The sequence below is a fragment of the Erpetoichthys calabaricus genome, chromosome 15, assembly GCF_900747795.2.
Source record: "Erpetoichthys calabaricus chromosome 15, fErpCal1.3, whole genome shotgun sequence".
In the NCBI taxonomy this organism is placed as follows: Eukaryota; Metazoa; Chordata; class Cladistia; order Polypteriformes; family Polypteridae; genus Erpetoichthys; species Erpetoichthys calabaricus.
In genome coordinates this window covers 25,067,001-25,355,358 of record NC_041408.2, presented here as the reverse complement: position 1 = coordinate 25,355,358, position 288,358 = coordinate 25,067,001, and the positions used below count along the sequence as shown (strand labels likewise).

The 288,358-nt window shown below is 41.9% G+C and overlaps 2 protein-coding genes across 2 annotated transcripts in view; both read right to left on the bottom strand.

Annotated features, from left to right (window-relative positions):
- Window positions 1-10,637, bottom strand: part of ism1 (isthmin 1) — a 68,912-nt gene extending 58,275 nt beyond the window's left edge. The window contains exon 1 of the mRNA XM_028820586.2: window positions 9,374-10,637. Coding sequence (XP_028676419.1) covers window positions 9,374-9,505 — 132 coding nt within the window. The 5' untranslated portion in view covers window positions 9,506-10,637. The remainder of the gene's footprint in view (window positions 1-9,373) is intronic.
- Window positions 10,638-55,304: 44,667 nt separating this feature from the next.
- sptlc3 (serine palmitoyltransferase, long chain base subunit 3) lies at window positions 55,305-191,360 on the bottom strand. Its single transcript, XM_028820904.2, has 12 exons — window positions 191,004-191,360; window positions 150,996-151,187; window positions 143,162-143,316; window positions 134,933-135,081; window positions 126,144-126,268; window positions 125,327-125,420; window positions 117,064-117,169; window positions 115,203-115,422; window positions 102,989-103,115; window positions 70,364-70,499; window positions 57,035-57,164; window positions 55,305-56,959 (listed from the first exon to the last, which is right to left on the bottom strand). The coding sequence occupies exons 1-12, from the start codon at window positions 191,097-191,099 to the stop codon at window positions 56,846-56,848; spliced, it is 1,644 nt and encodes a 547-aa protein (XP_028676737.1). The 5' UTR covers window positions 191,100-191,360; the 3' UTR covers window positions 55,305-56,845.
- Window positions 191,361-288,358: the final 96,998 nt, after the last annotated feature.

The following is a 288,358-nucleotide window of genomic DNA, read 5'->3' as shown; positions in this document are numbered from 1 at the left end:
AGGCCGCATGCGCCCCCTTTCGACACCTTGAAAACCATGGGATGATGATGGGGGGGGGGGGGGAACCTGTCGTGCAGAGTGAGAAGGCGGGATGAAATATTAACCCTCGTAGGAAGTCCAAGCCAAGCACAAAGAAAGACATTAATAGCGTGCTGCTCCTCGACAGGAAGCTTGGGTGACATTGATGGAGCCACGATGACAGCATGGTGCCAGCACTATAATGATCCCCCCGGGGCCAGCAGCGCATATCTCCCTGACCCTGCCCTGTCTGCAGCCAGAAGCTCCTACTATTCATTTACAAGACCCCGCCACTCGGGTTACAGCCTTCACTGCAGGAGACATGCTGGGAGGCGAGCTGGCCCTGGAAATGGGCAGCGGGCAGGTGCTCTTGCTCTCTTGGCCTCCTGCTTCTTCTTCTTCTTTCTAAATGCCTTAATTAGGCAAAACACTCTGTCATCAGTAAGTGAGGCCACAGTTAAGGCGGCACACATCACTCCTGGGGCGGAAGGAACGTGCCTCACCTGCACAGGTGGAGCCCAGCTATGCGCACACAAGATGGCGAAGTCTTGGCACCGTTCTCCACTTTGTGTGTATAGAAAGCACTGCCACAATCAGTGATGCGGCTCTTCATGGGACAAAGCAGGTCTGTACGTGCAGGCATAAACATCCGCTGCTAAGAATCCATTGTCGTGCTATTGACTTGAGTGGCATGACACCATGGGGCTGCATAGGATCGCAGAAGCTCTTCAATGCCCTCCAGTGCCTGCTCATCATGGCTTTCATGACACCATGATTGGGAAGTAAAAAGTCCATGAGAGAAGACAATTCGGCATAATGATGTGGCACCAAGTGTGAACTATTAGAATCGAGCAGTCAGTCATTATCCAACCTGCTATATCCTAACACAGGGGTCTGCTGGAGCCAGCACAGGGCACAAGGCAGGAACAAACCCCTGGCAGGGTGCCAGCCCACCACAGGGCACACGCACACACACATACCAAGGACAATTTAGGGTAGCCAGTGCACCTAACCTGCATGTCTTTGGACTGTGGGAGGAAACCCACACAGACACATGCAAACTCCACGCAGGGAGGACCTGGGAAGTGAACCCAGGTCTCCTAACTGCGCGGCAGAAGCACTACCACTGCGCCACCATGCCGCCCTAGAATCGACCATTTCAAAGTTATTTCATTATCTACTATACCTTGTTCAGCCACCTACTCATCCGTTTTAAAATTAGTAAGTTCTAGAACACTCTTACAAATAAAGGTGCCAGAGTGCTTCTTCAGAGCGATGCCATAGGAGAATCAATTTTGGTTCTCAAAAGACCCAAACCCACGTGAAGGTTCCAGAAAGAACTTTTATGCTATTTAGAGCCATAACAGGCTCCATACAGTAAACAAACATGAGTGGATGGTAATAGATTTGTGAAATTCCAGTGGGTCCTGATTGAAAAAGGACTCTTGGTCCATACGTCCAGCGACACAGGCTAAATCCTGGTTTTCTTAATCTCTTAGTGTCCTGCTAGGTAGCCCGCCATACATTAAAGATTTTAGTTTTTGTTTTCTACATATTCCACTTCTTCAAAGCACAACGGACCAACTTCATATGCAAAGAATGCTTCCCAGAATGAAGTGGAGCTTAGTCAACCAATGGTTCTTACAAGAACCACACCACCCAGTAAAGAACCATTATTTTTAAGAGTGTGGATGGGACATCACCTGTCCATTATGTGGCACACACGTTCTTAAATTGACGTCACTCACACTGTGACGTTACGTTTTACAGCTTAATCCAACTCCAGGTCAAAGTAAGCATGGTTGGGCTGACACTCCATGACAGGGGAGGGGACCTCTGGGCTCCTTCAGATCGAGAGGAGAGGTATGGGCATGTGGTAAGGATGCCCCCTGGGTGCTGCTCTGCACACATCCCATTGGTCGGTGACCCTGTGGTAGACCCTGGACATGCTGATTGCTGGCCTGCTGCCATCGTGACCTTCAACTGGAAAAGTGGTTCAGAAAATGAGATGAGCTCCCCATCCATCCATCTTCCTCACCCATTTATTGAGGGCCGCTGGAGCCTATCCCCACATCATAAGAGCGCAAGGCAGGAGCAACACCTGGACAGGATACCGGCCTCTCACAGTCGAAGATTACAGGTCTGATCTCACACTATTTATTGCCTTAACATTTCAACAGCACAATCCAGGAGGCTGAACACCCAGAGCACTGGGACCAGACGGAGCAACAACAACAACATTTATTTCAACAGCATGTTTTCATACAAATGATGTAGCAACAAAGAATGAAGTATGGTCCGATGGCCAGTAGGACAGAAAAAAACAAAACAAAGCAAAACAAAAAACTCCAAAGGGCTGAAGAAAAAAAAAAACAAAATCTGCAAGGGTTCCGAGGCCACGTGACCACCCAGCCCCAACTGGGCATTCTATGTAACATAAATGATTGAAATCAGTCCTCATGGTTTACAGGCTTCACATGGAAGAATTACACGATGATTATGGTCATGTGGACTTCTGGCCTTCAATCCATCAGATGACCATTCCCAAAAAGTCAGGCCCTGATCCCCTGAGTTGAACCCATCTCTCAATGCACTTTACTGTGCGGGCTTGATCTAACTTCCAATCAGCTGATAAACTGACACCAGCGAGCAGAGGATGAGGGTCTCCACGTGTGCATCTGCTACTCACACCATCCAGACAGCTAAAAGCCGCCATGTCTTGTGAGGAGCTCTAGGCTTGAGAACGCTGGCTACCTTAAAGGTCCATCTTCTGCACTGTTGTTCTCCTCCTACATAAACCGTCCGAGATGCCTTCAGGTAGTGTAGATTTTGAAAATGAGGGATGGCACAATGCTTAGCACCTAATGCCACCACCACAATTTTCTTAATGGATGCAATACCAAGGTTGTGTCATGTCTAGATTTTAAGGACTAGTTCAGCATAAAGCTGGAGACTCTGCGCTGCAGGAAAGTAAGTTGAGATGGTATGGATGTGTGATGAGGAAGGACAATGAAGAAAGAGAGTGATGGGAATGGAAGTAACAGGGGGAAGAGAAAGTGAGGGAGGCCAGAGAGGAGGTGGATGGATAAAGGAAAAGAAGATCTGAAAGAAGAGGGATTGACTGGCGTGGAGGTGCAGGACCGAGCTGTATGGGGAATGTCGATCAAACACATCGACCCCACATAGAAGTGGGAAAGGAGGAAGAGGAAGAAGTAGTTTAACAACTGAATGTGAGTCGTTCTGAGAATCTGTGACAGCCTGTAGCTGAAAATGACGGCTCTACTACGTGCACAATAGACGGGAAAGCAACGTTAACCAGATAAGGCGTCCTTCACGGTAAAGCCCATCTCACGCTCCTTATAACGCAGTTAATAACAGTTGCCCTGTTACCCCCATTAACGTCACCTTCTGTGAATTTCTGTCAGACTGATAATGGCTTTGATGACAGGTTCTCGTTGCTTAGCAGAGATGACCATGTCTCGCGTTCTCCTGTTTGGTTTAAAGCTTGTCACTTGTGAAGACCAACTGTGAAGCGTTGCTGTGTACTTGCTTCAAACAGACCCCTGAATGGAGTCAGTCGATTGTATTCACCTCTTTTGTAAGTCACTTTGGTTGAAAGCATCTGCTAACCCTAACCATAACAGTTTTTGTAGCTACCATATTATCCTGAAAATTGCCGAACCTGTCTGGAAACCCCAAGGCTGCCCATTCGATCCCAGCCTCAGCTAAATGGAAGACCCCTCAATCTGACTGCACTCAGACTGGAAATAAAATCATCCAGATAGACCCTTGCTTCGCTCACTACAGAATCCGTTAAAGTTTGTAGTAAATAAAACAAAATATATGAAATTCAGCTCAAGTGTGTCACTTTTGGAAATGCAAAGCTCAATTTCTAAATAACGGCCGAGGAAGTGCATGAGCACTGGCAGCGAGTGGGCACTTCAGCTCTTAAGCACAGCATTGGGACAAATCAAAGATGCCCAACTTAAATGGACGCAGAGCACAAAGTCAGAACATCTGTCTCTTGTAAAGAAGGGCGAGGCACAAGACGTTAAATTCAATTTAGGACCTCGGCTCCCTAATTTTTCACAACTTTCGCACAGGGGCAAAAGAAGTGCCATCCTCCATCCCTGTGACCATCCCTGATGTGAGCTGCCGAACTGCACAGGTCACTCAACTGCTGTCCTGTCGTGTCATATTCTAACCTGAATAATACAGACCGGGGTCATGAGTTTGGGGTGCTGGAGCCTCTCCCAGCTAGCATAGGGCGCCAGTCCATCACAGGGCACACACACCAATTTGGCATCACCAATTCACCTAACCTGCATGTCTTTGGACCGTGGGAGGAAACCCACATGGACACGGGGAGAACAAGCAAACTCCACGCAGAGATGCCATCCCAGGTCTCCTTGCTACGAGGCAGCAGTGCTAGTACTGCACCACCATGCCACCCTTACAGCCATTATAGCCATTTCCTAAACCTGCTTAATTCATAGGGTTCTTCAGAACGATGCCATTTTTGGGTCTCAAAAGAACCATCCACATGAAGGACATTTGAAAGAACCTTTTATTTAGATTTGCAACAAACTTCTTAAATAATCATGAACAGATAAGGGAGGGTGGCATAATGGCACAGTGGTATGGCTGCTGCATCTTAAAAAAATGAAACCAGGGTTTGTGTCCCGGGGGCTCCCTATGTGGAGCTCAAATGTTCTCCATGTGCTCATGGGGTTTCTCCCTCAGTCCAAAGACATGCATGCTCTTCAGAGTGGTGCCAGAGGAGGACCTCCCAAAAGACACGTTCACATGAAGGTGCTAGAAAAAAAACATTTATTTATTTACGTCCATAACAAGCTCCATACGATAAGTAACCGTGACTAGCTGACAACAGATTTGTGAAATACCAATGGCTGACGGTGACTTCAAAAGGACTCTCGCTGCATACAATCACACAGGCTACGTCCAGATTTTAAGAACAGGTAGCCTACCATACAGTAAAGATTTTCTTTTTCTACATATTAGGCCAACTTCATACGCAAAGACCCCTTCCCAGAATGAAAGCAACGGCTCTATGAGAAACCACAGAACCCAGTAAAGAACCATAAGGTGCCATTAAAGAGCCAGATGTAAATTGGAAATGTGTGTGTGTGAATGTGTGTGTTTATCTGTGTGTGTGTGCGTATATGTGGGTGTATGCGTGCGTGTGTATTTGTGTGTGTGAATGTGTGTGTTTATCTGTGTGTGTGTGTGCATATATGTGGGTGTATGTGTGCGTTTATCTGTGTATGCGTATGTGTATGTGCGTATGTGTGTGTATGTGTGTGTTTATCTCTGTGTGTGCGTATGTGTGTGTTTGTTTGAGTGTGTGTGTGTGCGTATATGTGGGTGTATGCGTGCGTGTGTGTGTGTGTATGTGTGTGTTTATCTGTGTATGCGTATGTGTGTGTGCGTATGTGTGTGTATGTGTGTGTTTATCTGTGTATGCATATGTGTATGTGCGTATGTGTGTGTATGTGTGTGTTTATCTCTGTGTGTGCGTATGTGTGTGTTTGTTTGAGTGTGTGTGCGTATATGTGGGTGTATGCGTGCGTGTGTGTGTATGTGTGTGTTTATCTGTGTATGCGTATGTGTGTGTGTGTTTATCTGTGTGTGTGCGTATGTGTGTTTGTTTGAGTGTGCGTGTGTATGTGTGTGTGCGTATGTGTGTGTTTATCTGTGTGTGTGTGCGTATATGTGGGTGTATGCGTGCGTTTATCTGTGTATGCGTATGCGTGTGTGTGTGTTTGTGTGTGTGTGTATGTGTGTGTTTATCTGTGTATGCGTGTGTGTGTGTGTGTTTATCTGTGTGTGTGCGTATGTGTGTGTGTATTTGAGTGTGTGTTTGTGTGTGTATGTGTGTGTGTGTGTATGTGTGTGTATGCGTGTGTGTTTGTGTGTGTATGCATGTGTTTGTGTGTATTTATCTGTGTACGTATGCGTGTGTTTTATCTGTGTGTGTGTTTGTGTGTGTGTTTATCTGTGTGTGTTTGTATGTGTTTGTGCGTATTTGTGTGTGCGTATGTGTGTGTATGCGTGTTTGGGTGTGTGTGTGTGTGTTTATCTGTGTGTGTGCGCGTGCGTGTGTTTGTGTGTATGCGTGTGTGTGTTGACCCTGTGATGGACCAGCGTCCTGTCCAGGGTTTGTTCCTGCCTTGTACCTGACGCCTGCTGCGCCGATAGGCCTCACCGGACAGATGGTGACAGCTTTGTGAAATACCAGTAAATAAGGAATTCTCGCTCCACACAATCACAGGCCAAGTCGAGTTCTTCTCCATCTGCCAGCATCCTCAGACTTCTAGACGTTAAAGATTTCTGTTTAGTTCTTTTCAAAGCTCAAAGAAACAAACTCCATGCTAAAGAATGAAACGGTTCTTTGACCGAGCTATGGTTCTATCCACGGCGCCACTCAACCCGGTCAAGTGCCATTAACGAACCACTAGGGGGCAACAGATAAGAGAGGAACCCGCCCAGGACGGAGGGCCGCTCCAGCTCCGTGGTTTGGACATCTGTCCATTGATAGCAAAGTAAATGTTTTTTTGTTTTGTTTTACTTTTTTTTATATTGAAAACCACAATAAATATGCCTCCATTAACCTCCGTTACGTTGAATCTTCCACATTAGTTTCCCATGTGCTACATTTGGAAAGCTGTTGCTGATTCTTAATGTATTTAACATATGGCCACCATAACCGTAACCCCCAACACATCTACCATCACAGTCTGAATTTATTTTTGTGTCTGTATCACCAAAGCAATAAAAACAATTGGACGTTAAGTGCGCAAGCGGCAAGTTTATTATACGACCCCACTGTTCGTTACTATAGTAGCGGAAAGGTTCGGAGGGCTTAATTACGGTGAGATTTCAGTGGAGAAGGAAGTATTAAAATCACCGTGAGCACAGACCTGGGTGAAGGAGCGCGCCGTTTACTTATTATGTTTATCTAAAGCCGCTTACAGCAGCGGAGGTACAGTAACTTGGTGTTGTTTCCCGACTGGAGCGCAGGCAGGTGAAGTGGCTTCCTCAGGGTCACACGGCGCCAGTAGCGGTGTTTGATCCCACAGCCTCAGGGTTTCCCGTCTATATTCTAATCCACTTTATAAAAGGTGACTCCTTAAAAAGTGAGCAGCGTTCCCACCCTGGCAGCGCTTAAAACCCAAATTAGAGTGGGCTCCCCTCGAGCTATAGGGGTCTTCTGGTTGGCGGCGTTCTGTTCTTTCTGCCCAGTGTATTCCATTAGCGGCTTATGACGCTCTGCGATGTGCTGGCGTCCATCCTATGACAATCATGGAGTAAAGACCCCCTTGATTTTTTTTAACAGAACCCCCGGGCGCGGGTCGTCCGCTTTCCTATAATCATTTACCTGCAAAAACGGATGGCTGGAACGGCGGCCTTTGAACACGCAGGAAGTTATCAGTTGGATTTATTTTGGGAGGAATGGACACCCCGAAGGCGCGTCTGACCCCCGCTCGGTCTCCCTCCATTACGCTGGAAAATGCAAACCTGTCTGTTGGGTTTATTGCGGTTTGGCACCTGCGATGTTCGTCTTTCTTTGTTCAGAGCACTCGGTATTCTGCTAAACTGGGTGACGCTCGCTTAAATCTGACGGGTGTCTGTCTCGGAGGAGGATGTCACATTTTACCCGTCGATGCTGAAGATTAAAACGTTTCTGCTGGATTTTGAGGGGCTTCCAGAGGGGGTAAACGTTGAACATTATTCAAGTTATTGTCTGTTTTTTACCTGCATTTTTTTATTACTCTTTAATTTTATATTTTTTGCTGCTGGAGTATGTGAATTTCCCCCTGGGATTAATAAAGTATCTATCTATCTATCTATCTATCTATCTATCTATCTATCTATCTATCTATCTATCTATCTATCTATCTATCTATCTATCTATCTATCTAATACAAACCAGCAGATTCTCATTCGGACCCTCTCTGAACCGCGCACTCCTAAAAATAAAAGTGCCAGAGCGATGCCACAGGGGGACAACTTTTGATCCCCAAAAGATCCACCCTCATCAACATTCAAGAAAGAATCTTTTATTTATGTGGATCCTTAACAGGTTCCATATAGTAAATAACCATGAAGAGATAGTAACAGATTTGTAAAATACCAATGGCTCCTGATTTGAAAAGCTCTCTCATGCATGCAAGTCACAGCCCTGGTTTTCTTAATCTGTTAAGTGTCCTGCTAGGTAACCCACCATACATTAAAGGTTTTGTTTGTACAGATTAGGACGTTTTTCAGAGCGCACTAAACAAAGAACCCGGAATGAAATGATTCTTTGTTAATCAAAACCACAGAACCCAGTAAAGAACCAGGATATGTATGAGTGCGGGTCAGTTCCAGTTAGACACAAAGGTATTAACAAATGGACGGGAAGCCACGCTATAACAGGGTAGACAGACACTCCGTCATGTCACTTCCCACCCAAAGTCACCTGATGAACCGGGGGCTTATGATGCTCTTAGGAAGGCCCTTTTTTGTGGAACCTGGTTGAGCCGCACCATTTGCAGTTTTGCACCATACAGTCCATGGCAATTTAGAAACCCTCGGTGGTGCCCCCTTTTCCCTTGCAGCCCAAACTAAAGCACGTGCTTATTTTGTTTAATGGTTCATCCTGCCCAACGCCATGCAGCCACACTCTTGAAATTAAAGGTGCCAGAGAGATGCCAGAAGGGAAACCGGGTTTGGATCCCAAATGACTAGTCCACGTGAAGATTTCAGAGAGAACTTGTATCTGTTTAGACCCATAACAGCAGTTAAATAACCGATTTACGAAGCACCAATGGCTCCTAATTTTGAAAGGACTCCTGCTGCATAGGTTTTCTTAACCTGTTAGTATCCTGCTACTTAGTCTGCCATACACTTAAGATTTCACTTATACATACTCGGAGGTTTTTCAAAGCACAAATTATTTTCCCAGAATGAAATGGCGCTCTGTCAAGCAAGGGTTCTGCGGGGGACCCCATGCAGTGCCATTGAAGAACCGGTGTACACGAGCGAACAGTTACACTTGTAGGTCTCATCTTAAAGCTCCGCTAACGTCTACTGTCCGACTCTACTTAAAGCCCACCCAATGGACGGCCACGGCGGCCCTGATCTCAGTCCCGTAGTGTATCGCTACAGCGCTGCCATCAGTCGCCCATGTAGTCGAGTGAAACTCATTGTTATAACTGAACATCCGTCATTCTTCAGCTTATTCGGATTGTCACAACGGACAAGCGCAATGAGCAGACAACCCCCCCCCCCCCCCTCCCCAAATGCCGATCGGGTACAAGGCGGAGACAATGACGGTGACTTTTGCGCTCACCTGTGCGGCGTCTTTGTCGCCGATGTGACTGGCATTTCCCGATTGCAGGGGGCTACTCTTGAGGACGGTGATATGTAGGGTCAGGAGAAGCAGTCCAATAAGCAGAAGGATCTCTGCCACCAGCCGCACCATCCTCTTGAGCCGAGCGGATTTTGGACACTGCGGGGAAGCTGTGGCACCCCCTCCCGCGGGAGAGACCCCGCTCTCCGGATCCGCCGGGGACGAGGATCCCGCACACCACCGCGGAGCCACTTCGGGATTCACTGATGCAAACCCAAGGAAAAGGTGAAAAAAAAGAAAAGAAAAGAAAAAAGAAGGGTGGAGACGGCCCTTGAGAGCTCTATACTGGGTGTACGAATGTCAGCTACAGGTGGGCTCAACACCCTTTCCAAGTTTGACACCCAAAGGGTTTATCAAAGTGTATTGGGGGCGGGGGGAGGCATACAAAAAAAACCAAGAAAAACTTTCGCTGAACTCTAAATGCAGTCCATCGTCCACGCAAAGCATCCAAGCATTCCAAGGTGGCTGGGATTTGCTGCGTGATGTCCAAGCAGAGAAGTGCAAACGTCAGCGTAACGGGGCAACTTTTTTATCCGATCAATGTATTGGTTCGTCAAGCTCTGATGAGGGGGGTGATCCGTTTAGTCCAATTGTCCCATGAAGATGCGAAGGCAGTCCGTGTGAACACACGCGAAATCACTTTGGATCGCTGAGCCAGAGAAGCAGTCGCGGGAGGTCCCTCCGGTCAGGCGAACTTGTAGCAGCGTGGATGTCGGCTGGGCTGCCTCTCACCGCGCAGGTATCTCTGGATAGACGTCTGCTGCACCCCTCAGCATGTTGCCATCCAGTCGCTCCTCTCCGCACCGGCTGACTTCCAGACGCTCTTTTTGAAACGAATAGTTGCCTGGTTTGTGCCCATCTCAGTGGATCGACTTAACACCAAAAAGGTGGCTTCAGATGACCCAGCGAAGGGGACAGAGTAAACTCCAGTCATATTCGCAATGTGTCAGCCTGATGCTCCAGCCGCCGCCAGCCAAAAGCGCCGCATTACCTCCGCTCTGCTCGCTGTGCCCCTTGATTTGTCACCAGATTTCTCTCCTGGAGCACTCGGACCTCCTCGCCCCCTCCTCCTCCTCTCTCTCTCTTTCTCTTTAGTCCTCAGCACGCCGATCGCTCCTGTTTTTATACTCCTCGGCGCTGGTTTGCTGTCAAGCACCCCTCCCCCTATTGTTAACCCTTCTGGTCCCTGGCCGCACGTCCGCGTCACTCGCTTTCCGTCCCATTCACTGCCGAGTTGCGCTATCGGCAGGACGTATCCGATGTCACCCAAGCAGTCGGGAAGACACACAAAGTGAGGCGACTCACCTACAGACAAAATCCGCGCACTGGAGCGCTTGAATCTTCTCTTTCGCTCTCCTGTGTGTCTTTGCAGCTTGGAGTGTATAGGCTGGCTGCGACAAATGAGCTGAAAATCGGATCTGCGCTGTTTGGAGTTCGTTTAGAGGAGCGTCTGATGATGAAGAAAGGAAAACTCCATGAACATCTTCACAGGCCGAGTTAACATCTCAGCTCCTTTAAATCATAACCACTCTTTATCCCGTAGTCTCCATATGAGCAGCTTGAACAAGGCAGGAAGCTTTTCCTGAAAGAAAGAAAGAAAGAAAGAAAGAAAGAAAGAAAGAAAGAAAGAAAGAAAGAAACTTTATAATAGAGAATGCCTTATAGATAGATAGACAGAAAGAAAGAAAGATATAGATAGATAGATACAAAGAAAGGAAGAAGCTTTATGATAGGAAGATAGAAAGAAAGAAACATAGATAGATATAGACAGATAGAAAGGAAGAAGCTTTATAATAGATAGAAAATGCCCCATTTAATAGATAGATAGATAGATAGACAGATAGAAAAAATACAATAATAGAAAATGCCTTATATAATAGATCGAAAAGGCGCTTTATAATAGGAAGATAGAAAGAAAGAAGCTTTATAATAGATAGAAAATGCCCTATTTAACAGATAGATAGATAGATAGATGGATAGGCACTATATAATAGATAGATAGATATGAAAGGCACAGTGTGATAGATAGATAGATAGATAGATAGATAGATAGATAGATAGATAGATAGATAGATAGATATGAAAGGCACAGTGTAATAGATAGATAGATAGATAGATAGATAGATAGATAGATAGATAGATAGATAGATAGATAGATAGATAGATATGAAAGGCACAGTGTGATAGAGAGATAGATAGATAGATATGAAAGGCACAGTGTGATAGATAGATAGATAGATAGATAGATAGATAGATAGATAGATAGATAGATAGATAGATAGATAGATAGATAGATAGATATGAAAGGCACAGTGTGATAGATAGATAGATAGATAGATAGATAGATAGATAGATAGATAGATAGATAGATAGATATGAAAGGCACAGTGTGATAGATAGATAGATAGATAGATAGATAGATAGATAGATATGAAAGGCACAGTGTGATAGATAGATAGATAGATAGATAGATAGATAGATAGATATGAAAGGCACAGTGTGATAGAGAGATAGATAGATAGATATGAAAGGCACAGTGTGATAGATAGATAGATAGATAGATAGATAGATAGATAGATAGATAGATAGATAGATAGATAGATATGAAAGGCACAGTGTGATAGATAGATAGATAGATAGATAGATAGATAGATAGATAGATAGATAGATAGATAGATAGATATGAAAGGCACAGTGTAATAGATAGATAGATAGATAGATAGATAGATAGATAGATATGAAAGGCACAGTGTGATAGATAGATAGATAGATAGATAGATAGATAGATAGATATGAAAGGCACAGTGTGATAGATAGATAGATAGATAGATAGATAGATAGATAGATAGATATGAAAGGCACAGTGTAATAGATAGATAGATAGATAGATAGATAGATAGATAGATAGATAGATATGAAAGGCACAGTGTGATAGATAGATAGATAGATAGATAGATAGATAGATAGATAGATAGATAGATAGATAGATATGAAAGGCACAGTGTAATAGATAGATAGATAGATAGATAGATAGATAGATAGATAGATAGATAGATAGATATGAAAGGCACAGTGTGATAGAGAGATAGATAGATAGATAGATAGATAGATAGATAGATAGATAGATAGATAGATAGATAGATAGATATGAAAGGCACAGTGTAATAGATAGATAGATAGATAGATAGATAGATAGATAGATATGAAAGGCACAGTGTGATAGATAGATAGATAGATAGATAGATAGATAGATAGATAGATAGATAGATAGATATGAAAGGCACAGTGTGATAGATAGATAGATAGATAGATAGATAGATAGATAGATAGATAGATAGATAGATAGATAGATATGAAAGGCACAGTGTGATAGAGAGATAGATAGATAGATAGATAGATAGATAGATAGATAGATAGATAGATAGATAGATAGATATGAAAGGCACAGTGTAATAGATAGATAGATAGATAGATAGATAGATAGATAGATAGATATGAAAGGCACAGTGTGATAGATAGATAGATAGATAGATAGATAGATAGATATGAAAGGCACAGTGTGATAGATAGATAGATAGATAGATAGATAGATAGATAGATATGAAAGGCACAGTGTGATAGATAGATAGATAGATAGATAGATAGATAGATAGATATGAAAGGCACAGTGTAATAGATAGATAGATAGATAGATAGATAGATAGATAGATAGAAAAAATACAATAATAGAAAATGCCTTATATAATAGATCGAAAAGGCGCTTTATAATAGGAAGATAGAAAGAAAGAAGCTTTATAATAGATAGAAAATGCCCTATTTAACAGATAGATAGATAGATAGATGGATAGGCACTATATAATAGATAGATAGATATGAAAGGCACAGTGTGATAGATAGATAGATAGATAGATAGATAGATAGATAGATAGATAGATACTTTATTAATCCCCAAAGAGATCGCAGGGTTATAGCAGCAGCCATAAATAGGGCGCATATACAATAAGAAGGAGGATCATAATCTTAAGTAAGTTAGCAATGTGTACAAATACAGATACTCGTATGGCAAGAATGCTCTCTAAGTTATTTCACGAGGCGGTGTTCAGCGCAAAGTGATTAGCAATAACATAGAATAGATAATCATATTCTCATCACTGGAGAAATAACAGAACAGTTACATCTTTAGGCAAGTTCAAAACAAGATGATTTCGTCTCCACGGACTCCATGCGAACCCATTTCCTTTTACTTTGCCTAACTTTACTATGTTATAAAGTCCCTTATTTATGTAAAGTGACCTGCAAATTATCAGTCAGTTTCACTTTTTATTGTCCTCAATCCGATTCTTCCCTAAACTTAAAGGTACCAAAGAGGTTCTTCAGAGCGCAGTCATTTTTGCTTCCCAAAGGTCCATCCACATGAAGGTTTCAGGGGAGATCTTTTATTTATTTCGATTTGTTACAAGTTTCCTAATTAGCCATGAACAGATGACGACAGATTTGCGAAATGGGTTCCTGACTTTAAACGGACTACGTTTCGGTTTTCTTGCTCTGCCAGTGCCCTGCTAGGTATCCTGTGAAGCTCTTTGTCTTCTGTCCACATACTGGGGACCTCAGCTTCAAATGCTAATAATCTTTGCTAGAATGAAATGGTTTCTTTGTCAAGCAATGGCGAACCACAGTGATGTGCCGTAGTCGAGGGTGTAGGATGCTTCAATGATGTTTTGAGAACAAAAGAAATTACTCGACAATATCAGGTTGGACCCTCCACAGACACTTTGTGCGTCATTTGTATTTCTGATCGTGCGGTACACCCGGCGAATGTGACGGGGGTCCCAGTAATCTTAAGAATAAGGTGGTTCTTCAGAACGATCGAGAAACATTTTCTGATCTCAAAAAGAACCATCCACACCTAAATTCCAGAAAGAATCTTTATTTATTGAGACAGGTTCCATAAATAACTCTGAACAGATGATCACAGATTTGTGAAATACCAGTGGGGTTCGTGATGTTACAAGGACCCCGATTTCAGGTTTTCTTGATCTGCTTTATCTTCTAGGTAGCCTCCTATACACTGAAGACTTATGTTTTCTCCATATTTTTAAAGCCCAAATATCCAGTTTTGTATGTGGTGAACCCTAGTATGTCAAGCAATGGTTCACCACGTAGGCCAGTGAGGCACCATTTTCGTGGGGGTCCCATCGATTCATCGGTCGGGAGACCACTCGTAGATTTCTTTGCCCCAACAGATGGACATTTTCGGAGGCAGTGCCTTTGTTGTTGTCCCCTCCGTTGATGGACAGATATTATTAGGATCCATCCGTGTTAATCACTTCGAAAAGGCTTTGTTTTATGGTGTGTTTAATCTGTACACGTACCATTAGTGCATGCTTGTAAAACTGAATTTTATAGAAACTCACTGAAAGGCTCGATACAGATGTAAAAGGAATTCAATTACTTATAAACGAAGCTATTAAAGAATGAACGCACTGAAATTAGTGAAGTAACACAAACGGAATGAACTTTCAGATCAAAGCACATCTTAAAACTTTTCAGAAGCGAAGAGGCAAAAAAGCGCGTCTTAGAATTTCCATCGCACTTTTCTCGTTTTCACGTTTAATTATCCAACAAATAATATGCATAAAATAAATTCATAAATCAGTCAAGCCTCCCAGCTGGTCACCTCATTCTTTGATTGGAAATTTCTCTGCCCATTGCCGCGATCGTTGTGCACCTAAACCAGGCTTCTTGAATGGGGCTGCAGGGGGGCATCTCTCTCTTAAAAGAGCTGCGCAGTTGCTAAATCTGCATTTGCATGCACGTCAAGCCACAATTGGGAGAGATCAAAGGGCGAAGAAGGCCCCCGTTTACACCTGTCGCTGGCGAGCAAATGGAGCGCATGCGGCCAGCAGCTTTCAAAGGCCCGGCTGCGCGCACTGCACAAAGGGACCTCAGTGTCAGGTACCGTTCTGGGGAGCGTGTCTGGTTTTGATCAAGGTACTTTGATGATAAAGCTTTCCTGGCAGACCCTCTAGACTTCACAAATGGCCAGCGAAAAAAAAAAAAGGGTGAGAGGATGTCGATTCAGTGAACTGCCGGGTGGCTCACCGCCGACCACCGCTACTATGCGGCAAATTTACTTCGGCTAATTAGGTCAGAGCGCCGTGAGATGAGGCCGAAGTCGAGAGAAAACGTTTAATGATGGGACTCGCTGGGAAGTCATCGTGCGGAGCATAGGACTCAACCCCGACCTGACCCAATACCGGCGGCGCGCGTTGGGATTCTATCCACCCATCCATCCATTAACCAACCCGCTATAACTGAACCACAGGGTCACGGGGTCTGCTGGAGCCAATCCCAGCCAACACAGGGCGCAAGGCAGGAACAAACCCCGGGCAGGGCGCCAGACCTCCGCAGAGCATTCGAACTTTTCTTTTCTATCTACCTATTATCAGGGCCGCTGCTGGCCAAATGGGTGCCCTAAGCAGAAATTTACTTTTGTGCCCCCTCCCCCAAATATTACGGAAGTAAAAATAAAATAATAAAAAAAACACTTACTATAGGGGCCAAAATAGACCTTTATTCAAATAAAAGTAAATACATAAATAAACTGTATCATTTATAAATTACAATTGTAGCTCTACAGCAAAAAATACAAACTAAAATTACACTTTAAATAAAACATTTATAATAAATAAAATAAACAATAATAAACTGAAATAAAATCAACACTGTCATCTGCTGGAGCTTTCCAAAGTTCAAAATTTACAAAGGCACACTTCTGCTTTTTCTTGAGGCAAAGTCGTAAATGAGGTCGACAGAATAAAATAAAGTTTCACAGGATTATGAACGTACCTGAAAGTGATGTACGGGCTTCATCTTGGGCTTTTTTTTTCTTTCGTTTCTCGGCGCCGGACTGTTGATGTCTCTTTCCAGGACCAGGCATATTGTTCAATTATTATCATTTTTGGCCAAATAAGCAGCCGTAACAGAGGTGAGGGCGCGCGCGTCATCACGTGTGCTTAGCCTACTCTGCGTTCACCGTAAAATGCAATATATACGTTTATATTTTTGTTTATTTGTATATGTATATTATTAATATTAATTTATTATTATAATATATAAAAACGATTTTTTTGAGCAGCTGGGATGGTGCCCCACTGGGAATTGGTGCCCTACGCAGACTGCGTACTCTGCGTATAGGGAGCGGCGGTACTGTCTATTATATAAGGCGTTTACTATTATACAGTCTTTATTTCTTTCTTTCTTTGCAATCGGTCTGGACATAACTGGAAGCAGACATCATGAGACAGAATGTCTCACAGATTACATGTGTAGGGCTTAATTCGCTGTGACCCCCGTAGTGGAAAGTGGAAGGCCACATAATCTGAATTCTAAGAGGATGGACCCTCGATGAAACAGATGGAAAAAAATGCACAAATCGAAATACGCATCACTGAAATTAGCAATCAAAATAACTCTGAGCTTTTCCGTTTTTTCATTCTTTTTCTTTTTTTTTTGCTGTGGAGTACCGTCACTTTCAAATACTTTTTCTGTCATATCGGCTATCATCCACACATAGAAGTTAAGGAACATAGAGTAACACTCAACTTCAGTTTCGCCCAATGCGTTTCAATGGGGGAAAACAAGTGAATTTGAGATGTTGATGTGTACCTTGAGTAACACTTAGGAAAACATCCAAACAGTTCTTACTTATCTGTTCCACTCCGTCGACATCTCCAAGTGGAGCCCTGGGACCCTCCGCTCTTTGATCGTGGTGCTTGAGGACAGTCGGCACTACTGCTGTTCTGCGACCGGCGCTTACGGATGTGCACTTTGTGGTGGATGGCCGGCTAAATATTCCAGCCCTCACCCCCAGGCCGCCAGGTGGAGCTCTCCCGACAGCATGGACGTTCCCCGAATTCCAGCAGGGCCTCATGGACTTTGTAGTTTGTATGCACAGCCCTGCTGGATACCATGGGGGCCACCAGGAGTCGCTGTAGCGAGGCTGTCGGACTGTTATGTGCCCTATAACCTGGAAGTACATCCTGGTCACATGAACAGGAGAAACGACGTGCTTCCAGGTTGAAGAGAAGGACTTTTACCCTGACCCAGAAGTAATGAGGACTTGTGGATTGTTGGATTGGAACCACTTCCGGGTCAGGGGGTATAAAAGGACGCTGGGAAAGCCCAGACACTGAGCTGAGCTGGGAGGAAGGGTGGCTTAGTGTCTGGGAGAGAGTATTGTTGTTGTTTAGTAGGAGAATTGATTATTGTATGAGTAGTGTGGAGTGGAGGGTGCTTTGTGCACGTTATTATTATAAAATAAATAATAATTGTACAGTTACCTGGTGTTTGGCGTGGTACCTGAGGGTTCAAGAGGTCAGTAAAAGCCTCTACTGCTACAACTTCAAGCTGTGAAATTTACTCTCATGATCTCCTACTCTTAATATTCACTTGTTTACGTGCGCACATGCGCGATCGATTCATTATTTAATTTGAATTCCCTTTCAGTGTATTCTTACTTTGTGCTCTTCCGCTTAGTCAGATACAGGACGACCCCAGCGCTATCACAGATTGAACTAAAACACAAGTGTCCGAGGGTCTTCCTGATATTGTCGTGTGTCTGTTGTTCATGAACCATCATTGAAATGTCGCACACCCAGAAATAACGGTTCTAAAATGGCACTTTACTGGGTTGTGCGGTTCCTTTGATTGACAAAGAAGCACTTCATTCCGGGAAGGCCTCTTTGCATATGAAATTATTGCTTTGGGCTTTGAGAAATGTCCTAATATGTGGACTAAACAGAAATCTGGAATGTACAGTATACTAGGCTAGCAGGATTGGAATTGATCAAGAAAACCACAAATTAGCCATGCAGGGAGAGCCCTTTGAAAATCAGGAATCCACTGGTATTTCACAACTCTGTTACCATCCTTTCATGTTATTTATGGAACATAAGGGTCTAAATAAACAGAGGGTCTTTCTGGAAGCTTCTGGGTCAATTGGGAGCTAAAAATGTTTCCCCGTTGTCATTGTTCTGCATGCAGAACCACTTTGGCACCTTTATGGTTAAGAGTCTGGATGTGCGGGGACCACCATCACATTTAGTGGGTGTAACAGAAGTACTCGGCGGACCACTTTAGGACTACTAGGTTTACCTTCAAGTTAAATATGCACTCTAAACACAACTGCTTCAGGTCAACACAAACTGTTAAGGCACCAGTAGGCAGCTGACTTTTCTGTTTCGTTTAAGTCGCTCCAACACACTTGAATGAGGACGGTGAAGGAGCTTTTCCTTTACATTTAAAAGAATTTTTAATTACTGTTGTCACGCATGTGCGTCTGTGGATCACCTCTTGAGTAAGCAGTCCCACCTTGGGGCCTGAGGGGCGCTGTCACTAACGGTATCAGCTCTTCCTTTTTTCTTAAACCAGTGAGGCCAATTGACTCCGCCCCTCCCCATTGGCGGGATACAAAAGTGTGACGACTCATTCCGGACCCCCACTCGTAAGAGAAGGGGCTCCAAACCAGACCTGACCTGCTGCAGGGGGGGCAGTTTATGCTTTGTTATTGCACCATTGTGCCCCATTTTGATTAAAGTTTCACTTTGTTATTAAACGGTGTGAGCACACCAGCATTTCTCCAGTCCAGTTGTCGTACCTCACACGACGATTCCATGTTCTTAATAATTAGCAACATGCACACACACACGGCCAATTTAGCAACAATTCACCAAGAAGAGACCCCCACGGACATGGGGAGAACGCGTAAGGTCCATGCATCCGGAACACAAGCCCTTGCAGGTCTCCTTATTGCAGTGGTACCACCATGCTACCCCTTCACATGCCACGTGCCTAATAAATATACAGTGCATCTGGAAAGTATTCCCAGCGCATCACTTTTTCCACATTTTGTTATGTTGCAGCCTTATTCCAAAATGGATTAAATTCATTTTCTTTCCTCAGAATTCTACACACAACACCCCATAATGACAACGTGAAAAAAGTTTACTTGAGGTTTTTGCAAATTTATTAAAAATAAAAAAAACTGAGAAAGCACATGTACATAAGTATTCACAGCCTTTGCTGTGAAGCTCAAAATTGAGCTCAGGTGCATCCTGTTTCTCCTGATCATCCTTGAGATGTTTCTGCAGCTTCATTGGAGTCCACCTGTGGTAAATTCAGTTGATTGGACATGATTTGGAAAGGCACACACCTGTCTATATAAGGTCCCACAGTTGACAGTTCATGTCAGAGAACAAACCAAGCATGAAGTCAAAGGAATTGTCTGTAGACCTCCGAGACAGGATTGTCTCGAGGCACAAATCTGGGGAAGGTTACAGAAAAATTTCTGCTGCTTTGAAGGTCCCAATGAGCACAGTGGCCTCCATCATCCGTAAGTGGAAGAAGTTCGAAACCACCAGGACTCTTCCTAGAGCTGGCTGGCCATCTAAACTGAGCGATCAGGGGAGAAGGACCTTAGTCAGGGAGGTGACCAAGAACCCGATGGTCACTCTGTCAGAGCTCCAGAGGTCCTCTGTGGAGAGAGGAGAACCTTCCAGAAGGACAACCATCTCTGCAGCAATCCACCAATCAGGCCTGTATGGTAGAGTGGCCAGGCGGAAGCCACTCCTTAGTAAAAGGCACATGGCAGCTCGCCTGGAGTTTGCCAAAAGGCACCTGAAGGACTCTCAGACCATGAGAAAGAAAATTCTCTGGTCTGATGAGACAAAGATTGAACTCTTTGGTATGAATGCCAGGCGTCACGTTTGGAGGAAACCGGGCACCGCTCATCACCAGGCCAATACCATCCCTACAGTGAAGCATGGTGGTGGCAGCATCATGCTGTGGGGATGTTTTTCAGCGACAGGGACTGGGAGACTAGTCAGGATAAAGGGAAAGATGACTGCAGCAATGTACAGAGACACCCTGGATGAAAACCTGCTCCAGAGCGCTCTTGACCTCAGACTGGGGCGACGGTTCATCTTTCAGCAGGACAACGACCCTAAGCACACAGCCAAGATATCAAAGGAGTGGCTTCAGGACAACTCTGTGAATGTCCTTGAGTGGCCCAGCCAGAGCCCAGACTTGAATCCGATTGAACATCTCTGGAGAGATCTTAAAATGGCTGTGCACCGACGCTTCCCATCCAACCTGATGGAGCTTGAGAGGTGCTGCAAAGAGGAATGGGCGAAACTGGCCAAGGGTAGGTGTGCCAAGCTTGTGGCATCATATTCAACAAGACTTGATGCTGTAATTGCTGCCAAAGGTGCATCGACAAAGTATTGAGCAAAGGCTGTGAATACTTATGTACATGGGATTTCTCAGTTTTTTTATTTTTAATAAATTTGCAAAAACCTCAAGTAAACTTTTTTCATGTTGTCATTATGGGGTGTTGTGTGTAGAATTCTGAGGAAAAAAATAAATTTAATCCATTTTGGAATAAGGCTGTAACATAACAAAATGTGGAAAAAGTGATGCGCTGTGACTACTTTCCGGATGCACTGTAAGTACATACACTCTTAAACATAACGATTCTTTAATGGCACTTTGTGGCTCTTTACTGGGTTGTGTAGTTCTTTGTAGGACCCTTGCTTGACAAAGCACCATTTTATTCTGGGAAAGGACTTGAAGGTTTCTTTGTGCTTTGAGAAACTTCCTAATACAGATGTGGACACATTTGTTGGTCCTCTTCCAGCTCACTGAAAAAGTGCTGTGTGCCTCCTGAGATGTGATGAAATGAAAAGCGATTGTCCCCTGTTACACCTGCATGCCTTTGATATGTCATCAAGTAAAGCAAAGCTACAGTGAAAAGAGGTCAAGTATTACTTATTCTACAAAGAGATTCTAACATGGCCTGGACACATCTGTTGGTACCTCTGGAGAAGATCCTAAATAAGTGGCTTAGAGTGACTTTCCAAATTAGCTTTTTTTCCTGAATTAGTATCACACATGTCACCAATCATTCAATCAGTCATTCAGCCCATTTAAATGGAGAACAGTCGTCACTCTGCCGTTTGGTATCATCGTGTGTCCCACACTGAACACAGACCAGAGAAAGAGAAGGAGAGAGTCATCTGAGGAGATCAGAAAGAAAATGATAGACAAGCATGTGAAAGGCAAAGAAAGGCTAGAGAACCATCTGCAAGCAGCTTGATGTTCCTGTGACAACAGTGGCAAATATTAAGAAGTTTAAGGTCCATTGACTGCAGCCAACTACCCTGGACGTGGCCACAAGAGGAGAATCGACTCCAGAATGGACAGAAGGATCATGAGAAAGGCAGACAAAAAGCCAAAGACAACTTCTGAAGAGATACAAGCTGAACTCCGGGATCAAGGTCCATCAGTGCCTGATCACACCCTTCATTGCTTTTTGAGTGACCGTGGGCTCCAGGAGGACAGAAAAACTTAAAAAAGCCAGACTACAGTTTGCTCAAATGCACATTGACACGTCACAATTCTTCTGGCAGAAGGTCCTTTAGACAGATGAAATGAAACTAGGAGCTTTTTGTCAAGTCACATCAGTTCTGTGTCCACAGATAAAAAATGAAAGAACACCAAACCAACTGTGAAACATGGAGGAGTCTCAATTATGTTTTGGGCCTGTTTTGTTGCGTCTGGTACAGGGTGTCTTGAGTCTGTGGAGAAAACAAAGAAATCTCAAGACTGTGAAGACATTCTGGAGCGAAACGTACTGCCCAGTGTCAGAGAGTTCTGTCTCAGTTGCAAGTCATGGATCCTCCAACAGGATAATAAATCAAAACGCAGAGCTAAAAGCGTTCAAGAACAGCTAAGAAGAAAACATTGGACTATCTAAAGTGGCCTTCTATGAGCTCTAACTTGAATCCTATCAAACATCTATGGAAGGAGCTGAAACATGCAGTCTGGTGAAGACCCCCTTCAAACCTGACCCAGCTGGACAAGAGGAGCAGAAGTCTTATGGACAGCTCCAGGAATCACTTGTGTGCAGTGATGGCCTTTAAAGGGTGTGTAACAAAATATTAGGTGAAGGGTCCCATCATTGTTGTCTATGCCATTTTCATTTGTGTTATTATTTGAAATATTCTGTTGAATCAAAAGTCTAAAGTCTGATTTTTTGTAAACAAAAGTTTGTCGGAAACTTTTATCGTGGGGCAGTACCAACACATTTGTCCACATCTGTATAGAGAAGAGCTGAAATCTTTAATGTATGGTAGGCTACCTAGCAGGAGACTCACAGAGAACCTGAAACTGGCCTGTGGGGTTGTATGCAGCCGAAGTCCTTTTAAAATCAGGAAGCCTTTGGAATTTGTGGATGTGTTATCATCCATTCGTGGTTATTCACTGCATGGAGTCTGTTGCAGATCTAAGTCAGTAAAGATTCTTTTCAGACAATTCATGTGGACGAGTGTTTTGGGAAAAAGCCAAAAAGGTTCTTTCATGGCATCACTGTGAAGAGCAGCTGTGGCACCTTTATTGGTAGAAGTGTGAGAGTTTCAGTTTTGAAGTTGGCAACATTTAACACATTTGAGTTATTCAAAATTGTTTTTATCTCATTATTTGTTAGAATTTTGACGTTGAATTGCAACATGGAGAGAAATCACGCCAGCCAACCAACGTTAGCACAGCATAATTTTTAGTTTTGAATTAACGACTGATGAAATGGAGTTGGGCGGCAAGGTGGCGCAGTGGTAGCGCTGCTGCCTCGCAGTTAGGAGACCTGGGTTCGCTTCCTGGGTCCTCCCTGCGTGGAGTTTGCATGTTCTCCCCGTGTCTGTGTGGGTTTCCTCCCACAGTCCAAAGACATGCGGATTGGCGATTCTAAACTGGCCTTGGTGGGTGTGTTTGTGTGTGTCCTGCGGTGGGTTGACACCCTGCCCGGGATTGGTTCCTGCCTTGTGCCCTGTGTTGGCTGGGATTGGCTCCAGCAGAGCCCCGTGACCCTGTATTTGGATACAGCGGGTTGGCAAATGGATGGATGAAATGGAGTTCAGATTACTTACAGTATTACATAATGAGAGTGTCGGCATAGCTTACAAAATAATGTCTGCAATTCAGAAAGTCTAACAAAGATCATTACATTTGAATTTTGACCTTGCAATTCTTTATGCCTGAATTGTTTTTTAGTGTACTGAGTATCCATTTTTAAACAATAAGCACCATTGCCGATTTGGATACCAGAAAAATAACACAAATTAACTACTGAAATACAAAATTATACAACCAGTCATGTACAGTAAAGCCACAAAAGTGATACGTACCCAAAGCCACTCACCCAGAGCCCATCCTACCAAGCATCAGACGCAGGGCTGGACCAATCCCTTTACAGGGTGCCAGTCCATCGCAGATTATCATGTCCATTACTTTTATTCGGCTAGTTAGAGATGATTGTAAAGATTTTTTTCTCCTTAATGTTATTTCAGCAAGGCGCCATTAATAAGAATTAATAATAATAATTAAACAGGCTGTTACTCACTGTTACACAATACCGGCACCCCTTCCAGTTTCAACATGGAGTACTGGCACCTTTCCTTGGGTCTTCATGGTTACCCCCAAACCCAGACCCCCACCCTGCTCTCCCATCGAGTCTCAGTGTGTCATGACCATTGAAGTTTCCCTGCACTTGTGAATCTTCATAGGGGTAGCCCCCCCCACCCAGCCCCCCCCAGCTCCTTGATGTATTATGATGATTTTCAAAAATAAAGCAGTCACTAATGTACAGTGATCTGAAGATCACACAATACTAATACTTCATATTGTAATAATGGCCAGAACATTTGTTTTCTTTCCAGCAATGTGTGTGTTAAGGGACGCTTTCAGCCTGAGCCTAGACCCGCAGCACCGACCAGGAGGCAGGAGGCAACCTGACCAGGGACCCTCTTGTAAAGCTGACCTCAATATAAACTCCATCCAGCTATTTTAAGGACCCTGAGCAGGCCGCAGGACCTCCGTATCAATAAAAATCAGAAACATATAATATTAAAACATACACTCACCGCGGTGGCACGGTGGCGCAGTGGGTAGCGCTGCTGCCTCGCAGTTGGGAGACCTGGGGACCTGGGTTCGCTTCCCAGGTCCTCCCTGCGTGGAGTTTGCATGTTCTCTCCGTGTCTGTGTGGGTTTCCTCCCACAGTCCAAAGACATGCAGGTTAGGTGGATTGGTGATTCTAAATTGGCCCTAGTGTGTGTGTGGGTGTGTTTGTGTGTGTCCTGCGGTGGGTTGGCACCCTGCCCGGGATTGGTTCCTGCCTTGTGCCCTGTGTTGGCTGGGATTGGCTCCAGCAGACCCCCCATGACCCTGTGTTCGGATTCAGCGAGTTGAAAAATGGATGGATGGATGGCATACACTCACCGGCCACTTTATTAGGTACACCTGTTCAACTGCTTGTCAATGCAAATATCTAATCAGCCAATCACATGGCAGCAACTCAATGCCTTTAGGTCTGTAGACATTGTGAAGACGACCTGCTGACATTCAAACCGAGCATCAGAATGAAGAAGAAAGGTGATTGAAGTGACTTTGAACGTGGAGTGGTTGTTGGTGCCAGACGGGCTCCTCTGAGTATTTCAGGAACTGCTGATCTACTGGGATTTTCATGCACAACCATCTCCAGGGTTTATAGGGAATGGTCTAGAAAAGGGAAAATATCCAACTGAGGTGAACAAACGAATTTGAAATGAGAACAGTCAGACTGGTTTGAGCTGATAGAAAGGCAACAGTAACTCAAATAACTACTCGTTACAACTGAGATGTGCAGAAGAGCATCTCTGAACACACAAACATGTTGAACCTTGAAGCAGATCAGGAGACCACAGCGGGTGCCAATCCTGTCAGCTAAGAACAGGCAACCGAGGCTGCAATTCATATGGGCTCACCAATATTGGACAACAGAAGATTGGAGAAACATTGCCTATTCTGATGAGTCTCGATGTCTGCTGTGATGGCATCAACAACATGAAAGCATGGACCCATCCTGCCTTGTATCAAGGGTTCATGCTGCTGCTGCTGCTGCTGCTGGTGGTGTAATGGTGTGGGGGATATTTACTTGGCACATTTTGGCCCCATTAGTACCAACTAAGCATCGTGTAAATGCCAAACCTACCTGAGTGTTGTTGCTGACCATGTCCATGCCTTTATGACCTCAGTGTACTCATCTTCTGATGGCTGCTTCCAGCAGACTAACACACCATGCCACAAAGCTCAGATCATCTCAAATTGGTGTCGTGAACATGATAATGAGCTCACTGTACTCAAATGTCCTCCACGGCCACCAGATCCCAATCCACCTTTAAGATGTGCTGGAACAGGAGATTCGCATGATGGATGTGCAGCCGACAAATCTGCAGCAACTGCGTGATGCTTTCATTTCAATGTGGACCAAAATCCATGAGGAATGTTTTCAGCACCTTGTTGAATCGAAGAATTAGGGCAATTCTGAAGGCAAAAGGGGGTCCAACCCGATAGCAAGGCGTACCTAATAAAGTGGCCGGTGAGTGTACATTAAAACACTTTCTTTCTTTCTTTCTTTCTTTCTTTCTTTCTTTCTTTCTTTCTTTCTTTCTTTCTTTCTTTCGTGCCTCCCCTTACTGCATTTCACGTAACACTTTATCAGATTACTCCGTAAAATAAGCCGCTCGTATTTTTATCCTGTAAGAGACACTGCGGCGCTACTTCAGGTGGTGGGGGGGTAGATGGTGGAGGGGTGTGTGTGTGTGTGTGTGTGGGGGGGGGGGGGGGTCCTCGTTCAGCCGCAAGAAGACGCGTCTAGTAAAAGCGAGTCCCGCTGAGTTTATGACGGCTTTTAAGAAGTCAGCGCGTCCCCTGGACAGATGTCCCTTCTCCCATTTCCGTTACTCAGTGAAAAATGTGCGGCTGCTCGAGCTTCGTCGCTAAAAGATGCGAACAGCAGGGGGTGGTCGGGCATCTTATTTTGTGTCTTGGATAAAAACCCGCGTCTGCTGTATGCTGTACATGGACGGACTTGTGGTGACCACTTCTGGTAGGTGAAAGTAATCCATAAAGGTGTATAAAAGCAAACAACTGCAGGCCTGAAAACATCCAACAAAGGAACGTGTCCGGTAAGGTCCTGGCTTTGTTCTGCCGATCTATCCGCTAACCCGCAAATATAAATCACTTTGGGGGCTTCAGATCTCGACGTGAGGGGTCTTTGAACGTGTTAGGTGACTCGAAATTGAAAGCTATCACATGTTCATCTGTTCCACTGCTGTTGTAATCCCATATTCTTAGATATTTTCATTATCCAGTACTGTTCAATGGTCTTAAGTTCATCCAGGAAAATTCCCTTGAAAGTCAGCTATCTGTCCAGCAAATGTTTGTTTACTTGTGAAAATCCCATATAAGATTAGAGTAAATACAAACAAATTCCAGCTCAATAAAAAGTAACAAGAATGTGCTGTGCTTTTAAAAAGCAAGGCGGTCGTTAGCGTGGCGTCCCTTAGAATGCAGAAGTGAAGCGATCTGCTTTGGTCCGCTGCTGCGTCGCTTTTTCAAGCAGTCCTGTGGTAAATTCTTCCAGGCTTCTTGCAGAATGTTTGCCATAACTCTTCATTTGACGTAAGGCTTTTTAAAGTAAACTTTCTAGGAGAGCTTAAAACTTTAAGGACAATATTCAGGGCCATTAAGTGCAGACAACAAAACAATGAAAAGCAAGGCCTCTTCGGGTCTCACATTTGTAAGTGGTTGATAAGCCCACCTGATGTCCCAGTACCCCTTACTACCACCAGACTATTGTCTGTCACCCTCTGGCCATATTTTCCTCTGCCCTTCTTCTCGCACTGGGATCCCCTTTATGGAATCACCTGGGAGTTCTTCAGGGGGTCACTGCTGGCTCACCAGGTTCAGTCCCAGTGCAGACGGAGTGCAGTCAGCTCCCACCAGCAGCCCCCTCCATGATCTGGATGCTCTAGCCCTCTCCTCAAAGGAACAGACCCCCATTGTGAAGACCTGGGAGCAGCTTCATCCTTGTGAGGGTGACTTTCTTTCTCCATTTAAATATATACTAGGAGGCTTACACCATGCTCGCTTCACTCATCAACCCCTCTGGCGTGCGCTACGTGCCAGCCACATCGTGTCTCTGCCACTTGCATTGTACAGAGGGGAGCTGAACGCACCCCAAGGAGATGCGGTCGCTCCTCCGAAACCCCCTCTTAAACGATGATACAATGGGAAACAAATACAGTTGTTTTTACCTCCTCTTTGCTCGATCAACTGCTGGTTCGCTGCTGCTGAGGCCGTGCCGCGTGATCTGCATCTCGCACAGTGCTTCAAACGTTTAACCCCTTGTAGACAACTGTCGTGAAATCGCTTCAAACCGCTTCCGGCCTGAATGCAGCCGAGGTGGCGTATGTATCCCTCCAATGCCAGTTAATGCATATTCAATACATACCAAGGATCATATTGGAAGCACTAGTCATGCCATCTAGCAGTCGTTGTGGAAACTTCATCCACCTGATGGAAGTGAAGTGTTGACGTGGCTATGCACATGGATTTTGGCTACTATTTTCGAGAAATTGTCCAAATTTGAGGTAAGTTGTGGTAAGGTAAAAATACGTACCAGCTTATTGTTTGCTTGTGTGCTATATTCAAATTAACAATCTTCACTTAATTTCAACAAAGTGTAATTGCAGACTGCAGTACCTATGAGGTCAGTCATGTAATGCCCCAACATCAAGAAACACCCTCACATCACATTAGACCATGATTAGCATTAAGACCCCATTAAACTGTGGTTAAGATTAGGGTTGTAGGAGGGTTATCTGACTCAAAGGGTGTTTTGTGACTGATGTTGCAGGCATTACTTGACCTATGTCATAGGTATTGCAGGCTGCAGCTAAAACCTTCTCCTTAATTTAGCGTCTCCTTGACAGCAAAAACACAAATAATTAATTTTTTTTATATAATTGTAAATAAATTTAGGCAACAAGGGGTTAAAAGCCTGTGCAGCAGCTGTGCTATTCTTTGTCTTTTATTTCCGGCCCCGGACATTGTTAAATCTCTTGGCACAAAGTCTCGTCTCGCGGGATGTGAGTTCTTGATATTTTTTAGTTTATAATTCAAAAACAGAATAAGAATCTGAAAATCTAACAACATCACATTAAAGTTCAATACATTCTGAAAAGAATAATACCAAACATATATATGAAGGTTTTAAAATAAGCCAATTTAAAGTGTGACAAAAAATATGACATAAAAACGTGACATAAAATTGTTGCACTTTTAGGCTTAGGATTTTATATATAGAGAGTCCCAAATATGCATCTGAGAATTACCACCCTGGGATGAGAAGGGGTGCTGTCACTAACCGAACTGTCTTGTCAATATATAGCAAATAAGGAGGGCAGGCCTGAAAAGAAGAACATGCACATTTAAATAAGACTTTATGACCAACACCCCCGGAACCCCACCTTATTAATCCCCTCCCCTCTAAATCCACCTACCCCCCTCCCTCCCTATTTGCTATATATCGCCTTGGATTCCTGTACATCTAATCATGTTCCTAGTATGGAGTTGAAAGCTTAGGAATAAAAAACTATTTTAAAATACACAATTTATTTTCTCCCTTTGTGGATTTCTAGCTACAGATATACAGTACATGTTACCGGGAATGTATGAAAGACAGGCATTGTATAGAATGCTGAAAATTGGACGTCACAGTATGAAACGATTAATATGTCACACATTTCCTAGGCGTTCTATGCAATGCCAAAAGTATAAAACACTCCCGCTAATGACGTTTCTAATGTCACGTGACTTTCGACGCTCGCCTCAGACGGAGAATTCCCCTTTGGCAATTCAGTGCGATTTAAAATAAAATTGTTTCATTCCTTGTTGCAACAAGTTGGTTCATATTTTATTTTCTTTTGTTTTCCTCAATAAGAAAGTCCTATACTTTATTTTGTATTTCCTTCTTTTTCATATACTGTACGGCTTTTAATGACTCTCTTTTAATACTTTGCCTAAATAGCATTTGTCATTCTATAGAATGCCTAGGGAAAGTATATACAGTACTGTGCAAAAGCTTTAGGCAGGTGTGAAAAAAAATGCTGTAAACAAAGAATGTTTTCAAAAATGGAAGTGTTAATCATTTATTTTCATCAATCAACAAAATGCAGTGAATGAACAAAAGAGAAATCTAAATCAAATCAATATTTGGTGTGACCACCCTTTGCCTTCAAAACAGCATCAGTTCTTCTAGGTACACTTGCACACAGTTTTGAAGGAACTCGGCTGGTAGGTTGTTCCAAACATCTTGGAGAACTAACCACAGATCTTCTGTGGATGTAGGCTTCCTCACATCCTTCTGTCTCTTCATGTAATCCCAGACACCCTCGATGATGTTGAGATCAGGGCTCTGTGGGGGCCATACCATCACTTCCAGGACTTTTTGTTCTTCTTTACGCTGAAGATAGTTCTTAATGACTTTGGCTGTATGTTTGGGGTCTTTGACCTGCTGCAGAATAAATTTGGGGCCAATCATACGCCTCCCTGATGGTATTGCATGATGGATAAGTATCTGCCTGTATTTCTCAGCATTGAGAACACCATTAATCCTGACGAAATCTCCAACTCCATTTGCAGAAATGCAGCCCCAAACGTTCAAGGAACCTCCACCATGCTTCACTGTTGCCTGCAGACACTCATTATTGTACCGCTCTCCAACCCTTCGACGAACAAACTGTCTTCTGCTACAGACAAATATTTCAAATTTTGACTCATCAGTCCAGAGCACCTGATGCCATTTTTCTGCACCCCAGTTCCTATGTTTTCATGCATACTTGAGTCGCTTGGCCTTCGTTTCCACGTCGGAGGTATGGCTTTTTGGCCGCAACTCTTCCATGAAGACCAGTTCTGGCCAGACTTCTCCAGACAGTAGATGGGTGTACCTGGGTCCCACTGGTTTCTGCCAGTTCTGAGCTGATGGCACTGCTGGACATCTTCCGATTTCGAAGGGTAATAAGCTTGATGTGTCGTTCATCTGCTGCACTAAGTTTCCTTGGCCGACCACTGCGTCTATGATCCTCAACGTTGCCCGTTTCTTTGTGCTTCTTCAAAAGAGCTTGAACAGCAGATCTTGAAACCCCAGTCTGCTTTGAAATCTTTGTCTGGGAGAGACCTTGCTGATGCAGTAGAACTACCTTGTGTCTTGTTGCTGTGCTCAGTCTTGCCATGACATGAAACTGTCTTCCACAACCTCACCTTGGTAGCAGAGTCTGGCTGTTCCTCACCCAGTTGTAAGCCTCCTACACAGCTGTTTCTGTTTCAGTTAATGACTGTGTTTCAACCTACGTGTGACATTGATGATCATTAGCACCTGTTTGGTAGAATTGGTTGATCAGACACCTGACTAGAATCCTACAAAATCCCTGACTTTGTGCAAGTGGACCTATAAGAATTGATGCTGGTTTGAAGGCAAAAGGTAGTAACACCAAATATTGATTTGATTTAGATTTGTCTTTTGTTCGCTCACTTTGCATTATTGATAACAATAAACAATCATTATTTATATTTCTGAAAGCATTCTTTGTTTACAGCATTTTTCACACCTGCCTAAAACTTTTGCACAGTACAGTTTAATATTAAAATAATTGGGATGTTTCATACTTTGCCCAAAAATGCCAGGCATTCTATACAGTGCCCGCGTTTCATACATTGCCGGTAACATATACATATAGAGAGTTAGAATATTAATTAAATGAGTAGCTGGTGGTGTGCCAGCCTAGTGAATGCGGTTTTGAACCATAAACCCTCACGGCTGCTTTCCACTCCATCCCAGTCACTTACTCACTCACATCACTTCACATTGCTCTCCCTATTCAAATGTTTAAACAAGTATGCTGTACAATCGTGATTTGCAAGTTGCTTTGGATCAATGTGCCAGCACAATAAATAGACAGTAATACAGTAGGCCTTTGGGAACGGCCTTCTCAGGATCAGGTTCTTCTGGGTGTAGTTTTCAGAAACCTTTCAAATGTGCAGTCCTTTCATATAACATGGCAGCAATGAAGGAATTCTTCCCCTTGAAACCCTTCTTTTAGGATCGCCAACTGTTCTTTGTGACTTTAGCTAAATGTGAGTGTAGTGCTCCTCCATGATGTCGCTGGCTCGGTCACTTTTGGGGAAAGCGTCTGTTTCATGTTCTGTGCATGACAGACTGGACATTCAGTGGGCTTTGCACTGCGCAGCACTCAGAACTGTTTGTCTGTAATAAAAGCGACTTTTACCAAGTGCTGGCACATGACTTTAATCATCATTTCCTTTCCACAAAGCTGCAGACGGATGCTTTTCAGCTTTTAAATGGCGGTTCATCTTTCAGGGTCAGTGCAGTCATTCTAGGAAAACTGTGGCTACGTTGTTGCGACAATAAGCCTTCCACTTGGTGACCTTTTGTTTGAAGTCCGCTAGCACAATGGGTAGCGGTTAAAGGCACAAGTTGGGAATTTTTGAGGCAGTGCTTTAAAAAAATAACAAAAAAAGTTGATGATACGTTCCAAAAGCGAACATGAAGCTTCTCCTTGCCAATTTAGATGCCTCACTTTCTGTGGTTTTTTTTTTTGTTAGAAATGCCAGCTTGTGCAAGATGCTCCATCACTGGGGGTTGTGGACAAAAAGGGCCTTACATATTTGAAATGTCAGAGCCATGGAGAAGAGAAGGAGCAGCATAGCTGTATGCATGTCCACGGCCTATTGAAGTAATGGCTGCACAAAGATTTCTGCTGGGCTCCATTTATGTTAATCGTTTCAAGCTACTTTATGTTCTGTTTAAACCAAACTCTGTCTTTATGTGTAGTCATTACGCAATTAGTGATCTGTAAAGTTTGTGCTTGCATTTAGTTGTGAACTTGTCACAACCCTCTGGGCCTGCACTCAGTGACAAGCGCTATATAAAAATAAACTGAACTGGATGGAATTTGACCAACTCACCAGTCTTTTAGGACTGAGTGGGAAAGCTGCCCCCCCCCCCACTCATATATTCACTTCTGACATTTTCTTTTACTCATATACATGAAACACTGTGTCCCACTCCCAGAAGTGTCACCACAGTGCCACCTTGCAGGGCTTGGACCCAGCTGTGTGGGTTTCCATTTAGATAGATAGATAGATAGATAGATAGATAGATAGATAGATAGATAGATAGATAGATAGGCACTATATGATAGATAGATAGATAGATAGATAGATAGATAGATAGATAGATAGATAGATAGATAGATAGATAGATAGATAGGCACTATATAATAGATAGATAGATAGATAGATAGATAGATAGATAGATAGATAGATAGATAGATAGATAGATAGGCACTATATGATAGATAGATAGATAGATAGATAGATAGATAGATAGATAGATAGATAGATAGGCACTATATAATAGATAGATAGATAGATAGATAGATAGATAGATAGATAGATAGATAGATAGATAGATAGGCACTATATAATAGATAGATAGATAGATAGATAGATAGATAGATAGATAGATAGATAGATAGATAGATAGATATGAAAGACACTGTGTAATAGATAGATAGATAGATAGATAGATAGATAGATAGATAGATAGATAGATAGATAGATAGATAGATAGATAGGCACTATATAATAGATAGATAGATAGATAGATAGATAGATAGATAGATAGATAGATATGAAAGACACTGTGTAATAGATAGATAGATAGATAGATAGATAGATAGATAGATAGATAGATAGATAGATAGGCACTATATAATAGATAGATAGATAGATAGATAGATAGATAGATAGATAGATAGATAGATAGATAGATAGATAGATAGGCACTATATAATAGATAGATAGATAGATAGATAGATAGATAGATAGATAGATAGGCACTATATAATAGATAGATAGATAGATAGGCACTATATAATAGATAGATAGATAGATAGATAGATAGATAGATAGATAGATAGATAGATAGATAGATAGATAGATAGGCACTATATAATAGATAGATAGATAGATAGATAGATAGATAGATAGATAGATAGATAGATAGATAGATAGATAGATAGGCACTATATGATAGATAGATAGATAGATAGATAGATAGATAGATAGATAGATAGATAGATAGATAGATAGATAGATAGATAGATAGATAGATAGATAGGCACTATATAATAGATAGATAGATAGATAGATAGATAGATAGATAGATAGATAGATAGATAGATAGATAGATAGATAGATAGATAGGCACTATATAATAGATAGATAGATAGATAGATAGATAGATAGATAGATAGATAGATAGATAGATAGATAGATAGATAGATAGATGGATAGGCACTATATAATAGATAGATAGATAGATAGATAGATAGATAGATAGATAGATAGATAGGCACTATATAATAGATAGATAGATAGATAGATAGATAGATAGATAGATAGATAGATAGATAGATAGATACTTTATTAATCCCAAGGGGAAATTCACATTAGAGCTCATCAATACCTTAGGCAATAAAATTAAAACACAATGTATTATGATATTAGTTAGTTTGAACACTATAGGGGCTTAAGAGTTGATTATTGAAAGATAGGGGGCATGTGACGTGAGCAGTAGCTTGGCCTCTGCCAGACCACTGGGCAGCTGTGTGCCATGACTTAACAGCGCTGCTGTCTGTGTTCATGGGCTTTTTATATTAGCATGCACGTATATGTTTTACAGTAGCATTTATGTTTATCTGCGGTGGGTTGGCACCCTGCCCAGGATTGATTCCTGCCTTGTGCCCTGTGTTGGCTGGGATTGGCTCCAGCAGACCCCCGTGACCCTGTGTTCGGATTCAGCGGGTTGGAAAATGGATGGATGGATTTATGTTTATATGCCAATGTTTCTTTATACAGTTTAGTGATAATAATAATAATTCATTACATTTATATAGCGCTTTTCTCAGTACTCAAAGTGCTATCCACACAGGGAGATACTGGGAAGCGAACCCACAGTCTTCCACAGTCTCCTTACTGCAAAGCAGCAGCACCACCACTGCGCCACATAATAAGATATGGTATCACATATGACTGAGCTTAAAGAAGTAACTGTTAAAGGCTTGTCTTTTTCCATCTCTCTCTCAGGCGTGAAGCACTGTGTCAAGGATGTTCACAGCTTGGCCCTTATTAGTGCAGCTGTGCGCTGCCCGCTCACTGGCACAGTCACCTATTATGTTAGCCTTAGCCTTACAGGATGCTAGTGCAACAAGTAATCATTTATTGAATTAAAATTAGGCAGTCCAGTTTTCATACATGGGTCCTTCTGATCTCAGTTTAATTGTTAAGTATTGAATTGTAAACAATTGATTAACAAACTGAAAGGCCATCGAGGATTAGGCTGTGAGAATGAATATGTCCTGGCAGCAAAAATATTATTATGACAAGGTTTATCGGGAAGAAGACTATTATGGGGATGTCTTCAGGGGCAAGAATATTGTTACGAGAAGGTCTGGAACACCAGGTGATTGTTATGGGTAAAGGTGCTGAGAGGGGAAAACATCATGGAAACCTCTATACAGTAGATATTGGGAAACTAGTCTAGAAGGGGGGCTTTTCATGATAAGAATTGTAATATGCTCTGCAATTGTTTTCTATGCTGTGCAATAAAGTCTTAAATTCTGACTGCCTTTCTGAAGACTCTGCTGTTTTTTTCTGAGATTTCTCCACAACAGAATCAGGTGGGAAGCTGTGTCAGGTTGAAAGAGAAAAGAATAGAAAGGAAGTTTGTAGAAGAAGAAGGACCGACAGCTGGATGTTCAGGTCCTGGGGGATTAGAAGTGGACTGCCATCATCTGGAATGGTGGAGAGCGGCATACCCACTGCAGGGATGAAGTTCTTTACCAGACCCAGCAGTTTGAATGTGTCTGTCTCTCCGTCTTATGTAAGAACACATCTTTCACATGTGCAGCGGACATTGGAAGTCTACACACTCTTTTTGCTTTTATTTCAGCTTTTGTTGATATAAAGGCTGACATCAAGACTGACCCTTTTCAAAATTAATAACATTGTATAGCCAACAGTGCTTAAATGAAATCTCAAAGAGACTGTGCAGGCTTTTGGCATCCACTACTTACATTTTTGACTGACGTCTTTACACTGATATGATTGGTTCCATTTCTTTTGGTTTTCCAATTGGAGCACAGGCAGGTCATGTGACTTGCTCAGGATCACACAGTGGTGTCAGTAGTGGGATTTGAACCCACAGCCCCAGGGTTTGAGGTGCAAAACCTTAAACCCTGCACCACATGGCCTGTGGCTACATCTTGCTCTAGCTCTGTCTCTCTATTATAATTAAAAAACTGCGACGAGACGTGACTTTTTGAAGAGACTTTTTGGAAGGAAGTCCTGCGAGACAGAGACTTTTACCATGAGATTCTTTCAAGTCACACCCTACTTACAACTATTTTCAAACAAGACCACGGTCATCAGATGCATTCCGGCACTTAACCTGGACAGACACCAATCCATTAAAGGGCTTACTTATGAACACACACACTTATGAAGATCCAGTTTAGAATCACCTATTCATCTAAATATGGCAGCAAGAAATGATGAAGTCAAAATTAAGGCGAAAATTGTGGATCGGTTACACAGCAAATTGGTTAAATGCGTATCAATAGACTACGCTGAAACAGTTGGTGGTGATGGTGTGGAAGATGAAAACATCAACTTACAATATCCTGAAGAATATCTACAACTGTTAACACCATCTGGTCTTCTGAATTACTGTCAAATAATTCAAGATTTGCGACATTGAATTGAGGAAGATGTGAATTCAGTAACTAGGGACCAGTTGACTCGAGTGTGGCAAGAAATGGTCTACCGTTTTGATGTTTGTCACGCTACACATGGTGCTCCTGTTGAGTGCATGCAACCTCAAGGACCATAGGACCAAACTTTGAACTTTCCTCTACCTAGTGATGTGCAGAATCTGTTTCTGTCTTATACATCCATCCATCCATTTTCCGACCCGCTGAATCCGAACACAGGGTCATGGGGGTCTGCTGGAGCCAATCCCAGCCAACACAGGGCACAAGGCAGGAACCAATCCCGGGCAGGGTGCCAACCCACCGCAGGACACACACACAAACACACCAAGCACACACTAGGGCCAATTTAGAATCGCCAATCCACCTAACCTGCATGTCTTTGGACTGTGGGAGGAAACCGGAGCGCCCGGAGGAAACCCACGCAGACACGGGGAGAACATGCAAACTCCATGCAGGGAGGACCCAGGAAGCGAACCCAGATCTCCCAACTGCGAGGCAGCAGCACTACCCACTGTGCCACCGTGCCGCCCCTGTCTTATAGTTTGTTTGAAATACATTTTCGAAATCTGCTCTTTCATTTTGAATAGCTCTGTATTACTATTAAATACAGTAGCGGCCCCAGCACTGACCCCTGAGGGACACCACTCTTAACATCAGCCGATTCTTACAGGGACAATCTTGCCCGGAATGATTTGAAGTTCTAGTCAATTGTGTGTTGTAGACACAAGTAAGTGTCAAATTCAGTTGAAATGGGAGCCCCTTGTAGATGGACGTCTTTCAGATGAAAAGTTGATGATTTATAACATGTGATGATTGGCCTGTTTTTCTTTGCCGTTTACGGTCACTCCCACCCGGTGTTCTGGACTGTAGTAAAATCTGATTGTTATTACAAGGCAAAGCATGTGAACGACTGCCAACTCCGAGTTAATTTCGCCACTTATGTCGTCAAAGAGCATGTGGGCTAATCCTTAGCAGAATTTGGAGCTTTCAAATAATGTCAGATGCGACATTTTAAAGACCTGTGGGGATTTAAGCGTATTGCTTCTTTTTTTTTTAAATGATACTCATGTAGTAGTTTTTTAGGTCATGTTTCTTGTTGTGTTTACGGACTGTATGTATCTCGTTCATTTCCGACGCTCGCCTTGATGGACGATTGTTGGACACGACGCCCCGAGCGGATGCACATTACGAAAGAATGTGCATAAGGCAGAATGGAGTGATTTATCATCATCAGTAGCTGATGAGTCTGTGTGTGTTGTAGGATCACAAGTTACAGACGATGCGGTTGTGTGTACAGCGTGAGCGGCATCGTTCACCATTTGTTTCTCTGACATCGCTATCCGCGCGGATTTATTATAATCATTATTAAACGATCAGTTAAGTGTAGCGTTTGATGTCACATGCAAAGCCGCTCAAGCCATTAGGTGACACAGGCGGCAGAGGGGCGCCACTTATCAAACACTGAGGGGACCCGGTATACGTGAAAGTAAAAGTGCGCGCGCTCCTTGAAGCCCGCGGTACACCTGACGGGAGCGCGCTCAGAACACCAAGGGCCGCCGAAGTTTAATAAGACCGACTACGCGCTTTGGCGTCCGTCCATCCCATCTAAGGCTCCAGATGGGCATCGGCGGCACTGATCGCATGCAGCAGAGCGGCGCTGTTGGGTAACTGTGTGTTTTAAGGAGTAGGTGTTTCTGCACAGTGGTTAGCGCCGCTTCTTTACATTTCGATCAAATTTGCTTCTCTTTGCCGGTTCTCCGTGACTGGTGAGAATGTTGACCCCCCCCCCCCCCCACCCCATCCTAAAAACTTTTAGTGTTAATTTGCAGTTCTGATTTACTCCTATAAGAACACCCCGTGTGACAGAATGTTGTCCCGTCCGGGGCTGGTTCTTGTCTCGCGCACGCGCATTGTTTACGTGGATGGATTCATTTGTTTAGTGAATACGCTGCACCTTCAAAGTCTCACTGAGTACACAACACTCCCCTTGGCGTCATTAATTGCATTCATTTCACATTTAGGAAGCCAAACACTATCTCACTGCGTCGTAAAAAGGACCCCTCCATTTGCGCCGGATGCAGACTGAACCTTATCGATTGCTTTCTCTTGAACGTCGAGGTTCGAGTGTGAAGTTTTCATCTTACCACCAATGTCACCCACGCCGGATTATAGGATTCAACACGTCGCGCTTCTCTTTTGATTGATCAAGGTGGTCGAAACCGCAAAGTGCGGCAGTTCTCGGCTTTCCAGACGACACCGCTGGGAGTTTTGTTATCTCGAAAGTCACAAATGACAAGATACTAGCACCCCCCCCCCCCCACCCTACCCCCAACCTAGCAGACTGCCACATCCTGGACAAGCGCCATGGGTCAGCGAAGGTCACCGCCAGCTGTCACGTTTGGAATGGTGCCCCCCTACTGTCACTAAGCTGCTAAATGTACACTTGTGCCTCGGGCGGCGACAGCTGGGACACTTCAGCACGGTGTCCTCTCTGCCTTTGACGGTGAGGCTTAGAGTTCAAGTCCCCGGGTAGGCGGATTGTTTCGCCTGGCGATGCCATCACTGTACAAGCTGGCAGGTGTCCGAGGGTCTGCAATGCCTTTCGTGATGCCCAGCTCCGAAAAGAACTGGAACGGTCAATTATCATTCTTGCGTTCATTTGGGGTATCGGTGGGGCGGAAGTTAGCCTGCCGGCTGGAATCTCTCCGAACTGTGTGCAGTCTGCCCACATGGTGCCCCATTAGGTCACATGACAGCTCCAGCTTGGCCCACTGTGAGTGACTGGACCCTGCAATGGAGCACTCAAAAATACTTCAGCGCAAAACTTAAAATGTCTGTCTGTCAGTTACGTGGTAAACTTTCATTCAATTCATTTACATAACCGCAACATAAAAGATGCCACTTCACTCCACTTCTCAATCATATTCACTGAACATGAACGAATTAAGCAACTACTTCAAAACTGAAAAGCACGGGTCTATGCAAAAAATTATTCAAACCTAATTTAAAGAAAATGTATTATCACTGTTATTTTAACATGCTAAATTGTCCGTCTAAATATTCTTGGTACACTCAAATAATTCCGGAATGAGTTGTGGACGGGGCGAGTCCAGAGAATTATTGGGGTGCCAGCCTTTAAACTTGGATGGCAGTTCTTAAACAAAACAGGCGCACCAGGGCACAGAAATATCAAACAACAAACACAGCCTTCCTGGCGTCTTAAAAGGGTTTGTTCTCAAAAGCTCTTACAGCGTGTGGTGGAACTCCATCCTCTGTTAAGTCCCGGTCCAAATGGGGGCGTCCAGTTTTTATAGTCTAAGGTATTGCATACCTTAGATGGGCCCAGATGGTGTTCTTTTGAGGTGAATGTGTGCCAGTTGTTAATGGGGGTTTGGGGGGGGGGTTGGTCCTTTATGCAAAAAAGCACAGTCATGTACAAAAAACTTCATCATTTTAAGTTTAGTCAACCTAATTTAACTATGTACGGACAAAAACAGAATGCCATGTTTTGAGGATTACAGAAGTATTCATTTTGAGTAAGATTAACGTAAAATAAGTGAGTAATTACAACAGTTCCTGAGACGGATTATATGTCTGTTGAAAATTAAATCTGATCGTTTTGTTTTAACAAAAATTAATTGTGTTAGTTTGGCATCTAACAAATTTAAACCAATGTAAATAGAAAATGTTAAGTAAGATTTAACTTAACAACAAACATGATTATTTTAAGTTAATAGAAGTTAAATTCGATACACAAAGTGAACTTAATAGTTTATTTTTTGAGCAATACATGTCAAGATAGCCCTTTACACCGTAAACCTGAACTGGATAAGCATCTCAGAAAATGGACTGGTGGATCTTTCCTACCAAATCGCTTCAATTAAAGGTTCTGAGCTAAGAGAATGTGGACGCTAGGTGGGACTGTTGCCCCTTTAAACCCAACAGATAGAAGCTCGGGACACCAGGTAAAAGCACCAAGAAGATCATTTTAATCATTTCCTTCTTTAAACAGTGCTCCCCAAGCACCACAGCCACAACAACACAGGCAAGTAAATCACCAAGTACAATAATAGATAGATAGATAGATAGATAGATAGATAGATAGATAGATAGATAGATAGATAGATAGATAGGCACTATATAATAGATAGATAGATAGATAGATAGATAGATAGATAGATAGATAGATAGATAGATAGATAGATAGATAGATAGATAGATAGATAGATAGATAGATAGATACTTTATTAATCCCAAGGGGAAATTCACATACTCCAGCAGCAGCATACTGATACAGAAAATATTAAACTAAAGAGTGATAACAATGCAGGTATACAGACAGACAATAACTTTATATAATGTTAACGTTTACCCCCCTGGGTGGATTTGAAGAGTCGCATAGTATGGGGGAGGAACGATCTCCTCAGTCTGTCTGTGGAGCAGGACGGTGACAGCAGTCTGTCGCTGAAGCTGCTCCTCTGTCTGGAGATGACACTGTTTAGTGGATGCAGTGGATTCTCTATAATTGATAGGAGCCTGCTTAGCGCCCATCGTTCTGCCACAGATGTCAAACTGTCCAGCTCCGTGCCTACAATAGAGCCTGCCTTCCTCATCAGTTTGTCCAGGCGTGACGTGTCCTTCTTCTTAATGCTGCCTCCCCAGCACACCACTGCGTAGAAGAGGGCGCTCGCCACAACCGTCTGATAGAACATCTGCTGCATCTTATTGCAGATGTTGAAGGATGCCAGCCTTCTAAAGAAGTATAGTCGGCTCTGTCCTGTCTTACACAGAGCATCAGTATTGGCAGTCCAGTCCAGTTTATCATCCAGCTGCACTCCCAGGTATTTATAGGTCTGCACCCTCTGCACACAGTCACCTCTGATGATCACGGGGTCCATGAGGGGTCTGGGTCCTCCTAAAATCCACCACCAGCTCCTTGGTTTTGCTGGTGTTCAGGTGTAGGTGGTTTGAGTCGCACCATTTAACAAAGTCCTTGATTAGGTTCCTATACTCCTCCTCCTTAATAAACAATATCCTTCTCTTTTCTCTCTCCTCCACACCACCCAGCAAGTGTTGTCTACTACCTCCTAACTCTGGCTCGCTTGCTGGGTTCCCAACAGTCCTTTAAATAGTGTCCGTCCCGGAAGTGCTTCTGTCCTTCTGTCAGGGTCAGATGAAGAACTTGAATTTTCTTCAGCCTGGAAGTACTTCTGGATTTCCGTCCTTGTGACTTTGTACTTCCAGGCTATGGGGAAGATATGACTCCTCAGATTCTCTCGCAGTGTCCCCTTATGGCACAAACGGTACCCAGCAGGGCTGTGATATAAAAATACATGTCCCATGGTGCCCTGCAGGAATCCGGGGCACCGCTACACTGCAGGGAAGCTGCCATCTAATGTCTTGGGGGAAGTAATGTCCCAAAGTAGTTGCCTTCCCCTATCCTTCCACTTTGTGTGCGTCCTGGCTGGGTTGAGCTGCCGGCCATCTATCACAAAAAGAATACATAGTCTTGTGTTCTTCAGTTTGATTTAGAGGTCTTCACTTGTGGTGGTCAACTTTGCAACCTGGTCTCATAATTCTTGTTTCAAAACAGTCCCCAGACTACTGTTACTCAATTATATTTTACCACTCTTGTGAATCCCTTTGGATTAAAGTGCCCACTTAGTGAGCCCATTTAAATTAATTACTAGTACAATAAAAATAGAGTTTTTATAGTAATAGAACAACCACATTGTACTTTATGTAGCTGCTTCATAAAAAGGTAGGGCTTTCATATCGCACCACGATCAGTTTTATACAGGTGCTGGTCCTAAAATTAGAATTTCATGACAAAGTTGATTTTTTCCAGTAATTCCATTCAAAAAGTGAAACTTGTATATTAGATTCATTCATTGCACACAGACTGATGTGTTTCAAATGTTTATTTCTTTTAATGTTGATGATTATAACTGACAACTAATGAAAGTCCCAAATTCAGTATCTTGGAAAATTAGAATATCAATTAAGACCAATGCAAAAAAAGGATTTTTAGAAATGTTGGCCAACTGAAAGGTATGAACATGAAAAGTATGAGCATGTACAGCACTCAATATTTAGTTGGGGCTCCTTTGGCCTGGATTACTGCAGCAATGTGGCGTGGCATGGAGTCGATCAGTCTGTGGCACTGCTCAGGTGTTATGAGAGCCCATGTTGCTCTGATAGTGGCCTTCAGCTCTTCTGAATTGTTGGGTCTGGCGTATTGCATCTTTCTCTTCACAATACCCCATAGATTTTCTATGGGGTTAAGGTCAGGCGAGTTTGCTGGCCAATCAAGAACAGGGATACCATGGTCCTTAAACCAGGTACTGTGTGCAGGTGCCAGGTCCTGTTGGAAAATGAAATCTGCATCTCCATAAAGTTCGTCAGCAGGAAGCATGAAGTGCTCTAAAACTTTCTGGTAGACGGCTGCGTTGACCTTGGACCTCAGAAAACACAATGGACCAACACCAGCAGATGACATGGCACCCCAAACCATCACTGACTGTGGAAACTTTACACTGGACCTCACGCAACGTGGATTCTGTGCCTCTCCTCTCTTCCTCCAGACTCTGGGACCTTGATTTCCAAAGGAAATGCAAAATTTACTTTCATCAGAGAACATAACTTTGGACCACTCAGCAGCAGTCCAGTCCTTTTTGTCTTTAGCCCAGGCGAGACGCTCCTGACGCTGTCTCTTGTTCAAGTGTGGCTTGACACAAGGAATGCGACAGCTGAAACCCATGTCTTGCGTACGTCTGTGTGTGGTGGTTCTTGAAGCACTGACTCCAGCTGCAGTCCACTCTTTGTAAATCTCCCCCACATTTTTGAATGGGTTTTGTTTCACAATCCTCTCCAGGGTGCGGTTATCCCTATTGCTTGTACACTTTTTTCTACCACATCTTGTCCTTCCCTTCGCCTCTCTGTTAATGTGCTTGGACACAGAGCTCTGTGAACAATACTGACTACATCAACTTCTGTATGGACATTGTAGTTCCAGTAAGAACAGTACGCTGCTATGCTAACAACAAGCCATGGATTACAAGTGACATCAAGGGCCTTTTGAACCAGAAGAAAAGGGCCTTTAAAGACGGTGATCAGCATGAGCTCAAGCGCGTGCAGAAGGAACTCCGAGTCCAGCTCAGGGCGGCGAAGGAGCAGTACAGGAGAAAGCTGGAGCAGAAGTTGCAGAACAACAGCATGAAGGAAGTGTGGGATGGAATGAAGATCATCACTGGCTGCAGCTCAAAGCGGGGTACCACCATCGAGAGAGACGTGAAGAGAGCAAACCAAATGAACATCTTCTTTAACAGGTTTGACCACCCTAACCCACTCTCACCTCAGAGTACTGCACTCTCTACACATCCTTCTGCTGATACCAACATAGGAGAGACATCCCCACCCACAATTACAGCAGCGCAGGTGAGCAGAGAGCTGAGGAAACTTCGTGCCAGCAAAGCAGCAGGTCCAGATGGAGTATCGCCACGACTGCTGAAGGTCTGTGCATCAGAGCTGGGGGGTCCTCTACAGCGCATCTTCAACCTGAGCCTGGAACAGGGGAAAGTCCCGAGGCTTTGGAAAACATCTTGCATCACCCCAGTCCCAAAGGTATCACGTCCTGGTGAGCTGAATGACTGTCGCTCTAACATCACATGTGATGAAGACCATGGAGCGGCTTCTGCTTCACCACCTGAGGCCACAGGTCCAACACGCCCTCGACCCTCTGCAGTTCGCATACCAGGAGAAGGTGGGAGCGGAAGATGCCATCATCTATATGCTACATCGATCCCTCTCCCACTTGGACAAAGGCAGTGGCGCTGTAAGAATTATGTTTCTAGACTTCTCTAGCGCCTTCAACACCATCCAACCTCTGCTCCTTAGGGACAAGCTGACAGAGATGGGAGTAGATTCATACCTGGTGGCATGGATCGTGGACTATCTTACAAACAGACCTCAGTATGTGCGTCTCGGGAATTGCAGATCTGACATTGTGGTCAGCAACACAGGAGCGCCGCAGGGGACTGTACTTTCTCCGGTCCTATTCAGCCTATATACATCGGACTTCCAATATAACTCGGAGTCCTGCCACGTGCAAAAGTTTGCTGACGACACTGCTATCGTGGGCTGCATCAGGAGTGGGCAGGAGGAGGAGTATAGAAACCTCATCAAGGACTTTGTTAAATGGTGCAACTTAAACCACCTACAACTGAACACCAGCAAAACCAAGGAACTGGTGGTGGATTTTAGGAGACCCAGGCCCCTCATGGACCCCGTGATCATCAGAGGTGACTGTGTGCAGAGGGTGCAGACCTATAAATACCTGGGAGTGCAGCTGGACGATAAATTGGAGTGGACTGCCAATACTGATTCTCTGTGCAAGAAAGGACAGAGCCACCTGTACTTCCTTAGAAGGCTGGCATCCTTCAACATCTGCAGTAAGATGCTGCAGATGTTCTATCAGATGGTTGTGGCGAGTGCCCTCTTCTACGCAGTGGTGTGCTGGGGAGGCAGCATTAAGAAGAAGGATGCCTCACGCCTGGACAAACTGGTGAGGAAGGCAGGCTCTATTGTTGGCATAGAGCTGGACGGTTTGACATCTGTAGCAGAGCAACGGGCACTCAGCAGGCTCCTATCAATTATGGAGAATCCACTACATCCATTAAACAGTGTCATCTCCAGACAGAGAAGCAGTTTCAGCGACAGACTGCTGTCACTGTCCTGCTCCACTGACAGACTGAGAAGATCATTCCTCCCCCAAACTATGTGACTCTTCAATTCCACCAGAGGGGGTAAACGTTGAACATTATTCAAGTTATTGTCTGTTTTTTACCTGCATTTTTTATTACTCTTTAATTTAATATTTTTTGCTGCTGGAGTATGTGAATTTCCCCCTGGGATTAATAAAGTAACTATCTAACTATCTATCTAACAGCCAGCCTCTTTAACAATGACCTTTTTGTGTCTTGCCCTCCTTGTGCAAGGTGTCAATGGTCGTCTTTTGGACAACTGTCAAGTCAGTAGTCTTCCCCATGATTGTGTAGCCTACAGAACTCGACTGAGAGACCATTTAAAGGCTTTTGCAGGTGTTTTGAGTTAATTAGCTGATTAGAGTGTGGCACCAGGTGTCTTCAATATTGAACCTTTTCACAATATTCTAATTTTCCAAGATACTGAATTTGGGACTTTCATTAGTTGTCAGTTATAATCATCACCATTAAAAGAAATAAACATTTGAAATACATCAGTCTGTGTGTAATGAATGAATCTAATATACAAGCTTCACTTTTTGAATGGAATTACTGAAATAAATCAACTTTGTCATGATATTCTAATTTTATGACCAGCACCTGTATAATGTGGCCAGCTTATTTGGTCCCCCTGCTTGATCTGTGCAGCCAATAGAAGATAAAGTAAGCCGGCAGGTGCCAAGATCAGCGTGTGTTCACACACCGAATCTGCTGATTAGAGGAGCATCTTTTGAAACACACAAAATTTCTGATGTGGAACAGTGGCCTCAAGGGTTTATCAGTGTGTTTCTTGGATGGAGTTTTTCCCCTGTCTTTTTCTCCTGCATTCCAAAGAAGGCGCCTTGAGCATGGGAAAGGCGCTATTTAAATAAACTGTATTATTATTGTTATGTTCTTGGCCGCTCCTGAATAAGTGTGGATGTCCGCAAATGTGTGCTGCGATTAACTTGAGCTCCGCTCCATTCAGGGTGAGCCCCTACCTTGTGCCCGATGCTACTTGCATTGTCTGCTGCTCCACTGAACTGGATGAAGATGTGGCTGCAGTGGCTGAACGCAGGGCCGTTCTTAGGATTTTGGGGGCATTTGGCAAAGGCACCTGTTGGGATCTTGCTGTTTCTATCCGTATGAATGTATGATAATTATTTTATCCATATGAATGCATAATAATTATCTTATCCGTATAAATGTGTAACAATTAGTGAGGTAAAGCTTATCATTTTATGATTATACTGTATATTATATATTCCATATTTGAGAAAAACATGTCAAAGGAACCTACTGACTAAAGCTAACGTAGCATGTAAATCAAACCTTTAATGTAAAAATACCTTGCATACTTTTCCATCCATCCATTTTCCAACCCGCTGAATCCGAACACAGGGTCACGGGGGTCTGCTGGAGCCAATCCCAGCCAACACAGGGCACAAGGCAGGAAACAATCCTGGGCAGGGTGCCAACCCACCGCAGGACACACACAAACACACCCACACACCAAGCACACACTAGGGCCAATTTAGAAACGCCAATCCACCTAACCTGCATGTCTTTGGACTGTGGGAGGAAACCGGAGCGCCCGGAGGAAACCCACGCAGACACGGGGAGAACATGCAAACTCCACGCAGGGAGGACCCGGGAAGTGAACCCGGGTCCCCAGATCTCCCAACTGCGAGGCAGCAGCGCTACCCACTGCGCCACCGTGCCGCCCACCTTGCATACTTTTATTTTTGCAAAGTCTTTGATTAATAATAAATAATAATAAGTTACATTAAGTGTGAATAATCGAGGGAGTCGATGACTTTGTGCTCAACTGATATTAATGCTAAGCCATTATAATCGATCTGATGTGCAGATGCCCTGGCAGGTGAGGAGCATGATGTGCACTCCCACTGGGGCCACACCCACTACCCCAGGACCCACCGTCACCGTTGATGCTGCCTGTCGTCACTGTTTCCTCTCTGCTCACATGTAACCGTACTGATAATTCTCCCACCGAAAATTTGTACTTCTGAAATATGGACCTGTAAGTTGTATTTGGTTACGGCTAAAAAAAAAAAGGCTGGGCAGGGCCCTTTGGCAGTGGGGGCCCTGGGCGGTCGCCTACTTTGCCTTTGGCTAAGAACGGCCCTGCTGAACTTGATAGTGGCTTTGCAGGGAAAATACCACGTCACAGCTGAAGCCGGTGGCACCCAGCACTGCGCAAACACTGCATGAGTGGAACTACAGCTCCCAGCATGCCACAGTGACGCCAGACTGCTAAGGATTGCGGCGCAAGGGTTGTTGGGAAGCTGTCTGTTAAGGCGCTCAATTCAAAAACGACGCTGTCGTTTTTTCCAGTAATTTCCACAGCTGCAGCAAAACACATTTTTCTGGATTATAACTTCATCATTACTGTACAGTTCTTTGTTCACCGTCTGCTTGTGTAAGGAAAGTATTGCTCATTGAGCAGCCTGCACAAGTATGCACTACTGAATCAAGGAACTTGAATCTGCAGTCAGAGACAAGGGGATAGATAGATAGATAGATAGATAGATAGATAGATAGATAGATAGATAGATAGATAGATAGATAGATAGATAGATAGATAGATACGGATATGATAACTCATTAAATTAACTCGTTTAATTTCATTACAGCCCTGTTAACACTTAATTGGAGCTATGTCAAAATGAATGCTTTTCTCCTTTGAAAGATAAAATGGGTATGTGTGGTTGTTCTGAAAGACAGGAAATAAACTTTCATGAATCGTCACGTATCTTAATGAAATACAGTATTACTAAGTTAATAGCAGTACATTTCCAGTAGATGGCAGCAACTGATCCATAGTGTACCTTAATGAAATTCTTCGGAAGAATGGCACTTTGTATATTTATAAAGTTAGCACCTGGATGGGGAACTCAGCAGTTGACTTTCCACATTAAAATTGCTAAATGTAACAACAATCAAGGTCAGATGAAGTAAGAACATTAACAAAGGCGTATTTGTCACTTCGAAGGTGGGAGCAATGAGACAGCAGCGACTTCTGGGAGAGCCAGAGAGATGCTGTGCGCCCTTCTCTCTTTAATGAATCAGAAAGCCAGGCTTTGTAACAGCTTGTTCATGGGATTTGTTCATTAGAAGTCACCTTGACATGAAGCATGCTTCTTCCACTACAGATCTGCGTTGGACATTCATGTTCCGGTAGGACAGAGGTATCATTTTTTCCAGTAGGCTGTTCACTTGGGCATATAATTATCTGTTTCATCTGGTACACTGGACTGTGTTTGTATGTATTAATCATTTCTGTGTCGGTTGTTGTTTACTGGGGGTCAGCATCTTGGGTTTTTGAGGTAGGTAAACAGGTTGTATTTGTTTGTTCTATTTTTATCGTTGTAAATAGTTTTTTTAATATATACTGTATACCGTATTTACTCGTGTACCACGTGCCCTCATGTAAGACGCACACGCTAATTTTTACAAAGAAAATCACGAAAAAAATTTTCCCCGTGTACGACGTGCATTGTGATTGTATAGGAAGAGTTTAGGGCACGTTTTCCGCGAAATGCCCTTCTGTCTTTGTTGCATGACGAAAGAGTGAGCGAGAGAGACAGAGAGGGTGCACGAGCGAGCGAGAGAGAGAGAGAGAAAGCGCGAGTGAACGACAGAGAGAGAGAGACAAAGCGCAAGCGAAGAAGCAAGAGAGAGAGAGCGCACGCGAGTGAACGACAGAGAGAGCGAGAGGGCACATGAGCGAGCGAGAGAAAGAGAGGGAGAGAGAGAGCCCAAGCAGAAGTAGTAAACATTACAGAAAAAAACTTCCTCGTGTATGACGCGCACCTGATTTTCTAATGATAATTTTCGGGAAAAAATGTGCGTGTGGTACACGGGTAAATACGGTATATTTTTTAAACCTCTGTGTACCTCGTCCCTGTTGAACACTTCTTGGTTGAAAAAGGGTGGGTGTTGTCCTGGCTTTCCCAATGTTTAACAGAGAGATAAGATAAAAGTGCCTCAGGGCCACTCCAACATGACATCGAGTGCACGTGAAACTTGGGGACTGCAGTTGGTGATTTTGTCTCTAGAGGATGTCATATTACATGACGAAAATTACAGGACATAACCCATTAGACAACTACTGTATGTAATGTCTTTCTTGTTCAGTTTTACATTTCCAAAGTGTCCTGAGCTAGGAGTCCCAAGTATTAAAGAGTTCCAAAGCACTTCCAATAACGGCCACTAGAGGGGGATCTCACCATCAGACTCCACTTAGTAATAAACGTAAGCACCAAGTCTTTATACAAGGTTTATTCTTCACAAAAACTATTCCAATTAGGAGCACAAAGGCGAAATGGAATTGCCCGAAAGACTAAGGCAATCCAAAATCAAACAACTCCCAAAACAGATTCCAAAAGAAAGGTCAAAAAACTGAGCAGAAAGCCAAAACGTCAGAGATCCAATGATTAACAGGATTCACAATAAACACAGGTAATCTAGCCACTGCCTGGCACACTCAAAATGAACCACCAGGGCCAGTGAGAGACCCTCTGGATTCATAGGATGAAGGGCGGTTCTTAATGGTGATTGGCAGGTGGCCCCACCCCTTGGGGACCACCCATAAAATACATGGAACACAACACAGGCATCTTACACACATAAACAAAATCACAAATAAAGAACAATGCTCATAAACCACATAAATTAAAAAAATCAAAAATGAACAAAAGAGACATAAAACATGAATATGAACCCTAGAAAGGGGAGGAACCCTGGCTGAGACGCGGCACAAAGCCTGTCCGTTTCCCAGACAGCCAGTACCACACTGCCAGGCAAAGCCAGTGGTGTATGAAAGCCTTCTGGGTACAGCGAGTTTGTTCGCAATCTCGGCCCTTTTCTTTTTTTCATTGTACATAAAGCACAAGACGTTGGGCAGACAAGTTGCTCTTCTGTTTGTAAGGACCAAAACACCGGTGTTTCTTATTCCTTGTAGCTGCATTCATATGGAGTGTACTTCTCGCTGAGCACTCATTGATTGTCAGCTTTCACACATGCAGATCCCACTGCTACAGCTTGATTTTATGGGGGCAGGTCACAGACTGGTTAGCATTACAAGAGCTTGCTGCGACTACAATGTCTAAGGTTATATAAATGAAGTCAGTGTCTTCATATCGCTGGTAAAACCATGTTATGTAACATGGGCTTAAGAGAGACAGGTTGGCAACTGGTGAAGGGAGCAGTATGGAGGTAGATCTCGTAATCCGAACGTTGTGAGCGCGTGCCCCACCTCTGCTGTCTCAGGGTGGACACTCAAAGGGTGAATATAGAAAGGTGAATATGGAAGTGCCAGCCCTCAGTGATTCCTCACCACTGACAAGAGTCCTTGGTGCCAATCAGGTACATCGCCTCATGACTGTAGCATACTTGTTGGCAGACTGACTTTTTCAACGAAATAATGAAGCACGTTGGCACTGCCGGGTAAGTCATGTAATTGTTTCAGAAACTGGAGAGAGAATTCAGCTGAATGCCGTGACTTTTCTATTCAACAGATAGTCTCAGTCCCAATTGCTACTGTAGGAGGAGACTCAATGGGGGTTTGCCAACTTGAACTTAATAAAGGCTGAAGTGCATAGAAAATATAATCAATATGTGACTGTTACTGTGCAAAAAGGAGGAGGAAGGAGGTCTCTGTGCACCCCTTTATGTAGGGTTAGCTTACGGTTACGTCAGGGTCGCACCCAAAGAAGAAATCCAGGCACAGTGTCCTAAATTCTACAGTGCATCCAGAAAGTATTCACAGCACATCACTTTTTCCACATTTTGTTATGTTACAGCCTTATTCCAAAATGGATTACATTAATTTTTTTCCTCAGAATTCTACACACAACACCCCATAATGACAACATGAAAAATGTTTACTTGAGGTTTTTGCAAATTTATTAAAAATAAAAAAATTGAGAAAGCACATGTACATAAGTATTCACAGCCGTGAAGCTCGAAATTGAAATTTTACCTATTTTTAAATGAAAGCTGGTAAAATCTGAGGCGGCACGGTGGCGCAGTGGTAGCGCTGCTGCCTCGCAGTTAGGAGACCCGGGTTCGCTTCCCGGGTCCACCCTGCGTGGAGTTTGCATGTTCTCCCCGTGTCTGCGTGAGTTTCCTCCGGGCGCTCCGGTTTCCTCCCACAGTCCAAAGACATGCAGGTTAGGTGGATTGGCGATTCTAAATTGGCCCTAGTGTGTGCTTGGTGTGTGGGTGTGTTTGTGTGTGTCCTGCGGTGGGTTGGCACCCTGCCCAGGATTGGTTCCCTGCCTTGTGCCCTGTGTTGGCTGGGATTGGCTCCAGCAGACCCCCGTGACCCTGTGTTCGGATTCAGCGGGTTGGAAAATGGATGGATGGATGGATGGTAAAATCTGCTGTAGGAGAATCTGAATGGTCAAGTAGAAAAACCGGCTCCTACTGGTCTTCTTCACCGGGACTACTGTCATTGTCCATGTTACTTAATGACCGGAACTCCATGTTTGCCATCACTTTATACACCCTCTAATCTCTTGACTTGACAACTGGCTGATTGACTGCCATCCTACACCTACTGCTACTTCTACATAGGGTCCTCCAAGAATTTGAACATTGGTTTGGTTCTGGGAGAGGATGGACCTCACAGTCATGTTATACCCACAGATGATTGGTCGGCACATTAATTATAGTGTTACATTGGCTTCGAAGCTGGATACACTCCTTGGATGTATGTATGCTCTGCAGGTGGTCATCTGCTTCTTAGGAAAGAAACATGTCCCTCTCTTCTTCTGTTGACCCTTTAGCCCACATGAGTTTTCCTAGTGCATGTATGGAAGCCTGCAAAGATGCTGTGTGGCCAGTACCCTCTTTGGTCTTCATTGGGTTTCATTTGTCATGGAGACATGAAGCTGCCTCCTAGGTCAAGAGGAGCTTAAAATTGACTGAGGAGCTCCATCGTCTGAGTGCATTTGTCTGGTGTTCTAGCAATAGCTTATGGTTGGGAGGCTGGCTGGTAGACCCACCTCTTGGACCTCTAGATAGCTACTATCGTCTGGCCTGTGAAAGTGGAATGTCATGCAGTCTGTGTCATTATTTTCTTGGCTGGCCTAGTGCTGATGAGGTGATGGCAGGGAATTGATGGCAGACAACAGTGTTACCCCTGGCAGACCAATAGGCAACATAGATAATGAAGGGTAAAGATGACTGATACGATGGCAGCACCCTCTTGGTGTTGTCACATTGATTTTCTTTGGCCTGGGTTTTCTTTAGAGAAGACAAAAGAACTTAGCAGTGTCTGAAAATCTCTCGCCTTAATTACACAATGTTGGATGAGATGAAAGAGTTGATCAGGTCTGTTTGCACTTGGTACCCGTCGTCATCAGGCTCTTTGTCGGTGCTATCCAAAGCTTCATTCTTGAGCTTCATTTCCCAGTACTGCCCCTGTATTTTTAGCCTGAAGGAGGCTCCTTTGTGTATGAAGATGCAGATGTCATTTCAGTCGCTTTACATCCTGCATTTCTGTTGGGTTCTCTAGTACAGTCTGGTAGCTCAGAAGTTCTAACTCTGCTGCCACTGCTCCTAGCCTTAGATTAGGTAGATAACCTAACCACACTGGTGCTTAGTTGTGACTTTTTTCCATATATTCACTTCAGTATGTTGCTCTGGGCAGAGGTTTATTTGGACGCACAGAGCTGCCACTTTTCCCATTCATTATATTTGGTGGCTGAACTTAGCAACCCATTACCTGATCATATCTCACCTTCTGAAGATGGCATAGCATATTCTACTGGGTGGAGTGCACCGCCCAATCTTAGCTCCTGCTGTTGCTCTCTTTCTCCTGTCTTCATTCTGCAGTCGCTGACTGCTGTGCATTCTTCCTCTCAACACCATAGGTGGGCCGTAAAAGCCACAGTTTTGTGCTTTCATTCTGACAAACCACTGAGATGTTGGAAAGGTGCTGCAATGGCAGCTCATACAAAAACCCAGGAAGAGTACTTCAGATGTGGATCCCATGGAGTGCCCACACTATTCCATACAGTTCTCTGTTTCCTAAATAACAACATTCCTCTACATGGCAGGGCATCCAAATCCAGTTTGCCCCTGCCTGCCCACCTCCAAAGTGGTGCCCTCCATGCTTGTTTTAATTTTTAATAATATGGTTAATGGCTGGTGGACAAGGAGGACAGAGCACCTGTCATGAAGCCCATACTCCCCTCAACTGCTTTATGGGGTCAGGTCTTGTTAATCCTATCCATATTTAATTTGAGTCTCAATTTCCCTTTGATAATAAAGTGCTTTTTATAGATTCTTTTCCACAGTGACCTCTTACACAGTTACAGCACTGAACTGCTGCCTCCTTATTTCTAACTTCAGCAACACAGCCACTAAGAGACCACACTGCAACAATGCAATTGAAGACTCATCTCATGCGTATTGATAGAGAAAGTGTATTTATTGTTTAATGGCTGACAACAGTGTGTAGTATTTGACAGCTGTTATGTGTGTCATTCTGTGGTTGTGACTTAGGAAGATTCGAATTTTGATGTTTGTTTGGAATTTTCTGGCTTGTCATGTGACTCGAGGAGTGTCGTCATAGAAGTGATTGTGCACAGTACATGTGGTAGTGTTCGTACTACATGTCATCCCTCGGTATGTGTTTCTCAACTTTCTTGTGTCATTGCGACAGACCAATGTGGGATCTCTCATGGTAGGTTGGGTAGAACACGATCATCAGAGAAGGTCGGAGGAATAAGTGTAATTTTCGGAGTGGGGACCTTCTGCGGCTCACTGGTGGTCCATCATGACCCTCTACCATTGTAAACAAGACGAACCCGCGACCCAGTGTTTGAGAAACACTATCTTAAGGACACACTGAAGTGCTTGAAGATTATTGTGAGCTCTGGGAAATAATGGGCAATGACAAGAAGAACAAGGAATGGTCAGACAAAGCAAGGGTCATAACCTGTGAGATCAAAAAAAAAATCTGGGCTACCATGTACAGAAGGACAAAATGAAACTCAAGTGTCAAAATCAAAGATAAGTCGAAAACAAAATCAAAATCCTATCACTAGGGCCTACTTGGGAAATGAACTAACTAATGCTAAAGATCCTTTGAGGTTGTGTTATCTTTCTAGGGATAACGCGTGGTGTGAATCCCACCATGTATATACAACAATGTCCGTAGTGTTACTGTTCTGCTAGAGTTGGATTTCTAGTACTTTAGAAGGAGTAGGACTGGAAAAAGAGCAAAGTCGAAGTCAGTTCACTCAAAAATACAGCAGTCAAAAGCAGAAGGTGTAAGGTGAACCATAGTTAAAATCGCAGAGCAAAAATATCACTGTCAAGAAAAAACTTTAAAAGAATTGTTTTCCTCTGTAATTTGTTATAGAAATATTGTCATGCGTCCTCATTATTTTTTACATCCCACATATTTTGAACAGTGGAGAATTAATGTATCAGTGTTTGTTTATATTGACAGCTTTTTGAAAGGCTTAAAATTATTTTATCATGTTTATTCTTAGCTGACATTAGTTGTTTCGTCGCCTTGGCTATGACCCAGCAGTGTTCACGTGTGACGTCACTTAAGCGATGCGTTGAAAGTTCACGCTTCCATTCTGTCACCATATGTGTTTGCGAATATCGCAAGACTTTGCTTGCGTTTATTTTTCCATTGATTTCTTCAATTAAAGACTCTTGGTTACATCACAGTTTGACTGGTTAATGTTCTTTTAAACTCATGGTTAGAATCTTTGCTTTGGTTAATGACTGTCACTTCTTCCGATTCATTTGCACTTTCTCCTGTGCTGATTCTTCATTTAGCATTAACAATCGCTAACAAAAGGTTGTGTTTATCTGCAGACTTGGATGAGGAAATAATGTCACTGCTGACCTTTTAACCAGTCACGTCAACAGTGTCGGAGCTGTGACTTCTGTGGCCATACCCACAGGCAACTGGGAGCCGCATCCTGAAGACTGGACTCACAAAATGTCAGTGTCCCTAATCAAAAGAAAAGGTGTCAGAATGGCAAAAAAATTTTTTCAGAACTTTATGTCTTAAACTCCAAAACTAATAACCTGTCTGGATTCCTTGTGCTGAAAAAAATCCAATATGGGTACAAAAAATCTATATAAAATGTGATAAAAGCATCGCAAAAAAATTTGTAATGAATCATTTCATAAGGGGCATTAACGTGGTTCTCCATGTCATATGACCTGCCAAAAGATGGTGTGTAAATAAAGACACTGTCACGCTCTTGCACCTAGGAGACTGTTTAACGGCTTTAGTGATGGTAATTCTCTAGCGGTCCAGGAGATGGCGCTGTGTGATAACGTTCTTTCTCTCACTGAAGGCCAAAAGACTGACAGCTCCCTTCCACCTACGTCACTTATGGTGCTCGTCCACCCAAACCCGCCTCTTCCTGCCTGGTTGCCACATGACCGGAAGCACCGCAGTGAATTGAATCTTCTGAAGAAGACTCTTGTGTGTAGTTCACGTGTTTATTTTGAAACCTTTATAGACATCCAGTTATACGGGGAAAGCCTAGCCTAAAGTGCCCCAATACTTTGATGGTCTCTGTCTTGTTTCTTACAACATTAACAAATTTTAACTTAGTAAATATGATTCTCAATGATAAACAAACATAAAAATTTGAATTCTAATGAGTCGCAACACCAGAATACACAGAATAACACAAATAAAATGGTCTAATACTACACACTGACTCTGTTGGATCACAGGCTGCAGTGATCGGAACTATGAAAGAAACTGAAGTACTGGTCTGTCGATCTTCATCACCAGTTTACATCCCACAAAATAATAGAGTAGTGGACCTTGTACCGTGCAGAAAGAGTGTCCATTGCCACTCCTCACATGACGTTTTTCAAAGCTGCTCAAACTTTCTTTTGTACAGTATGTAAGTGATTTACTGTAAAATGACAAAAATGAATAAATAAAATTCAGAGAATTGGGATGCTGTGCTTAATTGTGGACATTCCTTCTTCATTCCCACTTTGTGTTCTTCTGGTCATACACTGGGGGGGTTTGGGGGTGGGTCGGTCTCCTGCAGACATTCTTGGACGTTTGACTCCTTGCTTCACTTGCAGTGCTGTCTGATTCTGAATCTTTACCTTTGTGACCAAATCCATTATTTATATTTGGTATTACAAAATCCATCAAATGGTTTGAGGTGACCCCATCCGGGCTTGATGAAAGGATGAGGTGTGACAAGAATGCCACAGCAGCACATGGGGTGGACGAGGTCGTGTTGAAGGTGAGAGGCCAGATGTTGGAAATGCACTTTAATGGAAAGGAGGATGAGTTGATGGGGTCTCTCATTCTATTTAATAATAAAAAAGTTCCAGTCTATCCCCTCCTGGAAGCAGCAAAACAAAAACCCGCTGAAATGCCAATCAGCTAGCAGCTCTAAGTTTCCGGGCACACCTTGAGGGGTCTGTTTTTTTTGGCTCCTTGCTTGTGCCCTTCATGTGTTGTTTTTGTGTGTTTTGTAAAGGAGACAATCGCTTAGAAAAACTGAGCAGTCCCGCTGTCAGCATAACCCCCTTGTGCGGCCCACCATTCATACTTAGTTAGGTGGGAAAGGTGTGGTTAAACAGACTGAAAGAACATCACTGGGACTGCAGAGCTGATTGCCTGGAGGCCCTTCTGGTAGCCGCACAACATCTGCCTTTTGTCCTCTTTTTGGTCATTTAGGGATTGAGTTGCGTAAGGGTGATTCTGTGCAATGCACTCATGTTCTTTCCCACAGGAGCGGAAACACACACGTCAACAGAGGTTCCCTTCATAGACAAGACATTCCCTCTATGTCATATTTTCAGATGCTCCCTCCTGCTCGGTAGCCACAGAAGAAAGGAATATTTAATCATCCATCTCAAAACTCGTTTCGTCGTAGAGTTCTGGTCGTGATGACCTTGTGTGTCGAGAGTACTTCAAAACTAGGTGGTCTCCCAACTCATTCAGCGTGTTCAACACCTGCAAAGAAAGGAGTCGGTTGGTTAATCATCGAGTGAAGAGTAGCTGAGCAGACCTGTTGGATTATGAACTCACCTTGTCCAGCATGGGAAGTGTGTGAGCTGCAGACACACAGAAGCGAGCCCTGGACTCTGTAATCGGAGTTGCAGGAAATCCCACCACCACCACTCCAATTTTTCTCTTGAGCATCTCACGAGCAAAAGCACTGGAATGCAAAGAACTGGGAGTCAGTGCCATGAGTGGAGGGAAGCCAGGCTAAGCCATGAGTGCATATAAGCAATTTGACACATAAAATGTGCTGTGTAATACCAAGATGAACTGAACGACTGCACAAATAGAGGCTGGCAGGCCCTCGCTAGCAGGCCACAGAATGATGTTTCCACTATACTTATCAACCTGTCTATGCGCAGGGCAGACTCAATTGAACTTCAAAAGATGCTTTCAACCAGAATGGCTACAAATCTACATAGTGCCGGTCCACCCTCAGTAATATTCAATGGGGTCTCTAAGTTGGCTCCACTGTGTCTGTAAAAGTACTGGTACCACCTGGTGGGCTCCTGCTGCCTTTGGTGTCCTAAATGAAGGTTCCAGAATGCAACATGTATGGAAAGACTAACAAGTTACTCCATGTAAAAATTCATTTTGTCCATCCATTTCCATCCATTTTCCAACCCGCTGAATCCGAACACAGGGTCACGGGGGTCTGCTGGAGCCAATCCCAGCCAACACAGGGCACAAGGCAGGGAACCAATCCTGGGCAGGGTGCCAACCCACCGCAGGACACACACAAACACACCCACACACCAAGCACACACTAGGGCCAATTTAGAATCGCCAATCCACCTAACCTGCATGTCTTTGGACTGTGGGACGAAACCGGAGCGCCCGGAGGAAACCCATGCAGACATGGGGAGAACATGCAAACTCCACGCAGGGAGGACCCGGGAATCGAACCCAGGTCCCCAGATCTCCCAACTGCGAGGCAGCAGCGCTACCCACTGCGCCTTCGTGCCGCCCTATTAACTGAACTGAACTATTTTGTCTACTCAATTATTCTACAGGAATTGTAAAAAAAACCTCTAGATGTGTATCCACAAGGTTTGACAGCAGCAGTTTCTACAGCCCCAGAGCTCCGACAATGGCGGTTTCAGCTTACAAGATAAAACAATACTGACAGAGCTCATCTAGCCTATGGCGCCTTTATTCTGCAATCTAAACATGGCTCACGTCTGACGACACTTGACTGATTTGACCAGAAGCAACAAAGGAAAGAAGAGAGGCTTCACATTTAGTTCAGAGCGCTGAGGACACAAAGACGCCACTCAGGGGCGATGGTGTAACTCTAATCACTTAGGGTCACTGCATTTTATGTAGATAGGTCTTTCGAATGAGACCCCTGACCTTTAATTAGTCTGACCTGGAGAGATGCTCCTGGGCAAATGTGAGGAGTTCATACTGTAATGTTAAAATTGCTTTGGAAAACACTCTATTATGTCTTTATTATGAAAGGTGCCATATAAACGTTTACTTATTAACAGCAATCTTGCTATGCCCTGTAGAAAATGACCTACCAATAGCAGCGACATCAAGAAAGGTGTGATATAACCTAAAAGCTTTATGCATGGAATGAAAGGCTCAAATCGCAGCCTTCATACTTGCTGTATGTTCTCCCTGTGTCCCCATGGATTATCCCCGTATTGTCATTTTCATACCACAGGCACACATGAGATTGACTGGTTGGTCTAGTATGTACTTAATAATTAATAATTCTTTGCATTTATATAGCGTTTTTCTCACTACTCAAAGCACTCAACAATTGCAGGTTAAGGGCCTTGCTTAAGGGCCCAACAGAGCAGAGTCCCTTTTTGCATTTACGGGATTCAAACCGGCAACCTTCCGATTGCCAGTGCAGATCCCTAGCCTCAGAGCCACCACTCTGCCTACTTCATTGGAATGGTGGCCTGCCTGGCATTTGATGCTTGAAGAGGAGGCTGTGGATTTCTGTGAAAGTTTACTGGAATGGAGGTCTGAAAAATGAACGAATAACTAAATGGTTGTTTGTTACAGATTTATTTATTTATTTCAATTTTGTAATATATTAGATCGCATGGCACATGATAAATTGTGATCTACTGGTCCAACACTTAAATCTTAGAGCAAAAGCATCATCTAATTGAAATGAGTAGAACCACATGTCTGCAATATGTAGTTTGATATAATCTGCCATTATTAGCTGGCCTCAGTCCACAGTAAATGATGGACTGTTGATCTAGCCCTTAAATCTAAATGCAGAATCATTGATTTAAACTGAATTCAGTCCGTAATACTTACGATGTCAAACACGACACACTCACTCAAGAATGTTACTCTCAACACGTCCATTCTAAGGAGTTCACTGTGTGAACTAGTAAAACACATTGCATTTTTCATTCCAACAGATGGCACACACAAAAGGCACTATAACTTAAGAAAGGAAATTTTAGATAGGACAAATAATAGGAAATATCAATGTTTATAGAGAAAGTGCTAATCCTGTAGGAACAAATTGACTGGTACACAGAGGGACATGATGATTGTCTGAATTTTGGTGACTCAAACTCATGTCTTGGAAGACCAGTTTGCTTTCTTTATAGTTGTTAATTGAATTTCTTATTTATTTACATGGTTGATGTATTCCTGCTCATTCCACTACATTAATGTGGGAAGATCACAAGTTGTTTAATGGACTTGAATGAGATTAGTACTCTCTCGTTTTTTTAATTTTTTTATTTCCTCTATTTTTTCTATTCAAATTTTCCTTTATTAAGCTACAGTGTCAGTTTGTCTGTTCCTATAATTATGCAGAAACTGACGGATCTTTTGTTTTCGATAACAATGCTGGGTACAAGTTGGATTTTCGACATTTTCTTTAGGTTCCTGTGCTGGTATTTAGCAAGTGTCTCAGAATTGGAAAACGGTCTTAAATGGCTCCAAAATCGTAAAGTGATGCAAATTGGTGCTACTCTTCAAAGAAGGAGTAAAATCATTTTATCAATTATTCTAACTTAAGAAACTACTCCTCCTGAGCTGTTTGAATTTGATATGAGCTGCCAGAAGTTGGCGCACAGGCCGAGATCAGAATGCACATCCTGGGAAAGGCAGGAGGCTTTGGAAAAGCCGAACAACAAGCAACTTGTAAAATGATATCGATTTGACAAAAGATGGAATAAAATTCATAACAGATCTTCTACATCACGTGATATCACTCCCATGAACTGTCAGGCAAAATGAAAATGTTGGTAAGGTTATATCTTTTTTTGGCCACGGGGAAAATGTAGCTTTGGAATAGTGATGATTTGGGCAACTCACAACCAGCGATTTCTCGAATTCTGATATCAAACTTTGAACACCCTTATAAGAAGTGAAGTATTACACAGATTACTACGTTACCAAAGCACTCCACATGTAAAATAATTTTAAAGCAAGCTGCATTTATGCAGAGCACTAGTTTTCCTGGAGTTGTTGGTGTGGTTGTTGGCACACCCTTAAAGATCAGTGCCCCAAGTGTGGATAAGCACACAAATGTGAATCACAAGCGACATCACAGTATCAACACACAGGTGGTCTTGGAGGCAAACTGCATTGTAGTAGTCAGCATATTACCCTGAGGATAGGCAGGCCGGATGGGTGATTGACAGCAAAAAGCCACACAGATCTGCTGAGATTTACATTTCACAAACACGCAGAATATTCGAAATCCACTTTACATGCCCTGAAAGATTCAAGAAGGCAGGCACTGACTCCTGGGGCACTGGATAAATAGAGCCTCACAGAAGATAAGGGGAGAATCATGGAGAGGAACATGGCACCGCAATCTGGAAAATAATTGGGAACACTGGAAGAGTGAACACAACCTCAGAAACAGAGCAAGAATTGCCATGGCTAATCGGAGTATAACTGGCACTTTACCAGGTGTTTCCCATGGCTGTAACAGTGGGAAGCTGATTCTTTTGAAAGTACGACTGTGAATCATTCATTGGTAAGTAAACGTGCCTGTTATCAGGCTTTACTCTCATTCGATGTGTGTGTGTGTGTGGGTCTCGGTCTTTCCGTCTCACTACTTATTACAGTATAATTCTTGATGTTGGCAACAATTATATGCAGCTTAGTGCAGTATTCTATCTTATTTCCTCCTTGTTCTTCTTCTCCTGATTATTACTATTACAGTGGAACCTCAGTTTGCGAGTATAATTCGTTCCGGAAACGTGCTCGCAGTCCAAAGCACTTGTATGTCAAAGTGAATTTTCCCATAAGAAATAATGGAAACTCAGATGATTCATTCCACCCAAACCCAAAACTATTCATATACAAATGTTTAATACAAAATATAAAGCAAAAATACATAAAACAAATTAACCTGCACTTTAACTTTGAAAAGAATCATGGCTAGTGTGAGTGAGTTTCTAAACTGTTGTGGGATTCCACCCAACGGGACGACACGCGGAAGAGCGTCCCAAAGCAATCGGAGTCTCCCAGCGCTGTAGCAGTTCGCTGTAAAAGCGGCGATGCGGACATGCTATAAGTGCCTGCCGTCGATGGGTGATACAAGGAACAAGGAACATTATAAATGCGCAGGGCCCAGTATTACTTGGCCACGACCCTGCCTGACTACTGTGTCTGTGTATAGGACAGTGGCAGATCCTGCTACAATAAATAACTGCGCTGTTGCTATTTCAAGCTGAATAAAGCTAAAGTACTGAGACTTTGGTTTGGTGCGCATGACAGGGACTCGCACATCACAGCACGCACACACACACACACACAGAGTCACAATGCTGTAGTAAACAGTATACGCTCGTACGGATGTTGACTATATGAGTGAGGCACGCCGACTCAGACGGAGAATAGGAGACGATTGCCCACAATCCCACAGCGAGAGAGAGAGAGAGAGCAGAACCATCAGCTCAGTTGTGATCACATGACGCTCAGCACACAAAGAGTATACATACTACTCGTACTGCAAGACCTCGCTCGTTTGTCAAGTCAAAATTTATTAAAAATTTTAGCTCGTCTTGCAAAACACTCGTAAACCAAGTTACTCTCAAACCGAGGTTCCCCTGTATTTTTATTGTGCTGGGGCCTTAAGGTTAGTATCAGAAAACTATAATATGTCATCTTTACTTCCAAGAAACGTGATGTCCCACTCCTCACTAGAAGTGGGTGGAGGACACTTCATAAATACTTGTCATGTTCTCTTCTGGGGTAGGACAATTTTTTACCCATGACAAACTTTTAGTTAAATTCTGAAAAGTAACTCTGAGATGCTTGATGAATACGGGCACTTATCTCAAGCTCTTGACTGTTTTAATGACTTCTCTTCCGTTGCTACCATAACACTCACAGAAGTCTCTGTACAAGATCACAAAGGCTCTTTTCTGCATTTCTTTTTGGTGCATCTTTTTTTTGTAGCATGGTATCCAGAACTGCACACACATAGAGCTTTTAAGTATAACCTTCCTTGATTTATATTCAACATTTTTTACAACCTACCCTAACATTTTATTTCACTGCCTCTGCACATTTCTGGGATTCTTTTTCATTGCCTGTTCCCTGTAGGTCGGCCTAATTTGTTTTGCATTTGCTCTTTTCGACATTAAACTCCATTTAGGCTTCTAGGGGTTGTCCAGGCCCTTAAAAAAGTGTTTGTTGCTAGCCGTAGTATTCATTGTTCTTCAAATTTTGATGCCATCTGTAATTTTATCTCAAGTTATGTTGTTACAATAAACTAAATAAGGTAACATTCCAAGAAAGTAATACTTTAGTACTAAATACATTGATAGGAGTAGATGCTCTATTTGTCCCCAAAGGGAAATTTAAACTTTACAGAAGCTTGAGAGACAGAGAGAGAAAGAGGTAAAAAAAATATGTTTACATAATACTAGGGGGCACTGCCCCCTGCTTGCTTCGCTTGCCAACCCCCGTGCAGGCACTACGCGCTAGCTACTTCGAGGCTCTGACGCTCGCGTATGGGGAAGCGGATGTACAATTTAAAGAGATTGTTATTTTCATGGGAATTGTTACATATGGGCAATAGATCTAATTAACCATAGTAAAAAATAGTAAAACATAATAAATTGAAAGAATATTGTGTTTCATGTTGCGTTAGAGGTATTTGTTGTGTTATATGTTTTCATTCTATTGGCTTTGAAATTAACACGCAAATACTTTTTAAACTTCCACTTTTACTGTAAAACTTCAGTAAAAACAATATTTGGAATTAACTTTTCTTCAATATCGCATTGAATTTTGATTCCGTGTTTGTACTTACATCGTGACAATGCAACGTATAACTGCCTGTGAGTGAATATCGTTGCTTTCTTTCTAATAAATAAACTGACTTTTTTGAATGTTTGTCCCTGTGATTTGTTAATTGTCATAGCAAAAGCTGTTCTAATGGGAAACTGTAAATGTTTTAATACGAATGGCATATCAAGATCTCCTTTGGTGTCTAATGTTACCCGTTGAAGATGTACTACATTACCTTTCTTGTCGCATGTTAGAATTGTTTGACCAATTTTGAATACAACTAATCTTGTCCTATTGCATAGCCCATCACTCAGACATAATTTACACAATAACATTACGACACATCCTTCTTTCAACAGCACTTTGGCCAGTGGAAGACCAGGTGGTGTTAATGGTTGTAGATATTCTACGCAATATTGTAAGTTGATGTTTTCATCTTCTGCACCATCACCACCAACTCTTTCAGCATAGTCTATTGATGCGCATTTAACCAATTTGTTGTGTAACAATCATCGATTTTTGGGTTAATTTGTTTGAGTTCATCGTTTCTCAGTGCTAGGATTGCCCATGCACTCATTTCTTCTGTTGGTAACCCTTTGGGATGAAATTCTTCAATAAGATTTGGACATATTAAGTCTTCTTTTATTGGGAACTTAAAGTGAGGAAAATGTAAAAATTTATAAGAAATGAGAGCGCAGGAACTGTGTCTGACAAAAGCATTCACACAAATGAGAGGTGAAAGGACCAAATTGAAAAAATCTCTTGGTAATAGTCTCGTCTCAAGATTTTCTTTTATAATAGAGAGATAACAAAGAACAAATCCCCAAACACAGATAAGACCTTCTTGCTTGGATAGTGGAAAGCTGCTGCAGTCCATAACAGACGTGAAGGTGGCAGTAAGATGGTCAAACCTGTCCAAAGGTACATTTGAAGGCATTTATGTCTGAATGCAGAAGGTCCAGATGGTTGTGTCCACAATGGGAACAGGCTGTTAGAAGTTTGTTCAGCGTGACACCATTAGAGTGCTGATATCAGTGTGAATCACTTCAGTTGCCAATTTTAGAAATAAACATCAAAAGGATGATGCAACCCCCTCGTGGGCAGTGACATGGACGCATTCAGTCAGCATGTCATAGTCTGGATCACACATACCAGCTTTAATTGTAATGTGCTTGTGTCTTATACTTCTCATTCAAGTAAGTCTCCAGATACTCTCCTGCTTTTTCCACTCTGTCTGAGCATTCGTCTTCTCCTTTGTCTTTTCCAACTTCAATATGGGGTCGGTCAACCTTCTCCATTGAACTCAGTCCTGCAGCCCTTTTCCTTCAGATCTTCTTTTACTTTATCCATCCATCCACCTCTGCTTTGCCTCCCTCCCTTTCTCTTCCCACTTGTACATTCATTTCCATCACTTTTTTTACCTACATATTCATGGTCTCTCCTCATAATAATGAAAAAAAAGAATACTAATAGTACATTTTATTTAATAGGCTCCTTTCTTAGCACTTAGGGTCACCTTACAATGAAATCAAGCAAGGATCTATATGAAATCAAATAGCAATAAGGGTATAAAAGTAGTAACAAACATCAAAGGTAACTGGCTGTAACTGTGATAAACTCATAGTTGTTATGCCAGTTTGAAACGAAATGTTTTGAACGCAGGTTTTAATTGTGTTATTAAGTCTAGCTGACGGATATGAGAAGTCCAGAGTTGAGGGGCACTATGAGAGAATGCTTGAGCTCCCATAGAACAGAGTTTGATGTGTGGTACAGAAAGTAGAGCTGCAGATGAGGACCCGAGGGAGCGAGAGGGAGTGTAAGTTTGTTGGAGATCAGTAAGAGAGGAGAAAGATTGTGGAGAGCTTGAAATGTCAAGAGCAGTATTTTGTATATTCAGTAGTAAACAGGCAGCCAGTGAAGTTAGGAGGGAATAGGTGAAATGTGTTCAGTGGATTTAGAACTGCAGGTTATTATCCTGGCAGAAGAATTTTGTATAAGTTTTTTAGGGTTGCCAAACAGTATTGCAGTAATCTATACGTGAAGTGACTAAGGCATTAACCAATACTTCAGTACTGTGTTGTGTAAGAACAATACGAAGTCTAGAGATATTTTGGAGATGCTAGAAGGCAGTCTGAGAAACATCATTTAAATGGGAAGAAAAAGAGTGGGTACTGTCTAGAATAACACCCAGGTCTAAACCTGGCAAGAAATGTTTGTGATTGTGTTGTTAATTAAAATGGAAGAATGATTAACCTTAGTGAGTGTAGATTTAGAACCAATGAGGAGCACCTCAGTTTTATTGCCATTTAATTGAAGAAATCTGGGAGTCATCCATGACTTTATGTCTTGGAGACATGCCATAAGAGTATTTGGAAGGAAAATAGCAGTGTATTTAGTGAATAAAAAAGCTGTGTGTCATCAGCATAACAATGAAATCTAATACCATGGTTTTGAAAGATATAACCTATTGGGAAGATGTAGATGAGAAAAAGAAGTGGCCCTAAAACAGAGCCCTGCAGAACTCCCTGAATTACGGCTGTATTCTATGACTTAAAACACTCATCATACGTTCATTTCACTTCAGCCTACTTTCCTGTACTTTCTTATACTGTATACGGTATCTCTCCCACTTTTGTTGTACCTTTGATTGTCTCATTTCTTATTCTGTCCTTTTTTGTAACTCTATACATTCATCTCAACATTCTTATTTCTGCCACGTCTAACTTCATCTCTGCCCATGTCTCCACTCTATACTTCATAGCTGGTCTTGCCATTGTCTGATCATATCAGATGAAAAGTTGTCCAGAATTAAATAGCATCTAGAGGTTGGCCAGTTTTTAATTCTTTCCACAATACATTTTTATCCTTGTTCTGGATCTTCACTTTACCGGCCTTGGACGAGATGCTCCTCCAATACGAGGTGAGATAGTTTCTTTGGTAATAGTAATCACAGTGCTACCGACTGACTATGGGAATATTCAATATATTCCAGTTTACATTCCTCAGAGTCTCTTACATACTCAGATGCTGTAGATGAAAGGTACCATTTGATCCACTATGCTCAACCTCAGCTCTCAAGTTTACAGCTTGTCCAAAAAGACAGCTGAGACAAGCAATAGTTTGGGTCTGCGATGACAGCAGCATATCTTCAATTCAATTTAAAAATCCATTTAAAATTTAAAGTAACCAGAAACAACCTGGAGGCCAAATGTTAACATTACTAATTAATAACATTCATTATAAAATAAAGCTAATCAAAAAAAGAGAGAAAAGGTAGAGCTACTGGAAAAAGGCTGCTATACGACAAGTTTTCATTTCTCCTTGGGAACAAATAAAGTCAGTCAGTCAGTCAGTCAGTCAGTCAGTCAGTCATATAGTATCTTTCATATCCATCTAGCACCTTATGGAATGTTACTGATTGCATTGACAGCCACTGGAAGTATAACAAAATGAAGGCTAAGCCCCACAGTGGGTGGCGGGTGGTGTGCTGCTGCCCTAGGGAGGCTCTCTTGTGAGAGCTGCATTAGCGTGAGTGCAAATCTGCAATCTGTTATTTACGTTTCACCCCATGCAGGGTGGAAGAGATGACATCTGTCTAAAGTACACCACCAAAAAAATGCTTCTGAGTATGACGTCTCTTGAGCCAAACAATGTGCTGTCTGTGTCTTCAGCATCTTGCTCAATACTGGCGAAGAAAAGAAGAAAGAGCCCAGCATTTGGCATTCCAGTGTAATTCCTGGCAATATGGATTGGGGGGGGGGGGGGGTTAACTGGTACAGAAACATGCAACAGCTGGATCTGCCAGGTCTCCACGGCATGCTGGCAGAAAACACATGGATCTAATTTGGGGTCTACTGGCCCCGCACTTGCTTAAAAACACTTCTGGAAAGTTTCAGGCACTGGGCGAGGAATTGTGAACAAAAAATGCAAACTGCTCAAACACTCCTTGATCTGTACTTTTAACCGTCCCTTCTTAAGAGACATGTTTGAGACATCAATGGGCCAGCATGTCATATGCAAGCAGATAGGGTGCTTTCTAATGTTTATCTCTCCTTCTTTATTTCATATATGACAGCTTTCAGACTTTGATTGAGAGGCAACAGCTGTACTCAGAACATGATTCTCTGTACATCCATCCATTTTTGAACCCACAGAAGAGTTACAAGACACCGAGACTGCACAAACAGCAGGGGGTCCAAGTTAGGAATCAGCCGTGGATTGGTTGCTAGTCCAACCTTGAAGAACAGTGCATTGCTGTAGTAGTGAACACATTTTCAAATTAACTTAACTTTTTGGATACCAAAGCACATTTGTTGTCACAAAGCTCGCTATAATGTACCTATTAAAAAGTAAACCAGTGTTTTATAAAGCATCCTTGATGGTTAGTGCTGTGACACAGCAGGGTTAGAAGCAAACATCTCTTTAACTTTAAACACACTTATCCGGATCAGGACCTTGGGGTGCTCGTACATATCCCTGCACCTCTGGGTGAAAAGTGAATTCCAAACCTGGAGTAGGCACCAGGCCTTCGCAGGCGTCTCTAATGGATACACCTTCAGTCCTCCTTCTGGACCAAGTCGGAGTAACCAGCTAGCCTAATGCATAAAGAGCCAGTTTGAGATGGAGGGAGGGAAACCGGCAGGCAGTTTGGCATAGTGGTTAGGACTTTGGACTACAAACCCTGAGGTCATGGAGTCAAATCTCACTACTGACACTGTGTGACCATGAGCAAGTCACTTCACCTGCCTGTCCTCAACTGGAAAAAACAAAAGAACTGTAGCCAATTGTATATCAAATGTGAGGTGCCATGGATTAAGGTGTCAGTCAAGTAACAATAATAGTGGTGGAGGGCAAAGCCACTGCACCAAAGCAATGTTATACATATATATGGCAAGAATTATCACAAAGCTCCTTATAATGTACTTCAATATGCTACACAGTCTCAGCACCTTTCATTGTAAATATTGGATTCCACATGAAAAGACAGTTAACAGACCACAATCAGCTGTTTCTATATGAAATAGAGAAAAGACGTGTAAAGTGATAAACAGATAGACTGGGAATGGCCAGTCCTGACACTCACATGTCCATTGTAGGCACTTTTAGCAGTGGGTAGTGGTTAGCATGGACACTCTGACCGGTCTGGAGCCCCATACATACAAGCTGAGATGCACTGTGTGTTCAGACACCTTTTCTTCATGGCCAACATCAAGTGTTTTAGCGATTTGTGCTACAGTAGCTCTTCTCTGGGATCAGAACAGACAGATTAACCTTCACTCCCCATGCACATTGATGAGCCTTAGGCACCCATGACCTTGTTGCCAGTTCACCAGTTGTCCTTCCTCGGATCACTTTTTGGTAGGTACTAGCCACCACATACCAGGAACACCCCACAAGACCTGCCATTTTGGAGATGCTCTAACCTGGTCATCTAGACATCACAATTTGGCCCTTGTCAGAGTCACTCAGATCCTTATGCTTTCCCATTTTCCAACACATCACCTTCAAGAGCTGACTGTTCACTTGCTCTAATATATCCCACCCAACAACAGGTGCCATTGTAATGAGATAATCAATGGGATTCACTTCACCTGTTAGTGGTTTTAATGTTGTGGTTGATCAGCACCATATCATAGACAATTAGATTAGGACTTTATAAAGGAGATAACAGCGTACACCAGGGCACAGTGACACAATTTTAGTGCTACTGTTCTACAGCTCCAATCCATTATTGTTCTTTCTTTGTGAAGTGTTAGTAAGTGAAGTAATAGATAAATAGGTATGAAAGTCCCTATATGATAGACACAAATATGGAAGACATTAATAGTTTACAGATAGAGAGACATGAAATGCTCTTTAAAATTGATATGCAAAGCAGCACATAACAGATAAACATGAAAGTCACTATATGATAGATAAAAGGCACTATATTACACGTAGATAAACAGATATGGAAGGCATTACATTTCATAGACAGATAGACATGAAAAGCTCCTGATAACTGATATGAAAAGCATATAATAGATAAATAAGAACTTTATAAAATTCATAACTGCATACACCAATTCCATAAAGAGGGCACAGTGATGCAGAGGTTAGTTCTACCGTCCTACAGCATAATTCCATTAATGCTGTTTGTTTGAGAAGTGTTAGTAAATGAACTAATAGACAGGCATATATAGATGTGGAAACCAGTATATGATAGATTACCAAAGAGACAGACATTAATATTTTATCGATTAAGTGACATGAAACTCACTATATGACAGATAAAAGGCACTATATTACAGATAGGTAAACAGATATGGAAAGCATTACATATCATAGACAGATGGACATGAAAGGCTCTGTGCAATTGATTTGAAAAGCATAAGACAGATAGAAAAGGACTTTATAAAATAGGTAGCTCTACAGACGAATTCCACGAAGAAGGCGCAGTGCCGCGGTGGTTAGCGCTCTTGTCTTACAGCTCAATTCCATCATTGCCCTTTCTTTGTGAAGTGTGCCTATTCTGCTCATGACTATGTAAGTTGTTACCTGTCACATCTCACAGATGTGCATATGATGCTGTTTTTCCTCTCTAAACTGGCTTGCTGAGTCGGGGTACATGTGTGCCCTGTGACATACTGATTATTGTATCCAAGGCTGCTTTCTGATTTCATATGCTGCCAATATTAGGCTCTGAAATGGAAACAGCAGTTTAAAAAATGGATGGCTGGACTAACTACTAAAGCTAAACCTCGATACTCTGAGTGTTGTATGCTGAAGGAATGATCCTGAGCCTTAGGGGCTTCTGACATCTAAGCAGCTGTGTATAATTTTTTGTTTTCTCTCTTCATAAGCCGAAACTAATGGATCAGGAGTAATCTAGGAGAGCCTTTACGGGTGGAAGTCTCCTCTCCAGATGTTCAGATTTAACTGAGGGAACTGTTAACATCTGTAACGAGCTCAACAGGTACAAAAGTGCAGAGTGGCTTTGAGAGAAAACTTCTAAGAAAAAGAACCCGGTGTAGTGGAAAACATCAGTATGGGGCATGTGAGAGGAGGAGGAGGCACAAGCACACAATCAACTGAACATGCTCCAGATGTTTCTGCTTCAAATTCACATGTAGCACATACCCTACTTTGCCCGGCATGAAAAGCAGCAACGGGACCACAGGGGATTCCTCGTGCCCGTATATGATGAAGCCCATTTCATTCAGCCTCTGACGGAAGTATCTTGTGTTTTCTGCTAATCGTCTTACTCTTTGGATACCTGTGAGAAAAAGATACAGAGAGAGAGAGAGAACAAACAAATAAATAAAAAAGAATAACAAAACAATAAGCTCAAGCCCACAAAATCCTGCATCAGTCAAAGTGCAGCGGCCAACCTTGGATAGAATGCCAGTCAATTTCAGGGCCCACTCAGATGCACATGGGGCTAATTAGGAATTCCTGATTAAACTGGAGGAAAACCTAGAGAATGGGAAAACTCCAGACTCAGGATTCAAACTTTGGATGATTGATCAGTGAAGCGACAGTGCTAATCACTGTGCCAACCCAAATAAATAAATAAAATAAATTGTTTTGATTTGCACACTGATTAGCACATGCAAGTAAATATTTTACTATATTGTGTACATGTGACATTAACGTCCCAGTAAACGTATAAACTTACATACAGTCTGCATTAAAGAGCACCTCTGTTTACGTTTTTTTTAACTTGTGACATTCCCTTCTATGCCACTAGGGGGCTGATGGAGCCTTATCTTAATACAGTAATCCCTCCTCCATCGTGGGGGTTGCGTTCCAGAGCCACCCGCGAAATAAGAAAATCCGCGAAGTAGAAACCATATGTTTATATGGTTATTTTTATATTGTCATGCTTGGGTCACAGATTTGCGCAGAAACACAGGAGGTTGTAGAGAGATGGGAACGTTATTCAAACACTGCAAACAAACATTTGTCTCTTTTTCAAAAGTTTAAACTGTGCTCCATGACAAGACAGAGATGACAGTTCTGTCTCACAATTAAAAGAATGCAAACATATCTTCCTCTTCAAAGGAGTGCGCGTCAGGAGCACAGACTGTCAGAAAGAGAGGAAAGCAAACAAATCAATAGGGCTGTTTGGCTTTTAAGTATGTGAAGCACCGCTGGTACAAAGCTGTTGAAGGCGGCAGCTCACACCCCCTCCGTCAGGAGCAGGGAGAGAGAGAGACAGAGAAAAACAAACAGTCCAAAATCAATATGTGCCCTTCAAGCTTTTAAGTATGCGAAGCACCGTGCAGCATGTCGCTTCACGAAGCAGCTGCACAGAAGGTAGCAACGTGAAGATAATCTTTCAGCATTTTTAGACGAGCGTCCGTATCGATTTCATTAGGCAGATGGAGGAAAACCTGCTGAAATTCATCGAAGGATGTTAGCATAACTGAATGAAACGTTTATGAATGGGTAGAAAGGTTTAAAGCGTGCAGAGCAAGCGTGACTGACATAGCTCAATCTAGTCGACCATTAGCTCTGTGCACACAAGCCCACATCGAGATGGCGAATGCCTTCTTCATCAGAGAAGACCGACAGATCTTGTTGTCTGCAGTTGCTGCACATTTGGATATCAGCTCTTGAACTATTCATGCCATAGTGCATGATGGCTTGGGGTACCGTAATGTTTGCACAAGATGGGTACCCAGACAGCTTACTGATCTTCACAAAGCGACATCCTTTGGTGAATTTCAGCAGTTTTTCACTCTCAAAGAATCACAACAGTGCATTGTTCAACAATGGTGCAACCCTGCAGTGCAGCATCCATGTTCATTTGACTTTGACTTTAACTAGACTAACAGCAGAGTGCTCTGCTGTGCATATTTGAATTACACATAAGCCATTGCAAACGTGTTGTATTGCGTCAGCTTCTGTCCCTGGAGGTTACCCCATAATTTTCAAACTGTCTTTATTTTTTGATAGTAGTAAGGGGGCTAAAAGAATCATAACAAAGCATAGCAAAGTGCATGTGGAATATGGCAAAGTGAAAGGAAGATCATTTAAGGGGGTTTAGGGAATGTGTCTACAGCATTGAAGACAATTTAAAAGTTCTACTACAATATTTACAATACAATACAATTTATTTTTGTATAGCCCAAAATCACACAAGAAGTGCCGCAATGGGCTTTAACAGGCCCTGCCTCTTGACAGCCCCCCAGCCTTGAAAAACTCCCAAAAAAACCCTTGTAGGGAAAAAAAATTGGAGAAACCTTGGGAAAGGCAGTTCAAACTGAGACCCCTTTCCAGGTAGGTTGGGCGTGCAGTGGGTGTCAAGAAGAAGGAGGTCAATACAAGTATTTACCTTGCTGTCAGGTAAAAGGTCAAGTGCTCCCTCTCTTGATTGCTTTTTACTTTCTTTTCTTTAACATCATCTCTGTATAAAATGCAACCAGCAGTTTTATTTCCCTTTTTGATTTAAAGTATATGGGATAGAGCAAAACTTTGAAGCAGTCAGACCATTTCTGGTGTTTCAGTTATGTTCAGAGCGTTGGATGTCATCAGTTATATTGGTAACATGAATTTGATACAAAAAAGTGACATGCATGAAATATCTCCAAACCCTAGTAGATTAAAATCAAAATAGGAGTGAACGCTAGAAAATACTATAAAGCCAAACATAAAGGTGCAAAGACATTGGGGAGGAAAGAAACTTCAGTGGCAATAGAAATGTTTTATGTTAAAACAGCGTTCCTTCGTCTCAATAATTTACATTACTTGCTTTCCAATGCAAATTAAGAAGTTTAGGACATGAGCACATATCTCTACTTATTCCACGTGTCTATGGTTCTCAGTGTGAAGAAAAACTTTGTAACGTTTGTGTGGACATTTATCCTTAACAAGTGTCCATCTGTGTCCTCGTGTTCTAACTGTTAAAGTCACAGTCTCAAGCCACTGGACTAATTCTCTTCATAATTTTGAACACTTCAGTCACGTCTCCTCCCAATCTCAAACTCAATAACTCAAACCGTGTAGCTCTGGAATCATCCCAGTTGCTCTTCTCTGGACTTTTTCTAGCACTGTGATGTCTTGTTTGTAAACCAAACCTGCACACATTTGTCCATATGAGGTCCAACCAGTGTGTTATAAAGCCTGAATGGACCCTCCTTGGACTCATACTCTACACAGCAGGGCACTATATATCCTGACATTCCGTTAGCCTACTTAATGGCCTGTCTTGGAACATTACAAAAATCTAGACATGAAGAGGCCATTCAGCCCAACAAAGCTTGCCAGTCCTATCCACTATTTTCCACTAAAACAACATCAGGTCAAGCTCTGAAGGTCCCTAAAGTCCTACAGTCTACCACACTACTTGATCACTTATTCCATATGTCTATGGTGAAAAGAAACATTTCTGAATAGCAATACAACTCTGTACCATGACACTGGTCGTCCAGATTGTCTTTTGTGGGCAGTCTGCATGTTTTCATTGGTAATACCAATGCATTAATTGCAAGGGTACGGATGTAACTTTCTGCCTAGCTGTTTGTTGGGTGGCTCCATCTCCCTGCAAAAATCAAATGGACAAAATGTGTGTGTGTATGTTGAATAAAAAAATATCTTGTCAGAAATAACATCCCAGTTCTAACTTGTCACGGGGACTAGTCCTCCTGCAGGATGGCAGTCAACTGCAGGGCACAAACTCAAGCGTGTCAACGTAAACCACTTGAAGAGCAGTGCCGGAATGGATTGAGCAAAAAGAAAAGTCTTCTAAACCTGAGAATTTGACAGTGACAACAGCTGTGTTGGCAGATACTTTCATCATTTTGCTTTTATTTATTTATTTTTTTACAGCAAACCACACTTCAACTAAATAAATGAAAACATCCCTGTGTGCTCTGTTCTCATTCCCCTAATTAGATAATCTGTCGTTTCTCTAAGCTGACTGCCAGATGTCTGCTGAACTCAGGGTGCCTACAGTGACACCCTGAGGACAGCAACAGAAATGCAGAGGCAGAAACTTGCAGAGTTGGCGCTGGAGGGCCACAGTAGCTGCAAGTTTTTGTTCTAACCCAATTGCTCAGTTAGAAACCAATTCTTGCCAATAACAGATCTTATTTAACTGTATGGCTTATTAGTGTTTCATTCTGTCATGTCAGGTCATTCTTATATTGTAATTTTTTTCTTACTAGAAATATACAAATGTAGGTTGAAGTGGATGATTAATTCTTAGTCCTTCACTTTCTTCTCTTCAGTTTCATTCCAAATATTTTATTAAACTGGATAGCTCATAATGAATACACACAGGTGTAAATGGAGATAAGTGTTTGGTTCCTTTAGATCTACATGCTTCCGTTAGGTCAGATTATCTCAGGGCATAACGTGAGCTACCACAGCTATGCTGATGACACACAACTATATTTATCAATAGCGCCTGATGACCCCGACCCTCTTGATTCACTGACACAATATCTCACTTGTGTTTCTAAATGGATGAGTAGAAATTTTCTCAAACTAAATAAAGAGAAAACAGAAATTTTAGTGATTGGCAAAAATGTACATAATGAAGTTATTAGAAATAAACTTGGTGCATTAGGATTAAAAGTAAAGACGGAGGTAAAGAATTTGGTTCTGTTCAATAAGGGCGCGCAATAAAAGGCGAGCTTCAAAAGGGCGACCTCAATTGGGCGCGGCGAATAAAGGCGCGCGTAAATAAAGGCGAGCTTCAAAAGGGCGACCTCAATTGGGCGCAGCGAATAAAGGCAAACGCAACAAAATTATTACAGAAAATCCATCCATTTTCCAACCCGCTGAATCCGAACACTGGGTCACGGGGGTCTGCTGGAGCCAATCCCAGCCAACACAGGGCACAAGGCAGGAACCAATCCCGGGCAGGGTGCCAACCCACCGCAGGACACACACAAACACACCAAGCACACACTAGGGCCATTATTAGGTAAAGGCAATGATTGAACGTATAAAAAGGTGAAATCAAGAATATTAAAACATTCGCTCAATTGAGGTCGCCCTTTTGAAGCTCACCTTTATTTACGCGCGCCTTTATTCGCCGCGTCCAATTGAGGTCGCCCTTTTGAAGCTCGCCTTTTTGTGCGCGCCCTTATTGAAGTATACCGAAGAATTTAGGGGTAACTATTGACTCTGAGCTGAATTTTATATCACATATTAATCACATTACTAGGACAGCATTTTTTCACTTAAGAAATACAGCAGACCCCCGCAAAGTCGCGGTTCAGAGTTCGCGGCTTCAGTCATTCGCGTATTTTTCCTTAGAACCTAGCTAATAATTGTTAGCGGAAACCGCAAATATCCTCCGCAATTTTCATGGCTTTTTTGTGGCAATACTGTACTGTAGAGAGAACAGGAAGCAACTATAGAGGAAAACGCAGCTTGGGATGGTGAAAGCAGCCAATAGAATTTGAAATTGCAACTCCCAGCAGTCAGTGCAGTGGCTGTGATTGGTTTTCTACTGAGGGTGCTGGGGCTGTTGGTGTCAAAGGATGTCGGTGCGGCTTTTAAAATGGGGGCCGGTGACCAAAAGCAAAAAAAAGCTTTTGTAATTTGTGTTTCAAGTTTCTGTCTGTCTGTCTGTCTGTCTTCTGTTGGGTTACCTGTACTTATTCGTTTTGTCCTGGATTGTTTCGTGGTTGCCAACTGGATTGTCTGCCATCTGCCTGTGTACATGAGGACTGTAAGTGGATTCATGGCCATCCTGCAAAGAAAGGAGCGCTCCTGAACCATTTCAGGAACTAGCGGTAGGACTATCTTTACATTCCCATTCAACGTACGGATCTCTGGACTATCTATTTTCATCATTACATTTCATCCATTGCCATTTTTCACTAATGTTTTTCATGATTTACTGTGTGTGTTTTGTTTGTGTTTTGTTGTATTTAATGTGTAATCACCGTAAGGGGAGCAGGGGTGGTATTGCTGTTTTCATTTATTTCATTGCATTCTTTATTTGCTGTTTGATTGCCGGTTTGCCTTGTTTTTGTCTCTGTTTGTGAGTGTGTGCAGGTCGGGCCAAGGCTGGGTGCATCCCTGGAATCTCCACCACAAAAATAAATAAATCACCATCTTCTTGATGGTGTGAATCTTAGCAGAACCGGACCGCTACAGCGTTATTCATTTCTCCTTGCTGCTGACTGACTGTGATGCATCTCCAGCTGAGCGTTCTTGTGTTTTCCGTTTTGTTCCTCTTAACCCTTAAACCGCCACAACCGGCTATAGTCATTTCCTAGTGCTATTTGCGAGCACGCAAGAGCTGATCAGTCAGTGCCGTACGTTCGTTGAGCAGCCAGCTCAAGACCACTGCCAGCTCCTTGTGAGCTGGGGGGTTGAACACACCCCTATAGGACACGGACGCTCTTTGCATGAAAAAATACGCGTTCCATTAAAATTTCACTGTTTTACGGGGCACGGCACAAAATGAAACATATTTAACGTTTGTAAGTACATTGTAAAGGCTGAGCATGGGAAATTTGGGCTTCCTAAGTATATTGAAAGTCACAGAAATAGTGAGGAGGGGTTTCCCCTATTTATATATACAGTTTAGGGTGTACACCTGTTTCCCCCCCTTGGGTGTTGCAATGGAACATGAAACATACCTATCTTTTGTAAGTACACTGCAAGGAATGAGCACGAGAAATTTCAGCTTCCCACCTATATGGAAAGTGGGAGAATTAGTGACGAGTCAGTGAGGGCTTTGCCTTTTATATGTATAGATAAGGAGCCATTAAAACAGTGAGTGCCGCTGTTTAAGACTAAAATAAGCAATCAAGGATGGCAAGACAACCAAAATGAAGCATACAAATGTTGCTTGAGTAGCCACTACATCCCCTCAGAACTGACTTTGCGGACTTTGTGTTGAGGTGATGATCCAAAGCCGCAAAGGAGGACTCTGAACAACATTAATTCATCCAATATTAAATCCCCTTAATCCGGTTTAGTGTTGGGGGCTATCCAGGAAAAATGGGAACTAACCCTAGAGGGTGCACTACTCATGTCAGGGTAATACAGTCACCAGTTCACCTACGCCACCCACCTTTGGGATACTGGAGAAAAACTGGAGAAAAAAGAAGCACACTCACACACTGGAAGAACAAACAAACGCCACAGTGAGAGTAACCAGGCCTGGATTTGAACCCGGGGCACTGCATATGTGAGGCAGCAGCACTAACTATGGCACCAGCAGGCCCGGTCTTAGGTATTATGGGGCCCTAGGCGAAAGGGGGGTCCAGGGGCCCCCCTGGAAGCTCTGTGAAATGCATGAAAATTAGACCAAGGAGTCGATCCGGGGCCCCCCGGACGCCGGGGCCCTAGGCGGTCGCCTACTTTGCAATTGCCTAAGGCCGGGCCTGATTGGGACAAATAATGCTGTAGTACATTTAAGTATATATGACAATTGCTCACTCGGACAATTTGTTTTGGGGGCCCCCAAGAAGGCGGGGGCCCTAAGCTATAGCTTGTGTAGCTTATACGTAAATCCTGCACTGGGCACCAGCATCCCAAACCCTTAGACAGAAAAACAAAACTAATTGTATTTCTCTTCTCATTTTTATGTGGCACCAGGGCTGGGGAGTGCACTTTTAAAGCAAAATATTGGAGTGTCGAATCCCAGAATGAATCCTTTTGCTCTTTACATGGATGTTTGAGGTGACTCATTATCCTTAAAAGGATTGCTTACCATTGTGATTACAAGAAAGCCAGCAAACCTCCTTGTTTGGAAGTGCAGATGTTCTGGTCTTATGACTGTTTTTATTCACTAAACTGACACTGCAAACACAGTTCCAGGTCTTGATCTCAGCTTGCAAACTCTCCCTACATTGCTGCTCTGTGACACCTCTGTGATGTGCTTTGGTTGTGTCTGTGCAGCTTTACCAGTAGACCTGCTTCACATGGCTCGCCTGGGGTCAATGACAACTCGATCTGACACACTTTCCCCCTGCTCCATGATACTGAAGCTCTGCCATTGTCCATGCACCCAGGTCAATGGAGCTTTGCAGATTTAGAAGTGTTGCTGGAGCTGCAGAGGTAACAGGATCTTAGCTGTCTTCCACCCTGTACTGATGCTCCAGCCACCTCTCCCGATCCCAGATCTCAGCCTTGAGACTCTCTAAAAAATCCTTAGCAGCAGCACTCGCCGCTTGCTAGTATCAGACAGTAGGTCTTCTTTTCATCCCACTTCTGCCACCTTGTAGTGCTGAGTTACAAAATGGATCCTTTTGCCCTTTACAAGGCTCTTTGAGGTGGCACACTATCCTTAAATGGACTGCTCACCATTGCTACACTAGTTAAAATTTGGTTTGTTGCTTTGCAGAATTGTGTCATGGGTGCCCATTCCGCTGGTGATGGAATGCCTTCTCATACTATGGGTGCCTTATTCCTTGCTGATACAACTTGTCAGTGCCATTACAATTTGAATGAGTGAAAATGAAAAACATTGGTAGAATTTCTTCAAATTTTGGATCTGTTTGCTGATTCAAATTTGCAGACGAAAGTGGCCTACTTGTATAAGCTTGGTAATAGAGTTACATTATAGAAATAAATTGAACTAAATACACCAAGTTAACCTCAAAGGCCAGCAACCTCAACCACTGTAAACTAAAATCTAAAAAGCTGAATTCCAGCTTTGTGCCACCAGGCTGTTGAAAACATTTTCTGCAAGATATTTCAAGTGACCTGCAAGGCCTTAGAAAGAATATTTGGATCTGGACCACCTAACAGAAAGCTGAGGGGCAGCTCCATAGACTGACCCACAGTGCAGAGTCCAATAGCTTTGAATGTGAGGGTCAGCAGGGAAAGCGGGCACAATGGTAGGCTATTGGCCCCGGTTGGAAGCTTGCTGACCACCTCAGATGAGCCATGGAAGCAACTGCGCAAGGATCTCACCTTCACAAGGGTGTGCATACTCCGGACTGCCAGCTGAAGCTAAACCCCCAAGCACCTCCGAAGCTAAACCCCCGAGCACCTCCGGTGCCCATATGCAGACGGACACCATCAATACCTTCAAGTAAAGAACCACAATGGCCCAGTTATGGGCACTGTTTTCTGGAATGTTTGGGAACAATCTGGGCATTGCTGGCACCTCTTAATTAATAAATAATATTTTAACTGCACTCAAACAAAACTGTTATTAAAACTTGACTAGATGTGATTTTGGAAAAAATAAGTGGATAGGACTGGTGAGCTTTGTTGAGCTAAATGGCCTGCTCTTGTCTAGATTGTTCTAATGTTCTAAAAAAGGAGGATGTATATAAATAAAATATAGAGAAGGATGATACGATTTAGTAAGAAGAAAACTGCCAACCTGAACTGCATGGATTCCTGTCATTTTTCTGTTAAAGTAGGGCGGTATGTGTTTAACCCATCTAAACTTGAAACATAATGAAAATTAATGAATGGATATGTTTTATTTTACAAAATTAGTGGGCTCTGCCCCCTGCTTGCTTCGCTTGCCAACCCCTGTGTGGGCGCTATGCACTAGCCACTTGGTGGCGTATGGGAAAGCAGATGTACAATTTAAAGAGATTGTTATTTTCATGGGAATGGTTACATATGCATAATAGAACTAACTATTTTACATTACAGCGAATAATTAACTATAGTAAAAAATAGCAAAACATAACAAATTGAAAGAAAATTGTAGCGGGCTACATAGTAATAGTATATTCTATGTGTGTGCTGAGTGCGTTTTGTTTTCATCGTCCCGTTTACTGTCCATTATGTGTGCGTTAGTGAATGTTGTACCCGTAAGTGCAGAGGGGAAGGATGATGGAGACAGACCACAGCCCCAAGACGGAAATCACCTGTTTACACACCAGTTACATCCGTTATAGTTACACTAGGGGGCTCCGCCCCCTGCTCGCTTCGCTCGCCAACCCCTGGTGTTGGGAATGACAAAGAGCGTGATGTATGAATGAGATATAGAATAGTGTGACGGTGTAGATGATGCAAATAGAAAGCAAACAATAAAGTGTGTGGCACAGTGTAAAGGTTTATTGGAAAATTTCTTTGTACACGCCGTTTAAGTGTAAAAGGTAATTCCAGGTCAGAACTTGTAAGGTCAATGAAGATGGTCATTATCGTGATCAGAGTCAACTTTGTCAGAGCTTAGAAAGAGTTGTGTCTCTCCAGGAAGTAATGGAATGACTTGGGTATTTATGTGTTCCACATTAATATTTTTTGGACCTAATATAGTGCGTTGTGTTAAAAGGGGCATTTGGTCTAATCAGATTGCTTCTCTGTAACTAAGTCGTCGCAGGTAAAGGCTTGAGGAATTGTAATAATATGTGGCTGAAGTCCATCTGTATTGGTGAGTGTACCATCTCTCAGTTGTAATAAGCAATTGTTATGATCTGGTTCTGGACATCGTATCTTTTTTACTAACTGTATCTTTTGAAAGCAATGCCAATTGTCTGCGTATTTTAAGGTGCACTGAACAATAGCTGAGTGCATGGCATCTGGAAGAATAGCTAATCACTGTTTAAAATCTCCTCCTAATAAAAGTACCTTTCCTCCAAATCGAATATTATTATTCATAAACGTTTCTAGAAGTTTATGAATGGTGTTGAGTAAGTGACTTCATGCCATTGTACATTCATCAATAAACAACATTTTTTGAAGACGGATGTCACGTGCAGTGCCACCGTTAATGTTCATAGTGGATACCGATTTGTAGGATCTAATGCAGTTGATAAAGATTTCACTTTCAGGTACATCGTCAGTTATAAGCTTCTGTAGATATTCAGGATATGAATGTAAAGGAGGCAGTCTAATTTGACCCTTTTGACAACAACGTCTAAATGTATTACTTGTATTGCCAGTTGTTTCTTCAGGGAAGTGAACTGAATGACAATGATTGCAAATGACATTCATTAATCCGAATGAATTTTCCCGGTGTATGTTTTGCTTGTGCCGTTTGAGAGGCGCGTTGTTGCATATGTAGTATTTGGGACGTGTTGTTTTGTAGCTGTAATCGATTTGCCTGTGCTGTGTGAGACGCCCGTTGTAGCCTTCCTTGCCGTTAACGTATGTCTGAGACGGGAGGTGTTTCGTTTTGAATCCGTGCCTGTTGCGATGCAGCACTTTGATTGATAGTTTGCGTCATGTGGATCTCGGATGTAGATTTGTGCATATTTGCGTTGTTGATTTGTTTCAGGGTGCACTGTTCCAATGCGATGCAGTATTTGTGCACATATGGGAAAGCAGTATGGGCCATTGCCTTTTGGTGGCCTGATATTTACTAAAAGCAAATGAACTATTGTAGGATGTAACGCAGTTCATAAAGTTTTTACTTTTAGGTACATTGTTAGTTAGAAGCTTTAGTTGAGCTTTGCGTTTTTGGAGTCGAGACATTTTTTCTTTTAGAAATATGGATAAGTAATAAGGAGTATTGCACTCACTGTTAATATGGAGACTTTTCTGCGGTTGAACGGTTAATAGTGCCTTATTGTAATGAGATCCACCTATGCTGCATAGCCGTCTATTTTGTTGTTTCTTTCGTGTTCGTGTGTTTGTTCCTGTTATCCTTTCCTTTTCGTTATGTACCCGTGACCGTGTATTCACGACTTGTTTCTTTCTCAGCATCCGAAATATGGATAAGTAATAAGGAGGGTCGCAGTCACTGTTAATATGTTTCCTTTTCTGCAGTTGAACGGTTAATAGTGCTTTATTGTAAGGAGATCCACCAATGCTGACACCTATGCTGTCTAGTGTGAAGGTGCTGACGTTCACTTTAGAATATGTGGCTTTGGGTGTGACTTCTTATGGATGTGGGTGGGGGGGGGATTGTTGAGGATTGTTGTTGCGCGAGCGTCTTCTTTCTTTTTGTGTTCCTGTGTCTTGTTGAATCTCCCTCTTTGTGTGTGTCCCGTCCCTCGCTTGTAGGGTCTGTGGGGTGGTTTTGTGTTCTTTTTTTTGTGTTCCATGGGCTTGTTGAATCCCCCTCTTGGTGTGTGTCCCGTCCGGTGCCTGTAGGGGGGGGGGGGTGCCTTGCTGTTGTGCGCGAGCCTCTTTTTTTTTTTTTTTTTTTTTTTTCGGGTCTAGTTTCGTGTGCAATGTGTTTCGTGCTTTTCCTGCGTTTGACTTTGCGCCTCATTTCTCCTTTTTGTATGTGCTCACTCCTTTTTTCTGTGGTCTTGTCCGCCACTCGCGGCCCCTCATCCGCCTTTGTCGCCCTCTTTTCTCCGCCTTTCTCCGACTCTCGCGGACTCTTTTTGCGCCTGCGCCTCTCGCGGCCCCTCATCCGCCTCTCTCGCCCTCTTTTGTCCGCCTTTCTCGGCTCCTCAGCCGACTCTCGCGGACTCTTTTTGCGCCTGCGCAGTACGTCTTTTTGCAGCTACGGCCCATGGCCGGATGTGCCTGCGTCCATCATCCGGTTTAGCATTCTCGGTTAGTAATATGGATCAGTTACATTTTACATTTAAAAAACAGGAGGAGTGAGAGGCGACAGGACAGAGACGGAGAGAGAGAGGGAGAGAAAAGAAGACAATTTATACATCCATCTACAAACTCATTACTGCTATTCATTGCTTTATTCCACTGCCTGCTTTTTCATCTACCGATCATTCATCATGGCAGCCAGAGCCGTGAAACCCCAGGGTTGAAATCATTCCAACCATTTGCAGGACGAGGAAGCACAATAACACCACAACCAGTTTCTATACCACCAGACTTCATTTTGGGACACAATTTTCCACCACATTTTCAACTGACGTGTTTTTCTGATCTATGTTTGTATTTGTGTTGCGTGCTTTTGTTAATTGTTTGGGAGCAAGGAAGGGTTTATTGTAAATATTTGTGTTATTATATATATTAATTAGTCACTGGTGTTTTAGGGATGAGTGGTAATTTGTGCACCCATATACATATTTATTTATTTATTACTGAATGTTTTTCTGTCTTTCATTTTACAATATATCTGTGTTTAATTTGCTATATCCATTTACTGTCTCTGGTTATTTCGTTGTGTTAGGAAAATAAGACATCTTGTAAGGAGTACAGCTTGATATTAGAGCAAGAAACCTCAGGTATTCCAAGTTATAGTCTTGGTAGTGTACTGGGCGGTCTGAGTAAGGGGTCGGCCGTTACAAAATTATGTATCATGTTGTGTTAGTTATTGATTGTCTTATACCTCTTTGTTCTGTTTGGCTTTGAAATTAACACGCAAATACTTTTTACACTTACACTTTTACTGTAAAACCTCAGTAAAAACAATTTTTTGAATTAACTTTTCATCAATATCACATTGAATTTTGATTTTGCGTTTGGACTTACATCGTGACAACGCAACAAATAACTGCCAGTGTGTGAATATCGTTGCTTTCTCTCTAATAAATAAAACAACTTTTTCGAATGTTTGTCCCTGTGATTTGTTAATTGTCATAGCAAAAGCTTTTCTAACGGGAAACTGTAAATGTTTTAATATGAATGGTATTTCACAATCTCCTTTGGTGTCTAATGTTACCCGTTGAAGATGTACACAATTACCTTTCTTGTCGCCTGTTAAAATTTTACATGTTAGAATTGTTTGACCAATTTTGAATACAACTAATCTTGTCCTATTGCATAGCCCATCACTCATACATAAATTACGCAACAACATTATGACACATCCTTCTTTCAACAGTAATTCGGCCGGTGGAAGACCGGACGGTGTAAACGGTTGTAGATATTCTATGGGATATTGTAAGCTGATGTTTTCATCTTCCGCACCATTACCACCAACTGTTTCAGCGTAGTCTATTGATATGCATTTAAACTATTTGCAGTGTAACCGATCGAAAATTTTCGCGTTAATTCATTTGACTTCATCGTTTCTCGGTGCTAGGATTGCCAGTGTACTCACTTCTTCTGCTGAAAACCCTTCGGGATGAAATTCTTCAATAAGATTTGGACATAATACGTCTTCTTTTATTAATGTATAAGAGCTGAGAGCGCAGGAACTGTGTCTGTCAAAAGCATGCACACCAATGAGAGGCGAGAGGACTGTGAGTGTGGTTGAAAATGGTTGAGAGTTGGGTGGGACTTGAAAAAATCTCCTGGCAATAGCTTTATCTCAAGATTTTCTTATATAACAGAGAGATATGCTGTACGCTTATTAAGAAATGGACAGGTAGGTTTTATGGCGTGTATTCTTGACTTACTGAAAATGCACCGATGGGCAAGGTTTACCCATCCCACTATTCTTTTCTAAATTAGCTTTTTTAAAGTAAAAGTGGGAGATGTCCTGTCCCAGCATTATTGTATAACAGTTGCATGTGGTCTCTGGGACTAAAAACAACCTGAAGACACCCAAGCAGTTTTACTATATTTGTGAACTTGGAGAGGCGTCAGCTAACTCTTAAGAAGTGCCCAGTGCAGAGGATGTGGACCCACCTGTGCTTGCTGCCCCACTGGCTTTTGTAAGGAGACACTGGTGATCCCATACCTTAGAGCCACCACTGGCATGTGAGTTCTATTAATCTTTGTCTCAAGAAAAATACCTCCAGATAGACAATGTTTTTAGTGAAAACTTAAGCCTTGCCCTCCATTGCTGAGGTGTTTCACTCGCACGTTGCTGAGTCGTGGTGATTTCTTTATTCCCACGTTGCGTCTCTTTTTCTATGTCATTAGCACGATATTGTTGTTGCGCAGCATCATTTGCTGCACAAAGGTCTTTCGTAGCAAATGCCGAAAAAATGTAAAAGTTCATGCATGCGCCAACTAGTGGCTGTTGTTGAGAGTGAGCAGAGCGGACTGCTCCATACACACACACAGAGGTGTTTCGTTTATATGTGCCTAACTGGGCACAAAGGAATAATAGGAATGACCACTGACAGGCCCGCTCATTATCATTTACTGGGATGTAGCGCAGGAGAGAGCTGGAACACTAGGAGAAAATCCATACATGAGTACAGCAGGTGAGCAAAATACCAGGAACACCACAAATGAAAAGAGATTAACTGGGAAGTACGTGAATCACAAATGCAGCTGAAAATGTGAGTCACATGAGGTGGACTGACAAATAGCAGGAGGCATCTGTCGGACCACTTTTATAACAGTCAGCTCTTTGATATGTGAGTTTTTAAAAGTAACATGAGGTAATTAACAATTTCCGAAGTTAATGCCCCAAAAGAGCCACAATAACTGCAATATTATTTGATTGGTCTAAAATAATGGCAGCATTTGACAAACATAGACAAACTGCCACAGCAAAGAGGAACAGTGCTCACAAGTCGAAGCTCAATGCCCTGAAAGAAAGTCCCACAAATCACCCCATAATTGAAATACCACTTTGGTGATCCAGTCCTCACAAAAACTGTATGTCACAAGCTTTACAAAAGATGTGTGTTTAAGTAAATTTAAAGCAGGGCTGTCACATGGAACTCTTTTTATCCAAGGCACACAAAGATGCATAGCCCAGTGTGAAGAGCACACAACCTGGGAACACATGAAATGGAAAAAGTAATCTGGTCTGATAAATCATCTTACACCCTGTTTCCTACATCTGGAAGGGTTTGAGATTGCAGAACGCCAAACGATGCCTTCAACTCACAAAATCAGTTGCCAGCTGTTAAAGATAGTGTGGAACGTTAATATATCGGGGGCCATCTCGTTGGAGTCACTAGGTCTAATAACTGCTCTTCATAGTCGTAGAACAGCATAGAAATATACAGTCGTTTTACAGCACATGGTGCACCCTCTAGTGTAAACATGTTTCCTCACGAAGTCCTCCTCTTCCTGGATGTAATGTCCCCATACAAAGTGATAAACTAATTAAACAGTGGCTACATGAAAACCAGGCCTTACATGTCCTCCATAACCTTGGAGTGCCAAGTGTGAAATAGATTTTCAGCTCTGTCATTCCTCAATAATATAAAGGGCTTTTCTTCTTGAAGAATTAGTACAGCATCTCACTACATGCAGTTTGGGACTTGAGGGACAGAAATCTAAAAAGGTCTAAAGCTGCTCTGAAGGGAAATGGTGGCCTTGGTGTTTATTAGTTCCATGGTATTGTGAAAACATAAAAAGATGTAATTGAACAAAATGCATGTGTGTATAGAAAATAGGACAGAGTGATGAAACTTGTTTGTGTTTGGCGTGCGTGACAAAAAGCATGTATACTTTCTGGAAGTTTCTTTTGATGATGTGTGTGACAAGAAAATATACCTTTAGGGTAATGACTTTACAAAAACTGGAAAAGTACAATGAGTCAGGATGCTATTTTTTGCTTACATGGTCAACGATCAGGAGATTAGAAAGGTATAAAAGAACAAGGACATCTGCGCTCGAGGCAGATGAAGCGCGGTGTCCTGGGACTGTGTTTCTCTGACATTTTACCCTTGCCTGGTATGTATTAATAAAAGGTTTTTGACTAATTTTAATTTTCTTCTCTGTCTTCAGTCACAAAAAGTGTCCACAGTTTTGGCGCCCGGACGTGGGGCAAGAGACGGCCGGTCGACTCCTCCGGCGAGACCATTTCAGTGATCCGTCTTAACAGCGGACTGCCGTTAACTTGAGATATCCGGCAGCAGAGCATGCAGCTCCGGCAAAAGTTAGGACTGCCCTGTCCTGAAACAGTTCTTGCGTGAGGAGCCCCTGGTCTCCTCTTTGCTACATCCACGGTGACTGAACGGATTTCCAGACAGAGCTTGCACACTTCCAGGCTGGGGTAAGCACCGGGGGATTTCCGAATATTTTTTATTTTCTAAATAACGGGAGGGCGAGTTTCCTGTTGACCGTCTAGTCATACTCATATCTCAACGGGTTGCTTAAGGTGATGGAGACTTGAACCGAATCGGACACGAAGTCACCTGAGCTGGAATCCAGGGATGTGAGCGGACAGGCTAACGGGACGAGTAACGGGGTGGTATGGAAATATAAACCGAAAAGAGCATAGATTGCAGGATTGCTGTTAGGAACGGAATGATACGTAGCGCTATGGAAGATATGTAGCTATGGAAGATATGTAGCGCTATGGGAAAATAAATAAATCTACATACGGAATAAGCAACAAAACCGTGTTCTCCTGGGAACTGGATCAGGACCGATAGTTAGGTGTCTCCCCTTGAAACTAAGAAGGGAACAGTTTAGGTTTAGTGAGTGGCACACTTAATGCCTCGCTGATTCATACGTACAAGGGATTAGGCGAATCAGTATATAGTTGGAAAATTAAATACAGAACCCGGGAGAGCAAGGGGATATAATGGGAATTTATAACAGTAAGCCTGTTAATCGCCGCACAGGGGGATCAAAATCATTAATGCTGGAAGGATTATTTTCGGAGGATCAACAGACGCTCCGTAAAAATGGGTCTCCTAGAAAATTTATAGAAAAGAAGACAGGTTTAGATTTCAAGAAGGCATGTAAGAAACGGAATAGACAGAGTGGTGGGCGTTGGCCAATAGAGGGGACAGGAGATGTAAATAATAGTGGACCGTATCGAATCGATAGAAATTTAGAAGCAGTACCCCCTTTATCCTATTATTTTTTTCCCCTCCTCAGAACCGACCTCAGACACCTCTATTATCCCCTCCTCTTTTCCCCATTCCGACTGTCCCCCCCTGCACTACAACTAGCAGAAGTTTCCCCTGATGAATCCCCAGGCACAGATCACTATGACTCACCCTGTACTACACAAACCCCCGTCTCTAAATGCACTCGAAGTCACAAACCAGCTCCAACTTTTTTCTCTTCTGATCTTTCACATTCACTTACTTGCCCTTTAATAGAAGTTCCCAATCCCCATTATAACCCTGCCCATCCAGCTGGACCCCAAAATCCCACAACAGTTATGATAAATCGGAATTGGGACATCCAAGAACTAAAAGATGTCGTGAATACACTTCCAGATCCAAAGGAAGTAGGAGGACTAAAATTTGTTGAACAACTTGATCAATTAGATAGCATGTATAAGCCTAATGCTGCTGAATGGACCCAGGTACTTCGTCGAAAGTTTGGGACCACATGGGCCACTGTTAGCAGGGGTGTCCGCAATGACATTCCATGGGTATGGAACCCAGCTTTAACTCGAGGACAGGGGATAGGTGGAGAAGGCGAATTTAACCCACAATGGGAGGCGTTGAGACAAAATATTGCAGAAAAATATAAAAAAGGAACGGACTGGTCCCTTATTTCTGCTGCAAAACAAAAGAGAGACGAAACAGTTGATGAATGGGCACATAGGATTCAAGACCTGATGGCTAATCACTCGGGCTTGGGAAATGCTGATGACCGCACCCGAGCTGCAGTTCCACCTTTTGTTTCCGGTTTGCACTTTGATATACAAAACAAGGTCCGCACTTCCTGTATTGAGTGGGAAAGTGCCACGTTTGATGAAGTCAAACGACATGCTGAACAGGCCGAATCGAACTCTCATGCCAAATTATTGGCAACACAGATGAACTATTATACCAGGAATGCTCCTGACCAAGGTCGAGGAAAAAGAAGGAGACGAGGAAAAAGAAGCAGACGAGGACGAGGAGGAGGACGAGGTGGTTTTAGAGCTCCTCCTGTTGACCACACTAAGAATCCTTTTATTCCCTCTCCCTTTAATTCCAATGCTAATTCCTTCTCTTGCTACGCCTGTGGTGAAACTGGACATTTTCGTCGGGAGTGCCCTCACAGACAGCAACAGCCCCCACCTCCCCTTATTCCACCTGTTTCCTCTGACACCCCTGACTAACAATACTGGCCATAGGAAAACGCTGGGACCTCCAGCCACTCTTTTCAACTACCTTTGCTCACTCATAATTCAGAGACTGATCCTTTACTGACATTGTTCGTTGATGGCACTGAGACTGTTTTCTTAATCGACACTGGTGCCACTCGCTTGCTGGCAAAGGTCCCTGCTTCAAACGAAAACTGTTACTGTGCTTCCTGCTTCTGGACAACCTCACCTTCTTCAAGTATCAAAACCTCTTCAAGTCCAGTCACGTCCTGGCGGACATACTTTGTTCAACCCTAAAGTTGTTGTGTCAAATTACCCCTTACCCCAAACCCTCTTTTACACACCATTCTCCACAAAGCCCTACACTCTTTTTCCCCTTGTTTTTTCCCAATTTACAGGCCCCTGACATTTTACACTGTACTGCCCAATACTTCCCTATAGAAGTAGACACCACCTGGCTAGAATCTTTCCTTACTTCTGGTATTTGCCCCGAAACCCTTCACATCTACTGTGTTTTTATTTCATCCACAAAGGCAGCTGCTTCTGTTCATTTTACATGCTCACAGCACATATATTATCTTGGCAAAATAGTGCCTCATATTTTTTCCTTAGCTAAATCTCACACTGTTAAATGGGAGGAAATAGGACCATGGGTGGAAAAATGCCTTGAAAGAACAGACTGGTTACAAGTTACTCCGGGTATTTTTGATACTCCTGACCATTTAATAACTAAAGTAGTGTTTCAAAGGATAGCCCATTGTGAGCCTCTGGTGATCCACCCGAAATCCTCCTTCCGCCCGCACCGTGCCCAATATCCTTTGTCTCCCGAAGCAGAGGCTGGCATCTCCGCCGTACATCCCGATCTCGTCAAACGCGGTACCGCCGATGGACATGGACCGTCATGCCTCAGGGATACAGAGAAGCCCTTTGTGTTTCTGGTTAAGCTCTTGCCCAAAATTTAGAAGGCGTCTGGCCGGAAAAAGGTAGTACATTGATACAGTATGTAGATGGAAATAATATGTAGCGCTACGGAAAGAAGATTGTACAATAGATACTCAGAAATTGTTGCTGTTTCTGGGGGAAAATGGCCATAAAGTTTCTAAGGTTAAGCTGCAGCTAAACAAAACAACAGGTTATGTCTGTTTTAGGTATTGTGGGCTACTACAGACAGTGGGTTCTAAATTTTACTGAAAGAGCACAGCCAGTTGTTGCAACGGCTGAGAAGGCTCTGTAACCTCAAAGCTACTCTTTTATCTGCGCCCGCGCTAGGTTTGCCTGATCATTTCTCGTCCATTCACTTTGTTTCGTGGACGAAAAGCAGGGATTTATGAATTCAGTACTGACGCAACAACATGGAGATAAACAAAGACCGGTGACTTATTTTTTCTAAAAAACTGGATCCAGTGGCCGCAGCACTTCCTCCGTGTCTTCGTGCTGTGGCTGCAATAACAGAAGCTGTATTAGCAAGCACGGATGTAGTTCTCATGAAATTTCTTCTGTCTTTTTCTTTTTTTTCTTGTGACGTGTGTATTTGAGAGGCTGTTTTATGTTTGTTTGTCCTGAAGAGTGGAACTTGCTTTTCTTCAGAGTCCATTTGTTTCTGTTTCCTTTGCTGCATTGTTTCCAAATATAGTGTAAATATAGAATAATACTGGGGTGAAGTGTGTTGAAAATGGTATGGGTGATTTTGTGTGTTATAGAGTGTATTAAAGGGATCCCTATGAGTATCAGAATGTACTCTGTACTTTGTCAAATGTTACAATTGAAAAATGGAGCACCCTCAACCAGTTACGCAGTGGTCCAAGGGGACCGCCTGCTGGAAGCAAATCAAATTTCATCAAGCTAAGTGCACAAAACAGCTGAACTCGTAGCACTCACTCAAGCATGTCAGCTGTCCGAAGGGAAGATCGTAACAATTTATACAGATTCCAGGTATGCTTTTGGAGTCTGCCATGATCATGGAACATTATGGAAACTAAGGGAATTTAAGACCAGTCCTGGAGAGCTCTAACTAAAAACTGAAAAAGATAATTATCGATTTGTGTAATTGGTTTAGCGCAAATGAATTGTCTCCACTTTTGTTTAAGGCTTGTAAATATACAAAAGTATTTTTCCTTTTGAACCCTGATCAAGTTTGAAGGGAAAATGCTCTTTTAATAATATTGCATGAGAAGGGAGACAAGTTTTTTGGCGATAAGCGGAATGTGTCTAATTATGATATGAATGTGTGTGTCTAATTGTGATATGAATGTGTGTGTCTAATTGTGATATGAATGGAAGTTGTGTATTTTAGGTACTATAAAGGAAGAGCATGGTGACGCAGTGGTCAGCACACTTGATACGAATAAAGGTTCAAGCACGTATGTTTTCCTTGTTAATAATAAGCATGAAGGAAAAGACGCGTTTAAGTATATTGCATAGATAACCTTTAAGCACAAATTAAGACCAGTACTGGCAAACCCATCCAACATCAGAAATTGATCGAATCCCTTTTAGAAGTTATAACCAAACCATCGGAGCTAGCGATTGTTAAATGTCAAGCTCACACAGGAAAACAGGATCCTGCTAGCAAAGGGAATGATTTAGCTGACCACTTTGCTAAAGAGGCTGCATATAATAACACACCAATTTCTTTATTCCAACAGAGAAATGACCAGGACCCTGATAATTAAATTATTTCTTTACAGAATGCAGCCACGGATATCGAAAGGAGAAAATGGTCCAAAGAAGGGTCCCTCTCTGATGGAGTCTGGACTCATAAACACACTAACAAACCTTTTCTCCCAATGATTTTCTCTCTAGTCTTGCAGGTTTGCGAACCTCGTTGAAGGAAATCCACCAGCAGGTTGATCAAGCCTGGAGGACCAGCCCCCTTTCCAAGGATTTACCAATTCGTTTGGGCACCTGGATCCTGGTTCGAGATACTCGGAGGAAACACTGGCATCAGCCTAGGTGGAGAGGATCATTCCAAATTCTTCTATCCACACCACACGCCGTGAAAGTTGAAGGACTGCCTGCCTGGATTCACGCCTCACATTGCAAGAGATGGCACCCTTGATTGCTGTGCTACTATGTTTTTCTTTTCCCTTGTCTACTGCCCTGGTCACCTTGACTTTCCCGTTAGGAATCACCACATCAGTGCAGTTTGATTTCTGCTCTATTATCAACTGTGGGACTGGTCGACAAGCCCAGTGGACCGGATCTAACATTTCTGACCCCGTGGGGTTGCCCTGCCTTCTGTATTTATTCACTACTTCCAAGAAACCCCTCTCTGGTTCAAAGTGTTCTAATCTATCTATTCTTTTTTCCCCACCCGTCACATGGATACCCCTATGTTTCAAACTCACGAAGGAAATTATACATGTTTCAAATCTTATGGAACGACATGGGTAGGAGAATTACCATTTTCTTTCTGTTCTCAAACTTTTCAGGTTAACTTTTCTCTGAACACCGTTCTGTCTTCCTTTCCTCTCTCCCAAACCACTCCTAGATCAGATATTTGGTGGATGTGTCGTAGGTCCAAATTATTTGCCACCTTTCCCCCTAATTGGTCTGGTACCTGTGCTCCAATCCAATTAGTTATGCCTTTTAGACTTCTATCCTTACCTCCCTCTCCTTACATGGCCCTGGAGTATACATAGATGCTATTGGAGTCCCTAGGGGTGTCCCAGACAGATTTAAAGCTAGGGATCAAGTCGCAGCCGGTTTTGAATCTATCATACCCCAAATTACTATCAATAAGAATGTAGACTGGATTAATTACCTTTATTATAAACAACAACGTTTCCTTAACTTCACCAAAGACGCTATTGAAGGCATACATGAACAGCTTGATCGTACTTCTCTGATGACTTGGCAAAATCGTCTAGCCCTGGACATGTTACTTGCCGAAAAGGGAGGTGTTTGTGCTATGTTTGGTGATGCTTGTTGTACATATATTCCAAATAATACCGCGCCAGATGGATCAATAACTCGTGCATTGGCAGGCCTCACTGCTCTCTCTAAAGAACTTTCCACTAATTCTGGCATTACAAATCCCTGGGATCAGTGGTTTGCATCCTCCTTCGGATCCTGGGGACAATGGATAAGATCTGTTTTCATTTCTTTGGTTGTGACATTTTGTCTCCTCCTCCTGGTTGGTTGTTGTATTATCCTTTTGTTTCGCTATATAATATCTAAGTACTTTACCGCCTCTATGGAAAGGGCATATGTGCTACATGATGAGCGCATGTCTCGTATAGCTTCTTCCATTTTCTCTCCCCCTTCCCCTTCATCAACCATTTCAAGATAGAATTAGAAAGGCCCACATCATTTTTTGTTCAAAAAGGGAGGAGTGTGAAAACATAAAAAGATGTAATTGAACAAAATGCATGTGTGTATAGAAAATAGGACAGAGTGATGAAACTTGTTTGTGTTTGGCGTGCGTGACAAAAAGCATGTATACTTTCTGGAAGTTTCTTTTGATGATGTGTGTGACAAGAAAATATACCTTTAGGGTAATGACTTTACAAAAACTGGAAAAGTACAATGAGTCAGGATGCTATTTTTTGCTTACATGGTCAACGATCAGGAGATTAGAAAGGTATAAAAGAACAAGGACATCTGCGCTCGAGGCAGATGAAGCGCGGTGTCCTGGGACTGTGTTTCTCTGACATTTTACCCTTGCCTGGTATGTATTAATAAAAGGTTTTTGACTAATTTTAATTTTCTTCTCTGTCTTCAGTCACAAAAAGTGTCCACAGTATTGATAAATCGTTATGTTTTACATTATTTTTTCCATTACTTAGCAGTAAGGATAAAGAAATGGGGTAAATTAAAGGACATACAGTAAACTGTAGTCAGCACATAGAAAGTAACTTGTAACCAGGACTCCTAATTGAAATTGTCTTTAAGTTTTATTCTTTTGACAAACAGGCTATAAAATCTCAGCCAGCTCAGTCACTTTCATTCCATGAACTGCCTTACATGTTGTTGTTCTGCGTCTGTCTTCTGACTGCTCCTGATCACTCATCCATATACCGTACATACTCTCACATATAAGTCGGGTCTTTAAACCTGAAAAATCGATCAAAAAATCAGACGCCGACTTATACACCCGTTCAAAAATGCGACTTAATTTTTTTTTTTTACATCTTCTTTCCTCCTCCAATCTCGCATCAGTTTCTCAGACGCATCAAATTTTGTTGCAGCAGCGTTTAATTTAAAACCAGCTTCATATTTTCTTCTGTTCGAACGCTCCATCGTAGATAAGGGATGCTCTTATGATAAAGGTGTATGAGGGTGTGAGATACAAAAAACACAAATCAGTGCACACATTGCATCGGAATAGTTCAGGTATTACCGTGTGGTCACGTAGGCACAATGGAGAGAAGGGGGGGTTAGGAGCACACGCTGATACAGCACATTGTCGCACCCACATAGAAAAAAAAAGCAGTGTGTTCCGTTGTTACCCTCTCAGGTGGGCGTTAGCATATCATAATCTCTTGGACCAATAGCGTGAGTTTTCTGCATTCGACTTATATGACCAACATTATAAAACACCAGAAATTATATGATAAAATTAAGTCCCGACTTATCTGCGAGTATATACACTCCAACTATGTGTTATGTGATCAGCTTCAGGCCATGTCACATTTCATGACTTTTCCAGCAATTTTCAATCACATATTTCATTTGCATAATTTTAGCAAGTTAAAGGCAGTCACAGTGGGCTTCCATGACCATCACTTGTGTATCCTGACATAGCTGGTGACTCTGTCCAATCAGTCTGTGACTCACCCGACAATATCAAACCTGATTTTGATTTGTTTTGATTTTGTCTTAGGTTATAGGGGTGGGCTCTGTGTGGGCGAGAGTTGAACTCCAATGAGCACTCATCCAGAAATACAATGAGCACAGAAAGCAAGAAAAAGGAATAAGGAGCACAGGTTTTTTGGACCTAACAAACAGAAGAGAGGCTTATTTTTCTGACTTCTCATGGTTCAGATACCAAGACAGAATGGATTAAGAAAAACAAAGGACTTATCTGGAATTCAAGATGTCCGCACTTTCAAAAGGTGACTCTACAAAGACCTAAAGCAGAAGGTGGCATGGCACTACCTAACTTTACACACTATAAAGACCTGGACATCGGCACAGATTAATTTACACCGTCCTGGTCAGCAATGGAAATTGAACCTTGCTATGCTTCTAAATATGTCCTCCTTTGTGCATGAGTAAATACTAACTTTAGTTAACATACCAATAATCCAGTCGTCCACCAATCCCTTAGAATATGGAACCAATGCAGGATGCACTTCAATGCTTCTAGTCTGTTGCTCCTCTACACAATAATTACCTTTTTCAATCTTCTCAAACCTAATCAGCATTTAACCTTTGGAAAATGCTCCAGATTAAGACACTTAGAGAACTCTATGTATTGTAGATAACTAATTTGCATTTTAAGAACAATTATGCTTCAAATTTCACATCCCAGCAACACAATGTTTCCACTATTTTCAGATTAGATATTTTCTTAATAGAAATCTACCCAATTTTCCACATCACCCACTCATGTCTATTCTTGAGGTAATACTGATCAGATTCAGCCAGCATCTAGCAACACAGAAAAAGATCCCAAAGAATGTCCCCTTCGATGATCCTACAGAACAGTGGGAAAAGGACCTATCAATTATCACCTCAGGAAAGGAGTAGACGTTAGCCATACATAGAATATGTTCTAGCTCTATATGTGTAAAGCATTCAATAACTCAACTTAAAATCTTTCATTGACCACACTTATCTTGTTACAAATGTATTGAGGGCAAGATACCACCTGTGAGAGCTGCAATCTTACTCCAGTCTCACTGGGACACATATTCTGCCGGTGTACCAAATTAACATCATTTTGGACAAAAAAATCCTTAACTATGTATCAGACAGCCTTGGTGTCACAATCACTCATATCAGCTGTGTCTGATGAACTCCCAGATGGGCTTAAACTGTAGAAGGACAAAGTAATGGCTGATAATGCACTACTAGCACGTAGACTTATCTTGCTTAACTGGAAGAATCGCAACCCACTACTTATAACTCGCTGGGTAATGGACATTCTGTGTTATTTGAAATTGGAAAAAATCTTACTTAAAAGAATCGGTCCAAAACCTTTTAAAACATGGCAAGCCTTAATTAAAAAAGAATTTACAATAAGCATTCATATAGGAGGAAAACATGTTTTCCCCCTATTTTTTAAATTTGTATTTATTTTTTTTTCCTGCCCTTGGCTCTTCTGAATTCTTATGTTAGGTTTTTATCCTGCACTCTTTTTTTTCATACTCTAGATTGATTCTGAAATGATCTATTGCATACATTCTGCAAATTGTATCTGCTTCATTGAATATCATGTTACTTTCTTGAAATAAAGTTATTAAAAATGTAAAAAAAAATACCAAAGGACAGAGATTGCTCCTGAACTCATCATACTTGCAAAGCATTCGTACAGAACTGGCTCTGTCAGGCAGCACGTTATTGGCTTTTAGGAAAAAGGCTGAGGTCGTCATTCTTTAGAAATGTAAAACTGTGCTCTAAAAGTCATCATGAAGTCATGTAATTGGTCATGCCCTGCTGTTTCTAGTAATGAAATCTGACATGCTCCAGTGACATGAACAGCAACTGCGGTCGTCAAGTTTGACATCCGCTCCAACTAGAAGTGGTGTAATGTACCAACGGCTTTACAACCATTTTTAAAATCCCACTTAGGACACTTAGAAAATTTACTGTGCCAAGTTGGTTGACCACCTTAGCTCTCCTTTGGATGTGCAGACTAGAAGGACCTCCATTCTTACATTGGGCATAACATATGAAATAATATATGAAAAACAAAAGATTTGCCAAGAACAAGAGGCCCACATGTGTCTATGATCAAACCAAACTTCATAAAGTTTTCAACAACTGATCTGCAATTTATGGGCTGAACATCATAAACCAGCAAAAAAAGAAAAACCTAAAAAAGAAAAGCCATAAGAATCCATTACCTACTGTGCTTGGCCACAAGTATTATGGCAATGTGAGTTGTGTGCCGATCCCTGGGGGCAAAGCTGCCCTAAGAACAATGCCAACAGTTGTAATAAATACAGAGTTTAATGAAGCAGCACATGCTCCTCTTTGCCATACTTCTGAAGGTCTTCATCCTCTTGGCCACCTAGATCAGTGGTCATGAGCCCAGGTGGCCAAATGTTCTCTCTTCTCCAAGCTGTTTTATGGTTTCTAAATCCACACATTCATGGGAAGTGAGCACCAAGGAACACTGCCCATTACATTCAGTGCCGTCTGGTCAACGATCCATTTGGCACAGTGGTTGATGCCGAGTCTCCTTATGTCCATCTATTTTTATCTCCCTTGTCTCACTGAGGTGTGTGTGCTGGGTTGTTCAGCATAATTGGCTCCACATGCATGAATAAGTGTGCCTGGTGATGAATTGGAGCACTGCCCAGGATTAGCTCCTGCATTGCGCCTAGTGCTACAGAGTTAGGTCCTGGCTCAGTACAACCCTGAACAGGATTAAGAAGAAGGTTCAAGAGATCACTGAATGAAGTACCAAAAGTCAGCCTGCCTCATTACTTTATACATGTTACCACACAGCACAGCTCAAGCCCCTTCCACCAAACAGCATCCACTCGCCTAGAGCAAGTAGGAAGGCCCAAGTCTCCATTAAGACACTCTGGGGACTCCTCAACACAACATGCAATCTTGCACACACTTGTGGCAGGTAGAATGAAACGTTGACCATATTGCCTTGTGAGAAGCAGCTGGTCACATCTCATTGATTTATTCTTAAGTGACTGCCCAACACATCTGTCACCAGTCTGCTCAGTTAGGGAAAGGGACAGTGTCACGTGTCTAGCAGACTAGAGTTTAATTCCTTCTCCTGCCTGAGCTAAAACACAATCTAATGCATGAGATGCCTGCACTGTGCTAACGAGTGAAAAGCCCACCAGGTGAGGTGTTATGTTGAGACTCCCCATGATTCACTGCATTACCCAGAAACAGGCCAGCAGTAGGAGGGGCCATTCACAAAAATGTCCACCTGCTCAAATCTTTACCACCTGCTTTTCAAATCTGTGCTTCCTTAAAAGGAGACCTTCTAGTCTCCCCCTAGAAAAAAGTCCCAAACTGTGTCCAGTCCACAATACTGCTTTTGTGTGCCATCTCCCACTTAGAAACCGGCATTAATTAGGAACAGGGGGGCCTCGTGGGAATGTGTCACTGTGACATATGCGCTTTATAAAAGCTTAAAAATGTGTCTTTGATGAATGACACTGTCATCGCTCAACTTTGTGGTTTGCTTTTTTTCTCTTTGCTACTTTTGCTTAGCTTTCAGATCTAGTAAATTTCATCAGTGTGCCTGCACTCATGCCATTCTTACCTAGAGTTTTGAGAATAAATACTTAGCATCATGGAAGAATGTAATGGGTGAGAAACAGCGGTCTGGATTCTGTAACTGCATATATACAATATATGTGCAACAACATGTCTGCCTACCTCTGTCTGTGTTTAGTACAGATCTGCTCAGTCCAAATTCAGCACAGCCGGTGATCTGAGCTTATCTTGACAGCATCAGGCATAAAGCAGGAACCAACCCTAAACAGGGACACCAGTCGACTGCAGGACCACTTCAAGCAAACACCTGCAGTCGCATGCACACGGGCTCAATTTAGGGCCACCAGTTCTCCTAACACAGGCCTTGGCGGATGTGAGAGGTAAACTGTAGTAACCACTAGAAAACCTGTGCCACCTCTATACACACATTACTGTGCAAAGGTTATATAAGGTCTGTCATGAAATTAATGACACTGACTTAAGTGAAAAGAGTGGGGCTGACTCAATGCAAGTGAAGGGCCACACAACAGTAGGCACTTTCCAGGAAACTGGGTATAAGGACTGGCATATAACAACATGTGTGGACACCAGGGGGTGCTCCAGCTTCCCAAACACCCAACACAAACAGGTATGGACACAAGTTAAAAGGCACAAAGAGTCTTTTATTGTGGGAAACTCTTTGAATCAAGTGTTTCCCACCACAGCCACAAGTACAATAAGCACATCAGCCCACAATAACTCTTCTCTCTCACAGTCACTCTTCCACTGCCTCCTCCATCCCTCCTTGCAAGCTTCGTCCACCTTCCACCTGACTCTGGCTCCTTAATGGGAGGCAGACAGCTCCTTTTAGTGCTTCTGGTGACCTGATGCTGCAGCTCCAAAGCACTTTTGGGTGAAGATACAGCCCTATGGAAAAGGGACTCCCAAATTCTGCAGCTCCCCCTGGTGGTCCCCATGGGACCTAAAAGTAGACGGCATGCCTTGTGGGCACCCATGTGGGGATCCGAGGCTGAGCTTGCTGCCATCTAGTGTCCTGGAGGAGACAAAGCCCTGGGTAAACTGTCTGCCGCTCTCCTTTCACCTCAAGGATGTCCTGGCCGGGTAAGGATGTGGGCCACCCCTCACACATGTAATTATGTCTGCAATATAATTCTCTTTAAAATTGGTCACATTCATTTCATGACAGTCCTCTCTCTCTCTCCTTCTATATATACTATATACTAAAACCCTAAGGTCTGTGTGTCCAGTCTCTCAGAGCAATCTGATTGTTCAGTTTGGCTTTGGTGACACAAAGAAAGACGCAATCTGAGAGTGAGATGCAGGAGGAGGAGTAAAGAGATTGTTCGGGAATGGTTTGAGGAACAAGATGAAGAGTTCAGGGTGTTGTTCTGGCCTTCACATTCCCCAGATCCCAATCCAATTGTGGAACAACACATCCAGTCCCAACTCACAAGTATTAGAGGATCTGCTGCTAACATCCTGGTGCCAGATATCACAGGACATCTTCAGAGGTCTTGTAGAATTCATACCTTGGTGGGTCAGAGCTGTTTTGGCAGCACACCGTGGAGTAGCAGCACATCAGTGAGGTGGACATATTGTTTTGGCTCATCAGTGTTGCAATGGCCCAGCCGGGATGGACCTCATTCCCCTGCCAGGCCTGGAGGCCAAGACGAGGGATGTTCAGGAAAGACTTGAGTAATGTTCCTGTACTGGCCAGGAGGCGGACATGGAACAGCACAGCAACAGCTGCGATGCTGGGACTGACACCCTAGCTACTTTGAATGGGGCTTTCTTACCATGGATGGCCTTGAGAGAGATGCATCTTGGCTGGGGTGGTGATGGTTGTTTGTCCCTTCCTGACCAGGAGGACAGAAGCAAAGTAGCCCTGTGGGAGAGTGCTTATCCTGTACAGATTGTTCACCTATGCGCTAGGAGGTACAACAACAACAACAACATTTATTTATATAGCACATTTTCATACAAAAAGTAGCTCAAAGTGCTTTACAATACCCCTTCTGGTGAGCCTCAGTATGAGTTGTGGTCCCTAGGGGCGACCAGAGGGAGCTAGCAGAAGGTAAATGCCCTGCTTCAAGAGGGCTCTGCCTGACCCAAAAGTAATTCCTTCAGACAAAGGTTTGGACACCGGAAACACTTTAAATGTTCTGTCATTTAAATGTCATGTTCTCTTTGCCAGGTGGGAGAACATGACACTTGCCTGGGAGAAATGGAGGACAAGAAAAGTGAGACTGAAAGGGACTGGGTTGTGGAAAATCTACTTAAGGTACATTGTGACAAATAAAATATGTATATTTGCACCTGGAAAGTTTGCCTGTGCAGTTGTGTTTGGGGTTTTGGGCTCTGGTATGCCCCCTACAGGCCACAGTGTATTTACACATATAAACACACACACACAACACATACGCGCTGATTAGTTCAGGGTTGTTTTATGCAAGTGGTATAGCTATAGTAATAAAGTAAAGCAATAATATACACGTTTATATATTAAATGAATATATAAAGCATACAGTACATACACAACGTTATTCATCCATCCTTTTTTCTAAACCTTATTCATCCTGAGCAGGGTCATGAAGAAGTTGGAGCCTATCCCAGAAAAGCATAAGGTACAAGGCATGGACAATCACCGAACAGGGCGTCAGCCCATCACAGGGTGAACACACACACAAACACACACAAGGGATTATCTAGCATCGCCAAGCCACTTAACCTGCATGACTTTAGACACAGGAAGCCTACATAAACATGGGGAGAACATCCAAGCCCCAAGCAGAGAGGATCTGGGATGTAAACCCTGGTCTCTTAACTGTGAGGCAACAGCACTACCAGTGTGCCACCCCACACATTATGTATTTATTTATGTACAGTATTTATTTATCAGATGCCTTTAGTCAAGGCGACTTGCAAAGTACATTACAATGCATAACAAGACCCTTTACTGGATTAAGCAGCTTTAATAATGGATGGATGCATATAGATGTCTCAGACATTTCTTGCTTTTCATTCTTACTGTGATTCTTAAACAGATTGTAGTTAAACAAAAAAGAAAAATCAACAGAATAAGTGATGGGGTAGCCTGAATCCAGCTGTGCTGGACTGGCACACAGGGTCTTTGGAAACAAAAAATTAATTTGCTTTTCATCCAAATTACCTGGAATAAAAAAAAAAGCTTGGCAGGTATTTCAAAAGCAAGAAACAGCCTCTCAAAATCTGCTCTTCAGCAGAAAGTGGCTTAATAAAAGCTGAAAACTGTCAAAAAATTTAATAAACAAAAAATAAAACTGAACGAGACCCATGTGTAAAATGTGCTCGCCTGCTGCTAGCTTGAATATCTGCTGTAGAACTCAAATAAAAAATGTAAGGATCCAGTCGAGTAAAGTTTGGCACCTCAAGTGCTCAATTCTGCCAAAACCAGAAACCTTTCTTATGGAGTACACTGGACCTCCTGTGAAATATTGTGTAGGTTACTCTTTCATTGATAAAATCACATTACATTGTGGAGAATTACAAAGTGTTCTCCCTGTGTCTGCGTGGGTTTCCTCCGGGCGCTCCGATTTCCTCCCACAATCCAAAGACATGGAGGTTAGGTGCATTGGCGATTCTAAATTGGCCCTAGTGTGTGCTTGGTGTGGGTGTGTGTGTGTGCATGCCCTGCCTGGGGTTTGTTTCCTGCCTTGCGCCCTGTGTAGGCTGGGATTAGCTCCAGTAGACCCCCATGACCCTGTAGTTTGGATATAGTGGGTTGGATAATGGATGGAGAATTACAAAGTGATGGACTGAGGCTTGTGCCTGGAGAGCATCTAAAAGACTCAGAAGGTTTCAGGTGCCACCGGTGGTACAAGAAGGGCCTCAAGAGAAACAGCAGCAGACTACAGATAGGGGAAGACACTAAACCAGAGTCCCTCAAGATATGACCTACAGTTAACATGCCACCGGAGGGGCTACTGTGCCTGAGACTGAAAGGTGCCACCGACAGAATGAGGTAGGATTTGAAGCGGTACCACTGAATGAAGGACAGCAGACATAAGGCTGAGCACACAACAGCAACATCCGAAACATGACAAGTGGCCAGGATCTATCTATCTATCTATCTATCTATCTATCTATCTATCTATCTATCTATCTATCTATCTATCTATCTATCTATCTATCTAAGATTTATATAGTGCCTTTCCTATCTGCTTGTCTGTCTCTTAGTTCCTTCCATGCCTGCCTATTTTATATTACACAGTCCATTTCATTTTTCTCTACCTAACATCACTCCGGTTTATCTTTTCACTTTAGGACTGACATTCACTGTTTTCATCATCTCATTCATGTGTGTCAACTCTGTTGTGCCTTATGGAGTCTTGTTCAAATCTCGACTATTTCAGGGTGACGTGAATGCTCACATTTCTAATTCTCGGGTTTATTTGTGTTTTTTTCTGGTGCTCAGTCATCTTGCTCTATGTCTTCCTGACTTGGCCATTACAACTTTAATGATCTGAGGGTCCAATTACTTAACTCTTCCTTCCCTTTACTCTGAAACACTGCTTCCACTGAGAAGGCCTCAAAGGTCACAGTCGCTAAACTTTAATATGCCTGATCCCCCCAACACACATGGCCGTACACATCCAAAAAAGGGGATTTAAATTAATGGGCTGTCTATTTTCAAAAGCAGAACAGAGCCTAATGACTTGAACACTTGCTCCGGGGCTTGTTCAGACCACATGTGCATTTTCACAGCTCATCTTACTCACCTATTGTAGTTCCATCCAGTCCCATAATGCACTTCATAGACCGGAGAATTTGCTCTGCCACTGGTGGGGACATGGAGGTAGCATAGACGGCGCTGTGCGAGTGCAAGCGCAGGAAATCCACAAGCTCCTGCAAAAAGTAAAGAAACAGTCATCATTTTGTTTATCTCCCTTGTATAAATCAGTTGCTGCCCCCGAGGAGATTCATGCAGTGGTTTGCTGCCAAAGCTTCTGTGAACAACATCAATAACAACAAATCTGCATGTCTGGCATTCTGAACTTGCTGCTTCATAGATAGATAGATAGATAGATAGATAGATAGATAGATAGATAGATAGATAGATAGACAGACAATACACCACTATACCACACTGCCTGCCAGTGTTGTGCCCAGTGCTGACAAGATTGACTGCACCAAGCAGCTGGTCTGTTTTGTTGTATGTCCTTCTAGGGTTTCCCTCTGGACCCTCTCACTTTTCCTTCCATATTCTAAAAAACAGCTGATTTGTGACTCTAAATCAGCGCAGTGTGTGTTCATTAAGATAAACCGATGCATTGTCCAGGGCAGGTTGCTGCCTTGCACCCGATGATAATAGGTTAGACACTTGTACACCCCACAGCCATGGACTGGACTAAAAACGTTTAAGAATTTATGAAAATATAATGTTATGTTAGAGGCATCCTTCTTGGGTACTTAACAAGGTTACTTCCCACCTATTAGTCTCTCCATTAGCCTTCATGTATTCACCTCGTATAATGTGAGATTATACAGTACTCCTATGGATGCTGTGTTTTCCATTGACTGTTGGGGATGCTAGCTACTGTTTGTTTGTTCCTTGCACAGATGACATTGCAGTTATTCAGAATCAGGACTTGCCAAGTGCTAAGGGCTAAATGGTTCTAACCAGGGTGGTGGGTGAGGAGGTGACATCACTGGACAGGGAAGCTTAATGCCAGGGAAGGTTAATTCAAACATAAAAGCTTGAGTAGACAAAACTCTTTGTGCTTTCCTTTGGTACTGGACACGAAAGGCATTATATAAAATTACAGAAAGAATTAACAAAAAATTCAATGTTTTATTTCGTTATTAGACTGGCAGTATGTCAAAAAAGCTGGACTTCTGAGTATGTGGGTACAAATTCAAAATCCACTGCTGCTGTGCACCGAGTACCCCAGGACTGGCATGTACTGGTAAAGTTGGTTTAGAAAGCAGATAAATAGATGGATGGACAGAAGGGTGCACTTCAAGTGTAGAAGGGTATGTCTGGTGTGATGATATGCATATAAAAACACTCTGGAGCGCTATTTCCTATGTAACGTGGTATATAAAGAAAAGCTGACTGAAATAAGAAGTTGATTTATTTTCTTTTGCAATATATTCTTTCTTGGCAGCTGGCACCACTATCATCCATTATTGTTAACACCACCCTGGAGTGAAAATGGCCTCTCCCTTTCCGGACTCATTGATTCTGGAGTCGAGAAGGTAGTAGAACCTAAAATGGGGGGAGAAATGGAGGTGAAAGGGTGTGACCAAGTGGCCAAGAGATCCTAACGGGTTGTGTAAGGACTTCTGGGGCTTTGATTTTACCGTTTATAAAGAAAGCCTTGCATTCACTTCAGCTGCTCTCTTTCCGGGTCCCCTGTAGAAGACTCTAAATTACATTTATGACCTCCATGGTGACTGCTGAGATAGGGTGCACATAAGAGGTAATTCAAAGCACAGTATGTTTCGAGGGTTGCTTCTCCCATTCTCACAATCTTTTGTGCCAGTTTCCATTTTTGTTTTTTTTTTTTTTGATAGAAACACCAGTGTTTTTTTGCTTTGGTTGCATAACTTTAAGCCGTCTGATTTTTGTGAGTGCATTTCTTTGATCACACTGCCAGTTGGCTCAGTGAAGCAGCAGCTTTTGCTCACACTCTGAGGTACCCACCACTGCCAGGCTTTTGAGGTTTTGCCCTCTGAAGGCAAGCATGCCAAGCACCTGCCTCTGAAGACTCCAGCCAGTCAAGACACACGGCAGGAGAAAAATCGACCATTTTTAACCTGTCTGTGACTGAACAGAAGCAGGGTTATTTCAATGTGTGAACTGCAGGAAAAAAGGGGGCTGGCATTGGATGGTAAACTGGCAGTGGGCTATATAAAATAAAAAGACATCTACAGTGATGGGTACTGGTGTACCATGTGGAACAGCGCAACCCAACAATGAATTTGGACCTTCTGCTCCAATCACATCAGCAGATGAGCCCTGATCTAGTACTCTTATGATTACATCTTCATCAGTCTAACTATGATGCATACATCTGTGCAGAACTGAGTGCTGCTGGGATCAATGAGTCAATTTCCAGGAGCAATAGTAGATCCAACAACATTCTTTAGGCTTAAAAGTGAATCACACACTCGAGGACATCAGTGGAAATTAAGGGGAAGTGCATTTAACACTGAAGCCAGGAAGCACTTCTTCATGCAAAGAGCTGTGGGACTGGATGAGATATTGGGACAACCTAGCTATTAGCTAAACAAACAGGTCTGATGGACTCATTTGTCTCCTCTCATTTGTCAAATTTCTTATGTTCTTATATGCCATCATATGAAGAATCTACTGACAACAGGCCAGACAGTGATATCACTAAACACTTTCACTGACCCACCAGCAAGCTGACGAGTTCCATCTTGGGTCCACACTGCTTCAAGGTGGGCTCTGCTGATCATCACTCAAGATTACCCAAGTTTGAAAATGGATGACAATGAGGTACCGGTCAGCCATGTTACCCCCCCAAATGTCCACCCTTGACTCCCTTGGCTGTCTCTGTCACATTCTTCCTCAGTAGGCACCTTATCCTAGAGCAGGGGTCCTCAATCATGGTCCTGGAGGGCCGCAGTGGCTGCAGGTTTTTGCTCCAACCCAGTTGCTTAATATGAAGCACTTATTGGTCAAGTAACACTTCTGCTTCACTTTAGTTGTCTCGCTCATTAAGATTTTGAACCCTTATTGCTTATTTTAGTCTTAAACAGCTGTATTCTTGGTTTTTAATTGCTCCTAATTAGCAATAGCATGCAAATGACAAAAGAGAGCAGCATTTCTCCAATTAGCTTTTTACCATTTACATCTGTGTGTATTTATTGCGCACTATTTGGTTTAATTAAATACTTCGAAGGAAAGTGAAGAAAAAAAAGTGAAGGATGAGAATTACTCATCCATTTTAGCCTTCAAATCATTTGGATGATATCCTTAGAAAGGGGAAGAAAATCTAGAATACGAGAATAACCTGACATAGCAGAGTTAAAGCACTAACAAACCATGAAATTAAATTATTGGTAAGAATTGCTTTCTAATTATGCGACCAGGTTAGAACAAAAACCTGCAGCCACTGCGGCCCTCCAGGACTGTGATTGAGGACCCCTGTCCTAGAGGAGAGGTTGGGAGCCTACACTGGTAGCGCATTGCCAGACAATAAACCACTTGGACTGGGACCCGAGTGCAGCAGGTGACACCTCAACACCACACTGGAACAGTGTGAGGTTTTTTACAGTGGCTGGAGTGCCAATCCTGCCACTGACCCCCACGTTTCCTTTGCAAGTTGGAGGACCTGATTGCAGGGCTTAATGCACATTAATGTCATACCCTGGACAGAGCAATGGCAGGTTAAGGGTCTTACTCAAGCGGCCAATGGAGTAGAGTCACTTCAGGCGTTTACAGGATTTGAACCAGCAGCCTTCCAATTGCCACTGCAGATCCCTAGCCTGAGAGCCACCACTCCACTGAGGTAGCTAAAAAAACATCCCAATATGTTGACCCCCCCCCCCCCCAATGGCTTGTATCCTTTAGCACAAACCAAAGAGAGCCGAGGCAGCTGATTCACTTCTGAAATATGAGCAGAGTGAATGGAAAAAATTAGAAGACCAAAAAAAAAAAAAGAAAAGAAAGAGAAGCACAAGCTTCAGTGGACGCTAAACTGCCAAATCTGCACTAACTCAACTTAAAACGTGTTGAAGGGAGAGAAAGCCGAGTCCCCGACCATTGAGGTTCTCATCCTCTGACAGGCTAGCAACATCCCTTTCATGTTAAATATTCGAAGACTCCTGCATTTAATTGTTGCATGTGTTTTCTTCCTGCTGCAGATGAAAATGGAAAATGTCACAATAATTAGATGTTTAGTCATTTGCAGAGCTGTAGCTACAGGGCACAGTTTGGGCTGATCCCTCATCACTTTTTATTTTCTTTTACGGTATTGTTGTGGAACATGTTGCAGCCTTTCATGCCCAAATATGATTTCTTAATAATCTGAAACTCAGAGCTCAACGCACTTTGGTTGTCGCTCACTGATGGACAGACCCCCTGATGGTTCTTCCCTTTCTCCCGATGACTCTGGTAGTCTGGACTGGACTAAGCAGGTTTCAGAGTGTTAGGTGATTTCATTTTTTTGTGTTTTACACAATGATTTTTATATTTCATATATTAGGTAGCGGGCGGCACGGTGGCGCAGTGGGTAGCGCTGCTGCCTCGCAGTTGGGAGACCTGGGGACCTGGGTTCGCTTCTCGGGTCCTCCCTGCGTGGAGTTTGCATGTTCTCCCCGTGTCTGCGTGGGTTTCCTCCGGGCGCTCCGGTTTCCTCCCACAGTCCAAAGACATGCTGGTTAGGTGGATTGGCGATTCTAAATTGGCCCTAGTGTGTGCTTGGTGTGTGGGTGTGTTTGTGTGTGTCCTGCGGTGGGTTGGCACCCTGCCCGGGATTGGTTCCCTGCCTTGTGCCCTGTGTTGGCTGGAATTGGCTCCAGCAGACCCCCGTGACCCTGTGTTCGGATTCAGCGGGTTGGAAAATGGATGGATGGATATTAGGTAGCTAAACAGGGCAAGTCCTTATTCTTTCATCTCCACTGGACCTTTCATGGTGGTTAGCACTGCTGTGTAGTTCTGGGTTTGCATTCTGTGCGGAGTTCATATGTCTTCCCGTGTCCAGTTGTGGTTTCTTGTATTCTATATTTCCTCCCTACAAAGGAGTACTCCCAACCAAAAAAATAATTATTTCTTTGTCTCTTTCCTATCCCGTACTGTTTGTAGGGATGGAAAAATGAATCCCCAATTTTCACGTGACAAACTTAAATGAAACTAAACTGGCTTCAATGTGGGCGAGTACTGAAGAGCAGCACACGATATTAAAGTATCCACGAAAAAAAAATGTCAAATTACTCATGTCACATAATCTGTGGGGGCAGCATGGGTTTGTGTTGCGGATCCTCTCTGTGTGGAGTTTGCATGTTCCCCCCCCTGTGTCTGCATGGGTTTCCTCTGGGAGGTCCGTTTTCCTGACATGGTCCAAAGACATTCAGGTTAGGTGAACTGATGACTCTAAATTGGCCCTAATGTGTGTGTGTCCACCCTGTCCAGAGTTTGCTCCTGCCTTGCGCCCTATGCTAGCTGGGACAGGCTCCAGCATCCCCCCCCCCCAACCCTCTTCAAGGCAAAACAGGTCAGAAAATGTCTGACTGAGTGCCATAACCCAGGGATGTTCACCAGTTTCTTCAAATCAAAACACTGAATGTGCTTCACTTTATTTCTCTACTCTCATTATTCAGAAATATTTAAATATTTTGCCAAGCAAATCCATGCATTCCGGATGTTATGCACGCATGACTTGGTAAACAACATGAGTAACCTGAGATATCTTTTATTTGACATTTTAATATTGCTTTCTGGTGTGTGGCATTGGCTCTGCTGGTCTCCAACTGAAGCTCAGTGTATCAGAAAGTTATCTCCGTTCTCCTTGAAAACATGAGATTAAAAATTTCCTTTTGGCCATCACTACAAATAATGTGGAGGAACCAGATAAACAAGATATAATTTTTGGGTGGAACATTCCTTTAAATGGCAACTCTAATTACACCCTAGATGAGTGAAAGGAGTGCTGCCAGCTATGCACTGGCGCTGTCTGAGACTGTGCCCAATGTTGCAGAAACAGGCTCCCACCACTGCGACCTCAGACTGAATTCAGTGGGGCTCTCAGAGGATGCATGTATTCTAACATTGGCTATTATTGTACACGCTTGAATGCATCCTGTGATGGCACTCTGTTCAGGGTTTGCCCCTGCCTTGTGCCCAATGCTGCTGAGGCTCACATCAAGGTGCAGAAATGGACTACGTGGTGTGAAATGTGTGGGTGTGTAATGATGTTGTGGGGACACTAGGGAAGAATATGGAGATGACATCAGGATCTGGTGGTTTATCTTTTTCTCCACATTCAAGGGGACAAATTCCTATGAACCCACCTCCAACCTGCTTGAAATTTCACCTTTTTCTAGTATCCAGGTATAACATGGAGCTAGCTGAAGCACAAGCATTCTTCTCTTTTCCCAATCACTGTGGTCTAAGTGGCAATTAAAGGGGGATTCTACATTGGACCCCCTACACTAACAGCATTTTTCTGTTGAGCCCAGTGTGCTCTGGTCATAAAGTGTAGAGTATGTTCTATAGGCTATGCCTATTGGGGGGTAAACAAAGAAACACATCATTCTACGATTATGTCCAGCACATATCTGATGCTTTCAGTCTGTATGAAGGTCAATTACCCTGTCTGAGTTTGCCCCTCTCCACCATCATTCGCACTGACAGGACCTCCAGCGTAAAAGAACTGCAGGCACACCCTTGCCGTGTCTGCTTGGTGTTGTAGGCATTGCTGTCAGTGTGCCATTACACCTAACAACTTCTCCAGGTTCATCTTCATTACAAGGTGTATTCCCTTTACAACCCTGATCCTTTTTATAGATCCCTGATTTTATTTTTTTTTCCACAATTGGAACAGTACTGTGTTCTTATTATAATTAATAAATATGCACAACTGAAAGGAATTTATATTATATGCAGCAGATTCAAAAAGTATTCAGACCCCTTCACTTTGTGCACACTTTTTTAAAAAGTTAATTTTTTAAAAAGTTTATAAAATGGCAGCTGATGGCTGCTAACCAGGGCTCTCCATCACTCCTTATCCTCCTGGATCTCACAGCTGTATTTGATACAGTAGACCATAATATTCTTCTCCATCGTCTCCACCATATAATTGGACTTTCTGGCACTGCTCTGGAGTGGTTCGAGTCCTATCTCACAGATAGGGCTGAGTACGTGACCCTGGGGAATGCTAAATCTCATACCCACACTGTCACCTATGGGGTCCCACAAGGAACAGTCCTTGGGCCGACCCTTTTTAACATCTATATGCTATCCCTGGGTCACATCATCAGCAGGCATGGAGTTTTATTCCATTGCTATGCTGATGATACGCAGCTCTGTGTGAGACTGGATTCGATTTCTCTTACACCTCCATCAACCCTTTCCTCCTGCTTGGATGAGATTGAGGCCAGGATGTTCAAGAACTTCCTCAAGCTGAACAGCACCAAAAATGAAGCTCTTTTAATTGGTACCTCCCATCAACTTCATTCCTCTGTAAATTGTATTTCCTTTTCTGACCGTACCATTACCCTCTCCCCCCTGTTACAAATTTGGGTGTCAAATTAGACTCCCATCTGTCATTTGATATACATGATCATCACCTCTGTAAAATTGCATTCTTTCATCTCTGAAACAGCCAAACTCCGTCCTTGCCTCTCCCTTTGTGATGCTGAAAAGCTGGTTCATGTCTTTGTCTCCTCCAGGCTGGACTATTGTAATGTACTCAATAGTCAGAATATCCAACAAGAGCCTTGAAAAGCTGGTTCATGTCTTTGTCTCCTCCAGGCTGGACTATTGTAATGTACTCAATAGTCAGAATATCCAACAAGAGCCTTTAAAAGCTCCAATAAATTCAAAATAGTGCTGCAAGGATCCTGATGAGGGTGCAGAAATATGAACATATTTCACTTCATTGGCTCCCTATTCACCTACATATTGAATACAAACTCTGTTTGCTCACTCATCAGTGTATTCATGGAAATGCCCCACAATATCTTAAAGAACTCCTTATATTACAATCTACTACAAGAAACCTCCATTTTGCAAATACCTACCACCTTCACCCCCCTTTGACCAAACTTTGTACAATGGGTGACCGAGCCTTTGCAGTTGCTGCTCCACGACTGGAATGCCCTACCAGAGAACTTGAGAACACAGCAGATTGTGGGCTGTGTAAAAAACAGCTAAAGACTTTTTTATTTAGGAAAGCATATTAACAAGAATGTTACTATTTATTGTTGTTAGTGGACGGCTGGGTGCGTGGCAAGTGGTGACCCGGGGTCCATAGTCACCGGGGCCGCAGCTACTGCTCGTGTGCAGGACGGAGGCTTGATGGAGTAGAGAGGGCTGTTTCACAGCCCGCCCACCACACAGCCTTGCAGTGTCCCTCAAACGGCTGCCCCGTTCGTTCTCGGTGGGTGGCTGGTGATGCTGCAAGCGGTGACCCGGTTGTGGCTGAACGAAGACCATTGAGGGTGAATGGGGCGGTGGGGGGCAGCATTGTAGTGTTGCCTCGGGTGGCTGCCTGTTGAATGAGGGTGGTGGTGGTCAATTCACTACCTGCCTTTGGCCGCACCCTATTCGCTCTCGGTGGGCTGACGCTGCAGGCAGCATACTGTATGCAAGTGGAGGTGACTATGTGGTGGGCGAATGGTGAATCGCCCCTCGCCACCCCCATTCATTCTCAATAGAAAGCCTGCTTGTACTGTTACATACATAGCAGGAAGTTGTCTCTCGTCAGTACACCAGACGTGCTGGCGAGGGGTGCCTTCCTACTGTGATAGCGTGTACAGTGCTGTGCAGAAGAGCTCATCTTAACCTTTTGTCTTCACCCTTCAACAATGTCTCCGAAACACAAATCTGATGCAAGTGCTGGTGATACAGTAAAGAAGAGAAAAACTATCACCATGGAAAATAAAGTATAAATAATAAAAAGGTCAGAGAGAGGTGAAAATCCATCATTCATTGGCAGAGCTCTTGGGTACAGTCGGTCAATAATAGTATTTATTAAAATAATGTACCTGTTCTGACTTACATACAAATTCAACTTAAGAACAAATCTGCAGTCCCTATCTCGTACATAACCCGGAGACTGCCTGTATATCAAGAGGCCTTCAGAATATGAAAGCTATCAATATAAATTCTTCTCCATACAAATGATTACATTTTTTTTATTGATTTTTAAAGTTTGTCCTTTTTCATTACTATGCAGGCAGAGCCGTGGGGGTCAGCTAGTATTCCAACATAGCAGACGCAGAACAGCTGCTTTCCATGGCACTTGTTGTGTTGCTTACCTGTATGTGTTGCCTGGCTGGGACATGATTATTAAGGAAGAACCAGGGGGGAAGAGAGTGGTCAGGGCATTATCTCCTGGTATGGTAGAGGGCAGCCGTCCTGGGCTGCTATGGCTCCACAGATTCCCACAGGGCATGCTGGGAGTTGGAGTTAGCTGTAGCTCTGTTGGGTTTCGTGGATGCCACCAGGGGAAGCTGTGGGATCAGTAGAGACCTTCATGGCAGGAATCCAGAAGTGCTGCTGGAAGAAGGTCACTGGACACCTGGAGCACTTCTGGGTGCTCTGTAAAAGGAGGCACTCACCACTACTCCGGGTGCCAGAGTCGGGAGGGAGAGGACCATTCTTGCCAGTGGATGAGTGGAGGTGAAGAAGAAAGAGAGGAAGAAGAAAGAAAAGAAAAGTACTGTGTTACTTGTGCTTGGTGCTGTGTACTGTGCTGCTGTGGGAAGCGAGAGAAAATAGCTTTCCCACGTGAATAAAAGCATGTGCTGTGTGCCAAAACTGGTGTCCTGGTGTCTGCTTATGTTGGGTTTGGGTGGCTGTAGCGCCCCTGTCTGGTCACAGTGTCTAAATGGCGTTTTGTGTTCTGTATTCTGTGTTAAATCTCCTGGCTGGTGATGTTACCATCCCTTCCAGGATTGTCCTGCCATGGTGCACATGGCCAGTGTAGGTGAACATCTACATCTTATGTGTTTTCAAACATCTGAATGTGGAAGAAGATACTTTCAGAAAAGATGTAAAAATACTAAAGACGGAGATCATTTTCATTTAAAAATGCCACTTTTAAAGGAAGACCTAGTCATGCGGACATACAGTAGCATTAAGCTATTTTGAGGTTTTTCATATACTGTAAAAATGAAAACCTACTATCCAGTCCAAGTCTTTAAAATATCTAAGATAAACATAGATTATTTTGTGTAGCTCGTTGAGACAGCACTAGCCAGGCACTGCCTAGCATGAATGATCACTGTAATATCCATCCATCCATTATCCAACCCGCTATATCCTAACTACAGGGTCACGGGGGTCTGCTGGAGCCAATCCCAGCCAACACAGGGAGCAAGGCAGGAAACAAACCCCGGGCAGGGCGCCAGCCCACCACAGGGCACACACACACACACACACCAAGCACACACTACGGACAATTTAGAATCGCCAATCCACCTAACCTGCATATCTTTGGACTGTGGGAGGCAACCGGAGCGCCCGGAGGGCACCCACGCAGACACGGGGAAAACATGCAAACTCCACGCAGGGAGGACCCGGGAAGCGAATTCGGGTCTCCTAACTGCGAGGCAGCAGCGCTACCCACTGCGCCACCGTGCCGCCCTCACTGTAATATGAAAGACAATATTTCACTTTATTTGCCTCATACAATTTCATACATTAGAAATGTGTCATTTTTTGCATACCCTGACTTACTCTACAGTGACACACAGAGCAGGAGAGAGAAGCTTGGGGTCAGAGCACAGGGTCAGCCATTGTATAGCGTCCCTGGAGCAATTGCAGGTTAAAGGCCCAACTGGGCTCAATAACCGTGTCATTGCCTCGCAAAAGGGCCCAAATGGCACTGCTGGGATTCACACTGGCAACCTTTCATTTATCAGCACAGATCCTTTAGCCAGAGAGCCACCAATCCACCCACGTGTATCTGGGTATTTGAAATAACATTTGCTTTGAAAGCTGCTCTATAAAGACTTATTGTTCTACTGAGATGTTTAAGATGATACTCATGAAAAGCACAGTAGAAAATGCATCAATCAAATGTTTGAAGCAGACATTCAGAAAGAAAGGCTCCCTATGTTATACAATCATTGTGTCCACATACACTTGCTTTGAAAGGTACTATAAAAATAAAAACAAACTGTTCTATCTGCTTAAGGCAACACTCATTATAAAAGGCATTTTTTAAAACTAAAAAAGCCCTTAGATATTTGAATTAGCAATTCAGAATGAAAGCTTCTATACAGGTGCTGGTCATAAAATTAGAATATCATGACAAAGTTGATTTATTTCAGCAATTCCATTCAAAAAGTGAAACTTGAATATTAGATTCATTCATTACACACAGACTGATGTTTAATCAAATGTTTATTTCTTTTAATTTTGATGATTATAACTGACAACTAATGAATATGTATATTGTGTCACACATGTGCGTCAAAGGGTCACCGTTCCTCCCAGGTATGCAATACCACCAATGGGCTGAAAGAGGGCACTGCTGCTAACTGTGTCATCTTCCTTTGCTTCCACACTGCTGCAAAAACTACCCAGTAAGGGCAACTGACTCTGCCCCTTCCGGTCCTACAACCACAAAAGCCCAGCCGTCCAGAAGGAGGTGTCACTCTTTGACTGGACAGCAAAACAGACGGAGCTCATTCAAGCCCAGAGAAAAGCATTTAAAGAAGCCTTGATAGGCAATGACCTTGTTTTGTTTGAACACCAGAAGGTGGCGTTTTTTGTTTGTATTTGCTCCATTGAGTGCCATTTCATTTACAGTTTGCAAGTAAACTGCTGGTGCCCCAACACTTATCATGTCTTTCGGCCCGCCATTCCCTCTGATGATCACAAATGTTAAGATAAAGCATGGTTGTATTTTGAAATAACACTTGCTTTGAAAGGTGCTATTTGTCATTTATTTGAGATTGCACTCGCTATTAAGTGCACAATACAAAATAAAAAATATTGTGCTTATATAAAATAACCATGCATATATAAGATACTGTTGGGTCTTTGAGATGCTAGGTACCATACAGAGTGTTTAATCTAATCATCTCTTTGAAAGACTGCTCACATTTTACTTTGTGTAATGGCCTTAACCTTCTTCTGCTTATCCTTCAATAAATCTTAAACAGGTTAGCCAATGGCTGACTAATAAAGGGCTCTGTGATTGTGCTCTCTCTATGCAAGGCACAACACGGGTAAACAAAACATAACACCACTAAAGCGACTTTACATGTTCTTGTCCCTGTAGGCCTCACCTTCTTGCCAGCAATGTATCCTCCCGCTGATCCGAAGCTCTTGGTGAAGGTGCCCATTAGCACATCGATGTCTCTTGGATCCAGATCAAAGAACTCCACCACGCCACGGCCTGTTGGTCCCACCGCACCAATGCTGTGTGCCTCGTCCAGGTACAGGTAAGCCTTGTATTTCTTTTTTAAAGCTATAATCTCTGGTAGCCTCACAATGGAGCCCTCCATGCTAGAAAAGAGGACATGATGAGCGTTAGGAGGCAACTGATGTCGAATGACTGAAGACGTTCTATTTTGTTGTATCTAAGCATCTGCTGGATCCTTAGTTGGTATTAAATAACTGACTTCTAATGGAAATAGCTAAAAAACAATGTGCTTAAAATTCAAAATTTCAAAGTTGTTTTCTTAATCTGATAAATATCTGTAGGTAAGAGAATTTAATTATTCACAGTACAGCCTTCATTATTTCGTACATCCTGGGATGGATCTTATTTTCAAGTAAGCGTGTTCTGAAAATACACCAAAATAGCATCTCTGAATGCACAACACATCAAACCTTGAAGCAGATGGGCTACAGCAGCAGGAGACCACAGAGGGTGCCATTCCTGTCAGCTAACAACAGGAAACTGAGGCTACAATTCACACGGGCTCACTAAAATTGGACAACAGAAGATTGGAAAAACGTTGCCTGGTCTGATGAATCTCAATTTCTGCTGTGACATTCGGATGGTAGGGTCAGAATTTGGAGTCAACAACATGAAAGCATGGATCCAATCTGCATTGTATCAATGGTTCAGGCTACTGCTAGTGGTGTAATGGTGTGGGGGATATTTTCTTGGCACACTTTGGGCTCCTTAGTACCAATTGAGCATAATTTAAATGACACAGCCTACCTGAGTGTTGTTGCTGACCATGTCCATGCCTTTATTACCAACAGTGTACCCATCTTCTGATGGCTACTTCCAGCAGTATAACGCACCATGTTACAAAGCTCAAATCATATCCAACTGGTTTCTTGAACATGACAATGAGCTCACTGTACACAAATGGCCTCCACCATCACCAGATCTCAATCCAGTAGAGCACCTTTGTGATGTGGTGGAAAAGGAGATTCGCCTCATGGATGTGCATTTAACAAATCTGCAGCAACTGTGTGATACTATCATGTCAATATGGACCATAATGCTTGAGGAATGTTTCCAGCAACTTGTTGAATCAATGCCACAAAGAATTAGGGCAGTTCTGAAGTCAAAAAGGGGTCCAACCCGGTAACAGCAAGGTTTACCAATTAAAGTGGCTGGTGAGCGTATAAATGTTTTTACACTGATAATGATTCTTGGGGACTGGTGTTTTAAAGTTCAAAGGCTTATGACACCTAGAGTTCCCATCATGGTCAGCTCCACATCTGACTGATTTTATTCCATGAAACTGAAATGCTGTATGCTTCCAAAGTGTGGAAAGGACAGAGAGATGCCAAACTGCCATAAGTGTCTACTAGTCTGAAATACATTGTCCTAGTGTTGTTGTGTTATATTGCTACTGCTGATTTGTATTTTATTGCAGTTTCAAATGGAATGAGTGGATATAATCTGCACTTTTTTGAGGTAAGGGGAATAGAAAGTTTGTGGTAATGTTGCTATACCAGTCAATCATGGCTGGAGTTGATTGGCAGAACTCGCCAAGGCTGTGCAAAACAATGAGGCACACATGCTACATGAGCTGTACATGTAAAGGTAATAGTGTGAGAACACAAACAAGCAGAGATTCAGATCGTTCACAACAAAATGGCAAAGCAACTTCAAATGTCAAACTTTCTCATTTGTGTGTGCAGTCGTGTAAGCCAAGCACTGCGCCGTGCACTGGCACTCACCTGTAAATGCCTTCAACTATGATCAGGATTTTCTTCCAGGGTCTGTGACTTCGAGGCTGGCCGTGTACAACTGCATCCCGAAGTAACTTTTCCAGGCTCTGCATATCTGAGGGGAGAAAGCTCTCAATTATATGACAGTACTTGATGAAAACACAGTCATGCCGAGAGTTAGTAGCCACCATAAGTGTGAAGCAGCATGCTCAGAATTATTCATTTCAAGCAAGAATATCAAACTTGGCATGCGAAAATCTGCTGTCTTAGTGAGCACCAGAAATGAGTCTTTTACACAATTGAGTTGTCTAGTCACACATTCAGCATAATAGAAATTCTTAAATTATTAAATGGGTCGTGATGCCTTTAATTGAAAACAGGCTGTCTAGGGCTTTGAAAATCTGTTGATAGGTTTCTCTTGACATAGTAAACTCGTCATTAGATACGGGGGTCTTCCCAGACTGTCTTAAGACTGCTCTAGTTAAACCCCTATTCAAGAAAAATAATCTTGACCCTTCTGCTTTTGAAAACTTTAGACCCATCTCTAACCTACCTTTCTTAAGTAAAATTTTAGAGAAGGCAGTCATTATGCAGCTAAATGACCACCTTAATAAACATGCTATTCTTGATAAGTTTCAGTTGGGTTTTAGAACAAATCACAGCACAGAAACTGCACTCGTTAAAGTAGTCAATGACTTGCGGGTAAATGCAGACAGAGGCCATTTATCTGTTCTCATCCTCTTAGATCTGAGTGCCGCATTTGACACCATTGATCATAATATTCTTAAGAATCGCCTTAGTCAATGGGTGGGCCTCTCTGGCAGTGTCTTAAATTGGTTTGAATCCTACCTGGCAGGTAGAAAATTCTTTGTTAGTTGTGGTAATTACAACTCAAAGACACATGATATTCTATATGGTGTTCCACAAGGCTCTATCCTGGGTCCGCTGCTCTTTTCGATCTACATGCTTCCATTAGGTCAGATTATCTCGGGGCATAACGTGAGCTACCACAGCTATGGTGATGACACACCGCTGTATTTATCAATAGCGCCAGATCGACCACGACTATGTTGTTTCACTAACACAATGTCTTACTTGTGTTTCTAAATGGATGAATAGTAATTTTCTCAAGCTAAATAAAGACAAAACAGAAATTTTAGTAATTGGCAATAATGGATATAATGAGGTTATTAGAAATAAACTTGATGCATTAGGATTAAAAGTCAAGACGGAGGTAAAGAATTTAGGGATAACTGTTGACTGTAACCTGAATTTTAAATCACATATTAATCAGATCACTAGGACAACATTTTTTCACTTAAGAAACATAGAAAAAGTTAGACCTCTCATATCATTGAAAGATGCTGAGAAATTAGTTCACGCTTTTGTTTTCAGTCGACTAGATTACTGTAACGCACTCCTCTCAGGACTACCCAAAAAAGACATCAATCGTTTGCAACAAGTGCAGAATGCAGCTGCTAGAATCCTAACTAGGAAAAGAAAATCCGAGTACATTTCTCCAGTTTTGATGTCACTACACTGGTTACCTGTGTCATTCAGGATTGACTTTAAAATACTGCTTATTGTTTATAAAGCCTTAAATAATCTCGCTCCATCTTATATATCGGAAAGTCTGACACCTTATATTCCAAATCGTAACCTTAGATCTTCAAATGAGTGTCTGCTTAGAATTCCAAGAGCTAAACTTAAAAGAAGTGGTGAGGCGGCCTTCTGCTGTTATGCACCTAAAATCTGGAATAGCCTGCCAATAGGAATTCACCAGGCTAATACAGTGGAGCATTTTAAAAAACTGCTAAAAACACATTACTTTAACATGGCTTTCTCATACCTTCATTTTAGTTTAATCCTGATGCTCTGTATATTCAATTAATTATCATAACTATTCATGGTGGCTCTAAAATCCATACCAACCCCTACTCTCTCTTCTGTTTCTTTTCCCGGTTTTTTGTGGTGGCGATCTGCGCTACCACCATCTACTCAAAGCATCATGATGTTCCTACATTGATAGATCAAAAGCCAGAAGTCTACATGACCATCATCAAGTCCTTCCATGAGAACCCTAAATACAAAGAAGACTGTTTCACTTATGTTAGGTAGAATGCCCAGAGGGGGCTGGGTTGTCTCATGGCCTGGTACCCCTGCAGATTTTATTTTTTTTCTCCAGCAGTCTGGAGTTTTTTTGTTTTTTTTGTCCTCCCTGGCCATTGGACCTTACTCTTATTCTATGTTAATTAGTGTTGTCTTATTTTAATTCTTACTTTGTCTTTTTTTTCTCTTTTCTTCATCATGTAAAGCTACATTATTTGTATGAAAATGTGCTATATAAATATACAGTGGTGTGAAAAACTATTTGCCCCCTTCCTGATTTCTTATTCTTTTGCATGTTTGTCACACAAAATGTTACTGATCATCAAACACATTTAACCATTAGTCAAATATAACACAAGTAAACACAAAATGCAGTTTTTAAATGATGGTTTTTATTATTTAGGGAGAAAAAAAATCCAAACCTACATGGCCCTGTGTGAAAAAGTAATTGCCCCCTTGTTAAAAAATAACCTAACTGTGGTGTATCACACCTGAGTTCAATTTCCGTAGCCACCCCCAGGCCTGATTACTGCCACACCTGTTTCAATCAAGAAATCACTTAAATAGGAGCTGCCTGACACAGAGAAGTAGACCAAAAGCACCTCAAAAGCTAGACATCATGCCAAGATCCAAAGAAATTCAGGAACAAATGAGAACAGAAGTAATTGAGATCTATCAGTCTGGTAAAGGTTATAAAGCCATTTCTAAAGCTTTGGGACTCCAGCGAACCACAGTGAGAGCCATTATCCACAAATGGCAAAAACATGGAACAGTGGTGAACCTTCCCAGGAGTGGCCGGCCGACCAAAATTACCCCAAGAGAGCAGAGACGACTCATCCGAGAGGTCACAAAAGACCCCAGGACAACGTCTAAAGAACTGCAGGCCTCACTTGCCTCAATTAAGGTCAGTGTTCACGACTCCACCATAAGAAAGAGACTGGGCAAAAACGGCCTGCATGGCAGATGTCCAAGACGCAAACCACTGTTAAGCAAAAAGAACATTAGGGCTCGTCTCAATTTTGCTAAGAAACATCTCAATGATTGCCAAGACTTTTGGGAAAATACCTTGTGGACTGATGAGACAAAAGTTGAACTTTTTGGAAGGCAAATGTCCTGTTACATCTGGCTTAAAAGGAACACAGCATTTCAGAAAAAGAACATCATACCAACAGTAAAATATGGTGGTGGTAGTGTGGTGGTCTGGGGTTGTTTTGCTGCTTCAGGACCTGGAAGGCTTGCTGTGATAGATGGAACCATGAATTCTACTGTCTACCAAAAAATCCTGAAGGAGAATGTCCGGCCATCTGTTCGTCAACTCAAGCTGAAGCGATCTTGGGTGCTGCAACAGGACAATGACCCAAAACACACCAGCAAATCTACCTCTGAATGGCTGAAGAAAAACAAAATGAAGACTTTGGAGTGGCCTAGTCAAAGTCCTGACCTGAATCCAATTGAGATGCTATGGCATGACCTTAAAAAGGCGGTTCATGCTAGAAAACCCTCAAATAAAGCTGAATTACAACAATTTTGCAAAGATGAGTGGGCCAAAATTCCTCCAGAGCGCTGTAAAAGACTCATTGCAAGTTATCGCAAACGCTTGATTGCAGTTATTGCTGCTAAGGGTGGCCCAACCAGTTATTAGGTTCAGGGGGCAATTACTTTTTCACACAGGGCCATGTAGGTTTGGATTTTTTTATCTCCCTAAATAATAAAAACCACCATTTACAAACTGCATTTTGTGTTTACTTGTGTTATATTTGACTAATGGTTAAATGTGTTTGATGATCAGAAACATTTTGTGTGACAAACATGCAAAAGAATAAGAAATCAGGAAGGGGGCAAATAGTTTTTCACACCACTGTATGTTGTTGTTGTCTAGTCCAGTGAATGTCCTTATTGTAGTTGTGCTGGCCTCCACAGGGGGGCACTCCTCATTTCTTTGCTGTTCTGAATTACTGGGGTGTTGTACCGTGTTAGCCATTATGAACGTAGTGAAAAGTCAAAGAAAATGACATCTTTTAACTAAAACGATTACAATACGCAAGCCTTTGAGACAACTCAGGCCCCTTCTTCAGGTAAGATGTAATACAGAAACTGGAGTTCCCTGTGTTTATATACACACTAGGAGAAATAACAACATTGGAAAACCTTTAAGTGAGACATCTTATATGTAAAAAAATAATAGACCTCTTCAGGCTAAGATTCATTTAGCAAGTGAGGAGAACAATGCATAGTCAAGATCGTAGGATAAGGTAACTGTCCAACAAAGTCTTTGGAAGTTTCTGGTGAGTTTTTCAATACAATGCTGGTCTGTAGTCAGGTTGTCTGTGTCAAGTCCGAGAGATGCAAACAATCCTCATATCTGGCCATAAAACTCTTTTCTCTACTTAAACGATGTTGTAATGTGTTCAAATTTAGCACAAGTTTAACTTCCCATTCTTTTCTCTCTTGCCGTGTTCTGAAGTTGCCCATAAGCTCTGTGACTTTAAAGTCCCTCTCAAAGTGTCCATGGCTGTTGAAGTGAGCTGCTACAGGTACATCTGTGTTGCCATGCTTGATGTGGAGGCTGTGGAAATTGATTCTCTGGCGGAGTGTTTGTCCAGTTTCTCCCACATAGAGTGCGGTGTCAGGACATTTCATACAGAGAATGAGGGAAGACCAAATTAGATGATCTGCAGGAAAATGATCCCTTTGTGCGATGTTCTAGTCGGCACTGTGGTATAATTACACGGTCTGTATTATAAATGTGAGCACACTTTTTACATCTTTTCTGTAGGCAGGGAAATGTGCCATTTTCTGTTGGTCCACTATTATTTGCTGCAGATTTGGCAGTTGTCTGTGTGCAAGGAGGGGAGGTTTTGGAAATACATTTTTCAGCATTTCGTCATTGTGTAGCATTGGTTGAAGTTCTTTTATAATTTTTCGAAGTGCTTCAAGATGTGGGTTATAGGTGACAACAAGGGGAATGCGGTTCTTGTTGTCTTTGTTTTTATATTCCAGAAGGTTGTCTCTGGGTATGGCAGTAGCTCTTCTTATTTGAGTGTTTGTTGTTTTGGGAGTATTTCCTTGTCTGATGAAATCTCCTACAGTTGTTTTCCCGGTCTGTCAGGTCTGAGTAAATACGGTTGTAACGTATTGCTTGGCTGAAAATAATGGAGCGCCTTATACGCTTGGGGTGGAAGCTATCACTTCTCAGGTAGGTCCATCTGTCTGTTAGTTTGTGAAAAACAGAAGTTACAAGGGTGTTATCTTTCAGTTGAACGGCGGTGTCAAGGAAGCTGACTTCCGTTTCTGAGTAATTCAGTTTTAGCTTTATGTTGGGGTGGAAAGAATTAAATTCATTATGAAATTGGAGGAGGTCCTTCTCATTGGAAATCCAGATTATGAAGATGTTGTCTATGTAACGGAGATACAACATTGGTTTTAAAAATTTTAGAAATTTTGCCATTAATAGGTTTGCATAGTGAGGTGCAAACCGACAGCCCATTGCAATCCCCATTTGTTGCAAGTAGAAGTCTTGTCCAAATGAGAATAAATTATGTGTCAGAGTGAATTTTATCATTTGTATCACTGATTCTGTGGGTAAATCATGTTGTCTGAGGTACATTTCACATGCCAATATGCCATCATCATCATCATTATATGTTCTAAATTGTGAATATGATGGCAAAGTAGTAATTTGTGCAATAAAAAGAATTTGGGTGGGGCTTGTTTCAAAAAGTGATATAGGAAACTAACCCCCCCACTCCTTACTTGACATGTGGATTAGTTACACAGATCAGAATGGACCCCTTGCTCAGCTTTCATATATTATGGTTGCATAATAAAGCTCTTAATTTCTTTCAACACACTAGTCAACTTGCACAGGATCAGAAAGATCACGACTTGTTGGGAGCCTTCAGCAGCAGCATTGTGTACACATTCCACTGACAGGGGAATGAATGACAGTTTATATAGCGCACGCCATCTTCACAAGTGTGTCGATCTAAAAGTGTCTGGGAAGAGCACTTCCTGTTCTTTATGGGTGGTCCCTGCCATTGCTAGTCAGAGTGGTGATGACCCTAGTCTGGGTGTATGATGATGTGACGCATGCCACAAGACCCAGCAGGTCCCAGGGCACAATTAAGTAATGACGTATTTTTTCTTTTTCTTCACCAAGGAGGCATGTGCCAGGGTAGACAATTCCAAGATCAACCTGCCACTAAGTTTGATAAAATGTGCAGACGCCTTATAATGGAAAAAAGGGAATCAGCATTGCAGAGAACTTGTCTGAGGAGACATGTGGCAGTAAAAGCACGGTTTGTTGAGAAAACTGGGAAGACAATCCTGCGTGACTTCCAGAACACAAGATGAACAAAATAAAAGGGATCCTGCCATCTGAACTGGATCAAGCCCCATAAGGGTGAGGTTCAGGCTCCCTGACTCTTGAGACTGTGAAAACAAGTCCAAATTAGAAGTTCCAGTGATGCTGGAAAGCCCACAGATGGATCTATTAAGGGGAAGGTCTGGTTTCCAACCTGCAATTGAACCTGGGATAGCATGGTGCCCACAGTATTTAACATGGTTGCCTTGCAGCGTCAGATATCCTGGTTTGATTCCCAGGCTAGTTAGTTTTCGTGTGGAATTTGCAAGTTCTAACACATCCCAAAAGTGTGTTACTTTTCCCTAACTACCCACACTAAATTTATCCATACTTGTATGTGTTGATGGATACAGTATATCGGTGTACGCTATGTCTACTCCTGTCTACTGGCTACATGCTTGTGTACAGGGCACAGCCAGTCAGGGTCAATCCATTAAGAGTGAGAAAAAAAAGAGAAGTGGGGGCAAAAGGCTTAAAGGATGACCCACATGTACTGGCATGAATCCTGGAGTATTAGCTGTCTAATATGGCATGCAGATAGCAGTACCAGTCCAGCTATTTACAGCCTGAGCTTTGGCCAAATGCGAGCATCCTATGAGGTGGTGAGGCCTGTAAAGGGCAGAGAAGGAAAAGTTCAGGGAGATGGGCTGTTTAGTCTAATGGCGCAGACCTTAAATCACAAGGTGGCCAGTTCAGTTGATGTCTCCAATGCAGTGAATGAGTCTGGGCCAGTCCCTTAATCTTCTCTAACTGTGTCACAATTCTAACAGTATCTGTAAACAACTGGAATGTTATGAACTTACTGTATAAGTGACCGTCTAGAAAGGCGTCAACCAAATATGTCCAAGACTTAAAATAAATGAAAACAAAACATTAAAATGTTGTGCAGAAAACCAGATAGCATCACCACCTGGGCACATTATGGGAGCATCACTGAAGAGAATGGCAATGGTGCTCTAGAAGACAGAGGCCATATTTCACATATGGAAAGAAGGGCAGGCAGTGGTGTGAACGTGAAAGTGTCAGTTCTTGAGAAAGTTCTCCTTCTTGTGACGTCTTGTGTTAAACTTTAATTACTTGTTAGTTGCAGTATTTAGCTTTGGGGTTTGGAGTGTGCCAACATTGTGGTGCTGCTACACTCGGTGTACTCATACAGTTACGTGTAGACATTTAGACAACACTTCAAAATTACATACTGAACCTTGTGAAAGTAGTCGGTGTTTGTCCTGCTTTGTGACATTATACTCTAGAATTAAAATGGACTTTCATTTGGATTTTATGTAATGGATTTAACAATATAGTTCAAATTGTTGTAGTGGAATGGATTAAGTGAGCTTGAGGATGTCTGCCTGTCTGTTTGCTTGACTAGTAATAGTGCCGACTCCATAAAGGTGTCATACCTGTGGCTGATTATTTGACTGGTGGTTTAGCAGGTCCACACAAATGAATAAAGACTAATAATCTATCAGCGGGTCTCAATGTGGAACACATTCTTAATTTACTTTTTATTCCTCAGCCCATTCCCACCACCTGCCTTAGAAGATGGCCTGCTGAATCAAAATGGAGTAACAAATCTGGAGAATATTGATTAACAATCACTGCAGAATATATGACACACTGCTTAAATCGTACTGCTTGCTGGTAGCACTTCTATCTATCTGCTCAACTAAAAAATACACATACGGATCAGAATCACCTGGATCTATAGGAAGAACTGATAAGACTCAGTGAGAAAGGTAGCTGATCCCGTGACTAGCATTGTGCATGACACTGCATTGTCATGGCGGCTGGCTCACTTACTGTTGTGCTTGAAGACGCGAATGGTTGATCCAGATAGCCGTGCTCCCAGCACCAAGGACGTGTGATTCAACTCATCGCTTAAAATCAGGCAGCCCTGTGAAAACCAGAAAATAAATGTGGACAAATGAAGCAGCAAAACTGAGGAGTGGGTCTAAGTGTTGTATCGAGAAGATGTATGTAAACGTAAAGGGTGCTAGGCAGGGATCAAAACTGAAAAATCAAAGAATTGAGCAAGAGTGAACAAAACTCAAGAGCAAACAAAACATCGAAGTTAAAATCAAAAAAAGAATTCAGTACCGAAACAGACCTAACACTAAGCCTACTTGAATTCAAAGTCTGCGGTGGGCTGGCGCCCTGCCCAGGGTTTGTTTCCTGCCTTGTGCCCTGTGTTGGCTGGGAATGGCTCCATCAGACCCCCGTGATCCTGTAGTTAGGATATAGTGGGTTGGATAATGGATGGATGGATGAATTAAAAGTGACCATCACAAAAGAGGGATGGCTGGTAGCATGGCCATGTTTAAACCTGAAATCCAGTGACGTCAAAGATGCGACAAGCAATGTCATGTGATATGTCAATTACGTTTCATAAACAAATAATGGAAGAAAATCAAATTACATTTAAAACATCTTAAAGTAATTGCAAATGGCTGGAAACCTCCAAAGACAAGTTAAAAGTGAAGAATTACTCCCACCAAGTCACAAAAACATGTAGTTATAACACAAACACATTTTCTCGCACACTTTGTTTCTACAAGAAGTTTACATCTACATGACTTCATTAGTGTGGGGAGCAGAAGGAAGCTTTGGTGACACTGACCTTACCAACCAAGGCTGGAATGTTCATGGCGTTAGTGGCAAAGCCCATCCCAAAAGTCATTGCAGATTCCACTCCCAGAAAGGTGGCCACAAGTTTCTCGAGTTCTTCATGGATGTCTAGATTACCTGTAATAGTGTTCCAACATTTTGAAATTAGTCAGGTAAAGAATCAACAAATCTAGCAACTAAAAAAATCAATTAACCAGTCCAGAAGTCCTAAAAGGAACTGCAAACATATCCATCAAAATCAAATCAATAGTTGAGTCAAGTGGAGTCAAGCACTCAGTTAATCCAACAACCAATTTATTCAACAGTTAGTCCATTGGCAGGCAACATTTCCTATCAGTCATGGGACCATGGGTAAGTATGCTGGTCAGTGAATCAACTGATGTCCCATTAAAGCCCAGCAGTCACTTACCAGTCAGTCCACCACTCACTGACTACACATGCAAACAAGCAACTAACCAATTAAACAAATCAACCACTCAGTCAATAAATCTACAGATCCAGCAATCAGTCTGTCAGGAAGGAGCCAATCAACCAGTCCACTAACCCACAAACCAGTCATTAATGAATCAACCATCAGAATCAGTAGTTAATCCAGAATCATTTCCTTCATCAATCTAACTTCATACAGCATACAGCGTTTTATATAGTCTAACCTGCTAGCAACGCCTAGCACATGCAGCCAGTGCCTGTATCTTACGAGTCCAAGTGCCAGGCATCTTTGGGTCTACTGGCTAAGAATTCAGTTGTCGGTTTTCAATTTGCAGGGTCACTATTGATGATGATGAGCGAATCAGGAACATTTGGATTCATATACAAATTTGTGAAGCTGACACAAAAATTAATTTCACTGGGGATTTTGCAATTGTGAAATGCTAAAAATCACTAAAAACAATTTTTGGGAGTTTTAAAGTTTTTTTTTTGGAGTAGGCAACAAAGGATATTGTACCCTAAAGAGTTATTCATACATCTGTGTTTAGCTGAGTTTTGTTATACCTGTAAAATCAATTCAGTTTATGCCATTCATTCACATCACAATGGAGGTGCAGCGTGTTTTTTAAAATAGATAGATAGATAGATAGATAGATTATACTTTATCTATCTATCTATCTATCTATTTGTACCCAAGAGGAAATTAAAATTAACAGTTGCAAAATAAATAAATAAATGAATAAAAACAATTAATCACCCAACAACACACATACAACCTTCTGGTTTGAATAACAACAAGCGGCTGCTGTCAATAAGGGATTGTAGGTGGCAGCAAGATGAGGACAGATTGTGCCACAGTTTTATATTTAAAGTCATTAATATTTGGACAGAGCAGATCCAGCTTGTAGTCTCCACATCTTGAACCTGCCTAAAAACGTGATTCCATGTATGAAGTAACCAGCATTCAGAATGATTCATCATTAAGATATTGGTAGGGTGGATCATTTCTGTTGCTGAGTCAGCCAGGATAATGTAATTTACTGACCTGGGCAGCGATTTGGACAAATTCAGTCCGCCTTGCCTGGATTACACATTTAATTTTAATTATACTCTTCTCCCTTTTTTCACCATTGCACATTCACAAAAATCTCCAGTATCCCTCTTGCTTTTTACACTGTCTGATGAAACCTGTCCAGCATTAAAACAGAATTTGTAATAAGAGGTGTTAGTCAGTTCTCCTCAGTACTCAAAATGTCACAATACCTGAACTTATGTAACCCACTGTGAGCAGTTCAAAGCATGAAAGTAATCAGACCTTTCTCATTATATGAAGTCAGGCCAGGTCTGAGTCCTTTCCTTGTTACTTTTATGCTCACTCCAGATGTCCACCTCTTCCATCTCCAGATGAGCTTGTAACTTTTATCCTCGCTCCAGATATTTGCCTTTTTCATTTACGGACGAGCAACTCTTCCGATATGGCCTAATGAAGCTCATTAGATGATTGCAGTGCTACCAGGTGAATATGAGAAAGCCTAATATATCCCACTTTACATTCTTTATAGTCTCTAATATTCTCGGATGTTATAGATGTGGAAAGCCATCAGATCTTTTATGCTCACTATATATGACATTTCTCCAGTTTGCAGCTTCTCTGAGAGCCAGTTGAGGTGGGCCAGTGCACAGGTCTGCATTGACAGCAGCATCTGTTCAGTTTAGTTTAAACATTCTTCAAAAATGTATGGTAACAAGCCACAGGTCAAATCTTAACATTACTAATTGTTAACATTAATTGTAATTCTAAATAAAAAAAGGGAAAGAGTGCTTCAGTATAGGAGGCCGCATGGTCATGACGCCCTGAACTAAGGTGTGAAAGTAAAATGAAGTAAAATTTGACATGCTGCAAATTTTCCACAAGAAGACACACAAACACACCATTGGTCACATTACTGTATTTTCTCCACTCAATCAGCTTCAAGCATTCGTGACTATCACCTGGCCAAGCACTTGCAAATGATTAACTTGTTTTTCTTTGGGAAAAACTACAGAAACCAAAGGCGTACAAAAAATGAAGCTGGCTATAAAAAGGCAATGACGGGGTTGGAGCTAAGATGCAGGGACTTGGTGAAGAAGAACAGCCTAAACAAACAAGATACTGGCATGTGTGTGCCAGTCGCTGACTGTTTGCTGTTGCCTAATGACTGGGAAACTGATCCTCTACCACAGGGTGTGGTGTAGCGGTTGGCTTCCATGCCAGCCATGTGGCTGATTACCATTTGGTTAATTCCAGTCTTTCTTGTAAAGGTACATGTTACCGACCAAATTCTTTATGGAGGCACCTCAGCTTGGCTTCAGTTCATTCAACTTGTACCATAACATTAACTGTTAAAAGCACGTGTAAGGCAATGCATACTCTGAAAGACACTATATCAAATAAAGCCTGGCTGCTTTCTTACTGCTTTGAGCTGCCACTCAGACTGTATTAAAAGGCACTTTGTAGTAGCACTCTGTGATTTATCATGCTGTGTAAAGGGCATCATATATAGACTTATGATTGCTCTTATAAAGATTGCCTGGCAGTTAAACCTGCTTTACAGCGTGGGATTTCTGCAAATTTACAAAGAGGGGATGTTTGTGGATCAAAGCCCTATTATTTTTGCAGAATTCTGGGTTAACAGTATCACAAGGTGCAAGCCTTACTGGACAGGATAGTCAGGAGTAGAACTTACCTCAAAACTTGAGCCATCCTCTCTTTATTGTTGTCTATATTTTGCTTTATTGGTCCTAGCATACAAAAGACTTTACATGTTACTGCACTCATCACTCACGGACAATCAAAGTGGGCTCCAGCCTCTCACTATTAGACTATTTGGAGTGCACATATCAGCTGGTAGTGCTTTTGGTGTCACCTAGAGGGATGGCGGAGACTTTTTATCCCTTGAGTGGTTAGATCAGGGGTGTCCAAACTTTTTTCAGTGGGGGCCACATACAGGGAAATATAACGAAGGGCTGGGCCACCCACTAGAGGTGAGGTATATTTAGGGATGGGAATTGATAAGATTTTCACGATTCCGATTCCATTTTCGATTCTGTTTAACAATTCGATTCTTTATCGATTCTCCTATCGATTCTTATTTTTAAAAAAGGAGAACACACAGGTCGATTAACTTAGAACTTTGTTTTATATCTTATCTTTGAACAAGATAGAAATTTAGGAGTAGCATGACCTTACAAACCCAACAGTGAGATCTTAAGAGATCCACAGCCTACGGCTCCTCGATGGGGTGCCACGGGGTCCCCAGAAAAAAATTTGTAAATGTAAAATAATAATAAAATAAATATTCTTCTGTAGCAATAACAAAGTATAACATAAATTATTCTGTGGCAATTACACAAGAATGTCCAGTAACATTTACACTCTCCTTTTTAAAAGTATATATGAGCTAAGCACTCAAAAATAAAACTACATCAGCCAGCAACAAATACAATCAACTCAAGTCCAATGGAACTGTGCATTGTGCAATTCTGCAACCATCAACTATTTTGACAGCTACATCCATGTTGGCCGCAATATCAACAGTGGCTGCCACAACCTTGTCTTTGATACCATACTCCTCCAAGATCTCATCAATCTCCTCTGCTACAGCTGTCCCTGTCTGTGCCTGGTACACTTGTTTGGTTTTGAGGACTTTTTCTTGAGCCTGGCCATTCCTGACATAATGCAGCGTTACTGTGAGGTAATGATCTTGACTAAAACTTGTCCATCCATCTGCAGTGACGGCTGCCTTCAACACATGTTTCAGCTCAGAAATCAGATTTGCCTTTTTCGACCGCATACCAAACATGGATCAAGTGGTTGGTTAAACTGTCTCTGTTTGGGGCTTTGTACTTAGGGTTCAGAGTCTTTGTCATTTCTCTAAAAGATATATAAATGGAAACAGATGAAACATCTGGTAAGAGGAGAACATGCAACTTTGACATTCCCTGACTTAGCCTACAATTAAACACATTCACTTACCGAAAATCGGGGGCATCTACTGTGGCAAATGGGTGCAAGCCTTTTACCACAAACTTAGTCACTGCTCGGTGACATTCGTCTATCCTGGCCTGTGTCATTTTACTTTCCCCCGCCTCTGTGAAAGGAGAAGCTACCGGTAGACTGCAGCGAGAACTGCCAGCATCTGAGACAGCCAGACTCTGTCTGTCTCTCTCGTCATGGTCATCTAAATGCAATGCACAGTAATAGCAGGTTTTGCAATAAGGCAAATCGCGCTAACATAATATACAATGTTAGTTGATTAGTTACCTGCCGTATTAACGGGAGAGGACGTGCAAACGTTACCGCTACTGCTGGGTTGAGATTCATTAGTCCGGAGCGGATCAAAAATACGACATTCATTTAAGGTTATCGCGTGTTTTGTGAGCAAATGCTTTTGCATATTCGTAGTGTTTCCTCCCTTTGATGAAATATCTACTTTGCAAGTATTGCAAGTTGCCCTGTTGTCATCCTTTCTCGTAAAGTATAACCAAACTTTTGACCGTTTGTGCCGCTTAGGCGCCATGTTTCCTGCTGGGTAAATGACGCTACGCAACGTGGTGACGTCATTCGAGGCGACTGGAATCGATAGGGGAATCGTTTGCAAAAATGGCAAACAATTCCAAGGAATTGAAACAGTGGGAACCGGTTCTCAACAAGAACCGGTTTTCGATTCCCATCCCTAGGTATATTGCCTCACCTCCTGTGTATTAGGCTAGCAAAATCAATCAAATATAGGTAAATGATGCTTCATAATTGAATATGCTTGAAGAAAAAAACGCATTACAGCTCTCCATTAACGAGTTTTCATTTCTTGTATTACAAAGTGCTCTCATCACATGCAATCGAGTAAAAATCAAAAGCACAAGCTTTATCTGACACCTGATGTTTTAAGTTAGCTAGCTAGCTGACAAATCTTCAATTCGCTGCACAACTGCGTTCCTGGACAAGCGAATGTTGTTGAATTCCTGCATTTTCTCCAGGCACATTATTCCCGAGACTTTAGTGAGGCACAGTTTTATGAAGTTACCATCTTGAGAAAGGTTTCCCGTGACAGGCAGTGAGTTGTGCTACCTCATAATTGGCTAATGTTGTATTTTCTTGTGTTTTGTTAGCATGGGGGGAGTGGTGACTCTAAGGCTAGGGATCTGCAAGGTTCGAATCCTGTAAACGCCAAAATCGACTCTACTTAGTTGGGCCCCTGAGCAAGGCCTTTAACCTGCAATTGCTCTGTCCTGAGTATGACGTTAATCTGCATCCATCCCTTCATGTAGGCCCTCCAACCTACTGGGAAAAACTTGGGGGTTGGTGGCAGAATTGGCACTCCAGCCACCATAAAAAAACTCTCACTGTTCCATTCCAACTGAACCAGCGTGGTGCTGAGGTGTCACCTGTCGCATGGCTGTACTTGGGTCCTGATCTGGATCTTGAGTTGGTTTGTCGTGTGGTAGGCGCGGCAATACGCTGTATCAGCACCTGCTCCTAACCTTGTTAGCGTGGAAAAAATACTGTTTTAGAGCTAGCACACTAGCTGCCATTTGCTCAACTTTCCGTTCTCGCTCGGCACCAGTGTGTAGGACGTGTAGGTCTGATGCTTGGTTTTGTAGTGTCGACGCACATTATACTCTTTCATCACTGGAATAGGTTCATTGCAAATCAAATGGACACACTTGCCCTTGACTTCTAGGAATTTTCCCCACTGTGTCTGAAATTTTCTGCATTCACTTGCTATTGTGCGTTTCTTTGGTTCTGCCATTTTTGGTCACCTGTAGCAAAATTGTTCTTTGGTTGCGCTTGTTTGTGAAGACGCTTCCTTGATCAAGACAGTAGCTCCGCCTTGTGTTAAACCTAAGAAGTACAAGTTTTGTGTGTGGGCCATATTTCATTGTATTTTTAGAATTTGCTGCGGGCCAATTAAAAATGGACCACGGGCTGTAGTTTGGACACCCCTGGGTTAGATACTCCGACTACAGATGTATAGCAGTGTTTCCCAAACTCAGTCCTGGGGACCCTCTGTGGCTGCAGGTTTTTGTTCCAACCAAATTCCTAATCAGTGACAATACCTGATAGCACTGATCTCATTTAATTAGCTGGTATTTTTTATCTCTTATTCTACATTCAGAAAAGCACAGAAGCACGATTTTTACATTTATAAGACATTTAGAAATATTTCTGGTTTAGCTATAGATTTAAATGCGTAACTCTCTTTGCTGATTTCATTATATTTTGTCCTTTCTCCGTGCAGTTTTTCCCCTTTGCTGTATCTTATTAATGACAATTAAAAATGAGCAGAGCAGACACGCTGGCAAACAACACTACTACTACTTTAGCATCAGACCCACTAATTAGTAAATAATGGATTAATTAAACAATTAGAACACCAGGAAAAATAGAATGAAAATCAAGAGGAAAATATTGTTAAAAAGAAAAAAAATACATTACAGTAATCCCTCACTTATCGCGGGAGATAGGTTCCAAGGCCGACCGCGATAACTGAATTTCCGCGAAGTAGGGACACCATATTTATTTTATTATTTAACGTGTATTTGGACGTTTTTAAACCCTCCCTGTATTATTTACAACCCACCCTTTACTCTATTAATAACAGGGACAACTGCTAAGCAATACGAAATTGGTAGATAAGTTTACACTTACTGTATAGCGAAGTACACGTAGCTATATATGACGTGATGAATATGCTGCGCAGTAAAAATGATGACGATTGAAGGTGATAATCCCCTGAATGCAGTAGCAAGAGCACGTTAATGTTGAATGAGTGAGATGAGACTTCCTGGTTAATGCAGCACTCCGTCGCTGAGCCAATCAGCAGCACACAGGAACTTAACTGCGTGCTCTGATTGGGTAGCTTCTCAGCCATCTGCCAATAGCATCTCTTGTATGAAATCAACTGGGCAAACCAACTGAGGAAGCAAATACCAGAAGTAAAAAGACTCATTGTCTGCAGAAACCCGGGAAGCAGCGAAAAATCTGCGTTATATATTTAGATATGCTTACATATAAAATCCGCGAAGTCGTGAATCTGCGAAAAGTGAACTGCGAAGTAGCGAGGGATTACTGTATTCATTTCTAGATTGTTCCCAAAACACAGAACTTGGGAAATAACAACAGTTCACTTAATTAGCCCAGGAGTTCAATTAAAAACAGAAGCTGGTCAGAACAAAAACCTGCAGCCACAGGGGGTCCCCAGGACCGAGGTTGGGAAACACTGATCTATAGGGTAATTATTGTCATGTGCAACTATTACTGAGTTTATTTTGGCTCATTTTACTTGAAACAATTAACAACAAATCAAACACCAAAAAAATAAAGTAGGACTGCGAATTTCCCACCGATGGACACATAGGTTCACAGGTTTACAGGATCAACATTGTCACTTTTGCAGAGTAGAGTCAAATTCTTACTTGTGTGTGCTACTCAACATACAACACGTTGCCACTCCCTGCCGCCACAACTACCTTACCACAACACTTCTGCTGCCTTCCTTATCTCAAGACTTGTTGTATGGCACAGTTTGGCACCTCTCTATCCTTACCTCAGTCGAGAAACACACTTCAGTATTAGCAAAGCCACTGTAATACAGTCGTTCATATGTGGAGCTGACTATTATGGGAGTGTTCGGTGGAGTGTCAACATTTGCAATAAGCCTCCGAATCTCAAAGCCAGCTTTAGTACACTAGTCCCCAAGAAGAGACATCATCAATTTAAAGACATGGAGAATGTCCTCTGAAGACGCCTTCAAAGGCTCAGAAGACACTGATAAAGGGACATACTATAGAATAATAAGCCTATGTGAGGACTGGCACTCTTATACTTTATTTGGCCTTGACATAAAGTATAGCAGCCTTAATCAGCCTGTATTTAATGCTAGCTACGGTAGCTGGTGAAGATAGGTAATAGAACAAATTAAAAATATTTGCTGTCTCTTGCAATCCATGTATCGTTCCTCTGCATTTGCGTGTGCGAACGTCTCTTCACCACACTCCTTCTATCAAGCGTGTTCTCAAACTGTGCCATTATTTTCAAGGCACCATTCTCACCTCCTGTTCAGTTTTATAACCGCCGTCTTTGAAGGCGACTCTCTCAGCATACGCCTCACCAAAACCAAACTGACCAATCACACTAAAGCCAAACTGACCAATCAGATTGCTCGAGGAGGACTGCCCTGATGGACTCCATTCCCCAAGTGCTTGTTGGACAGGTTTTGGACACTGGTAGACTAAGTGACTTGTGAGGAAGCCACATTTGTGAGAACTGGTTACACATCCAGTTCTTCCACCCATAAACTTCACTTTACTTACCCATTTCCTGACGGGTGCTACACACACCGCTGCCATACTTTTCATTGGACTCTTCGACAGTCTTCAGAAATGTGGGGTCATTTTCTGCAAAGCCAAGGTAGTTGTATGATCCCATGTTTATGACACCATCAATTACTTTCCCAGTGTGTCTGGAAAAACACATAAATAACAAGATAGTGTTGTCAATCAAACTGAACTTTATATAGTGCCATAACAAAGCACTACCGAAATCAAAAAAGAAAATAATATAAAGAACATGAGATACTGTGGTGCCTAGAATGAGTCACTATCACAATTCAATGAGAACTGTCATCACCATTAATGTGCAGTAAAGTGCAGTGGAAAAAAGACAACAAATGGCCAGCCAGTGCCACGTGCTGCCACGTGCAGCAGATGGACCTCAAGTGTTCTCAGGCTGCTCTTTGCAACATTCAGCTCAATAATATTTACACATTGCCATCATATAGGATTGTAAGGTCATTATTGTCATGTAAAGTATACAAAGCTCACTGACACTCTTCATCTTAAGATGCCACACATCACCACTATTCGGCACCATGATTCTAGTGAATTTCAGTGGAAGACTTCATTTACATACAGTGCCCTCTATAATATTTGGAACAGACATATTTTTCCTTGATTTACCCCTCTGCTACACAATTTAAAATTACAAATCAATCAGTTCCGACGCTATTGATGTGCACATTGCAGGCTTTCATTTAAGGGTCTTTGCATACATTTCGGTCACACCGCGTAGAAATTAAAACACTTTTTCTACATGGTCCCCCCATTTCAGGGCACCATAATGTTTGGGACAATTGACGTCACAGGTGTGTGTGATTCCTCAGGTGGGTTTCATTGTTTCATAAGATAACTCAGCTTGCTTCTACCCTTTGGAGGACAAGAGCTGTGACAAAGAAAGTCAAAGAAGCCATTATGAGGCTGAAAAACAAGTACAGAACAATTTGAAACATTGGTAGCACTTTAGGGTTACAGTGGAACCTCGGTTCACGACCATAATTCGTTCCAAAACTCTGGTCATAAACCGATTTGGTCGTGAACCGAAGCAATTTCCCCCATAGGATTGTATGTAAATACAATTAATCCGTTCCAGACCATACGAAATGTATGTAAATATATATTTTTTTAAAGTTTTTAAGCACAAATATAGTTAATTAAACCATGGAATGCACAGTGTAATAGTAAACGAAATGTAAAAACATTGAATAACACTGAGAAAACCTTGAACAACAGAGAAAACTAACATTGCAAGAGTTCGCGCTATACTGTAGCCTTATGACCCGATTGTTGTAGACACTTTTTTTTTTTTGAGTTTTAAGCACAGGGAAAAAAATGAACATTTGAACAAATCCAAACTTTATTTAAAAGCCAACCATTAAGCAACCAAGAAAGTAACATTGCAGAAGTTCATGCTAATAGCATTACAACCCGATCACTGTGTAAACTTTTTTTTTAATGAGTTTTAAGCACAGGGAAAAAAATAAACATTTGAAAAAAGAAAAGTAACATTGCAACAATTCACGCTACGAACCGAAAAATGAACATTTGAAAAATCTGTAATACACAAACTAACCATAAACCACCAAGAAAACTAACCTTGCATGAGTCGAGTTCTGGCATGAAGTGAGGAGGAACTGGGTGGAGAACAATCCGGTCTCATCGCAGTTGAAGACTTGTTGCGGGATGTAGCCTTCGTCCTCCACTAATTTTGTGAAATTTTTCACAAATTCTTTCGCAGCTTCAGCGTCGGAACTAGCAGCCTCTCCATGCCTTACCACACTATGAATGCCACTTCTGTTGCGAAACGTTTCAAACCATCCTCTACTGGCTTTAAATTCCTCACTTTCGCCACTCGTAGAAGGATAGTTTTGCAGCAAATCGCCATGAATCTTCCTGGCTTTCTCGCATAACATCGCCTCGCTTACGCTATTTCCTGCAAGTTGCTTCTCGTTCAGCCACACCAGCAACAGTTTTTCTACCTCTTCCAGCACTTGAGGCCTCTGCCTGGTTAACGCTGTAACTCCTTTTGCAACATCAGCTGCTTTAATAGATTCTTTCTGCTTTAGAATAGTCGAAATCATAGATTTTGACTTCTTGTACTCGGCAGCAAGATCAGTAACACGAACGCCTCGCTCATACTTTTCAATAATTTCTTTCTTTACTTCGATTTCAATTTTCTGCAAAACTTTCTTCTCACCAGTCTTTACTTGCTTAGAAGCCATGGTTAACTGCAAAAGCACACGAAATACTGTAGAGCACAAAGAGTTCACAGGTAAAGCACGCACGTCTGACTGAGAACAATGAACCGGGAGAGGCTGAACACGTGCTTAAATACAGTAATCAGCACGTACGAACTGGAAGGGAAATGAAATAGAGCACAAAGAGTTCAAAGCAAAAGCACGCACACACGTGCAAGCACGCATGTCTGACCGAGAACAATGCAACACGTGTGGAAATCATCAGCGCGCACAAACCGAAAGGGAACCTGGCTTGTTCGTATACTGAGTGTGTGGTCGTGAACCGAGGCAAAAGTTTGGCGAACTTTTTGGTCGTAAACCGATTTGTACGTGTACCGAGACGTTCGTGAACCGAGGTTCCACTGTACCTAAATCAACTTTATGGCATATTATTAAAAAGAAAGAACACACTGGTGAGCTCAGTAATCACAAAGGGACTGGTAGGGCAAGGAAGACCTCCACTATTAATGACAGGAGAATCCTCAACTATGGTAAAGAAAAAGCCCTAAACGCCTGTCTGACAGATCATACACAATCTTCAAGAGGGGGAGATGTGGATGTGTCAGAGACGAATATCTGCAGAAGACGTCACAAACAGAAATACAGAGGCCCCAGTGCAAGAAGCAGACCACTAGTTAGCCACAACAACAGGAAGGCCAGATTACAGTTTGTGAAAAAGGAATTCAAAGGGCTTGCAGAATTCTGGAAAAAGGTCTTGTGGACAAATGAGACAAAGATGAACGTTAATGAAAGTGTTGGCAAGAGCAAAGTAAGGAGACCAAAACGAACTGCTCGAGAGCCAAAGCAGACCACCTCATCTGTTAAACATGGTGGTGGGGATGGCATATATGGCTACCAGAGGTCCTGGCACAATTCTCTTTACTGATGATGAAAGTACTGACGTCAGTCACACGATGAATTCTAAGGTGTACTGAAACATCTGTTCTGCTCAAGTTCAGTAAACGCCTCCAAACTCACTGGACAGCACTTCATCCTACAACAAGATAATGATCCAGATATACAGCTACGGCAACAGAGGAGTTTTTCAAAGCTAAAAAAATGGAATATTGTTAAATGGCCAAGCCAATCACCTGATTTAAACCCAAATGAGCAGGCCTTCCATATGCTGAAGAGAAAACGTAAGAGGACAAGCCCCCAATACATGCAGGAGCTGAAGATGGCTGCATTAGAGGCTTGGCAGAACATCACCAGAGAAGATCCTCAGCACCTGGTGATGTCATTGCATGTGAGGGATATACGACAAAGAACTAAATATGACAGCAGCTTTAATAGACTTGTCATTGCTGTGTCCAAACATTATGGTGCCCTGAAATGGGAGGTCAGTGTAGAAAATCTGGTGTGACCAAAATGTGTGCAAAACCCCTTAAATGAAAGTCTGCAATGAGCACTTTAATTACATTTGAATTGTTTGATTTGTAACTGTATAGTAACAAATATATTTTAAAAGAGGCTGTGGAGCAGAGGGGTAAATCAAGGAAAATGTGCCTTTGTCCAAACATTACGGAGGCAGTGACCACCGGTTATGTAATGTGACATACCCAGCACCTCAGTCCAGCCAGTCTATGACTTGCCATCTCTTTGATTTTGTTTTAATTCACAGGTGTGAGCTCTATGTGTGTCAGCTTTGAGAGCCCATGAGCGCTCATCCAGATGTAAAATGGCATATAATGCAGGAATAACGAATATGGGCATTTTGGACCTGCCAAATAGAAGGCTCATCTGTCTAATTCCTTGAGTTTTAAATAACACAAAAGAATGGAAAACAAGAAAAAGAAGGTCTTGGACAGTGGCTACATGGACCTCCAATATGCCCTCACATGCACGCTTATTTATCTCAGGTTAACTTGCAGCTCTAAATTATCCCTTTATGCGTGTGAGAAGGTGAATGTGTCCTATGATGGACTGACAATCATCCACGTTTGCTTCCTGCTTCACAGCCAGTGCTGCCAGGATTGGCTCTGGCTTGCTTGCTTGCAGGCCTGTAATGGGATTAACATGCTCAAAAAAAGGAAGATAATTAAATAAATATGCAAGTTTTGTCATGTATTGTAATTACCTATTTTATGTCTGAATGACTTTCTTTTATTGATTAATAGTTTTATGGTTTCTGCAGGGCTCTTGGCCAGTCCGTTGTGTAAATAAATGACTAAAGCTCCTGCATTAATCATAAACTGGAACTTTATGGAATGGCTGCTTTTTAGAAAGAGAGAAGTTTACAAAGTACATGGAGGACTAAAATGGCACCTGGAGGGCAACAGGCAAATGGAGTTTTGCAGTGGAAAGAGCCAACGTTGAAAGAAAAGTTAATTAAGGATGAAAGTGAACAAGATCGACTTGGAAGGGTTGTTGATAAAATCACTTTTAACAAAGAGAGACTGCTTTGAACAAATTTCATACTTTGATTAACAATATTTCATAGCCTGCTTTGTCAGGGCCTCAAGAAATTCAGAAAGAAAAAAAAAAAACAAAGAGCATATGACAGTCGACAATGAAGAAGTGTGAAATGTCTCTGTTAAACAAAGAGACTAATAGACTCCCCCGTGGCTCATTAATAGGCCATTATGGCATGACATATGTGAGAGAGATGTCACAAAGAGCTTATGGACCTCCCTGTGTGCATCGAAGGAAACTACGGGCCACAAACTTCATGCTGAGGCCTGCGTGATGCAGTCCCAGTGTGTGTGTGGCCGTGTGTGTGTGTGTGCGTCAGCTCAAAAGCTAAAGGAGACAAGAGCACTTGATAATGGAAATGAGCACTCCTATCCATCTAGTGGAGCTCAGAGGCTTAGGGACTCTCCTGCTGTAAAGCAGGTAGCGCCAACACACAGAAGGCAGGCCAACCAATGCCCAGGAGTCTGCTAACACTACTTTAGTAAGACTGCGTTTGTGATACATTAGAACAAGAAAAATTCAATGAAAAATAGCATACAGTATATGAACGGTGGGATTGACTGGACAACCCAAAAATAACTACACATATTGAGACATGTAAAGCTTTAAAATCATACACAGTATATTATTGTGCTTTCACTATTAAGCACTTCGCCTGCCAGCATAGCACTGAGTGCTTTTATATATACATATATATATATATATATATATACATATATATATAAAATATATAATATATATATTTACACATATATATATTGTGATAAGGCGCTATATAGGTGCCCGACCTGACAGACTGACAACGGAGGCACGTGTACAAACCAAAGAAAAAGATTTCATTTTTTTTCTTTACCCGTGGGGCACATCTTCCCCGTGTCCCACAGGCACTACACAGTCCCATCACCACAAGCACACAAAAACAGAAACACAAATAAAGTTTCTTCATCCACTCCTCCCAGGCAGCTTTGTCCTCCTCCTCCTCCTCCCAACTCTGGCACCTAGAGTAGTGGCTGAAGGCTCCTCTTATAGCACCGCCAGAAGTGCTCCAGGTGCTCATTGACCTACTTCAGGCTGCATTTCTGGGTGTGGCTGCTTCACAACCCACACAGGCTCAGTAAGCTGTGCAGCTCCCCCTGGTGGTGGCCACGGAGCCCAACAGGACTGAGCTCCAGTATTCCATGATTGTGGCCCCAATGCAACCCAGGGGGAGCGTAGTGTGCAGCCCATGTCTGCTCCCCCGGATTCAGTGCCAAAGGAGCGTCCTGGCCAGGCATGGGTTCCGGCCGTCCGCCACAATATATATATATATATATATTCACGGTATTCGTAGTCTGTGTCACAGTCTGATTGTATGGGTGGTTACCTACCAGGTAACGCTTGTGGTTGGCCAGCAATCTGCTAACATCCACCACGGTGCCCTCAGTTTGTGAGGAGCAGATCATAGAATGGTTGAAAAATAGTTTACTGTCAAATATATATATATATATATATATATATATATATATATATATACACACACACACGCACGCACGCACGCACGCACGCACGCACACACACACACACACACACAGACACACACACACAGACACACACACACACACGCACGCACACACACACACACTGTATGGACAAAAGTATTGGGACACACCTTTTAATTATTGAATTCAGGTGCTCCCACCAGACCCATTGACACAGGTGTATAAAATCAAGCACCTACCCATGCGGTCTCCATTTACAAACATTTATGAAACAAAATGGGTTGTTCTTAAGAGCTTAGTGACTTCAAGCATGGTACTGTGATAGGATGTCACCGTTGCAATAAGACGGTTCATGAAATTTCATCCCTACTGTATATTCCACAGTCAACTGTAAACTGGAAAGTGGAAGCGTTTACGAACAACAGCAACTCAACCATGAAGCAGAAGACCACATAAAGTCACAGAGCAGGGTCAACGACTGCTAAGATGCATGGTGGGTAAAAGTCACCATAGCGGATTCCATAGCTGAAGAGTTTCAAACTTCTACTGGCATTAATGTAAGCACAAAAACTGTGTGGCAGGAGCTTCATGGCAAGTGGCTGCATGCAAGCCAAGCATTGGATAGAGTGGTGTAAAGCAAACTGCCACTGGACTGTAGAGCAGTAGAAACGTGTTCTGTGGAGTGACGAATCATGCTTCTCTGTTTGGCAGTTAAAGTGGTGAGTCTGGGTTGCTGGGAGAATGTTACCTGCCTGACTGTATTGTGCCAGCTGTAAAGTTTAGTGGAGGAGGGATAATGGTGTGGGGCTGTTTTTCAGGGTCTGGGCAGGGCCCCTTACTTCCAGTGAAGGGCAATCTTAGTGCTTCAGCATACCAAGACATTTTGGACAAGTTTGGAGAAGGCCCTTTTCTATTCCAGCATGCTGTGCCCTAGTGCACAAAGCAAGGTCCATAAAGACATGGTTGGATGAGTTTGGTGTGGAAGAACTTGACTGGCCCTGACCTCAACCCCATCGAACCCCTTTGGGATGAACTGGAATGAAGATTGCGAGCCAGGCCTTCTCGTCCAACATCAGTGCCTGACCTCATAAATGCTCTATAGAATGAATGGGAGCAAATTCTCGCATAAACACTCCAAAATCTTGTGGAAAGCCTTCCAAGAAGAGTGGAAACTGTTATACTTTCAAAGGGGGGGACCAGCTCTATATTAAAGTCTATGTATTTGAATGCAAAATCATTTAAGTCCCTGTTGGTGCGATGATCAGGCGTCCCAATATATTTATCCATATAGTGTATGTATATGGCAGCCAATACCAATCCTAGGTTTTTTTGCACCCTAGGCCAAGCTTATTAGTTCACTAAACAACTGTTCAGTAGCTAATCCATGCAGCTGGTTGCTTAATTTGCCTTAATGGTGGTGCCGGCCCTGATAGCAGCCCCCACAGAACTTGACAGGGCAGGCCCATGGGACCATAACTCCCATGCTGCCCTGCAGCCATCCATAATGGGGTTTGCCAGTGGCTTCTTTCAGAAGGATAACTGCTCCATGCCACACGACAAAAATTGTTCACGAATGGTTTAAGGAATATGACGAAGAGTTCAAGGTGTTGACTTGGCCTCCAAATTCTCTTGATTTCAGTTTAATTGAGCATCTGTGGGATATGCAGGTAAAGAAGTCCAATCCAGGGAAGCCCCACATCACAAGCTACAGGACCTAAGGATCTGCTGCTAATTTCTTGATGCTAGACACCACGGGACACCTTTAGAGGTCTTGTGGAATCCATGCCTTAATTACTTTTGATATAAAGCATACAAAATTTAAAATAAGTTTGAGCTATCTTAGAACTGACTGAAAGGCTTTTCGGAGAATGGCTTTTATACAAAGGGTCACCTTAAAAAGGTAGGCAATTCTTGAAGAATTAAACTCCTATAACATACACAATCATCTGCAATGGACAGGCATCTAATTCTCAGCATACTGTATATTCTTCTGTGCGAAGAAAGAAACCAAAAGTCATTTGATAACATATGAGAAATGTAGCACAGAGTTTTGGCCTTTACTTTAGGTACACCTTGAGTACCTGAAAGTCCAGTTGTAGTCATCAGAAACTCGCTCCATCAGGTCGAACTGTGGTCCAGGCAGACTGCATATGGGTCGGTTCCAGTTATCCCTTACTCGCATGTAAAGGTTCCTTGTGTAAAAGTTCTCAAAGTCCTGATAAAGTGGCACAAAATCCTACAGGAAATAAAAAAAACAAATGGGTATCCATTACTTGGGTTCTCTCTGGAGACATTCACCATTGTACTCATAGAAGAAACAACCTCTCAGCTGACACAAGCAGCTCACATGAAATCCCGTGGAGGAGAAAACATAAGTTTCTTAAATGTACCATAAAGTGTGTCTGCACTTCCTTAGACATGCTTGCAGACTTTTTTGAAGCAGCGATATACATCTTTACATATATTATATGATATACAATATATATAGAAGACACGGGTTGACTGGCATCAGAGCCAGGATGAATGGATCCTTACTCAGCTGGGAGGCCTCAATAATGTAAGGGTTGAATGTGTTTTCCTACCAGGGCCACGTGTTCCCGCAGCACATTAGGTGGCAGCAGCTCTCTGGCAGGTCTTCTGCGTGAACGCCTGCAAGGCTGCATGGGAGCTGTAGTTCCAGTGGGCAGCCCTACTGGGTATTGTGAAAGTCACCTTGGCTTGGAACAGGCAGGAGGAGCTGTCCCCAGTTTTAAGAGGTTCTGCCTGACCCAGAAGTGCTTCCTGGATGCAGTATGGTGGCACCTGAGGTACACCTGGGTCCGGTATAAAGGAGACTGCTCTGCTTCACCCGGGGGAGCTGGAGTCGGATGTGAAAAATGAACAAGTGGAGGAGACAATAAAGAGAAAAAAGAGAATTGTAGTTATGCAAATGCTACTGAGAAGCCTTTTGTAAGATATGGGAAAAAATAAACCTTTTCATTGAAACTGTGTGTACCTGTATGTGGTTGTGGTTGGGGTGCTGCAATGCCCCCTAATGGTTGCAATTAACAGCAGTTCTGCACAAAACTCTTTAAATTTAGATTGTAGAACTGACAGCCTGCCCTTATGCATGCTATTTGTTCCATCATAGACAATGACACCTTTGTCCACTCCTGCTCTGGCCAAGAGCCTATCCACCCAGGAAGGTCTCCTACCTGTGCATCCTGAAGTTAGTAAGGAAACAAACCTGCATCCTAGATCCCCTAATGACCAAGTCCCCGACTATCACTACTTCTCTGTTTCTGGGGACTGGTTTTGAGGTAAGCCGTTGGGGCTCCTTATCCCTACCTATCACCTCAGAACTACCACCCAGCTCTACAAGGTCCTGAATATGGTTGGAAAACTCAAAGTCTGGGTGTGATGCCCCCAGACAGTTGCGCACCTCTTGCCTTGTACTTGCGTCCAGCTGTAATCCACCTATTTTTACCTCACTAATCTGGAGTCTCATCCCATGCCACTTTGGGGGTGCATGCTATCTCCCTAAAGAACACATGTGCAAGATCTGTCAATTCTTTACTACAACGCAGACCTACCACATCCTCTCAAGATATTCCAAGGTGCTGGATCAACTCACATCTCCTGCACAGTTAAGATTCCTGGGAGCAGAATTTGTTGAAGCCAGCCTCCAAATAGTCTCAACATCATCCAGGACTTGCACTGTACTGGTGTCATGACCAAAATTTGTTTGGATGACAGTTTCCCCTAAGTCTGTCTGGAAGAAACTGTCTCTAAACTGCTTCCTTTTTTTCTAACCCAGTGCTACTATAAATATTATAACTGTTTCAACACCCTTCTTTTCACATGTGCTCTTTAACTTCACCTTCTTCCTAGATAGTATTCTTACTGGAGATCCCAATCATTGTGCTAGTGAGACACTTCACTCACAACTTGCCTTTGCTCCTGAATAGCTGAAAAAGTAGCAAGGAATCCTTCTACAGAGGAAAAAAAAGCTGGAAAAAGGTCTACCCAATCTTCTTGAAGCCAACTCTTTATTTTCATTAAGTTTCATGGGCTTTCCTCAAATGTCTCCAGCAGTAAGATGTTGGTGACTTTCACAGACAACAGCCAAGATGTATTGTGTCCACAATCAGTCATCAGCAACTCCAAGAAATGTTAAGCTGCTGTTTCCACAGCATCAATGTTGATGGAGTTAAGGACTTCCTCCTGCTTCCTGAAGCCAACAACTAGGTCATTGGTTTTGCTGACAGAAGAGGAGAGACTGTTGTCCTTAAAATTTGGCGATGCAAGGCAAAGCTCTGCTCTGTAAGCCAACCCATTAGTGTTGGTGATCAGGCCTATGATGATGGGATCATCAGCAAATTAAATGATGGAGTTGTATCTGGGTCTAGCCACATAGTCATAGGTGAACAAGGAAAAAAGCAAGGGGCTTGGCATGCTACCCTGTGGAGTGATTGTGTTCAGGATTGGTGTGGGGGAAGCAAAGCTACCCATTCTGGGAAACTCCGAAATCCAGTTGCAGAGGTTGGCACCAATTTTTAAAGTCTAGAAGTTTAGTGATCAGGCTCACTGGTGCAAGAGTGTTAAATGGTGGACTGCAGTCTAAACTAAGGGTGGGCAAGCATTTTCATGACAACTTGAATTGTCAATCAAAATTCATACAGTGGGCAGTGTATAAAATCTAGGTGTGACTATGAACCCAAGTAATTTAGCACAAATGTTTTTGACAAACATTAACTTTAAAAATAGTTGCTCCAAGAAAATGTTTAATTACAGACTGTTTATTAAAAGCTATTGAGAGCAATGATCAAATACCAGTAACAAAATAGTTTTAACTCTGTCACCCAAGCGTGTCTGTGGATCACCACCTGGGATCATCAGAAGTAGGTAATACCACTCCAGGGCAAGAGGGGGGCACTCGTGCTAACTTTCCCCTGTTGTTTGGATTCAGGAAGACAATGATGTTTTAAACATAGCTTCATTTGTTCACACCACATGCACTATAGAACAGGTCATCTGAAGCTAAGTATGTTGGCCTGGCCAGTAGCACTATAGAACAGGTCATCTGAAGCTAAGTATGTTGGCCTGGCCAGTACTTGGATGGCAGCCCAAACAGGAAAAGCTTGGGTTGCTGCTGGAAGAGGTGTTGGCAAGGCCAGTAGGGGGCGCTTACCCTGTGGTCTGAATGTTGATCCAATGCCCTAGTGCAGTGACAGGGACACTGTGCTGTAAAAATGGCATCGTCCTTTGGATGAGATGTAAAACCGAGGTCCTAACTCTCTATGATTATGAAAGATGCCTGTATCCTGATGTAATGGCTAAACTGCCCAAATTTGAGCATTTGTCATTTTGCCCCCCTAATCATCCCCTGTCTCTAACTGTCTGTCTCTCTCACCACCAATGGTTGGTGAGCGTACTGCTGCAAAAATGACTGCCATTGCATCATTCAGGTGGATGCTGCACATTACTGGTGGTTCAAGTGGCTCCCCACTCACTACATAAAGCGCTCCCAGTAGTGAGAAAAACACTATATATAAATGTAAAGAATTATTGTAATTTTTCCCTTCGCAGTACCAAGAAGACACTCATTAGGGGCAACTGACTCTGCCCCTTCTGGACCTCTGCTTATAAAGCTAACAGCTGTCAGAAGGAGGCATTCAGGTTAGAACAGAGTACACCCCAGAATGGAGCTCCTCTCAACGTGGCAGAACACAACCATTCACCTAGCCTGACGACTTTTTTTATTTTGCTTTTCGTTTGATCCTTGTAGTGGCGCACATAGCGACCCTTTCGTTGGATTCTTTTGGACTGAATTAAATGGGGACAACCAGCTTGGTGCACCAACATTTATTAGTGGAACTCGATCACAATGGACTGTTATTTTGCTGTGCCATTGTTCTAGTCATGAACATGAAACTGCTTGTCTCTGCGCAAACTGCCAATATTAAATAAAATGTCTGTCATCAAATCAATTAAATCATTGCAAAGATCTGTATTAGTATGTTTCTATACTTGTTTTTTTGTATTTTTGTTTTATGAAGAGCTCTGCTTGCAACTCTATGTGCTATCAAATAATGAAGTTATGCATACAGTAGGCTTACAAAGCCTTGAAAAGTAATCCTTAGTTGTGTACAGTCTGTGGAAATCAAATGAACTTTGGTAAACTTATTCTTAAGTGTATTATTGCACTGAATTTCAGTTAATTTTATGCTACTTAAATGGCATACAAATCCCAGCAGCCCCAGCAGTATTACACCATTGGACAGCTTCAGTGTGGTGCTGGGGTTATTGGGAAGAAGAATGCTAAAAGACGCTGGAAAGGACCGCGATTATCTGTGTATATTTGTTTCTACACCTCACATGCAATATTGGATTACAAATACAATCACCATGGATTACAGTTCTTTGTAGATTTATGTGATTGTCCTTTGCCTGCATGTTTTGTGTGATTTTGTCTTGGTTGGATACGTCTTCATCTGGGAAGTGCTTCCAATCACGCCCAATCTTCAAGCAACAACTGGAAACTGGTAGGACAAAACTTTACATTAAATTCAGGGGGCTGTTCACTGGGGTTTTCCATTCTTCTCACCATCTCCAGCTGCACCTGCTGTACTTGACTGTGTTTGGACTGTGTCATAAGTATTAATTGTTCATCATGTACTGCCTTGTGTTTTGAATGGCTTCATTTGTTTAGTGTTTGTTAAATAATTATCACCACTAGTGGAATTTGGGTGGAATTTTACATGCGCATTTTGCTTGTTTTTTGCTTTCTTCATTTGGTTAAGGTATTTTTTATTGATTCATTTTGAGCCGCTTTATTACGTGTCTCTATTTGTGAGTGTATGAGCCGGGTCAAGGATGGGTTTGTTCCTGGAGTCCTCAAAAAAACAATAAAATACCATTTTCAAAACAGTGAGAATCTGAGTGGCTCATCCCAACTGCTACAACTTTCAGTTGTACGACTTGTGGAACATTGTTCACATTAATGCAAATCTGTCTTGCAAATTCTGAAAGCACAATTCAAATTCACAATGCAGGATGGTAACCTGAGCTGCATATCTGACACTGATTCTTAGAATTGGGAAATGAGCAGATTTTGCCTGATGCAGATGACTCAGATTATTTTACGGTTTGGAGAACTTAGAAAAAGATAAACAAACAGTGCTGCACCAGATCTAAAAAATTAACGCACCTGGAAAAGTTTAAGCACCCTCATCTTCGGATACAACACACAAGTTGCCAGAAGATACAACTGGGATGCCGGTGACGGGTGAGGGCATTTTATTTCACAACTCACTGTTCAGATGGGTTGAAGTACACAAATAATCCAATTGGGTGATCCTCTACCAGGAAACTGATCTCATTCTAACTTCCTTCTTTCATATTTGTAAATGCTGCCCTTTATACTGATTTGTGTACCTGAAGTTCCTCTGCCAACAAAATCCATTGCTGATAAAAATCGCCACGCACATACAAGACAAAGGTAAGCCAAGTAGCTAAAAGCATACACATTTCAGCACTATAAACTGCCCCTATTCATATAGTAAAAGCTTGGTTTATGTGATTATTTTTTGGATGACACCAACCGTCTTGTTAAGAAAACCTGACGAGGGCCAGAATATTAGATTTTCCAACAAGATGCCAGGGAGCCAGTCGTACCCCTACTTTGAGACATACTTTCTCCACATGTGAGGATATGCTTCACAATGTGATCATTTAAAAGCACTTTGTACTTAATTATTTTAAGGCACTGTTCTTATAATAAAAGAAAAAAAAAAACACTTGTTCACTTATGGGTTTGTTCCCCGGGTGAATACATGGAGCAGTCCTGTGTTGTTGGGCTTGGAGTGGATGGCGTGATAAATGTTTTCATTCGAAGGACCCTCGGGTGGAGATGCATGCCTGCTACCCATCCCAGTGTTACTCTGGTGTGATTGTAGTGTTAGGGAGATACGGTGCTGTAAAGTAAATAACTAGTGTATGACGGATACCAGTTGTATACGAGACAGACGTGATATATAGTATGATGCAGGTGCAGAGGAGTGTTAGACTCAGGTCAGGTGATGGTAGACCTGGGGTAGAAGCTGGTCTTTTTACCAGCCAAGGGGTTAGTTCAGTTCAGACCAGAAGAAAGTCAATACCCAAAGAATTAAGGTGGCTGCAGGGTGATTTACAGGCAGGGGAGAAAAGACCGTGATTCTGATTTGTCAGGGAAAGCCCACTTTCCCTCCGAGCACTCTTTTTATTTAAGGGCTGATACTTTGGAGCTTGTTGAAAAAGGGTTAGGTTTTTTTCTTTGTTTTTCATCTTAATTAATCATTGCAGTGTTTGTGTGCATTTATTTGATATTTCATCTATGGAACTTTTTTTTCAATAAATATACAGTACCTTTTAATTTGTTATATCAGCTGTGTCCCACTGACTCTCTGTCCCGATACTTCATGTTCCTCTGTAAAAGGTGGTAAGAACGGGTTGTTGCAAGCCAATTGACTATAGTCTCTGCAGAAAAAACAGGCATTGTTGTGCCTTCTTGACAACAGAGTTGGTGTTGATTGCCTAGGAGAGGTCATCGGAAATATACAAGCCAAGAAACTTGTTGCTACTGACTCTGTCCACAGCAGAGCCATTGATGAAGAGTGGGGACTAGTCAGCCGGCGGTCTCCTGAAATCAGGAAGCATCTCTTTTGTCTTATCGACATTTTTACTACACCACCTCACCAGATGTTCAACCTCCTCTCTCTAGGATGTGTCATCATCATTGCTGATGAGGCCCACTATGATTGTGTCATCCGCAAACTTGATGATGACATTGTACTCAGACTTGGTGTTGTATTTGTGGGTGAGAAGCTTGAACAATAGTGGGCTCAGCACAGAGCTTTGGGGGGCTTCTGTGCTCAGCATGATTGTATGTAAAGTTCTGCTGCCATTATACACTGACTGTGGCCTCTCTATCAAAAAGTCTAGAATCCAATTGCACAGTGGATCTGTAAACATGCCCCGGTCTACATGTACAAAACACTTTTGTAATATCCCCTAACATGTTTTAGGAGAGCACTGCACTGCTTTTGGGCATAGTGACACTGCCCAAGGTGATGGCAGTTAGTGGGCAGTAAAAGTGATCTAGTGTCTTATTAATCCTGGTGTGTCAGGTGACATGCTGATGTCATTTAGGACATATATTTCTATTAACAATAAATAATCCCTTCGGGATGTAAATGTCCATATTTCTTTATACTATTGTATAGTCTGGTCAGTGCAATGCTGGTCTTACATTGACAAAAACCAGAAGTACAATGGAGAACTCCCTTGGACGGTAAACCCAAAATCACTTGATTAACAAATACTTCAGATTAACTGAGCAGTTTTGTGAGACATTTTTAACACCTGTACATCATTGCATTGTTTAATATTAAATACAGGCTGCCTCCACTGCACCTCTCTTATGATTACATTAAGTCCACATGATTGACAGAAAAACCATAAAGCTGGACCTTATAATATCAGGGTCAACCATGTAGCACAACGGGAAGTGAAAATAGGAAGCACCTGGTTGAAGCGTTTGAAACAATTTCCCACTTATCAGTCAGTGAGCTGAATTAAATTACTGTATATGATGATTAGAAGGAAGCATTATGAAATTTGTTCACAGTATACTTTATAAAATAATGATTGCTGACTGGATGATTATGAATAGGTCAGGTAACCCATGCTTTTGAGGAGTATAATCTTTCTGGAGACAGTAGAGACTGTAAGAAATGGACAACCAAAGCTTGTACATTAACAGAGTCACATCTAATGCAGGCTTTATAAAGGTTATTTTTCTATGACTATTAAATGTTGCGACATTCTCCCTGATGATTCATGAGTTATGAACAGGAAGAGTTAAGCGTCAATTAGGCACATTCATACACAACATACCTTCTGTTCTTCCCTCTCTTGTGCAAGATTACACTTCTCAAAACCCCACGCCCGCAGGAAATCTCTGAAGTATCCAAAGAGCGTTACAACGCCAAAGCCCATATAGGTGAGAACAGCAACGTAGAGGGGTGCTTGTTCGAAGGATTCGGCAAATGGCCGGTTGTACAGGCCACCTTTGGCATGGTGCAAGTGCTGAAAGATAAAAGAAAGGACAAGAGGATGTTAAACATGTAAAATGAAATGACTGCCTGTCCACTGTGCTGTTTCATTTACTGTTACATTGAATCCACCCCATCCAACCAATCCTTCCATCCATCAATCCTCTTCTGCTTATCTGAGATCAGGTTGTTGGGGTAGCAGCTTGAGCAGAGATGCCCATACTTCCCTCTCCCAGGCCACTTCTACTTGAATCCACACCACACCAAATAAAATAAAAAACTGCTACCTCCTTGAGCTCAGATGGTACAAGATATGTTTGCTGCAGAGGCTACTGTACAAAGAGACTCGACTAGTAGGCACCACCCAATAACTTAGTTCTGGACTATTGGGAGTCCTCTTACGGTAGACCACCTGGAACAACTGCAGTTTGCCAATCAGACAAAAACTGGACAGGAGGATGCAATCATCTTCCCACCTGTAAAAAAGTCTCATGTGCCTTTAAGGGGCTGAAGCATGGTCACGTGAAAACCGTGGAGTGTGCAGTGAGCATGAGTTTGTGAGATGTACCTTGGGAAAGCCGGAACTACTGAAGCCACTAGAGAAAAGTTTAAGCTTGTGCGTTTGTTGACTAAATAGCCACACACATACTCACCTACCTGTATAGTTGTTCACCTTCATGTGAATTTCTGGCATTTCAACACTAAAGCAATGTTCCTGAAATGATTGGATTAGTTCCTGTGTTCTAACCGACACACCACAGCGACTACAGCGTATTGCAAGTCTGCCTTCTCAACTTCCTTTCCAATACTGCCCCACAAAGCGTATTCTCACCTGGACAAAGCTGGCAGCACTATAAGGATTATGTTTTTTGGTTTCTCCAGTACCTTCAGTACCATCCAGCCATCACTGTTAAGAGGTAAACTCCGAGATATGCAGGTGGATAAGCCAATGGAGTCTTGGTTAATGGACTATATGTTGGCCAGACCACAGTTTGTGAAACAAAAGGATTGTGTGAGAAACATTGGAGCAGCACAAGGAGCAGGTCTGTCTGCTTTTCTCTTCACTCTGCACACCTCAGACTATAAACAGAACACCAGATCATGTCCCTTGCAGACATTCTCAGATGATTCTGCACTTATGGGGTGAATTGATAAGGGGATGAGATAAAGGAGAAGGGTCAGGGGGAGAACTTTATTTCTTGGTGCAAAGAGAATTGTCTGCAACTTAACATCTGCAAAACCAAGGAACTGGTCATTGACTTTTGCCACACCAAGTGGTCACTATTCAGGGAGTAGATGGAGAGGGGATGAACCCAAGCAAAGGGGTCCACAACAAAGACAGATTGGATTGGTCTCATAATACAGAAGAAATGTATAAAGGGCACAGCAGACTCAACTAAGTAGGCACTAGTAGTAGACTAGTAGGAGACTGCATTCCTTTAATGTGGGAAGTGACATCCTTCACAGCTTTTATAACTCTGTGATGGCCAGTGTGATTTTCTATACTGTGGGGTGCTGGGTTCATAACATCACTTCAAAAGAGGCCCACCGAATTAGCAAGCTAATTAAAAGCACAGACTCAGTTATAGGATGCACTGTGGACCCCCTGGAAGTCATACCAAAAGAGAGAATTAAAACTAAAACTGAGTGCCTTTATGAATCCTCTCTGACACCTAAGAGGGCTTTTAACCAATGAATGATTCAGCAGAAGTGTGTCAAGAAATCATGGGGGCTCCTTTATAGCATCATTGGGATTGAAACTGACAAGTGAGAACTTTTTCTTCTTTCTGTTTAAATGTTCTTCCTTTTAAGTCATTCTGGTATGTGTTCAGACCATAGAGTGTGCGTATATATATTTATGTATCTATCTATTTATGAATTTATTTATTTAAAGAGTTTCTGTAAAATGTCAAATTTCCCCCAGGGACAAATAATGTTTGTTCTATCTATCTATCTATCTATCTATCTATCTATCTATCTATCTATCTATCTATCTATCTGTCTGTCTGTCTGTCTGTCTGTCTGTCTGTCTGTCTGTCTGTCTGTCTGTCTGTCTGTCTGTCTGTCTGTCTGTCTGTCTGTCTGTCTGTCTGTCTAAATTCATACTGCATGCTCTGCACTACCAAAAGTGCTTCACTTGGGCACTAGAACACAGTCCAGCAGCATGGATTTGAAGTGCAGGCATATGAAATGAATAATCTCACCAATTACAGAGCCTCAAACCACAGGTGCTTCATGCATTGCAGACGGATGTGGTTTTTGGTGGGAGTCGTTTGCTTTATTTTTACTCAGAAAGACACAGGTAGCCATTGACAACAAATGTTTCATGGTGGCTAGAAACCACCTAAACTCAAGGAGGTTATGGTAGTATATGTTGTTTTTTACCTGCAGACTAAAAGCTAACATCTGTGTGTTCACTAAGCAGGACTCCTACTCATTGATTTGTTTGTTATAATAACTGTAAAAACACTGCACTGTATACCTATCTATTTTGTTACTGAACTCAATTAATCCCAGTTTTTCAGGGTCACAGGGAGTTGAGGCCTTTCTCAACAGGTACAAGGAGTACAAGGCATGGACCAATGCTTGAAGCCCATTGCGGGGGACACTCATGTACACACCTGCACAGTCCCTCACTCACACAGGACCAATTAACCTAATGTGCATGTTTTTGGGATTGTGGGAAGAAAATTGGTGCATACGGAGAAAACCTAAATTCTGCACACACAGAAATCTTTGCCGTTGTGTTATTTATTGAAACAGTTTGCATCTGTCCTCTTGTAGAGTCTGTGTTGGAAACCCTGGGAAAAATACATTGAGAAATTCCAGATGCCTCAAAGCACGTTCTGCTCTTTTTTAGAAGGGGACTGGATGCATCTGCATACGTCAATACCCTGGAAGGTAGCGAGAATTTCTGAGGATGTTGACCACCCAAATACAGTAACAGGACTGTTCAGTAATAGGACCCAGAATCCCTTTAAAGGATGTCACTCTGGGAAGGAGAACACTTCACTTCCCGTCTCTGATGGGAAAGGCACTCCGTTAAGGGCAAGTCTGGGGTGTGATTTTTGGAATATAAAGAGGAGCCCCTACTTTGAAAATAAGGGGGCAGGCCTGATGGCAGACCTGTATTTCCTGTCTGTATAGAAATGTCTTATTCGTGTTAAAATTAATGATTCCTTACTCTGGGAAGTGTGAGATGCCAAGAATTGTTGGCTAGAGACTGACGGTTTTATTGACAATTTTCTATACCCAATTTCTTAGTTGCTTAATTCAGTTCAGGTTTGAGGGTGTTATGTATCAGCCAAGGGTATTTCCCTGGCTTATGTTTCTTTTCTTTTTCTGCATCTTCTTTGTTGTAAAGAATTATTTTCCATGTGTTTATTGTAGTTATGTATTGTCACAAGCAAACGAATCATGAGCATCCCCATGGTTTTGCTGAGGTAAAGACAATGACACTATTGTCGGGGTAAATGCAGTTGCTAATGGATTCTCTCCTTTCAGAAACAGCTCAGACAACAAAACACACTAAAATCTCACTCTCTGGATATTTAAAAAACAGAATCCCCAGAGGCCGGAGTTCAGAACAAACCCAAGACTAAAGAACATGGAGCTCCACTGTGACGAGACGTAACAATTAGCCTGAGAGAAGGCACAATGTCCTCAATAAAATGACAGAACTTTATTTTTCTCCACTTTTCCCTTTTGTATCAAATTGGGTGTTGGCTGACCCCAAACCCTTTATTTTCTCCTTCTTGTTTATTTATTTTGCAGGATTTTTTGTTAATATTGTTATTTTTATTTATTGCTTAGTTTCTATGTATATTGTAGTGTTCTCTAGAATTCCTTGTGTTTTGTAGGTGGAACAGCCAAAGGGTGTGGCCACTCTGAGTACCGCCCCCTAGCCTATCTATATATTGTGAGGCCGCAATGGTAGGTCCTTCAGTGGATCATTGACATTTGGAGAGTGGAATTTTTGTAAGTATTGATTTTCTGACATCTTGGAATTTTGCTTCAGGTTTTTGGAATTAGATTAGTGGATTGCAGATTTGGATTTGTTGCTGTGGTTTGACTTATTAGACAAACCCTTTTTTGCTTTTACGTTTCTTGCCATCATACAAATAGTTTGTTTTTGGACTTTTAGAATGTTAGAAACTTTTTGAATCGAACAGGCCATTCAGTCCAACAAAGCTTGTCAATCTTATCCATATACAGTAATCCCTTGCTATATCGCGCTTCGCCTTTCGCGGCTTCACTCTATCGCGGATTTTATATGTAAGCATATTTAAATATATATCGCGGATTTTTTGCTGGTTCGTGGATTTCTGCGGACAATGGGTCTTTTAATTTCTGGTACATGCTTCCTCAGTTGGTTTACCCAGTTGATTTCATACAAGGGACGCTATTGGCAGATGGCTGAGAAGCTACCCAACTTACTTTTCTCTCTCTCTTGCGCTGACTTTCTCTGATCCTGACGTAGGGGGTTTGAGCAGGGGGGCTGTTCGCACACCTAGACAATATGTACGCTCGTCTAAAAATGCTGAAAGATTATCTTCACGTTGCTACCTTCTGTGCAGCTGCTTTGTGAAGCGACATGCTGCACAGTGCTTCGCATACTTAAAAGCTTGAAGGGCACGTATTGATTTTTGATTGTTTGTTTTTCTCTCTCTCTCTCTCTCTGCTCCTGACGGAGGGGGTGTGAGCTGCTGCCTTCATTGTAACAGCTTTGTGCCGCGGTGCTTCGCATACTTAAAAGTCAAACAGCCCTATTGATTTGTTTGCTTTCCTCTCTCTTTCTGACAGTCTCTGCTCCTGACACGCACTCCTTTGAAGAGGAAGATATGTTTGCATTCTTTTAATTGTGAGACAGAACTGTCATCTCTGTCTTGTCATGGAGCACAGTTTAAACTTTTGAAAAAGAGACAAATGTTTGTTTGCAGTGTTTGAATAACGTTCCTGTCTCTCTACAACCTCCTGTGTTTCTGTGCAAATCTGTGACCCAAGCATGACAATATAAAAATAACCATATAAACATATGGTTTCTACTTTGCGGATTTTCACCTTTCGCGGGGGGGTCTGGAACGCAACCCCCGCGATGGAGGAGGGATTACTGTAATTTCTTCAAAAAATATCAAGCAGAATTTTGAATGTCCCTTAAGTTCTATTTTTTACTACACAAAATTGTAATTTAATCCATGTGTTTATGGGTCTCTGTGTGAAGAAAAACTTTCTAGTCTTTGTTTGAAATTTCCCTTTACAAGTTTACAACAGGATCCTGTGTTCCTGCTGAATTCATTTTAAAGTAACAGGCTCCATCTGTTGTACTGATTCATTTAATAACTTTAAAAACTTCATTCATGTCACCTCTTAATCTCCATTTAGGGGTTGTCATAGTTCTACTCATTTGTGGGGCATTTATGTATATTTTAAGACCTTTGAAGATAACATTGTGAAATTTTAAAACCTGATCCCTTTCGGGCCTGTGTAGGCCAAATCCTGCCTGCTGAGTTTTAGGTCAGGCAGCTTTAAGCGAGGCCTTTTCTGACAAGTTTGAGAAGACCCTAGCCTGCTTTATAGGTCTTTTTAGAGGCCTCACACCATTTTGACATTCTGTGTGCTGATGATTAAAACAGTGGGAGCCACATTAGGTGTAGACCATCACAGTACACACAATCACACACAATCCTTCAGACCAATTTAAAGATGCCAGTATAATGCTCTTATCTTTGGGATGCAGAAGAAAACCAAAGGTAGACATGACGAGGCTAAGTAAACTCAGTACTTGAGATATGTGAGGAAGAAATTCTAAATACAGTGCCATTATGTCTTTCTTTATTGGAACCAATATTATAAAAGAAAAAATAATTGGAATGAAGCTGCAAAATAGTTTGTATTTTATTCTACAAACAGTAATACCTTTTACAACAATCACTGTCAGAAGGAACTTAATAAAGCAGTTCTCACTAGGCTGTGGTCAATGACATAAAGAGCTTTTCTCAATATTGTTTTCCTGCCAGACCACCCAGCCCTGGCACGTGTTAAGCATGTGTCCCATAAGCGTTTTACATCTTCCCTTCTTTGATGTCTGTGTCAGAAAATGATGGTTCCCCACATTTTTCCCACCCAGAGTTGGGCCACTTTGGAAATATTCTGCATGTGTCATGTTCCTTTCATCGAGGGAAAAATTAAGAGGAAAGAAAGGAAATGTGGTACAGTGAATGAAACAGTGAGGGAAGAGTGTGCTTGAGCGTGTAAGACAGCGAGGCAAGAACAGCTTGCAATAGGAAGATGAGTCAGCAGAGCTGGGACATGCAGAAGATGGAGTTGTGCCTGCTCATGATACTCTCAGTGCTCATTACTCAGTATCTCCGTCTTTTCAGATACTACAAATGGCCTGGGGTTTTTATGTCTTTGACTGGCCTATAAGTGGGGGACCTTTGCTCTTTTAATAGTAGTAAATCGTTTGACATCTGGATGACGAGGGTCAGTGTCTCCGTGGCCAGGACCAAACCCCAGCGGCAAGCCTGGATGACGAGGGCCATATGAATCCATGGCCAGGGCTGAACCCCATCGGGGAGCCTGGATGACGAGGGCTGGTGACTCTGTGGCCAGATCCATACTGCAGCTCAAAGCCCATAAGGACAAAGGGGAGGCTGGACAGCCAACAAGCCAGTAACTCTAAAAACCCTATCTGCTATCTGTACCCAGACAAGGCCAACATAAGGACAGCACACAAGGCCAAGGGAGAAGCCCCCAGAGCTTAGAGGCAAGGAATCTACTTCCTAGAACCTAACCCTAACTCAGAGTCTGCAGGGCCAGGGGAGCCTGAGGATCAAGCATCACGTCCCCAGGGCCTAACCTAACTCCAAGTCCCATAAGGCCACAGGGTAGGCTGGAGAAAGACAGCAAACAAGCCAGTAACTCTAAGGACCCTATCCACCTTCTGTAACCAGATATGGCCCAAACAATAATACCAAAAACACCTGCTGGGATAAGGGGCATTGGCTCTAAGTTTGGATGGACAGTACTTTCTCTCTTCCCAGGGAATCTCCTGTGCATTCTGGGGTGACTTTGGGAACAGAGTTAACCTCACAATAAAATCTAACTCCAAAGTAATGCCTGCAGAGTCCTTAAGTATTCAAAATGTTGCATTTATTCTACTAAAATACACAGGGGAAGGGTGATCACATGAAAGTACATAACAGGAGAATGCTTTATGACATCTTTCTGTATAGAGTATGCAGGAAGAGTGGTTAAGGATTTGCACATCAGATCCTGAGGTTGTGGGTTCAAATCTCACTGCTGACCCTGTGTGACCATGAGCAAGTCACTTCACCTCCCAATGCTCCATCTAGAAAAAACAAAGGTTACCAATTGTATCTCAAATGTTGTAAGTCGCCTTAGCATCAGCTAAATAATAAGGCCCAAAGGGTCACTAAATATCATCTTTCACCTTCAGACAAAAAGTGGGGCCTAGGGACTTATAAACGCAGTGTGTCTTCATGCATTCCTCTGCACCCAGAATATTGGAAACTATGAAGATTCAGAGTGTAGATAAAAGTTGACAAGCTTGTCTAAAGATGGAAAAGGTGAAGATTCAGAGCGAGGATGAAAGTAATATTGAAAGGATTTAGATCAGGCCGGACACCATAGAATGAGAAATAGTCAATTGCTTTTATAGAAATTGCATGACCTGTTACATCTCACAGTGAGTTACGGTGAGTTCAGCTCCTGTGGCATTTTTGGGTAATGTGGAGAACTGGCTTAAACCACTTATTTCAGATGCAATTTGAATGGTGGATGGGTTTCATCAGATGGGAGTGGAAAAGGCAGGAAGGGGCAGGAGATTTATGTGAATGAGCAATGGTAAAAAAAGGGAGCAAAGTACAATTAAGAGTAAATGTGTAATCCAGACATTGAAATGTGGACTGAATTCATCCACCCTACTGCCTAGAGAGATAACACTATATTCCAGCTGAAGTGGAAGTCTGACTTTCTGAGTTCCTAGTTGGAATTTTCAACTGGAATGCCCCCTGTAAGTTGGATTTTCAACTCAGAAACTCGGGGCTGGTCTCTCAAGTCCATGTTTGATCGACTTCAGATCATGACATCAATCCAAAATGGCAAAGTACACCACAAATTTCAGTGAAAGCAGTAGTAGTATACTCTTTATTAGAACTTCTGTCCGTTTGTGTCTCATTAAATCAGTTGTACACACAGTACTATCCAACTTCTATGTGTGGACATGTTGTTATGATCTTTGGATATGCAAAATACTGTGTAATATGTTGTTATCAACTAGTATTTATTACGATGGAGCAAGCACAGCAATGGTTTTCCTATATGTGTCCCTATTGATTTTCTGAATTTTTTAATGGAATGTGGTCAACTCAGATATGACGTCATTCCCAGCTCCAACATATGCAACTTCCTGAGGTCAATGGAATGCAGCATAAATTATATCATTCTGGCTGACTCAGCAACCTAAATGATCTACTCTGTTACAAATATCTATCTATCTATCTATCTATCTATCTATCTATCTATCTATCTATCTATCTATCATAGCAACACAGTCCACAACGAGAAAAAACAGTGAATTTACTCTCCATTAACACAGAGATGGGGAAGTCACTGGGAGAATACAAAATACCAAAGGAAATAATTGAACACAGAGCATCCTGCTGCCCCACTGAGTCCTCTTGAAGTCATACAATGTTAAAGAACATCCCTCTCAACTCCAATTCTATAATTCTCTGGCCTCTAAATCTGTTAGCCAGGTGACCCATTGCTAACCATCTGACAGGATGTGATCTTTAAATTCCATGCTAGAGTTACTACATGTGACACTACTACTACTACTACTACTACTACTACTACTGTTGCGGCTGTTGCTACTACTTTCAAAGTCAAGAGTGGCCCTCCACAGCTACAATAGTGTCAAAACAGAGCTCCTTCTTGGGGGCTGAAGTGACAACATAGATAACCTACAAACAACCCTCTATTAAAGACAATAGGGTCTAGGCTGTCTCTTGGAGGATGCCTCTGGTAACCACTGTAGACCTCCACCTCCATATATCTGTATGGGCAGGGGTACTTCCTCTTAGTGGGTTTTAATTCTGCCCACCAGTGTTGTATTAGAAAATCAGTGATGAGAACAGGCCATTCAGCCTAACAAGACTGTTTCTCTTATTCACCTAGATTTTCTAAAACAACATCATGTCAAGATTCGAAGGTCCCTAAAGTCCTACTCTCCTCTGCACTACTTGGTAATCATTCCATATGTCAATGGTTCTTTGCATAAAGAAAAAGCTTTGAAACATTTGTGTGAAATATACCCTTAACAAGTTTCCAATCATATCCCAGTGTTCTTAGTGAAGAATGTATTTTAAAGTAACAACTGGGTTCCACTTTTTAACCCTTTTCACAATTTAAAAAATTTTGATTGTGTAACCTCTTAATCTCCAATTACTTAAACTGAAAAGGTTCAGCTCCTTCAATCTCCCCTCATAGCTAATACTTCATAGTCTCAGACTCAGCCTAGTTGCTTTCCTCTGAGCTTACTCTAGCTCTGCTATGTCTTATTTTGTAACACCCAGACAAAAACTACACATAGTACTGCAGGCGAGGCCTGACCAGTGCATTATATAACTTAAACTTGACCTCCCATGACTTGTGCACATCATGATATTTACCCTAACAACCCATTAGCCTTCTCGATTGCTTCTGCACTCTGTCTGGATAGATAGATAGATAGATAGATAGATAGATAGATATGAAGATATCAATGAGTCCACTGTGACTCCTAGGTCCTTCTCATAAGAGGTACTTTCAATTTTCAAACTTCCCACCGTGTATTCCAATCTAACATTTCTGCTTCTTGCATGTCATACTTTACATTTGCTTACATTAAATTTCATCTTCCAAAAATCTGCCCAAGCCTGTATGCTGTCCAAGTCCCTCTGTAACAATTTAGCTGATTCTACATTATGTACCCAGCCACCTGGATTGGTATCATCTGCAAACTTAACCAGTGTACTGATTATATGCTTGTTCAGATCGTTTTTGTATATTAAAAAGAGCAATGACACCAGCATTGAACTCTGAAGGGACACCACGTGGCATTTCTCAACAGAATCATCTGCTACCTGTGTTTGAGCCAATATCGTGCAGTCGACCCTTGATATACGACCGGCCTGACATGCGAACAACTTGATTTACGAGCAAAATTTTTGTTTTGATTTACGACCAACATCTTGCGTTACAACCTGAATGTGGTCACGTGTATCCGCTTGCGCGATTGTAAACAAACAGCCGAGAGCGTTTGTAAGCGTCAGTCGGAGCCCAGATACATGTGTTTGTGGACGTAATTTCGGTCAGTGCAGTGATTTATATAATTCATTTCGATAATTGCTAAGGAAGGAAGAGAAGGTAACGAAGGTAAAGAAAGCGATCACAATCGAAACGAAAAAGGAAATTGTGCGGAAATATGAGAGTGGTGTTCGTGTGACCGATCTTGCTAATATGTACAGCATGTCGAAATCCACGATCTTGACAATTTTACAAAGAAAAGATTTGTATAAGGAGGCTCCTTCCAAACAATAACCACCTTCCATTTCATTCTCCTCCTTCTCCCTTCCTGCAGCCCAAAGATGTCAAATTAAATGGTGAGTACAGTATGAAATTGTTGTTTCTGATAGGCTAGGCACTTTTTATAAATTTTTGGTTAGTACATTAGAAAAGGTGTTTTGGTAAATTATGCACATTATACAACTCTTTTTTATTATGAAAAGGTTAAGTAAGTGTTGCTGTGGGAGGTTCGGAACGCATTATGGGTATTTCCATTATTTCTTATGGAAAAAATAGTCTTGACTTACAACCAACTTGAGTTACAACCAGCCCTCGCGAACGAATTGAGTTCGTAAGTCAAGGGTCCACTGTACTACCTACTCTATCACACCCTAAATTTCCACTTATTTTAGTTTGATCACTAACCTCACAATTATCTCAAAAGCCTTTTCCATAAATCGATGTAAATAATACCAGACTGATCATATGCTTTTTTTATTTCCTCCTAGAATTACGGCATATTAGTGAAACACAACTGTCCAGTTGAAACCCATGCTAATACCCTGTATATTTGCTAACATAGCTGTTCTAGACATGTGCTGCTCGATCTTTTCCTCAATAATTGATTCTATTAATTTGCCTTTGATGTATGATAAGCTTACTGGCCTATAGTTACTTGGATCACTCCAGTCTCTCTTTTTATACAACAATCAAGCACTTGAGGATAAATGTTACTTGGTTCTGTTGATTTGTTAGATTTCAGCATATTTAATCTAAGCAGTACTTCTCTCTCTACAATCTCAAAATCACTAAATACCCCCTTTGTAGTTCCGGTGACTTTTGGTAGGTTACTGACTTCTTCACACGTATCAACTTCACTAAAATTCCAACTTCAAAGCCTTTCCTGGCTTAGTGTTTATATATTGTAGACTCACAACAGTCCTCCTTGACTGCTGTTTTACTACTGAAATATTGAAGGAATCTCTTTGGGTCATATCTTGTCATTTCTGCAATTTTCTGTTCAATTACCTTTTAGCTTTCCTAATATCTTTTTTAACCATTGCTCTCATGTTCTCATATACCATATGGTTACTGATTGAGTCTTATACAGCTTATACTGATATAATTTTTCTTTCTCACTTCTTGTTTAGCTGCATATTTAGCTATCACAGAGCTCTTTTTGACTTCTTACTGCTTTTCAATTTTGGGATAAACTTGCCTAAAATGTAACACACCTTTAGACCTGCCTGACATCTCCTCAACTGTCTCCACGCTTAAAAGTGTATCCCATGTTACCTTATTTAGGCTTTTCTCTATCTGCTCCTAATAACCCTACTAAAATTAAACTTGATTTCAGTTTCTGAAAGGACACCAAGCCAAGACACTGTGAAATGTACTGTATTATAGTATCTTTGCTAGAATAAAATAGTTTGATCACCTTTCCCGCCTAAATTTTTTCCTGATTATAACTGACTACTAAATCACGACAGGCTTCACATGCATTAGTGCTTTAGGATACTGTGATTAAAAAAAAACAAAAACAAAAAAAACAATCACTGATTACATCAAAAAACTCCTGTTCTTGTGTTCCATTATTTGTAAGGCTAGCCCAGTTAATATATGAGTAATTAAAGTCTGCCAACACTACAATATCCCCTCCTAAGCTCGTCTTTCTAATATTATTAAAACAATGTAAATTGTCTGCATGAAGGGGTTGTCACGCATGTGCTCCATCACGGAATGTAGTAATCATGCATGGGCAAGAGGGGGACACTGTTGCTAACATTCTCTTCACCTTCTCTCCCCACAGCTTCGAGAAACCACCCATTGAGGGCACTTAGCTCTGCCCCTTCTGGTTCATTGGCTATAGGAAACTCGGCTGCCCGGAAGGAGGTGTCTTTTATGATTGGATCAACCCACCGGACACAGTTTCAATGAATGATCTTTATTTCTGCGTCTGAGAGACAAATATATTTGTTTGTATTTCTCCTGATGACTGGCAACATAATGCAAAGAAGCATTTCTATTGTTAGAGGTTTTTGTTTTGATTGATTACAAGGGATAACCTGGTTGGCATCCCAATGTTCATCCTTCTGCAACGTATCATTCCCGCACCTGGCCAAAGGGTCTATAATACACTCCTAATATGAGGCCTTAGTATCTACTATAATGGCATCAAATCAAACCCAAACATCCCCACTAAGACTTGCATTCAAATTCTATTTCTGGTAGCAGAGTTAAAGATGCTAAGATTTGCATTGGGTGTGACATTAGGTTTAGGTTTAGGTTTGTTTATTTAGTAATGTTTACACAAGAAAACATGAAATTTGCCTTCTCAGTTGCATCTAATAACAGACAGAATGTAATAAAAGAGACAAATAGAAATAAGAAAGGTTGAGGTAAGGCAGTTAGATAAAACATATTTACACCAAAAAAAAAAAAAAAAAGGTTACAGGAGATATATCAAAACCTTAAACATTATCTCCGATATTTCTTATTGAAAAGTCGTATGGCACTAGGAAGAAAGGAGTTTCTGGAGCGATTTGTGTGGGTTTTCAAAGCGGCTATCCTTCCTGATTTACTGAAGTTTAGTTCTACATGTAATGGATGTCTGTCATCAGTTGAGATGATTTCCAGTTTCTTTAACATTGCCCTCTGGCACACACGAGTCAAATCATCTACATCAGCCCCAATAACTTTAGCTGCATACTTTGTAATCTGCTGGAGCTTTTTTGCATTTTGGTTTGTCAGACTATTAAACCAGGCCACGAAACTGAAAGTGATCACAGACTGGATCATACTGCGATGGAAGGACAACATGAGGTCCTTGTCTACTTTAAATAGTTTGAGTTTATGGAGGAGAAATAAGCGCTGGTTGCATTTAGAAAATAATTTTTTTGTATTTGTATTCCAGTTAAGATTGTTATCTAGGTAAGTTCCTAAGTATTTATGTTCATTCACTGTTTCTACCTCTTCTCCCAGAACTACAATAGGTGAACATACAGATTTCTGTCTCTTAAAATCAAATATCATTTCTTTGGTCTTTTTTACATTCAGAATGAGAGAGTTTTTATTGTACCAGTTTACCATACAGTCCACTTGATTTAGATAGGATGCATATCTGGAGAAGATGAAAGCCACTATGATTACGGCGTCATCCGCATACTTAATAATGGAGCAGTGGTCATTGTTCTGTCTCAGGTCACTTGTGTACAGAGTAAACAGTAATGGTGATAAGACACATCCCTGTGGACTTCCTGTGTTTGAATGAATGGCTATTGAAAAACTGTCCTGAACTTTAACTGTCTGTGAACGGTTTAAAAGAAAGTTCTGAATCCATAGTGTGATAAATGGGTTTACATTCATACTGTTTAATTTCCCAATCAGTATTTGAGGCTGTATAGTATTGAACGCTGAAGAAAAATCCACAAATAGTGCTCTGACATATGAACCAGGCTAATCAAGAAAGGTATAGATTTGATGTAAGATAACAAGCAGAGCATCTTCCACACTTCTGTTTGCACAATAAGCAAATTGATTGTTGTCTTGAAAAGACATTAATGGATAGGATTAGAAATGAGGACATTAGAGGGTGTGTCCTGCGGTGGGCTGGCGCCCTGCTTGGGGTTTGTTCCTGCCTTGTGCCCTGTGCTGGCTGGGACTGGCTCCAGCAGACCCCCGTGATCCTATATTAGGATATAACGGGTTGGATAATGACTGACTGACTGACATTAGAGGGTCAGCTTAAGTTGGATGGTAGGGAGACAAAGTCAGAGAGGCGAGATTGCGCTGGTTTGGACATGTGCAGAGGAGAGATGCTGGGTATATTGGGAGAAGGATGTTAATGATAGAGCTGCCAGGCAAGAGGAAAAGAGGAAGGCCTAAGAGAAGGTTTATGAATGTGGTGAGAGAGGACATGCAGTTGATGGGTGTAACCGAGAAAGATGCAGAGAACAGAAAGATATGGAAGAAGATGATCCACTGTGGCAACCCCTAACAGGAGCAGCCAAAAGAAGAAGAAGAAGAAGAAGATTTCTTTCTTTCTGCACAGCTTTTAATGAATCTGTTTCCTGTTCAGTGGCAGCCTGTGTATGTCTCTTTCTCACCGGGACATTATCTCTGTGCTTGATGACGCATTTTTGTTGATACTGTAACATAATGAGTTTCCTGGCTACACATATTGCAATCTGCTGCAGAATCAGTAATTCCCCTTCAGGTGCTTATAGACAACAAATTCTACAAGCGATGCTCTGTCCATGAAGTGTCCTGTGAAATATGATGATGGGCTGAATGCCTTGACTGCTGAGCCACCTCAAAGTCTGTCACAGCCTGCAGTCCTCTGCATGGATGTAAGCACTGGCGTCATATGGCCTATGAAGGGGGTTCTATGCAAACAATGTCATCTCATCTCATTTCTCTCTCTCTCTCTAAAGCAGTTTTTTTAGTCCTGTTCAGCTGTGGCACACTTACACATAAACACTTCCATACCTGTACAAAAATACAGTATAAAGCATGTAGGGAGCATAGAGTGAGGTGGAATGCTGCACATCACAGAGGTGACAATAAGTATCGACTGCTCCTGCTGACTCCTATTGTGATGAAGTGCTTTGACAGACTGGTCACGACATACATCGTGAGTATCATACTGGTTACTCTAGACCAGTCCTGGAGGTCTACAATGATTGGAGGTTTTTGCTTTGACCAAATTTCTAATTAGAACCCTTTTATTTACTACTAAAGCAATATATTTTATTGGGCTTAGTTTTACTCATTTGTAACTATTCAGAACCCTTAATTGCCTATTTTAATTTTAAACTGATGCATTATGGTTTTAATTGCTGTCTGTTTTCTTAACCAGTCATCAGAGGTTCAGATTACAAAGGAACCACCAACTCTCCAGCTAACATGCTGGTGTTAATGTCTGTGTTAGTACAATTTCATCCTGTATGCCGAATCAATCAATTTATCATGTACAATTAATTCAAGCACATTTTCCTTTTCTTTTTACATCTCTTCATCGTACTTTAGGACTTCTTCTTGTTTGGACCATTATCCTACTGAAAGTGGAAAGGGCGTGTTTCAGTTTTATATATTTACAAAGGGGCTTCGCCCCCTGCTCTCTTCGCTCACCAGCCCAGCCCACCGGTCTGCACTATGCGCCAGCCACTTCCCATCTCTGCCACTCGCGTTGTGAAGAGGGGGGCTTAACGCACCCCAAGGAGACATTGTCGCTCCTCCGATCAAGACATACAAATCTATTCCATACCATGAAGCATATGGATAATGTTCTTAGAAAATAAATAAATCTACAAGCCATATTATTAAATACCAGGTTTTATTATCTGCTAATTATGAAGCTGGCTGGAATGAAAACCTTCATCCACTGTAGAATCATCCCAGTTGCTCTTCTCTGGACTCTTTCTAGCACGGTGATGTCTTGTTTGTAGACCAAAACTACACACATTAGTCCATATGAGGTCCCACCAGTGTGTTATAAATCTTGAGCAGATCCTCCTTGGACCTGTACTCTACACAGAAGGGTGCTATATATCCTAACATTCTGTTAGCCTTCTTAATTGGCCTGTCTAGACGAGAAGAGGCCATTCAGCCCAACAAAGCTTGCTAGTCCTGTCTACTTTTTTCCACCAAAACAACATCAAGTCAAGTTTTGAAGGTCCCTAAAGTCCTACTGTCTACCACACTACTTGGTAGCTTATTCCATGTGTCTGTGGTTCTTTGTTTGAAGAAAAACTTCCTAATGTTTGTGTGAAATTTACACTTAACAAGTTTCAAGCTGTTTCTCTGTGTTCGTGATGAACTCATTTTAAAGTCACAATCCACTGGACTAATCCCTTTCATAAATTTAAACACTTCAATCATTTCACCTCTTAATCTCCTTTTTGCTTAGCGTTTTTAAGCTTTCCTTTTTACTCATCCTCTGTAGTTCTGGAATCAGCCTGGCCGCTCTTCTCTGGACGTTTTCTAGTGCTACTTTGTCTTTTAGTAGCCTGGAGACCAAAACTGCACACAGTAATCCAGATGAGGCCTCACCAGTGTGTTATAAACCTTGAGCAGAAAATCCTTGGTCTTGTACTCCACACATCAGGGCGCTATATAACCTAACATTGTGTTTGCCTTCTTAATGGGTACTGAACACCATCTGGAAGTTGATAGTGCTGATTTCACTATGATTCCTAAATCCTTCTCACAAGGTGTACTTTCAATTTTCAGACAACCTACTGTGTATTCAAATTTAACATGTGTAATATGTGTAACCAGTAATGGTGCACTGCACGATAACATGCAGTGAATACACTTGACTTGAGCATTCCTAGTTTTCATCTTCTTTCTCTGTACGTTTATCATTCATTTGCTCAGAGGTTGATGCGCTTGCTGTTTCCTGAGCAGCTCTTCTTTTCTCCACCCTAGCAACCCACTTCTTCTCTTCTTTCATCGGCATCTTTTCGCTTTAAAACTGATTGAGTCAGTGTTTGTGTTGCAATTACTTAGTATGTTTTCCTTAATTTTTCACTTAAGCTGGCACTTAGATCATTCTTGAGGCAGATTGAAGACTTAAGATATGAAGAGGTAGGGGAAGTGACGACGAAGGTGGTAGGGAATGAGAAGGCTGCCCGTACGCATGCGCCACACGGCTGCCCTGCTGCCCACTGCCGAAAGTTGATTCTACAATAAAATAAAATAAAAAGAGGAATAACCTTGGAGGGCACTCATCACCCCGAACCCGGACAGTAGAGGTCACGTAGTATATGTGTACCAAATTTCAGGTCAATAGGTCAAACGGTTAGCGAGCTACAGGTGATTTAAAATCCTGGACAGACAAACGAACAGCCATGGTAGCATATTATATAGAAAGATACCTTACAATTACTGACATTAAATTTCATCTGCCACACATCTGTCCAAGCCTGTATGCTCTCCAAGTCCTTATGTAATGATTCAATGGATTCTCAATTATCTGTCAGTCCACCTATTTTGGTGTCATCTGCAAACTTAACCAGATTATTATTTATATTCCTGTTCAGATCATTTATATATGTTAAAAATAGCAGTGACCCCTGTGGGGCACCTCTCTTAACATCACCCAATTCTAATCATATGCACCACTCTGATCGCATCCTTTTGCTGCTTTCTCATAGAATTCCAATATGTTAGTAAAATATGACCTCCCTCATCTGAAGCCATGCAGACTGTTCTGTAAAACTCCTGATCTTGACATGTGTTGCTCAATCTTATCTTTAATTATTCCTTTCATTAATTTACCTGTGATGCAAATTAAGCCTACTGGCCTATAGTTGCTTGGATCTGCCCAATCACCTTATTTATAAAATAATATAAGCCATGTTCCCAGCCCTTTGTAATTTCCTCTGGTCATGCTTGGAAAATCATTGCCTATTAAGTAAAGAGTCAAAGGAAAACAGCAAGCAAGGAACTCACATCAGATCAGGTCAGGATGGCAAGTATGAACAGGTACAGCATGTTGCTGCACTCACCACATGACGAAACAGCTCATGATCCTGGTTGGCAAACCCCAAGGCAGACACTTGGTCCAATCCCACCCTACGTGGGCGTCCCCTTGACATGGTCTAGCCACTCGGGTCCTCAACAATGATCACCCTCGGGGAATCGCACCACATGGCCAAAGTGCTGTAACTGACGCTCCCTCACAATGCAGGTAATGTGCCTCAATCAGGACTCCGTGAGCAACCGCTCATTTGACACAAAGACAAACCAATGGTACCCAAAGATTCTGCGAGGAGACACAGTACCAAAGGAGTCCCGTCTTCGTCTCAGGTCAATGGATAGCGTTCATGTCTTGCAACCATATAGCATTGCAGTTGTAAAAATGACATTAACATCTTCACAGCTTTAAATGAAAGTATAATTCTGTAATTCATGTCTTCTGCACAAACCCTCCTAACCCAGTTCAGGTTTCTGAGGGCTGGAACCCACCCCAGGAGTGCTGGGTACAAAGCAGGAACCAGTCTCAGAGGGGACAGACTGCACTTGGGTACAAATGAACAAAAACCCCTAATGGGCTAAATCCAAATGCTTCCCAGAATTCAGATGGCCTTGTTTCCTTTCTGGACAGTGTCCCTGAACTTGGCAATTCATTCATGAATGTACTCCTGAAGTAAGCATGCTAGACCATGTTTAACTTTTTCCTGATATTTGCCTGTTGTATGAAAGATAAAGAATCATTTTAGATAAGACTCTTGTAACTGCATAGCTCACGTTGTTGGGTGGGATTGAGAGTAGATTTTCATGGATAGTCTTCAGAACGTACTGTTGTACTTGCGCTGTTGTTTTCACTCCATTGAGTTGTGATTTGTTATCTTTTCGTTTCTCAAATAAAATAAAAAAAAACAAATGCCTTATCGTAGCGCAATAAAGTGAGAGCCATATAGTTGGGGTAAGCCAAGGTGAGTCCGTCAAAGGGTTCAACGTTTTAATCAAGTGCCACTGGTGCCATTTTGTTTATCAGCTAGTTAGACCATGTTCGGCTGCTTAATGGCTCACTAAGCTCAAAGGCAAAATAAAAATCAGTTCCTTATTTTCTTTACTTTACAGGCCACCTTGCCTCTCCTTTCCAGGTTTTCAAATCACTAAATTATTAATAATTAACTTGAGGTGGGACACTTAGGGTCTTGTTTGGGCAATGTCCTTAAAGAAGCTGCCTGCCTCTCCCTCCCAGCTTTATGTACTGAAAAATGAAGCTGCCCTGCCATGCATGTTCACAATGACACATACTCAAGACTCTGTATGTACACCACAAACAAGATGCTAAGGACCTTCTGGTTTAAACAGTCGATGTCTAGATTCCACAACAGGCAACAACAACGACATATTGTATGTTGTGACGGTGTGGTTCGGGTCCAACTCCCACTTCCATTCTGTGAGCCTCTTGAATCCCAATAGTCATGGCCGGATTAGCTGGCAGATGAGGACACTCACACAAGGCACTTGGATGGTGAAAAAGAGCAAATGTGCTTTTATTAAATGTCCAAAATAAACTGTGCCAATAGCGCAGTGCATAATCCACAATGAATAATCCAATAAAATGAAGGTGCCAGTGGATATTAAAAAGTTGTAAGAAATAAATCCATTGAAAGCAGAGTTTAAAAAGACACAGTCATCAGATCCTTCAGGTTCGTTTTACTGCAGAATGATCCCAGCCCACCCTCTTCTTCATCTCCCTGGCTCACCCATGACTCGCACAGCCGACGGATATGTTAACAGCTGCGGTCTTCATCACCTGACCTCTGTCTTGGCTCCGACCAGACTGTCTGGGGTTGACCCTTCTCCCATCATCTTTCAAGCACCTGCATTTGTACCTCGGATCCCTAGGGAGAACTCCTCCATGCCCACACCTACTCCACTCAGTTAGTCAGTGGGGAGAACCAGCACCTGGGGCACCAACAGTGTTGTTCAAAAGAGCGTGTTCATTGAACAAGCTTATTTTTCTAAGAACTGTGAACTTAACATAACGTATTTGCAAGTGAGGAACTTCATATTTTATATTGAAGTGCAATATAATGTATGAATGTATGTACTGTATGTATGAGTGGAAAATATTGTTCTGCTGTTATGGACAATTTTGGATACTTATTTTATTCCCTTATTTTAGTTGTAACTTGAGTAATTGTGTTTTGGTTTTGTTTTTATTTTTATTTTATTTTTTTCTGGACTGGAAAACTGCACCTAAAAATTTTGTTGTATAATGTCTCATTGCTACAATGACAGTAAAGATTTTGATTTGATTTGACTTGATTTGAACGTGAGCTACTTCAGTTTTATATGACATTCTGAATCTGGTTTAGGTCCAGATTAAATGTTTTGCCTTACCCTATACTGTTGGGGTGGAGCTGAATACGGTATTCGGATAAGCACAAATATTGGATTTTTACAAATATTTATTTCGTATGATTTTTTTGCCATTTATTTGTACAGTGAAACCTTGTTTTTCACGGTTAATCCGTTCCAGACTCAAACCACGATAAATGAATTTTCACGAAGTAGGATTCTTTATTTATAAATCGAATATTTTCGCAGTTAGAGTATAGAAAACCAGTTTACGACCTTCTAAATACGTTTTTTAACATTATTAGAGCCCTCTAGACATGAAATAACACCCTTTAGTCACCATTACACTCGTATTACCCAATATATTAGACAAAATAAGAGAAAATAAGACATATTAGACGTTACAAATATCATATTATATTATTGCACTGTACATTTAATTACACACGCACACAGTTCTTACACACAACCACTAACCTATGAAGGCACGAGCTCAGTAGGAGAGTCGTCAGGTTGTAAGCTGGAGCGCTGATCACACCCTCAGAGGCCACAGACGCCCCTGGGAAAACCCCTGAAACAGCTGACGGTCTACCTTCACATCGCTCCTTACCCTTCTTACTTGCACTATAACGCGCGATAAACCTTTCACGCGGTACTCCGCTTACTTAAAAGTATTGTGCAGCGCCTCTCAGCTTTGGAATTAGTTGTTTTGTTTCTCTCTCTCTCAGACATTCTCTGCTCCTGGTAGAACTGCCATTTCTGACTTGTCATGGAGCACGTTTAAACTTTTGAAAAGAGACAAATGTTTGTTTGCAGTGCTTTGAATAAAGTTCTTTTTTTTTCTACAACCTCCTGTGTCTCTGTGCAAATCTGTGACCCAAGCGTGACAAGGTGGTGCAGTATCTTCAGCAGGAGCGTCGTTGTCTTCTTCCGCTGAAGGAGTACTAGGAGTAGGAAGTGGGTGTCTGGGTGTGCAGCTGAAGAACATCTTGATAGGCAGTTGCTGGCGCTGTCTTTTCATATGCGTGAGGAGGCTTTTGTAGGGTATTGCCATCTTTGATCATATCCAAGAGTTTCACCTTCTCCTGGATGGTAAGGATCTTCCTCCGGCGCTTAGTTTCATTGTCAGAAGGCTTAGAAAAAGCAGCACGTTCAGAAGCCATCGTGGGGCTTAGATAAAAGTTCTCAGAAAGCGCATGCGTAGTGACGTAAGCGTGTATGAGAAAAAATCGCGATAGAGCGAAGCTGTGAAAGTCGAAGCGTGATATAGCGAGGGATCACTGTATTTGGAATAAATAATGTAAAATCAAATAGGTACTGTCTGTGTCTGCCTGCTTCTGCTTAAGCTGCACTCCCGCTGACACGAGCATGCGGTGAAACTCCGCTTTCGCTTTTAGGAAAACGTTGTACTTCATGAGGCCACTTTATATTTTTCTCTGTTGGACATGAAATATGTGACGTGAATTTTGACCGGCAGTGTAATAGGTTAGTGCACCTACATGTTGCTCCCACAGTCACCATTTGTGTCGCATGGTTGAAAATACAGCGGTAATTTATATGTATACTTGCATGTATTTAATTTCTTTTTTGATCGGGAGGATATTAGCATATATGGTTATACGTGTTTGTTGCTGGGTATAACTCAATAAAGTGTATTTAAATAAAAAAGTCTTCATAATTATTGTATTTTATTCCAGAACACTGTAATAGCCTAATATAAGGCATGCAAAATTGAAAAAAGTAAACTCATGGGTTATTTATTCTCACTCCTTAAAAAATACAAAATGAACTGAACATGAACTAGTTCAAAAGTGAAATGGTGAACTATGAACGTGAATTTATTCATTTTAATCTGCGTGAACTGAACTTTGAGCGAGTTCTTGTGAGGTGTGAACTTGCACAACACTGGACACCAATCCTACGCTACCTTCGCGGGGCCCAGGGTCGCGCTGCCTTTCCTCCCTAGCTGCCCGAGACTGCTCTCACAGGCCTTCATCTTTTGCTCTCCATTCTTTCACCCTTGAACCTCTGATGCCATTTTTCTTCTGTCTTGTTCCTTCCTCAGTTCTATCCCTCTGACCTGTGCAGGAGCTTTTTAAATCTGATTGACAGGGTCGCCTCTGTACGTGAATGCGGCATGCCCGGCCAGTGCCTCTTCTAACCCTTGCACCCGCTATTTAAAATTGACACGTCACATGTGTGTGTTAGCTTAAATGGTCACTTTAAATTGACCCCTGTGTGTGTGTGTGTGAAGGTGTAACCCATCATGATATGTCAACAAGTCCTGTTTTGGTTCCTGCTGCTAGAACAAGAACCATCCTTCTGCAACCTTCAGCAAGTAGATCTGTGGACAATGCCATTAATGTGAGCCTTCACTTTGTGCTGGAGATTGTAAAGGAACTTGAGCCAGAATACTGTTTGTAGACTTCAGTTCACTTTTAACACCATTGTCCCTGAACTGTTGTTAACTAAACTTTGACAGACTGAACTGAATCCTTCCCTCTGTAAATGAAGTTAACAGTTTTCTGACAAACCAGAAACAATACGTTTGTGTGGGCTCCCACCTCTCAGACTGTCTCCATACTGGCATAGGTGTCCCTCAAGGCTGTGTACTTTCCCCCCTGTACACCAACGACTGTAGGTCCACTGATCCTTCTGTAAAAAATCATTACGTTTGCTGATGACACCACCATTGGTCTAATGGTAAAAAAATAGCTTCCAGAAAAGAGGTGCCTCGTCTTGTATCTTGGTGTGCCCTAAACAGCCTAGTGCTCAATACCACCAAGATGGTGGAAATGGTCATTGATTTTCAGTTACAGCCTTCTCCATGACACATTAATGATCCTACAGTCAGTATGGTGGAGCCCTTCAAATTTTTGGGCACAACTATCACTAACACCCTCAGCTAGGACATTAACACCACTTCCATCACTAAAAAGGCACAGCAGTGATTGTACTTCTCATGGCAACTGAAGAGATTAAATATTTCCCAGCCAATCCTAGTTCAGTTTTACAAAGTCATAATTAAAAAGTGTAATGACATTCTCCATTGTTGGTTGGTTGGTATGGTTTGGCTCAGCAAAGGCACACTCTGAAAATAAATTACAGCATGTTGTGAGGTCTGCTGAGAAAACAATTGGCTGTGCTCTTCCATCTGTGGCAGACCTGTATGGGTCTCGTGTCACTAACCATGTCAAAAGGATCACCACGGACTCAGCTCACTCAGCTCATCAATTATTCCAAAAACTTCCCTTTCGTAAATGCTTCAGGTCAATTCAAACTAAAACTAACAGACACCTCCATAGCATCTGTTCCAGAACCACAGCCCGCTCAAACCAGTAACTTAGCCTGATTTCTTTGCATATTCATGCATTCTGTTACAGACTGTATGAAGGTATGAGTGTGTACAGTATATGTACATGTATGTGTGTGCACGTGCATACACACTACACACTCACACCTTCACTTGGATATCATTAATTACACATACCCTTACTATTCTGTAATTTTATTATATGAAGTTTTTCTCTTAGGGCGGCATAGTGGCGCAGTGGTAGCGCTGCTGCCTCGCAGTTAGGGGACCCGGGTTCGCCTCCCCCCCCCGTGTCTGCGTGGGTTTCTTCCGGGCGCTCCGGTTTCCTCCCACAGTCCAGACATGCTAGTTAGGTGGATTGGCGATTCTAAATTGGCCCTAGTGTGTGTTTGTGTGTGTCCTATGGTGGGTTGGCACCCTGCCTGGGATTGATTCCCTGCCTTGTGCCCTGTGTTGGCTGGGATTGGCTCCAGAAGACCCCTGTGATCCTTGTGATGGACGGCCGGCTACAGACTCCGGTCGCCACCCCCAGGCCGCCAGGAGGAGCCCTCCGGACAACATGATCGTGCCCAGAGTTCCAGCAGGGCTTCATGGACTTTGTAGTTTGTATACACAGCCCTGCTGGATACCATGGGGGCCACCGGGAGTCGCTGTAGGGGGGCTAGTGGGCTCTTATGTGCCCTATAACCCAGGAGTGCGTCATCATCACGTGACAGGAAGGAACGACGTGCTCCCGGGCTGAAGAAAAGGACTGTTTAACCTGACCCGGAAGGAATAGGGAACTGTGGACTGTTGGACAGGAACACCTCTGGGTCAGGGTGTATAAAAGGACTGTGGGAAAGCCCAGACACTGAGCTGAGCTGGGAGGTAGGAGGGCTAAGTGTCTGGGCGAGGAGGAAAGAGAATTGTATTGTGCTTTATTATTGTGTATGAATAGTGTGGTGTGGAGAGTGCTTGGTGCACGTAGTAATTATAATAAAGAGTCTTGGACTTTTATCCAGTGTCTGGAGTGGTACCTGAGGGTGTTAGAGGTGGCTCCACGCCTCTACTGCTACACCCTGTGTTAGGATTCAGCGGGTTGGAAAATGGATGGATGGGTTTTTCTCTTATGCCATTTGTAAGTGATGTTGTGCTCTGTTATATAAGCAGTTCCAAATGTGCCAAGTCAAATTCCTGTACATTAAGTACTGGCGAATAAAAATTATTCTAATTCTGACTGAATCTGAATAAGATCAAATATCTTCTTCTTTCAGAGTAACTATGCAAATTTTAATCTATATAGTGCCTTTCACGAAGCTGACACAATTACTGCACAGCACAACTGACAAGATTAAAATGTTGCAAAATATTCATGATACAGAAGCAGGTGAGGACCTGCTGTTTTTTTCCTTTGTGCTTCTCTTCACTGTCCTGCTATTGGGAAGTCGCGGGGCTCACATCAACTGCGGCCAAGGAGCCTTGTGCTACTCCTCTGATGGTCTAAATGTACTGTATGTGTCCCACACCCACAATCCTACCACGTGCTTAACCTGCCGGAAAGCTGCAGTCGGAGTAGACACCCAAGTCATGGGTCATGGACCATCTTATGCTTCATGCCAAAAACTGTAGTGAAAAGCAACGCTCATTTGAACTTTAAAAGGATATTATTACCTATGCATTTTTGTTACCTGTTGCTAGAATAACAAATAATGGGCACTGGCACAGATGGGACTGCCAGGACATAGCAGAGTGCAGTTTAATCTAAGATAATAAATTTAATGGCAAACCTTTGAACCATGGAGGAAAGGCTTATCAACTGTACATAAAAACAGAACAGAAGTCCAATATGCAGTGTCTTTAGAAAGTATTTCGTCCCCTTCACTCTTTTTTTACATTTTGTTATGTTGCAGCATTGTATTAAATTCATTTTTCCCCCATCAACCAACACTCAGTATAACAAAATGCTAAACAAAAAACAGGATTTATAAAATGCTTGCAAATTTATTAAAAATAAAAAAAACAGACATATCCCATTGAGGCAGGTATTTAGGCCTTTCATTTAGCACTTAGTTAAAGGCTTCTTAGGTATGACGTGACAGGCTTCTCACACCCTCATTTTGAGGATTTTCTGCCAATCTTCTCTGCAGACCCTCTCAAGCTCTGTCAGGTTGGATGGAAACCTTTGGTGGACAGCTGCTTTCAGGTGTCTCTAGAGCTGTTCTGTTGGGTTTAAATTTGGGCTCTGATTCACTGATTTGTCTCTAAGCCACTCTTGTGTTGTATATGCTTTGTGCTTAGGGTCACTGTCCTGTTGGAAGGTCAACCTTCAGCCAAGTCTGAGGTTCAGGACACTCTCGAGTAGTTTTTCTATGTACTTTACTCCAGTCACTGTTCCCTCAACCCTGTCTAATCTGCAAACCTCTGCTGCTTACAAACAACCCCACAACATGATGATGCCACCACCATGCTTCACTGTTGGAATGGCACTGCCCAGGTGATGAGTGGTGCCTGGTTTTCTGCAAACACAACATTAATCTTAGTTTCATCACACCAGAAAATCCTGTTCCTTACAGTCTGAGAGTCATTTAGGTGCCTTTTTGCAAACTCCAAGTAGGCTTCCATATGTGTTTTATACTGAGGCTTCTGTCTGGCCCCTTTTCAGAAAGCCCAGCTCAGGGCTTCTTCAATATACACACAGGTTCTCTGGAGCTTAGCCAGAGTGACCATAGGATTCTTAGTCGCATCTCTTACCAAGGCCCTTCTCCCATGATTACTCATTTTGGCCAGATGTGTTGTGGTTGCTCCAAACCTCTCCCACTGAGTAATTATGGTGGTCACTGTGAACATGGAAACCTTTAATGCTGCAGGATATTGTTTTGTAGCCGTCCCCAGATTTGTGCCGCAACACAATCCTCTCTCTAAGCTCTTCAGGCAATTTCTTCACCCTCATGGCTTGATTTTTCTCTGATCCACATAGTGAACTGTAAGACGTTCTACTGACAGGAGTGTGCCTCTCTTAATCAAGTCCAATCAATTACACTGAACATAGGTGGACTCCAAAGAAGCTGTAGAAACATGTCAACGATGATCAAAAGTTTAGGACGTACCTGCACCGAACTGCAAGGGTCACGGCAATGGTTTTAAATACTCATGTCAATATGATATGTGAGTTTTAATTTTTTACAAATATTCAAAAATTTCTAAAATCATGTTTTTGCTTTGTTGATCCAGGGCATCAAATGTTGTTTGATGAGGGGAAAAATGAATTTAGATGATTTCAGCATAAGGCTGCAACATAACACAACGTGAAAAACATGAAGGTGTGTAAATTATTTCTGAATTCACTGTAACTGGTATAATAATGAGATGCTGTACTTCAAATCCATGGCCTGCAGTGATGGCAGACAACAGAAAACAAGACCAGCTCATAAACAAATTCAAAGTCATTTATAACAGTGACCTCATCACCTTCAGGGGTTCAAAATGAAGGTTCCAAAAGAGAGACATCACAAGAAAAACCACAAAACTCATTTTAACCTGACATTGACCCACTTATTATGACATCTGCTTAAAGAATTTTAGGATCTATGAGGTTAGAGCTCATCTAACAAAGCTTCATCAAACATGGGACACTCTCAAACACAAACAAACTCGCATCTAAAATACATGGCTTTGAGAGTAAAAGTGAAAATAGGAAGAACGGGCAAACTCCACCAAGTGACCAGGTTGGGATCTGAACCCAAAACTCTGGAGATTTGAGACAACAGGGCTAGACAGTGCAACACCATGTTGTCTGCTCTTCTGGATCTGTATGCTTCTCCTTGGCCTTATTATTCATAGCTTTGGATGGGATATTATTATTTTTATGCAGGTGATACTCAACTCTATTTCAATGTGAAAATGGAAACTTTATCAGATCTTTTTCAGCTCACAACTTGCCTCAGTGAAATTTAAACCTGGATGTAGCAGAACTCTTTAATATCAAATTACAACAAAACTGAACTCCTGCAAATTGACACTAAAACGCAACTTAAGTAAATGATCTCCTTTTCTTGATGGTGATCTCATCAGACCTTCTTCTAATACAAAGAATCTTGGTGTCATTTTTGATTCCTCCCTCTCTTATTCCATCCACATAAATGACATTAAGAAACTTTCTTACTTTCACCTCCATAACATATCCTGTGTTTGCTCATTCCTCTCCTTTTCTAATGTTGAAAGTCCATGCTTTTATCACATCCCGCCTCGATTATTGCAAGTCCCTACTGGCAGGAGCCCCTTCTAATCTTATATCACATCTCCAGTTAATTCAAAACTCTGCTGCAAGAGTCCTTACATGGACCAGCAACAATGAGCACATCACATCCATCCTGCTTCACCTTCACTGGCTCCCTGTGTCTTACAGGGTTGAATTTAAAATTCTATTAATAACCTACAAAGCTTTAAATGGCCTGGCACTGGGCTACATCAGCGACCTTCACCGTCACTAGGCACCTGTTCATCCACTGAGGTCCTCTGTTTCGGGCAGTCTTGTTCCCCACACTAACCTGCACTCCATGGGTGATGGGGCCTTCAGCACCAGACCTCCTGAAATTAATGAGATCAGCTGACTCCATTCAATCCTTTATTTATTTATTTATTTTTTTTCTTTATTTCGCCTTATACAATTTCTTGTATTAGGAATTTGTTAGTTTTCGCATACCCCTTGGGGTCAGAGCGCAGGGTCAGCCATTGTACAGCGCCCCTGGAGCAGTTACAGGTTAAGGGTCTTGCTCCGCCCATAAAATTAGGGTTAGGGTTAGGGTTATAAAGCAACTTGAAACTTATCTGTTCAGGAAGGCTTTTAACTTAACCTGACATTCTGTCCCTTCTTTCAGTTTGCCTTTCTGTCCAGATACTCAGGATAATCTGTTTGTGTATCGTAAACGATGTGATTTGTTCAAGCTTCCTTTTAGTACTGAAATAAGTATTATACTCTTGTTTATTGTATTTTATTCAATGTAATGCTTTGTATCTCCTGTATATATCTGTTTAGTGTTCTATGCAGAAACTATGTGTTTTAAGCACCTTGCGCATGGGAAAGGTGCTATATAAATAAAATGTGTTATTATTAAATGCATTTGCCGGGAAGAATAAAGTGAATGTCCTCCTACGGAATGAAGAAAATTGACTCATTGGTTAGCAGAAGCACCATAAACTTTAGAATCTGATGTGACATATCAAAACCTCTGAGTAAGAAGGCTGAGACGTCACCATTCTTCATTGTTCATTATGCTTTAAACCACTTACAGGAAACCAATGTTGTGAATGTTAGGTCAGAGGGCAAGTCTCAGTTTGCCACATATAAGAGAGAGCGAGTATGGGTAGGCACTACAATGGACTGGAATCCTGCCCAGTCTGGGTCCTGCCCTGCTTCCACTGCTTCCAGGAACTTGAAATGGGATTGTCAACGGATGGATGAACACTTTTGGCAGGCAAGAGGCAAGCCTCTATAACATATTTTTTACTATATCCTAAAAAAGGTTTTCATAATGTAGGTAGAACCTTGTGAACTACTCTATATGATGATGGCCCCAATTACAATAAAAGGAGATACAGTGCATCCAGAAAGTATTCACAGCGCATCAATTTTTCCACATTTTATTATGTTACAGCCTTATTCCAAAATGGATTAAATTCATTTTTTCCTCAGAATTCTACACCCAACACCCCATAATGATAACGTGAAAAAAGTTTACCTGAGATTTTTGCAAATTTATTAAAAATAAAAAAACTGAGAAATCCCATGTACATAAGTATTCACAGCCTTTGCTCAATACTTTGTTGATGCACCTTTCGCAGCAATTACAGCCTCAAGTCTTGTTGAATATGATGCCACAAGCTTGGCACACCTATCCTTGGCCAGTTTCGCCCATTCCTCTTTGCAGCACCTCTCAAGCTCCATCAGGTTGGATGGGAAGCGTCGGTGCACAGCCATTTTAAGATCTCTCCAGAGATCGGATTCAAGTCTGGGCTCTGGCTGGGCCACTCAAGGACATTCACAGAGTTGTCCTGAAGCCACTCCTTTGATATCTTGGCTGTGTGCTTAGGGTTGTTGTCCTGCTGAAAGATGAACCATCGCCCCAGTCTGAGGTCAAGAGCGCTCTGGAGCAGGTTTTCATCCAGGGTGTCTCTGTACATTGCTGCAGTCATCTTTCCCTTTATCCTGACTAGTCTCCCAGTTCCTGCTGCTGAAAAACATCCCCACAGCATAATGCTGCCACCACCATGCTTTACTGTAGGGATGGTGCCAGGTTTTGGCACCATCTCTTTGGCATTCACACCAAAGAGTTCAATCTTTGTCTCATCAGACCAGACAATTTTGTTTCTCATGGTCTGAGAGTCCTTCAGGTGCCTTTTGGCAAACTCCATGTGGGCTACCATGTGTCTTTTACTAAGAAGTGGCTTCCATCTGGCCACTCTACCATACAGGCCTGATTGATGGATTGCTGCAGAGATGGTTGTCCTTCTGGAAGGTTCTCCTCTCTCCACAGAGGACCTCTGGAGCTCTGACAGAGTGACCATCGGGTTCTTGGTCACCTCCCTGACTAAGGCCCTTCTCCCCAGATCGCTCAGTTTAGATGGCCGGCCAGCTCTAGGAAGAGTCCTGATGGTTTCGAACTTCTTCCACTTACGGATGATGGAGGCCACTGTGCTCATTGGGACCTTCAAAGCAGCAGAAATTTTTCTGTAACCTTCACCAGATTTGTGCCTCGAGACAATCCTCTCTCGGAGGTCTACAGACAGCTCCTTTGACTTCATGCTTGGTTTGTGCTCTGACATGAACTGTCAACTGTGGGACCTTATATAGACAGGTGTGTGCCTTTCCAAATCATTTCCAGTCAACTGAATTTACCACAGGTGGACTCCAAGTAAGCTGCAGAAACATCTCAAGGATGATCAGGGGAAACAGGATGCACCTGAGCTCAATTTTGAGCTTCATGGCAAAAGCTGTGAATACTTATGTACATGTGCTTTCTCAATTTTTTTATTTTTAATAAATTTGCAAAAACCTCAAGTAAACTTTTTTCATGTTGTCATTATGGGGTGTTGTGTGTAGAATTCTGAGGAAAAAAATGAATTTAATCCATTTTGGAATAAGGCTGTAACATAACAAAATGTGGAAAAAGTGATGCGCTGTGAATACTTTCTGGATGCACTGTACATGAATGCTCCAGTTTCTCAGTTGGCAAATCATAAACAGCAAATCCTTGTCCTTGTCTCAAGTTCAATATCTACCTTGAGAGCCATAGTAATGTTGAAAAGCACATAACATGAAAGGTGCTATATTGAATAAAGACGGACTGGAGCACTGGACAAACTCTTCTCTCGTAGTCTAATTCATATAATTGAACACACGAGTATCATGCCCAGAGTGAGAAAAGCTATAGAGCCTTAAGTCTACTTGAGTAAGAAAAAGCTCAGCATCTGTTTAAACATTGTAAGCACCATGGGAGACAGATGGCATGTCAGCTTGATGGGGAAAGGGCTTCCTGCCCAGCTGGTGGCATATAAAGGATGGACCAGTGGATGCCGGAAGCCAGAAGCAGCTCCATTCCCCCATATGACAGGTGACAGTGGTCCTCCCGTGGTGGCCAAGTTTGGGTGTCATTAGAGGGTGCTGTTGGAGGACTGTTGCTTCCAAAAGGACACAATATGGCACTGGAAGCATTCCCAGGAGCCCGCCGTCTCACATGGAAGAGTCAGAGTTGGGAGGCAGCAGTGCGACACTCAACAGGTAGGACAGAAGGAGAGAGAAAGAGAGAAGATTCACTTGTCTAGAATTGTGGTCTGGTGATTTATATTGTATAACTAGCTGAAATACCCAGCGTTGCCCAGGAGGAAAATAAAGGTTTATTTTTTGTTTGAGAAAAATATAATTAAAAAAACACATAACTTTAGAAATAAAAATAAATTAATAAACAATGAAGACTCACTAATGTGCTTGTCTTTCGGTCTTACGCTCCAGTCACATCCAGTTTGCCCTTTGGTGGTCGTATCTGGATGATAACCTGCATACAAGACTGTGAGCTCACCCCCCACCCTACCCAGAAGGGGGTGGGTTAGGGTTGATTTCACCCTACAGTATTGATAGTCGACCAATGACAAACATGTGTACCAAGTTTCATGAAAATCAGAAGTGATGTTGGAACATACATACTGTACATACATACATACATACATACACACATTGACTTTTATATATATATAGATAAAATCCGTTATTTGAACCCAGCATTGTGTTGGGTAATACTGTGTCCGAGGTTTGGGGCTCACTGGCACCCACTTGTGGTCACAACATTTACATTATGAGGTTATTTGCTGTGAAAGGTGCTGTACAAAACAGGAACTGTGCACTGCTCTAATATATCGTGTAGCACATCAAGTGGTGTAATGTGCCGTACAAATCACAAAACATAGTAGTAGAATGATGTACTGTGTTGGCCATTTATGGATTGAGAAATGCATCAAAAGGACGCCATTCATTGAATGACTGAATAGATCACAATATGGCAGCTTTTGAAGTGGCTCGTTCCTCTTCGCTTCCATGTCCACAAAAGGCGACCTGTCGTTCCTAACCGGTTCTAAACCTTACAGAAAGGAAACCTGTGGGTTGTAACCAGTTGTAAACGATTACACGTTGCCTGAAGAAGGAGCCTAAGCTGCCTTGAAAACTTACTGTATATACATAATGTAATCTAGCCCATAAAAGATGTAATTATGCTACACTTCCCATTGCAAGCACAGAACATGAAAGGCTGACTCAACAGGTTCGTCAAGCTGAATGAATTAGCACTGCGTACTCCCTGTATGTAATTTGCTACTCCTGGTAAGAAACCATGTGGACCACCACTAAAGTGTATGTAGGTCACCTTGAGTAACTGCCACGTCACAAAACAAGAGTGGCTGTTATGGACAGTACGCAAAGGCTGTCCTTTGGGTGTCACAGGATAAGAGGTAGCAGAAAGTCTCTAGTCTCTTTGCTTCCATGGTCACGAAAAACCAGAAAGGCAACCTGTGGTTCCTAACCAGTCGCTCCGGTTCTGCTGTGTCTCACCATTGTTTTCTGAGATAAAACTCTGGCGTGGAGATGGAATTCCAGCTCTGATTTCAGCCTGAAGGGCCAGGGTGTGCTGCTATGTCCCTCAAGGCACAGTCCCATTGCTCTCCACTGTTCTACTTTAAAAGGCCGTCCACTTGAAGGCTGCACCCAGTTCTTGCCGTGACCTCACTATTTACCTGATCCTTGGAGACAGCTTCTAAACAATGGCCTCCTGCTCACGTGTAACCTTGGCCCTGAATTTTCAAACAAAGCCGGACTGCATGCAACACGTTTGGTGCCTTTCAGCATTCAGATGGCACATAAGACGAGCCTCCTGAATCAAAGCAAAACACTTGGCTGTCTTGAAATGTAATCACAGGGGAGTAAGACTTCAGTTTTAGGCATCTCGCCAGTCCTAAGGGCATGCATAGCACATCAGCTGTTGGGGTTGCGGGAATACCAGGCACTCTGTAGGTGGCTTCAGTAGTTCTGTGAATTTATATTCCTGCAGCAGCATTGTGGACTAAATGAAAGTGGGGATCAAAGAGTCTCACTCTGGCAGCCACCCTCTGTTTAAATAAGCACTATCCACATTCTTTTTGACCTCTGGAAACATTCAGCCTTGACTAGACCTTAGAAAACTTTGTGGAGGAGTGGAGAAAAGATGTGAATAACCATATATGAGCAAACATGGGCTCAAATGACAAGGGGTGCACCTGCATTCCAAGATAATCTATAAGTATGCGTTTACCAAGAAACTGGACGACTGATTTGTACAACTCACAGTTAATGTAGGGCGGCACGGTGGCGCAGTGGGTAGCGCTGCTGCCTCGCAGTTGGGAGACCTGGGGACCTGTGTTCGCTTCCCGGGTCCTCCCTGCGTGGAGTTTGCATGTTGTCTGCGTGGGTTTCCTCCCACAGTCCAAAGACATGCAGTTTAGGTGGATTGGCAATTCTAATTGGCCCCAGTGTGTGCTTGGTGTGTGGGTGTGTTTGTGTGTGTCCTGCGGGGGGTTGGCACCCTGCCCGAGATTGGCTCCTGCCTTGTGCCCTGTGTTGGCTGGGATTGGCTCCAGCAGACCCCCGTGACCCTGTGTTTGGATTCAGCGGGTTGGAAAATGGATGGATGGACAGTTAATGTAGTCACTTTTAAGTTCAGAGCTTAAACGTGGAAATAAAAAGAACGATGGGCCTCATTAACCAAGAATGTTAATTAAAGGTAAGAATTGGCCTCTGGTCAAAAAAGAAAAATTGGCCAGAATCTAAGTCCTCAGCCAGAATGATACTGCAGGAAAACCTATTGTGTCTAAAAAGCGCTATATACTGTAAATAGAATGCAGTGACCCAGGCCCTCAGGGACACAGGACATGGGTTCACTTCATTCTGGTAGAAGGTAAATTTGACTCCAGATCTGTCACTTTGAAACTCAGAAACTGATGACCATTCTTTAAATAGTGAAAACAATGTGTGTGATCATTTTTAAAATAATTCAATTCAGTTTACTTTTGTATAGTGCTCTTCAGTGAGTGCAAGCGCAAAGCACTGTATCAGGTTCACAGGAAATAAATCATTTTGGCACCCTTATGCCCATTCTTGTATGTGTGTATTACTTAGTATTCTCTTGTTATCTAGTATTATTTCGTATTTGTGAACTGTTTTATGATGATGCTCACTGTGTAAGGTGCTATATACATTTATTTATTGACTTTAGATCTTTTGCAATCTTCTTCATTATCTTATATTGCTTTGTAGTAAACAGTCTCAATGTTGTATGCTCTATAAAATCTAGATGGACAAATGGTTTTGAACTATCTTGTATTTTCCTTATTTGTTAGATAGATAGATAGATAGATAGATAGATAGATAGATAGATAGATAGATAGATAGATAGATAGATAGATAGATAGATAGATAGATAGATAGATAGATAGATAACACACATACACTATAGTCTGAACACACACCAGAATGACTAAAAAGGAACACAAATAAAAAGAAAGAAAACTTCTGACTTGGCAGCCACACTTCCAGTAAGGCACTATACAGGTGTATTCCTGCTGGCATAAAGGAGCCTCAGTAGTGTTTCTTGACACACTTCTGCTGAATAATTCGATGGCTGAAAGTCCTCAGCGTTGGTGTGTCAGAGAGAGGATGCACAGCATTGTTCAAACTAGCACTCAAATGCTCTCAGTTGTTACAATCTCCAGGGGGTCCAGAGTGTGTCCCATAACTGAGACTGTCCTTGTATTAATTAGTTTGTTAATTAGGTGGAACCTCTCTTGACGTGACGATACCAGCTCAGCACACCACAATACAGTACATCCATCACAGAGTTGTAGAAGATGTGAAGGATGTCACTTTTCACATAAAAGGAACACAATCTCATTAGAAAAAAAAGCCTGCTCTGCCCTTTCTTATACAGTTCCTTTGTGTCCCAAGACCAGTTCAACCTGTTATTGAGGTGGACCCCCAAGTACTTGTAGGAGTGGACCACTTCTACATCTACTCCTTGAATAGTGACCTGACATTGAGGCTCTTGGGTGTTGGTGAAACTCAATAAGCAGTTCCTTGATTTTGCTGATGTTAAGTTTCAGACAGTTCTCAAAGTTCTCCCCCTGACTCCTCTCTTCTGCCTCATCCCCCTTATCAATGTCCCCCATAAGTGCAGAATCATCTAAGAATCTCTGCAAGTGACATGACCTGCTGTTATATTTATAGTCAGAGGCTTACAGAGTGAAGAGAAAAGGAGACAGGCCTGTTCCTGTTGGTGCTCCAGTGTCACTCACATCAGTAGCACCAACACAGTCCTCGAGTCTCACAGACTGGGGTCTGCCTGACAGGTAGTCCATTACTCAGGACACCACAGGCTCATCCGCCTGTATATCTCTGAGCTGATGCCTTAACAGGGATGGCTGGATGGCATTGATGGCACTGGCAAAACCAAAAAACATAATCCTCATAGTGCTGCCAGCTTTGTCTTTTTATCTTTCTACTTTGTATTTTATATTCATTTTAAAAAGCCACATTTCTTTAAGGTAAAACTCTATAAGTCTTAAATGATTCAAACTCCCTGGCATCCAACCAACCCCCATTACTTTGTGCAGCTATGTTTTTGGCAGGTAAAGGACCTTCAAACAGTGCTGATTATACTGTATAATCAGTTCAATTCAATTTGTTCTTATTAAGCAGGCTTCAACTTAAGGGCCCAGTGCACTATACAACAGTCACGAATATAAAATAAAAAGTGAAATGGAAGAGGAACACAACATGGCATGAAAACATGTGGTCACATATCCAGGGTGGTCTTAAGTCCAAATTTCAACAACCACAGCAGGTCAGTCACATTTTAAAAGGCAATTTCAGTCACATACAAAGGTGTATGAAAACAGGTAGACCTTAACTGACAAGGCATCCATTTCAATAATATAAAACATGATGCAAGATGAAGATTAATACAAATGAATGTTCCTGTAAGCTACCTTGCTCTCTAGTTTCACTTTTCTATTGCCCTTGTGATGGCAGTTTCTGTAAAAGCCACCATACTTATGAGTCAAAGACTGATTTGAACAATCCTGTGCTGTTTTAAATTGACACTGCTCATGATGGCACTTGCTGTGAAAGGCGCTATATAAAATCTGGACTGATTTCAGTTCTATTATGATTTCCCTTTTAACCTCACGTGACATTATATGTTACTGTGGTCTACTTTGTAAGTGGTCTAGTGACGTTTTCACTATGAAATCAACTGCACTAAACACATCCTGATCGAAAGGCACAAAAACTTACTAAGTGTGAATTTTCATACATATGGCATATACCAAGAGTGGCACTCAACATGGAAGAAAAGAAATGAAAGAGACAAGAATATACTGCTGAGCCAAAAGAGATGTATGCCAGTTGGGCACAGAGGTGGCCGCCTGGATCAGCTGAACAGCCCAACTAAGCTAAACTGTGACAACACCAGGAAGCGTAAGCTACAGACAGCTAATGACAAGAAATGAAGCATGTCCTTTATGAGAATGAGAAGCCCTGGATGTAGTAATGTCACTTATTGGGATCTGGATCAAGGATACAAACAGAGATGCTGAAATACTGGACACCAGATATGAAGCAAAACCACAAGGCTTCTTTATATTTATTTGCTTAGCAGGTGCTTTTATCCAAAGTGACTTACAAAAGAGGTCACTGTTTGGAAATGAATGCTACAGGACAAGGGAACAAAATTGATGACCACAAGTGAAGAGCTGAGAACAAAATACAAGTGTGGTACAAACCTCACAAAGCCAGTATCAGTGTTAGACAGAAGTTCATCAAACAAGAGAGTCTTCAAACATACTGAAGGAATCAGAATTCCAAATAGAGGTGGGCAGCTCATTTCACCAGCTTGCATGAGAATCTGGATTGAGATTTCATGGCATTACTAGATGCCATTCATCAGCAGACCTTCGTGAGCGAGAACGAGCATTGGACCTCACATCTGTCTCCATATACAGTATGTAGGTGCTGACCCCATTGGCTACTCTGTAGGCAAGCATCAAGGATATGAACTTAATGTGCACTGCTACAGGGATACAATGGAGTGACCTGAAAAGAGGCTACTGTAGACCCAATAATGTCAATCATGAAATGTCTCCACCTGAAAATACCTGTCTCGAGGGGTGGTAACTGTGACAGCATTTGTTTTACTGTTTAAGTTAATGCCTTTAACAAAATCAGTAATGAGGTGGGCACTTAATTCTTAAATGTGATGGTGCGTGTTGGACGTGGGTGACACACATATATGGTGCTACCTCACAGCTAGCGAGCTCTGGGTTTAACTCCTGTCCCAAACTCTGGGTTTTGTAGAGTGTGCACATTCCCCATTGCCTAATGGGCTTTCTTCTTCTGAAAAACATGAACGTTAGGTCAACTGTCATCTATAATTGGAGAACCACTGTGGCTAAGCACTCTGTGATGTTTTGGTGTCCCCTCCAAAATTGCTCCCTGCTTTGCCTAATGTTGCCAGGTTGGCCTCCGGCTGCACACTGACCTGCACTAAGCCTAACAAGTTATGAAAACAGAATTTCTGACTTGTGTTTGGGATGTAATCTGACACACCTGTCTTTTTCTAAATATTAAGGAACAGCTAAGCTTGGGGATATTTTTGATCATTTCCCAGGGATGCTATAAATGGCACTCTCGTGTGAAATTAGGGGCCTTCTAATGTTAACATCTTGGTGGGCTCCAGCTCTCAGCTGATACTTCTTTGTCTAATTAAGGACCATTATATCATATTGTTTCATTCATTGTACAAAAGCACCTATTACAACAATGGCAGAAAATGTTCAATGTACCCTTTCATCCATCCATCTTCATTCTTAAAAATGAAAGTGTAAAACCATAGGGGAACCATTTTTGGTTCCTAAAATAGCTATTGACATGAAGGTTCAGGAACCTTTACTTATTTAGATCCAAAATAGGTTCTAGAAACAGCGACAAATGGGTGGTAACAGATTTGTAAAATACTTGCACTCTCATGATTTAAATACATCTCAGGTTGAACTCAAGTCTTGATCTCTCAGCAAACTGTTAGATGGCCCACTATACATTAAAGATGTTCATTTTGTCCACTCAGGACCTTTCCAAAGCTCAAATACCCATTTTCACATGTACAGAACCATTACCAGAATAAAACAGTTCTTTGTGAAGAAATGGACCTTTCAAGGAGTCAAACATCCCGAGCAACGCCATTTGAGGGCAGATATTTTTAAGAGTCCCTCACAAGGATCCTGAACTTATCCTGGTAGTAATTAGGGCAAAGCGGACAGAAATCTCAGACAAAGTGCTAATATATTCAATGTATTTGAACATGCTTTTTAAGCAAATGGGGATTAAGATTTGCCATGATTGAAGATTTTATAATTATGGACTTTAGGAATTAGTACAGTGAATTCAGGCTCTTACTCCGAAATGAGTTCAACAAGAACATGGGGGCACAGTTGGAAGTTGTTATGGGTAAATTTCGAACAAATGTTAGAAAGTTCTTCACACAGAGAATCACAGACACCATAAATTGCCAAGTAGTGTGGTACAGAGGAGGATGTTTGGGACCTTCAGATTTCAAGTTGATGTTACTTTGGAGTAATTAGATGGATAGGATTGGCAAGCTTTGTTGGACTAAATGGTCTGCTCTCCTTAGACTTTTCTAATGTTCTGATGGATCAATTCTATCTATAGGCCTTGATTAATAAAATGACCCTTGATGCTGCTTTACATCAAAGCCACTGTATAAAATATAGATTGAGATGACTGCACTTTCTTTAATACGATTTATTTGTTTAAAAACATCTGAGAATTTATTTGCCCTCTTGTGGGTTTTGGAGTTAAATTAGAAATTAAAATAAACCGAAAGTCAAACTGTAGTAAATATTTAAGGGTGGATGTTGGAAAACGAAGCGAGAAATACTATTCATAAAACTGCTTTTCTTTGTCATTCAAAGTGATAGAAATGACAGTTTAAAGCTACAATATGTGGGAGAGAACCCGCACGCCTCAGTAACTACGTGGGGCTTCCCCACAGGCGTATGTATTTACGCGAACGCCGATGTGCGTGTCGGGGTGCTGAAAGTGGCGAGCGCAGCCATTCGCGTGGTTACAGAAGTTATTTCAATCTGTTAAACTGAAAGCACTTTTAGTTCCCAAAAGCGTTTGGTGCGTAACAAACGAAAGTAAAAAAAGAAGAAATTGGCACGATGAGCATGCCATACAAGTGAAGTCATGTGCCTTTTATACACTTCCTCATAGCTGAACATACGCACCCACATAGGGCTTTTACACGCCCAGTACCCGAAAATCAATAACCTGCCAATCACTCCAGATTCTTCAGGTCTATGTATAAAAGCCCAAAGCCGGTCTGCTTTCACCGTAAGCTTGTCCCGGTCTACGACAAACAACATACAACCACAGCGATGCCCACATATAAACTCTCTACGTAGTCAGTCAGTGCCAAGTCCCCTGGCAGAGTTTACGTCTCCCGGCGTGAAAAGCAAGCGTTACCCGTCGGTTTCACTCGGCAACGGCGACACACAGTGACGACATTTACACACCTGTCCGTTCTTACTGAAGCCATTTCTCAGCCCGACATCGTTCTTCCCAGGATGCAAAGGGTGCCCGTTTCGGACAGGAGCAGAAGTGTGTGCCATGTCTCTGAGTTTCTAACTGAGAGGCAGAGAGGCTCGTTTGTTGTTTGAGTTCAATCTGGAAGGTGTTAAACCGGTCTCTCCAGGTTGGCCGGGGTAACTAGCTAAGCGACAGACTAGAGTGACAGTCATCGGCCAACGTTGACTAACAAATTCTTTATTCACTCTCCGTCCGAAATCTCACGGTAGCCAAAGGTCGCATCCACTTTGCGGGTGCGAATGCTGGCGCATGCTAACTGCTTCTTGTCTACTTTACCTGAGAGAGCGAGTGGGCGGGGTAACGGATGTCTGGGCGTGGCAGAGAAATGAGGCTAAAGGCCGAGAGCGTTGGGATAGAAATCCTCACAGAGACCTTACGCCCATTTAATCCCCGTAAAAAACGTTTAACATTTTACAGTAAAGACCATGCGAATAGCATGAATAAACACCTGGAGGCATCGAATCACTCAATTAAACGATTATTTTTGCAAAACAAAGAGTGCAGTGACCGATCTTGTGTGGGAGGCGACATTCTTGTAAGAATTTAGACATTTTAAAACAAGAGAGGCAAGACTTTCGTGTTTTCACTTTCTTTATCCGATGCCCCTTTGTTCTGGGTGACGAACACACCCAAAGTCAGGGGCACAACTAGCATTTTTTTAATGCAAAATAGAATCTGTCGAGAAAGCCAAGCTTGTCATGATCTGACATTCCTATACAGAAAAACCAAAGCTATAGTAAAATATTACTTATGAAATAAAATACCTACTAAATGGTCTGTCCATAAAAATATTCATAGAAGCAAAAGCCAGGTATCTTGATACAAGCATGTCCTCCTTGTGAATGGACAAGTGTGCATTTCTTGTTTGACTTTTTCAATAGTCTAAATTATTTTGAAGATTTTATTTGAATGCATCAAAAACCAAATGGGTCTGCCCTTCTTGGTGTAACCAATGATTTACTTATGGCAGCAGACTCAAATCAGCATATTAATTCTGGTAGACCTCATTGCAGCTTTTGACACGGTCAGACATGACAGTCCAGAATGGAGAACATGCTGGGTATCTCTGGCACTGCCCACCGGTGGTTTAAGTCCTGTCTGTCTGAAAGGTCCAGCTTAGCTTTAATCACACAAGGAGTTCCTCAGGGCTCTGTCTTCAACCCTCTGCTCTTCTGTATCTACATGCGTCCCTTGGCCATATTTTTTGTAGCTTTGGACTGGGTTATTATTATTTTTATGCAGGTGGTAAAAACTCTCTTTCAGTGTGAAAAGGGAAACTTCATCAGAGCTTTCTCAGCACACAATTTTCCTCAGTGAAATTTAAACCTGGATGTAGCAGAACTCTTTAATATTAAATTACAACAAAACTGAACTCCTACAAATTGACACTAAAACGCAACTTAAGAAAATTATCTCCCTTTCTTGATGGTGATCTCATCAGACCTTCTTCTAATACAAAGAATCTTGGTGTCATTTTTGATTCCTCCCTCTCTTATTCCACCCACATAAACAACATTAACAAACTTTCTTACTTTCGCCTCCATAACATATCCTGTGTTTGCTCATTCCTCTCCTTTTCTAATGTTGAAAGTCCATGCTTTTATCACATCCCGCCTCGATTACTGTAAGTCCCTACTGGCAGGAGCCCCTTCTAATCTTATATCACATCTCCAGTTAATTCAAAACTCTGCTGCAAGAGTACTTACATGGACCAGCAACAATGAGCACATCACACCCATCCTGCTTCACCTTCACTGGCTCCCTGTGTCTTACAGGGTTGAATTTAAAATTCTATTAATAACCTACAAAGCTTTAAATGGCCTTGCACCGGGCTACATCAGTGATCTTCACCATCACTAGGCGCCTGTTCATCCACTGATGTCCTCTAATTCTGTCAGTCTTATTGTTCCCCACACTAACCTGCACTCCATGGGTGACGGGGCCTTCAGCCGTATGGCACCAGACCTCCTGAAATTAATGAGATCAGCTGACTCCATTCAATCTTTTATAAAGAAACTTAAAACTCATCTGTTCAGGAAGGCTTTTAACTTAACCTGACATTCTGTCCCTTCTTTCAGTTTGCCTCTCTGTCCAGATACTCAGGATAATTTGTGTGTGTGTGTGTGTGTGTTATACCATAAATGATGTGATATGTTCAGGCTTTCTTTTAGTATTGAATTTAGTATTATATTCTGGTTTATTCTTTCTTTTATTGTATTTAATGATTTGTATATCCTGTATTGATCTGTTTATTTTTCTGTGCAGAAAATATTTGTATCTTATGCATCTTGAGCATTGGAAAGGCACTTTATAAATAAAATGTATTATTATTATTATTATTAGCTGAATTTTCCCAATTGCAGCATAGGAGTGAAGGTAAGAACAACCTTGGATGAAAAGCCCATACATCACAAAGCACTTTCACTCATACTGTTCCAATAATAATAATAATAATAATAATAATAATAATAATAATAATAATAATAATAAACATTACACGTGTAGCTCTTTTATAGCCTACTTAAAATGATTTACATAGACAGTGGAAAACTACTTCAGCCACCAGCTATGTGCAACAACTCCTGGGTGATGTGACAATAGTCACTTTTGCACCAGTATGCTCACCACAGTCACTAGCTGTAAGGTGGCGAAGGGGTGAGAGAGAGAGAGAGATAGTGAGCCAATAAGGGACAGGGGACAATTAGGGGGCCAGAGTGATGAAACCAGGGTGGGTAATTTAGCCTGGACAATGGGAAAGAAACACCTTAATATTTTCCAAAGGATTCCAAAGGACCTTTTATGACCACAAATAATCAAGGCCTCAGTTTTATATCGAAGGACAGCGGCAAGTGTATCAGGCCCGGTCTTAGGTATTATGGGGCCCTAGGCGAAAGGGGGGTCCAGGGGCTCCCTGACGGGGGCGGAGCCCCCCTGGAAGCTCTGTAAAATGCGTGAAAATTAGACCAAGGAGTCGATCCGGGGCCCCCTGGACGCCGGGGCCCTAGGCGGTCGCCTACTTCGCCTATGCCTAAGGCCGGGCCTGAGTGTATCAGCACAGTGTTCCTGTCACTGCAATGTGTCATTGGGATCCACCTGCATAGAGGGGATGCCAGTCCATCATAGGACATACTCATTTAGACCATACCGCCAAGAGAGATGCAAAAACGACACAGTCCGCACCCTTTCCGGGGTCTTTTGAGGCAAGATGTTCCCTCATTTTTCCTTCAGTATGATAAGTGCTTAAATAAAATTATGAGATTCAAGTCAAAGATCAGTTTCGTTCATTTTATTCTTATATAGTGCCGTTCCATGTAAATACTACAACTAACAGAAATATCAAATAAAATTTTCCCAACCATTTCTGAAAAAAAAAACACCTTTAAGGGAACATTTTCCAGGAAATAAAGAAACTATTGACTGAAACATTCCAATGAACAGCACTCCTGGAGAAAATTTTTGAAAAAAAAAAAACAACTTCTGGTGTCCTGGGGCTCGTGGCATTTTACAATGTCATAAGGCAGAGGAACCCCTCAAATGTTGTACCCTCTACTGTGTATCTTGCCATGTCCTCCTATCTGCAGGCACCACATGAGAGAGATGATCAATGGCTTTTAAAATGGCTTCATTCTAAGATAGGCTACTCCTCACTCTCTGGCAGAATTACCTTAAGCTAAACCTCTGTGCTTCTCCTGTTTTGTTGCTTAAAGTATACGATAGCAGCTACAATCACAGTGTAACATTTTCTATTTGTTTTCCACACCCAATTGTTATATTTTTGGTTTGTATTTACAAAATGGAAGCATGCCTGTGTGCTTCTAGTTCCTGAAAGAGCCGCAGATATACAGATAAAAGTTAAGTCTCAAAAGACAGAAAACACAGACCAAGACTGAAGAAGCCTTTTTGTGGAGGGGATGATGTAAACCGATACAACTGGATGAGAAAAAAAAGAAGAAGATACAACTGGATGGCTTCTTAATCAGGACGTATGCCAGTGGAGGTGGCACTGTTACCCTTGTAACACAAAACATGCAGAGAGCTACCACATTGAAACTTCTTTATGCTGTGGCTTGTCTTGTTTTCATGTGTTCCCTCTGTTCTTCATATCATTCAGTTGCTCAGATGTTGGCATGGCAAATATAACTAAACAGGCACTCAGCGTTCTTCTCTCGGGAGTCCTTGGTGCCTTTCTAATTTGCTTCTTCTAGTGTGCTGCATGATTCACGGTTGTGCCAAGAGGTCATGATACAAAGCCTCTGGCAATCCATTAGCACACCTCCAAAAATGAGACTAGGGGACATCTTTAATGCAATCCTGGATTCAGCTACACATGGACACACACACACACAAACATCCTGGAAAAGGAAACTGAAATACTAAGACTCCAGGTCTCCCTGAGGGCAGCCTAACGCTGATTGTGCTTTACGTTATTGTGGCCAGCTTAGTCAAGGAACCAAGGCAACTACATGAAAAATTAGGCAAGACTCTTAATACAGCAGGCTGAAAATGGGCCAGGTCTTAGTCTTCCTGACATCCTAAAATCAACACATCACCCCTGGGCCTGACTTTGTTGGTTTAGATACTCTTCCTCTGTGTTTTGTCTATAGTGTCCAATTATGTCTTTCTCTTCTTACTACATACTTTGCCCTCTATAATGTTTGGGACAAAGATACATTTCTCCTTGATTTCTGCTCCACAGTTTAAAATTACAAATCAAACAGTTCAGATGTGATTAAAGTGAACATTGCAGACTTTCATTTATGGGGATTTTCATACAAGGGCAGCTCGGTGGTGCAGTGGTAGCGCTGCTGCCTCGCAGTAAGGAGACCCGGGTAAGGGTTTGCTTCCCAGGTCCTCCCTGCGTGGAGTTTGCATGTTCTCCCCGTGTCTGCTTGGGTTTCCTCCAGGTACTCCGGTTTCCTCCCGCAGTCCAAAGACATGCAGGTTAGGTGCATTGGAGATTCTAAATTGTCCCTAGTGTGTGCTTGGTGTGTGTGCATGCCCTGCGGTGGGCTGGCGCCCTGCCTGGGGTTTGTTCCTGCCTTGTCCCCTGTGCTGGCTGGGATTGGCTCCATCAGCCCCCCCCCCCGTAATCCTGTGTTAGGATATATTGGATAGATGGATGGGATTTTCATACATTTCAGTCACACCATGTAGAAATGACAACCATTTTTCTACTTGGTGCTCCCATTTCAGGACACCATAATGTTTGAAACAATTGCCATCATAGGTGTTTGAGATTCCTCAGGTGGGTTTCATTGCTTCATAATATACCTCAGCTTTCCTCTACCCTTTGGAGTCTGTAGTTGTCATTGTTCAACATGAGGACAAGAGCAGTGCCAATCACAGTGAAAGAAGCCATTATGAGAGTGAAAAACAAGAATTAAACCTTTTGAGACATCGGTAACACCTTATGGTTACCTAAATCAACTGTCTGGAATATCATTAAGAAGAAAGAATGCAATGGCAAGATCAGTAATTGCAAAGGGACTGGTAGGCCAAGGATGATCTCCACTGCTGGTGACAGAAGAATCCTTGCTATGGTAAAGAAGAAAGCACCAAACGCCTGTCTGACGGATCAGAAACTCTTCAGGGTGGCTGATATGGATGTGTCAGAGACGATTACCCACTGAAGACGTCATGAGCAGAAACTCAGAGGCCGCACTGCAAGAAGCAGACCACTAGTTAACCACAAAAACAGGATGGCCAGATTACAGTTTGTTGAAAAAGGACTTCAAAGAGCCTGCAGAATCCTGGACAGATGAGACAAAGATGATCAAACCAGAGTGACGGCAACAGTAAAGTGTGGAGATAAAAAGGAACTGCTCAAGATCCAAAGCAGACCACCTCATCTGTTAAACAGAGTGGTGGGATGATTCTGGCTTGGGCATGTGTGGCTGCCACAGGTCCTGGCACACTTCTCCTTACTGATGATGGAACTGCTGATGGCTGTGGCACTTTGAATTCAGAGGTGTAAAGAAACATCTGATCTGCTCTAAGTTTAGTAAATACCTCCAAACTCATTGTATGACGCATCATTGTATAGCAAGATAATGATCCAAACATACTGCTGAGGAAACACAGGAGTTTTTAAAGCTAAAAAACGGAAAGTTCTTGAATGTCCAAACCAGTCACCTGATTTAAATCCAACTGAGGAGGCCTTCCATATGCTGAAGATAAAACTTAAGGAGACAAGACCCCCAAAACAAGCAGGAGCTGAAGATGGCTGCATTAGAGGCTTAGCAGAGTAGCACCGGAGAAGACCCTCAGCACCTGGTGATGTCTATGAATCGCAGACTTCAAGCAGCCATTGCATGTGAGGGATATGCGACAAAGTATTAAATATGACAGCGGCTTTAATAGACCTGCCATTGTTGTATCCAAACATTATGGTGCTCTGAAATGAGGGGGCCATGCAGAAAAAGTGTTGTCAATTCTTGATGGTGTGAGTGAAATGTATGCAAATCCCCTTAAGTGAAAGTCTGCAATTTGCACTTTAATCATGTCTGAATTGTTTGATTTGTAATTTTAAACACTGGAGCCAAGGGGGGAATCAAAGAAAAAAATGTGTCTTTATCCAAACATCATAGAAGGTGCTGTACATACATGGGAGTTCCCTGACTGTAGGCTCAGTAAACGTCTCATTTTTTAAAAGCCTACAGAATTTCCTTATCAACCTGAGGTGGTGGTTGCAAAATCGGCTAATAACTGACACTAACAGTGAGGTGCATTAAGTGGTCTCTGTGTTCCTGGTGAGCTTTCTTATGTTCTACTTTTTCCTTGATTGAGGCCAGCCATTACCCAGGCCTAGATGTCTCCATATTATTGTTCAGTCTACCTGAGAGGCACTTTGGAGCAATTTTTGTTTTTAATGAGAACCAAAATAAGATCATGCAGAAATCTATGGAATACCACTTGTAACAAAATTAATAATTATTACATAAATAATCACATGAAAAACTATAGTAATATATATTCCTGTAAGTCAGTGAACTAAATAAAAGTCATCATACTATTATGAAATACAATGTTACTGTTTTATTATTATTACAGGTTTTATTTCAAAATAGCCCTATTTTTTAAGACCTTTTTAATTTCACAATACGGCATTTCCTAACGGCACATTTCTGAAAGGCTCTTTTAATGCCAGCGTTACTTATTTCAAAATGCCCCTTTTATGATGGTTTTGTCATGACCCGGCTGAACCTGTTCTTTTTTGGTTAATCTATTGCTATCGATTACTTTTCCCCTAAAATCTAAACTGGGTCACTGTATGCACTAGAAGTCCTTTTAAAATGAAGAACCCAGTGTTATTTTACAAATCTGTTATCATCTGTTCATGCTTAGTTAAGGAGCCTGTTAATTAATGTAACAAAATAAAGGTTATTTCTGGAAACTTCATATGGATGGCGTTTTTGGCAAACAAAAATTGTTCCCCTACGGCCTTGCTCTGAAGAAACATTTTGGCATTTTTATTTTTAAGAGTGCAGTTAAACTCCAAGGTGATATGACATGCAGTACCTCTGGTGAGCCCAGAAGGTGCTCCTCTGATATGCATGAATTACTTAATATATATTGTGTCCAGTAGGGGGCATTGCAGTATCCCAAACATGAGTCACAACCACCACAACACAAGTCCTGGTACAATAAAAATGCTTACTTTTATAAATACTTTACAAATAAGGCTTTGAAAATCACCAATAGAATGCCATTCTTCTCTTTTTCTCTCTCCTTCCACTCCTCCAGGCAAGCTTTTCCTTTCTTCCACCTGACTCCAACTTGCCTGGATTAGGTCAAGCAGCTTCTTTGATCTTGGAACTAGAAGTACTTCTGGTGCTATAGCCCAATAGAAGCACTTCTGGGTCAAACTGAAGTCCCACAAAATATGGATGATGGATTCCTGCAGCACCCCCTGCTGGCACCCGTGGGACTCGTCAAGATGGCCCTATGGGACTACAATTCCCAGAATGCCTTGTAGGTGTCCTCACAGGTAGCATCTCCTAGGTAGGCTGCCACCTAGCATGTCAGGAGAGCATGTAGCCCTGCCAGGTTGTCACCCCCTGTCCTTCCACTACACTGGCCTCCTGGCCAGGTATTGTTCCACTGTTCAATCCTTCTGCAATGCCAGTGTACCCACTGCCAGATTGGTATCTTCTGCCTGTCTCCCAGCTGGGGCAGAACAATCTTCACCCTGTTTCTCATGCAATTAAAGGGCTGACCTCCCATCCAGGTAAACCTTGCCCTATCCTGGCCGGGACACCCGCCCATGCACGCATGGAGCATGCTCTATATATATATTGTCACACACGTGCACATGGGAGGCAGCTAAAGGGCTTGAGTAAGGACAGTTCTGAGTCATACAGGGATGTGGCAGAGTGCACTGACTCTTTTTCTCCCTTGCCTGCAGACCATTCATGGGAGATTCCACCTGGTTCTCTTGACGTCACTTCCGGGACCGAGCCAATGGAAGGAGACACTTGCCGGCTCCGGCCCCTGTGATGTCATGTCCGGGCTCGCACCAATGGCAGAAGACCTACATGAGCCCGACCCCTTTGACTTCACTTCCTATCTTCCCCTTTAAAAGCCTCCACCTTTTCCCTATTCCCTCAGTTCTGTTTGGACTCGGTTTTGTGCACATCAGTGCTGTATTATTTTGAAAGCAACTTTGCAGCCAGGAAACCAAATTATACGGGTGGCTGCCCCAAACCTTTATATGACTCTGTCTCGAAGTTTGTGACAATATATATCACATACTCTTTGTATTATTTGACAGTAAACTATTTCAACCACTATATATATATTTATATATTTGAGGGAGTGCAGTAGAGTGTGTACACCTGATGAGCCCAGAATTAGGGCTATGATCTGCTTCTCACAACTGAGGGCACCATGGCGGATGTTAGCAGACTCGCTGGCCAACCACAAGCATTACCTGGTAGGTAACCACCCATACAATCAGATTGTGACACAGACTACGAATGCCATGAATATATATATATATATATATATATATATATATATATATATATATATATATATATATATATATATATATATATATATATATATTGGGCAGCAAAGTAGTGCAGTGGTAGCGCTGTTGCCAATCAGTAAGGAGACCCGGGTTCGCTCTGGTTTCCTCCCACAGTCCAAAGACATGCAGGTTAGGTGGATTCTAAATTGGTCCTAGTGTGTGGGTGAGTGTGTGTCCTGTGGTGGGTTGGTGCCCTGCCCGGGATTGGTTCCTGCCTTGCGCCCTGTGTTGGCTGGGATTAGCTCCAGCAGAACCCCTTGACCCTGTGTTTGGATTCAGCGGGTTGGAAAATGGATGGATGTATGGATGGATATATATATAAATATATATAAATATTTATATATATATATATACACAATTAGGGCAAAATATGTGTTGTGTACTCTTTGTATTATTTGGCAGGTACTGCATCACATATCTGTCATCTGCTTCTCGCTGCTGATAGGACATGGTGGATGTCTGTTGAGTGACCAACCAACCACAAGCGTCACCTGATAGGTAACCATCTAAATAATCAGATTGCAACTCAGATCTATGAATGTAATACTCCAACTTTCACCTTGTCAAGCCACTGTGTTGCATCATCAGAGGCTTCACCTCAGGTGCTGATGTCTGAGGTTTGAATCCCATAAGGGGAAGCAAAGGTTCATACACCTGAAGAGCCTCACTTAGGGTAAAACACATGTGTTGTGCCCACTTTGTATTATTTGGCAGATACTGTATCATATATACAGTATATACATATATGTGCGTGGATCAGAGGCGCACTTTTCAGGCTCACCAAAAATACTGTTTCATACCACCCTGGGATGAGAGGTGGCACTGTTGTTAACTGTGTTGTCTCCTCTTTTTTCGACACTCTGAGAAGACACCCTGTGAAGTCAACTGACTGCGCCCCTTCTGGTCCTTACAAAGTCCAGGCTCCCAGGAGGATGGCATCACTTGTTGGCCTGCACTGACCAGAGGACACAGCACCCTCCTGGTCAAGAGATCAGCAGACAGCACAGCTCTGTTTTGCCTACCAAGGCTGTTTCTTTGGGTTTTGGACAGAGCTATCAATATTATGGCATTATATATTGTTTTGTTTATAACATGAGAAATTAAATGGGACAACCGGCGGGTGCCTCAACATTTCCTTTTTTCCATTTGTGTTATTCCCCCGATTCGCCGACAATATATATGTATAATATATATATATATATATATATATATATATATATATATATATATATATATATATATATATATATATATATATATAAATACAGTATATACATCCATATATTGCAATGAATTGGCACCTTTACCCTATGCACGATTAGGTAGACTTCAGCTCCTCACAACCCAAGTCAGGCAGGATCAAGGGCACTTAGGAAGTGGTACTGACCTTTTGCACCTGACTTTTCAGTTCATAATTGCCATTTTATTAATTTCGTTTTGTCCCAGCAACTGTAAGAAATACTTTCTTATCTTCCTCACATAACGCCAAAAGCTTGGCAAGCCATTTGTATTGATGCAGGTCACTTTATATTGGATTAGGCAAATATCCTTGTTTGTTTAGCAGCAGACAAAGAGAAGGTCACCCTTTTCTTTAGATGGCTTTTCATTCAATTACCCTGCCCGACAACAGGCCTGGTATTCAAAGCCATTTCCTAGAGACTGCATAAAACAAGCTTCTCTGCCAAGGCTTACTTTGGTGGGGACAAAAAGGAAGCTTAATAATATGTCTAGGAGACGGACGCTGACTCCACGCCTTCTAGTCTGACTGACTAGGAAGTGTCAGCTAGTGCCAGTCTGCTGGCTCTCAAGGCCATAGCATTGCAACCATGGTGTCATTTAAAAAGATATTTAAGGCACTCTGAAAGTGCTCTTCAGGAATGTTTTTGGGTTTTGGTAAATGCAGCCAATGTGCTTTGAATAGCCAAGAAAGGATCAGAGATACACAGTCCCATTATTGGAGTACATGATTTGAACTTGTCCTCTTTTACAAATGAAGCAACGTATGGCATTGATGCAGCAATCGGTGTCTAAACTGTGCGCAACTTCTATGTGTATACTGTAGCTCTTACAGTTAGGCAAGTGAAAATTACTCCATACCTCTTGAGCAAGCTTCGTCCTCTTTTAACTTGAAAGGGTCCAAAATAATCAACTCCAGAATTGGTAGAAGGTGGCTGGTTAGGGAGCAGATCTCCCTTCTGACAAATGTGCCATTTTTTGCTCACCTGTTTTTGTGTTGTATCTTCTACAAGTTGGACACTGAAATAATTTTTATGATAACAGAATTAGTTTGAGGGATCCAATATTTTTGACACAACTGAGCTAGTATGTAGTTACGTCCACAATGTCCATTTTCTTTGTGCTGCAAAATAAGAGAAGCAACGTGTGAATTCTTGTCAAGAATTACAGGATGTTTAGTTTCCTCTGGCATAGAAGCATTGCTGAGTCACCTCCGACTTTTAGGATTCCATTTTGCAGGACTGGGTCTAGTTTGTAGATCTGGCTATTTTTCTTTACATGGTGATTTTTCTGTAGAGGTTTAATCTCTTCTGGATAAACTTGCAATTGACTGAGGTGTATAAGCTTTAAACAAGTCTTCTAAAGAAAGACCCTTTGAATTCGTTATTAAATTATACTCCCTCACATGTTCTGCAATTAGTTTTTTTTGTCTTTCTGGGTTGTATTCAGATTAACTGATCACAAACTGGAATACTTTTCTTTCATCTTTCAAGTGCAACAGCACTTCTTTGAATTTAAGAAACCATGCTACTGCTTTCTTCAAACATAGCCACTCTGAGTAGTAGTCTATGAATTCTTTTATGGTTCCAGTTTTCTCATCCACACTTCTTGAGTTTACTACACAGCCTTTGATTTCTGGATCATTTTTAATGAGCAAGTATCCATCATCAGGGGCCTCAGGTATAACGCTGTGCGTAGAATTCACACTAAAACATGAAGTATGGGCAAAGCTGGAAATGTGCGTATGCACAAAAAAATTCAGATGCATAAAGCTGTGTGTAAGCAAATTTCCATGCACTACCCCTTTAGAAAGCCCAACCAATATGAATTTTAAAGTACATGCATGCGCCTGCAGCACCTCCCCGACTCCACCCAGAATTTTGCATATTTGCGTATGCAAATCGATATAAATAGCTTCTATCATTCAGGGTTTTCTTAAAAGACAATGAGAAAAGCACATGCAAAAAAGAAGAATTTCACCGAATGCGAAGTGGAGATCCTACTCAGTGAGGTGGAGGGAATGAAGTTGAGGGAAGAAAAAACGTACAATTTGGTGGCTTAGGCAGTGGTATGACTGAGCAGCAGAAGGAAATTGATGGAGTGGCATACAAAAGTTCAAGTTCAAAAAGTCGCACAGTGCCTGAAATAAAAAAGATATGGTCAGATGTCAAAGTCGATATGAAAAGGTGAGTGTCTGAGTGCCTTTAAGCATATTAGTATATTAGGGCCACAGGGAAGAGAAAAAAACGGCGACACAATGAAGAAAAAATAAGGTCTATGTCGAGATTAAAGTCGAAATGTCCATTATTGACACATGATTGACTGTGCATGTTTGTAGTCTTTCTTAATCTGACCCCTTTAGCTGACCACTGACAATCCATCCAAGAGCTGTCTTCACAGTATAAGGACCTTCACCTCTACTGTGTATGACTCACAATGACTCCATGGCTTTAGGGACACCTGTACCTATTAAGAAACACACTTCTGCTTCTATCTGTGGTAGATGCACATCTTTAAGGTAAGACCATGTTGCAATATCCTCTTGTCTTGGGATGTTCTCCCTTTTCACTAGGATGACGTTCAGTACGTAAACCTTAGGCAATTCAGTGAATGCATTTTCATCAACTCCACAAACTTGTAATTCTGACAGGAAAGAACATTATACTAGTTTCTGTTTATTAAAATATTTCATTTCTGCTGTGCTGATGTGAGCTTGAGTTCTTGTTCTTTGTTGGTTTAACTATCCTTGAAGGTGTTTTATGTGGAATGTTGCCAGAGTCTATAAGGACATATGTTTCTATATACCTTTCACTCATTTTAGACTTAACCTTGACTGGGACCACAGCTAGAGCACCCTCCTTACCAGCCCCAGTAGCAGTCTCTGATTCCATAGAGACATATGAGCAGGAGATATCCTTCTTTTCAGCACTGATGTCCTCTTTTTAGTGGATGAGGCTGTATTTTCTTTACTCATATGCAAGATATCTGGATGTAATTGAGAACACATCCATCCATTCATTTCCAACCCGCTATATTCCAACTATAGGGATCTGCTGGAGCCAATCCTAGCCAACACAGGGCGCAAGGCAGCAAACAAACCCCGGGCAAGGTGCCAGCCCACCGCAGGGCGCACACACACACACCCACACCCACACACCAAGCACACACTAGGGACAATTTAGAATCACCAATGCACCTAACCTGGTGCATTTGGACTGTGGGAGGAAACCGGAGCACCCGGAGGAAACCCATGTAGACAGGTGAACCCAGGTCTCCTTACTGTGTCACCGTGCCGCCCCAATTGAGAACACATTTGACATTTAATTCTTTCTACACAACTTTTACTAAGATGTCCTTGCTTAAAGCACTTAAAGCATAAACCTTTAGATTTCAAAAAGTCAGTCCTACATTCATTTGGTAGTTTCTTGATCTTTCTGCATTCAACAAGGACGCGACTTTCGGTACCAAATAGATAGAGTTTACTGAATGCATAGACAGCCATTCTGCGGTGGGTTGGCACCCTGCCCGGGATTGGTTCCTGCCTTGTGCCCTGTGTTGGCTGGGATTGGCTCCAGCAGACCCCCGTGACCCTGTGTTCGGATTCAGCGGGTTGGAAAATGGATGGATGGATAGACAGCCATTATTGCCTTTTTGACCAAAGTGTCATGAGTCCTCTTTTCAGCAGCAACTATAATTTGTTTGTAGCATAACCGCTTCTTCTCAGGCCACTTTTCATGGAAGACTTCCCTTTGTCAGTGTTTTTCTTTTCCTTCCTGGAAATATGGCATTGATAAGCTTTACTATGCACAGAATGCAAAGATCTTTGTAGCCCGTCGATGTAAAAAGTCAACTAAGTCAGCAACTTTGATTCTTGTAAGTCTAAGCATTATCCTCTGATGAAGACCCCTGGTAGGGGTTGAAAGCTCAGGAATAAAAACTACTTTATGATACGTGATTAATTTTTTCTCCCTTTGTGGATCTCCAGCTGCAAATATGCAAACCGTATCACAGACCTTCTCTTCCATATATATATATATATATATATATATATATATATATATATATATATATATATATATATATAATATATATATATATATATATATATATATATATATATATATATATATATATATATATATATATATATATATATATATATATATCAAGCTGGCAAACACTTTACAGACTGTCCTTTTCAATGCTAAATGCAGGAAGTCAACCATGGAGACAAGAAACGCAGTTTACAGCATTCCACGCAATGCATGCCCAGTGGTATATGTGGAACAAACATCTAAAAGACGCACAACATGTATACAGGAACATTGCAATGCTGTCAGAAGGAAAGACCCACAGTCTCTGATTTACACACATCAAGTTCCACTGGACACACATTTAACTGGGACACTGTGAAAGTAAAATTCAAGGCCAATATTAACTGAACCACACGTGCAGTGAGTGAGCCTGATGAGCCCAGAATTAGGGCGAAACACTTGTTGCGTACTCTTTGCATTATTTGACAGTAAACTATTTCAACCATATATATATATATATATATATATATATATATATACTGTATATATAGTGGCAGATGCCCTTCTGAGGAGAGGAGCAGGGGAAGGGACATGTCAACAGCAGTACCTCCCCCACGACACAAGAAGGCAGCCCTCCTGGTTTGCATCAAGGCCATGTGCTTGGAGCTTGGAAGCTCAACTCTGCTGTGGCCCATGACCACTGATAGTGGGCACCTGGACAGCTTCGGAGCCTTGCTTTGCACCTGGAAGTGCTGCCAGAAGAGGATCTGGGTTCTCATGCAGCACTTCCACCACACCCGGAAGTGCTGTCGGAAGATGATCGAGGAGCACCTGGAGCACTTCTGGGAGCAGTATAAAAGAGGCCGCCTCACTCCATTAAAGGAGCCAGAGTTGGGAGGTAGAAGACAGAGCTTGCGGGAGAGGAGTAGAGGCGGCTGAAAGAGAGAAGAAGGGAAAAGGAAAGAAAGGACAGTGAGCCGTTTGTGCGGGTTGGTGCATTGTGTGGTGCTGTGTGCTGAAGAGAAACAATAAATGTGTGTGTTTTTGGGACTTCTTTGTGCCCTGTGTCTGTCTGTGATTTAGACGTCTTCCACAATATAAAAGACAGTAGACTCACTTTGACCATGGGGGGTACCTTTGGTTTTGATTTATTTTTCCTTTTTACTATAATTTGAACAACAGTGCCACCTGGTGGCTCATTATCAAGTGAAACAGCAGAACAGACTGAAGCCAGACTAGCAGACAACAACAACAACAACAACAACATTTATTTATATAGCACATTTTCATACAAATGACATAGCTCAATGTGCTTAACAGGATGAAGAAAGAGAAAAAAGACAAAATATATTAAAAAATAAAATTAGGCAATATTAATTAACATAGAAAAAAAGTAGGGTCCGATGGCCAGGGAGGACAGAAAAAAAAAAAAACTTCAGACAGCTGGAGTCCCAGGCCATGAGACCACCCAGCCCCCTCTAGGCATTCTACCTAACATCAATGACCTCAATCAGTCGTCATGGTTTTCAGGCTTCACATGGAAGAACTTGATGACGACAGTTATGTGGACTTCTGGCCTTCAATCCATCAATGTAGGGACATCATGGTGCTTTCATCAGGTGGTGGTGGTGGTGCAGATTGCCACCACAGAAAACCGGAAAGAACAGCATAGAAAGTATGGGTTAGTACAGATTTTGGAGTCACCATGAATGATAATGATAATTAAATGCATATACAGAGTATCAGAATTAAACTAAAATGAAGCTATGAGAAAGCCATTTTTGTTAGTAGTTTTTTAAAGTGTATTAGCCTGGCGAATTTCTATTGGTAAGCTATTCCAGACTTTAGGTGCATAACAGCAGAAGGCCGCCTCACCACTTCTTTTGAGTTTAGCTCTTGGAATTCTAAGCAGACACTCATTTGAAGATCTAAGGTTACGATTTGGAGTGTAAGGTGAAAGACATTCTGAAATATAAGATGGAGCGAGATTATTGAAGGCTTTGTAAACCATAAGCAGTATTTTAAAGTCAATTCTAAATGACACAGGTAACCAGTGTAGTGACATCAAAACTGGAGAGGTGTGCTCGGATTGTCTTTTCCTAGTTAACATACTAGCAGCTGCATTCTGCACTCGTTGCAATTGATTTATGTTTTTTTTGGGTGGTCCTGAGAGAAGTGCGTTACAGTAATCTAAAGTGTGAACTAATTTCTCAGCATCTTGTAATGTTATAAGAGGTCTAACTTTTGCTATATTTCTTAAGTGAGAAAATGCTGTCCTAGTTATCTGATTAATATGTGATTTAAAATTCAGGTCAGAGTCAATAGTTACCCCTAAATTCTTTACCTCCGTCTTGACTTTTAAAACTAATGCATCAAGTTTATTTCTAATACCCTCCTTATATCCATTTTTGCCAATCACTAAAATCTCTGTTTTCTCCTTATTTAGTTTGAAAAAATGACTATTGATCCATTCAGAAAAACAAGTAAGACATTTTGTCAGTGAATCAAGAGAGTCAGGGTCATCAGGCGCTATTGATAAATACAGTTGTGTGTCATCAGCATAGCTGTGTAGTTTACATTATGCCCCGAGATAAGCTGATAAACAGCCCACAGTTAAAAATTACGTATCTGTCCAATGATGGGTCTTCTAGTACCTCATGCACCTGGTACCAGCCATAAGCTCTTCCTGTAGTCTCTTTATTTTCCCCATAAACACACTCACATTGCCACACATTACAATATTATGCAAGAAAAAGTCATCAGCAGGGTACCACTCTAAATAAAGTAAATAGTAGTAGTAATTCCACAAAAATGTGAAAATTCATAAAATATATGATAATATGATATATGACTAACTGAAAATTATACAGAACATATCCAAACCACAGTCTAAGATTTTCTAATAGCAAAGTAAAAAAAAAAGAGAACAACTTTACTCTCCCAAATGAATAATAAGTTCTAGAGGTAGAATATAATTCTTATTGTGACTAAAAAGAACAATTAAACCCCACAGCCTTCACGTGTCCTGCCTGCTCATCATTGGACTTACTGGGCAGGTGGTTTACTACCAGTATCCTGTCAGTTTCCATATGTTTAAAAGTGCACTATGACCTCATTTTCCATTACATGGACACACGTGCTGCCCTCTATGAGCCAGGAGGTGTTCTAACACCCTACTGACCCTCACTCTCTCCCTCTCCCTCTCACAGCTCTTTAGTGCAACTCTGTCTCATTTGTGCCCCTTGCTCATTGCACATATGGATGTATTTCCTCCCAGAAAGCCCTGAATTTACTCACTAGATAAATTTGCATCAAACCTTGAGTTTCACTTTAAAAAAAAAATTCACATATAAATTATAATTTGCCAAAAGTAAAAATTGCAATATTAACACAAGGGGTTTCATCTCATCTGCAACTTTTTTCTTCATCTGCAAATGCACAATATATTCCTGTGCAAGTATGGAAAAGTAAAGAGTAGATAGTGTTACCTCTGACCCAAATAAGTAGTGAGAGACACAACTGGTAGTGAAAACATGCAGGGGTGTGATAAGGTGTAATGAGGGTGTTTGGAGTGTGGAGTCATGTGGAAAGGGCTGTGGCACATGGGGTGGGGCTGGAGGGCAGCCAAGAAAAGTGACATTAGGTTTGGCTGGTGAATAACCCTTAGAGAGTAAAATTCCTTGCCTTCCACCCCAAAGACCACATTTAAGCAGTTTTGCAGAACATTGCAGAATTGACTATGAAATGAATTGTAGAGGCAATTGTGCAAAACTTTATGCAAAATGGAACTCAACTCTTTCATGCATCACTAGGCAGGACCCCTCAGGCTGCTGAAGCGATGCTCTATCATCCATGCTATGTGCTATCCTCTTGTCACTTTTACTCATGGAAGTCTTTTGCTAGCCTAGCAGCCTTTCTCAAGGGCCAAAAATATCTTAATCAAGAATGAATGAGAAGAGGTGTTTAGTCACTTTACTCCAGATAAAAGGAGCCCCCTCCTGGTTAGTGCTGTATATCCTGCTACAAAACACCATAAATGATGCCTTGCTTCAAAAATCTAGGCCCCGGTTTTACTAGTGTTCAAATCCCCAAACATTATGTAGGCTTCGGCCTATACAGGCATAAACCAAGGGAGAGACCACAATCAGAAAAATCTTCAATAAGCTTCAAAATTAGTAAAGAGAGAGAGAGAGAAACTATAAAAACTCCAACTCTTATTTAGTAATATTCATGTTTTATTACAAAGAAAAAAGTGAATATTTATGAATACCAAAAGGAGCAAAGGAAGAAACCAAGCTAGTCTGAATAACAGATTCAGCAACATTTATTTCTTTAGCATATTTTCTTGCGGGCGGCACGGTGGCACAGTGGGTAGCGCTGCTGCCTCGCAGTTGGGAGATCTGGGGGCCTGGGTTCGATTCCCGGGTCCTCCCTGTGTGGAGTTTGCATGTTCTCCCCGTGTCTGCGTGGGTTTTCCTCCGGGCGCTCCGGTTTCCTCCCACATTCCAAAGACATGCAGGTTAGGTGGATTGGCGATTCTAAATTGGCCCTAGTGTGTGCTTGGTGTGTGGGTGTGTTTGTGTGTGTCCTGCGGTGGGTTGGCACCCTGCCTGGGATTGGGCCATGTGTTGGCTGGGATTGGCACCAGCAGACCCCTGTGACCCTGTGTTCGGATTCAGCGGGTTGGAAAATGGATGGATGGATATTTTCTTGCAAATGATGTACCTAAAGTGCTTTACAAGATGTTAAAAAAGTAGTTACAACCAAAGAAAAATTTTTTTAAATTAGATTAATAAAAATGTATAAATAGTATACAAAAAATAAGTAATGCACAGTGTAACAGACAATCTGGCCCCTTTCCCAGCTGGGATGCCTCCATAGCAAGGGCGGACACGCACAGGGAACTACCTCCCCCAGAGAGCTAGATGGCAACCCTTCTGGGTTGCAGTGGTGTCTCTGATTCCCACAGGGCTCCATGGGAGATTGGAGCTGGGTTCCATGGGTGCCGCCAGGGGGTGCTGCAGGGACTGTGGAACCTTCTACTTCGGGCTTCCACCACACCTGGGAGTACTTCCAGATAATGCTAATGAGTGTGATATAGCGGGTCCGCGGCTCAGAAAGAATGGCCAGTTTTAACATAAATAATCACAGCCTAAATTAGGGGGCATGGTAGTGTGGCTGGAGCAGTTCTCAGATGCACAGGTGAGGAATTGTCCATATCCGTAATTGATGCCAGGAGCTGCTAATCGCCACGTCTGTGCCACTTCCCCATTATAAATGGGAGAAACGCGAGTGCGGAAGGGAGAGAAAGAAAACACAGAATGGAAGTTAAGAGTGGGATAAGAAGGCAGAAGAAGGAAAGATCTGGTGTGGGTGTGAGTGAGCAGGAAGGACAGGCTCGCTGATCAATACAGGCAGCTGGGAAGAGAGCCCCGGAGGAGGAGTGAGTGATAGGCTGACACTCGGTAGGGGCAGCAGGAATCAGTCGCTAATTAAACATGAATTGGTATATTGTATCAAAATAATATTGTCTTAAAGTTACACAAGGTTTAACCACAACCTGACATTTGAGAAACCCACAATTCCTGAACCTCGAACATGCTGGAGCTCCAGTACCAATGACCTGCATGGCTCTGGGATTTTTAAATTGTGGTCCTCCATAACCTTCCACCCTACAAAGTTCTACAAGGTCCTAAAATACAACAACATCTGGAGCCCACAGGCATATCAGCTAACTGCTGTATTTGCTCATCTTAATTTCCAATGGGATTTTCCTGGGTTAGCCTCATGTGGATTACACAATAAAAGTTTCTTTAGTGCAAGTATAGTGTAAAATTACACAGGTCAACAGGTCATTGTCATCAGAGATACTATTATGCGAGTTTTGTATTGTTTTCCATGCTGATTTCAAGTCTGTGGTTATTTTTTCTCTAGAACATCTAATTTTAGTGAGGCAGCTAATTATATATTAGATATTTGTTATAATTAGCCTAAGCTTATAGTAAGATTTAATGACAGTTGTCTGTTTTTTTATGTTACAGATGGCATTAACTGCGATTGATTTCAGTTGTTATCTTGCCTAGAAATTGTATTAATCATGCAGAGTGTTTCTATTACGTGTGGTTCATTTCAGACAAAAACACCACGTCGCCCAATTACCGCAGATCTTAAGAAGAAATACAAATTGTACTTCGGCTGTCCACTTGGTAACCTGGATAAATCTTGAGCTCCGCGTGTCATCCGTAAGAAGGGATATATATAGGTCCACAGATCAAACCTGTTTTTTGCAGGATGCTGGTTTTAAACAGTCTCTCTCAGCAGCCGAGCTAGAAACTTGGGAGACATTCGAGTGGCTCTGAGCAAACTCTCTGGGTAGCCATAAGTCTCCTGCATACAAGAAGGAGTTTGGAATCTGCCTGAGTCATACCAGAAAGTGGGCTGTTACCTGTCATTGAAAATACACCTCTTGCATTCACATCTAGAGTTCTTTCCAGAAAATCTTGGTATGGTGAGTGAACGTTTTCACCAGGATGTTCAGTTAATGGAGCGTCACTACCACAGTTTCTGGAATGAGAGTATGATGGCCGACTATTGCTGGATGCTGTACTGTGACAATCCAGAGACAGTATACACAAGACAATCCGTCTCTAAGTGTTTTTGAAGAAACAGTGGTAGCTGACTGACACCGTTCAGTATATCTATAGAACAGTGTGTGCCTATTTGACTCTACACTGAAGATATTGAAATATTTACTTCACTGGTAGTAAAAACTACACACAAATAAACTGTAAAATAAGCATACTCATAACTCAAAAAGTTGGCGTGACTGGAAAAGACTGAAAACAGATCTGAAATCAGCTTGAAAAAACGATTTAGAAAAGTGTGTCTGATGATTACCAAAAACAATTTTTGTTGCCTTGTGTTATTATTGGCACAGTCATTGTTTTTTGCTGCGTTTCTTTTTGTCTCTGCTGTTATTTTGTGGAGATACTTTAAGTGGAAAGGCCTTTCTATGGTACATTTCACAGTATTGAACCAGGTCCATTTGTTAAGCCAAAGGCCAGTTTATACTTCATGCTCAGTACGTGCACGTGCACACATCATGGCTGCCATGCATTCCCAGCATTCATTTGACGTGTCCTCTGAGTATGACCTCAGAAATTAACGAGATGCAGTACTGGCAAAATGTCGGGGGGTGCAGTGTGATAAAAATCGGAATGTGACGTCAGAGTCTCAGTTTACTATATATACGTGACAGAAAGCCGCTTTGAGGATCCTCTGGGATCGATGTGTGTGCTTCAATGTTTGATGAATGGTTCGATGTGGTGAAGCAAAATGCCGACATACAAATCCATTTGTGGTGCTTTTATATTCAAGTGTTGCATATTCCCCATCGTAATAACATGATACATTTTAAAAGTCCAGCTCTCTGCACATTTAGACTCCTTAGATTTGTACTTGATATCATTTTCATGATGAAATGCATTAAGGCATGTAATTACTACATTTTACAGATAAGTCGTTAACTTATTTTAAATAATGAAAACTGTTAATAATTACACACGTGGGGGTGGCATGGTGACATAGCGGTAGTGCTGCTGCCTTGCAGGGAGTCAAGTCCCTGGTTGACTGGAGTTTACATGTTTTCTTGGTGGGTTTACACAGTGTGCTCCGGTTTCCTTCCAAAGACATGAAGGTTTGTGGAATTGGTGACGCTAAAATGATGCCAGTGTATGTGTCTACTTGTATTCACCTTGCAATGAGCTGATGCACCGTCCAGGGATGGTTTCTACTTCACTCTTAATGCTTGCTGGAATGGGTGCATCTCTGGGTTGATGGATCTTTTCTGAGATATTGTGGCAAGGTGTCCTCATAATTTAATGGGTGTTTCAGGCAATTCACAACACAGGGAAACTGATCATTTTCTTACTGTGGTGATATCTTTCACTACCACTTGATGGAATCTTCCAGATTTACATAAAGTACGTGCACAAGTCAGTTTTGGTAAATTCAAGTCCTTTGAGTATCTCGCCGTTGTTATTCATGGAGATTCTCACGTTCTAGTATTATCCGTGTATAGACCTCCTAAATTTAACGCGTCTTTCTTTGAGGAATTCTCTGACTTAATGTCAATTTTAATTACGAACTATGACACACTGTTAATAGTCGGCGACTTTAACTTTCATATAGATAATCAGTGTGACCAAAAAGTAAAAGAATTCATGAACCGCCTGGACTCTTTTGATTTGAGACAGCTCGTTAATCAGCCTACACATAAAGCAGGTCATACGTTAGACTTAGTAATTACTAAAGGACTAAAAGTTGATGTAAGGCAGGTCATTGATATTGGTCTATCAGACCATTTTCTTCTACTATTTAATATAGAAATATTGATAGAAAACATTCATGAGAAGCATATTTTTAAAAAACGCTTCTTGACTCATCAGAAGCTTTAAAACTTACAAACATTCTAAGCAATCAGTCCATTTATAGTGCCAACTATAATAGTGAGGGTAATGTAAATAGTAAGGTGGAAAGATTTAATACAAAAGTGAGAGCTGCTGTTGACATAGTTGCACCTGAAAAGACAGTGAAAAAATCTTCTAGCATTGTTATACCATGGAAGACCCAAAGAGTGTCTGATTTAAAGAGAACATGCTGTAGAGCTGAGCGTAAATGGAGAAAAACTAAACTAACTATCCACTATGAAATATTAAAAGTTAAAATAACAGAATACAATAACACAGTCCATCTTGAGAGGCGCTGCTATTTCTCTAAGATTATAAATAATAATTCTAGTAATCCCAGAGTCTTATTCTCGAAGATTGATCGTCTGCTAAACCCAGGTACTGTAACTCAAAGGAATGCCTCCAAAGTACTTCCAGTAAAACCTGTGAAGCTATTGCTGTATTTTTCAATCAAAAAATTTAATGATATTAGAAATAACATAGTATATCTCTCCAACACTGATGATCCACCTAAACCCCAGTACTCCGTTACAAACAAATTAAATTCTTTCACCAGGATAGATTTACCAGATTTACATAAAATAATTTCTCAACTGAAACCCTCCACCTGTGTCCTTGACCCAATACCAACATGTTTTTTCAAAGAAGTATCGGGCGTGCTAATTGATAATATTCTTGACATAGCAAATTTGTCATTAGATACGGGGGTCTTCCCAGACTGTCTTAAGACTGCTGTAGTTAAACCCCTACTTAAGAAAAATAATCTTGACCCCTCCGCTCTTGAAAATTTTAGACCCATCTCTAACCTGCCTTTCTTAAGTAAAATTATAGAGAAGGCAGTCATTATGTAGTTAAATGACCACCTCAATAAACATGCTATTCTTCATAAATTTCAGTCAGGTTTTAAAACAAATCACAGCACAGAAACTGCACTCGTTAAAGTAGTAAATGACATGCGGGTAAATGCAGACAGAGGCCATTTATCTGTTCTCATCCTCCTAGATCTGAGTGCCGCATTTGACACCATTGATCATAATATTCTTAGAAATCACCTTAGTCAATGGGTGGGCCTCTCTGGCAGTGTCTTAAATTGGTTTGAATCCTACCTGGCAGGGAGAAAATTCTTTGTTAGTTGTGGTAATTACAACTCAAAGACACATGATATCCTATATGGTGTTCCACAAGGCTCTATCCTGGGTCCGCTGCTCTTCTCAATCTACATGCTTCCATTAGGTCAGATTATCTCAGGGCACAACATGAGCTACCACAGCTATGCTGATGACACACAACTGTATTTATCAATAGCACCTGATGACCCCGATTCTCTTGATTCACTAACACAATGTCTTACTTGTATTTCTGAATGGATGAATAGTAATTTTCTCAAGCTAAATAAAGAGAAAACTGAAATTTTAGTGATTGACAATAATGGATACAATGAGGCTATTAGAAACAAACTGGATGCATTAGGATTAAAAGTCAAGATGGAGGTAAAAAGCTTAGGAGTAACTGTTGACTGTAATCTGAATTTTAAATCGCATATTCATCAGACCACTTGGACAGCATTTTTTCACTTAAGAAACATAGGAAAAGTTAGACCTCTTATATCATTGAAAGATGCTGAGAAATTAGTTCACCCATTTATTTTCAGTCGACTAGATTACTGTAACGCACTCCTCTCAGGACTACCCAAAAAAGACATCAATCGTTTGCAACTAGTGCAGAATGCAGCTGCTAGAATCCTAACTAGGAAAAGAAAATCCGAGCACATTTCTCCAGTTTTGATGTCACTACACTGGTTACCTGTGTCATTCAGGATTGACTTTAAAATTTTGCTTATGGTTTATAAAGCCCTAAATAATCTTGCCCCATCTTATATATCAGAATATCTGACATCTTATCGTAACCTTAGATCCTCAAATGAGTGTCTCCTTAGAATTCCAAGAGCAAAACTTAAAAGAAATGGTGAGGCGGCCTTCTGCTGTTATGCACCTAAAATCTGGAATAGCCTGCCAATAGGAATTCGCCAGGCTAATACAGTGAAGCACTTACTGCTTAAAACACATTAAACAAAAACTGCTTAAAACACATTATTTTAACATGGCTTTCTCATAACTTCACTTTAATTTAATCCTGATACTCTGTATATCCAATTCATTATAATAACTATTCATGGTGGCTCTAAAATCCGTACTAACCCCTACTCTCTCTTCTGTTTCTTTTTCCGGTGTCCTTTTGGTGGTGGCGCAAACAAAGCACCGTGATGTTCCAATATTGATGGATTAAAAGCCAGAGGTCTGCATGACCATCATCATCAAGTCCTTCTGTGAGAACCCTAACTACAAAGAGGACTATTTCATTTATGTTAGGTAGAATGCCCAGAGGAACTGGGCGGTCTTGTGCCCTGGAACCCTTGCAGATTTTATTTTTTTTCTCCAGCCGTCTGGAGTTTTTTTTTTGTTTTTTCTGTCCTCTCTGGCCATCGGACCTTACTCTTATTCTATGTTAATTAATGTTGTCTTATTTTAATTTCTTACTTTGTCTTTTATTTTTCTTTTCTTCATTATGTAAAGCACTTTGAGCTACTTTTTTGTATGAAAATGTGCTATATAAATAAATGTTGTTGTTGTTGTAAACAGTACAATGTTCGGATAGCAGTAGTGTCTGCAAGTGCATGCGTTGAGTGAAGTATAAATCCGTCCTAATGTTCCCTGCTGGATACACAAGCCTTTGAAGAAACTATATATGGTCATGGCAATATTAATAAAAAGTGATAAAACAAATCTTTACTAATTAGAGTTGGAATATGATCCTCAACATTTTTTTTAAATAAGCATTCAGTTCTGCACCTGAAAATGTGCATTCTGGGACATAAGGACATGTCCTACTGTGACAGACTCAGAGAATTGGGGACCTAATTGAGGTCTTCAAAATCTTCAAAGGCATTGATGAAGTAGATCCAGCAGAATTCTTTCAGCTTAAGAGTGAATCACATACTTGAGGACACCAGTGGAAACTGCTGAGACATGAAGTTGAAGCAGAAACCATGACAACCTTTAAGAAGTATCTGGATGAGATATTGGGACAGATTAGCTATTATCTAAGCAGAGGTTGATGGACTGAATCAACTTATTTTTCAAATTTCTTATGTTCTTATGATAGTAAGTGCATTTTTGTACACTTCAGTCCTTATGTTTTCACATATAGGTGAGGGGTTTGGCTTTATTTCCACCTCAGAAGAACAGCTTTTTGGTCACAACTCTTCTCTGAAGACCACTTCATGGGCCCAGGACACGCGTGAGTTAATTGGCAAGAAATTTTGAGTAAAACGGCATGACGGGTACTGTAGATGCAGGGGCTACTGGAATTAAAAAGAGAGAACAGGGTAACCAATGGAGTAGGTTAGTGTTCGATGGAGAAGAGAAGAACTGTGGGAAACAATTTTTGGGCCATCTGCGGTTACAAGGGTTAAAAGAGACGATACTGCATGAGCCAAGTGAAGATAAAGACAGAGAGGAAGACGCTGAAAGAAATGGTAAGGCCTATGCTGAATTAATACAGTTTCTAGACAATAAGAGCCTCTCCCTCATTATGCGAGAAGCTGCAGATGACGGCAGAAAAGCACAAAAAATCTTAAGAGACTATTACACTGGTAAGGGCAAACCACGAATAATTAGTTTGCACACTGAGTTGACCTCATTACAGAAGGCACATGAAGAAAGCGTAACCAATTATATAATACGTGCAGAGAACGCCATTAAAGCGCTAAGAAGTGCAGGGGAAACATTAAGTGACGGTCTCCTGATAGCAATGATTTTGAAGGGCCTTCCAGAAACATTTAAGCCATTTACTGTATATGTGACGCATAGCGATGAGACTATGACCTTTGCAGACTTTAAAGTAAAATTGAGAAGTTATGAAGACACGGAGAAATACAGTGTTTGTGCATCAGATGATCACGTGATGAGAGTACAGATACAAGAAAAGCCCAGCGCACCAGCACAAAGCCGGGCGGATATTATATGCTATAGTGGTGGTCAGAAAGGACATATAGCCAGAGCATGTCTGAAAAAGCATTCTGGACAGACCCAGTGGTGCAGCTATTGCAAAAGTAAGTCACACAGAGATGCAACGTGCCGAAGGAGATGGCAGGACAATGAAAATGCAAAGCAGATGGCTGAGGAGGACACGGAACACACTTACAGTATGCTTTCAAGACAAGTGAAAACCTGAGCCAGCCAAGGCTGAAGCTAAAAGGCTTGATGGTCGACACAGGAGCAACGTCCCATATCATTATAGACATCAAAAGGTTTAAGACATTTGATGACAAGTTCCAGCCAGGGAGGTGGCTGATGGAACCAAAACCAGAGGAATCGCGCAATGGAGAGGAGATGCAGAAGTGGAGCTGATTGACCGCAGAGGACGACAGTGCGCAGTGACACTCAGAGAAGCGCTATACATTCCTTCGTACACACAGGACATTTTCTCAGTGAAAGCAGCGACGGCCAGTGGAACCAGCGTGATCTTCCAGCAAGACAGAGATATAATTCAGCTCAAAGACGGTAATTCATTTGACATCAAAGTGTATAACAGACTGTACTTCTTAAACACGGAATGTGATGGAAACAATGGCAGTTGTAAAAGTTGTCAGGATGTGCAGATGGCATGAATTCTTGGCCACTGTAATTAAGATGACATATTGAAGCTACAACATGTTGTTGACGGGTTAAAAATCAAGGGTAAAGGTGATAAGACCAGTGTTACCTGTGAAGTTTGCATTCAGGGACAATTTACCCAGAGTAGAAACAGATGTCCTGAGAAAAGAGCCAAAGAAGTACTTGAATTAGTTCACACAGATTTAGCAGGTCCAGTTGACCCAGTATCAAAGGGGGGATATACATATGTGTTGGCATTCACTGATGACTTTTTCAGTGTAATATTTATGTATTTTTTAAAGGATAAAATTGGTACCGTGGTAGCTTTGGAGAAGTTTATTGCTGACAGTGCCCCTTATAAGAAAATCAAATGTGTGCGATCGGACAATGGTACAAAATTTATTTCTGAAAGCTTTAAATCACTGCTGACACTGAAAATGGTATCAGGCATGAAACCTCTGCACCTTACTCACCTCACCAGAATGGTACTGCTGAACGACAGTGAAGAACATTATTTGACATGGCCAGGTGCCTGCTCATTGAGAGTAACCTCCCCAAAGAGCGGTGCAAACAGCAGCGATAATCAGGAACAGGTGCTACTGCAATCACACCAAACAGACACCATACTTTCTGTTGACATGGAAAAGGCCTAATGTTTCTGGGATGCATAAGTTTGGGTCAGTATGCTATTCATACAAACAAGACAAAAAGAAGTTAGACAGTAGGTGTGAGAAAGGTATTTTTGTTGGCTATGACAAATATAGCCCAGCCTACATAATTTACTATCCAGATACTGGCAGGGTCCTAAAGCACAGACTAGTGAAATTTATTGAGAAGGGTAGGATAGAGCAGACCACCCAAACTGACCGGGAACTGATGATTATGACCTGAGGAGGGGTAATACTAGGCAGATTAGCAGAATTATTGGTACTTCTGACATTACTGATGAAAAGCAGGTGCAGGTTCATGGAAATTGAACTGGAGCAGGTAACCAAGACAATTCACAAACCAATCCAGGTACACGCTATCCCAGCAGAGAGCATAGGAAGCCAGCGTACTTGAATAATTATGTATTTGATATACAGTGCATCCAGAAAGTATTCACAGCCCATCCCTTTTTCCACATTTTGTTATGTTACAGCCTTATTCCAAAATGGATTAAATTCATTTTTTTCCTCAGAATTCTACACTTCCGGTCTGTGGCCATCTTGGATCTCCTACTCATGGAGCAACAACAAGCCGGCTTTCTGAGGTGCAGCGCCTCCTTTTCGGCAGTTTTTGCTGCTGCTGCTGCATCTATACAGGCCCGCAGATCTGCGCGCGTCTGCCATCGATGCAGATCCGGTCAGTCCCTGCCTGCTAAACACAAAACACGCTCAGCCCTGCAGGACCAGCTGCCAGCGAGCAGGGAACTCACCTCCCGGATCCGGTCTGTCCAAGGCAGCTGCCTCGGCATGGCCTTCCTAGATGCCACACTGTCCCGGGCGCCTTCAGCGGCAGCACACCCATAGGAGCCCGCTGCACTCCTATAACACCCGTTGCCGCTGCTCTGCACCAGGTAAGAGGATTCCGACTATGGTCCGGTGGCGGTCTGTGGATTCGCTCTCTCTCTCTCGGGGCCGTGAGCACTCCGCACCCACGGTACATGTGTGGGGGCGCCTGCTGCTCTGGGCCGTCGACAAAATATTTGTTTGAGGGTCCCTGCCTTGGAACAGGCAGAGGGCCCCACATTGGGCGCCATTGTGGAACATGACCCGGACACAGACAGGCAGACACGTTTAAATCACCCCACACTCATTTATTTACAGGTTGCATATTTACAGTTAGTGCCCCTCAGTCCCCAAAGTTCTGGCCAACAACACACAATGCCTTCTCTTCGTCAGGCCACCTCTTTGCTTCCTCCCAGACCTCGTTTTTCTTCCACCCGACTCAAGTCCTGAATGAAGAGAGGTGGCCACTTTTATAATCACCCGGATGTGCTCCAGGTGCTTCCCGGCAATCTTCCACCGGCACTCCCCAGTGTGGCGAAAGTCCCGGCTGCGTACCCGGAAGCACTCCAGGTGTCCCGGATCCTCTTCCCCCCAGACCACGGGCTCCTACAGGGATGAGCCTCCAAGCTCTGTACCCGTGGTCCCCACAGCCGCCAGGGCGGTTGCCCCCACGTGGTCTGGGGAAGGCGTAAGCCCTTTTCCGGTCCTCCGGGGCGTCTCAGCCGGGTCGCCCCCCCAGCCACCTGCGACAGGTGCCACAAACATTTACAGAAGCCGTAAATTCCAATCAATCCAGTGAGTGGAAGAATGCAATGAAGAAAGAAATGAACTCATTGAAAGAAAATAAGACTTTCACATTAACCACCTTACCTGAGGGTAAACATGCAGTGAGGGGTCAATGGGTGTATGCCATTAAGAATAATCCTGATGGTTCTGAGACAGACAAAGCAAGGTAGGTAGCTAAAGGGTACAATCAGGTTGCAGGAGTAGATTATAAAGAGACTTTTTTCTCCAACTGCAAATATGACAAGCTACTCTGAAGTACTGTCCAAAAGAAGAAATGGGTGCTGATATTATGACAAAACCTGTAAACAAAGATGAGATTGGAAAGGTTCAAATGATTTGTATTCGGTATGTAAATTGAGAAGTCTATTCTGTTTTTATGGAAGGCTGTTATCAAAAATGCATAGCGATATGAGAGCAAGTAGGGGGTGTTAACATATAAATGTAAAATTCTCTCAAAAGATGTGTTCCCTTTGTTAAGTGCTCACGTGATTTTGGTGCGCGGTGGTGCGCATGTGCATGTAAAACATTTTTTTTTTATAATAAAAAAGAGACTGCATGACCGGTGTATTTTACTCTGGTCAAGAAGCTTCAGAGAGTGTTGTTATTCTTCCGACGTCAGTATATTACCCAAGCGTACGCTGTTAATATTTTTCTTGCCATCGCAAGGACATTTAGTCTACATGTCAACACTTTCAGTAAATAAATCTTGCAAAGTAATCTTTTTGGTTCATTGTTAGTGTTTTCAGTACTAATTATTGGGGTTACGTTCCACTTCTTTGTTTATTACACCTTACTCAGCTAAGCTCTTCTTTGCGTGGCATCCATAAGTGATCTAACTGCTCAGGGTTTTGTTCCACATTCCCCTATCTTCCCTAGGAGGGAGCTGACCAGAAGTGGTGAAAGCATTGAAGGAGACCTTAGGGGATGGAGCTTTCCTTCCCTGTGTTCCAATGACCTCACTGGGTGGTACTTTTTCCCATGTGCTTCAGTTTTCCTCCTGAAAGCAAGCAGAATAATAATATTAGGGAGGCACGGTGACACAGCAGTAGTGCTGCTGCCTGCGTGGAGTTGGTTTGTTCTTCTTGTATCTGAGTGGGTTTACTTTGGGTGCTCCAATTTCCTCCCACCGTCCAAAGACATGCAGGTTAGGTGAATTGGTGACATTAACTTGGCCCTAGTATGTGTCTGCTATGTGTGTGTGTGGATGGATGTGAGCATGTGTGTGTGTGTGTGCCTTACGATGGAGTGACATCCTGTCCAAGGTTTATTCCTTCCTATGCTATTTGGGATAGACTCCAGCAAAAAATGCAACCCTGATCTGGATAAAGTGGATTGGAAAATGACATGACATTTTATTTACGAGAGAGAGAGAGAGGGAGACGAGTTGGGAGCATGCGCTGATTACAGTGTGTTGCAGCACCCATGACATGACGAACCACCCGGATTGGGATCTGAGTGCAGCTGTGCAACAGGTGACACCTCAGCACAACACTGGAACAATGTGTTTTTTTTTTTTTACAAGAACAAATAAAAATAGTCTCAAAAACACAAACAGAACAAGAAAGAAAATTAATACATAATTAATTAATAGTAAAAATAAATAATAAATACATGAATAAGTTCTTAAAATATTTATGAATAAACTGAAAAGCAGCCCTGTGATCCTGTAGTGGACTTTCAAGGCTGAGGGAAATGAAAGATGATAAAAGGCAGATTAGCAGAGTCTGATGAGCAGGTCCTGCAGTGGCCACTTGATGGCACTGTTGTCACAAAGTTTTCACAAGCTCTCGCTCTCTTTTTTTTTTTGTCAGTCATTTTTTTGAGATTCTTTTTGCCCTTCAGTGGCAAACCTGACACCAGGCTCCAGAAAACTCATAGACAGCAGCGTGTAAAACAGGTGTGGGGCAGAGGAAGAGAGCGGGCAAGGAAAGAAGTTGTCTGCTGATTTCCTTTATTCCCTCATTCATGTCATGTCTTCGTATTTTGTGAATTTCCTCTTGGGAATTAATAAAGTATCTATCTATCTATCTATCTATCTATCTATCTATCTATCTATCTATCTATCTATCTATCTATCTATCTATCTATCTATTTTGCTTCATTACTTTGAAATGGGGCTATCTACTGGCATAATTGAGATATGAGTTGGCTTGAATGCCAGTCGGCCAGTGGGGATCCCAATCCACACTGGGATGAGGGGTGAGAAGGGAGAGGATCTTGAAATGGGTGAAATGCTTAGGGCACTTCCTGTGATGATATGCAGCTCTGTGTTAACATTCATTCTTTCTTTCCTTCTTAACGTTAACAACATAACATTCTCTGACTCCTTGAATTTATCCCTGGACATAATCATTGACTGATTATTTCTTATTCATTAAAATTTATCCACAATGCAGTTCTGAGGAGCCAAGGCGCTTTTCGAGATGAAAACACACAAACTAGCAACCCATCCTACAGGGGAATCACTCACTTATTGAGTAGGCACAAAGAAAGTGATACACACTATGGAGAATGTTATTGTGATCATTAAATTGATCTGAGATGGCATCCTTGATTACCATATTTTAAGGTTAGTAAATCTGAGCCCTCAATGCAGTAAACACACTCAGTGTCCATGTACAAGCGAAGCTAAGATGCTGAACTCACTACAGCACAGAAATCTCCATCACAAAGTTATCAGCCAGATTAGCTGTCGGCTCGATGGAGTTTTCTTGACATGACTAGAATTGGCAGCTATGATTCCAGCGTGCCAGGCTTGCCATCTCAGGGAGAGCTGATGGTTGTGCAGGGGAGCAGTTCCTCAGCAGAGAAACCCCGCTTCATAATGTCTGCCTACCCTTTCCCACCTAAATGAGTCCTGATCAGAGACCCCATCATATGTACAGTTAAGGCAGGTATGTGTGGGTGAGCATTTGAGAAGAAGACTTCTTTCAATATGATGTTCTTCTGAGTTAGAATTAGAATTAAGGTTAATTACACTGGACAACTTGCTTTCTGAACACGTCTGGGTTTTCTTGTGGATTTTGGCCCGCTGATCACAAAAGTTACCTTTAATTTTTCCATAAGAACTACTGATGGACCTTAAAAGGACTTTTATTCTCATTCTCCGTGGATCTTTTATGATACAGTAATTGTTATCTGTGTATTCGTGCTTTATTAGTTTAGCGTTTTGTATTGTAATCCATGAGTGCGGGGGCTGCACTGAAGCGTGGGATTTTTTTGAATAGCTGGTTTATTTGTTGTATATATTTTACAGTATTCACAAAACAATTTTATTAACAGTCATGCATTTTGCTTCCACAAAACACTAAGATTAGATTAGAGCACATTGGGATAGACAATGATCATCTGAATTGAATATTTTGCTTTTGCTGTAATGTCGCTCCTCACTAAGGAAATTGCATTTCTAAATGGTAGGACTTTTGTGTATGGTTTTATAATTCCAATTTCTGCCAGAGAAATTGACCTAAAGGTTAATCTTGTATTTGCCTCACATATGAATCACTGGCCACTTTATTAGGTACACCTTGCTAGTAAAGGATCGGACCCCCTTTTGCCTTCAGAACTGTCGTTATTCTTCGTGGCATTGATTCAACAAGGTGCTAGAAACATTCTTCAGGGATTTTGGTCCGCATTGACATGATAGCATCTTGCAGTTGCTGCAGATTTGTCGTCTGCACATCCATGATGCGAATCTCCTGTTCCACCACATCCCAAAGGTGCTATATTGGAGATCTGGTAACTGTGAGGCCATTTGAGTACAATGAGCTCAATGTCATGTTCAAGAAACCAGTTTGAGATGATCTGAGCTGTGTGACATGGCGTGTTATCCTGCTGGAAGTAGCCATCAGAAGAAAGGTACACTGCAGTCACAAAGGGGTTGACTTTGTCAGCAACAACACTCAGGTAAGCTGTGGCATTTAAATGATGCTCGGTTGGTACTAAGGTGCCCAAAGTGTGCCAAGAAAATATCCCCTACACCATTACACCAGCACCACCAGCCTAAACCGTTGATGAATCCATACTTTTATGTTGTTGACACTAAATGACCTTACCATCTGAATGCTGTAGCGGAAACTGAGACTCATCAGACCAGAGAACATTTTCCAATCTTCTATTGTCCAATTTTGGTGAGCCCTTGTGAATTGTAGCCAAAGTTGCATGTTCTGGACTGACAGGAGTGGCACCTGCTGTTGTAGCCCATCTACCTCAAGGTTCAACATGTTGTGCATTGAGAGATGCTCTTCTGCATGCCTTGGTTGTAAGGAGTGCTTATTTGAGTTACTGTTGTCTTTCTATCAGCTCAAACCAGTCTGGCCATTCTCCTCTGACCTCTGGCATCAATAAGACATTTTTGTGCATACAACTGACACTCACTGGATATTTTCTCTTTTTCGGACCATTCTCTGCAAACCCTAGAGATGGTTGTGTGTGAAAATCCCAGTACATCAGCAGTTATTGAAATACTCAGACCAGCCTGTTTGGCAACAACCATGCCACATTCAAAGTCACTTCAATCACCTTTCTTCTCCATTCTGATGCTTTCATGTTATTGACGCCACATTCTTACCATTCCATCTGGATATCTGACACAGGCAGAACAAGCAAACTTTACACAGAGTGGGATTCAAAGCTCAGACACTGGATCTTTTAGATGCCAGTGATACCCACAAATTCTACACTTTTAAGCAAATTTTATCTTTTTTTATTTATGCTCACTTGGGTGCCACCTCTCACTAGCTGGGATGAAACATAATCAAGCAGGCTCTTTTTAAAGGACTAAAAAAGATGCAGAGGGGATCACGATCAACAACTTGTATTTGTCTCTACACATGACACACACTATTGGATTATAACTTTCAACTACCATGGATTACAGTTTCTTCTGGATGTATGTGCTGTTCTGTGCCTTGCTTGTCCATGTGGTTATGTCTTGGTTGGATACATCTTTGTCTGGGGAGCACTTCCGATCAGGCCAAATTTTCACACTGCAATGGGAACCTGGTAGGACAAAACTTTACAGTTCCTTCAGAGGGCTGTTCACAGGGGTTTTAATTAGACACTCCTCTGTCATCTGCCCCGCCATACAGGGCTGTGTTGGACTTTATCATTAGTGTAAAGTGTTTACTGAGTAGTGTCTGTTGTTTTGTTCAATTTTGTGGTATTAGTGAAGGCTTCTGCAGATATATTTTTGTGTAAGATTGTTGTTTTTTCATTAATTGATTAATATATTGTTTATTTATCAATAAGTTGAACCTCTCTTCAGTGTCTCTAAGTGTGAGTGTGTGCATGCCAGGTCTAGGCTGGGTGTGTTCCTGGGGCCCCATAATAAAATAAACCAATCACCGTCCTCGAATGGTGTGAATCTTAGTGTCCTCGCAACCGCTACAAATTGAATTGTGAAAATAGATAGACAGATAGATATAAAGAGCACAGCTTTATAGAATCCCACTTGCTGCTAATCAGTGAATTCTAACAAATGCAGATTTTCCACTTGCAGGACTTAGCTATTTAGTAAATGTGTCTCCAGCCATAAAAAAAGGCTTCGGTTTGACCTCTAATGCTATTGCACACTAAGCTGAAGTGCACCACTGAGAGAAACTCACGTGGGAGGCAGCTAATCCTGCCCCGGAGGAACTTTCACTTGGAAGAAACCTCGGTGTAATCTTGGGAGTCCGCAACGCACATTCACTGAGTGCTAACTGAGTTAATCTCCAAAAGTTTATGCAGACGGCTGCTACTGTCTGTCAATTACAGGAGGCTAAATAAAATTAACAAGCAGTACGAGTGACTCACAATAGGAACTTAAAAATCTGCCATCACAGCAGTAGGCATTCATGTATAAAAAAAACAGCCGTAGCATTATCAATCAGTCAATCACCTGCTTAAGGAAAAAATAAATATGATGCTAACTGTCAATCCATCTTGGCTGCATAAATTATTGTGTAATATCATTTAACTCTGACTCATTTAATCAAGCTTGTGGTAAATTAAATATGTGATATATTTACTCATAAATCAATTAATCATTCAACCTGCGTAAAACCAACCAGTCATCTATTATTTCAATTCACAACTACAGGAAGCCAGGGCCTATGCTGGGAATAGTAAGTGGAGGGCTATCATGATGCCAGATAACCACTTAGGTATTGAAAATTTGGAGTCACCATTTTATTTAACCTTTACGACTTGGCCAGTGCCTTTTTATAAACTAAAATGTGGGCAGCATGCATACATTGTGTTTGGATCAAATGATTTGCTGAATTGCAGCAGATGTCACTGCTCTTCTTTTTATCTTCTTTATTCTTTATCTCATGTCATTTTCTCAATCACTTTGCAGTGATAAATGCAAAACTACAAGTCACTTAGCCGAGGATGCTGCTACCTACATTTTTTTTTAAATTTCCAGAACAGAGAAGGTCATACGCTTTCAATTAAGACCAAGGCTTTTTTTGTGATGGGGTTTGCAGAGAAAAATCACGTCAATGGAGTTTGTGCTAGATCTCGGCTTCATGTGTGATGCCCTTCAAGAACTGTCAGCAGTAAGCTTGGAATTGCAAGATTGCAATTATCAATTGTGAAAAGACGGCCCTCGGACACAGACAGACAGACATCAGGATGTCCAAAACACACACGTTTATTTTATATAAGCACCACAATGCCTTATTACCAATAACTGTCTCTTTTCTCTCTCTCTTTTTCTTTCTCTTTCTCTGACCTCCACTCCCCTCCTTAAAATCTCCGTCTCCTTTCTCCCAACTCTGCTAGGAGGTGGCCCCTTTTATAATAACCTGGATGGGCTCCAGGTGCTCCATCCGACGACACTTCCTGGTGCCCCTGGGATTTCTTCTTGCTGCCATCCAGGGTTCCATAACCGTCCGGGCGCCCCCTGGCGGTGGCCACGTCCTCCCATAGGGATAAGCTTCCCAGCTCTGTTCCCGTGGCCACCAAGCAGACCAGGACAGCTGCCCTCTCGTGGCCCAGGGAAGGTATCATCCCTCTCGTGGACCGTCCAGGTGTCCCGGCTGGGTAGGGTCCCCAGCCGTCTGCCACACCATTTGTACAAAGCAAATGAAAAGACACAGAAGCTTGTTCAACTTTTCAAAGAAAGGTATGCAAATCTGGGTCACTATTACAAGATGGCTACAATGGCTGTGAAAAAGGACCAACAAGGCCATTAAACAATAAGGACAAATGTAGTAAATACTGGATCCAGTTAACGTAGAATGTAAAAATGCACAAGTTTGGACAGCACACAATTGATTATAGAATCATTTAATATGTAGTCAATGCCATGACCAGTTGTTGTGGCTGAGGTGCCAGTATGCTGTACTGGTGCGTACCGTCCACAAAAAAGCCCTGGTCTTGGTGGTGCAGAAGGCAAACTGTAAGAACTAAAGAAAACACACACAAACAGTGGAGAAAATCCACATCTATGGTGAGCAGGCCTGGATTTGAACCCTGCCTGGGCACAGTGGAGCAGGTTGTGAGGCAGCAGTGCTAACTACTGTGCGATCCCAGAAAATTTCAAATGACTACTAACCAAGCAGCCCAGTCAAAGCATATTTAACACAGAATTATTTCACCAATTTATTAATTTAAATCATCATGAAATTATTCCATGCTGTGTACCCTAAGGCACAGTCTGATTTGTATGAGCAGCACCCACTTGCGGTTTCTTCATTTTAACAGTAATCGTATCAGCCTTATAAACAGATCTTTGCTGATTCAATTTTTCTGGTACAGTTTAATTTATTGAATATATTTTACATTTGGTGACAAATTACAGCAAGAATAAAAACAAAAATGTTTAATTTATGTTGCTGTGTTGGAAATTGTATTTCATGGTGTACGACTAAAGCATTTATTATTCTGCTAGGGAAGGTGGACCAAGAATTTTAATTTTAAGGAGCCAGGAGAAGAGACATGTCATTTACACTTCTATGTTTTCAATTTAAACAAAAACGATATCCATCCACACTAGTGTTTTCACATGTATTTATGAAACCTATCTCCATCCAAACTAAAACAACCAAAAACTCATATGACGTAGATGTTTACCTGCACTGGAAGTTCACAAATTAGTTGAAAAATCCTTGAAAGGATGGTAATGTAATCATTCATATGATTTTTTGCAAAACCGTATCATCCTGTGTCGTTGAAAGAGGGAACACACACGCCCTCCAACGAAACGTTGGGGTGCCAACCGGGTTGTCCCTTTTAACAACTGAACAGTTCAGCAAAATAAACATGTGCATGGTGGCATAAAATGAAACTCAACAAAGGAGCATGTTGTATTCCATAATTAGAAAAAGCAGAGTCAAGCTCTGTAGAGGTCACAGAAGCTCCATCTGGTGTTCTGCTCCTCCCGAAGCAAGACAATCCCTTCTGGGAGTGTCTCGGCTTTTTAGTCACACCTTACCAGAAGGGGCGGAGTCAGTTGCCCTCATCGAGCAGTTTCTCAGAGCTGGGGGCCAAAAAAACAGACAGTGCCCCCTCGCGTCCTGGAGTGGGTGGTGCTTACCTCTGATGAACCTGTAAGGTGGCTCTCCAATGCACATGCGTTACACTGGTAAATTATTTGCCTTTTTAGCATTCAAACTGTATAAAATGCAATTTAGATGCAACACAGGCACCATGGAAAGTATCTCCTCTGTGTCCACTATGTAGGAATATGGTTTTCGTCCATGAACGGTGACCAGTCAGGGGATGAGACAATGTAATGAGCAGGATCCAATCAGGGAGCAACTGTGGGTGACTTTTCAGTTGTGAGCATGTGTGGGTCATTTTTCCTTTCTCCTTGTAAAGCTGGGCGGCTGACATGTTCTTTGCAAACGCTAGAGGCTGTTGAGAGTTTTTGGTCTGTTCTGTGGCGTGTGATTTAGATGAAAAAATACATTTTGCTCTTAAAAACTTGGGTTTTGGTTGCAGATAAGGAACCGTGTGGGAATTTTTAAAGCTTTTTTTTTTTTTTTGCCCACACAAGAGCAAAAGTAGCTGGGTGTTTGGAGGTGTGCTTGGAAAAGTAACTTGTACCTGTACTTGTTCTTGTTATCTGTATTTGTATTTCGAGGAGGTAGGGTAGAAAGAAGCAGTAACTGATATCGGCATTTGTAGCAGATAACTGCGTTGTCAAAACAGCGATTCCTTAGTTTAAAGGAAAAGAAAAGAAGGCCGCGGGCTGACTTCAAAGCAGTAAAAGGGGAAGGCTCAGTGGTTCGCAGGTCAGTGGCCATCGTTACGATGCCGATCAGGCACAAGGGGCTGTAGGAGCTGTGGATCAAGCCTCGAACACAGACAGGCAGACATGGTATTATGCACCACCACACGTTTATTTACAATTCCTACTATTTACAACAAGTCAATAAGTGCAACACAAACCCCAAGATACTCCCCCAAAAGTCCAGGCCTCTCACACTCTGCCTCGTCTTTTCAGGCCGCCTCCACTCTCTTCTCCAGACCTCGTCCTTCTCTTGACCCGACTCCAGCCCTCAATAAAAGGAGACAGCCCCTTTTATAAGCACCCGGATGTGCTCCAGGTGTCTTCTGGTAATCTTCCACCGACATGCACCAGTGTGGTGGAACTGCCGGCTGCATCCCTGGAAGCACTCCGGGTGTCCCTGCTCTTCTTCCCCCCAGCACTTCTGGGTTTGGCGGAAGTGCTGAGGTCCATGGCTCCCAAGGCATCCGGGCGCCCCCTGGCGGTGACCACGGGCCCCTACAGGGTTGAGCTTCAAAGCTCGGTACCCGTGGCCCACAAAGTAACCAGGGAGGTCGCCCCCTTGTGGTCTGGAGGAAGTGCAAGCCCTCCTCCGGTCCTCCTGGGCGTCCCAGCTTGGTACCACCCCCAGCTGCATGCCACAGAGCAAATAAGGTAGTAAAGTTTTATTTATTTGTTTATTTTAGATTAAACAGTCCTTAGCAGTCCAGAGGTAGAGCAGTTAAGTGGGCGACAGTGTAGGGGTTCATTAATACGGGGGAATACAAACAGTGCGAGTGGAGCACTTATAAGTAAGAGGAGCGCAAAGTTAGGAGAAGAGACAGAGAAAAGTAAAGCTAACCTCACAGAAAGACAAATAGCAGGCAGCTGAGAGGGAGAACAGTACAGGAGCTTAAGGGGACAGAAGGTTTAAAATATCTGTAGCAGATCTTAGTGTTACCATTTAAGTTAAGGAGCTGCCGAAAGAAGTAGAAATTTAATTTTAAGGAAAAAAAAAAAAGAGTTAAGGCAGTTTACAAATCCCAAATCAAATTTTAATAATGAGGCCAGTGCAATGCAAGTCCTGTTGGATGTTGGACTTTTTAGATGATGGTTTATAAGAGCCAGTTGTCTATGAGGGCTACATCTGCAAGAGGTGCCAGCTGATCTAGCACCTCGAGCTCAGGGTCACTGAACTGAAGGAGGATTTGGCTGACCTGCGTTGAGAATTGACAGACTTGGCCCGGGTGTCCTTTAGAGAGATAGTGTGCACCCCCAAGGTGGCGCGGGAGGAGATTCCAGACCAGACAGGTAGAAATAGGTGGGTCACGGTCACAAGGCATAAGGTAAAGGGTGCACACTGTCCGGGGGCATCAACCCCAGAATTAGAAGTGTCAAACCGTTATCATATCCTTGTGGAGCTGGATGGTGTCTCTGATAATTCTGAGGTGGTAGGTAGGGATGAGGAACCCCAACGGGCCACTTCAAAACCAGTTCCCAAAAAGAGAGAGGTAGTGATAATTGGGGACTCAATCATTAGGGGGATTGAAGCGCAGGTATGCTCCAGAGAGAGAGTCTCACACGGTGTGATGCCTTCCGGGAGCACAGGTGGGAGACCCCCAGAGCGGGGGTGGATCCAGTTGTCATTGTCCATGTTAGAACAAAAGACATACATAAGGGTAGTCTGTCAGTTCTGCGATTCAAATTGAAGGAGTTAGGTGCCAAGCTGAGGAGCAGAACTGACAAGGTAGTCTTCTCCGAAGTTCTGCCTGTGCCACGCGCCAGTCCAGGTAAGATTGAGGAGATTAGAAGAGGGTGTAGAAGTGATTGAACCACTAAGTCCAGTGACCATAATGTAATACAATTCTCAGTATTTTATAAGAGTGCAGAATTTTGGTAGGGCTAATTTTGAGCAGATGCGACAATGTCTAAGTAGGATACACTGGGATAAGCTTTTAAGTGTGGAGACAGTCCAGGAACAGTGGAACAGGTTTAAAAATGTTTCACATGTAATGCAGGACAGATACATACCTAAATTTGGAATTAATAGAAAACTAAAAAACACTCCATGGTGGATTAATAAAGATTTAAAAAAGAAGTTGCAAAGGAAAAAAATGCTTTATAAGGCATATAAGACTAATGACTGCAAAGTGAATCGTACGAGAAACGTATGAGAACGTGAGGACAACCATTAAGAAGGATATCAGGAAGGCTAAAAGACAGTTGGAGAGGAATATAGCAGATAAGGCAAAAGAAAACCATAAGAGATTCTTTCAGTATTTTAGTAGTAAAAGAACAGTCAAAGAGGAGGTCAAGTGTATCAGAAATAGAAAAGGGGAATTAAAAGATACAGACTATGAAATAGCCGATTCCCTAAACTTACATTTTTCTGAGGTGTTTACAAGTGAGCAAGTGGATAACGTCCCAGAGGTAACAGGGACTACTAAGGAGGTACTGAGGGATTTGGAAATTGTAGAGGGAGAAGTGCTGCTCAGATTAAATAAACTGAAATCAAACAAATCACCAGGACCAGATAATATTTATCCTCGAGATCTTAAGAAGGCTAGCGAGTACATATATAAACCCTTGACACATATTTTTAGGAAGTCACTGCACACTAGAGAGATTTCGAAGGGCTGGAAAATGGCAAATATCATCCCATTATATAAAAAGGGTGACAGGGCAGATCCAAGCAACTATAGGCCAGTAAGCTTAACATGCATCACAGGAAAATTAATGGAAGGAATTATTAAGGATAAGATTGAGCAACACCTGGCAAGGACAGGAGTTATTAGGAACATTCAGCATGGGTTCAGAAGAGGGAGGTCGTATTTTTCTAACATGCTGGAATTCCATGAGGAGGCAACAAAAGGATACGATCAAAGTGGAGCATATGATATTATTTATCTGGACTTTCATAAATCATTTGATAAGGTGCCACATGAGAGGTTAGGCATCAAATTAAAAGAAGTGGGAGTTCAGGGTGGTTTTTAGATGGGTGCAGAATTGGCTCAGACACAGGAAGTAGAAGGTGATGGTACGAGGAACCTCATCAGAATTGGCTGATGTTAAGAGTGGTGTTCCACAGGGGTCAGTGTTATTTTTAATATATATAAATGATTTAGATAGGAATATAAGTAACAAGCTGGTTAAGTTTGCAGATAATACCAAGATAGGAGGATTAGCAGATAATTTGGAATCCGTTATATCATTACAGAAGAACTTGGATAGCATACAGATTTGGGCAGATTTGTGGCAGATGAAATTTAATGTCAGTAAATGTAAAGTATTACGCATAGGAAGTAAAAATGTTAGGTTTGTATACACAATGGGCGGTCGGAAAATCGAGGGTACACCTTATGAGAAGGATTTAGGAGTCATAGTGGACTCTAAACTATCGACTTCTCGACAGTGTTCAGAAGCCATTAAGAAGGCTAACAGAATGTTAAGTTATATAGCACGATGTGTGGAGTACAAATCCAAGGAGATCTAGTTGTGTTTAGAACAGGTCCCAGTAAGCAGGAACTTGAAAGACCCATTTTCAAGTTAGAAATGGGATAAGCATACAGTTTTCTGACCGTTTTGAAATGGTTCAGAAATTATAAGTAAATAGTAACGATTTAAGATGTAACAAGATTAAGCTTAGAACTGAACTTTTCTTAAAATGATTTTTTCCCCTTTTTTTCTATTTTAATTGTCTTTTCTGTGTGAACTGTTTTACTTTGAAACTTAACTAAACTTTTAAAAACGAAGATATTTTGTCTCTGAAATCATTTCTGCGTGTCAGGCTTTTGTTGAATCCCATTTTCTAAGTTGGAGCTGCTGAACTTTGGTAACCCTGGGAAAACGCAGCTACACAAATAATAAACAAAATCAACACAAATAACATAAAAATATGAAAGGTGGTAATAAAAAGGTAACTTTTTTTTTGTATACCCTAAGGATTCTGGTGATAACATCAGTTTTTCACCTATTGGCTTAGTTTTTATTTGGATTATTTTCACTGTCATTTTGTTTAAATAGATAGATAGATAGATAGATAGATAGATAGATAGATAGATAGATAGATAGATAGATAGATAGATAGATAGATAGATAGATAGATAGCACTTCATTTTTCTCTGGGGGAAATTTGGCTTTTTACAGTAGCTCCTTAAATAAATAAATACATACACACACACATACACACACTCTCTGGTTTGAATGCACACCAGAATGACAATAATGCAAGAAAATTAAAAAGAAGGAAACGTTCTGAGTCCCAGTCCCAGTCAGGCATTATGCAGGCATGTTTTTGTTGGAATAAAAGAACCCCAGTAGTGTTTCTTGAGACACTTCTTCTGAATGATTTGTTGGCTCAAAGTTCTCAATGTTGTTGTGTCAGAGAGAGGATGTGCAGCATTGTTCATAATGGCACTCAGTTTTGTTTTAATTCTCTCCTTCACTACAACCTCCAGGGAGTCCGGAGTGTGTCCTATAACTGAGCCTGCCCTTTTAATTAGCTTGTTGATTCGGTGGGCCTGTCTTGAAGGGATGTTACCAGCACAACACACCATAGCATAGAAAATCACACTGGTCATCACAGAGTTATAGAAGATGTGAAAGATGTCACTACTTACATTAAAGGAATGCAGTCATCCAAGAGTAAACAGTCTGATCAGCCCTTTCTTCTACATTTCCTCTGTGTTATGAGACCAGTCCAACCTGTCATTAACATGGAACCCCAAATATTTGTAGGAGAGGACCACCTCTATATCCACTCCCTGAATAGTGACCAGACATGGAGGCTCTTTGGTGAGGTGTAAGTCAATAACCAGTTCCTTGGTTTTGCTGATGATACGTGGCAGACAATTCTCTTTGCACTAAGAAACAAAGTTCTCCCCCTGACTCCTCTTCCCCTGTCTCATACACTTTATCAATACACCCCATAAGTGCAGAACCATCTGAGAATGTCTGCAAGTGTCATGACCTGCTGTTATATTTATAGTCGTCGGTGTACAGAGTGACGAGAAAAGCAGACAGACCTGTTCCTTGTGGTGCTCGAGTGTTGCTCTCATGGTCCTTGGGTCTCACACACAGATAGTCCATCATCCAGGACACCAGAGGCTCATTACCTTATCTCTGAGTTTACCGCTTAACAGAGATAGCTGAATATTGTTAAAAGCACAGGAGAAATCAAAAAAACATAATCCTCACACTGTAGGTTTCCAAAGTCGTTCATTTTTTGAAACAATCTATTCTGGGTTTGGCAGTGTGATGCAATGGTTAAGGCTTGGATTTCAAACCCTAAGGTTGTTGGTTCAAGTCTGACTACTGACACCACTGTGTGACCCTGAGCAAGTCCCTTCACTGACTTGTGCTCCAATTGGATAACCAAAAAGAAATGTAACCAATTGTATCTCAAATGTCGTAATTTGCCTTGGATAAAGGCATCAGCCAAATAAGCAAACGTTAAATAACAAAACATAACCTTTTCAAAAGGTCCCCTGTTTCAAGTGGCTTGGATTCAGTCAGCTGTCTAAATTTTACAGTACCTTGCAAAAGGATTTTGTCACTTTAAACGTTTTTGGGTATTGCTATATTACAGACTACCTTGCCTATATTTTTATTAAAACATTTTTAAAGAAAAAATAAGAAATTTTGAAGCAGTATCTTAAAGTCAAAAACAGAAAATTGTGTTGCTTGCTAAGTAGTCACATCCTGCACATTAATATTTCATTGCCGCAGTAACAGCTTGAAGTCTTTTTAGAGTCTGCCAGCTTTGAGTAAGGGAGAACTAATCAGAATATCATCAACACAGAGCAAGATGTAAACCTTAAAATATCTCGTAATTGATTATTTACAAAGGACTGAAAAACTGCAAATGCGTTAGCCAGTCCATGGGGCATAACTAAGTACTCACAATGTTTATGGAGGACGCATTAAAAAGTGTTTTCCACTCATTCCATCTCTAAATGCTTATAGCATTTACTTCTGTAAATAGAGCTGACTCATTTAATTTGATAATAGAGGGGAAGAAATGAAAGAAATGAAAGGGAATGAGCTGTTCTTTTCTGCAGTCTTGTTTAATTTGTTTAATAATTTACACAAAGACAAAGCAGTTTGAAGAAAAACCTGGACTGCTATTTTTTAGTTCTCTTTTACATAACTGAAGATACAGTGTGGCATCGTGGCTAAGTCTTTAGACTTCAGTCCCCACTACTGACACTACTGTATGTGACCAAGTCACTTCACCTGCCTGTAACTCATCGTACCTCAAATGATGCCCATGGCCTTGAATAAAGGCATCAGTAAGTACAAAAATCCTGAATTATTTTACATCTTTGTCTGCACAGGTTAAAAATACTCAACCAACACTCTCCTTTGATTCACAGATTAATAATATTACCAAGGTTGCCTTTTTCCACCTAAAGCAAATTACAAGGCTGCATCCATTGCTCTCTGATACTGCAACTGAGATGCTTATTCATGCTTCTGTCACCTCTCAACTTGAGTATTGCAATGCAGTGTTATTTGGTGCCCCTGCTCGGAGACTAAACAAGCCACAATACAGCATGTACAAAATTCAGCGGCAAGGGTGGTTACACATTTAAAACCTTAGGAGCATATTACACCAACACTTTTAAAATTACATTGGCTACCTGTTTGTTTCCACATTCAATATAAACTTCTCCTTTTAGTTTTTGAGGGTCTTCATGGTCTGGTCCCGCCTGACTTGTCTTGTTTATTACATCCATATACTCCATCATGTTCACTTTGTTCTTTTGACTCCTTACTGTTAACCATCCCACTATGCAGACTGCACACTGTGGGTCATCAGGCTTTTAATGTATCAGAGCCACAGTTATGGAATGCCCTGCCTTTGGAGCTCCATACATGCACCTCATTTTCTGTTTTTCAATCTAATCTTAAAACTTATATTTTTAACATTTCTTTTTGTTGTTCTTGTTAATTATGTTTGCATATTGAACTGTTTGATGTTACGTACTGTATATGGATGTACAGTGTCCTTGGGTACCTTGAAAAGCGCTTTTAAATAAAATATATTATTATTATTATTAATATCATTATTATAATTATAAAAGAAAATCTTGAGACGAGACTAATGCCAAGAAGTTTTTTCAAGTTCCCCCCAACTCTCAACCATATTCAACCATGCCCACGGTCCTCTCACCTCTCATTGGTGTGAATGCTTTTGTCAGACACAGTTCCTGTGCTCTCAGCTCTTATACATTTTTACATTTTCCTCACTTTAAGTTCCCAATAAAAGAAGACTTATTATGTCCAAATCTTATTGAAGAATTTCATCCAGAAGGGTTATCCATATTACTAACCGAAGGTTGGACGCAGGGCACGGGGCCCATCGAGGCGCACGCGCACTGCCGTGCTGCAGCGAGCCTGCCCATAGCTAATGACACGGCCATACAAAACACAGAAATGCCAGATGGACGCAGGGCGCATCGAGGCGCACGCGCACTGCCGCACTGCAAGGATAAACACAATTAACGCAGGGGCCTACAACGCGCTTCTGAAACACCACAACTAACGGAAATACAAATCCGAGCCCATAGCTAACGACATAGCCATAGAGACAACAAAAGCGACACGAATCAGCGCGTATTTGAATCACATTACAGTGTTACAGTAAACCGGATGTCACGAATCGCCCGCCTACCAGTGTGATCGCTTTGAAGACCCATATAGATTTTAAATAACGGTTAATTAGCACACGCACGATGACCCGCTAGACTAGATGTACCAGGCTCGGCTGTTTGCCTAGGCTGTACAAATCCGAGCCCATAGCTAACGACACAGCCACAGAGAAAACAAGAACGAAACGATTCAGCGCATATTTGAATCACATTACAGTGTTACAGTACGGAATCCACAATGAAAGCGCTCAACTAAATACAAACACAAGCCCGTATGGCTTAACCATGGCTACAACCTGTACACTAAACCTGAGGTGCAGCCTGCATGCCAGAGTGTACAGCCGCCTGAGCGCAACCACACACACCACCTCATATACCAGGTTCGTTTAGTAATGTAGCCCTCCATGCCCGGAACCGCTGCCATGGCCACTTCAGCACGCGAATCCGCCGCCGTCAGCAAACGACTTCTCGCTGACGACACAGCCATAGAAAAACAAACACGCGACTGCATGGCTGAAAACAATAAATGAAGGCGCCTACAACTGAGTCACAGCTCCAAAAAGAAACCGCTTTAGTACAAATATGTTTATTTAATTAAATGAACTGTCCCAGGACGCACCCACCCTCCATGATATTTCATCCCTCCAAGTATCAGAGGGAACTGAAAGTGATTGCCATTCTTGGATTTGCGATTCTTTCGAGAATCGGGGGCTTGCTGGCCAACAGAAGAAATGAGTACACAGGCAATCTTAGCACTGAGAAACGATGATGTCAAATGAATTAACATGAAAATTGGTTAAATGGCAAATAATGTAAAATGCATATCAATAGACTATGCTGAAACAGTTGGTGGCGATCTTGCAGAAGATGAACACATCAACTTACAATATCCTGTAGAATATCTACAACTGTTAACACCATCTGGTCTTCCACTGGCTGAATTACTGTTGAAAGAAGGATGTATCGTAATGTTATTGTGTAATTCATGTCTGAGTGATGGGCTATGCAATAGGACAAGATCCATATTACTAACCGAGAATGCTAAACTGGATGGACGCAGGGACATTCGGCCATGGGCCGTAGCCGCAAAAAGACGTACTGCGCAGGCGCCCCAAGAAATGAGGCTCCGCGAGAGGCGGACGCGACCACAGAAAAAAGGAGTGAGCACAGAAAAAAGGAGTCAAAGAAATGAGGCCCCGCGACCACAGAAATAAGGAGTCAGCACAGAAAAAAAGAGTCAAACGCAGGCGATGCACAGCGCCGCACGAAACCCATTGCACACGAAACTAGCAAACACAAAAAAAAGAACCCAAAACCACCCCACCCACCCTACAAGCAACGGACGGGACACACACAAACAGGAGGATTCAACAAGCCCCTGGCACACAAAAAGAAAGAAGACGCTCGCGCACCACCAATCCCCCCCCCCCTCCCGCTCAGACGCCGAAAAAGCACACGGCGCCGCACGAATCCCATTGCACACGAAACGGGACCCACACAAACAGGAGGATTTAACAAGCTCCTAACGCAACAAAAAAAAGAAGCCGTGACCGCCACGCCAGGCCCATTAGAGATGAGACATGGCACACGAAACGTTCACAACAACGACGAATCAGACCCACAAACACACTAACATCAATAAGAAGTGACACCCAAAGCCCCATTTCTAAAGGAACCGTCCATATTAAACATACGTCATCTCAACACCTTCACACTAGGCAGCATAGGTGGATCTCCTTACAATAAAGCACTATTAACCGTTCAACTGCAGAAAAGGCTCCATATTAACAGTGAGTGCGATCCTCCTTATTACTTATCCAGATTTCGCATGCTGAGGAACAAACAAGTCATGAATACACGCTCACGGGTACAAAACGATTCGGCTCGGATAACGGGAACAAACACACGAACCCGCATGAAACAACAAAATACACAGCGGCTCATCTGCATTACATCCTACAATAGTTCATTTGATTTTGCATCTACCGGAGTAAATATCATGTCACCAAAAGGCAATGACCCATACTGCTTTCGCGTATGTGGACAAATATTACATCGCATTGGAACAGTGCACCCTGAAACAAGTCAAGAATGCAAATATGCACAAATCACGTTGGCACCCACAAAGCGATTCTGAAACCGCGGAAGAAAAAATGTCTCGACTCCAAAAACACATGTCACTCCTTATTCCAAATACCGGTCCCAATCACAGAAACATCGGTATCCACTATGACAATTCACAGTAACAATGCACGTGACATCCATCTTGCCACACTATTAATTATAGATGAATGTACAATGGCATCCAGTCACTTACTCAACACCATTGATAAACTTCTACAAACGTTGATGAATAAGAATATTCCCTTTGCGGGAAAGGTACTTTTATTGGGAGGAGATTTTAGACAGTGCTTAACTATTACTCCACTTACAATGCGCTCAGCTATTGTTCAGTCCACCTTAAAATACGCGGACAATTGGCATTGCGTTGATGAATAATAATATTCCCTTTGGAGTAAAGGTACTTTTATTAGGAGTAGATTTTAGACAGTGCTTACCTATTGCAAAACATACCATGCGCTCAGCTATTATTCAGTCCACCTTAAAATACGCGACGACGTCATATAAACAACACGAGACCGAACTACAATACATATACAGGCGCGAGACCTGATTGGTGATAATACGAAGAAACGAACAGTCCGCATATTAACAGTGAGTTCGATCCTACTTATTACTTATCCATATTCCTCACGATAAAGATCAAACAAGTCATCAATTCACGATCACGGATACAAAACTAGACGGCTCGAGTAACGGGACCACAAACACGAACCCGCATCAAACAAAAAAATTCACCTCGGCGCGCTTCTAAAACCGCAGAACAAAAAATGTTACGCGAACAATTGGCTTTGCTTTCTAAAGATACACTTGGTACAAAACATGCGATTTCCAGATCCCGAATATAACAATTGGTTATTACAACTAGAACATTGTACACTCACCAATACAGATGGACTTCACCCAGATATTATTACAATTCCTCAACCCTTCATCTGCGACGACTTACTTACGGAGATATTTGGAACAGCGGTCTCATTAGACCAAATGCCCCTTTTAACACAACGCACTATATTATGTCCAAAAAATATTAATGTTGATCACATTAATAACCAGGTCATTTCATTACTTCCTGGAGAGGCACGGCTCTTTCTAAGCTCTGACAAAGTTGACTCTGATGACGACAATGAACATCTGAATTTCCCCTTAGAATATTTGAACACTATTAACCCAGCCGGATTAACACAACACAATCTTAACCTTAAAAACGGAACAATAATCATGCTATTAAGAAACCTTAACACTAAACAGGGTTTATGCAATGGCACACGGTTAGTCGTCAACACCATGACACACAATGTTATTCAAGCAACAGTTCTTACAGGATCACATTCTAACAAAACTGTTCTCATTCCTAGAATTGACCTTACGAGTTCTGACCTAGAATTACCTTTTACATTGAAACGCCGACAGTTCCCCATTAAACCTCCATTTGCCATGACCATCAACAAATCACAAGGACAAACCATGGACAAGGTTGGCATCTACCTCTCTGAGCCTGTTTTTGGACATGGACAACTTTATGTTGCCGTCTCACGTGTTCGACGTTCATCTGATGTTAAAGTTAAAGTTATAAATGCTCCATGCCAAGGAAGACTCATTCAAGGACAGGACACCATCTTTACTACTAATGTTGTGTACAAAGAAATATTCCAATAAACCATTACACTGTGCCAAACACTGTATTTTTGGCTTTCTATATGCATCATCCACACCTGCACACTATTCTATATCTAATTCATACATCTCACTCTTTGTCATGCCCCAACGCCAGGGGTTGGCGAGCGAAGCGAGCAGGGGGCGGAGCCCCCTAGTTAGCTATATTTAAAATTGATCGAACAATTCTGACATGTAAAATTTTAACAGGTGACAAGAAAGGTAATTGTGTACATCTTCCGTGGATGACATTAGACAGCAAAGGAGATCTTGATATGCCATTCGTATTAAAATGTTTACAGTTTCCCGTTAGAATAGCTTTTGCTATGACAATTAACAAATCACAGGGACAAACATTCGAAAAAGTTGGTTTATTTATTAGAGAGAAAGAAACGATATTCACTCAGGGGCAGTTATACATTTCATTGTCACTATGTAAGTCCAAACACGGAATCAAAATTCATTGCGATACTAACGAAAACGTAATTCAAAAATTATTTTTTCTGAAGTTTTATAGTAAAAGTATAAGTTTAAAAAGTATTTGCGTGTTAATTTCAAAGCCAAACAGAACAAAAACATATAACGCAACAAATACCTCTAATGCAACATGAAACAGAAGTTTCTTTCAATTGATTACATTTCACTATTTTTTACTATGGTTAGTTACTCGCTGTAATGTAAAATAGTTAGTTCTATTATGCATATGTAACAATTCCCATGAAAATAACAATCTGTTTAAATTTTACATCCGCTTCCCCATACACAAGCAGCAGATCCGCGAAATGGCTAGCGTGTAGCACCCACCTAGGGGTTGGCAAGTGAAGGGAGCAGGGGGCAGAGCCCCCTAGTTATTATTATTATTATCATTATTAATAATAATAATAATAATAATAATAATAATAATAATAATAATAGGGCGGCACGGTGGCGCAGTGGGTAGCACTGCTGCCTCGCAGTTGGGAGACCTGGGGACCTGGGTTCACTTCCCAGGTCCTCCCTGCGTGTAGTTTGCATGTTCTCCCCGTGTCTGTGTGGGTTTTCTCCGGGCGCTCCGGTTTCCTCCCACAGTCCAAAGACATGTGGGTTAGGTGGATTGGCGATTCTAAATTGGCCCTAGTATGTGCTTGGTGTGTGGGTGTGGGTGTGTTTGTGTGTGCCCTGTGTTGGCTGGGATTGGCTCCAGCAGACCCCCGTCGGATTCAGCGGGTTGGAAAATGGATGGATGGATGGATAATAATAATAATAATGATAATAATAATAATAATAGAAACCTGCTAAGGTGATCTTTCAGTAGTGTAGCATCATTAGTGCAATCAAATTTGAGCAGAGGATCAAATTAGTGCTACCCTTTGTTGGTGAAGAAAGATTCACAGAGCTTGATTTTGCTGATGATGCTGTTTTGTTCACAGCATCAATGGAGGCTCTAATCAGTGCTGTTGAGAGAATGAGCGAGGAGTCTGAGTGTCTGGGCTTGCGAGTGTCCTGATAAAAGGCAAGATCCAAGTCTTTAATGACCTCCTGGGCACTTACCTCGACAGTGTTATTCATGTTACTGGTCTCTTCCTATGAAGTCAATAGACAGATTGGGAGAGCATGGGGGTCACAAGGTTGCTGGGAAGGGGTGTGTGACACTGATATTGCTGCAAAAGGACAAAGGTCTAAGTCTTTAGATTCCTGGAGCTTCCTCTTTTGCTATATGGTTGTGAGACATGGATGCTATCCAAAGACCTGAGATGAACACTGGACTTCTTTGGTACTTTGTCTCTTCAGAGAATCCTTGGGTGCCACTGGTTTGACTTTGTGTCGAATGAGCAGTTGCTCACAGAGTCCCGAATGACGCACATTACCAGCATTGTGAGGAAGCGTCAGTTACTGAACTATGGCTATGTGATGTGATGCGCATAATCCGCTTTGTTGAGGAGACGAGCAGCTGGACCAGGCCAAGGGGACACTCACGTAAGATCTCGCTGCGGCAGATAGAGGGTCATTTTTGAAGGGGTGGACTGGACTGCGTGTTTGCCTTGGGGGTCGCCAACTGTTTCATCATATGGTGAGTGTAGCAATACACTGTACCAGTGCATGTTCCCTGTCCTGACCTGACCTTAATACTTTCAGGCATTTTGGGCACATTTCCTTAATGTTTCTGACATGTTTTTGGTGCTTTCTTTGTTTGAGTTTACTGCTGTGTTTTGCCATTCTTGCAAGTCAGTGTCTTTATCAAATTGCCCTGTGGAAACTGGCCTCCTTATCTGGCATACATGAGTAGCCTTCATCCCAGGCAGCCCTCTGCATTGTGATTTTGGAGAAAGAAAGAGACCAAAAAAAGGTTTTGTCCAACAGCTCTGTTTAATTCACTGTAATATAACATCTACAGGGTCTCATTACTTGCATGCCATTCCAGAACTTAAAAAAAACTTTTAAAACATTAAATATAACAGAAACCTGTAATACAAAATATATACTGCTATTGGACAAGCAGTGCTCAGTTTGAATTGTGCAGTGTACCTATTCTGCGTGTTTTGTTGACGTTATTGTGACTTATCCTTTTTTCACATAAAACATGAGGTGTTGTTCTTTCAGTTTAGACAGCTCATAATCAATTAATTTTCCTGAGCTGTGTGTGGTTGCAAGGCTACCCCTTTTCTTAGCATTTAAATCTATATATAACTGTATTTTGTCAGATGATAACAATGTCAGAGGAAATCATAATGACCTGAGGCCAATCAAGACCGATCAGGCCCCAGCAACCTATTGTTTGGTTGAACTTGTACATCTTGACCATCTTTACCAAAAGAGCAGTGACGTGCGGTGAGGTTCATGGCTGGTGAGGCACGGACTCCTTCAGAGTCAGATTTATAAATATATGAACCCAAAAGAGTAGCTTATTCACTATTCAATTGGCAGCATGCACATTGACTACTGGTTATGTTTCATATCTCATCAGCATTCTTTACACACACATTGGTAAGTCGCATATTTGTCTAAGAAAGAACGTTACATGTATAGCAGTGGGAGAGAGCAGAGAGAGCGCATTTGTTCTGCACCCTCCATTGTTCTAAATTTGCCATTGCAATTCCACAATTCATACTTATTCACTACAAATGGAAGTATTGAGTGGTGTACAAAAAAACGGATTTCAGTTTTGACCTTAATTGAAATATTTAGTTGTTTTTAAAAGCTTTTAATTTAGAATCTTTAATCAATTTTAATACAGACTGTTCAACAAAAGGATAACAAGAAAAACAAAAGAATATTTTATTTAAGGTCAAAATTTAGTATTTGGATATTGTTTATTTCTTAGGCTGATCCCATTTTTTATAAAACTGAAAACCGTTTATTGTCCTACCTTTATTTGTAAATGAAGTCCATGCACCTATCCTTCTCCATGAAAATCTCCATCACTTTCTTGTATCAGTTCTCCTTATTTTCCTTTAGTTTTAAAAATCTTAATCTTCCATTTTGGCAGTCAGTCGGAACAAAAAACAAAAATAAACAGAGCGCTGCAGTGCACTTGACTTTCTGATATCGCTAACTTACTGGTGCCTCTGCGTAGAAGAACAGCAGCAACAAGCACCTGTTGGGCTCACATGTGGCCCCTTCGGTGCGGCATGGAACTGTCTGCCTCACCTTGTGCCTTTTCACTGCGGTTTTATGTCCGATCAGCAAGACTAAATATTTCACACACATTCATTAAAGATATTAAATTAAATTAAAGATATGTGAATTTCCCATTGGGATTAATAAAGTATCTATCTATCTATCTATCTATCTATCTATCTATCTATCTATCTATCTATCTATCTATCTATCTATCTATCTATCTATCTATCTATCTATCTATCTATCTATCTATCTATTAGCCAGACTGTGGAAAGTCAGGGTGTATAATAAACGTGTCTGCAAACATTATATTGGCGACACACAGAGAGACAGCAACAGGCACGCGCCAATTGCAGGCATCAACCCCATGTGTGACGGAGAGCACAGTCTGAGGTGAGGTGAGGCTCGTCGCTGCCACACCTCACGTTTCTCCCCTGTATTTGAACTGGACATTACGCAAAGTCCGCGATTTTCACTATAAAAATAATCAAAATTATTGGAATCATACAGAAAGCAAATTTAAAGCACGGACCAGTGGAGAAATTCATTTTATGTTATCAGTTATGCTATTAGTTTCTTTACTTTTCATGATGACAGGTGAGGCTGCAAAAGAGGGACGGGGTTTGATAAGTTCACGTCAAAGTAAGAGAACTCAGCACGCATAGAAGGAAACTCTGGGGCTGAGCAGAATTTTTAATGGCAAAATCTCCACCGATAAATACAAACATCTCTTGCTTAAATAAACTTGTATTTGGAAGTGTTGTGTACATATATTTTTATGAAAAGTATTTTTAATAAAACTAGGAAACACATGGATCTGGTGTCTCATCCATTCATTTGGCTTGAAGCTGAGCTGAGGTCACGGCTCTTGCTCTTTATCGTGGACTTCACCGACAGCAGATGTCTGCCATGCTACTGTGTCATTCTTTATAGCTTCCTACTACAGAGTTGTTTTTCACCAATGTTCTACCTGTCATGTCACCTCATCAAGCATGGCCTGGGCAATGAGGTTCACGGAGTTATTCTCACCTGAGGCTCTATGTCTATCCTTTAATGGAGTTGTTCATGTGCTAGTTATTTAAATCATATTAAATGTTTGCCAATATATTAGTGCATAGACTATGGGAGGTTCTTATAACCCCCATAAGTTGAATTGAATTGGTACATTCTAACTATTTGTTGTCTCTGACTACAGATTAGTCTCAGTTAGTGACCTGCCTTGCCGTGTGTAAGTTATGGGGGGCACACGGTTTGTAACTGGGCCTCAATGTGCCAAATAGAATGTAATACAACAAGCTCTATTGAACGTGCAGTGCCGTATGTTTAGAGTGTACTGAAGGTGAAGTAAAGCATCTTTAAGTATAGAAACAGGTGAAGTTTGACAAGAAAAGGCTAAGTTTAGAGAAGAGACATTTTTTCCAATTTCTTTTTTGCCTTTTATTCTACATGTGTAACAACCTTTTTTTCTTTATTCTTTTGTGGACTGTTTGCTTTGAATTTTCGCTAAATCTTTTAAAATTAACTTTTGGAATGAGAGATTTCTTTCTGCCTTACTCACCAGCAGCTACACATGGTGTGAGCCCAGATATCTGCTCTTTTTTTATCAGCCATGTCTCAAAACCGCATCACTGCTGTGCTTTTCCTCACTTTTATTGTGTGCACCCATTCAGCTGCCCTTTTATTGTCCGCCATTGTGCGTTCTCAAGGCCTGTCATGCTGTCAGAAAGTCTCAAGGCTCAATTACACTGGCGCACCTCCAGTTTTCTACTACCACTGCACGTGTGATGTCATAAACTCACGATTAAGACCAAGGTTGAGTGTAAAAGAATTTTATATATATATATATATATATATATATATATATATATATATATATATATATATATATAAATTGTGACTGTTAAAATAGAAAAATGGAACGCGACATTGTGGTTTTGGGCGCTGACCAAAATACTGCAGACAGTAAGCAGATTTCTGATAGTGAAGTTCTTGCTATGCAGCATATTTTGGCAAAGAAATACAAGAATACACTTCCAGAAAGCAAAGTTCTGATTTAAAAATATGGACATGAGCTGCAATAGTTGAGGTTATTTGTGTCATTTCAGATCTGAGGGCTCTTGACAAGAAGAAAACCAACAGACCCATATAGGCTAAGAAGGAAGTATGATAAGATGGATACAGTCGGCAATGACCCTGAATGGATAATATTACTGACTAAAGACTTTTTTGATATTTTGCTGCAACATGATCACACCACAGGTTGTATTATATATGCATTGAAAAATAAATACTATATACCTAGTATGGAAGAGTGCGTTACAAAGTGCAGTTCAAAAAAAGCTCAGCAACATAGAAATATTTTTGTATAGCTAATAGCATAAAAGGATTTTAATGTTAATTGACAGATTAACCTTACTGCGTTCCAGCCAGCACTTTGTGAGGACTAAAAGCGGTTGATGAACTCTCAAGATAACAACACCGAATTTAAAAAGTGAATGGGCTGCAGAAGTGCCACTATAATGCTTAAGGTGTTTTCACACATATTCTTCAAAGCACAAGACAAGTGTCTACTTACTGTCTCTGTCACTGAACAACTAAAGGATATGTGGCCTGAGTGTTAAATAGTCCATGGAAGACATCAATATCCTCAATCCAAAGCTGTTATGGAGCACTGTAAGGAGGATATGCTGAAAACATGTTACAGTGCATCTGGAAAGTATTCACAGCGCATCACTTTTTCCACATTTTGTTATGTTACAGCCTTATTCCAAAATGGATTAAATTCATTTTTTCCTCAGAATTCTACACACAACACCCCATAATGACAACGTGGAAAAAAGTTTACTTGAGGCTTTTGCAAATTTATTAAAAATAAAAAAACGGAGAAATCCCATGTCCATAAGTATTCACAGCCTTTGCTCAATACTTTGTCGATGCACCTCTGGCAGCAATTCCAGCCTCAAGTCTTTTTGAATATGATGCCACAAGCTTGGCACACATATCCTTGGCCAGTTTCGCCCATTCCTCTTTGCAGCACCTCTCAAGCTCCATCAGGTTGGATGTGAAACGTCGGTGCACAGCCATTTTAACATCTCTCCAGAGATGTTCAATCGGATTCAAGTCTGGGCTCTGGCTTTGTCCACTCAAGGACATTCACAGAGTTGTCCTGAAGCCACTCCTTTGATATCTTGGCTGTGTGCTTAGGGTCGTTGTCCTGCTGAAAGATGAACCGACGCCCCAGTCTGAGGTCAAGAGCTCTCTGGAGCAGGATTTCATCCAGGATGTCTCTGTACATTGCTGCAGTCATCTTTCCCTTTACCCTGACTAGTCTCCCAGTCCCTGCCACTGAAAAACATCCCCACAGCATGATGCTGCCACCACCATGCTTCACTGTAGGGATGGTATTGGCCTGGTGATGAGCGGTGCCTGGTTTCCTCCAAACGTGACACCTGGCATTCACACCAAAGAGTTCAATCTTTGTCTCATCAGACCAGAGAATTTTCTTTCTCATGGTCTGAGAGTCCTTCAGGTGCCTTTTGGCAAACTCCAGGTGGGCTGCCATGTGCCTTTTACTAAGGAGTGGCTTCCGTCTGGCCACTCTACCATACAGGCCTGATTGGTGGATTGCTGCAGAGATGGTTGTCCTTCTGGAAGGTTCTCCTCTTTCCACAGAGGACCTCTGGAGCTCTGACAGAGTGACCATTGGGTTCTTGGTCACCTCCCTGACTAAGGCCCTTCTCCTCTGATCGCTCAGTTTAGATGGCCGGCCAGCTCTAGAAAGAGTCCTGGTGGTTTCGAACTTCTTACACTTATGGATGATGGAGGCCACTGTGCTCATTGGGACCTTCAAAGCAGCAGAAATTTTTCTGTAACCTTCCCCAGATTCGTGCCTCGAGACAATCCTGTTTCGGTGGTCTACAGACAATTCCTTTGACTTCATGCTTGGTTTGTGCTCTGAGATGAATTGTCAACTGTGGGACCTTATATAGACAGGTGTGTGCCTTTCCAAATCATGTCCAGTCAACTGAATTTACCACAGGTGGACTCCAATTAAGCTGCAGAAACATCTCAAGGATGATCAGGGGAAACAGGATGCACCTGAGCTCAATTTTGAGCTTCATGACAAAAGCTGTGAATACTTATGTACATGTGCTTTGTCAATTTTTTTATTTTTAATAAATTTGCAAAAACCTCAAGTAAACTTTTTTCACGTTGTCATTATGGGGTGTTGTGTGTAGAATTCTGAGGAAAAAAATGAATTTAAACCATTTTGGAATAAGGCTGTAACATAACAAAATGTGGAAAAAGTGATGCACTGGGAATACTTTCTGGATGCACTGTAAGCGCTGGGATGAATGATAAGGAGCATACAGTTGGGTAATGGGAAGCTTTTTTGTTCAGTGGTAGCCAAAAGTTGGGTTTACTTAAATAAACTGCTCTTCTTTTATTTAGCAAAACATTCAAAAAAATGATGATAGAAAACTGTGATTGAGGAAGACTTTTTAGAAGATGAAACATCCACAAAGATCAAGGAAGAAAAAGAACAGAAGTTAAAGGAAGAATCTCCTGTTCTGTTTGTTCAAACACATTTTTAAATAGATAGTGTGACCCACGTGCGATTAGGGGACAGCCAAAGGGTCCAATTCAGCATGTGAAAACACTGGGAAAAGGATTAGTAAAGGGTACTAATGCCTTCTTTCTTTCTTCCCACAGAACCACAGAAGACAAAGTAACTTTCCTCACTTCCGCTCCTTCAGATAACCTCACTACCATCCCAACCTCATGACCACACTTACGTCCCAACCTGATGACCTCACCTTACTTCCTGGTGCCTTTATATAAAACCTTATTTCTTCATTTATCATGCGTCTTTTGTTGTTTTACAGCTAATGAGACAGATATCAGTCCTTAGTGATTACTCTACACTTCAATATATGGGGCCAATCCCCAAACCTTTATTTTGTCAGATTTGAATTCTTCCACAGTAGATAGATAGATAGATAGATAGATAGATAGATAGATAGATAGATAGATAGATAGATAGATAGATAGATAGATAGATAGATAGATAGATACTTTATTAATCCCAAGATAGATAGATAGATAGATAGATAGATAGATAGATAGATAGATAGATAGATGCTCAGGACAAAGGTGAAATCCTTACTCAGCTGGAATGCCATAATGGAAGGATAAACTAAATGTGGACAATATCCATCTGGAACGCCTGATGATTTCTCTATTGGTTGGGATGCCCGAAGAATACAAGAACATGTAGTAAAGGATGGCAGGGTGCAGTTCATCCCCCATTTTAATAGGTGGCAGTGTCCCTCATATAGAGTCCTGGTTTGGACACCTGCAGGGCTGCATGGGAATTTGAGTCTGTAGGAGCAGCCCTGTAGGAGTTCCTGGTGGACAATAGAGGGCGCTACCAGTGGAAGGCCTTCCTGGCTTTCTTAGGACTCAGAAGTGCTCCCAACTGGCTATGTTATGGCACTGGAAGTACTCCTGGGTCTGTAATAAAAGAGACTGTGTCAGAGCTGGGAGGAAGATGAGCAACAATCAACTGGAGGAGAGCAGTACAGTAGAGAGTAGGGAGAATTGTTTGGAGGAGAAGTAAATTGTGCTTTTTGGGAGGTATTTATGTAATAAACACCCATTTATTTGAACTTGGACTGTCTTGGTGTGTTCATGTTGGTGTTTGGGGCCCCCAAACCTTCACAATAGGCTTATAGTGGCTAACAACAACATGGCTAACAACTAACATCCCAGATGCTAACGTGGAGCTACCCGGGTTTAGCACAGTTAGAGCGGACAGAGATGCAAGTACCTGCAGAAAGCAGAAAGGAGGTGGACTCTCACTCTATGTCAATAAAAGATGGTGCAACTCTGGACATGTTAACGTTAAAATCTCCAGTTGCTGCAGGGACATCGAACTGTTGGCTGTAAGTCTGCGTCCCTATTACTTGCCCAGAGAGTTTGGACACGTCATTGTTGTTATTGTTTACATCCTTCCTTGGGCGGACGTGGAGATAGCGGGTGACATCATCCATTCCGCAGTTGCTAAACTACAAACGCAGCACCCTGAGGCACTTGTGCTAATCTCTGGAGGCTTCAATCATGAAACGCTGGACAAAACATTACCTGCCTTCTCCCAGTATGTGGATTGTAACACCCGGGGAAATAGTACTATTGATCTACTGTATGCAAACGTTAAAGATGCATACAGCGCCACCCCGCTGCCTGCGCTTGGGAAAGTAGATCATAACCTGGTTCTGCTTCAGCCTCACTACAAACCAGGAGTGAGGGTCCTACCTATAACCACACGCTCAATCAGGAAGTGGTCCCCTGAGGCAGAGCAGGCTCTGAGAGAATGCTTTGGAACTACGGACAGGGATATCCTGCAGGGATCATTTAGTGAGAACATTGAGGAGGTTGTTGACTGCACTACTGACTACATCAACTTCTGTATGGACATTGTAGTTCCAGTAAGAACAGTATGCTGCTATGCTAACACAAGCCATGGATTACAAGTGACATCAAGGGCCTTTTGAACCAGAAGAAAAGGGCTTTTAAAGGCGGTGATCAGCATGAGCTTAAGCGCGTGCAGAAAGAACTCCCGAGTCCAGCTCAGGGCAGCGAAGGAGCAGTACAGGAGAAAGCTGGAGCAGAAGTTGCAGAATAACAGCATGAAGGAAGTTTGGGATGGGATGAAGATCATCACTGGCTGCAGCTCGAAGCGGGGTGCCACCATCGAGAGAGATGTGGAGAGAGCAAACCAGATGAACAACTTTTTTAACAGGTTTGACCACCCTAACCCACTCTCACCTCGGAGTACTGCACCCTCCACCCATCCTTCTGCTGATACCAGCATAGGAGAGAGTTTCCCCCCATCCACAATTACAGCAGCCCAGGTAAGCAGAGAGCTGAGGAGACATTGTACCAGCAAAGCAGCAGGTCCAGATGTAGTATCGCCATGACTGCTGAAGGCCTGTGCATTGGAGCTGGGGAGTCCTCTACAGCGCATCTTCAACCTGAGCCTGGAACAGGGGAGAGTCACGAGGCTTTGGAAAACATCTTGCATCACCCCAGTCGCAAAGGTATCACGTTCTAGTGCGCTGAATGACTTCCAGCCTGTCACTCTGATGTCGCATGTGATGAAGACCATGGAGCTGCTGCGAGAATTATGTTTCTAAACTTCTCTAGCGCCTTCAACACCATCCAACCTTTGCTCCTCAGGGACAAGCTGACAGAGATGGGAGTAGATCGTGGACTATCTTAAAGATAGACCTCAGTATGTACGTCTTGGGAACTGCAGGTCTGACATTGTAGTCAGCAACACAGGAGCGCCGCAGAGGACTGTATTTTCTCCGGTCCTGTTCAGCCTATATACATCGGACTTCCAATACAACTTGGAGTCCTGCCACGTGCAAAATCGCTGACGACACTGCTATCGTGGGCTGCATCAGGAGTGGGCAGGAGGAGGCGTATAGGGACCTAATCAAGGACTTTGTTAAATGGTGCGACTCAAACCACCTACACCTGAACACCAGCAAAACCAAGGAGCTGGTGGTGGATTTTAAGAGGACCAGGCCCCTCATGGACCCCGTGATCATCAGAGGTGACTGTGTGCAGAGGGTGCAGATCTATAAATACCTGGGAGTGCAGCTGGATGATAAATTGGACTGGACTGCCAATACTGATGCTCTGTGTAAGAAAGAACATAGCCGACTATACTTCCTTAGAAGGCTGGTGTCCTTCAACATCTGCAGTAAGATGCTACAGATGTTCTATCAGATGGTTGTGGTAAGCGCCCTCTTCTACGCGGTGGTGTGCTGGGAGGCAGCATAAAGAAGAGGGACACCTCACGCCTGGACAAACTGGTGAGGAAGGCAGGCTCTATTGTAAGCATGGAGCTAGACAGTTTAACATCTGTGGCAGAGCGACGGGCACTGAGCAGACTCCTGTCAATCATGGAGAATCCACTGCATCCACTGAACAGTATCATCTCCAGACAGAGGAGCAGCTTCAGTGACAGACTGATGTCACTGTCCTGCTCCACTGACAGACTGGGGAGATCGTTCTTCCCCCACACTATGTGACCCTTCAATACCACCCTGGGGGGGGGGGGTAAACGTTAACATTATTCAAAGTTATTGTCTGTCTGTATACCTGCATTGTTATCACTCTTTAATTTAATATTTTCTTTATTATTATGCTGCTGCTGGAGTATGTGAATTTCCCCTTGGGATTAATAAAGTATCTATCTATCTATCTATCTATCTATCTATCTATCTATCTATCTATCTATCTATCTATCTATCTATCTATCTATCTATCTATCTATCTATCTATCTATCTATCGATTAATGGTTGTAGAAGATGAATGCATTTACAGCACCAGGCTGAGCATTTAAATGGGCGATTACTTAGAGGAAATGTCAATTTTCAACAACCTGGAGGTCAGTCTGATAACAGAAGCTGACCACCCCAGTGACAGCTGGGGGAACATAGCAGATACGATCCACTCTGCTATCCTCACAGCAAAACACACAGGCCATCATTTATCTGGTTCTGGTTGGCCAGCTTTCATTGCTATACTTTATCTCATCTCTCAGAGTTATCTTCAAGTGAGCAGCTATATATGTGGGAGGTAATGCTGGAAAAACCAGGGATAAGCGGAGCTTCAATTACACTCTTATGTTGAAACAAGCAAAGCCTAAATGGATGCAATCTGAGTGCCCAGGAGATGCTGGCCATCTGTAAATAGCTCAGAATTACTTCTGCCTTAAGCTATAAAGTGGGAGTGTGGCTGACAAATAACACAAATAACATAAAGAGTGGTACTTGGGGAGGAAAAAGATCGTACCAACAAATCTGACATCATAAGTGCAGATTTGTATTACATATACCGTATATTAAGGGACATGGAATAAGGAGAACGTATAATGCTGTAGGGTGTCACAGGATACCTGCATCCTGCTCTAAGTCCTCATTATTATGGGATCCCTGATCAGATGACCAATTACAATGCTTATTAAGATCTTGCATGACAGTAACATGTCCTTTATTTAGCCAACAATTCACATATCCTGGCAATTTTAGGAAGAAAGAACTTATTGAAGTGCCTATTATGTAATTATTTTAAAATAGCTTCACCTTTGGAGTTGTAACCTTCTACATACTGAAATGATTGAGGTTTAAATGGAAGATGCTGGAAGCTCTTATTTAGGAAGCTCAATTAATGATCCTGAATGAAAAGAAAAAAATACTTTTGAACATGGCCGTAAAACTGGCAAAGAGAATAGACAGAGACAACCTCAATCAATGAATCAATCATGAATAAAATTCAATGAGCTACAGTACATACTTTATCAATAAATCAGCCAATTAGTCTGTCAACTAATTGGCTAATCACTCATTTGAAGCTCTGAGCTCTCAGAAAATGAAATGTGAAATATTGTTTAAATTAAAAGATGCAGTCTTAGCTATCAGCCAATAAATCCTTTGCTTTGTCTTTCTGAGGAGCATTCAAGCAGCTAAATACTAATCAGGAAATCGTAAACTGTTAATAATAATTAATAGTCCATCCATACATTTTCACAACTTGATCTTGCCAGTTAATATCAGAGATGCCTGAGGCCCAACTGGCATCAAATGGCACAGTCCTTTGTGGGGGGCATTATGTTTGCACTCACCTGACCTACTAATATGTGTTCATCTAAAAATGCCAAAATTGGTCTCTGTGTTCATCATTCGTCCACACTATCTTGACGTTTTTAACCCCAGCAAATGGAGACCCTGGGGCTCTAACTGTGTCTGACTTTGTCTTGTACATTTTGTAATCTCCATTGTTGCCAACTGGCATAGTTCATTAATTAATTAATGGACTGATATTGTTGGTTTCCATTTATGCTTAATCAGGTTCTACCTTGTTCTCTGTGTGTTTTAACAAATGTGTACCAGTTCTGTATTCTGTAATTAGTATACTGTAGTCTGTATTGACTGAGAATTGTTCACAGCGTTCTGTGCCTGCACTCAGTAAAGAGTGCTATACAAAAATTAAAAAAAAGAAAGAGGAAGAATTTGGTTTATTTTTGCATGGCGTTCCTCTTTGAGTGCAAGAGCAGCACACCGTGACAAGTTCTCAGGTAAAATGCAAGTATAGATTTTGCAAATTACAAAATTCAAAATGTATGGATGGACTTGTTAGTTTGCTCTGTGACCTTCTAGTGTCCCGACTGTGGTCTGTATCTATGTACACCTAATTTTACTACAATAAACTCAGGCCAGTATGAAACTACATCGGAGTTTGCAGGCTCAGAAAATAGATGGAGGATGATTAAGTAGATTAATGTGGAGGGAAGCATTTAGATATGAAGCCAGTTATCCTCATTATGTCTTTACAGGTTCAATTTAACCTGAAATTTAATGTCTAACAACAATTAAAAAAAACAGTGTTTGTGAAGAGAAGCAACACAGGTGGCCTCACAGAGTCTAGTGACTCCGATGGACAGACTTTCTGTTGAAACTGAACATGTGAGTGCTGCTGCCTTTGACAAAATGCTTCTACACAATTTAAATCTAGCTGGCTTTTAGTTAAGTTGGAACTCCAACAAGAGCAGCAGAAATGGAAGATTAAAAGATGGTTTCAAAAAAATGCTCTCTGCAAGTACGGCCTCACAAGTGGCCAAACGCAAAGGAGCTAGACTTGACAGCAGCAAGCCGCAGGTTTCAAACTGCTGTTCAACAGAAACAACAGGATGTGCTCCAATGGAGCATGAGAGTCGACCTGTTTCCTAACATCAATGAAAACAAAATGTGGAGAAAACAAGGACTGAGAAAAGGTTTTAACTGAAGTGCGTCGCCTGAGCAGGTAACTGGATTAAACAGAGCAAGCCATAAGGAAGGGCGTTTGGGCATGACAGAAAAAAACAAAATGTCAGATCAGTGTGTGTGTGCGTGTGTGTGTGAAAGCAGCTTCATTGTCAATGTCTGGTCTCTTCTAAGTGCTTTCAAATTGCTGATTTTGTAACACCCTACAGTATATAAACTATAAGAGTAGTCCATTGCAGCTTCTGGATTTGTTCTAATCCATTTCTGAACCAGAAGCCACCATAAGCCTCCATTGCATATATAGAGTATGGCAAGAACACTTGTTTAATTTATATTAGAAAGACTGGACAATGTCCTCATTGTTTTACTACTTAGTAATGATTCTTTATTTGCTTTCACATCTTTGTTAAAAAAGAACCTTCCTATTAAGAATTGCCACACTGTGCTGCTTCTGAACAGTTTAAGCTTAAAAGTGAACACCAGAAAGACCATGCGAATGATGAAAGAGTCAAATAGGTGATGTCAAGCAGCAGCCCAGTTCTTTGAGATAAATGTTCACTTGTGTGTGTTGTCATGGATGAGCTGGCATCTCAGGTGGTAATACAGGTTTTCTCTTACCCAGCCAGAACACCATGAAAAAGGATGAGTAGAAGGGATGCAAAAAGGTCCTGAGATAGTGGCTCAATGTTCTTCCTCACAGCAAGAACTCTTGTATGGAAAAACAAAATAATGCATGGACGGCATGCATGATGTCTCCTTGCTGGCAGCATTGCCGTATTTCAGGAGGCTCCAGGGATAGAAGGGCACAGTGACCTGGTTGGGTGCTGCTCACTGCTTCGATTTGGAGGCAGGAAATAGTGGATGGGTCAGAAGGAGGCTGTTTCTCCCATATCCTAGGTGACAGTGCTCCTCCAGTGTTGCTCTGCGTTGTATACCTGCGGGTAATGTGGGACTTGTAGTTCTGGAGGGAAACCCTGTTGGGGTTCCTTCAGTGCTGTCAGAGGGGTTGTTAGGAGAGGACTTCCTTGCTTTATAACAGTTCTGTTTGACTCAGAGGTGCTTTCTGAGTGCACTGTTTTGAAGCCTGCTGGTGAAGGTTGGGAACTGGCTGCCCGGGGTGAGGCCATATCTGAGAAGGTTAGAGAAGGTCCTGGCCTGCTTTGTGGTGCTTTTAAGAGGCCTGTTTTTTTGCTATGTCTGTCACTTTATCTCTGAACTTGAGGCCTCACAGTGATTCTAGTTCAGTTCCATAATATGGACTCCCTATCTTTTTTTATACAACTATACATAACAATTGTCCAAAAATAAAAAAATATATTATATAAAAAGGAAAAGTAAGATAAAATAATAACCCCTCTGGCACCCTTTCACACTCCCCTTCACACTTTTCCATCGTGGAACAAAATGCATGGTTTGACTGAAGAGAAAAGAAAAGGTACAGCTGGCCCAGGAGACCTCCCATCCCAATTGACACAGTTTCAGTTATCAACGCAAATGGCCGGATATTTGGTGCTGTACTATATCTGCCAATTGATGTCATTTGGAAATACTGGCTCAAGATTTTCTAATAGCTGAGAGCTCTAACAGGGTAAGACAGAAGAAAGATTCCTTCCAAGCATTGGCAGAAAAAGAATCTGGTGATTCCAACAGGAGGCAAGAGCTGATTTGGCAGCAGTTGTCACAAGTGAAAATAGCTTTTCTTGCATTTAATGAAGAGACGTGGGGCTAAGATCTAGTAATATAAATATCTGAGGTCACAGAGGTAGATCCAAAGAAGAGATGGAACACATAAAGGCAGTAACTTCACATCAAAGTGTAGCTAGCAACAGTGGGACATTCTCAAAACATATGAAGAAAGGTTCTCTGAGCCCTAGTTTCACATAGAAAGCCAAAAGTATCTGAGGTCAATTCCATACATAAGACTGGGGTTCCTGGACGAATCAGCAATATTTTGGAAAAGTGATGGAGCTGTTTGGAGATCATGTTAACAAATAAACTGAATGAGCAGTGGACGGTGGGAAGGTTCACACAGTCTTGCACAGGGAGATGTCACCTATTGTTTAAGATCCTATGCTCTAAGGAATTGACCTCATTTCTTTTCAAGAATGTCTCCATCCCACAGTTCTAAAAAGTCTAAAGGGAATTTGATCCCTCCACCTGTGATAGCAAAGAGTCCACCATACATTATTTTTATGATTTATGCAAATTGTGTACTATAAAATGGCCAACATTCATTAAAAAAATATCACACCTTGGTATTTGTGTTTGATCCTTTTGAGTTAATTTGACTTTCTTATTATTTCAGCATCCAAAAATAATCAATTTGAATTCAGACCTGGTTATTCTCGTGTTACTCCAATAGCCAAATGATGGGCATTTTAGGTTCATTTGCCACTTTATAATTTCACGAGTGTGTGTGAGTGTGCCCTGCAATGGAGTGATGTCCCATCTGATACAGACCCCTGTAAACTTGAACACAGCGATGGGGGGGGTCCAAAATGAATGGATTGATTAAATACACTGCAGTGGTAAAGTGTTCGGACCCCAGCTCGATTTGTAACTGTGGCACCTTTTGTGTAACAGTTTCTTGCTTACTGGATTAAGAAGGTTTGATAAAAGATGGTTGCAGGGGTTTGAAAGCGAATCGATGGAGTGATTTTTATTTACTTGTACTGCAGGAGCTTTGCAATATTTTTGTGTTCTGTCTGTAAGCAAATTGCCTTGTCAGTTTAACAATCTGCGGCGTGTGGAGTTCATCAGTAAAGCTCAAAGAGAGTCATTTCAAGCGGAGAGCATTCTGCTAGATGTGTGTGCATTTTTTAGAGGCAGCTTTATGGAGAGTGCTTAAGAGTTAAAAAATGGATAAAATGTGTGAATGTTCGCCTTGAGCCCTGAAATACACCACACTGAACATCCCACTGCTTCGCAGTACAAATCTGAACTCATCTATATTTTACAGAGTTTATTCGCTTTTGCTTCAGTGTTTCCTAATAGATCAACCGTAAGATATTGAATTTCTTGAACAATGCCAGCTAACCCAGCTGGTAAAAAAAGATTTTTGAAAGATGAAGGGAAAATGATTCTGTTGTTGTGAAGTAAAACATGAACATCTTTGGAAATACCTGGAAATAAAATAAAAGAAATGAAATGAGTTATTTTGAATTGACAGAGAAAATAGGAGACAATTATGAATTTAATTAAAGGCAGAAGTTCACCTCTTTTGAAATAACAGGCTCACCAAATGGTTTATACATGTTATTAAATTGTGTATATGGTAGTCATTATATGATTTCTTAATGTTATAAGCAACATAAATAAAAAGTCTTGTAGTAATGAGTCAAAAGTGTATGTCTGGTATGAGGTAGGAATTACCTCATTAGAATAATTAGGGCGGCGCTAGCGCAATGTTGGAAAACCATTTCAACAAAGACTCATAGGAAGGAATGAATACTGAACCAGACAGTGCTGTTCTTAATTTAAACCCATTCAAAGGTTTTATTATACATTTTACACCACCCACACCCTTTTTATTGGAGGTGATATCTTAAGGAAACTTTTCTGCTCTCCTCCAGCTTCTTTCTGCTATTAGGAAGTCCACCAGTACAGTAAAGTTCAGTAAAATAAGCCACCAATATCCATGTCCTTTCATATTCTTCATTTTTGGTTGGGATCATCCTTGCTAAACAAGATCAAATTACACTTGTTGTTAAGATAAACTGGCCAGTGCCTCACTCGTGCAAATGGGAAACAGCTAAAGGGCCTAAATAATAGTAATTCTATTCCAGACTAGAGGATGGCGGAGTGTGCTGACTGTTAGTTTCTTGCAGACCATTCTTGGGAAATCCTGTCCGGTTCTGACACCAATGATGATATCACTTCTGGTCACAAAGACGTCACTTACGGTCCCAGTGTTAATGATGACGTCACTTCCGGGCATGAAGACGTCACTTCCAGTTCCGGCGCCAATGATGTCATTTCCTATACTGTATGTTCAAAACACCATTTTGTCTCAATGCCAATCAGTTCTGTTTTGCACTCTGTTCTATGAACATCTCTCACTATTTAAATCAACTTTTGCAGCCAGGAAACAATATATGGGTGGCTGACCCAAACCTTTGTGATGTCTGTGACTCATTTGTATGACACCAGTTTGTAGCTTGGTGTTATTTACTTTATGAACAGTTTATATATTTTCTGTTTCCCAACCTCTCCACTGCAATCAGCATTTTCTGTAATGGCTGCTGCACCCATTGCTTTCAATAATAGTCCAGGGCCCTAAAATGAATTAAATTTGACATATGTGGACACCTAATTAGCTTAAACAAACAGTGACACTCTTCATACTGATTTATAGTTCTGCTCATACACTCACTGAGCCAATAATTTCGACCACAAGATATTGGAAACATTCCCTTGAGATTCCGATTCATGTTGACATGAGTACATCACAGAATTTCTGCATTCTTCATGATGCCAATCTTCCATTCCACCACATCCCAAAGATCCGGTGACTGGGAAGGCCACTGAAAAACATTGATCTCATTGTTACATCAATGAAACCAGTTGGAGATGATTTTTGCTTTGTGACATGGTGCATTATCATACTGACAGTCGCCATTAGAAGCTCTATAATTTGTGGCCATGAAGGGATGCACATGGTCAGCAACAACATTCAAATAGGCCGTGGCATTCAAGTGATGATTGATTGGTATTAATGGGCCACAGTGTGCCGAGTAAACATTCCACACCCCATTACAAAACCATCACCACCACCCTGGACTGTTGGGACAAAGACTGATTGGATACATGGATTCATGCTGTTGCCATCAAATTTTGACCCTGCATTCTGTGCACCACAGCAGAAATCGAGATTCATCAGACTGGGCTACATATTTTCCAGTCTTTAACTATCCAGTTTTGGTGAGCTTGTGCCCACTGCAGTCTGACAGGAATGGAACCCGACATGGTCTTCAGCTGTTGTAGCTCATCCACCTGAAGGTTCACCATGTTGTGCATTCTGAGATGCTCTACTACTCACCTAGGATGGACAGAGTGGTTATCTGAGTCCCCGTAGCCTTTCTGTCAACTCCAACCAGTCTGGCCATTCTCCTCTGACCTCTCTTGTCCACAAAGCATTTCCATCCATAGAACTGCCTCTTACTGCATGTTTTCTGTCTTACACATCATTCTGAGTAAACTCTAGAGCAGGGGTCTCTAACGCGTTGCTTTCGAGCTACCAGTAGCTCACAACCCCTTTCCAAGTAGTTCGCCAAAGGGTTAATGAATCCTACATAAATTTGAAAACTTGATTAGTCAAATTAGGGGTGGGTGATCTTTCCAAAAAATCATATCACAATCCTTTAAACACAAAAATCACAAACCACAATCTGAATTACAATGTATCTTTTCAATTTAGCATAAATTAAGAGAATATCTGGACTCAAACTCTTCAAGACCTAAGTAACACTTTATTTTAAATATCAAACAAAGTTGAATTCAATTGTTCTTTCGAAGCCGGCAAGTGAGTGAGTAAGGCCCCTCTGCTTTGCCCGCTGCATTTTTCTCGGATTCGCCCAAATAAATTGGTACCACAAGTGAACTATGATACATAGTGAAATGAAAGAAGTTGCAAAATCAACCGGAATGTTCAAGGAAATTGCAGTTAGGTCCATAAATATTTGGACAGAGACAACTTTTTTCTAATTTTGGTTCTGTACATTACCACAATGAATTTTACATGAAACAACTCAGATGCAGTTGAAGTGCAGACTTTCAGCTTTAATTCAGTGGGGTGAAGAAAACGATTGCATAAAAATGTCAGGCAACTAAAGCATTTTTTTAACACAATCCCTTCATTTCAGGGGCTCAAATGTAATTGGACAAATTAAATAACTGGAAATAAAATGTTCATTTCTAAAACTTGGTTGAAATCCCTTTGCTGGCAATGACAGCCTGAAGTCTTGAACTCATGGACATCACCAGATGCTGGGTTTCCTCCTTTTTAATGCTCTGCCAGGCCTTTACTGCAGCGGCTTTCAGTTGCTGTTTGTTTGTGGGCCTTTCTGTCTGAAGTTTAGTCTTCAACAAGTGAAATGCATGCTCAATTGGGTTAAGATCACGTGACGGACTTGGCCATTCAAGAATTTTCCACTTCTTTGCTTTAATAAACTCCTGCGTTGCTTTGGCTGTATGTTTTGGGTCATTGTCCATCTGTATCATGAAATGCCGCCCAATCAATTTGACTGCATTTAGCTGGATTTGAGCAGACAGTATGTCTCTGAACACCTCAGAATTCATTCAGCTGCTTCTATCCTGTGTCACATCATCAATAAACATTAGTGTCCCAGTGCCACTGGCAGCCACGCACGCCCAAGCCATCACACTGCCTCCACCGTGTTTTACAGATGATGTGGTATGCTTTGGATAATGAGCTGTTCCACGCCTTCTCCATACTTTTTTCTTGCCATCATTCTGGTAGAGGTTGATCTTGGTTTCATCTGTCCAAAGAATATTCTTCCAGAACTGTGCTGGCTTTTTTAGATGTTCTTTAGCAAAGTCCAATCTAGCCTTTCTATATTTGAGGCGTATGAGTGGCTTGCACCTTGCAGTACACCCTCAGTATTTACTTTCATGCAGTCTTCTCTTTATGGTAGACTTGTATATCGATACGCCTACCCCCTGGAGAGTGTTGTTCACTTGGTTGGCTGTTGTGAAGGGGTTTCTCTTCACCATGGAAATGATTCTGCGATCATCCACCACTGTTGTCTTCCGTGGACGTCCAGGTCTTTTTGCGTTGCTGAGTTCACCAGTGCTTGCTTTCTTTCTCAGGATGTACCAAACTGTAGATTTTGCCAATCGTGATATTGTAGCAATTTCTTGGATGGGTTTTTTCTGTTTTCGCAGCTTAAGGATGGCTTCTTTCACCTACATGGAGAGCTCCTTTGACCGCATGTTATCTGTTCACAGCAAAATCTTCCACATGCAAACACCACACCTCAAATCAACTCCAGGCCTTTTATCTGCTTAATTGATAATGACATAACGACGGACTTGCCCACACCTGCCCATGAAATAGCCTTTGAGTCAATTGTCCAATTACTTTTGAGCCCCTTAAATGAAGGGATTGTGTTAAAAAAATGCTTAAGTTGCCTGACATTTTTATGCAATCGTATTGTTCACCCCTCTGAATTAAAGCTGAAAGTCTGCACTTCAACTGCAACTGAGTTGTTTCATTTAAAATTCATTGTGGTAATGTACAGAACCAAAATTAGAAAAAAGTTGTCTCTGCCCAAATATTTATGGACCTAACTGTATAAAAAAAGCCCGATCTAAATCCATTAAGTAGTTCTCTCGTGAAAAGCGGACAGACATACAGACAGAGAGACATTGGATTTTATATATTACATATTAGTAAACCTTCAAAATAATGTGCAGTTAAAGTCTCAAAGGCATTCTCAGCATTTCTGGAGCTTAGCAGAGCCAGATAACTATAAGAATCTTCAGCAAGCAGCTCTGAAAATGTCTGCTTTGTTTGGGTCTCCATACCTCTGTGAGTCTGCCTTTTCTGACATGAATGTCATGAAATTAAAGTTCAGAACAAGACTGATAGATGAACATTTAAATGACTCTGCAAGAATGAACCTAAGTAGCTCCACTTCACCAGACACCTGCTTCTCTTGTTGACTCCATGCAGTGCCAGTTATCTGACTAACTAAAAAAACACATCACACATGCAACTGGACCTGTGAATAAAGTGAAACAGTGACATGGAACAAAATGAGAAATGAGTAAGTCATATCTGTGTATTTAGAATTGCATTGTTTTGTTTTGACAGCATTCATGTTTTAATTCAATAATGTGAGATACTCTAGAAAATGCATACAGACATACAAAATGCTCTTGCAACTAAATATTTTTTGTGATGTTTTAATGCAAAATGTGAGCTGTCGACACCAACATTTTGTAAATGTTCAGGCAAAACAAGCTTATTCATTTTGTTTGGGTTGAAATAAGCTATGAGAATAAACATTAGAAAACATGAGTAGCTCTTGGCCATTTTCATTTTGTAAAAGTAGCTCTCAGGGGAAAAAAGGTTGGAGACCCCTGATCTAGAGACTGTTGTGCATGAAAATCCCAGGAGATCAGCAGCTACAGAAATACTTCAACCCAGCTCTTCTGTCGCTAACAATCACACCACGGTTGAAATCAGAGAGATCACATTGTTCTCCATTCTAATGTTTGATGTGAATATTAACTGAACTCTTGACCTGTATGATTTTATTGTTGAATTCTCCAACACCAAAGTTTTTTTTTTTATTTTTATACCATTAACAAGCATAAGAGAAAAAATACTGTGATGCAGATTCAGTCACTAAGCTCCTTTAGAGCACTTGACCGCCAGGGCTCCACCCACTTCCTCTCCCCTTTTGCCAACAAATCACACACACAGAAACCAAAAACTTAGCTGACTGTAATTATACTCTTGTACCTATCAATTACTGTTCTCAACATTTATGTATTGTGCTGCTGCCACGTGATTACTTGTGTCGCACATGTGCATCATAGGGAGACCTTCAGGGTTCACCCAAGGTGTTCAGTACCTTGCTGGCTTGACAGATGGCACTGCCACTAACAGTGTCAGCTTTTTTCTCCTTCACAGAAGCAAGAAGGCAACTAACTCTACCCTTTCCTGCCTGACAGCTATAAGAATTCGACGCCCCGAATGTCAGTGTTTCATTTGGAGGACCAATCTCTGACACTGTGACCCACTCATAAGACCCACTTTAGATAAAGTGAAAAGAGTTATTTAGCTATCTTTGCACACAAAGCAAAGATTTTAAATGTAAATCAACGTAAAACGTCTGTTCCTGTGGCTGCTGTCGGCACCTGTTCACTGTCTCTGGTGGCTGTATGGGGACAGCTCGATGGCTGGTAGGAATGTGTGTGCCTGTCTTCATGTGGCAGTGTGACACAATCTGGCTTGTACCTCTTGTCATCGTAAGTGGCGGTCCTCCCAGGCAAACGTTGCCGTAGGCGCATCAACTACACAAGCACATTCAGCACCACGATCAGCTGGGGACCGATCAGCTGAAGCCCCTCACTTTCAGTTCCTCACTTTCATTTTCAATCACCATCTTCAGATCACTTGCCTCAAAATCGGAGTCCGACAAGTCAGAGTCTGATTCGGCAATAATACACAAAATGTCGTCCACGGAGTATTTTGCTTTGTGTATTCACTTTGGTCTCTCGCCAGATGTCGATGCCATTTTAGAGGTTGTTTGCTCTTCGCTTCTCATGCATGTGCATGTAATTTGGGTCAAATCAATGAAGCTAACTTTCCTTCTAGCAAAGAGATCTGAACTAAAACGTAGTGGCGAGTTTTGTTGCAGTTTACGGCTGATTACCATCCTCTACCCCTGAATTTCAACAAAAGTCGACAGAGTTGAAAGAGTTAAAAGAGTGACCCAGTTGGCACCCTAACCCTTCAGATACCCTACAGTTACCCTGTATTTCTTCCACCTGTCCACACTGATTAGATAATTGCATGGACAAGTGGTCCTAATAATCTCTTCAGTGAGTGTACCTTCTGAATGTAGAAAATCTGCATTGACACTGAATGTCACGTGATATTCTGAAGTCCTGTGAAGGATACACCAAACTTGTATAGCAGATCACCCCATGCTGGCTCTGTTCAAACTCTCTTATTTGTTGGTGGCCTGCTAAAGCCCTTCAGCTCTTCTGGCTGGCTTCTGGAGCCAAAATTAATGGTGCTATGCCGGATTATTAGATGTCAGGAGTGAAAGAGCAGATGGATGACTGAATGACACTTGGGCCGCCATTTACTGGAGATTTATCAGAACGTTTATGTGATATGGAGCTGAGTGATAAACTCTCATGATCAGGCTTTGTTTTTAATTTTTTAATTGTTTCTTCTTACCCTAAAAATATATTGTGATTTCATTTCGGGTCAAGAAATCTTGTGGACTCGTTTGTTTTTGGACTTGATATGCTTCTAAATATGCTGAATATAAGTAGCGATCTCCTCTAACATTATGTTGATTTACTTATAGATGCCACCATTTTGAGGGTTGTTTGTTGATGGCTGCTATGCCATTAAAAGGTCAACTGGTAGTATGTGGTGTGTGACATCACTATGTTTATATGTATTATATGTATGTGTTATGGTCAGGGTTGTTCCCTTCCTGGTTGCCCAAGACTGGGTTCACCCCAAGCCTTAACACTATTATTCCTTTGTTGTTTTGAAAAGTTTTGCTTAACAAATTATGGCTCAGTTCCTCGACTTTAAGATCAAAGTTTTAGATTATGTGTGTGTTTACTAGTTTTTGCAGAAGGGCCTGAGTGCAGACCTGTGGATTCAGGAGCTCCGCTGAACAGCTAATTGGATTGCATGTTTATGTCACATGGTTCACACAGTGGAAAATCTGACAAGTCTTTAGCACTACATGAAAGTGTGGCCACCCGAGATACAGTTGACTACATGACACATCAACTCGACCATTGTCATTATTCTTGAGTCAGATAACTCTCTCACACCCCTAACCTTAACCGAAGTGTAAAGATGTGTTATAATGACAAAGTGTGAGGTACACCTTCAATATGGAATCGTTGAGAAAGGTGTAAATGACCAGGTGTAAGCATAATTTTAATATGTCTCTCTGCTCTGTGCAAATCTATCTTATAAAACCTGATTTTATTACTCACGTATGGTGCAGCAGACACATAGCCAACACACTAGAACTCCCAAGCAAGCAATATGACAAAAAGATAGACTAGGACAAATGGAAATTAGGCGCAGTCATCTGTAACCATGTGCTGCTTCTATCTGTTAAGTCAGCACTGAATTGTGTCCTTGTTGTTGCCTTGTTTGAAATTGCATGCTTATCTGAGGGGGTCCTGGACATGGAGAAAGAGTATAAAGCCTTGGAACATTGCCCGGCACACCTTTGAAGCCAACGAACGGATGGAAGATGTCACCACATGTTCCTGAGAATGCCTTCCGCATCTACATTGATGACACTGACAGACTCCACTCCTCGGGCCCCCCACTCCCGGACCGGGTCTAATCACTGGCTTCAATCATATTTGTACTATCTGCAGTGTAAGCCAATATTAAACAAAGTTATCTTTCCTACGTGATTTCTTACTGGTATTGTCCTTTATGTTATATCAGTTGCGACACTAGAGGGCACTGTTTCTCCTCTAACCCGATAGACGTCCAGAACACCAGGTAAAAGTACTAAAAAGTATCTTAATTCCCACCATACACAGGCAAGTAAATACAATCACACATTGTCTCTCTGTCTCTTCCACTTCTCCCAGCAAGCTCTGTCTTCTACCTCCCAACTCTGGCTCGCTTGCTGGGTTCCCAGCAGTCCTTTAAATAGTGCTTCTGTTCTTCCGTCCATGTGACATTTCAGCACTTCCGGGTCAGATGGAGAACTTGAGTTGCCTGTTAGCCCGAAAGTACTTCTGGGCTTCCATCCTCATGACTCAATAGTACTTCCAGGCTATGTAAAAAGTATGAGTCCCCAGGACATCCTGCAGTGTCTCCTGGCAGCACCAACTGTACCAAGCAGGGCTGTGAAGTTGAACTACAGATCCCATGGTGCCCTGCGGGAATCCGGGGCACTGCTATGTTGCAGGGAAGCTGCTATCTAGCATCTTGGGGGAAGCAGTGTCCCAAAGAGGTTGCCTTCCCTCATCCTTCAACTCTGTGGGAGTCCTGGCTGCGTTGAGCTGCCGGCCGTCTATCACACAATATAGATTTGGGTTAAGTAATAGGCTGCAATCACAAAAGAACTCATTCCCTGGGAGTGAGCACCCCCTGCATCATGTAACATCACTGATGTATAATTTAAAGGATACTAAACGTCATAATATATATGCAACTTGATTGGCTTCTCAATGGAGTGGAACTCTGGAGGTCTGCAGCAGCTGGACTCTGTTGAGTTTTTGAATTTCTGGATTTTCTATGGCTCACAGTTTGTTGTTTTCAACTCAATCCATCTCCCAATTTCAATTCCAATTAAAATGTGTTGCTGTCCCGTGCAGTCAGCTTAGAAATATTAACTATTCATAAATATTTCATACTGGAACTGTGCTAAACTGTGTTCAGAGCCTCCTCCCCAACCCACCTTCATGTCTGGAGTTTTCTTTTAATCTTATCCCAGTGTAGTAACACTTCTAACTGGACGTCGGAATGAACCTTTGTTGACTGTAAATGATGTTATGATTCAGGCCACTCAAAACCATAAGGATAATTTATGCCATTAAAATTGTTTGCAGTGAGTCTGACATAATTCTTGGATGTCCTTGCTGGCCAATTACCCAACGATTTTGTCAAAATAATTACATTGAGTGTAATTGCAAAGCAGCACTGAGATTACATTGGCAGAGTGTTGCATGCTTTTCTTTGTTGACTGTCCATATTAATCAGAGAAGATCAGCTGGGTCTGCTCAGGAGCGACTCTTCATCTGTTGATGGACACCGTGCATCCTCATGTGCTCTCAGCGGAGCACCTGCTCTCACTGTCGAGGGATCAGTGGCATTAACCCACTTCTGTCATGCCTGATTAAAATGATAAAACTCAACACCTCTATATCACACCATGCTTTGCAACCACTTAAAGGAAAATACGTCTTACAACTTTGAGAAGTAGTCTTCAGTGTGATCACTTGGGAAAGTGCAAACAGAGCCTGTTTTCTGGCATTTCTCTGGGCTAAGCTACAAACACACCACCTTATGTTTTATTCAATAAAGAACTAACAATGAAAACCTGTAAGCAAGTTGTATAGACATTGTGAAGGTCAGCAGGGCTTTTTTCCTTCCCATCCAGGACCTGGTTGGGACCACAGTGCCGATTGGAAACCAATGTGCCATCCAGAGCTTGGCTGGAATCACTGGCCATGTGCATTCTGGGAGTTTTGGCTGGACCACTGGCCACAACACTCATGACTCCATGGTGTTTTTATTCATGATGCCACATAAAATTCTAATGAGGAACATGTGTGCCACCCATCCATTTGTCCATTTTCTTAATAATATGATTCCATAAAGTGTGGCAACGGCCAAAGCTGGATATGACACACCACAAACAGCACTAGCACTATCAGTTCAGGTACCCTCTAAGGACCAGGTTAGTGTGGGCAAACATTTTCAGGTACATTACCATATGAACTCTACTTAGTATTATGCAATACATAGTAACTACCTCTTCAAATGCAATAATTTGTATGCTGTACAGAACAGGGGCATTTCTAGGATTTTCAGTGCAGGTATCAAGGTTTTAATTCCCTCTATGAGTTTCACACCATGACTCTACTCTTACAGAAGGCATTGAAGTGTATTTAAGAGGCATGTTTATTTAATGTATTAAGTAGATTTAATTCATTCATACATTCACATAGGTGAACAAATATTCTGTATGGTGCTGATGACTGAATTATAAAAAACTGTGTGGGCAACTTGATCTGCTGTGGCAACCTCTAACGGGAGCAACCAAAAGAAGAAGAAGATAAAATGAACCTCTATTCTTTGTTTCTCTGACCATTCTGATCATTCTGACCAGGCTTTAACAGACTGCTTTTGAAGAATGCTCCCTTCTAAGGCATTTTGCTGAGGAGTAATTAAAAAAATACAATGAACAGCTTCTCTCCTGTCTGATTACTGAATTGTCCTGTTAAAGGATGTTTCTTTCTTTAATAAGATGCTAAATTTCAACCACAGGGTCCACATCAATGACAGGTTGGTCTGGTCTTATAACACATTGGAATTATATAAGACAAGGCAGAGCAGGCTCTTTTTCTAAGGAGACCAAGCTCTTTTAATGTGGGAAGTGACATCTTTCACATCTTCTACAACTCTATGATGGATTTTCTACACTCTGTTGTGCTGGACAGGTAATGTCACTTCAAGAGAGGCCCACCAAATTAAAAAGCTAATTAATACAAGGACAGGCTCAGTTACAGTTAAGTCCATAAATATTTGGACAGAGACAACTTCTTTCTAATGTTGGCTCTGTACATTACCACAATGAATTTTAAATGAAACACCTCAGATGCAGTTGAAGTGCAGACTTTCAGCTTTAATTCAGCGGGGTGAACAAAATGATTGCATAAAAATGTGAGGCAACTAAAGCATTTTTTAAACATAATCCCTTCATTTCAGGGGCTCAAAAGTAATTGGACAATTAACTCAAAGGCTATTTCATGGGCAGGTGTAGGCAAGTCCGTCGTTATGTCATTATCAATTAAGCAGATAAAAGGCCTGGAGTTGATTTGAGGTGTGGTGCTTGCATGTGGAAGATTTTGCTGTGAACAGACAACATGTGGTCAAAGGAGCTCTCCATGCAGGTGAAAGAAGCCATCCTTAAGCTGCGAAAACAGACAAAACCCATCCGAGAAATTGCTACAATATTACGAGTGGCAAAATCTACAGTTTGGTACATCCTGAGAAAGAAAGCAAGCACTGGTGAACTCAGCAACGCAAAAAGACCTGGACGTCCACGGAAGACAACAGTGGTGGATGATCACAGAATCATTTCCATGGTGAAGAGAAACTCCTTCAGAACAGCCAACCAAGTGAACAACACTCTCCAGGGGGTAGGCGTATCGATATCCAAGTCTACCATAAAGAGAAGACTGCATGAAAGTAAATACTGAGGGTGCACTGCAAGGTACAAGCCACTCATAAGTCTCAAGAATAGAAAGGCTAGATTGGACTTTGCTAAAGAACATCTAAAAGAGCCAGCACAGTTCTGGAAAATCATTCTTTGGACAGATGAAACCAAGATCAACCTCTACCAGAATGATGGCAAGAAAAAAGTATGGAGAAGGCGTGGAACAGCTCATTATCCAAAGCATAGCATATCATCTGTAAAACACGGTGGAGGCAGTGTGATGGCTTGGGCGTGCATGGCTGCCAGTGGCACTGGGACACTAGTGTTTATTGATGATGTGACACAGGACAGAAGCAGCCGAATGAATTCTGAGGTGTTCAGAGACGGACTGTCTGCTCAAATCCAGCTAAATGCAGTCAAATTGATTGGGTGGTGTTTCATGATACAGATGGACAATGACCCAAAACATACAGCCAAAGCAACGCAGGAGTTTATTAAAGCAAAGAAGTGGAAAATTCTTGAATGGCCAAGTCAGTCACCTGATCTTAACCCGATTGAGCATGCATTTCACTTGTTGAAGACTAAACTTCAGACAGAAAGGCCCACAAACAAACAGCAACTGAAAGCCGCTGCAGTAAAGGCCTGGTAGAGCATTAAAAAGGAGGAAACCCAGCATCTGGTGATGTCCATGAGTTCAAGACTTCAGGCTGTCATTGCCAGCAAAGGGTTTTCAAACAAGTATTAGAAATGAACATTTTATTTCCAGTTATTTAATTTGTCCAATTACTTTTGAGGTGTCTGAGGTGTGTTATAAAATGCTTTAGTTGCCTCACATTTTTATGCAATCGTTTTGTTCACCCCACTGAATTAAAGCTGAAAGTCTGCACTTCAACTGCATCTGAGTTGTTTCATTTAAAATTCATTGTGGTAATGTACAGAACCAAAATTAGAAAATAGTTGTCTCTGTCCAAATATTTATGGACCTAACTGTATGAGACACACTCTGGACCCCCCAGAGATCGCAACAAACAAGAGAATTATAACAAAACCGCTTGCTATTATGAACAATGCTGCACATCCTCTCTCTCACATACCACCACTGAGGACTTTCAGCCAATGAATCATTCAGCAGAAGTGTGTCAAGAAACACTACTGGGGGTCCTTCATACCAAATGAATATATCTCTATAGTGCCTCACTGTGAGTGTGGCTACCAAGTCAGAAGTTTTCTTTCTTTTTGATTTGACTCCTTTTTAGTCATTCTTGTGTGTGTTCAGGCTATAGTGTATCTATCTATCTATCTATCTATCTATCTATCTATCTATCTATCTATCTATCTATCTATCTATCTATCTATCTATCTATCTATCTATCTATCTATCTATCTATCTATCTATCTATCTATCTATCTATCTATCTATCTATCTATCTATCTATCTATCTATCTATTGACAGTATCTGTATCTGTACACTGATGTCTGCTTCTGTTGATCAATGTAAAAAAGCCAAAAAAAATCCACTGGGATTCAATGTTGTATAACCATGAAATGTGAAAACCTCCAAAGAAATATACTTACTATTTGTTGTCATTGATGTTAGTTTTAACAAAATCGATTAACATAATGTAATATTCACAAAACATTTTTAACCTAGTTCAGGGTCATTTGAAGCTGGAGCCAATCCTGACAGAAACACAGCAAAGAAACCTCGACAGGGTGCCAGTCTATCTCAGGGACCACTCATACCGACACATCCTTATAGAGATGATGTACAATCACCAATCATCCTAACCTGCACGTCTTGTGGGAGCAAAACTCATCCTGACATGGAAACATGCAAACTCTACCCAGCAAGAAAGATGCCAACCTCTGTGCCACCCACCATTGTTCCTTGACTTTGCTTATGAAAACCGAATTCCATCAATAATTTAATATACAGTGATCCCTCCTTGATCGCGGGAGCTGCGTTCCAAAATCCACAAAGTACAAATCTTTATATGGTTATTTTTATATATTTTAAGCCCTTATAAACTCTTCCACACTCTTATAAACATTTCCTGCACAGTTATACAGCATAAACCCTTTATCTTTTCTTTGTTATTAGGTAAGATTCATTGAAATTATGTAAATGTAATGGGTGTAATGGGCTATAAACCAGTGTTTTAAAGAAAAGGCAGAATTTCTGGAAAATTCTGCTACAGGTTATTGCTGATGGCTATCTACAGGACACAAATATTTACCTGTCTTGCTAAAGAGTCACCTGCTTTGAATAGTCAGACTGCTTTGATTTAGTATCTTATCTACACACAATGTGTAGATACAGAACTGTCTGCTTCCTTGGAAAATTAACAAGTTCTGGGGACATTGGTTTCTAATCAAGTACTCAAAGTAAATGTGTTTACACTATTTGTTATACAGAGTAAATTGGTTTGCACCATTGTTTTCACTGATTACCATGTTCATCTATGCAGAAATTGAAGCATATATATATTTCTGGGAAAAGGAGAATAAAGGTAGAAGAGAACAGAGAAGTATGGTCTGAGACTTGGGACTGCTGTCTGTTTCTTTTATGTTTTACACCATATTGCTGTGGCTACACCCTGTAGCAACAGTGGCTTGTACCTGGCCCAGGTTCCCCTAGGCCTGAGGTCGGTAACAGTTGGGGGCTTGTCCGGGATCAGCACCCTGTCATGGAGACAGTCATCACTACACCTGGTAATTCCTGTTGTGGAACTTCAGGGACGACTCCTGTAATTGAGTCATCCAGAGAGCCCAGCTTCAGATACAGAAGGGAGATGGCTACATCCGGACCACGCAAGATGCTGATCTGGGATATCCATAAGAAATTAATATTGCTGGATTACAATCAACTCAGCATTCTGGCTGCAAGTATAGGAGATGAAGGAGGAGATGAAACTGTAGAACTCTCACAACTAGGTGAACAAGAACTTTATTATTTCCTTTTTGATTATATTAAGAGTGAAAAGTTGAGAAATTTGGAGGACGAAGGCATGTCACACTTACTTCATTTCCAGGATATGATTTCACAACTCCTAACCAAAAAGGATTTCAACCCTGCTAGGAGTATGGATTGTACAGGTGTTACCACTGCAGGGCCGGATCAAGATATTCATTCGAGCTGAGCTAAACATTTTGGCCAAAACTGAAAATTTTAGGAGGAACTCTATGGACTTGGAGAAAGGATGTCTTCCTTACATGACTTCAGATCAAGTGGTAAGACTCACTGATATTGCTACTTTTCTGCCTCGTAGGGAGTTCAAAGTCCATGGTGGGCAAATCTATGATGGGGGCTCTGAAATGTCATACAGTAACCTTTGCAAACAAATAGATGTAGGGTTACATGAGGGATTTACTGAGTTTGAAGTTGTTAAGTCTGTACTAAAAGTAGTTAAACCTGGTATCTTCAAAAAGTTTCTTATGAGTAGAGATGATCTCACATTAGATGAGCTCAAACGATTTCTTAGGTTACACATTAGGGATAAAAGCAGCACAGAACTGTTTCAGGAACTGAGCTACACAAAGCAACAAGATAGGAAAACACCCGAACATTTTGTATATAGGATAATGGATCTTCGACAACGCGTGCTGCAGGCATCAGAGCAGCATGGAGCTGAATTCAGTTACGACAGAAAATTAGTTCAGGGCATATTTCTTCATACCCTTTATCAAGGGTTCAATGAAAAAAATAACAACATCAGACAAGACATAAAACCATTTCTTACTGACTTGAAGGTGACTGATGATATAATTATAGAGAAGATAACTAAATCTATCAGGGAGGAAGCAGAGAGAACAAAGCGTCTTCACACTCCGAGTGAACATAGGTCAGTCTCTGTAAATTCAGTACAACAAAAGGACAGTTCACAGGCTGATCAGACTGAACTGAGTCAAGCAAACGATAGAATGCAAGTTGACAGTGAAGCTATAAAGCAGTTAACTGCTCGAGTGTCCGAACTAGCAAAACAATTTGACAAGATTGTGAACCATAACGATAATGATAATTTGAAAGTTCTTTGTGGACATCAAGCTCATAATACTACCCTTGAGCAGCTGGCAGCTCAAGTGTCTATGCTAAAAAAAATTTTTGAAAAGATCACAAAGCATACTGGTAACAGTACTCAGACAGATGTCTGTGCACTGCCACAATTAAACACTCAGGTCTCAAGAGATAGTCCTAAAAGAAGATGTCAAGAATGTGCCCAGCAGGGAAAAGAATGGTGTACTCACTGCTTTCGCTGTGGTTTGATGGGACACAGAGCTGTTGGCTGTACTAAGAGATGGGAATCGGGAAACTGGGGAAGGTCACTGGAGAGGGGACAACCAGTGACCAACAGGAGTAACAGATCCCCCCAAATTGAGGCTCCCACAATACACATATCTACTGCCCCCTAAAGAAAAACGTGCTGCCCAACTAATTGGGAGTCGCTGCATGGTCACGTGTGTAATCAATGGAATTCAAACACAAATGCTGTTAGACACAGGAGCACAGGTTAGCATAGTAGGGAGAGAGTGGGTAAGGAAGACATTGCCTGATGTTAAGATTCAGTCACTTGAGAGTTTATTAACAGGAAGTGCACTCTGTATTACTGCAGAAAATGGCACTGAGATCCCATTTGAAGGGTGGATTGAGGTGTCACTTCAGATACTGAGCTCCAGGCATGGGCAGGTAGCCATTGATGTTCCTTTGTTAGTAAGTCAAAGTCATGTTAACTGTCCACTGTTAGGCTTCAATGTTATAGAGGAACTAATCCGAGAGAACTGTGACCAGACCAATACCACCAGTCTTAGCGCACTGCTGAGTGAGGCATTAAACCTGAAAGGTGACACAGCAGATAATATCATCTCTTCAGTAGGAGTAAAACCTGGGGAAGCAATATCACCAGGTATTACAGTAAGGATGGGGAAAAAGGGGCTGGTTATCCCAGCATGTCAAATATGTCAAGTGAGATGTAAAATTAGGGCTTTGCCTAGACGAGGCACAATGACTTTTGAGCCACTAACAGAGAATCATTGCGCAGAGGGCATTGAACTACTCCCTGCCATTGTTGACAATCCAACTGGTACTTCAAAACTAATTACCATACCTCTCCAAAATTACATCTTACATGATATCTACCTTCCTAGTGGAACATTATTAGGCACTCTAGAAGAAATTATTGATATCTGGCCAGTCCTTCCCCCACCATCTGACCCAGTAATACTCAGCCAGCTAGTTGATGGCCAAGTCAATGCTGCACACCCAGAGTACAGTAGAGTTAATCAGGGAAGCAACAAATACAAGGTTACTGCTAGGGAGAAATGGAACCCACCAGTAGATTGTCCCACTTAAAAGAGGAAGAACAAGAGGTAGTCAAGCACATGTTATATGAAGAATCAGAAGTATTTTCACGTGAAGATGGTGAAATTGGTTGCATTCCAGATTTGAAGCTAAAAATCCACTTGAAAGATGATACTCCTGTGCAGAAAAAGTACAATGCTATTTCAAAGCCCTTATACAAAGAGGTGAAAGAATACATCCAGAACCTTTTGGACAATGGTTAGATAAAGAAGTCCACTTTGGCTTACTCTTCTCTAGTTGTCTGTGTCAGGAAAAAGGACTTAAGTTTACGTCTTTGTGTGGACTTTAGAGAGCTAAACCGTAAAACCATCCCTGACAGACACCCCCTGCCACGCATTCAAGACCTACTGGATAACCTTGGGGGCTACTCATGGTTTTCAATCCTGGATCAAGGAAGTGCATATCATCAAGGTTTCATGGATGAGGACTCAAGATCTGTCACTGCTTTCAGTACCCCATGGGGGCTATATGAGTGGGTACGCATTCCTTTTGGCTTGAGCAACGCTCCTGCAGCATTTCAAAGATGCATAGAAGGGGTACTGGAACAACTGAGAGATGAATGTTGCACTCCATATTTGGATGATGTACTTTGCTTTTCCAAAACATTTCATGACCATGTGGAAGACTTGAGACGGGTACTGTGTCGAATGAGAGAGCACAGAATAAAATTACGACCAGAGAAATGAGAGTTATTCAGACAACAAATCCGGTACGTAGGTCGTCTAGTGTCAGAAGAGGGGGTACAGATTGACCCTAAGGATTTGGAAGCAGTCCGACAATTAGTGGAAAAGGAACCCACAACAGTTGGAGAAGTCAGATCATTGCTGGGCTTCCTTAGTTATTACCGCTCCTTCATACAGGACTTTTCCAGGTTGGCAAAACCTTTGTTTGAACTTTTAAATGGTACTATTGGAAATACTGGAAAATCTAGCTTGTTGACTACAGTAAGAGGGAGGATAAAATCCAATGTACAGCTACCTTCAAGGACACCAGTTCAATGGACTAATGAACATCGTACAGTCATTTCTAAATTTGTGGATATACTCACCACTCCACCCATACTGGCTTTTCCAAATTTTGAATTGCCCTTTGTTTTGCACACTGATGCATCAAACGAAGGACTAGGAGCAGTACTTTACCAACAGCAGGATGGTAAACTACGTGTAATTGGCTACGGATCGAGAACACTCACCCCAGCTGAAAGAAATTACCATCTCCACTCTGGCAAGTTAGAATTTTTGGCCCTGAAGTGGGCAATCTGTGAAAAATTTAGAGACTATCTATATTATGCACCCACCTTCACTGTATATACTGACAATAACCCTCTGACATATGTTCTGAGTACAGCAAAATTGAATGCAGTGGGTCATCGCTGGGTTGGAGAATTAGCAGACTTTAACTTTGACATCAAATACCACCCTGGGAAAGCAAATACAGATACTGATACACTGTCCCGCTTCCCTGTGGATTTACAGGCCACTATCACTGAGTATAAGGAAACAATATCTCCAGAAGTCGTCTCATCTGTCTGGTAGGGGGACAAAGCAGATAAAGATAAAGAAGTGCCATGGGTGGCTGCTCTACAGTTCACCTCAATGGATAACGATGTGTTGCCAGGAAGTGCTGATACAATCACACCAAATGATATTAGGGTTGCACAGCAAGAAGATGCTACCATCAGTGAAGTGATTAACCTCAAAAGCAGAGGATGGGGTCCAAATAAGAAGGACAAGGAACAAATGGGAACTGAAACAAAGAGACTGATACATGAATGGAACAAACTCACCATTGACAAGGGAGTACTGTACAGGCAAGTAGGAAAAAGAAAGCAACTTGTTTTGCCACATAAGCTGAAACCAGTTGTCCTTAAAAGCCTCCATGATGATATGGGACATATCGGATCTGACAAGGTGATTCATCTGGCCAGAGAAAGGTTTTATTGGCCTTACATGCAGCAAGAGATTGAAGATTATGTAATTCGACAATGCATCTGCATCAAGCAGAAGCACCCTAGTAACCCAGACAGAGCACCTATGGGCTCTATTACTACAAGCGAACCTTTTGAATTGCTGTCTGTGGACTTTCTGCATCTTGAGACAAGTAAAGGAGGTTATGAATATGTTCTAGTTCTGATGGATCACTTCACTCGCTTTGCACAAGCATATGCCACCAAAAAACAAATCTGAAAAAACCGCAGCTGAGAAGATTTTCCAAGACTTTATCCCTCGTTTTGGTTACCCTGCAAAGCTGCACCATGACCAGGGGCGTGAGTTTGAAAATAACTTATTTCAGAGGCTCCAACAACTATCTGGAATAACTCACTCCCGCACCACCCCCTATCATCCACAGGGGAATCCAGTAGAACGATTCAATCGAACTCTGCTTCAGATGCTCCGAACCTTGGAAGAAGAGAAAAAGTCAAAGTGGAAAGATTACCTACCACAAATTGTGCATGCATATAATTGTACAAGACACGAATCAACTGGCTATTCACCATTTTTCCTCTTGTATGGCAGAGCTCCTAGATTACCTATCGATTTGTTGTTTAATCTTACAACTGACAATGAGGAAACAGACAGCCAGGACTTTGTGCAAAAATGGGCAACCAAGATGAAAGAAGCTTACCAGATTGCTGCAGATAACAGTCGGAAAGCATCGGCCAAGGGTAAGCAGTATTATGACCGTACAGTGAGGGGCGCTATTCTTCAACCAGGTGACAGAGTCTTAGTCAGAAACCTATCTGAGAGAGGAGGCTCAGGAAAACTCCGTGACTACTGGGAAAAAGAGGTATGTCGTATTGTGGAGAGAATTAAAGACAGCCCAGTGTACAAGGTACAGCCAGAAGTTGGTAGCAGAACACCCCGGATACTACACCGCAACCTCCTGCTCCCTGTCAATGACTTACCTCTTGAAAAAGACACTAAATTGAACACAGTGAAAAGGAAAATGCAAAGACCAGCAAAAACAAACAGTGAGACACCAGACTCAGCATCTGATCACTCCGATGAGGAAGCAGAAACCTCATATGGCCCCCGTCGTTTGCCATGCTTTCCTGCACATGTCAGATCTGAGGTCATAGAATCTGAGTCATGCTCCAGGCTCAGAGCCAAGGCCCGAGAGGTCTACCCTGAACCACGAGAACCACGAGAAACTGACAGAAATCCTTTGCAAGGGAATTAGGACTGGAAATGGAGACCAGTGTTGCTGAACCCCAGGTGGGGAATATTGATGAAGCAGTGGAACCCACAAATGGTCAAGAATACCTAGCAACAGAACACCAGAGTGACAGAGAAGGGGACACTTTAAGAAGATCGACTCGCACTGTCAGACCCAGAGAAGTATTCACATACCACAGACTGGGGCAGCCATCATACCAGCCTTGGAATCCTGGTGTCCATGCAGTTATACAGAATCCTATGTATCTGTTACCAAGCCCCACAATAATGTATCCAGCATACCCAGAATTTGATTATTATGGTTGAAACACAATAGACACTGAACTAAAGGCGAGCCTTTGGAGCAAGATGTCAGGAGACATCTCAAAAAAAAAATAGGGGAGAGTGTAATGGGTGTAATGGGCTATAAACCAGTGTTTTAAAGAAAAGGCAGAATTTCTGGAAAATTCTGCTACAGGTTATTGCTGATGGCTATCTACAGGACTCAAATATTCACCTGTCTTGCTAAAGAGTCACCTGCTTTGAATAGTCAGACTGCTTTGATTTAGTATCTTATCTACACACAATGTGTAGATACAGAACTGTCTGCTTCCTTGGAAAATTAACTAGTTCTGGGGACATTGGTTTCTAATCAAGTACTCAAAGTAAATGTGTTTACACTATTTGTTATACAGAGTAAATTGGTTTGCACCATTGTTTTCACTGATTACCATGTTCATCTATACAGAAATTGAAGCAAATATATATTTCTGGGAAAAGGAGAATAAAGGTAGAAGAGAACAGAGAAGTATGGTCTGAGACTTGGGACTGCTGTCTGTTTCTTTTATGTTTTACACCATATTGCTGTGGCTACACCCTGTAGCAACAGTGGCTTGTACCTGGCCCAAGTTCCCCTAGGCCTGAGGTCAGTAACATAAACACACTGTTTATATACAGTAAAACATAGATGTTATTTTAAAGATATCGAGCGTCTCTGATATCACATATGTTACAGCCATTACGATAGACAGGCCACCAGCAATAAATAAGTACAATGCAAGAAAAATTGTATAAAATGTGTGTACAGTTACACTAAACGTACGTACATGTACTAAGGACATAGAAAATTAGTTATGGGTACTCACCAACAATGACACGACGACTTGTCTGATAACGATGAGATAAATGTTACTGCACAACAAAGGAGAGCGTTACAGCTCTTCTAAAGGAGCCTCTTCAGGCGACTGTGTAGCACTGCTGTCGTCGTCTGGAGTTTCTTCTTCCACTGAAGGCGTACTAGGCGGTGTTTTGCGGGTAAGGAACATCGTGATGGCCAGTTGCTGGTGCTGCTTTTTCATTTGTGTAAGGAGGTTTTTATACACTTCCGTGGCGACGTCAAGAGTATTTCTAAATTTCAAAGAACGAATCATTTGCGGGTCCCATTCTTCATCCGATGTCTGGAGATCTTTTGCTATTCGTAGAATGGTCGCGAGACACTCGAGAGTTAGGCCAGCGTCTTCTTCCTGTGCTGGGTCCTCTTGTTCCTTATCTTCCTCGCTCGCAAAGTGGAAACGAATGCTGCTCTCCGTCGCTGAGCCTATCAGCACCAAGGAACTTAACTGCGTGCTCTGATTGGGCAGCTTCTCAGCCATCCGCCAATAGCATCCCTTGTATGAAACCAACTGGGCAAACCAAAAGAGGAAGCATATACCAGAAATAAAAAGAAATCCGCGAACCAGTGAAAAATCCGCGATGTATATTTAGATATGCTTACATATAAAATCCGCGATACTGTTTAGTGAAGCCGCGAAAGTCGAAGCGTGATATAGCGAGGGATTACTGTAGTCAGGTTTGTGCAAAGTAGAAAGAAAGTATGTGGTGCCAGTCTTTACCAATTGGTCAAAGGTGGCAGCAGCGGTCTATGCTCTAATTTCTCATTTTTCTTCCCTGGTTCATTGCAGGATGTCATTTGTAAAAAAATACCTCCTTGGTTGTTTGTTTCTGATCATAAGTTGATTGAAAAACATGATGAAATGGTACAGACCTAAGGAGGTAAAGCCATCCAAAAATGATGAGCCTAACTTGATTGTCTGCAGAAAAGCCTATCCGCTTCAGTTTTTTCTGAGTGTTCTCTCTAACTGAGGAGTCTGCAGTAACTTGCCAAGGTCTCTCCAGCTAAGGATATTTCCATGCTTACTAAATAAAAGCAGAAAGTAATAATTTAACTGATTAAACTTTTTTCAAATGAGGAAAATGGAAACAAAACACATTGTGAAAGCCTGAGAGGTAATGACAAGGTGCGAGGAGGTGTCTTGTGTGTGTCTCGCTGTAAACGGGTTGTCTGGTTGATAGAAGTTCAGCAGCCTTTCATTAAAAACCCAGCTGTCAGATTTGAGCAGCTCTCTCCCAGATTCAGCTGAACGTGAACATTAACTTGGGGGTACAATTCTGCGGTCAGCTGTCAGATGATGTTAAATCCGGCGAGCTAACCAAATTGAAAAAACCTTCTGCCTGCTAGCCTCAAAATTCCACTGACATGGGTGCTTGGAGCGACGTGCTGGAATGAGAAGTGCGGCAATGGTGACAAGTTAAAGTGCAGGCTGCAATGGCTCTTTAAGCAACTGGCATCTGTCCTGCTCTGGAGCAGAATGAAGCTGTCTGACTGATACAGTACATTCACATGGACCAAAGATATTCGAACATGAGGCACAGTGTAGTAAGAAACTCAAGAAATAAGAATACAGGCTTCTGATGCTCTTCAAAGCTAATCCATTTCAGATCACCCTTTTGTAGCTGAGTTTGTGTAACACAAACACATAATTACCAATAATTTAAAAGGAGAAAGCTTTTATGCAATCGCTGGCTACAAAAAATCCCCCGATTGTGATCAAGTTACACCAAAATACATAAAAATGAGCTAATTTAGTTATTAATAACAGCTGTGATGGGCAGCGCACATGAGCAGGCATCCCAGCCAGGATGGTGCAAGGTTCCTCATGTGGATGGGAGGCCAGCCCTTCAATGGAACAAGAAACAGGGCAACAGTCATTGTGCCTCAGCCAGGACACAAGCAGGAGATGCCAGTGTGGCAGTGGGTACACTGGAATCCCAGCAAGGTTGGACTGGGGAATCAGGATTACATAGGATAGGATTACATGCTCTCCCCTGTGGTGCACCAGTACTAAGTGTTAATGGGTCAACTACCCAACTGCACGTACTGTCTCCAGTCTATAAGAAACTCTGTGATCCAATGGCAGGTGGAACTGGCTGAGTTTCTTATCCAGGAACTCTGAGGTGATGGTATTGAAAGCAGTGCTAAAGTCCACAAACAGCATCCTCACATATGTCCCTGGCATATGTGGTAAATAAAGCTCAGACCTGAATCCACTGCATCATCCACAGACCAGTTGGCTCAGTATGCAAACTAAAATGGATTCAGGAAGTCTTTTGTGGCATTTTGAGGTAATTCAGAAAAAGGTGTTCAACGGTCTTCATTATCACAAAGGTTGAAGCTACTGGTCTGTAGTCATTCAGGCCTGTGACTTTTGATTTTTTTTTGCAACTAAAATGATGGTGGAGGCCTTGAAGCAGGCAGGAGGAGTGCAAAGATCGAGAGATTGCTGTAGACAATTGGACTGTACAGTGCCGAGTGTGGAAGGGGAAATAAAGTCCAGGCCTGCAGCTTTTTGAATATTTTGCTTTTTGAACAAGTTGCAGACATCTTTTGCTGTGATGACAGGAGGAAGAAGCTGAGCAAAAAAGAGTATAGAGTAGTAACAGTGAAACCTTCAGGTAGATTTATGTTTCATTGTCTTTCAAAGCAACCATAAAACTGATTTAACTGATTAGCCAGACTGGGGTCAGCAGAACTGTTTGATGTTTGCTTCTTGTAGTTAGTGACCTGTTTAAGGCCTCTCCAGACTGATGTGCTGTCATTTGTTCTTCCAGCTGATCTGAGTACTTTCATTTTGTACCTATGATCCCTTTCTCTACGACATATTTGGCTTTCCTGTATTCTTCTGGATTGCCTTATCTGAAAGCACACTCGTTGTCCTGGTGCAGTCCTCTGAGGTCTGGGGTGAACCAAGGCTTATCATTGCTAAACTTCACAATTATTTTTGTTGGAATGCAAACATCTTCACAAAAACTAATATATGAAGTTACAGCATTGGTGTATTTGTATAAGTTGGAGGTGGCATTCCTGAAGCCCCTCTGTTGCCCTGCTTGTCCACTTAATATTTTTTAGTTTATAATTTAAAAATGCAATAAGAATCTGAAAATCTAACAACATCACATTAAAGTTTGATAAATTCTGAAAAGAATCACACCAAACATATACGCAGGTTTTAAAATAAGCCTGATTTAAAGCGTAACAAAAAATGTGACATAAAAACGTCATCGTTGCACTTTTAGGCTTAGGATTTTTATATATATAGAGTAGATATGACTTTGCATGGTGACAAAGAATTTAACACAAAAAGACAGACAAAAGTCTGAGCACTAAACTACTGTGGCTGCCATCCTAGGCATCATATATAGACGAAGGACAATAACAAACAAATACAAACCATAAAATTCTGATAGCTTAGTTGAACTTTTTTCTCTTTTAAAGAAAAAGGCACAACATTTATGAATTCTGATCTTTGGTCAAAATCGATAAGTTAATTATTAAGCCTCTAGTTTCATGAGGGCGGCACGGTGGCGCAGTGGGTAGCGCTGCTGCCTCGCAGTTGGGAGATCTGGGGACCTGGGATCGCTTCCCGGGTCCTCCCTGCGTGGAGTTTGCATGTTCTCCCCGTGTCTGCGTGGGTTTCCTCCGGGCGCTCCGGTTTCCTCCCACAGTCCAAAGACATGCTGGTTAGGTGGATTGGCGATTCTAAATTGGCCCTAGTGTGTGCTTGGTGTGTGGGTGTGCTTGTGTGTGTCCTGCGGTGGGTTGGCACCCTGCCCAGGATTGGTTCCCTGCCTTGTGCCCCGTGTTGGCTGGGATTGGCTCCAGCAGACCCCCGTGACCCTGTGTTCGGATTCAGTGGGTTGGGAAATGGATGGATGGATGGATAGTTTCTTGAGTTTACCAGGAGATGTGTAGAAAAAGCAGAACAAACAAAAATAAAAATAAAATGAAGCAACCAAAACCCAGAGGAGAGGCAAAAATCACAGTCAATAAAAAAGCAATAACTTGAAAACAAGGCAAGACACAAAAAATAATCACAAGAGAATTCAAAAAGGTAATGAAGGTTGAAGGCGCAAAAGGCTGACCTTTTCTCCTATCTGCTGATTAATTCAAGGTCACAACCTTGGAGACCACACCCCTAGAAACGCAGGACATGACCCTGACAACGGTACGCAAAAATGGCTTCCATAAACGGAAATGGCTGTAAGACCTCATATTTCAGCCCTCATCCTGACAGTGTGTGTGTGAGATGCTTTTCTGTATTTCCTAATGGATTTAAGGAGTGAGACCTATAAAGCTAAAGATGTTTGTTTCACAAAGGTTTTTATGTTTTAGTTAAAGTGTTTTCAGCAGTTTTTTAAAGTGCTCCACTGTATTAGCCTGGCTAATTCCTATTGGCCGGCTATTCCAGATTTTAGGTGCATAACAACAGAAGGCTGCCTGCCTCACCACTTCTTTTAAGTTTAGCTCTTGGAATTCTAAGCAGACACTCATTTGAAGATCTAAGGTTACGATTTGGAGTGTAAAGTGTAAGATATTCCGAAATATAAGATGGAGCGAGATTATTTAAGGCTTTGTAAACCATAAGCAGGATTTTAAAGTCAATTCTAAATGACACAGGTAACCAGTGTAGTGACATCAAAACTGGAGAAATGTGCTCGGATTTTCTTTTCCTAGTTAAGATTCTAGCAGCTGCATTCTGCACTCATTGCAATCGATTTATGTTTTTTTTGGGTAGTCCTGAGAGGAATGCGTTACAGTAATCTAGTCGACTGAAATTAATTTCTCAGCATCTTGCAATGTTATAAGGGGTCTAACTTTTGCTATATTTCTTAAGTGGAAAAATGCTGTCCTAGTAATCTGATTAATATGTGATTTAAAATTCAGGTCAGAGTCAATAGTTATCCCTAAATTCTTTACCCCCATCTTGACTTTTAATCCTAATACATCTAGTTTATTTCTAATAACCTCATTACATCCATTATTGGCAATCACTAAAATTTCTGTTTTCTATATTTTTCTATATTTAGTTTGAGAAAATGACTACTCAACCATTCAGAAACACAAGTAAGACATTGTGTCAGTGAATCAAGAGAGTCGGGGTCATCAGGCGCTATTGATAAATACAGTTGTGTGTCATCAGCATAGCTGTGGTAATTCACGTTATGCCCCGAGATAATCTGACCTAACGGAAGCATGTAAATCGAAAAGAGCAGTGGACCCAGCATAGAGCCTTGTGGAACACCATATAGAATATCATGGGTCTTTGAAGTATAATTACCACAACTTACAAAGAATACAAAGAATAGTTCTCAGAGTGAGAGTAGGTGTAGTTTTAGCTTGGTGTAGATGATGCTTTGTCAGCTTTTTCTAGCACACGTAGAAAGATCTTCAGTGCATTTCAATTTCTTTGCTCAGAAGTTGTTCTCCTTGTTTGCCTTAATTGAACCTTCTGGTTGCAGGTGGTACTGCAGTTTTCTCTTTGACATTTTACATACAAAGTGCATCCTCTTCTGCTAGGAGAATTTACTTCTACTGTTCATCTGATGATCAGTCAATTCCTGTCTTTAGCAAGAAGAACCCGTGGCTTTCACGTAAGGCCTTTCTTTTGCGCATGCACTTGCTATTCCTTGGCAAGGTTTTGGACTAGTGTCACCCTCATCTAATTTCAATATAGACAAGTCTTCCACTCTTCCAATCCAGCACCAGGTTACCCTTCAGAGTAAAAGGGATGGCTCCAGCCACACCCTATAAAATGGGGTTGTCAGACCCTCAGGTCCTTATCAGATAAATCTGGCAGACCCCTTGATAGAGGGACCAAAGCCAGTGGGACAGTAAGAGATGCAGATGCAAAGGTGCAAATTGACAAAAAGGTGTAATTTATTGTGCAATAAGTGGCTAAAACAGTCCCAAAAAGTGCATGAAGCAAAAAGGTGAACAACAAAATACAGTAACTTTTAAAATATACTAAAATATCACAATAAATATCACAAGCAACAAAAAAAAAAAGAACAAAAAATTATTGTGAAAATTACACCCACCCAATCATTATTTCATCTGGGTGCTTCACTCCCAGCACATTCAATCACCAACAGCCTCATAGACGTCCTAGCCCTTCACCCAGCTTATCCCTTCTTGCCCCCTCTTCTGCTTTCCCAATAGGCTTTAATAAGCTCCTTCTAGCAATCAGCTGACAAGGGACCTGGACACCCATTCCTCTGTCACACGTCCCGTGCCCCTTTAAACCAGGAAGTTAACTGCGTGTGTGCACGCTCACCTGAACACCAGATGGCGCTAGTTCACGCTCACACACAGGGCTTCCTATGCCCGATCAACTACACCTTCTTGGCTGGCAACTAAAGAAGCAAAAAATGTAAAAAATGCAGTTTTAAAAACTTTGTTGCACTTCCCTATCTTGCCACTTCCATACCCGCGGCAGCAAGCAAGCGCCTGTGGAAGAAACGGACAAGCGGTGGCTGACCCCGTGATCATCAGAGGTGACTGTGTGCAGATGGTGCAGACCTATAAATACCTGGGAGTGCAGCTGGATGATAAATTAGACTGGACTGCCAATACTGATGCTCTGTGTAAGAAATGACAGAGCTGGCTATACTTCCTTAGAAGGCTGGCGTCCTTCAACATCTGCAATAAGATGCTGCAGATGTTCTATCAGACGGTTGTGGCGAGTGCCCTCTTCTACGCGGTGGTGAGCTGGGGAGGCAGCATAAAGAAGAAGGACGCCTCACGCCTGGACAAACTGGTGAGGAAGGCAGGCTCTATTCTTGGCATGGAGCTAGACAGTTTTGACATCTGTGGCAGAGCGACGGGCGCTCAGCAGGCTCCTGTCAATCATGGAGAATCCACTGCATCCACTAAACGGTGTCATCTCCAGACAGAGGAGCAGCTTCAGCGACAGACTGCTGTCACTGTCCTGCTCCACTGACAGACTGAGGAGATCGTTCCTCCCCCAAACTATGTGATTCTTCAGTTCCACCCGGGGGGGGGTAAACGTTAACATTATATAAAGTTATTGTCTGTTTTTTACCTGCATTATTATCAATCTTTAATTTAATATTGTTTTTTGTATCAGTAAGGTGCTGCTGGAGTATGTGAATTTCCCCTTGGGATTAATAAAGTATCTATCTATCTATCTATCTATCTATCTATCTATCTATCTATCTATCTATCTATCTATCTATCTATCTATCTATCTATCTATCTGTCTGTCTGTCTGTCTGTCTGTCTGTCTGTCTGTCTGTCTGTCTGTCTGTCTGTCTGTCTGTCTGTCTGTCTGATACAGCTCCCTGAGGGCCCTTTGAGGAGAGACGCCAACAATGCTATCTAAAATCCTCCCAAGACGCATCGCCCGGTGGCCGCTGACATCATCTTAGACCCCTGACAGGATGCAGGTACGTGCCATTTCTGAAAATTGTATTTACAGTATATTACTGAGGATGGACAGGGCACAGTTAATTGTATTCATCAGGACACCTCTGTGAGGAACTATAAACTGCCCTGCAAGAAGCTGGTGAAGGCAAATATACCCCTACATTGTTGTGGAGGGAGTTGCATCTTCACAGTGGTCCTTGCGATTAAAAGCAGAAGCAATGATCTGACTGAGAGCATTGAGCTTGTAGGGACAGCATAGATCTGGTGTTTGCAATGGTTTTTAAAGGAAGGAATAGACATTTTGCCATTGGTTTCTTGAATACACTAAAGCCTAACCTTTCGGTTAACAATTAGTGCAATGCCGTGTCCATCAATTTTGCCCATTATTGACATATGGCTATTTGTCTCTGCTCAAGTATTTGGATAGTGCATCGAGAAGACATCTCTAGGTGTCATTTTATTAGATAAGAAGAAGCTGCATTCTAAAGAGGCCCAGTGGAGAGAAAAGTGACAGTTATGTTGAGTGCAAAGGATTTGTATCCTAGCAAAATGGACAAAGCTAGTCTGTCCCAATAGAGTCCAGCTGGAGTCAGGATAGTTTTAGGCCTCAGACAGATTCAGTGACCCGAGACGTTCTGAGGCCCCTGTCAGCTGCATCTCTTTTGACTCCACCCACTTTCCACGCCCCCAACCCCGTGTTAGTGGTACACTTTGTGCTAAATGTACTATTATAGTAATGGTGGCAAACTGAATGTGTGAAAAAAATATTTATTATAAATAAAATAAAAGCTTCGCCAAGATAAA

Coding starts and splice junctions, on each gene's coding strand:
- sptlc3 (XM_028820904.2), bottom strand. CDS start 191,099: ATGGCACACACTTCTGCTCCTGTCCGAAACGGGCACCCTTTGCATCCT. Junction 135,082..143,161: donor GACTACAACTGGACTTTCAG/GTACTCAAGGTG, acceptor GTGTTTTTCCAG/ACACACTGGGAAAGTAATTG. Junction 117,170..125,326: donor TCGCGTCTTCAAGCACAACA/GTAAGTGAGCCA, acceptor TTCTCCCCTCAG/ATATGCAGAGCCTGGAAAAG.